We start from the raw sequence: 249817 nt of genomic DNA on the forward strand, positions 1-249817 counted from the left end.
CAGTCTGAGAAGAAATGAGCTGTCAAGCCATGAAAAGATGTGGAGGGAACTTAAATGGATATTACTAGGTGAAAGAAGCCTATCTGAAAAGAGTACATACTGTATGATTCCAACTATATGACATTCTGGAAAAGGCAAAACTATGGAGAGAATAAAAAAGATCAGTGGTGGGCTTGCCTGGTGGCGCAGTGGTTGAGAGTGGTTGAGAGTCCGCCTGCCGATGCAGGGGACACGGGTTCGTGCCCCGGTCCGGGAAGATCCCACATGCCGCGGAGCCTGCGCGTCCGGAGCCTGTGCTCCGCAACGGGAGAGGCCACGGCAGTGAGAGGCCCGCGTACCGCAAAAAAACAAACAAACAAACAAACATCAGTGGTTGCCAGGAGCTGGTGGGGAGAGGAATGAATAGGTGAAGCACAGGGGATTTTTAGGATAGTGAACATATTTTGTATGTTACTATCATGGTGGATACATGTCATTATATATTTGTCCAAATCTGTAGAATATATGACACCAAGAATGAACCCTAATGTAAACTATAAATTTTGGGTGATAATGATGTGTCAGTGTAATGATCACCTGTAACAAATGGACTACTTCCGGGGGGGGATATTAATAACGGGGAAGATAATTTTATGCGGGGGTAGGGGGCATATGGGAACCCTGTACCTTCTCAATTTTGCTATGAACCTAAAACTACTTTAAAAAACAGTCTGTTTAAAAATAAAGATACCAGGGTCCTACCTCTAAAAAAAACTATCAAAATAATACATGCATATAGTTAAAAATGAAGAAAATAAAGAGGTCACTGCCCTCTCCAGTCCTCTGTAGTGCATCCACATTTAAATATTTTTTCTGTTGTTAATCTCTATGTTTTAAACAATTAGCTCATACTATTTACTTCTTACTGTACCAACTTTAGATATTATCTCTATTTCTTCCCTGGAATCTAGCAAAGTTTGCTCTGACAGGTAGACTTAAGTTCATCATATTAATATGATTAACTCAAGTACTTGCGTTTCTGATGCCTTTCTTAGGGTTTCAAGTAGGGTGTAGTCAACTCCTCTAAGGAAAATTGCCTTCGTGTTTCATAAAGAGGTCAAAAAGAAAATCCAGCCCTCTCAGAAAAAAACTGCTCACTCAGACGTTTTAGAGAAAACTGCAAAAAATGCCACGTAAATTTATGTTTTTGTGTGCAGAAATTGTCTTCTCATGTAGCTGAGAATTTGTTGGATGGCAGGAACCAATGCTTTTAACCTTTTTAGAATTTCTTTTTTTTTTTAACATCTTTATTGGAGTATAATTGCTTTACAATGGTGCATTAGTTTCTGCTTTATAACAGAGTGAATCAGAATTTCTCACTGCACTATGACAAACAGAAAATGATTATACAACGGAGACGCAAGTGGGTGCCTGCACTCTACTTCAATCATTGAAGATTGCTTGTTTGGCTCCACTGATGGTATGTTAGATGTGATGGTTAATTTTATGTTTCAGTTTGCTAGGCTTTGGTGCCACGTTGTTCAAACACCAGTCTAGACGTTGCCTGGAAGGTATTTTTTTTTACCTGGGATGAACGTGTAAATGAGTAGGCTGTGAGTAAAGCAGATTACCCTCCGTAATGTGGGTGTGCCTCATCCAGTCAGTTGAAGGCCTTAAGAGTAAAGACTGAGGTTTCCAGAAGAAGATAGAATTCTCAAGACTGCACCCTAGAAACCCTACCAGAGTCTCCAACCTGTTTCAACACGGCAACATCAATTTTTTTTTTTGGCCACGGCATGCGGGATCTTAGCTCCCCAACCAGGTATCGAACCCATGTCCTCTGCAGTGGCAGCGCAGAATCCTAACCACTGGACCGCCAGGGAATTCCCTCTAGAGAACTCGAACGGGCTCACTCTTGCAAAGAGCCTAACTTCCTTCATCCCTCCGTTCTTTCACAATCACCTGACAAAAATGCCAAACCTGAATGAACCCATGGGCAGCTGAGCTCCCTTAGAGTAAATCACACACTCCTGTCCCAACTGTGACGTGGGCTACAGTGCTACCAGAGCACATAACAGGGACCTAACCTTGTCTTGGGGTAGGGTCAAAGGTTTTCAAATTTTTTTGTTGTTGTTGTTTAGAAATTTTTTAAGCGTATTTTTTATTTTTTTAATTTATTTATTTTGGCCGTGCTGCGTGGCATGCGGGACCTTCCCCGACCAAAGATCGAACCCGTGCCCCTTGCAGTAGAAACGCAGAGCCTTAACCACAGGACCTCCAGGGAAGTCCCTCAAAATTATTTTTGAAATAATTTTTATTTTCAAAAGAAACAATGACATTGACAACTGAGAGATGAGTTGGGAAGTAGCTGAAGAGAAGCAGTGAAATGAGAATGTACCAATAAATGTGCAAAGGATCAGCAAGGTACTAGGGCAGGCATTTGATACTTGTTGGGAATTGGAATGATGTAGTAAATAGATGGGGAACAGTAAAAAGATAGTTCAGGAAACAGGTGCAAAACACATGAATCTCTGCTGTCAAGAAGGGATTAAATGAAGACAGACTTGGAAATAATGCAGCTGTTACAGGTTCTATGAGAAGTGTAAGTCACCGTTTGGGAAGGCTTGTACCCTGTTTAAAATCTAATAAGCCAGTTTGTTACTGTTTCGTGGTAGCGGACATGAGATTCCTGGGTCAAAGAGAACTTCATTACTCATGGCAAAAGCAGTAGCCAGAGCTTCATGTCTGTCAATTCTCCATGCCTCCTAAGTCCCCCTCCGGTAACTAAGATAGACATAGATGGATGTCTGCACACACAGTGGGTTACGTTACAGGAAAGGAATACTAAGTTTGGGGGGATTCATTCCTTTTACAGTAAGTGGAAGAAAGCTTGCTGCTTGGGGAAGACATTACCTCAGCTCTGAAGATTGATCACCCCCAACAGCCCTGAAAAATGACCTGGATAAAGAGCAGTCAGTACCTTGCATTCTTTGTGTACCCAGCAAAAATTTGCAGGGACACTCGGGGCCCATGGCAAATTGATTTTCCCAGCGGTATGCTAGGTTTATGGGATGGGGGTTGGAGGAGGATAGGTAAATTCTCATACAAGGCTTGAAGAAAGGCATTGAGGAGGTGATGTTAGAACTGTTTTCATAAGAGGAATAAATGTTGATCAAGCAGGTGTGGGGAGGGAAAGGGTTTTTCAGCCTGTGACTCAGCCAAAGCACAGGTGTGGAAACTTGATAAGGGTTTGGTAGGCTCAGAAGACTTACTAGGGTCTTATTATAGCTGGCTCTTACAGTACCAGGTGTGGGGAATGTGGAGCATGGGGTGAGGAAGCAGTAGCCAACTGTGAGGGATTAGGCTAGAAAGATAACGAACTATCTTGTTTACCTTGCTAGAGTCTGAATGTCATGCAGGCAATGAGAGGGCACTGAAGCTTCTTAAGCAGGAGAATGCTGTTACTGCTCTGGTGTATGTTTTAGAATGCTCTCTCTAGATTACCAGGTAAAAATGAACGTAGTCTTCTACATTTGCTCCCTCTTAGACCCCCTGAAAATGACAGTGAAGGGATTTTTAGAGTCACAAACTCTCAAGGATAGAGCGAAAGAGAAAACAGAAACAAAATTTTAAAATCAAAACAAAGGGCTCAGGGAATTCCTGGGCGGTCCAGTGGTTAGGACTCTGCGCTTCTACTGCAGGGGGCATGGGTTCAATCCCTGATTGGGGAACTAAGATCCCGCATGCCGCATGGCGCGGCCAATAAATAAATAAATAAACAAACTCATTTATTATTATTTTTTTAATTTTTTATTTATTTTTTTTTTTTGCGGTACGCGGGCCTCTCACTGTTGTGGCCTCTCCCATTGCGGAGCACAGGCTCCGGACGAGCAGGCTCCGCGGCATGTGGGATCTTCCCAGACCGGGGCACGAACCCGTGTCCCCTGCATCAGCAGGCGGACTCTCAACCACTGCGCCACCAGGGAAGCCCTCATTTATTTTTTTAAAAAAGCAAAAAAGCAAAGGGCTCGGCTGATTTGCAAAAGCTAGACTAAACCAGCAGTGAGCAAAGCCAATAAGCAATCCTATTTACATCATAGAGCACCCTTAAAAACTGAGAAACTGGCGTTTGGAAGCAGGGGTAAAGATGGTAACTAAAAGGATTGGAAATTCACTTAGGAATGAGTTATACCCTTATGCTACCTCCCATCACCCTTAAGCTTAACTCTGAAGGCCGTTTTGTTTGGGAGAGAGTAAAACAGAGGGTCTTTGGAGGACATCAGGCACCTGCAACAGAATTAAGTGAAAAATTTTATACTGAATTCTGAGACCCTCCTCCCACCCCTGCAGCCCTTTTCTCTCACTTGATTTTCAAAACACTTGCTCCACGGATTCAGAGCTTCCAATCAGCTTTTAAATGCCCACTTTTAAATATGATCAGATAATCAATGATTATTACCAGACACCCGTGGAAGCCTCTAACATGAAAGAATCCAAAACCGACAGAAGAAATAGAGACTGCAAGGGGGGAAAAAAACTAAAAAAGCTATCATTAATATCAGAATTGAAAAATGATATTTTCAATAATGAAACAGACATTATCCTGGCAGCAGTTCAGAGTCTACTGTAGCCAAGCAAGACTGGAAGGGCTTTAGGGAAACACTGACCAAGAAGACCTGAACTAAGATAGCAGTAGTGGAGATGACGATGTTATCATTTAAAGAATGCAGATGGGGGGCAGGGGAGGAATGCAGATTGCAGGCCCCTCCATCACTAGAAAATGAATTCAGAGCCTCTTGGGATGGAGATCCAGGAATCTGGAATCTGTGTTGTTTAACATTACCACAAGCGATTCTGATATAGACAGCTGGGCATTGGCCTAGTGATTGGGGAGTAGAGGACGTAGGATCTAATTGCATACAGGAGGGTAAAAAAGAAGTTGGGTGGGAGTGGATATCTAGGGTTTCTTTACTGTCTCACTGGGTGGATAATGGTGTCATTCCCAAATATAGAAACAAAGAGACACCTTTGAGTGGCCCCTCCCCAAATAAAAGACCCATAGTACAACTTGGTGAAAGTCTCATGGGCAAGTGGAGGTATGTCTTGCTTGGATTACTGCTACAGTTCCTTGCCACCAACACCTAAGGACACGAAAGCATCCTATGCCTTTTCATGTATCGTTTATTGATGCCCGGCTGCCTCCTCAGTCCTTCCCCTAGCCAAAACAAAACCAAAACCCTGATCACTTTGTAACTGAGCAAGGGATCCTGCGTGCGGGGTGCAGAAAGCCAAACTCTTTGACAGCAGGTGTTTGCAGCAAAGTACGGGTTTATTTGCAGGGTGCCAAGCAAGGAAGTGGCAGATAGATCTCAGATCCACCCCATCTTGGTCTTTGAGTTAGGGACGTTTTAAAGGGGAAGAACAAAGAAACTGGGGTTAATCACAGTCTTCTTACATTTCTTAATCATGGTTTTGTGAGTCAGGTTGTCTCCAGTTTATGATTCTGGCCAGGTGATACAGGTCTGTGAGCTCATCTTGCCTTGGAGAAACATCCTGAGTTTGTATGTTAATGATGATGCATGTATCTACAACAGCAATTTTAGTACATTAACGATGTTATCAACAACAGCAGTCTTACTCATCTGACTTTGATTAGTGTTCAGTTAACACAGGATTGAGGTCAGAGGGGACAAGAAAGGGAATACAGTTGTGGAGGGAGAGATTAATCATAAACTCAGTAGGGGGGACTCGGTTTCAATTTCCTCTCTGCTACCCGCACAGTAGCTTTAAAAAATATCACTATTATTGCTGTTGACATTTTAGATAACTAACTTAAACGCCTCCAACTAAAATTCCCTTAAAAACAGATTTTTATTCAGCGTATAGCTTAAGTAACTCTCCTCAGACCTGTTTTCTTTATAGCTGTTTGAAAGTTAAAATTTTCTTAGTTACCGTTTAAATTCATCTCTTCCAATTAAAATGTCAGCCTACTTATGACAGGGACTTCGTTTGCAGGCTTTATTGTTGAACAGTTCCCCACAGTGGAGGGCAGGTTATAAAAAAAAGTCCAACGCATTAAGTCCAGTCACTCTTATTTCACAATGATTTCATCGCTCTTCACGTTAACTCTACGTAATATCTTTATCCCCACTTTGTGAACGAGGAGACACCTGCTTGGAATTAAAGTTTCTTGCCCGGAGTTTCTTGGCAAATATGAAAGGGTACGACTCCAACCGGGTCAACTTCAAAGTCCTTGCAAACCCTGTCCAAATCCCAGCAAGGCCGCACCTGAGATCTGAAACGAGAACCGCCAGCAAAGCAGCCAACACTTCTCTCGCATTGGCTCCGCAGCTCTGGGAAGGGGCGGGGCAGCAGGACGCTGCTTGCCCCGGGTCGCTCGTGCTGACGTCAGCAAGGCGACGGGGAAGATTGCTAGGAAGTCGAGAGCCCGGTGGGCTGCGCGGTGGGCCGGCTTTAAGGTGTTGGTTTATTCGCTGTATGTGAAGAAGTGTTGGGGTTGGATTGTCGGGAGAAGGTCCGGACGGGCTCGGACCTCCCCGCTACCCCCTCACCCCTACGCCTTCTGAGTGGGTCTCGGCAGGAGGCGGTATCCACTGGGGACACGTGCGAGGGAGGCGAAGTACGAAGACGCCTGCGGCTGACTGCGCACAGGTTTGCTTAGCTTCCGGGCAACCGCCGGGCCTCGGAGTTGAATCAGTGGTGTCTGGAGGGATGGAGTGGTGCAAAAGCTGAACTCGACCCGTGTGCTCTCCCCTCACCCTGCCTTAGACCCTCTGCTCCTTATTTCGAATGGAAATAAGCCTACCCTGTCTTGTTAGCGTGGTTTCGAAAAGCAATTGAAAAAATGTGTTGGAAGGTATAAAGTGCATTGTTATTAAACGTAGTTGCTTAGTGAAAGTTAAGAAGCCGGTGGATACGGGAAAAAAAAGTTTTTAGATTATTTATGTCTTTAAAATAGCCAATAACCTGGGAAGAGCCCCTGAGACTTCTGATAACTAAAGTAGCAGCCTCTACAGATACAAAGTAGCAAATATCTTAAAACTTAATGATCCCATTACATATATAATCTGTTTATCAGATTTTGCTTCCCCCCGCCCCCTTCTTATATGGTCCCAGAAATGTTTGGGCATCCAGTTATTATAAAATTCTCTATTGGAGCGAATGTATTTATGATTCAGTTAATGAAAATGAAAACCTTAGACAACAAGAATAGATTTTGCCTTAATTCTCTATAGCAGACACTGGGAAACTGGCAATTAAAAGTTTAAAAACATCTTAATTGTTGTATAGATATGTGTGGCGAATCTTGTAATTTGTCATAAAAAATGACTTTTTTAAAAAGAATTTAATCCATTTTATAATCTTGCCCCTTACTTTGATGTCAAGGGATTTTAGATTATAGTATATTAATTAGATTGTCCTCCTGTGGAAAATTAACTGCTGGATGTGTTTTTGCATTAAAACAATGCTTTTTTTTTTCCGTGTAGACTATAACTTTTTGTTAAAATGCTTTAGTATAATACATTCTGTAGTATAGGCAACTTGTTATTCATTTGGGGAGAGGGAAGCAGAAGGTCCCCTTCTGCACTAACTGCATCTTGCAGAATGGACTCATTCCCATAATTTTAGTGCATGTTATGAAAAGCTTTCCTTATATTTACGTAATGGTCATTTGTGTGTATGAGGAAAGCTTACAAATTTTATCTTGTGCATCACAGAAAGAGCTAGTATTTATAGAAAAGACTGTAAGTACTAAAGTTATTTTATATTTTAAAATTTTGTGTTTAGAAATCATAGCATTTCCAAACCTTATGGGTGTCAGCAGTTATTGGTTCATTTTGCTCTCTTTAGAAATGTTTTATTTTCTGTAATTGATATTGATTAAATGACATGGATGAATCAGTAGGGAAATGAGTTCAAATAAGTATAAAGAAATAAAAAACTTGAATAATTAAAATAGACTGTTTGATAAATCTTATTTGCTTTGAAATCCAGAAAATAAATTTCACAGCGGGAAAACAAAAATCACCTTTACCTTCAAGGAAATACTAGGAGTTGTGAAGTTTTTTTGTTGTTGTTCAGTCATCCCTAAAGTTTCTTTGATGAAATACTGTTTCAGATTTTCCTTTTTTTTAACTTTAAAAAATTATTTTATTTTATTTATTTATTTTTGGCTGTGTTGGGTCTTCATTGCTGCGTGCGAGCTTTCTCTAGTTGCGGTGAGCAGGGGCTACTCTTCGATGTGGTGCTTGGGCTTCTCATTGCGGTGGCTTCTCGTTGCAGAGCACAGGCTCTAGGCATGCGGGCTTCAATAGTTGTGGTGCGCGGGCTCAGTAGTTGTGACTCGCGGGCTCTAGAACGCAGGCTCAGCAGTTGTGGCGCACGGGCTTAGCTGCTCCGAGGCATGTGAGATCTTCCCGGACCAGGGCTCTAACCTGTGTCCCCTGCATTGGCAGGCAGATTCTTAACCACTGCGCCACCAGGGAAGCCCCAGATTTTCTTTGTATAGAATCTGCATTGAGAAGCCCAGAGAATATTGTATTGATACAATACTTTATTGAGTTGTAATACTATATTTAGAGTCTAAATTTAAATGAACTTATTGACAATTTAAAAATCAAACTAGAGGGAATTTCCTGGCGGTCCAGTGGTTAGGACTTGGCGCTCTTGGGGCCCTGGGTTGGATCTCTGGTCGGGGAACTAAGATGCTGCAAGCTGCCAAACAAACAAACCAAACAAAAAAACAAGTGAATAAATATCAAACTAGAGTATGAAGAGCTTCTTAACAATTATAAAAGTGGCTTGCTGTGTTATAATAATAATAAGCACAGTTTTTATATACAGGACTAAAACTGGATGGATGTAAAGGTTTTTTCTCTTCTTTCTATTAGAGGTTGGTTTTGCTTTCACCTAAATTCAGTTCCTAAAAGCAGACTTCATTTGCATTAGTCTTTTCAAAGTTACCATGCAGGATTGTAACCACTTTATTTTAATCAATCTGTAACAACTGAAGAAAAATGAAAAAATTAAGCATGTGGTACTTTAAATTTGCTTTTATTTTGGGTAATTATTTATTATTATTCATTTCTTTTTTACTTTGTGTTCTGTTTTGAGAGAATTCTACATTTCTGCTTGTTTCATCCTCATCTATGTATATACCATTCCCCTCTCAAAGTTTCTTCACCTCTGACAGGGAGTTAGGTTGCTTGTATCAAAATCATTGTTCTCAGCAAAGTTACCATAGACAGTTGGTAGTTCAGAGATTCTTTAACTGTGTGTCTTTGATGTAGTTATTTTTGTGAGGAGTGATTGTATAGAATTTTTTCTCTACTTCCCGCCCCCCAGCAAACTCCCTAAAACTCATTGTCCCCCTAACATTTCTGGAAATAGGTAGAACTCTCTGCTACCAGTGATGTTCAGATAAACTTCAGTGAAATGACTCTTCAGGAATTGGTGCATCAGGCTGCCTCCCGTTATTCGGATAAAATAGCTGTATGTTTTGATGAGTGTAACAACCAACCTCCAGTTTATTACACCTACAAGACTGTGGTTAACGCTGCTTCAGAATTATCAAATTTTCTGCTGTTACATTGTGACTTTCAAGGAATTCGGGAAATTGGTCTCTACTGCCATCCTGGGATAAACTTACCCTCTTGGATTTTAGGGTAATATTTTTTAGAACTAAAAATTTGATATCTTAAAGTAAGATTGTTTTCAAAAGATATTCTGTGCTGACTCTGTACTTTGTTTCTTTAGAATTCTCCAAGTCCCTGCTGCTTATGCACCTATTGATCCAGATTCACCACCAGCATTATCAATTCATTTTATGAAAAAATGTAATCTAAAGTATGTCCTTGTTGAAAAACAGCAAATTAATGTAAGTGTGGGTATCTAAGTTGTTTGTTTGTATTTTTATGTGTTACATTTACTTTTCAATTGAAGGGGTCCCATCCCCTGTCTTGATTTCTAAATTCACTAACTCAGCAAAATTCTTGGTCTCAGCACAGACATTTTGGGTTGGGTGTTTGTTGTGAGGTGTGTCCTGTACATTACAGGATGTTTAGTAACCCCCATGGCCTCATCTAATAATTGCCAGTAGCACCCCCTAGTTGCAACAACCAAAATTGTCTTCAGACATTGCCAAACGTCTCCTGGAGGTACCCTCCACCCCGCATGCTCCACTGAGAACCACTGCTCAATGGCATGGACGTATCTTCTAGCCTTCTAGTATTGTGCATTGTTTTGAATTTACTTTCTCTTTCCAAAGTTGTTTTTATAGTAGGAAACTTTTATAATACTTGATACTTTTATCTTGGTGTTTTTATGGCAACTTACAGTGGTCAGCAACATTAAAGAACTATATCCAAGCTTAGATTTTGAAAAAGAGATTGGCACTTAAACCAGACGTTTCTGGAAAACTAAATTTATTACTTTTTTTTATTTTTAAGTGACTTCCAACCAGAGATCTAGCAAAGAAACACTGCTTTAGGGGCAAGAATTGGTATTATATGTTAAGCAGGGTACCCCATGTTTCATTATTATTTCTTCATTTCTTGCTTATAAAATATTGTTTTACCATGGAGAAAACATTATAGAAACTATATTCAATTTAGCCTATTATTGCCCATTACCTATATGAACCATTTTATATTGGGGGTAACTTAAATGAATTTTACCTATTTGTGTATATGTGTATGCATCTGTATCTGTAATATATAGCAGTAAGACAATTCAAAAGCTTCAGATATTATATGGAGGACTTCCTAGAGAATAATGGGTATTAGAGTAAGGCCTCCAGAAAGAGATGATAAAGTATTAATTTAGTTAATAAATATTTTCTAAGTACACATATATCAGTGTCTGGCCACAGTTTTCTCTTCTGTTCCTCACATTGGTTATTTGTTGATAAGTTAGAAAGACTAAAATGAGGATGTGATATTCATTTTTTTAACAACCTTGGTGAAAGTTTTATAGACAAGGTGGGTGGGTGAATTAATTGTCAATATCAAGCTATTCTTCATAACTGCATATAGGAAGGAGTTGAGTACATAGCAGCAAACCCCACAGAAAGTACCTTGCTTCCTGTTCCATGATTTTGATGATGGTGTAAGTGTTCTTCACTTAACACAGGAACAATCAGTGTATTTATTGAGCATCTACTGTATGCCCATGGTCCACTAGAGTAGTGGTTTTCAGCTGGCCATGATTTTACCTGCCAGGAAACATTCTGCAATGTCTGGAGATATTTTTTATGGTCATGATGGAAAGGGGGTGCCACTGGCTTCTAATGGGTAGAGGCCAGGGATGCTGCTAAAAACCCTACAATGCATAAGACAGTCCCCACAAAGATTTAACTGTTCCAGAATGTCAGTAGTGTTTAGATTGAGAAACTCTGCACTAGAGACAGGGTGTTTGGGAGGGCATTGGTATGTGAAAGCAGTCTAAGATATGATTCTTGCCCTCTAGTTGCTTATATAGTTGGAGAGAAAAGGTTAGTACTTCCCAGGTCTGCATAGTGTGATATTGCCCTAAGTGAAGTATACGTAGCCCAGTAGAGACAGGACAGTTTTAATGGAGGAGGATGGTTTTTGAGCTAGGTCTTAAGAATATGTGGGCCTTAATTTTTTTTACGTTACAGAATATACCACACCTTACACCTAAAACCACAACACAAACACAAACAGAAAACTCCTGGTCCTGGGTTGTGATCTTTTCCTCTCATTTAAATTGATTTCTTTATTGTGAAAACTTGTTATGCTTCATTAAGCTGCTGCTTATCAACCTAGAAAGATATACTCAAAGGAAACTTCTGTATTAATCTATTTCCATCTACCAAGTAACTGAGCCAGAAACTCAGCAATCTTCTCAAGCTCACTCCCTATCCAGAAAGTCATCAAGTCCTATTGATGCTTTCTTCATAGACCCTTTCTGTCTACTTCTGCTGCAACAGACCATTCAGGCCCATATAGCATATCTGAATTGTTATGAAAGGTTCATTAAAGGCTCTCATTTATCAGAGTCTTGCATATAAGTCTCTCCTTGACAAGCAAAGTCTAGTCTGTGCTACTGCCACTTTCTGTTGGATCCCATCACAGGTTAAGGTCTAAACTCCTTGGTGTTGAGTACACAGTTATTAAGGATTAGCATCTCATCTCCTATCAACAGCACTACTTATCTTCTCCATCTTCCCCAATTCTGCAGCTTATTGGAATGCTTACTGTTCTCCATAACACCAGCTTTGTCAGGTCAGATACTGTGTATTGACTTGTTTGTTTAAAGTACCCCTCTTTATTTGGAGAATAGCTATTTATAACACACAAATATTACATATGAAGAATCAATCTCTGACCTTCCAGGCAAGTTAAGTTCAGCCTTCTCTGTTCTCATTCATGTTTTTTTTTTTTTTTTGATTGACTGATTGATTGATTTTGGCTGTGCCGCGGTATGTGGGATCTAAGTTCCCGGACCACGGATCGAACCTGCGCCCCCTGCAGTGGAAGCATGGAGTCTTAACCATTGGACCACCAGGGAAATCCCCTGTTCTCATTCACATTTAAAGCATATTTCATTATTACACCACGTTGCACTGCAGTTGTGTGTTTTTATGTCTCTATTTTAAAGATGAGTTTGAAAGTAAGCACCGCACTTTACTCTTGGAGGTTTCTCATTTATCTTTTTATTCTTGGATATATAGCAAGTACAGTTGACCCTTGAACAACTCAGGGGTTAGGGGCAGTGACTTCTGCGCAGTGGAAAATTCGCCTATAACTTTACAGTTGTCCTTGGTACCCGCATCCGCAGATTCAACCAACCTCGGATATAAGTGGACCTGTGCAATTCAAACCCATGTTCAAAAGTCAGCTGTACTTAAAAAAAAAAAAAGCTATGTTGAATGAGTAAATGAATACTTAATATTCTCTATATATTCTATATAAAAGAGAATGCGTTTTAACATATTAATGTTGTAAAACTTTGTTCCCCATTTAACATAGAAATTCAGATCTTCCTATGAAACATTATTGAACTATGAAACGTTTACAGTAGAACATAATGACCTAGTACTCTTCAGACTTCACTGGAAAAATGTTGAGGTGAGCTTGATGCTAAATAATAGCATAAGAAGAGAGACATATGAAAGAGAAAAAATGACAAAGAGTGTGAATTCTGAGAACAGCAGTGAAGAAAAGTTAGAAGAGCACATGGATGTGAGGCTGAAGCATTGCTTGGCCTATGTTCTCCATACATCAGGCACCACGGGGATACCTAAGATTGTCAGAGTCCCTCATGCATGTATAGTGCCAAACATCCAGCACTTCCGGTAAGTTCTATCCTTAGAATCCTTCTTCAGAACTTGTAATTTAAAGGGAAAAATGAATTTTGAAATACCTGTTCTTTATAACTCTTGTTCCTAAATTGACAGTCCTAAGTACTTGGGTCTCTTGTTTCAGCTATATGTGAACTTTAGCTCTCTTTAGCAGAGTAGGGCTTTACCTGTTTGATCCAGACCTGGAGCCAAACAGCAATCAAATGATATGGCTGGAAGCTTTGCTTCTTAATTATTAGTAAGAAGAGAGGAAACATATTCCTGGCAGAGGTACCTACAGAGGTATGGGAGAAAGAAGGAGTTTGGCTTGCTAAAGTGTACTGGGCAGAGCTGAAGAGTGGGAGGGTAGGAGTCGTATGACCTGAGGGGGCAGGCACCTGGTATGCTCTGTTGGAAAAGTTTGAACTTAATCCAAGGAACCATTAAAAAATTTTGCATTTCATTAAGTTTACTCTTGTAGCATCGTTGAGTTGGTTTTACTGTTATGGGAAATGAGAAATCTCTATAAAGTTGAGATTCTCAACTTTTGAAGAAAGGAGGAAATAGAGGAGGAAGGGAACCAGAGAGGAGTAGGCTTAGAAAATCAGAGGAGGAAACAGAAATAGAAATGGAAACCTCATGGGACACATCTGTAATTTTATGTCATTATAAGTTTTATGTAATTACAATTTTTTTAGTAACCACATTTAAAAAGTAAAAAGTGGGGACTTCTCTGGTGGCGCAGTGATTAAGAATCTACCTGCCAATGCAGGAGACATGGGTTCGATCCCTGGTCCGGGAATATCCCACATGCCGCGGAGCAACTAAGCCCGTGTGCCACAACTACTGAGGCTGCACTCTAGAGCCCTCGAGCCACAACTACCGAGCCTGCATGCCTAGAGCCCGTGCTCTGCAACAAGAGAAGCCATCGCAATGTGAAGCCTGCACACCGCAACAAAGAGTAGCCCCCGCTCACCACAGCTAGAGAAAGCCCGTGTGCAGCAATGAAGACCCAACACAGCCAAAAATAAATTAATTAAAAAAAAGTAAAAAGTGAAATTAATTTTAACAATATATCTTATTCAGTATACCCCAAATATTTTAATATGTAATCAATATAAAAATTTAGTGAGGTACTTTACAATTTTTTTTTTTTAATTTTTAAAATTTTTGGCTGTGTTGGGTCTTCATTGCTGCACAAGGGCTTTCTCTAGTTGCAGTGAGCGGGGGCTACTCTTTGTTGCCGTGAGCGGGCTTCTTGTTGCAGTGGCTTCTCTTGTCGCAGAACGTGCAGGCTCAGTAGTTGTGGCTCGTGGGCTCTAGAGTGCAGGCTCAGTAGTTGTGGCGCACGGGCTTGGTTGCTTTGCAGCATGTGGGATCTTCCTGGATCAGGGATCGAACTGGTGTGGACTGCATTGGCGGCAGTTTCTTAACAACTGTGCCACCAGGGAAGTCCTACATTCTTTTTTATATACTAATTATTTTCAAAATCTAGCACGTATTTTATACTTAAACATCTCTATGTGGACCAGTCACATTGTTAGTGCTCAATAGGCACATGTATCTAGTGGCTACTATATTGGATGCCCAGGTCTAGAAGGAAGGAATGGTTAAATGCTGCAGAGGTATCTACTGTAATTGGCAATCTGTTTTTTTTTTTGGTTTTGTTTTGTTTTTAATATTTATTTTATTTATTTATTTAAATTTTTGGCTGCGTTGGGTCTTAGTTGTGGCATGCACGATCTTCATTGTGGTGTGTGGGATCCTTTGTTGTGGCTCATGGGCTCTTCATGTGGCTTCTCTCTAGTTCTGGTGTGCAGGTTTTCTCTCTCTAGTTGTGGTGTGTGGGCTTCTCTCTCGTTGAAGTGTGCAGGCTTAGTTCCCTGACCAGAGATTGAACCCGCACCCCCTGCATTAGAAGGTGGATTCTTTAACACTGGACCACTAGGGAAGTCCTGACAATCTAGTCTTTAGTGCTTTCACTTCTAATTCCCAGGGCTGAAGACAGTACAGGCTGGAGATAAGAGAATGAGAGATAAGGAAATGGAGACAACAAAAGTAAAGTGTTATTTTCTAGAAACTAGTTTTAATAGAAGAGAAAGGATTCTGGGAGGGTGTAGCTTTTTTGTCTTTGTTTTTAGATGGGAGAGACTTGTAGGCTGAGCATAAAGACCTGGTAGAGAGGATTGGTTAGAAAAATCAAGTGGTAGGAATATGGTAAAGGAGTAAGATACTTTGAGATGGGAGGAGATGATATTTAAAATACTCTCTGTTCTTTAGAGAGCCTTAAAAGAATAAGAGGGATAATAAGTTACATAAATTCTTTATATAATAAGGAATGTTAGAGGAAGTTGATGGATTGTAACTTTAGAAAGAAATAGGATGCAATGTCCTATGCTAACATTATGGGAAGTGAGGTGGGGATGGAGATACAGGCAACTTGAGGAGAGAGGAGCTGATTTGGAATCTAGGAGAGGTGGGAGAGACAGCTGACTAAGAGGCACTGGGCCTAACAGGCAGGAATTGTCTGTAAGGTGAGAGCAAATATGTGCTCAGTGAGGGATGAGGGGCTAATTTGTGAGTAAAGTGTACAGATTTCTTGATAGCTATTTTGTGCTTGAACTTAATGAAATCTATTTGCTTATTAAACCCTTTTTGGTTTACTTTTAGGTTCACAAGTAAGCAAAGTGCTAAATAATTGGATTCTGAAAGATGAAATGTTCAGATATCCAATTTAGAAATTGAAACAGTGATGTTAAATTTTCTATTTGATTTGGACTTAAATCACCAAGCTAGGAAGTACCAAATTTCAGCTGACTCCCCAGATATTATCAGAATAACCTGATAGTAAGATAAAGCTGAGTTTATTGCTTACATTGGCAGGAGAGAATGCTGCCTACCTCCAAGAGTATGATGGTCTCAGAGGGAGAAGGGCAGGATCTGATTTACTGAGATTTTGAAGTAAGGTAGATCTTTTTTTTTTTATTAAGTAATGTATTTATTTTTGGCTGCATTGGGTCTTCATTGCTGTGCACGGGCTTTCTCTAGTTGCAGCGGAGCAGGGGCTGCTCTTCTTTGCAGTGCGCGGGCTTCTCATTACGGTGGCTTCTTTTGTTGCAGAGCACGGACTCTAGGCTCGTGGCCTTCAGTAGCTGTGGCTTGTGGGCTTCAGTAGTTGTGGCTCGCGGGCTTCAGTAGTTGTGGCTCGCAGTTTCTAGAGCACAGGCTCAGTAGTTGTGGTGCACGGGCTTAGTTGCTCCACAGCATGTGGGATCTTCCCAGACCAGGGCTCGAACCCGTGTCCCCCGCATTGGCAGGCGGATTCTTTATTTATGTATTTATTTTTGTCTGTGTTGGGTCTTCGTTGCTGAGCGAAGGCTTTCTCTAGTTGCGACGAAGGGGGGCTACTCTTAGTTGCGGGTTGCGGGCTTCTCATTGCAGTGGCTTCTCTTGTTGTGGAGCACGGGCTCTAGGCACGCGGGCTTCAGTAGTTGTGGCTCGCGGGTTCTAGAGCACAGGCTCAGTAGTTGTGGTGCACGGGCTTAGTTGCTCCGTGGCATGTGGGATCTTCCCAGACCAGGGATCAAACCTGTGTCCCCTGCATTGGCAGGCAGATTCTTAACCACCGCACCACCAGGGAAGTCCCTGGCAGGTGGATTCTTAACCACTGCACCACCAGGGAGGTCCCTAGACCTTTCAATACAGGGGCTTAATTTAAGGATTGGGTAAGGTTTGTGATATAATAATGATGGATTGGTGGAAATAGCAAAGGAACTTTTGAGAAAAGAGGTTCAGAGAGTCTTGCGTTGTAAACCGTTTTTGATGCTTTTGTTAAAGAGATGATTTGGTTTTCATTAATGAACAGTAAAGTTATATGTAACTTCTGTTTTCTTGGTTTAGAATCTCCTAGAATAATAAAACTGTGCTAATGAAGACAATGTAAATAGTAAGTCCTATTAATATAGGCAGTAAACTCAGTAAACTGTGTGAGGGTAAACCTTTTTTGTTTTGTTTTTTTTAGCTGTGACAGTACTACTCTCTGAAAGCAGATTATGGGACTTTGATTTGTTGTTTGTCTTTTGCTTTATTGTTTTATAAGAACATGTGAGAAGAATTGTGTTGTTTATGCCCACAGGCATTTTACAAAGACAGATATAGTATCTTCTGTAGTGATAACATGGAATTGAACTTCCCTTAAAATATTTACTAATCTTTCTAGATTATGCCAAAAAAAAAAAAAAGAAAAAAAAGCTGAATAGCTGTGCATCAAATATATAGTCTTTAGTTGTATAAGCATTTGTGAGCCTTTAGGGTTTTTTTGTTGTTGTTTTTTTGTTTTGCGGTACGTGGGCCTCTCACTGTTGTGGCCTCTCCCGTTGCGGAGCCCAGGCTCTGGACGCGCGCAGGCTCAGCGGCCATGGCTCACGGGCCCAGCCGCTCCACGGCACGTGGGATCTTCCCGGACCAGGGCATGAACCCGTGTCCCCTGCATTGGCAGGCGGACTCTCAACCACTGCGCCACCAGGGAAGCCCTGTGAGCTTTTAGTTTATAAGGAACTATTTTGTTTTTTGTGCACAATTACCTAGTTTGATTGCAGAGTCAGAAATGAAGTGGAAATTTAAAACTCCTTTTGTTTCAGTCAAACAAGAAAAGTAGCTCAGTGAAGTTAAAAAAAAAGTAAAAAAAAGAAAAAAAAAGTAGAACTTTTCTATTATTTTATTGTGGCTTCTTTTTTTAAGCCCCCTTTTACTTCTGGAGCTTGATGACTTAATATAGTACTCTGAAGGAATGCCCAGCAAAACTTATCCTTTTTATATATTTGTTTAGATTATTTATCTTGTTAAATATATTTTTGTAATCATATCTTAAAGAGAACTACATGGACTTCCCTGGTGGCGCAGTGGTTTAAACTCCACCTGCCAATGCAGGGGACATGGGTTTGAGCCCTGGTCCGGGAAGATCCCACATGCTGCGGAGCAACTAAGCCCGTGCACCACAACTACTGAGCCTGCGCTCTAGAGCTCACGAGCCACAACTGCTGAAGCCCTTGCACCTAGAGCCTGTACTCCACAACAAGAGAAGCCACCGCAATGAGAAGCCCGCGCACCACAACAAGGAGTAGCCTGCTCACTGCAACTAGAGAAAGCCCGTGCGCAGCAACAAAGACCCAACGCAGCCAAAAAAAAAAAAAAAAGAACTATAGTTATTTTTCTTGCTGAATTCTCTTCTCAGTTGACCTTCTTAAAATAAATTGTTGGACGGACATCTTTTCTGATATTACATATCTTGGATATTCTGTTGAAATTAAAACAGGAACATACAGTTGTAAAGCCTTTTAAAAATGATATTTAAGTACTATTTTTTTTAGTTGATATTTATGACTTTGTACAAGTTACTTAACCTCCCTGAATTTCCTTTTGCTCCATTTTTAAATGGTGGTAATAACCATATCTGCAACATAGGGTGGTTGGGAAAATGAGAAACAATAAGTTACATATACAGCACCTAAGCCTCAGAAGTAGTAAGCTCAACAAATATTTGTTCCATGCTATCTCTTTTCTTCTTTAAAATCTGTCTCTTTTAACTTTTCCTATACTGGATACTTCTTAAGCTACGTTCTTTAACTTCCAGATTCTCCATGAATGCTTAACACTGCCCACTTTGTTCACAGAATTGAGACCAAAAAAATGATTTTCAGGGCTCAAGCATTATTGAAAGCCTGTTATATGTTCTCCCCTGAATTCTAACTAGGAAACCAGACAATATTTGTGAAGAATAAGTCCATTAAAAATTGAAGTTTGAGTGTAGCTTTTATCGTACATTGATTTTTTTTTTAGCTTACCTGAGACACAAATATATAATTAGATTAAATTATAATCAGATTTAGGGCTTCCCTGGTGGCACAGTGGTTAAGAATCCACCTGCCAGTGCAGGGAACATGGGTTCGAGCCCTGATCCGGGAAGATCCCCTGTGCCATGGAGCAACTAAGCCCGTGCGCCACAACTACTGAGCCTGCACTCTAGAGCCTGCGTGCCACAACTACTGAGCCTGCGTGCCACAACTACTGAAGCCCGTGTGCCTAGAGCCCGTGCTCCACAACAAGAGAAAACACTGCAATGGGAAGCCCGTGCACCGCAAAAAAGAGTAGCCCCCGCTTGCCGCAACTAGAGAAAGCAGCACAGCAGTGAAGACCTAACGCAGTCAAAAATAAATAAAACAGGGGGGAGAAATGATCTTTTACAGTGGAGGAGGCATTCACATCTTTGAGTAGGCTTGGTTAATGTGTAATGTAGATGCACGCTGCACAGTTGGAAAAGAGGTGGGAGAGACCCAAACAGACACAGGGAATTTTATGTTTAAATTTTCTTCTCCCGCCTTAAAACGTAAATTTTATTTCATCACTTTTTACCCTCTTAGGGTTCTTTTTGGCTGGGTCTGAGAATTAGATTGACAAAAGAAAGGTCAATGGAAGAAAAGCATACATTTAAGTATAACAAGTTTTATGTGACACAGGATCCTTCATAAGGAATGACCCAAAGAGATGACAAGACTATATTAGGTTAAACAAAGAGAGGCAATTGTGGAAAAGTGACTAAACTGTGTGGGGAGGCTAAAGGAAGATAAGAATTATTTTAACCAAGTCTGTTTTGTATAGAGTTCTCTTGCTTTCAGCGTCTCATCCTTGATATTAAGAATATTACTTTCCTTCTGGTATAGGGAGGACATCTTTCATGTGGGAATTTCATCTGCCTTTATGAAAAACAGGAAGGTCAGAGTGTTTTTGTTTTGCTGTTTTTCAAGTGCATTTAACTCAAAATGGTCAATATACCAGAGCTGCATATTTTGGGATAGCATGTTCTGAACTCCATCATTAAATGCTTAAAGTTGGGGCTTATCTACCTAACTTAGTAGGGGAAAGGGAAGGGAAGAAAGGCTTCTATGGGAAATACAAATTGGTTTCTTTAGGAAAGACAAAAGCAGATAAGAAGCTTTGTGGTAATGTTGGCCTATGCATATGAGGGTAGTTTCATCCTGTCATCAAGGCCATAAAACTCCCCAGTAGAGGGGGTTTATGGTAGGTTTGCTCTTGGTGTACTTTTGGGAGTAAAAGTCACCCTGAAGATGGAATTTATGGTAGTCTCATTCCCCAGAAGTTTCTGCTATCAATCAGATAAGGGAAGCTCCAGGAAGGCTTCTTTCTGCATCTGTTGAATCCAAAATGTCTTCAGCTTAAAATAATCTTCATACCAACCCTGGGGTTCCAAGTGGGTGCCCACAATACCATACTTGAAGATATTTTGAAGTTAAGGTAATCCCTGCTTTTAGATAGAATGAATTTTGTGTCTTTAAATTGAAGAGTGTTATAGGCTCATCGCTGACCATCCATGCTCTATAATACCCTTATCACATATATTCTGTTCTGCTCTTTGTTGAGTTACTGAGAGAAAATGCCAAATAGTGGGAAAAGGGAGTCAGAGGTCTCTATTAATCATCATTCAATAAGTAGTATAGAATAAGTCAAGATTCTACCTGAAAAACAGAACTGGGAGTATATATCAGAGATCTATTACAAGGAATTCGCTTACACTTGTGGGGCTGGTAAGCAAGACTGCAGTTCATTGGGTAGACAATTAGGGGTGATTGTGAACAGACTGGAATCCCATGGGCATGTGCTTGTCCACAGGCAAGTCAGGAAAGAGGATCCAGGGGAAAGGGAGAGTAATTGCTGAACTAGCTAATTGCTGATCCAGCTGCTGTTTGGAGTCTCTTCAGAGAACGCCTAAACACTCTCTTAAAGGCCTTCCAACTGAGTAAATCCAGCCAATGCAGGATAACCTCCCTTTTGATTAAAGTCAGTTTATCAGGGACTTTAATCATATCTACAAAATCCCTTCACAGCAGCACCTAAGCTAGTGTTTGATTGAATAAATGGGAGAAGGTGTATGTGCTGTCAAATGACAGCTGTCCGCCTTCTGTCCTCCAACTGTCTAGAGAGAATATCCCTTGTCTTCTACCCTAACGGGAAACACACTATCAATAGAAAGGGAATTCTGAGGACTGTAATTCAGTCCAGTCAAGTTGACGCATCAGAAGGGCATCACATATGATAAAATACGTCATGGTAAAAAGTGGCTTTACTTTAAATGGCTTTTAATCCTTATATTTATAAAGAAGAGTTCTAGAATTAATAGCGCTGTTTTGGTTAATCTAAGAGAAAAAAAAATCTGGCCAACATCTGGAAACTTAATGGTTATAAATACTTCTTTAGGATATGTGTTTACTAAATGTTAGGCATTTCTCATAATTACATTCTGTTTTGCCTTAGGGTGCTTTTTGAGATCACTCAGGAGGATGTTTTGTTTCTGGCTTCACCTCTGACCTTTGATCCTTCTGTTGTGGAAATATTTGTTGCTCTATCAAGTGGTGCCTCTCTGCTTATTGTACCAACTTCTGTCAAAGTGCTCCCATCAAAATTAGCTGCTGTTCTCTTTTCCCATCACAGAGTGACTATTTTACAGGTACATTTTAGTAGCAAATGAAATGTTTTGTTTTTAATTATTCAATATTTTAAGTGTGTTAGAGAATATTTTATATTCCTGTAGCTCTTTACAATGGATTAATGATAATCTAGTTAGAATGTCAAGGGCTGTCTTCCTGATGATGTCGTTTGTTTGAGAATGAAAAAAATCAGTTAATTCTGTCTAGAAAATTCTTTTACTATACACTTTGTACATACTATAATAACTAAGGGAACTTTTACTCAAATCCGTTGGGATATGCCTCTCTTGTCTTAAAGTTTTGAGTTTATTGTGTTTCCCACTAAAAACTGCTTTAAATAAGTTAAATTATAATTGACTTAGAAATTTAGATTTTCTGATTTTTACATCGGTATGTTTTATATTAACCTAAAAAATGTATTTTTTAAGTTTGGCATTTTTGAAGATTTAAAGAATATATATGTGAAAGTATGTGACTTGTACTCTAGCCTTAAGATATAACATTGCAAGTGGTTAATGAAACTAGAGAGAATTAATAAAATTATATGCATATCATGATAAATGAAAATTTTTTTAAATGAGACTTGAGAGGATGTTAAATTTCTTCCCAGAGACAAAATTTGATGCTGACTTTCTTTTTAGGAAATGTGTTTTCCATCCTATTAAAAAAACCATTATATATAAATGAAATGAGTATAGCAATACAGTTTTGCTAGGTATCAGTGGTATAAATTCTCATCTGTTGGTGAATCATTCTATGAATCTGGGCAAGATTTTAATAATACAACTTTTAGGGGCTTCCCTGGTGGCACAGTGATTGCGAGTCCGCCTGCCGATGCAGGGGACATGGGTTCGTGCCCTGGTCTGGGAGGACCCCACATGCCGCGGAGCGGCTGGGCCCGTGAGCCATGGCCGCTGAGCCTGCACGTCCGGAGCCTGTGCTCCGCAATGGGAGAGGCCACAACAGTGAGAGGCCCGTGTACCGCAAAAAAAAAAAAAAATAAATAAATAATACAACTTTTATTTTCCTGTAAAATTCAAGGAGAATAATTTTTCAGGGAATATTTGCTAAGTACCTTAATAGGGTCTTATACCTCTTTAAATCTGACCCCCTTGCTTAATGTTAAAACACAATCTCAGATAAATTTACTTTAGCAGTGTTTTTTTTAACTTTTCTGGGATCATAGATCCTTCTGAGAAATGGATACACATTTACTAACTCTGTTCCCAAAATACAGCAAATTTTGCATATAGTTTCATTGTGATTTTATATAACTCACAATACATATTTACTTGGAATATTATGAGCAGATCACATTTGACTTGGTTTGAGTAAGGAAGAAAAGCACAAAAGCTGACAGGCTAACCTTTCTTTTGTATAAGACACATGTCTTATAGTGAATTTTTGCTTTATTTTATTATCATCGTTCATCTTTTCCCTCCAGAGTCAATTTCTTACCAAATAATATGTAAGTCATCATGGATATATATATATATATATATATATATATATATATTTTTTTTTTTTTTTTTTTTTTTTTTTGCGGTACGCGGGCCTCTCACTGTCGTGGCCTCTCCCATTGCGGAGCAGAGGCTCCGGACGCGCAGGCCCTGCGGCCATGGCTCACGGGCCCAGCCGCTCCGCAGCATGTGGGATCTTCCCGGACCAGGGCACGAACCTGTGTCCCCTGCATCGGCAGGCGGACTCTCAACCACTGTGCCACCAGGGAAGCCCTATATATATTTTTTTAAGAGCTTCTTGTACAGATTTTATTTACAAATAACCTTGCCCAAACCTAATTGGATATTAAGCAAGGATCTTAAAAGCTCTCAAAGAGAATACATGCTACTAAAGTTTTGAAAATTGGAAAAAATAGAATATCTTGAGTTACTGCGGGAGAGAAAGGCCCCAAAGTGAGATGGACTAAGCTTTTGAGGAAATTAAGAACCTCTTTATCTCAGGAATAAGAGTTTTCTCTTGCGAAGAAAGGGCCAGTATTTGGTTTCTTACAAACCTAAAGTATATTTGGGAATTTTTTGCATACTCTGGGTAACAAAGTTATATTATTTAAACTTGATGCCTTTTAAAAGTGAAACCTTTTAGTTAGAGCAAAATCTTAGGTTGCTATCTACCAAAGTGTCAACATAAGTGTTTTTCGTTTTTACATAAATTTTTACTTAGGCAATCTGGAAGAAAACTATAACATTTTCTATCACTTTTTTCTGTTATTTGCTAAGTCCTGTTTCCCTATGCCTAAGATGATTTGGTAGCAAAGGATGTTGAGTTGTCCTGTGCCAATAAATTGATGATTTCAGTTTATGAGTATCCGAAAAGTGTTACTATGCTTTACCTTGCTGAATATTCATAGTTGTGCATTCATTTGTAGAGTTCAAAGTTGAAATTATCCTTAACACTAGAAATTAGGCCAGAATGTTTCAGATTTGCTTTACTGAAAATGGAGAGCAGGACCATTCAGTCGTCATTTTGACAAGAGATTTTCCATATGATAAAAGTCTTGGGGGCTTCCCTGGTGGCGCAGTGGTTAAGAATCTGCCTGCCAATGCAAGGGACACGGGTTCGAGCCCTGGCCCAGGAAGATCCCACATGCTGCGGAGCAACTAAGCCCGTGTGCCACAACTACTGAGCCTGCGCTCAAGAGCCCGCAAGTGACAACTACTGAGCTCACGTGCCACAACTACAGAAGCCTGTGCGCCTAGAGCCCATGCTCTGCAACAAGAGAAACCACGACAATGAGAAGCCCATGCACCACAGCGAAGAGTAGCCCCTGCTCACCGCAACTAGAGAAAGCCCACGCACAGCAGTGATGACCCAACACAGCCAAAAATAAAAACAAAGAAATAAATAAATAAATTTGTTAAAAAAAAAAAACCCAAAAAACTCTTGGTGGAACAGTTAAGAGCTTGATTTAGGATCATTTCAGGATAAATAGGATGACCACTGTAATTTATTACCAAAAACTTGGAATCCTGAGAGTGAATGAAAGCACTAAGTTCCCAGATAGTAATCTGGAACAATAAGTACGTACTGGGATATAGGGTCATCCTACTGCTTAAATATTTTGACAAGCCATGACCTTAAATAATCTCCCCAAATTAAAATTCAGGTTGTCCTTTTAGCTTTTATTGAAAGAAGCCATTTTAAAATCTTCATTCATGTAACCTCTGGCTATAGCCAAGTGAGGAGATTGGCAGATATTCTTCCCAAAAAGCAACTATAAAGCTGGACAAAATTGACAAAAATAACCATTTCAACACTTTAGAAATCAACTAAAGGCATATAACTATCTGAAATATGTTTTTTTGTTTTTGTTTTATTTTTTTTTACAGAAATATGTTTATGTTTTTAAAAACTGCTGAATTTTGCTTTAGAAAAGGGAATCTGTGGCATTCTAGCCAGCAAGAAGGGCCTACAGCTCCAACAGCCTGAGGTTGCTATGGTGAGGAGGGCAAGCACATTCCTGACTGACCTTGAGGCTATGTGCATGCACATAAGAGACACAAAAGAGCCCATGGAAAATAAAAGCTGGATCAGACTTGAAAATGACGTAACTTTGAATGAGCTCCCCTATCCACACACAGATCCATCTATACAGACAATCTGTCCAGTCACTGGTTGACATCTGAGCTATGCAGACATGAGGCGACGCTTAGGAAGTAAGACTTAAAAATGAAAACAAGAATATGTATTTTGGGACTTCCCTGGTGGTCCAGTGGTAAAGAATCCGCCTTACAATGCCGGGGACACAGGTTCGATCCCTGGTCAGGGAACTAAGATCTCACATGCTGCGGGACAACTAAGCCCGTGCGCCACAACTAGTGAGCTTGCACACTGCAACTAGAGAACCTGCGTGCCGCAAACCACAGAGCCTACGCACTTTGGAGCCTGCGCACCACAACTAGAGAGAGAAAAACCCTCATGCCAAAACTAGAGAGAAGCCCGCATGCCGCAATGAAAGATCCTGTGTGCCGCAACTAAGACCTGATGCAGTCAAAAAAAAAAGAATATTTTAGGAATTCCTTGGTGGTCCAGTGGTTAGGATTCCAAGCTCTCACTGCGAAGGGCCAAAAAAAAAAGTATTTAATTTAATTTATTTTTTGGTCATACCATGCAGCTCGTGGGATCTTAGTTCCCCCACCAGGGATTGAGCCTGGGCCACAGCAGTGAAGATGCTGAGTCTTAACCACCAGATCACCAGGGAGTTCCCAAATACCTATTTTAAAAGCCAACTGAGCAGTGACATCAGTGACCATACGGGGGAGACGATTCACATTTAGCCCAGGCAAGTTACAAACAAAGAAATAAACAAGCAAATAAAAAATCAGCAACAAAACATTTCATAATGATAAAGTGGTCAGTACATCAAGAAGTACATTGCTGGGACTTCCCTGGTGGCGCAGTGGTTAGGACTCTGTGCTCCCAATGCAGGGGACCCGGGTTCGATCCCCGGTCAGGGAACTAGATCCCACATGCATGCTGCAACTGAGAGTTCTCATGTCACAACTAAGGAGTCCGCCTGCTGCAACTAAGGAGCCGGCAAGCAGCAACTAAGGAGCCTGCCTCCTGCAACTAAGACCTGGTGCAAAATTAATTAATTTTTAAAAAAGAAGTATATTGTTATATCAAGAACATGATATCTGCCTGAAAATAGAGGTTCCAAATACATGAAGCAAAAATGGACAGAACTGAAAGGAGAAATAGATGACTCAATGGTTTGAAATTTTAGTACCCTACTTTCAGTAATTCATTGAAAAACTAGACAGAAATCAGTGTGCATGTAATAAAGAAGACTTGAATAACATTATCAACCAAATTCCACATGTAGAGCACTCCATCCACCAAATGCAGAGTATACATTTCCTAGGATAGGTCATATGCTAGGCTACAAAATAAGTCTCAGGAAATGTAAAATGTGTTGATGAAAAATTAATTAGTCAATCTAAGAAAGAAACAAAGAATGTTCTTTGAGCCAAACTGAGGATTATAACCCGAGGGACAGTCTTTCAGAAAGATCTGAGGACCCTCCTGCCTGTTAGAAGTCAAAGCACAGTTATATACATTTTCGAAACAAAGAGTTATACATCAAAGTGACATATTGATAGTTTACATAGTCTAGATCTGCACATATAAGGCGAGTAGTGGGTCATTGTGACCCATCACAGGATTAAGAAAGGAATGTTATCTTCTAAGGAATTACCTTGTTGGTGTGAGGAGAAATTTGCTTTTTACGATGTAGCAGGTATTTCTGTGTCTTCTAAGGTGGTCTGGTTAATGTATAATGCAGATGCACATTGCACCGTAAAGCGAGCGTAGTGGGGCCCAAATGGGCAGAGAGAGAATTTTATGTTAAAATATTGTTTTTGTCCTGCCTTAAAAATAATTTTATTTCATCAAATGTGACTAAGTGGGATTTGTCCCAGGAATGCACATTTGCTTTAACATCCAAAAATCCACTGATGCTATATACTAGATAAAGAATAATGAACAAAAAGCACATAATTATGTCAGCAGATGCAGAAAAATTATTTGGCAAATCCAATGCCAATGATAAAAAAAAGTCAACAAACTAGGAATAGAAGGGAACTTCCCCAACATGATAAAGGATGTCTACAAAAAGACTACAGCTAACATTATAATTGGATAAAAGACTGAATGCTTTCACTCTAAGATTGGGAACAAGGCAAGGATGTTTGCTTTTTCACTTCTTTTCAACATTATTCTGGTTGTTCTAGGCAGTGCAATAAAGCAAAAAGGAAGAAAGAAATTAAGCACCCACACTGGACAGGAAGAAGTAAAACTATTTGCAGACAACATGGGGGAACTACTAGAACTAATAAACAAGTTCAGCAAGGTTGGAGGGTACAAGATCAATATGCAAAATCAACTATATTTCTACATTATATAAAAAAAGCCCAAAAATGAAATTAAGAGAATAATTATATTCACAATAGCATCAAAAATAATAAAATAGGAATAAATTTAAAGAAGAGCAAGGCTTGTACGATGAAAACTATAGAACATTGTTGATAGAAATTGAAGAGCTAAATAAATGAAGAGACATTTCATGTTTATGGATTGGATGTCTCAATATTGTCAAGATTGCAGTTCTCCCTATAAATTAAACCCAGCCCCTATCAAAATCCTGATGGACTTCTTTGGGGGAGAAATTGACAAGCTGATCCTAAATTTTATATGGAAATTCAAAAGGTAGTCCTGATCCATACAATAGAATAAAAAGTCCTATAGTCTGAGTGTTTGTGTCCCCCCAGAATTCATATGGGGCCTTTGGGACTGCTTAGGTCATGAGGGTGAAGCCCTCATGAATGGGATTTAGTGCCCTTGTAAAAAAGACCCCACAGAGCTTCCTATCCCCTTCCACCATGTGAGGACACAGCAAGAAGTGTAACCTGGAAGAGAGCTCTCACCAGAACTGGACCATGCTGGCACCCTGGTCTTGGACTTCTATCCTCCAAGAACTGTGAGAAGTAAACTTCTGTTGTTTATAACCTACCCAGTCTACAGTATTTTGTTATAGCAGCCTGAACAGACTAAGACAAAAAAGAATGAATTATTGATATATACAACATGAATCACAAAGTATTTTCACTGAACATAGAGTAAAAGATGCTAGGTCAAAACAGAATACATGTTGTATGATTCCATTTTTATAAAATTCTAGAAAATGCCAGCTGATCATCAGTGACAAAAAATAGATCAGTGGTTGTCTGGAGGAGAGGTCCAGTTGGAGGGAAGAATTACAATGGTACATAGGTGATTTTAGGGTTGAAGGATATGTTCATTATCTGGATTGTGGTGATGGTTTCACCTATAATATATCTCAAAATTTGTATTGTACACTTTAAATATGTATAGTCTATTGTATGTCAATTATATTATCTTAATAAAGTTGTTTTTTAAAATCTTTATTCATTGTTTTGCTTAGGCACTTCCTTAACACTTTTATATACTTTTTCTACATAGGAATAATGGGAAAGGAAATGTAAATTCATTTAATAAATTTTTGTCCTTTAAACCTTTTTGTCTAAACTGCATAATGAAACATAATTAATATTTGCTTGTTTTTTACTGAAGCAAAATTTATGTCCACATTAAAAAGGTAATGCTGCTTCAGTAGTTTTCCAAATATGATTTGCCATTTAGTAAACACAGCCTTAATTTCCTTGTGAGCTCCCAATGTTAAGCTTTGGACTAATCACTACAGTGTGGTTTTTTGTTTTTTGTTTTTTTTTTAAAGAAGTGAAGGGAAAGAAATAATTTATTTTTAATGTATCTACAGGCAACACCGACATTGCTTAGAAGATTTGGATCTCAGCTTATCAAGTCAACTGTTTTATCAAACAATACTTCTCTTCGAGTATTGGCCCTTGGTGGCGAAGCATTTCCATCATTAACTGTTCTCAAAAGCTGGAGAGGAATAGGCAATAAAACACAAATATTTAATGTTTATGGTATCACCGAGGTCTCAAGTTGGGCGACTTTTTACAGGATACCAGAGAAAATTCTTAACTCTACTTTGAAGTAAGGGTTTCAGTTACTTCAGGGTAGGGTAGAAACTGTTATTTTTCCAGTATCTTAACACAAATAGTATTTTTGATAGGCACTGGAGTAATATTTTATAAACACTATTTTATCTAGAATTTTAAGCTGGGAATCCAGAACCTTTCTTATTTTAACTGGTGCTACAGATCCTGCTAGAGGTTTTCGTAACTAAACAGCAATGAATAACATAACTTTTCCACCTAACCTTTTCCTCTTGTCAATCTTTGAATTATAACAAAAACTTTTTTTTTCTTTATTTGGTACAATGTGATTTAAATACACTGGTAAATATTCTATTCAAATGAAAAATTTTTAATTTGGTTTGGGTTGTTGTGTTTTCATAGATGTGACTTGCCTGTACAACTGGGATTTCCACTGCTTGGAACAGTAGTTGAAGTCAAAGATACTAATGGTTTCACAGTTCAAGAAGGCAATGGCCAAGTATTTTTAGGTTGTTTTACATTTGTTGATTGGGAATAATTTCTTTTTTTTTCCAAGAAAAAAAATCTGATGTGTTAATTTTATTCTTTCCTCAATTATTCTTAAGTCTAGTATTCTTTTCGGTGATGGTAATTTTTAATCTCATCCTCACAGTCATGAAACATTTAATTAGTTACCATAATTATTTCAGATAACAATGTCTAATACTCTAAGAGAAGATATAAAAGTAATTTAGAAACTGTAAATTGGTTGTTTGTATTTCTGTTTATAGCCAAAATTCTATTAGTATTTTAAGAATGTTTTTAATCACATGTATTTTTAGAACTAGATTGTGTTTCATCCCTTTGCTTACTTTACTAAGGTTCTTATTGTATATAATTTTATAAGATAACATTTAAAAGTGAGTCCCCCTTTTTATATAAATATTCAGACTTTGAAACTTAGTAACTGAGCTTTTGGAGATGTTCTGATTTCTTGGTTTTTATTATATTTTCCATGAATTTTTAAAATTACATTGTTGTTTATATCTTGTGAAGGTGGCAGAAATAGAGTATGTTTTCTTGATGATGAAATGACAGTACCACTTGGCACAATGAGGGCCACAGGAGACTTTGTGACTATAAAAGATGGAGAGATATTTTTCTTGGGACGAAAGGACAGTCAGATCAAACGTCATGGCAAACGTCTTAACATTGAACTTGTGCAACAGGTAGAACTGTTTAAATATTAAACATCTATTAATATATGTAGGTATTAGAGGCAGCCATAACTACTCTTCTGTTCCAGGGTTCTCTGTCAGTATTATTTAAACCTAAGACTTTTGTGTTAATGATGAATTACAGTAGAAGATATGGATAATTCATTGTGCACTTTATTCTCAGCATGAAGAGTTGTTTTTTAAATAAGTGACAAAGGGGATTTTGATAACTGAAGATAAGTTGACTTATTTTGCTCTGGGAGCTATTATTTTTGGAAAACATTAAGAACCCAGTGTGCTGGTAATAGTGATAGTAGGAAACAATTTTTTAAAACTCTCTAGTGAATTCCAGATTTTAATTTGACTGTATTGAATGCAGAGTATTTAGGAAGTTTGTTTTTAAATGTCCTTATTGGCAAATTGAGATAATCTCTCTCATAGGTTGCTGAAGGTCTTCAACAAGTGGAATCTTGTGCAGTTACATGGTATAATCAGGAAAAATTAATTTTGTTCATGGTGTCCAAAAATGATTTAGTAAAGGATTACGTCTTTAAAGAACTGCAGAAACATCTTCCAAGTCATGCAATCCCGGATGAGCTTGTATTGATTGATTCTCTACCATTTACATCTCATGGTAAAATAATTTGAAGCAGCTATGTTTCAGTGCCAAATGATACTAATTGTATTAACTAGTTTAAAGGCCACTTAAATCCTTATTATTATAAGTAATACTAATATATATTGTGGTAGACCCTCTGTTAAATACTTTGTATAATTAACTCATTTTATCTCCAGAAACTCCTGTGAGTAGGTTGTATTATTCCCATTTACTTATGTGGAAAATAAGGCTTAAGAGGTTAAATAATTTCCCCAAAATCACACTGCTAGTTAGTAGTAGAGTTGAAATTCTGTAGGACTGTTTGACTTCAAAACATGTGCTCTTAATCACCATATTCTATTACTTTCCCAATTTCATCTTTATTTAATATTTCAGAATGTGGTTATTGCTCAGTAAATAGTACCATTTCTTTAGCTCTTTAAATGAGAGCAACATTAGCCCCTCCTTTCTTTTTTTTCTCTTTTATTTAAAATTATTTATTTTTTGGCTGCATTGGGTCTTTGTGGCTGTGTGCGGGCTTTCTCTCCTTTTTTTTTTCTTTTAAAAATATTATTTATTTTTGGCTGCGTTGTGTCTTCGCTCCTGTGCGTGGGCTTTCTGTAGTTGTGGCGAGCGGGGGCTACTCTGTTGTGGTGCACTAGTGTTGTGGTGCGCAGGCTTCTCATTGTGGTGGCTTCTCTTTTTGCGGGGCATGGGCTCTAGGCTCGCAGGCTTCAGTAGTTGTGGCTCACAGGCTTCAAAGCACAGGCTCAGTAGTTGTGGCGCACGGGCTTAGTCGCTCCGCAGCATGTGGGATCTTCCCAGACCAGGGATTGAACAGGTGTCCTCTGCGTTGGCAGGTATCGGATTCCTAACCACTGCGCCACCAGGGAAGTCCCTCCTTTCTTCTTATCTGCTACCCACTACATTCTGGGTAGCATGGGACTGTCTTCTTGATTATTGATTCTGCATGACAAACTATTTTATAGGATTTCTAACCTTAACAATGAAAAATGTGTGTATTGTGACTAACAAAGACATGAAGGGGTCAAGCTGAAATTTAAAAATTGTTATTTCTCTTTTGTATTAAGGCAAAATTGATGTTTCTGAGTTAAATAAGATTTATTTAAACTCCATAAACTTGAAGTCTGAATGTAAACTCAATGGAAAAGAGGAACTTTGGGAAAAATTACATCATTTGTGGAAGGTACAACTTTTAAGATACAAATTTGTTATTATAAAGAGGTCGTTGTATATCTTCAGGGAATGTAGCATCCTAATAAGTCTGATAAAATTTTCTAAGAATATTACTGCTGCCCAGATGTTAAGTAGTATAGCTTTGTTTTATTCAATTTGTATTCAAATAAGGGTTAGGTTCTCTACTGCAAGATTAGATTAAGCTCCCTATATAGAAATTTATTGGAAGTGAGGTAGTCATAAAAGGCACGAGTAGACAAAACGCCTCTTGACATAACTTTTCCCTAAGATGGTCAGTCAAGTGCAGTAACACTTGTCAGAGTTGAAAAAATAGCCAAATCTTGCTGTACCACAATCTGTGGTATAAAGGCTTAACATAATTATTCCAGAAGAACTTTCAGTAACAACATGTATGCTTCTGCTTAAGGGAATTAATATATATATGTATATAACAATTAAAAACTTATTTTAAAATATATATATTTTATTACCTATGATTTACAGGTCAGTATAATTTTTCTTAGATAAAATTTGGAGTTTTCTAAAGGGTTCTAACAAGAGGATGTAACTGTACAGTCTTGTCTGAAAATAGATATCTAGATAAAAGTAATATCCACTTCATTTTTAGATTCTTGGAAAATAATTTCGGTTTATGTGAAGTTAATGAAAATAATTATTCCCATATTATAGAAATATCAGATATTGTTAATATCTGATATTAAATCAGGTGTTTTTATAATTCCATTTCCTATTGTATGGGTAGAAAAACTGCTCTAAAGGGAAGTATAATTTGCAGTTCTAGGGTAGTTTGTGACAAAATTGGTAGCATAATGATGGTCTCCTTTACTATATAGAAAATAATTTTAAAATTTACTTTAATTGTTAAAAAATTTATTTTGTTTGTGTTCATCTCATTAATGTAGTTACCATCATCTATATATTACCTTTAAATGCTGAATTCTTTTGGTTTTAGATCTTTAACTTCACCATATTTCTCACTTCTCTAATCTGTAGTCTGTTCTGAGTCTCTCAGAAGACCCTTTGAAGGTTCCTGATGAGTCACTCTTCTTAAATAGTGGTGGAGATTCTTTGAAGTCCATACGGCTCCTCAATGAGATTGAAAACCTTGTTGGCACAGCAGTACCTGGGCTTCTGGAAATTATTCTTAGCAGTTCTATTTTAGAGATTTACAATCACATCCTTCAAACAGTGTTTCCAGATGAAGATCTGACATTTAGCAAGAATTATTCCACAAAAAGAAAATCCAGCGATGTTAATCAAGAGGAAACCAGTGGAAAATCTTTACATCAGGAATCTGTCATGCCTTTAAATTGTGACAACGAGATCAATGCTTTTATTGCACTGAGCCGAGGGAGTCAGATTTTGTCTCTGAATACTACTAGATTTTTAACTAAGTTGGAACATTGCCCTTCAGCCTGTTCTTCTGATATAATTTCACAGACTAACATTCAAAATATGAAAAGCTTAAATCCTCCAGCTCTTATTGGGAAGTCAAAAGATATGTCCTGTGTTGCAAAAGTTTCTGAAGAGGAAACATCTGTGATGGGGGCTGAGAAAATGGAGTTTCATGTGAGGTGGAGGTCAGACACAGGCAAATGTGTGGATGCTTCACCTCTGCTTGTAATACCAGCTGTTGATAAGTCATCTGCAACTGTGTACATTGGCTCCCATTCTCATAGAATGATGGCAGTTGATCTTTACTCTGGAAAGGTAAAATGGGAACAGATTTTGGGAGATCGCATTGAATCCTCAGCATGTGTATCTAAGTGTGGAAACTTTATTGTAGTGGGTAAGTTTCTGAATTTGAGGTTTATAGAGTTAAATTTAATTACCATATGGTAATGCTAGTAGGGCCAAGTTAAATTTAAAAAACCTATGCATAGTAGGTTTGGTTGCTGTCAAAGAATAATAGTTAACTACATGCTGATTCATAGTGTGGGCCTTGGGTCAGAGTTTCTGGATTTGAAGCTAACTCTAAAGCTGTAACCAGCTCTGTGACCTTTAACGAGTTGCTGAACTTCTTAGAATTTCAGTTTTCTTATGAGTATATGGGCTTAATAAATAAAACATGGTGCTGCATCACAGATTATCGCCAGACTTAATGGTTTAGAATAATAAACATTTATTTATTTATTTATTGGGATATAGTTGCTTTAATAAACATTTATTATCTCACAGTTTCTATGGGTCAGGAATTTAGGAAGGGTTTAGCTGAACGTTCTGGCTCAGGGTTTTTCATGTGGCAGCAACCATCTGAAGCCTTGACGAGCTGGAAAAATCTTCTTCTAAGATGGCTTACTCACATTGCTGCAAACAGAAGACTTCAGTTTTTGCTGGCTTTTGGCAGGAAGCTTCAGTTTCTTGACACATGGGCTTCTCCATAGGCTGCTTGAATGCCCTCGCAACATGGAAGCTAACTTCCCTCAGAGTGAGTGACCCAAGAGAGTGATTGAGGAGGAACGCAGTACTTTTAGTGTCTAAAGTTGTATACCATTATTTGTGCCTTATTCTGTTATTAGAAGAACATCATTAAGTCTGGCCCACACTCAGAGGGAGGGGAATTAGCTTCACCTGTTGAATATCTCTGAGTATCAAAGAATTTGTGGATATATTTTAAAACTACCACAATAATCATAGAGCTTTTGAGAGGATTAAATGAAATAATTGCTTGTGAATCCTTTAGTACATTGCTAGGGACAGACTAAGTGCTCAAAGAATAATAGTTAACTACATGCTGATTCACAGTGTGGGCCTTAGGTCAGAGTTTCTGGATTTGAACCTAGCTGTAAAGCTACTACCAGCTCTGTGACCTTCAACAAGTGTTAGCTACTACCTTCTACTCAGTTTCATTAAGGTGTAGGTGACTCTTACTTTACAAAGATATGGGGGTCTAGGCGTAATGTCTCCTGAACTACCACTCTCTTTTTACCCCCCAAACTACATCAAGTTTTACTTTAATGCTCATGGCATGTGCTTACCAAAGCTGTTCAGACTAAGTGCTTAGGAATATATCTCCCTACTTATGTTAGCCTGGCTAGAATCTACTTGAATCTGAGTTTGATTCTTCTGTATTGAAAACTTACATTTTGAAAATTATACTACAGGAAACTTTCAGTTATACATGTGAATGATCATGAGTAATCCCTATTCATGAAAGTCAGCTCATTGAGGTTACTGTTTGCGTTCCAAGTGTCTAAACCCAAAGCCTCTGGCACGTGGTGGTCACTTAGTACTTTTTTTCTCTTTTTAAAAAAATTTCCAGTTTTATTGAGATGTAATTGACATACAACATTTTATTAGCTTAAGGTATACAATATAATGTTTGATATGTGTATATTGCAAAATGATTACCACAGTAAATCTAGTTAGCATACATCACCTCAAATATATAGTTCAGTGTTGTTAACTATCACTTAGTACTTTGAATATTTGTTATTAATATAATATACAGTAAAACCCTTTTTAGTATACAGTTTTATATTTTGACAGATACATACTATCATGTAACCACTACCACAATCAAGAGTCCACTGCTCCAGGGACTTCCCTGGTGGTGCAGTGGTTAAGAATCCGCCTGCCAGTGCAGGGGACACAAGTTTGATCCCTGGTCCGGGAAGATCCCACATGCAGCGGAGCAACTAAGCCTGTGCGCCACAACTACTGAGCCTGTGCTCTAGAGCCCATGCGCCACAACTACTGAAGCCCACACGTCTAGAGCCCATGCTCCACAACAAGAGAAGCCACTGCAATGAGAAGCCTGTGCACCGCAACGAAGAGTAGCCCCTGCTCCCCGCAACTAGAGAAAGCCCATGCATAGCAACGAAGACCCAACACTGCCAAAATAATATATATATATATATATATATATATATATGCATATAGTAGCACTTCACTGTGAGCATTACATGAGTTGACAGATATAAAGTTCTTAGAGTAGTTCCCTTCACAAGGTAAAAGGTCAATAAACATTTGGTCATTGTTAATGTTAGCATTTCTGGAACACCTACTATGTACTGGGCATTTATCCTAATTATCACAGTAACCCTGCTGTAGATGTATCCACATTCAGCAGAAAGATAATCTAGGCCCAGTGATGCTAGGTAATTTGCCCAAAGGATGGCCGTGACAAGATCTGAATCCAAGTTGTCAAAGCCTCTTTCTGCTGCAGCATGCTCATGTTCATTGTTTTCCTGGTAGTGAAGCACTTTATGGTACTTTTAAAATGTAAGATGTACCTACTAAATAGGTTTTTTATACAAATGCTTGCTGCTTTGCTGAAATGTAAATCGAGCCAAACATAGAGCCTAAGTACACATGAAGAACATCGAATATATATTGTCATGATATAAGCCAAATACTTATTTTCCAGTGACATATCTAAATCTCATCTTTTGTATTTTGTTTCCCAACAGGCTGTTATAATGGGTTGGTTTATATTCTGAAGAGTAATAGTGGAGAAAAATATTGGATGTTTACTACTGATGATGCTGTCAAAAGCTCAGCAACTGTGGATCCAACCACAGGACTTTTTTACATTGGTTCTCATGACCAGCATGCATATGCTTTAGATATATATGTAAGAATTCACTTCATCAATTTCATACCATAAGCATAGATAGAAGAGTGTGAAACTATCAGGTGGTGGTGACTAGGGGAGCAGGTATTAACTCTTCCCAAGTTTGCGATCTGGGAAGATTAAGGGGTTAATTAACAGCCATAATATCTTAAGACAATTTTAACTTCCATACCAAATTTTCAAATAAATTTACTACTCAGAGTTTTGAAATATAAGGAACTTAGAATGCCATCTTGACAATAGAGAAGAATCACAAAAATATCAATAAGAACTGATCACATAAAATTTTTAAATTTAAGAATTATAAAATTAAAAAGAAATAAGTTGGGAAAAGTTTTTGAAACAAGTGTGACAGAGTTAAAATATTCATAAGTATAAATTAAGAGCAAATACAAATTAATAAGAAAAATGTAAAGGTCCAGATAGAAAAATAAACAAGGGATATAAATGCACAGGACCCCAAAGAAGAAATAGCTAGTAAATGAATTTAAATATTTCATATGTTTAAGAATCAAAGGAATGAAAATTTAAACTTTGAGATAAAGAAGCAAATGTTATTAGAGTGTAGCATTAAATGTTGGTGACAATGGTGGGAGGTAAAGCCTTCGAGGAAAACAATTTGACCATAGGTAACAATTTCATATCCTTTGATTCAGTAAAATTCTTCTAGGAATCTGTCCTGGCAAAATAATCAGAAACATGGACAGATATATGCATGAAGATGTCTATTTCCAGATTGTTTATAACACCAAGCAATTAGTTCAAGACAATTTTCAATGATAAGGTAGAGAAATTATTTTGTGTTCATATGGGATATGATTCATTAAAGTAATATTTAAAGAGTTTTACAAAGTAATTGAGCTAAATTAGATACAAAGTGTATGATATTCAGAGTGATGATCTCAAGTATATTAAGCTGTGTGTGTGTGCGTGCACCAAAAAGATCACAAGGGAAAATGCTAAAATGTTAACGGTGGTAATCTCTGGGTATTGGCTTTTGTCATCTTTTTATACTAACTTGATTCTCCACAGTGAGTATATATTATTTTTATACTAAAAATAAAAGTTATATTAACTAAGATAGACATAACATCAGGAGGGACGGGATATGTATATTTTGTTAATCACCAGCAGAAACCAATTAATTTGCTTTCTTTTTCTTTCTTTTTTTTTTTTTTAATTTGCTTTCTTATTTGCAGAAAAAGAAGTGTGTTTGGAAGTTGAAATGCGGAGGAACTGTTTTTTCTTCTCCTTGTTTGAGCCTGATTCCATATCACTTGTATTTTGCTACGCTGGGAGGACTTTTACTGGCTATAAATCCTGTAGGCATAAAAGAATATTTATTGATTTTATTACCTGTTTTTCTTTAATATTTTTTATTTTTGCTTTGAATTCTGCAAATTTGAAGTAGATCTCAGTTATAGTCCATACATTACTGAACCAGAATTCATTAAAAATGACTGACATAAAGTATAGAAAGATGAGAAAAATCTAAGTTCTGTGTATGTCTTTTATCAATTCTTTATTTTATTTTTATTTTATTTTTTTGGCTACGTTGGGTCTTCATTGCTGTGCATGGGCTTTCTCTAGTGGCAGAGAGCGGGGGCTACTCTTCATTGTGGTGCGTGGGCTTCTTATTGCGGTGGCTTGTTGCAGAGCACGGGCTCTAGGTGCTCCGGCTTCAGTAGTTGCAGACCGTGGGCTCTAGGCGTGGGCTTCAGAAGTTGTGGCGTGCGGGCTTAGTTGCTCTGTGGCGTGGGGATCTTCCCGGACCAGGGATCGAACCCGTGTCCCCTCCTTTGGCACGCGGATTCTTAACCACTGTGCCACCAGGGAAGTCCTATCAATTTTTAAGTTGGCAGACTGTTCTCGGTCCTGTCAAGAACTTCGTGTCCATTCTAAGGATGGAGTTTATGTGCTAGTTATTTCTTTCCTGGTTTTACTGCAAGTTTTTAGCATTCATAAGTAGCACTCATTAATTTTATAGCTGTGTATATGTGTACTAGCTTCATTTATAATGTCAGCATGCCATTATAGCATTTTCTGGTGTTTATAGCTTTACCTCTGGGAGATTTATGAGTTTATTTTATAAAGGGTAGTTGATTAGTAGAATGATTTAAATGCTGTGAATTGCTTTTTGCCCCTGACAGGCCACTGGGAAGATAGTTTGGAAACATTCCTGTGGAAAGCCACTCTTTTCTTCTCCACGGTGTTGCCTACAGTATATTTGTATTGGCTGTGTAGATGGGAATTTTCTCTGCTTTACTCACTTTGGAGAACAGGTAAAAATTTCTAGTTCTGTTTTATTTACATTTCTCAAAGGCATAGTAGCTGGTGACAACTGAAGTAAAATTTTAAACATTATTCGACCCATTGTGTTGAAAACTAATTCTATTTTAATTGTCAAACCACGGGTTTTTAAAATTTTGAATGACGCTATAATAGATTTAAAAGATTCTATCCAAACATTGTTTTACTTTTGCCATTCTCCTCTCACAATTTAAAAAATGTCATCAGCTTTTTTTTGGTTTTTTTTTTTTTTTTTTTTGCGGTACGCGGGCCTCTCACTGTTGTGGCCTCTCCCGTTGCGGAGCACAGCCTCTGGATGTGCAGGCCCAGCGGCCATGGCTCATGGGCCCAGCTGCTCCGTGGCATGCGGGATCTTCCCGGACCGGGGCTTGAACCCGTGTCCCCTGCATTGGCAGGCGGACTCTGAACCACTGCGCCACCAGGGAAGCCCATGTTATCAGTTTTTAGCCAACTTTATTATAACCTCTATTCCGATTGTGAACATTGAAATAAACTCCTGCTTTTTCTATGAAAACCTAAATCTGTTACATAACCCAATTTGCATTGTGTGGAAGTTCCATCTTCAACTTCATGATCGGCAGGGTAGGCTCCTTCTGAGTCATAATAGGTCTTTCGTTGGGATAATAATCTCTACTTCTTTACCCATAAGTGACTGTGGCACAACTTCTGTGTTTTTGATTTTGGGGATTATTTTGTGGACTTGAGAGTGTACTAGCTCCAACGTAAGTTAGCCCATTGCTGGCTAGAGTTGACTTTGGGTGCTTTTTATTCTACATTCACCCCTCATAGCCTAGCAGTTTCTTTTGTTCTGTGTGACAATTACTTTGTGATGAAATCTTTTATTAAGTTCACTTAATATTTTTTATTTACAAAGTAATTTGAATATATTCTCACCTTTGGATTTCTAAAAAGCAGCAAATGCTATTACCCCTTTTTTTTACCTTTTCTGAATGAATCAAAGAAAGATTAAAGTGATTTTGTCCAAGTCAGGGACAGAATTGAGATTACAAATCATATTTCGTGAATATACCCACTCTTTTTATTTTGCTTTTACTGTACTGCTATTACTATGGATTTGTAAACACTATCTTAGACTTAAGCTTTTTCTTCCTTGTGTGTTTTCTTTAAAGTATGGCTGACAGGTTAATCTATAGTAGCTTTGAAATAAGCAAACAGTGTATATATCTACAGGGTAGACACACAACTCATAGCTCTTTGTTTAAAGCTTTAAATTATTGCACATAAACTTTTCCTTTCAGCCTACTTACCCCCTTATTCCTCCATTAGGAGACCAGAATAAGATACAATTTTTAATAACATACACTGAAAACTGTATAGTTTTTTCTTTGAAATAAGTGTCTCTGAACATATAAGTAATAACTTCTGAATGGGGTTCGAAATGAATTTTACTTCATAATATTATGCATAGCGGTGATTTATGTAATAAGGACACTCACTGGTGGGTTTTGTGCTAGATTTTACCATTGGGACAGAGGTCTAATCTGAGGGTGCTACTTTTGGGAGAAAGCATTATTTTCTCTATGTACAGTTACCATTCAGTAGCCTGCGTCTCTCACATTTTATTAAGAATTTCAAAAAGCTTTATAGAATTGTGGAAATGAGATGAATGAATTATTTTTGCCTTTATCACCCTTCAGATTTGGCAGTTCTCTACCAATGGACCAATCTTTTCATCCCCATGTACCTCAGCATCAGAGCAAGAAATATTTTTTGGTTCCCATGATTGCTTTATCTACTGTTGTAGTATGAAAGGTCACCTCCAATGGAAATTTGAAACTACTTCAAGGGTGTATTCAACACCATTTGCTTTCCATAACCACAGTCGTGGCAATGAAGTGTTGCTGGCAGCAGCATCTACTGATGGGAAGCTATGGATCTTGGAATCTAAGAGTGGAGAGTTGCAAAGTGTGTATCAACTTCCTGGAGAAGTTTTCTCTTCTCCTGTGGTCTGGGAATCAATGCTTATTATTGGATGTAGAAATAATTATGTTTATTGTCTGGATTTATTGGGTGGCAATCAAAGATAATGAAGGACAGTCTTTACTAGAAAATATCTGTGAGATGTTTGAAAATATTTTACATTATGGAGCATGTGGATAGTCTTATTTATGTTAAAGATTATATTTTAAGAAACTTGTCTATTACACTTTATTGGAAAACAACCGTATTTTACTTCCTATAGGAGCAACAAATGCTTTTAAAAGGAATTATAGAACAAAACACATCAATATGTTAAGTGACAGTTTCTTTTAATTAGGCTACAGATGTTCTACTTGGTTTTTTATAAAAGACTTCTGGAAAAAAAGATCAGAATATACTTGGTGGGTTAAAAAATTAGTCTGTGATGTAATACACCATTCACTCATTTATACTGAGATTCATAACAAGATTTTCAAAGAAAGGATCTATTTATCAAATTAGTTTCCATAATTTAAAATTTTTTATTATTATTTTTATATTTTATTTATTTATTTATTTGGTTGCACCAGGTCGTAGTTGGGGCAGGCAGGCTCCTTTAGTTGTGGCTCATGGGCTCCTTGGTTGCAGCACGTAGCCTCCATAGTTGCAGCTCGCCAGCTCCCTGGTTGCGGCACGTGGGCTCCTTAGTTGTGGCTCACGGGCTCCTTAGTTGTAGCATGTGAACTCTTAGTTGTGGCATGCTTGTGGGATCTACTTCCCTGACCAGGGATCGAACCCAGGCCCCCTGCACTGGGAGCAGGGAGTCTTAACCACTGCGCCACCAGGGAAGTCCCTGTAGTAGTCTCTTATGATCTTTAATATTTCTGTGGTGTCAGTTGTAACTTCTTCTTTTCCATTTCTGATTTTATTGATTTGGGCCCTCTCTCTTTTTTTTATTGATGAGTCTGGCTAAAGGTTTATCTGTTTTTTTTTTAAGCTTTTCAAAGAAGCAGCTTTTAGTTTCATTTTATTGTTTTTTAAGTCTCCTTCATTTATTTCTGCTCTGATCTTTATGATTTATTTCCTTATACTAACTTTGGGTTTTGTTTGTTCTTTTTCTAGTTTAGATGTAAGGTTAGGTTGTTTGAGATTTTTCTCATTTCCTGAGATAAGCTTGTATTGCCATAAACTTCTCTCTTAGAACTGCTTTTGCTGTGTCCCATAGATTTTGGATCATTGTTTTTCATTTTCATTTGTCTCCAGGTATTTTTTTAAAATTTCCTCTTTGATTTCTTCAGTGATCCATTGGTTTTTTAGTAGCATATTGTTTAGCCTCCACGTGTTTGTGGTTTTGCAATTTTTTTCTTGTAGTTGATTTCTGGTCTTCTAGCGTTGTGGTTGGAAAAGATGCTTGATATGATTTCAATTTTCTTAAATTTACTGAGGCTTGTTTTGTGGCCTAGCATGTGATTTATCCTGGAGAGTGTTCTATGTGCACTTGAAAACAATGTATTCTGCTGCTATTGGATGGAATGTTCTAAATGTGTTTATTAAGTCTTATCTGGTCTAATGTGTCATTTAAGACACAGTGTTTCCTTACTGATTTTCTGTCTGGATGATCTGTCCATTGATGTAATTGGGGTGTAAAACTTTCCTACTATTATTGTGTTACTATTGATCTCTCCCTTTATGTCTGCTGGTATTTGCTTTATGTATTTTGGTGTTCCTATGTTGGTGTTTATATATTTACAGTTGTTATGTCTTCTTGAATTGATCCCTTGATCATTATGTAGTGTCCTTCTTTGTCTCTTCCAACAGTCTTTATTGTAACATCTATTTTATCATATATAAGTATTGCTACTTACCCTGGCTTTCTTTTGATTTCCATTTGTGTTCAATACCTTTTGCATCTCTTCACTTTCAATCTGTGTATGTCTTTAGATCTGAAGTGAGTCTCCTGTAGGCAGGAAGGCGGGATATATATGGGTCTTTTTTTTTTTTTAATCCATTCAGCCACTCTGTGTCTTTTAATTGGAGCATTTAGTCCATTTACAATTAAAGTAATTATATGTATGTTCTAATTGCCATTTTGTTAATTATTTTAGGGTTTTTTTGTAGGGCTGTTTTGTTCCTTCTTTTGTTCTCTTGTGATTTGATGACTATCTTTAGTGTTATGTTTGGATTCCTTTTCTCTTCTTTTGTGTATCTATTATAGATTTTTGGCTTGTAGTTACCATGAGGTATTTATATAGTAATCTGTATTTATACATGATTGTTTTATGTTGTTGATCTCTTAATTTCAAATACATTTTAACAATCCTGCATTTGTATTCTCCTCCCCTCACAATTATTATTTTTGGTATCATATTTTACCTCTGATTGTTTTGTGTAACCCTTAACTGCTTATTTTAGATATAGATGATTTTACTACTCTCTTAACCTCCCTGCTAACTTTGTGCATGGATGATTTCCTACCTTTACTGTATGTTTGCCTTTACCAACGAGTCTTTTCATTTCATAATTTTCATTTATCTAGTTGTGGCCGTTTCTTATTCGTTAAGAGAAGTTCCTTAAATATTTCTTGTAAGTTTGGTGGTGCTGAACTCTTTTAGCTTTTGCTTGTCTGTAAAGATTTTGATCTTTCCATCAAATCTGAATGAGAGCCTTGCTGGGAGTATTCCTGGTTGTGGGTTTTTTCCTTTATCACTTTAAATATGTTGCCCTTCTGGCCTGCAGAGTTTGATGAAAAGTCAGCCAATAGCTTTATGGGAGTTCCCTTCTATGTTATTTGTTGTTTTTCTTTGGCTGCTTTTAATATTGTCTCTGTCTTTAATTTTTGACATTTTAATTACAACATGTTTTAGTGTATTCCTCTTTGGGTTAATCTTGTATGGGAGACTCTGTGCTTCCTGGACTTGGATGTCTGTTCCCTTTCCCAGGTTAGGGAAGTTTTCAGTTATTATGTCTCAGATATGTTCTCAGTCACTTTCTGTCACTCTTCTCCTTGTGGGACCCCTATAATGAGAATATTAGTGCACTCAGTGTTGTCCCAGGGGTCTCTTATACTGTCCTCATTTCTTTTCCTTTCTTTTTTCTGTTCAGCATCAATGATTTCCACTACTGTGTCTTCCAGCTCACTGATCTGTTTCTCTGTATCATTTAGTCTACTATTGATCCTTCTAGTGTATTTTTAATTTCAGTTATCATGTTCTTCATCTGTTTGGTTATTCTTTATATTTTCTAGCTCTTTGTTAAAAACTTTTAATTTTCACTCTGTGTATCCATTCTTTTCCCATGTTCTCTGATCATCTTTATAATCATTGCCCTGAGCTCTTTTTTGGGTATTTGCCTATCTCCACTTCATTTAGTTTTTCTTGTGGGGTTTTATCTTGTTCCTTCATTTAGAACATGTTCCTCTGTTGCCTCATTTTGCCTAAGTTGCTGTTTGCATTTTTATGTTTCTGGTAGGTTGGTTATGTTTCCTGACCTTGGAGAAGTGGCCTCCTGTAGGCGACGTCCTATGTGTCCCAGCAGTGCATTCCCCGCTTAATCACCCAAGCTATGTGCTCTGGTGGTTTCCTGCTATGAGGGCTGTGTGGGTCCTTCTGTTGTGGTGAGCTAACTATGTGGGCCGTCTGGTAGGCTTGGTTGGCCCCTGTTCAGGTTGGTTGCTAAGCCCTGCCCTGTGCAGAGGCTGCTGGCCACTGGTTGGCATGACCAGGTCACAAGATGGCTGACTGCAGAACCCCAGGGGCCCCAGGGCTAGTGCTGGCTCACTGGTGGGTAGAGTCAGGGTCTAGAAAACACCAGGGCTGTTGCCTATCCTATGGTGGGTGAAGCAAAGTCCTGGGGTTAGTACTGGTCTACTGGTAGGCAGAGCCAGGTCCTGGAGTCTGGATGCAAGGCCAGTGGTCCCAGATCTGTTGTCAGATCGCTGGGGGGGGAAGGGGGAGGGGCTGTTCCTGACACAGTTGGGTATGGGGTTTGCGATGTCCCAGAGCTTATGTTGGCCTGCTAGTGGCCAGGGCCAGGACCCAGGCCCAGAGAGTCCCAGGACATGCTCTGGCCTACTGATGGGCTGGATGGGTCTGCAGCCTGTGGGATTGTGGTTTTCTTGCATCTGGTGTCTGCCCCCTGGTGGCTGAGGCTGGTCCAGAGGCTAGAACTGGCTGCTTGGACAGCACGGCCAGGGCACGGCTGGGTCTTGGGGCTAAAAACCAGAGGGAGGATTTGACAATGGCCCTTGCCAACACCAATGTCCATGTGGTAGAAGGAACTCCCAAGAATGGCTGCCACCAGTGTCTATGTCCCCAGGGTGAGCTGCAGCTGCCTCCTGCCTCTTTAGAAGACTCTCCAAGATCAGCAGGTAGGTCTAACCTAGGCTTCTATCAAATGACTGCTTTTGCTCTGGGTCCTGGATCATGTGAGATTTTGTGTGTGCCCTTTAAGAGTGAAGTCTTTCTTTCCCCCAGCCCTCTGGGACTCCTGAAAGTAAACCTTACTAGCCTTCAAAGCAAAATGCTCTGGAGTCTTGTCTTCCTGGTGCAGGACCCCTAGGCTGGGGAGCCCGATGTGGGGTTCAGACCTCATAGTGCTTTGGGAGAACCTCTGCAATGTAGTTATTCTCCTATATTTGGGTTTTCCTTCCAGCGGTATGGGACTTGACTATATCACAAATCCTACCCTTCTACCCATCTTGTTGTGTTTCCTTCTTTATGTCTTTAGTTGTAGAAGATCTTTTCTGGACGGTTCTGGTCTTTTTCATCAAAGGTTATTCTGCAAATAGCTGTGATTTTGGTGTGCCCATGAAAGAAGGTGAGCTCAGCATCTTTCTATTCCACTGTCTTGGCCAGTCCCTCCAGAATGAATTTTTAGAAGAATATTGAGTCTCTTGCAGAATTACAAAGAGGGCTAGAGCTATATACAGCCAGAAACAATGAATGCCTGAAATCATATCATTTTGGCCAGAAGTAGCTGCTGTCCTTGAGGCTCTAAATGCTTATTACCTTATGGCTGACCCCACTAACGCTGGAGACTGTTTCCTACCACTGCCAGACTTCCTCACAGTCCCCCCATCTTTTGGTCAGTTGCTCCCAAACCACAGTCCCTTCCAATTTGAAGTGAAACATGTTGTTATGCCCACGAGAGAGTATAGGAAGGCACCTAACAGGCATTTCAACTGTGGTAGGAGGTGAGTGCTGCCCTCTACCAAGACCCACAAGGTAGAGATTTCCGCAAACACAGAAAGGGGATTGAGGCCATAGGTGGCCCAAAAGAACATATCTTCTGCTAGGTTTTAGACCCGTGCGGATTCATCTTTAATGTATTAACCACCTGGAGCTCTTGCTAAATGCACATTACAATTGAGAGGGCTGGAAGGAGGGGGGCTTGGCTTAGCCACACTGGAGACTGAGGCAAAAGGAAAAATCAGTAATACTGACCCTGTCTTTATTTAAAATTTTGATATTTGTTCATCATGGAATTTGCGTTAACCTTGATTTTTAAAATATTGCATTAAAATAGCATTCCTCTTGATTACTTGGTTTTTTGGCACCCAAGGCAAGTGCCTTGCTCACGTCACTCACTTTGCCCTTGTCTGGCCTCGTGAGTCAGTAGGTCTGGTCTGCGGCCCTAAGCTGCGTTTCTCACATGCTCTCGGCTTGTGCCCATGCTGTTGTTCCATGGCCCACGCTGTTGTTCCATGGCCCACGCTTTGAGTAAAGAGGTTGTAGGATCATTTTGTCTGAGATGCCAGACCATTCAATTCCAGTTTAGGATTGAGATAAACATTTTATTTGTCCCTACTCATTATTTTTCTCCAAAAACATCTAGTTAAAAGTATAATAAGGTACCATATAAAATGCCTTGAAATTTTTCTTTCTCAACAAAAGCTTTGTAGAAATACAAGCTTTCTATAGATGGTCATTGAAATCAGTAAAAACTTCAGCTTGAAATTCCATCAGTGCCGAAGATCTTGTGGGTATTTTTTATTGAAAGATCTTTTTCCTTCAATAATGGACATTTTACATTAAAACTTTATACAACCAAAATCTCAAAATAATAATAAAATCACACTAAGGTATTTTTATTGTTAAGTCTCTACTTCATTTTATTGTTGATAAAAATATTGCAAGACAATTGTAACTCTAATGTTTCTGCTTTAAAATAAGCAATTAAAACTAAACATCACAAGAAGAGACAATGAATACATACTACAATTTGCTAATAACTGGCTAAAATGATAATTTAATAGTAATTAATGTATAAGAAACAATTGCACTTGAAAAATTAAAAAAGTAAAGAAAAAACCTCTAGTTTTGTAATATGTCTTATGAACAGAGGTTAATCATCTATAACCTTGCCAGGAGAAGTGTATGTTTGTTTAAATTAAAAAAAAAAAAAAAGCTTGTGTATTTAACTAGTAATCATTCATTTCTTTTAAGTCTTGAATTTTTTATATGCTTTATAGAATTTCCCCCATAGTTTGTTGATCAGAAAAGACTGCAACACAACTAAAGCAAAATAACACTTCATTGGTATTTAGTGCAAAGTAGGAGTAGTTTTTACATGAAATATTAAACATGTAGCCTTTAGAAGTTGTTGGAAGTAAGTGTTATGACTTACTTCCAGTATACTTTCCTCAGTATTACTCTTAAAAAAGATTTTGATGGAAATTTTTTAACTGAGGTATTTCTCCTCCTTTGTATGGGATCAGTGGTAGGTAAGCCAGTACAGAGTTGACTTGTCTACTATTCTTTGTTAATGATCTGATTTATGCACCTGTTCTCTGCCATTACTGTGATATTATTCAAAGCTGACAGGATGACAGAAAAAGACAATGCAGAAGAATTAATGTAGCAGTATAATTCCAGGGCTCTAGGTGGAGAGATTCCTATTAAGAAGTGTTATATTAGTGAGGAAATCATTGAAACTAACAAATGTCTACATATTTGATTTAGAAATGAACATCACTGTGGAAAACATGCAGTGGAATATTAATTGCTTCTCATAGCCATAAAAAAAGTTAACGTTCCATTGATTCTTAACAGTCTGAGGGTCCACTATATATAATATTAACTCCAACTTGCAAAAGTACAACTATCCACTTCACCACACATGCCAGCTGCTACCATGAGGCTGAGCCATCGTTTCCAGAAAGAAAATGCCTTGTATATGGTAAATAACTTTGCTGTCATCCTTTCTTTAAGGTACATAATAGTGTAACAGCACACTGTCTATTGAGTAAGCACAGAGGAAAATGATACTAATAAAATACTAATGTGTTTTTGTAGGAGAGGAGAAAAGGATGTAATTCCTTCCCCTGCTGTACTAGGCAAAGGATTTGTACTTAGATTTTGAAGTCAGGATTGAAGAAAAAGGTACTATGCCAACACCACGAAATGTAGGTTAGTACCAGCAATGTGTGGGTTTGCTGTATTTCTGTGTGTCATGTAAAGCAAATTTAGGGAAATAAAAGTGAACATATGTGGCTTTTAAATTGCCAAGTCCTTTTTTTAAATCACGTGTATAACAACAAGGCCACTTAAAACTCTGAGATGTTTTTAAAGGTAGCAAGGTGAATGCTCTACATTATAAATGCGATTGAACATTTGACTCTAAATATGAATTACTTGATTATGGTAAAGAAAGAAACTTCCCACAGGAAGTCCTTTAGTACAAAGACTTCAAATCTTGTCTTACTGTTAACTTTCCCTAAAGATTTAAAAGATTTTCAGAGACATGTAATGTCAATAAGACTCTTATACTCTGTAATAAATGGCTGGTTTGGGGGGGTTGTTTTATTATTTTTCCTGTCTCACTTTTGCTGCTTTGGGTGAAATGAGCCTCCCGTTCAGAGTTTTAAAATCTAGATTACACTAGAAGCAGTGTGTCCCACACTTCTCAACCTCTGTGATCTACCGGAAGTATCTGAAGAGTTTTTACCAGAATATACACATCTGGCCCCATCCTCACAGGATCTCTGATGATTGAGTAGGTCTGGGAGGGAGCCTGAACTTCTTAAGAACAACTGCACTAGATGGGGATTCTCAGAGACAGAGAATTTGTAGCTTCTTTTTTTTTTTTTTTTTAATCATTTTAAATAAAAATGTTCCCTAGGAGCCAGCTGGGCCAAATGGTTAACGTGTCCTTGAGGAGAGTTGTGGTATAACGGGGCCCGTAGCTCAACAGTGCGGTAGAAGAGTCAATGGACTCGCTGTCTGTGTTACAGTTTCCTGTTGGGGCAAAATCATGAGAAGCAGACATGGGCAAAGAGTTGGGAGCCAGACTTCTACTTGCAATTCCCAGTTACTCACTGCATTCAGGCGAATGGGCACTCTTGTTTATATAAGATCCTTTCACTATTACTATAGAAAAGGGTAGAAATCCCCAAGCACATGGTAAATGGTTTGGAACAAAGAAACAGGAGTACAGAATCGAGAAAACTATTACAAAGATTGGCAAAAGTACATGTTCTGAGTGGTGTGTGGGTGTACGTGTGTGGAAGGGCCATGGAATGGGTGTGGCAGGCGCTCGTGAGAAGTTCTCAGTCTGGAGATTTTGCTTCATGTGGTCCCTAGGACGGAATTTTCTCTTTAGAATTAGGAGGACCTCAAGGCACCAGGACCTAGGGCTGTGCAAATACACTCTTTACAAGGAACACCACCAGTTCAGTTTCTGAACATTATTTTAGAGCCTATAAAACATGCTGCTTTTCCCTAGCTTCGTTTCTTTCTTTACCTCATATAAAAAATAAATAAATAAAAAGGGCAAGAGAAGAGCCAATAACTGGCAGTAGGAATGGATAAGAGTCACTCTTTACTTAATAATCTGTGGACAGTCGCTCCAGGCCTTGGCTTTCCTTTTGGCCAAAGCCAGCCAGGCTGGTTCTGTTGACACGGGGGCAGCGTCTGGGGTAGAGAATCTCTTTGTGACTTCTTTCACCAGTGGTGCTGGGGGAGCCGAATCAGAGATCTCCACTAGATTGCATTTTGAAGGAAAAGGAGAAAGGAATAAGTCAGAGCCACATTTTGATTTAGCAGAAGTATGAGATTCAGAAAGGAAAACCCAGTGAAACACTGGGTATCTTTGGCGAGAAGAATTAGAGAAAGAAAGCTACGTGATCATAACTGTTACATACAGAATTATGGTGATCACAGTGCAGTCGATTCTAATTTCAGAGAATTTCTAGAAACCTAATTTTCTCTGTGCACAGAAGCTATGCCTGTGTAATAATAAGAGGTAAATTCTGTGATTCTAGGCATACAACCAGTCAATTTCATGAAGAAAAAGCTTAAACCAAGTAGTTTGAAGTTTGAACCTGTTAGCTGGTGAGGTTAAAAGCTACCTCCTCTACCAAGCATGCCCTGGGTCCCTCCTCCCTCTGAGGCCCATGGATCCTGCCAGCTCTTATCACTCAGACTCCTCTGACAATTCCTTTGCATCCTATCACTATTTATCAGACCTTAGAGGCTTTGTGTGGTGAGCGTCCCTTTGTGTGGTGAGGCTTTGTGTGGTGGAGCCAGCTCTGAATTGCATCAACCCTTTGGTGCTTCTAAGAAACCAGGCAGACAGAGGTTGATCTCTTTGACTTTGGAGCTTTCACTATTCTGCAAGAATTCTCTCTTGACACACACCAATATGATGTTTAGAATCCTTAATTCCTGAGTATAAGATCAAACGAAATAATGCCCTTGGAGGTTCTTGAGAAAATGCTCCAAAGTGGTTTTCAAATATAAAGTTTTTTTCTCCTCACCAAATAGTAAATATAGCTTTAATAGTGAGACCTCTTTACATTTCCAGACCTCAGCTAGCAGGTATCCAAGGCGTAAAAAAATCCTGGGTCCAGAAGTTGGGTGTCCTCTGAGGAACAGGGCTGCCTAGTGGGAAAACAGATGCCCTAATAACCCCTGAGAGGAAGTTCTTTCAGACCCTCCATCCTCCAAGTGATATGTAACACAGAAATAGTTACAAACATCATTGGATCATTTTATCTTTTAACAGAATAAAGAGTTTTTTTTAACGTGCATGTGTCTCCTATGTGTCATGAACATATAAACACTGCTGTTGTTAATTAACATCAAGGACTTAGAGCACAACAACTTTGCTCTGTAAAGTCACACCTGGGTCAGAAATTTGCTGTCTGAAATCACATCAGTGAGAAGGGACCAGGGACCACCCCACTTTTGCCTGGAGCATCTGAGCCACTTGGATGACCATGATTCAGAGAAACAATTTCCATTTCCAACTGGAGCACAGCTCCAGGTAGGGGTTTTCCAATACAGCTTCCTCACATTTACCTTAAGTTTGTGGTGTCAAAGGAAACAGGCTCCTGAGTCCACTTTTCAGCTCAGGCTTGATACCAACTACTTTGCTTTGAGTCACTGCTTCATTTAAATTTTACCTAAAATTCACCCTTTCCCCTGAATCCTAATATAATGTTATCTCTTGTTTTGTTTAGAAGGTTCTTATGGTGTGCAGTCTTCCTTGCTGCAGGAAGTTAATAAACCTAATTTTGTTGGACTACAGGCAGTGGAGTTGGAGAGGGCTCATATCACCTTGTTAAAGGTTCAGGAAGAGTCACTTGATATCACATTAGTAGCCTGAAATTAGCCATGGTTGGGAGTATTTACACCACAGCAAATACTACAAATCAGAGGTCTCTCCACTCTCTGAAGAACTGATTGTTAAAAGTTTATCATCACACCACTGATAGTGGGTGAGTTTCTGATGATCTTTATCAGACGAGCTTTATCACTGTCAGAGTTGATGAATGGGGTTGTGAGACAGCTTGTGCTCTGAAATGCCTAAAATGCTGTGCTAGTTATGACGCTAGAGGAAATAAAACACACCCTAAGAAGAAAAACTTTTAAGTACGGTTAAATAGAAATGGACCTGTTCTCTACCTGTCACAGATGTAGGAAGAGTGTTGGCCTTTTTCAGCTGTTCTCGGCGCTCAAGCCTGGACGCTGCTGTCTCTGGCTTCTTCTCTTCTGGCTGAGTGGTGGACTTGTGCAGGGAACCAGCTCTGCTGACACTGCTGCTTCCAGGCTGCGGGCTGACACTGACCTGGATGGACAGAGAAAGTCAGGGGGAGACTGACCATGCAAGGCAAGGCCTTGGAGGCTTCCATTGGCCAGCCCCCATTCTCTGGTCCCAGAGGAGGGGCCAGACTGCAAGGGGGAGCAGTGTGTGCTCAACCACCGAGCCGCTCAGTGCACATGTCCCGAAGAGGGGACGTTACATACTCTCCCAGAAGAGCCCTTCAAATTAACTACACCGTCAGGGCCACAGAGCAAGATTCCTAATTTCCTCTCGACTCACTGCTCAAATAAAATGCTGCTTGTATTTCTCATATAACCTGTGTGAGCGGATTCTGCCAAATCAGGCTAACCGAAGAGCATAAGGAAACCAAATTTCTAACCTAAAACGCCTCCGTGTCCTAACAGTGGTCAGCTTATTGCTCTACTGTCTAAGTATTCTCCACCACTCTCAGCAAGCCTTGTTTTGTTATTGTCGTCTTAAATCCTGTGAACTAAAAGAGCCAAGCTCAGGAACTCTCTGGCGGTCCAGCGGTTAGGACTCGGCCCTTTCACTGCCGGGGCCCAGGTTCAGTCCATGGTTGGGGAACTAAGATCCCGCAAGCTGCGCAGCGCAGCCAAAAGAAGGGAGAGCCAAGCTCAGGAAAACAAAGTTAGAGCTGAAGGCTAAGCTACTTACGTTTTCTTTGGAGAGCTTTTCGGCCTGCTTGGCCTCCCTGGCTTGCTTCCTCTCCTCTCGAGTCGCTTGCTGCTCCCGAAACCCCTTCTGCTTTTGCAGTGCCAACGTTATCCACAGTGGCTGCGCGGTTTCAACTTTCTCCGCAAGTTTGGAGCTGTCTAAAGAGTGTCTGCTCTGAAGCATCGGCTTTTCTGTGGGAAAAATGACTGTGATATTGTGATGTACAGTAAGAAATACATATTTGGTCTTTGTCTCTGTTTCTGGCACAGAACTAAAACCCTTGCAGTTTCCTAAGTGATGAGAGCATAAAGGTGTCTTCTGTTCTGCTAATGAGGTAACTTTTGGAAAGCACCTAAAGATGGAGGTTGGTTGCCAATAGACCCAATCATGTGATTAGAGGGTTAGAACTTTTAGTCCCACTCCCAAGCTCTCGGGGAGGGGCGAAGGGTTGGAGGCTGAGTTCAATCACCCATGGCCAATGATTTAATTGATCACGACTATGTGATGAAGCCTCCATAAAAAGCCAAAAGGACTGGTAAGGAGAGCTTCTGAGTTGGGAACACGTGGAGGTGCTGAGAGAGTGACTAGCTCCAAAAGCATGGAAGCTCTGTGCCCCTTTCCCCATTCATCTCTTCCATCTGGCTGTTCCTGAGTTGTATTCTTTATATATAAACTAGTAAGTAAAGTGGTTCCCTGAGCCCCTCTAGCAAATTAATTGAGCAACATAAATTTGCAATTGGCATCTAATTAGATGGGGGCAGTCTGGTAGGACTGAGCCTGTAACTTGTGCAATCTGATGTTATCTCCAGGTAGAAAGTCAGGACTGAAAGAAGTGAGTTGAATTGACACCAGCTGGTGTCAGAGAATTGTTTGGAGGTGTGGGCATCCACCCCCCACATCTCCCCAACAGAGTCAGTAAAAAAATCAGATGTGCATTGAAACTAACTACTCCCTTGTCTCAGTCCCTCATCCCCTAAAGCTTATGACAGTCATCAGGCCAAGAAATAGTCAACTATCCCTTTCTAACACAAATACAGTGCCAATACCTGAGTGACTCCACTGGGTGGGAAAGTAATATATTCAATCAGTGGAAAAAAAACAGGAGCATGTGTCTCCCCTCAAAATGGAAGAAAAAGTAGTCTCAAGTGTCAAAAAACCTCAGGCCTACAGAGGACCCAGGTAGTTATTTGATTCATTGTCCTGCTTTTATTTATTGCTTTTTCACATTTTTTTTCAATGGAAACTTCTCCATGTCCCCACCCACCCCCCTCCATCCAAACAAGTGGAATCCCAACGTATGAAAGAGGAAAAGGGGACACTGCAGCCTAGTGGGGCTGCTGAGGACACCAGGACTCTGAGGAACACAGTGGGAAGCTGTGATTTTGGTCCAATGCCCTCGTTTTTGCTTTAATTTTTTATTTATTTATTTATTTACTGGCACACTGGGTGGCGTGTGGAACTTCCACGACCAGGGATAGAACCCGTGCCCCCCAGTGGAAGCGTGGAGTCTTAACCACTGGACCGCCAGGGAAGTCCCCAGTGCCCTCATTTGATAGATGTGAGTACTTGGGTCCATAACCATCAACTGCAGTGACCACGGTCACCCAGCACTTAGTGCACGGGCTGAAGCCTGAGCCTAGGACTTCTGACTTCCAGTCTGTGCTTTTATTGTGGTGGACTGTCTTGCCTACGCAACTGGGGGCAACAAACTTCCCAGGTAGATGGGGTCTAACACTGAGTAGTAACTGGGCTCTGGAATTGAGCAGACCTGGGTTTGACCTTATGTGACCTTAGAAAAGCTACTTAACCTCTCCAAGCTTTCATTTTCTAATCCATAAAATGGAGATGAGAACGGCACATGCCTCATCAGGCTGATGTGAAGATTAAAAGAGGTCCTCGGTATGAAAACATTTAGAATAGTGCTTGGCATGTAGTAACCTCTCTACAAAAGTGAGTGTTCCTGTTATTTATGTCTGTGAGACAATGATCCCCACTCCCCTTCTACTCCCCAAGTAAAAATTATGCGCTTTTAGAGATAACCATTCTGGCATTGGCATTGAATCCTTTACTATCTCCAAGGGAAAGGGCCCATTCTAGTCCTGTTCTTTGAAACCAAACAGAAGTACACTTTGTTCCGGACCTTACCAAACAGGGCTTTCAGTTAAGTGAACTTCATATTGAGGAGAAAGAACCAAAATAAGTTCGAATTGGGAATTCAAGCATAGAAATTCAGGCAGATCCTTAATCTTCTACAGCTTTTAGATCTATAATGCTGTACAAAGAATTCATATAATGAGCCTTGTGAATTGTAATATTCCTAACCAAATAAGGGTTCAGTTATGATCTAACATAGGAAAGAAAACCGACACATTTCAGAAGTATTTTTTTAAAAAACTAAAACTGAAACTGAAAGGAGTTTTTGACTAGTTAACCAGAAAATCAAAAAATATTTACCACTTCGAGCATTCTACTTAACTGAGAAGCTTTACGTACATTGGAACGAAATGAGTTTCACCTTTTTACTCAAGGGCTGTGTAACACCTGTGTGTAAAAATGGCTAAAAACCAAATTCCCCAGGTCTAAGTGATGTCCATTTAAAGCAGTTATGTAAAAGAGTCTCACCTGAACTTGCTTGGGAAGGTCATTCAAGCAACAGGCCAGTTTCCTGCCAACAACTTTGACTGGGTTTATCACAAGGGTCGAAATACCTTTAAAGCATAATTGCCTAAACTTACAGTTGACGAAAATAATTTGAAAAGATAAATCTCTAGCCAGATTTTTATCTTCTTAGATCTGTAGTTTGAATAGTACATCCTGGAGTTATGGACCAGACTCTTTGAAAGGCTGTCACATAATATGTATTAAAGGCCTAGCGGGTCTGGATTGTAGTTGGGGATCAATAAACAGAAAACAGGATGTTAAAATGGGACTCATGCCTGAGTTTCAGCCAGGGATGCCCCAAAAGGTCGTAACAAATAATAAATGGCACTTCCTCCCGTGTTCTGAAGTGATGTGCTTGATCACCTACTCAGGACTAGCCAACGAGGTGACCAAAACAGCCACCTCAAGGTCCTAGGGAAATCAGAGCTGAGGCAGAAGCAGCCAGAGTAGAGAATTTCTTTGAAATACATTGTTGGAGCATGGTGTGTTCCCATGTCCTCTCCCCAGCAGAGGAAAGGGGGCTAAGCCAAGTGAGAGGATCTCTAATGAGAGCACTCAGATAAACTCCCGGAGTCTGTGGGGCACAGACTTGAGGTTCTGTTTACACCAGGAAAAGCCCAAAGGTGAGGACGGTGGCTGCCAGGGGCCTGGAGAAGAGGCGTTTGTGCTAGGAAGACATCTGTTACTGAGTGATGCTTGAGGTTCAGGTGCTAGCCATGTGGATGGGGGAGAGAGGGGCAGTCTGGAGGGGAACCAGGGACCCAGGGCTGCCTGGAGGAGGCACCACTGAAGTAGGGGAATTGCAGGAGGAGAAAGAGCCCAGGTGGCACATGAGGGGTCTGAGGAACACACAGAAGAATCAGCACTGAACATCCCGCAAGAGCAGTGAACGTTGCTGCCTCACCTCTCTCCCTTCCTTTGCTCTAGCTATGGAGCCTGTTTCTGGGCCAGGAGGAAGGGCAGAAGTCGACCAGGCCTGCACCCCCACTTTAGGCATTTCAGCCCAAAGCAGGCCAAATTAGGAGGCAGACACTTAGTTTGAAATACTGTTTGGAGTTTGATTATGACACTGGAGGCAGCATATAAATTACTAACATGAGATAGTTGTTACTAAAGGTGCCTAGAGGACTTTTTACTATCAAAAAGTAACTGAAAAGATAGAAAGAACTCCAACTCAACAACAACTAAAAAACCCAATTAAAAAATGGGCAAAGGACTTAAATGGACATTTCTCCTAAAAAGACATACAAATGACCAACAGCATATGAAAAGGTGCTCAACATCATTAATCATCAGGGAAATGCAATCAAAACCACAATGAGGGGCTTCCCTGGTGGCGCAGTGGTTAAGAATCCGCCTGCCAATGCAGGGGACACGGGTTCGAGTCCTGGTCCGGGAAGATCCCACATGCTGCAGAGCAACTAAGCCCGTGAGCCACAACTCCTGAGCCTGTGCTCTAGAGCAAAAAGAGAAGCCACGGCAATGAGAAGCCTACGCACGGCAACGAAGAGTAGCCCCTCTCTCCGCAACTAGAGAAAGCCCGTGCACAGCAAGAAAGACCCAATGCAGCCAAAAATAAATAAATAAATTTTAAAACCACAATGAGGTATCACCTCACATCTGTGAGAATGGCACGTGTGTGTGTGTGTGTGTGTGTTTATCTCCCAGAAAATAACAAGCGTTGAACAGAATGTGGAGAAATTAGAACGCTTGAGTGATACTGGTGGGATATAAAATGGTGCAGCCACTATGGAAACAGTAGGGTGGTTCCTCAAAAAATTAAAAATAGAATTACCATATGATCCAGCAATTCCACTTCTGGATATTTATCCAAAAGAACTGAAAACAGGATCTAGAAAAGATATTTGCACATACATGTTCATAGCAGTGCTATTCACGATAACCAAGAGGTGGAAGCAACCCAAATGTCCATCAACAGATGAATAAACAAAATGTGGTGTATACATACAATGGGATACTATTCAGCCTTAAATAGGAAGGAAATTCTAATAGATAACTAATGAGAACCTACTGTATAGCACAAGGAACTCTACTCAATGCTCTGTGGTGCCCTAACTGGGAAGGAAACCCAAAAAAGAGGGGATACAGGTATACGTATAGCTGATGCACTTTGCTGTACAGCAGAAACTAACACAACATTCTAAAGCAACTATATGCCAATAAAAATTAATCTAAAAAAAAAGGAAATTCTGACACATGCTACAATATGGACAAACCTTAAAAACATTATGTTTAGTGGAAAAAGCCAGTCACAAAAGGACAAATTCTGCATGATTCCACATACATGAGGTATCTAGAGTAGTCAGATTCATAGAGACAGAAAGTGAAACAGTGGCTGCCAGGGGCTGGGGGAGATGAAAACGGGAGTTGATTAATGGATACAGAGTTTCAGTTTTGCAAGACGAAAAAGTTCTGGAAATTGGTTGTACAACAGTGTGAATGTAGCATTACTGAACTATACACTGAGAAATGGTTAAGATAATAAATTTTACATTATGTATTTTTTACCACAATAAAAAGAACTTGTAAAAGTGACTGAAAGAATTATGGGGGGGAATCGGAAACGGCGGAAGAGTAAGAGGCGGAGATCACCTTCCTCCCCACAGATACACCAGAAATACATCTACATGTGGAACAACTCCTACAGAACACCTACTGAACGCTGGCAGAAGACCTCAGACCTCCCCAAAGGCAAGAAACTCCGCCATTGTACCTGGGTAGGGCAAAAGAAAAAAGAATAAACAGAGACAAAAGGATAGGGATGGGACCTGCACCAATGGGAGGGAGCAGTGATGGAGGAAAAGTTTCCACACACTAGAAGCGCCTTCGCGGGTGGAGACTGCAGGTGGCGGAGGGGGAAGCTTCAGAGCCACGGAGGAGAGCGCAGCAACAGGGGTGCAGAGGGCAAAGTGGAGAGATTCCCACACAGAGGATCGGTGCCGACTGGCACTCACCAGCCCGAGAGTCTTGTCTGCTCACACTCTGGGGCGTGCGGGGCTGGGAGCCGACGCTTGGGCTTTGGTCGGAGCGCAGGGAGAGGGCTGGGGTTGGCAGTGTGAACACAGCCTGAAGGGGGCTAGTGCACCACAGCTGGCCGGGAGGGAGTCTGGGGGAAAGTCTGGACCTGTCGAAGAGGCAAGAGACTTTTTCTTCCCTCTTTGTTTCCTGGTGCGCGAGGAGAGGGGGTTACGAGCACTGCTTAAAGGAGCTCCAGAGACGGGCGTGAGCCGCGGCTAACAGCGCAGACCCCAGAGACGGGCATGAGACGCTAAGGCTACTGCTGCCGCCACCAAGAAGCCTGTGTGCGAGCACAGGTCACTATCCACACCTCCCTTCCAGGGAGCCTGTGCAGCCCGTCACTGCCAGGGTCCCGGGATCCAGGGACAACTTTCCTGGGAGAACGCACAGCGCACCTCAGTCTGGTGCAACGTCCCGCCGGCCTCTGCTGCCACAGGCTCGCCCCGGATCCGCACCCCTCCCTCCCCCCGGCGTGAGTGAGCCAGAGTCCCTGAAGCAGCTGCTCCTTTAACCCCATCCTGTCTGAGTGAAGAACAGACGCCCTCCAGCGACCTACACACAGAGTCGGGGCCAAATCCAAAGCTGAGCCCCGGGAGCTGTGCGAACAAAGAAGAGAAAAGGAAATCTCTCCCAGCAGCCTCAAAAGCAGCGGATTAAAGCTCCACAATCAACTCGATGTACCCTGCATCTGTGGAATACATGAATAGACAACGAATCATCCCAAATTGAGGAGGTGGACTTTGAGAGCAAGATTTACTATTTTTTCCCCTTTTCCTCCTTTTGTGAGTGTGTATGTGTATGCTTCTGTGTGAGATTTTGTCTGTATAGCTTTGCTGTCACCATCTGTCATAGGGTTCTACCCATCCGTTTTTTTTTCTTAAAAAAATTTTTTTTCTTAATAATTATTTTTTATTTTAATAACTTTTATCTTACTATATTTTATTTTATCCTTTCCTCTTTCTTTTCTTCCTTCCTTCCCTCCTTCCTTCCCTCCCTCCCTCCCTTCTTTCCCTTTCTTTCTCCCTCTCTCTCTCTCTCTCTCTCTCTACTTTTTCTCCCTTTTATTCTGAGCTGTGTGGATGAAACGCTCTTGGTGCTGCAGCCAGGAGTCAGTGCTGTGCCTCTGAGGTGGGAGAGCCAACTTCAGGACACTGGTCCACAAGAGACCTCCCAGCTCCACATAATATCAAACGGCGAAAATCTCCCAGAGATCTCCATCTCAACTCCATCTAGCACCAAGCTTCACTCAACAACCAGCAAGCTACAGTGCTGAACACCCTATGCCAAACAACTAGCAAGACAGGAACACAACCCCACCCATTAGCAGAGAGGCTGCCTAAAATCATAAGTCCACAGACACCCCAAAACACACCACCAAACGTAGACCTGCCCACCAGAAAGACAAGATCCAGCCTCATCCACCAGAAAATGGGCACTAGTACCCTCCACCAGGAAGCCTACACAACCCACTGAACCAACCTTAGCCACTGGGGACAGACACCAAAAACAACGGGAACTACAAACCTGCAGCCTGCAAAAAGGAGACCCCAAACACAGTAAGATAAGCAAAATGAGAAGACAGAGGAACACACAGCAGATGAAGGAGCAAGATAAAAACCCACCACACCTAACAAATGAAGAGGAAATAGGCAGTCTACCTGAAAAAGAATTCAGAATAATGATAGTAAAGATGATCCAAAATCTTGGAAATAGAATAGACAAAATGCAAGAAACATTTAACAAGGACCTAGAAGAACTAAAGAGGAAACAAGCAACGATGAACAACACAATAAATGAAATTAAAAATACTCTAGATGTGATCAATAGTAGAATAACTGACAGAGAAGAATGGATAAGTGACCTAGAAAATAAAATAGTGGAAGTAACTACTGCAGAGCAGAATAAAGAAAAAAGAATGAAAAGAACTGAGGACAGTCTCAGAGACCTCTGGGACAACATTAATTGCACCAACATTCGAATTATAGGGGTTCCAGAAGAAGAATAGAAAAAGAATGGTACTGAGAAAATATTTGAAGAGATTATAGTTGAAAACTTCCCTAATATGGGAAAGGAAATAGTTAATCAAGTCCAGGAAGCACAGAGAGTCCCATACAGGATAAATCCAAGGAGAAACACGCCAAAACACATATTAATCAAACTGTCAAAAATTAAATACAAAGAAAACATATTAAAAGCAGCAAGTGAAAAACAACAAATAACACACAAAGAAATCCCCATAAGGTTAACAACTGATCTTTCAGCAGAAACTCTGCAAGCCAGAAGGGACTGGCAGGATATATTTAAAGTAATGAAGGAGAAAAACCTACAACCAAGATTACTCTACCCAGCAAGGATCTCATTCAGATTTTATGGAGAAATTAAAACCTTTACAGACAAGCAAAAGCTGAGAGAGTTCAGCACCACCAAACCAGCTTTACAACAAATGCTAAAGGACCTTCTCTAGGCAAGAAACACAAGAGAAGGAAAAGACCTACAATAACAAACCCAAAACAATTAAGAAAATGGTCATAGGAACATAACATATCGATAATTACCTTAAACGTGAATGGATTAAATGCTCCAACCAAAAGACACAGGCTTGCTGAATGGATACAAAAACAAGACCCATATATATGCTGTCTACAAGAGACCCACTTCAGACCTAGAGACACATACAGACTGAAAGTGAGGGGATGGAAAAAGATATTCCATGCAAATGGAAACCAAAAGAAAGCTGGAGTAGCAATTCTCATATCAGACAAAATATACTTTAAAATAAAGACTAACAGAAGAGACAAAGAAGGACACTACATAATGATCAAAGGATCAATCCAAGAAGAAGATGTAACAATTGTAAATATTTATGCACCCAACACAGGAGCACCTTAATACATAAGGCAAATACTAACAGCCGTAAAAGGGGAAATCGACAGTAACACATTCATAGTAGGGGACTTTAACACCCCACTTTCACCAATGGACAGATCATCCAAAATGAAAATAAATAACGAAACACAAGCTTTAAATGATACATTAAACAAGATGGACTTAATTGATATTTATAGGACATTCCATCCAAAAACAACAGAATACATATTTTTCTCAAGTGCTCATGGAACATTCTCCAGGATAGATCATATCTTGGGTAACAAATCAAGCCTTGGTAATTTAAGAAAATTGAACTTGTATCAAGTACCTTTTCCGACCACAGTGCTATGAGACTAGATATCAATTACAGGAAAAGATCTGTAAAAAATACAAACACATGGAGGCTAAACAATACACTACTTAATAACGAAGTGATCACTGAAGAAATCAAAGAGGAAATAAAAAAATACCTAGAAAAAAGTGACAATGGAGACACGACGACCCAAAACCTATGGGATGCAGCAAAAGCAGTTCTAAGAGGGAAGTTTATAGCAATACAATCCTACCTTAAGAAACAGGGGCTTCCCTGGTGGCGCAGTGGCTGAGAGTCCGCCTGCCAATGCAGGGGATGCGGGTTCGTGCCCCGGTCCAGGAGGATCCCACATGCCGTGGAGCGGCTGGGCCTGTGAGCTATGGCTGTTGGGCCTGCGCGTCCGGAGCCAGTGCTCCACAACGGGAGAGGCCACAGCAGTGAGAGGCCCGCATACCGCAAAGAAGAAAAACAAAAAAAAAAAAACAAAAAAGAAACAGGAAACATCTCGAATAAACAACCTAACCTTGCACCTAAAGCAATTAGAGAAAGAAGAATTAAAAAAACCCAAAGTTAGCAGAAGGAAAGAAATCATAAAGATCAGATCAGAAATAAATGAAGGAAATGATAGCAAAGATCAATAAAACTAAAAGGTGGTTCTTTGAGAAGATAAACAAAATTGATAAACCATTAGCCAGACTCATCAAGAAAAAAAGGGAGAAGACTCAAATCAATAGAATTAGAAATGAAAAAGGGGAAGTAACAACTGACACTACAGAAATACAAAAGATCATGAGAGATTACTACAAGCAACTCTATGCCAATAAAATGGACAACCTGGAAGAAACGGACAAATTATTAGAAAAGCACAACCTGCCAAGACTGAATCAGGAAGAAATAGAAAATATGAACAGACCAATCACAAGCACTGAAATTGAAACTGTGATTAAAAATCTTCCAACAAACAAAAGCCCAGGACCAGATGGCTTCACAGGCGAATTCTAGTAAACATTTAGAGAAGGGCTAACACCTGTCCTTCTCAAACTCTTCCAAAATATAGCAGAGGGAGGAACACTCCCCAACTCATTCTACGAGGCCACCATCACCCTGATACCAAAACCAGACAAGGATGTCACAAGAAAGAAAACTACAGGCCAATATCACTGATGAACATAGATGCAAAAATCCTCAACAAAATACTAGCAAACAGAATCCAACAGCACATTAAAAGGATCATACACCATGATCAAGTGGGGTTTATCCCAGGGATGCAAGGATTCTTCAATATACACAAATCAATCAACGTGATACACCATATTAACAAATTGAAGGAGAAAAACTATATGATCATCTCAATAGATGCAGAGAAAGCTTTTGACAAAATTCAACACCCATTTATGATAAAAACCCTGCAGAAAGCAGGCATAGAGGGAACTTTCCTCAACATAATAAAGGCCATATATGACAAACCCACAGCCAACATTGTCCTCAATGGTGAAAAACTGAAAGCATTTCCACTAAGATCAGGAACAAGACAAGGTTGCCCACTCTCACCACTCTTATTCAACACAGTTTTGGAAGTTTTAGCCACAGCAGAGAAGGAAAAGAAATAAGAGGAATACAAATCTGAAAAGAAGAAGTAAAGCTGACACTGTTTGCAGATGATATGATACTATACATAGAGAATCCTAAAGATGCCACCAGAAAACTACTAGAGCTAATCAATGAATTTGGTAAAGTAGCAGGATACAAAATTAATGCACAGAAATCTCTTGCATTCCTATACACTAATGATGAAAAATCTGAAAGTGAAATCAAGAAAACACTCCCATTTACCATTGCAACAAAAAGAATAAAATATCTAGGAATAAACCTACCTAAGGAGACAAAAGACCTGTATGCAGAAAATTATAAGACACTGATGAAAGAAATTAAAGATGATACAAATAGATGGAGAGATATACCATGTTCTTGGATTGGAAGAATCAACATTGTGAAAATGACTCTACTACCCAAAGCAATCTACAGATTCAATGCAAACCCTATCAAACTACCACTGGCATTTTTCACAGAACTAGAACAAAAAATTTCACAATTTGTATGGAAACACAAAAGACCCCGAATAGCCAAAGCAATCTTGAGAACGAAAAACAGAGCCGGAGGAATCAGGCTCCCTGACTCCAGACTATACTACAAAGCTACAGTAATCAAGCCAGTATGGTACTGGCACAAAAACAGAAATATAGCTCAATGGAACAGGATAGAAAGCCCAGAGATAAACCCACGCACATATGGTCACCTTATCTTTCATAAAAGAAGGCAGGAATGTACAGTGGAGAAAGGACAGCCTCTTCAATAAGTGGTGCTGGGAAAACTGGACAGGTACATGTAAAAGTATGAGATTAGATCACCCCCTAACACCACACACAAAAATAAACTGAAAATGGATTAAAGACCTGAATGTAAGGTCAGAAACTATCAAGCTCTTAGAGGAAAACATAGGCAGAACACTCTATGACATAGATCACAGCAAGATCCTTTTTGACCCACCTCCTAGAGTAATGGAAATAAAACCAAAAATAAACAAATGGGACCTAACAAAACTTCGAAGCTTTTGCACAGCAAAGGAAACCATAAACAAGACCAGAAGACAACCCTCAGACTGGGAGAAAATATTTGCAAATGAAGCAACTGACAAAGGATTAATCTCCAAAATTTACAAGCAGCTCATGCAGCTCAAAAACAAAAAAACAAACAACCCAATCCAAAAATGGGCAGAAGACCTAAATAGACATTTCTCCAAAGAAGATATACAGACTGCCAACAAACACATGACAGAATGCTCAACATCATTAATCATTAGAGAAATGCAAATCAAAACTACAATGAGTTATCATCTTACACCAGTCAGAATGGCCATCATCCAAAAATCTAGAAACAATAAAGGCTGGAAAGGGTGTAGAGAAAAGGGAACACTCTTGCACTGCTGGTGGGAATGTGAATTGGTACAGCCACTATGGAGAACAGTATGGAGGTTCCTTAAAAAACTACAGATAGAACTACCATATGACCCAGCAATCCCACTACTGGGCATATACCGAGAAAACCGAAATTCAAAAAGAGTCATGTACCAAAATGTTCATTGCAGCTCTATTTACAATAGCCCGGAGATGGAAACAACCTAAGTGCCCATCATCGGATGAATGGATAAAGAAGATGTGGCACATATATACAATGGAATATTACTCCGCCATAAAAAGAAACGAAATTGAGCTGTTTGTAATGAGATGGATGGACCTAGAGTCTGTCATACAGAGTGAAGTAAGTCAGAAAGAGAAAGACAAATACCGTATGCTAACCCATATGTATGGAATTTAAGAAAAAAATATATCATGAAGAACCTATGGGTAAGACAGGAATAAAGACACAGACCTACTGGAGAACGGACTTGAGGATATGGGGAGGGGGAAGGGTGAGCTGTGACAGGGCGAGAGAGAGGCATGGACATATATACACTAACAAACGTAAGGTAGATAGCTAGTGGGAAGCAGCCGCATGGCACAGGGAGATCATCTCGGTGCTTTGTGACCGCCTGGAGGGGTGGGATAGGGAGGGTGGGAGGGAGGGAGATGCAAGAGGGAAGAGATATGGGAACATATATATGTGTATAACTGATTCACTTTGTTATCAAGCAGAAACTAACACACCATTGTAAAGTAATTATACCCCAATAAAGATGTTTAAAAAAAAAAAAAAGACAGGAATAAAGACACAGACCTACTAGAGAATGGACTTGAGGATATGGGGAGGGGGAAGGGTAAGCTGTGACAAAGCGAGAGAGTGGCATGGACATATATACACTACCAAACTTAAAATAGATAGCTAGTGGGAAGCAGCCGTATAGCACAGGGAGATCAGCTCGGTGCGTTGTGACCACTTAGAGGGGTGGGATAGGGAGGGTGGGAGGGAGGGAGACGCAAGAGGGAAGAGAGATGGGAACATATGTATATGTTTAACTGATTCACTTTGTTATAAAGCAGAAACTAGCACACCACTGTAAAGCAATTATACTCCAATAAAGATGTTAAAACAAAAAAAGAATTATGCCCAAGATATTATCCAAGAGATGGCGGAAGAATGAGCAAAACTGCCAAAAAAAAAAAAAAAGTAAATAAAACAAGGTTTTGCTAAATTCTATGGAATTTTTGAATAATTTTTTTGAACAAATATATGACTATGGTCATTCAGTCCAAGAAGTAACATTAGGAACATTAATGTAAAAAGTGTTTCTAGAGGCTTAATTACAGCATTTTACAAATACCAGGTGAGAATTACAGCAAGAAGTCCTAGGGTAACAAATGGGAAGATCATTTAACCCGGGAAAGAACTCCTCATCCAGGTTTTACCACTATGAGGAACAGGCAAGTCACCTAACTTTTTGGATGTTGATGTCCTCATCTGTAAAATGGAGCCAGGACAATGCACACGTGCTGTGAGATGAAATGAGATGGTGTAAACAGAAGCCCTTTGTAAGTGATTAAGCACAAAGGATTACTGTTGTTGAAATTTTCCACAACAGTAAAATCCCTAACTTCAGTCAAGGTTTTAAAAGACAGAGAAGTTCTTTGTTAATCGCATAATCTTTTTAATGGGGGAGTTCAAAGTGTCTAATAAAAAAAAATTTTATTTTGTGACAATGCTTAAACCTATTCTCTTTCATTCTAAACTCACTGCATGAGGAGAACCACAGCCAGCCCACTCAAGTTCCCCCCTCTAGGCTCTGGGGAGACGAGCAAGTGTATCCTGGCATCTAATCACTGCTCCTGTAGGTCACTTCTTGGGAGAAAGGACCACTTAGTATCTGTCCTACCCACTGGAAGGAGGTGAGAATCTCAGCATGAGATGATATCTGGTGATATCTATAATCAAAGCATTGGAGGACAGACACTGGGGGATTATCATTGTTATTTCCATTCCCACTGGAGTGGGTTCAGTCAATGCCTTCCCAGGGCCTTGGGCCCATGTATTGGTCCTTGCTGACCTCTACCTAGGGAATGGAGACCCCTTTCTAAATCGGTGTCTCCAAAAAAGTGTGTGTGTGTGTGTGTGTGCCTTCAAGGATGTGCAAGGCAATTCACTGAGAGTGAAGAAAGAAAAGATTAAAATTTCTATTTACCTATTTTAAAATCCAGAAATAATAGAATCGAGCTTTTCTAATACTGAGTACCCAGATGCAGACACCTCACTCAGCCCATGTATCAGAAGGCCGTGTATAACCAATGGTATGTTTAAGGACTCCGGAGGCGGGGAGGGATGGAGATGGCAGAGTAGGAAGATGTAGAGCTCTCACCTCCTGCCAGCCACCAACACATGAAAAATACATCTACATGCAGAACACTTTTCATGGAACGCTAGCTGGAAACTGGCAGAAGAACTCCTATCAACCAAAGTTGCAAGAAAGATTTCCACATGACTGGGTAGGATGGACAAAAAGGCATAGGGTTGGGACCCCTGCCCCTGAGAGGGATCTGAAAGGAAGAGAAGGTCGGTATGGGTGGACCCTTGCCCTGGGGAGCCAGCAGGTTGAGCCACAGACTGGGCATCCCAATCCTAGTGTTGTACATGGAAGGAGACAAGTCCCCTTGGCTGCCGGGAGAACCTCTGGGACACACAGAAGGGCTGGAGAAGCCTAGACTCTACTCGTGAGGAGTAGAGCACTGGTTGGTCAACAATCATGGTGGAGAGAACTCTGCACTGGTGGCTGCCACCTTGCTGCACTCCCCAGTCTGAGCTGGGTGAACACCCCAGCCCCACTCACTCCACACCACCGCTTGGCGTGAGACCTGGGCCAACTGGCCCCCTGGGGAAAGACTCAGTCTAGCTACACAGAGACACGCTGGGGGCCCTGGGTGTGATCCGGTGGGGTGGTGGTCACTGTCAGTGTGTGCTCAGGCGGCCCCACAGGAGCATGCCGCAGTTTGTCTCCCAGCCTAGCAAGAGCGCCCCACCCACTCCACACTGCAGCTTCGCTCTGGATCTGGGGCAGACAGGTCCCGGGAGAAAACGGCCACAGAGGCAGCCCGTGTTTCTGGTGGCAGCACAGCCATCTCAATTCCTGCAGCCACAACACCCGGGTCCCCAGCCTACTCCACGCCACAGCCTTGCACCAGATCGAGGATGAACACGACAGGGGAAGGGACGTAACCCTGCGCTGCGTCTGAGCAGAACCGTGGACGCCTACAAAGGAGGTGCACAGGTCCTCTGGACGTGTGGGCCTCACTTGCTTCAGCAATCCCCTCCTTTGGGGCAAGGCTTGGTTAAAAAGGACGATAGTGTCTTCCATAAGGCAAGTAACCAAACCAACATCTCTGGGAAACAGCTGTTTTCTCTGCAAAAATCACCCCAAACCTAAACAATTACCTAAATCTTCCCTAAAAAACCTGAGGGGAGAATTTCCCTGAGAAATACGAGTAACTTCCTGGGCTATGAACCACACGTGACCACCTACTCTGCAAAACAGGAAAGAAAAAGTATCAGGTGAAGGTTCTTGAGGCCCCAAAGCCAATCCAGGTGATCACCATGCTGCCCCAAACATCCAGCATGAAGAAACACTAGGGGCAGAGGCAGGGGTAACGGTCGCTCTAAAATTTCCGTATTGGAGGGCTTCTCAGTGGCAAGCTGGTGGGGTCAGGATGTATATGTGGGCATTGTGCATTAAATTGAGACAAACTTGATTATGCACACAGGCTCCTTAGGGGGGCTGTCCAAAGCCCCCTAACTTCCCACCTGGGTGCCGCTAAGTGCCCAGAGACAGAACACAGACACTGGTCTAGGAAACTCCAGTCTTTGCTGTCACTGCACAGGCCCCTCATAAAGATGAATGACATCTGCGTTAACTTGGACCACGTTTCAACTTCCACTGCCAATCCAAAGTGAAATCAGGCTCTGCCAGCACCTCCAACTTATTACTTGGGTAAGTAAGGATCATTAACGGTGTGGACTGCAGACACGCAACAGTCAGTCCACGTTTCCAAAACTGTAAAGAAAAGTAAAGAGCCTCACTATGATCCATGAGTGAGGGCCCCTGGGGAATTGGGCACCAGCCTCTAATTAAAGGAAGTGCTCCAACGCCAGCTCCGGGGGCTACTTCTGGCCCTGGGCACGGACAACAGGCTGGACAGAGGCAGAGGTTCTGCAACCTACGGTTACGCACCTTTCCTCCCCGCCTCGGGTGTCGCGGAAGGCTTTTCCTGCCGGGCGGCAGACGGCGCCAGGGAAGCTGGCTTCCTCTCTGTTTCCACCTCTTCCTCCTCATCCCGCTTCTGGTCCTTCCTCTCCTCAGTCGGCGGGGGTGAGGGCGTCCGGGGGCCCCCATTGTCCCGGCCCTCCTTGCATGGCTCGCCGGGCTCCGGGTCAGGCTTCCCCGCCCGGCGAGCCAACAGCTCCACCAAGTAGGGCCTGCTCAGCTTGGAGATCGGGGAGGACGGCGGAGTCTGGCCCGCGGGCTTGGGAGCCAGGGCTGGCTTCTGGGCCAAGGGCGTTCTGTTTGCTGCCCTGTCCTGCTCTGGAGCCGGGGGCCCAGGCTGGGCTGCAAGAGGAGAGTGGCTGGGAGGGCTTTCAGCAGAGTCCTTCCAGGGGGCCGGGGCTTGCTTCCTCTCGGTGGGGAGAGACGGGCCATGCTTGAGGGCCGCAGCCTCTGTCTCTCTCTCTCCAGCTGTGCTCCCCGGAGCTGACGGCACCCCATTGATACTGTCCCCCGTGCTGCTGTGCCTTTTCTTCTTCTTTTGTTCTGTTTGTTGGTCGCAGTGGAAGCGCAAGGAGTAGTTGGTCCTTCTCAATTTTATTCCAAAAGGGGAAGCTTTATCCTCCCCACCTGGCATCACGGGCTCCGGCTTTCCTGCTCCACCTGTGGTCTCGCTGTCCGAAGTGACCACGGGTTCTGCTTGGGCCACTGCTTTCTGTGGAGGGTAAGGAAGGCTTGGAACAAGGAAAGATGGAAGGTCTTTGGCAAATTTGCACCCCTCCGTGGTGTCCGTTGGCTCCTGGTGTGCCCCCGGTTTCTCTGCACTCTTCACGGGCTCTTTAGTATCAGCAGCAGGGAGCTGGGGCCGGGCCTCTTCGCTGGGACCCGGCTGGGATCTTTTTCTAACGCTTTCCGCTTCCGTGTTCTGTTTGGAGATCTCCCCGCCCCCATCAGAGAATTTCTGCCAGGCAGGCTTAATGGAGAACTTTGCATTTACCGGCGGGGTCCTCCGGAGGTTCCCGCGGGAATCACATCGGCCCCTAGGCGTGTGTTCATCACCCGGCCGAGACTGGTCTCTCTCACCGCGCTGGTCACTCTCTGCGTTCCTCAGGATTCTGGACCGAATGGAAGCCCATTCAGCGAGCGCGGCCGCGCTGCTCGGAGACTCCTGGGAGGGCCTGGTCTTCCCACTGCCTGCCCGGGGGTCGCCTGGGGCTCGGGGTGGGTTCTCCAGGGCGGGGACATCCACGTGCTTCTTTTCTTCTGACAAGCCCAGGAGGGACTTGCACGCCGTGTCCTTGATCTGGCTCAGGTTGACGGCCGGGCCGCAGAGCTGGGCTCCCGTGACCAGAATGGCCGTGTGTGGGATGCTCAGGGACGAGGGCAGGGCGTGGGAGGCCGGGCTGGCTTTGGGGGCCTTTGGCTCTTGGGGACCAGAGGCGAGCCCCTCATCTTTCATGGGCTTCACGGGGCTCAGATTGACTTTGGGGAAGAGAATTTGTTTCCCTCCGGATGACACCTGGAAAGTGTAGGGTCTGGGCATGGTCTGCCTCTCATCTACCTCCTGCCATCTGAGCTCCTCCACCCTTCTGTCTGTTTCTGGAGCGGCAGCTTCTTTCTTCTCTCCTGGAGCCAACGCCTCTTCCACCTGGGCCTCTTGTTTCTGGGGCAGCTGTGTGTTGGTTTCTTCCCTCTTTTCCCGCCATCCACAAGGTTGATCCCCGGGAACATCCCCCTGCTTTCCGGCCTGCTCGCCTGATGGCTCGGTGGCCTCTGGGCTCTGCTTCACCCAAACACTCGGCTCCTCAGAGTTTTCTCTTGGCTTCTCGGGTGTCAGATGTTCTTGTTCTGCTTTCTCTGCAGTGTCGCTCTGAAGTGGGCTCCTCAAGCCCCGTTTGTGGTCCAGCAGCGGCTGATTCTCCTCTTCCACTCTCGGTGCTTCCTGAAGCTTCTCTTCCGCTTCCTGCCTCCTCTTCGCCTCCGCGTCCTCCTGCCGTCTCTGCGCCTCCAGCTCTTCCTGCCTTCTGAGCTCCTGCAACCGTTTTTCCTCCGCCGCCTCCTCCTCCCGCCGCCTCTGCGCCTCCAGCTCCTGCCGCCTCTCCTCCTCTTCCTGCCGCTGCTTTTCGGCCGCCCGCCGCCCCTGCTCCTCCAGCCTTCTGAGTTCCTCCAGTGCTCTCTCCTCCTCTTCCCGCCGCAGCTTCTCGGCCTCCGGCCGGCTCCGCGCCTCCAGCTCCTCCTGCTGCGCGCGTCTCTCCAGGCGCCGCGCCTCTTCCTGCAGGCGACCCGGCTCCTCGGCTCCCAGGCGCCCTTCTTCGTCTTGCTCCCTCCGAGCTGCGCCTGGGCAGCCCGGCTCTTCCGGACTCTGCGCCTCCTCTTCACGCTGCCTCTTTGCTGCCTCTAGCTGGACTCCTTCCTCCTCTTCCTCCTCCAAGAGCTCCTCCTGCCTTCTTTTCTCCTCCCAAAGCCTCCTCTCCAGGGCCTGGAGCCTCTGCTCTTCCAGGCGTCGCCTCTCTGCCGCTTCGGCCTTTTGCCGTTTGCACTTGGCCTCAAGTTCTTGCCAGTATTCTTCTTGGCGTCGCTTCTCTTCCTCCGAGTCCAGCGCCTCTGGCTCCTCTTCATGCCAGATTGGCTTGTCTTCTCCAGGGTGCCCATTCTGGTCTAGGGACAGCTGATGCGGGAAGCCACCTTGCTCGTTCTGTCGATCCTAACATTGGTAAGGGAAACAGAATTAGCTTTCCTTGTGCACAGGCTACCATTACAATCCTACTCACAATGTGGGTGGCCCTCCTAATCTCAAAAGTAGGGGCAATGTTCCCCTCTCTACGCAGAGACAGGTAACCTTGGGTATCCCTCACACCAAGAGTAAACTGGGGGTGGGGAAAAGAATTTCATCTTTGTGTTTCCTCTCTACATGTCATCCTCAAATTCTTTTTTTTTAATACACATGAATAATCATAGGAAAACTGGTAGTCCAGCATTAGAAAGGGGAGGAAAAATGCAATTTGTGCTTCATCAACGTCCCCTGAAACTTGTGACTGAGAAGTCTCCTCTAATCAAACTGAAGAAGCTTTGGCTAAGCCGTGGCACAGGAAAGTGGGCCACCCGTCTGTTGCAAAGCACACAGTGTCCGGAGCCCCTCCGCAGGCAGCCTCTCTCTCTCTGAGGTCCACCAGCCACCGGCGGGCAACACGTCAGAAAGGGTGGTGGAAAGGAAATGGGCCCCTTCACCCTTGTGCCTGAGACACAGCCATCCCCGACGGGGACAGACCGAGTTCCTTCCATAGGCCCCTCAACAGCACCATCCTGCTAGGCAACATTAATGCCCAGCCAGCAAGGGTGTCTACCGGGCCATACGTACCCCGACAAGTCGCCTGTGCTTCCTTGACACCCTCTGGTTTTTTGGCTTAATGGACAGTTTGTGCTTGGCGGCACTGTTGTCCAGGCGGGCGATGGCCAGGGGGATGGCATCTAGGTTGACACTTTCGATGGTGCCGGCAGAGGAGAAGTGCCTTTTTGGCCGAGATGTTTTAACTGGAGCAGCCTACGGTGGAGATTGAAATATGAAGTCAGTCCGGATCAGAGAACGACCTGCAAGGAATCCCGGCATGGCGGCACTGGTTGGAGCTCGCACCTCGCCCAACCTGGCCCAGGAGATGCTGGCATGCGGGCGGGGCTCGTGGGCACAGTGAAGTGAACACTGCTTTTAGAATCAAAAGACGTTGAGTATTTGTTTTGCCAGTGATAATCTGTTATTAACTAGTAAAGGTCATTTAATCTTTCAGGGACTAATTTTCCTACTCTGAATGGTACGGGGGTTAGATTAGACCAGGCGTCAGTAAGACACAGGCGAGGTGGGCCAGTCCTGCCTGAAGACTGTCTGGCTGAATAACGTTTTCCTGGTACAGAGCCACACCATTGCCCTTGGCTGCCTCTGCGCTGAAAGGAAGAGCAGAACAAAGCAGAGTCTGGTAGTTGCAACTTATGGCCACGAGGCCTAAAATAAGTAGTAGTTTGCTAAGCGCTGGACTAGCTCATCTCTATGCTAAGAACTCTGTAATTCTAAGAGCCTTCCGCTGCCACAGACATGGTGTGTACATACCTCAGCTCCTACGTTAGCCTCCTCAAACAGGGAATGTGTCTTTCTGGACTTTGTATCAATCCTCTTTAATGCCCAAGTAGCAAATCTCATTTGGTTAAGTGCTCAATAAATATTTACTAAAAGAATGAAGGAACAATAAAGTATAATAACCTCTCTGCCTAGGGCATAAATTTTCTAATCAGCAAAAATGTTTTAGCACGATCATGCCAAAGTCACCGAGCACTGGTGCACTGGAAGTGAAAAGGAGGAGGCCTGGGTGAGAAGGTGAAGGGCAGAAATGTGCTACACACAGGGGAAAGGCAATTCTGCAGAGGATGAGCCGCAGAACTGCTTGCGGCTCTGTCATACATGTGTGGTCACTTACAAAGCGCAACCTCAGACCAACCGTATACATTTAGTTAGGTCAGAGAGACCCAGGCTCACAGTCCACGCTGAATCAGATGGTAAGGAGCCACGCCTGTAACTTCAGAGTATTCACAGGCAAGCAGCGAGGCAAGGGCTCCTGGCCACAGCACGCCACCGCGCAGCAGAGGGCGCTCACGGCCCTAACTGCCTTCTCCAGCAGCTGAGCTACAGGCTCAGCATCAGCGGAGGCCAGGGTTCCCCTGTTTTGACTGTGTCCGTGCACAGTAAGGGCAGAGTCAATGGGGTTGAGCTGGTGGCTTTGCTTTTTGCAATTATCTTCCATATTTATGCACAAAGATAAAGGAGCCAGCTAGCTCCAAGAGCAAAACGAACGCTCAGTAAATACTAATTTATGACAAGAAGCATGGAAGTAAGGAAAAATAATCCCAGCCTTTGGTCTCCTAAGCTTTTATTTATTTATGGTTATCTTTATAATAGGTGTCAAATTCTAAACTACTGTTGAAGAGAGATGAATTAAACATTTATTTCCATCCCCTAATGGATGTGTGAGTAAGAGGAGTTAAAGCCAAATGTGATAGACTGAAGGTGCAGATAAAGCATTTCAAGCTGAGATTTAATGCCATGTTTCGTCTCTAGTTATTCAAGCTGGGCCTCTTCATCTGGGTGGTGGAACTGTCTTGAGTCATCCCCTTCAGAAGACTCAGGGACATGCCCTGTTCTCACCGTACTGTCTGCCAGACCCCGGGAAGACCCCTGGACCCCTGTGCAGGTGAAAGGTCCTCATGCGAGCGGACTGGCCTCTGTAGAAGTGGCGCACGTGATCTCCACAGGGCTCCCTAGGCTCCTGCAGGTAACGTCCCAGGTTTCAGTGGAATGTGTGTAAGTTAAAATCCAAAAATACACACAAGTAGAGAAACGCTAAGGTCTTTTGGGGGGCATCTCTAAATAGAAGGAGACTTTTCCTTACACACTCTTTACGTTCAGGTGTTTTTGAATGTTTTTTTCAATGGCTTACCGGTGTCTTAAAATACATGAACCACTTAGGAAAACTACCAACACCTGAGACCCCAAACACAGGCGTGGCGGGAGTGTGGCTCTTTTTCAGAGCAGGGTTCAGTTCCAGCAGTTACATCACCATAGAAACAGATGCTCCAACATCTACCACTGGTTGCATTTTGAAGGAATTTAAAGTAATGGACAAAGGTAGCATTTATGAATGGGAAAATGAGGCAGTAGATCGCCCAACAAAAGGAAGAATGGAAGTTAAAGTAAGGAAGCTGCATACACAAGTTCAAATCATACTACCTTCTCTTCCATCTCACTTCCGGCTCCAGGCAGATTCAGAGGACCCGGAGAACTTGGCGTCTCACTGGACTGGAACAGTAGAGAGAGTGCTCAAGTCAAACGCCAGCACAGGAAGTCCTGGGCAGACAACCAGACAGTGTCTGTGCAGGCAAGGGCCACCCCCTCCTCCACGCAGGGGCGCAGCTGGCTGCAGAGAGCCGGCAGGTTCACGGCGGGGACTCTGCTAATGTCCGGACTCCACCAGGGCTCCCGGGGCACGGTGTGTGCTCCCCTCTCCCCCGAGTTCAACACATCTCCCATCTGCGCGGTCTCCAACCTCCGTCCTTGATGTGTTTCCCCACTGATGAGAGAATCTCAGGTGCTGCCCTGCTGCCACCCTACCTGGGAAGCAGGGCCCCAACTTCAGAGCTCTCGGCTTTGCTGGCTGCCTTCCACCCCATGAAAAGGAAAGAAGGGCCCTTCCAGGGGCACACAGGGGCTGGGCTGAGGAAGTGGATGACCAGAGGAGGCAAGAAAACTTGGAAGGAAGGGAGGAAGGGAGGGAGGAAGGAAGGAGAAGAAAAAGGCTGATGATTCACCTCCCAGTCGCCCTGCCTGCCCTGGGTACATGCACATCACGTCATCTGCACCAGCTATACCTTCCATCTTGTATCGCCCATATTTACAAAAGGGTCTCATTGGGGGCTTCCCTGGTGGCGCAGTGGTTGGGAGTCCGCCTGCCGATGCGGGGGACGCGGGTTCATGCCCCGGTCCGGGAGGATCCCACGTGCCGCAGAGTGGCTGGGCCCGTGAGCCATGGCCGCTGAGCCTGCGCGTCCGGAGCCTGTGCTCCACAGCGGGAGAGGCCACAACAGTGAGAGGCCCGCGTACCGCAAAAAAAAAAAAAAAAAAAGGGTCTCATTGTCTCTTACAGAGCCATAACATCAGCTTGCCCTACCTCAGTCCCTTTTCTGTACCACACTTAGAAACACCTTTAGAAAACACAAGTCAGATTATCACTGCCCTGCTTACAACTACTCAGAGGTTTCCTATTACTTTTTGAACAAAATTCACCCCTTCTCCTGTGGTCTACATGATCCAGCCTCTATACTGTGCTCTACCTACCCTTTGCCCTCGTCCCCACTGGCCTGCTTTCTGTTCCTCCTTCAGGACAAGCTCAGTCCCACCTCTGGGCCTCTGTACTTGCTCCCCCTTCTTCCTAAAACACCCTTTACCCCTCCGGTTCTGCTCACGGCTATTCTGACCTCCTTATCTAAAGAAGCAGCCTCTCTCCAACCATATTACTCACTTTTCCATCACCCTGTTTTATTTTCTGTGCAGCATTTTTATTAATCCGAAATTATGATGTGTATCTATTTGTTGACTTGTTTGTCGTCTGACTCTCCTCTCATTAGAATGTAAACGACACGGAAGCAGCCCCTTGTCTAATCTGACCCATCTCTGCGATGCCCACAGCTGGGGGAGCACCTGCTGAACGAATGACCCTCCTTCTCCCCCAGGCCACAGTGCCCTGCACTTATTAGATCTTCAGTAACAGGGAAGACATTTGCTTTGGTCCATAGGAAATCCCTGAATCAAGGCTGATGACCCACGCTGCTGCCCAGCACTCAGGAGGCTGGAGAGAGCACTGTTGGACCAGTGGGAGAGATGGGCCCCACGCCTGCTTCACCACCACCCACAACTGTGGGCGCCAGGAGTCATCAGGGCCAGGGCCAGGGCCAGGCAGAGCTGGGCAACAGAGGAGACTGTCCACCTTTTCTTTCCTTCCTTTGCTCTACATGTCACTTATCTTTTGTTCTACTCTGATGACATGTTAGCTGATAACAAGCACAACTTCTTCCAGGGGCATCTTAATAACACCCAATGTCACTTCAGGCACCATGGTAGGCACAGCACAGAGAATACTTTCTTTTAAGCATGGGAAGACTCGGAGCCTCAGCTAGAGAATAGTTTATCTAGCTACTGGTAGGACTTTTCTTCCTTTTCCCGTAAGAGGCCTGAGGGTGTCCCTTCTGCTGCTAGAGGGACTCTCATTTCAGGATATGCTCAGAGTGTTTCTTTCAAAGCGTCAAGAGACCAAATTTAGATAGGACAGTGCTGGACCAGTGTGACTTTCCTTCCACACTAAGTAGACTTCAAGCGGGTCTGTTTGATATGTTCTGTCTTATTGAGCACCTACTTCTTTCCTCATTTCCCTTTAAATTAGTCCAATTTGACAAGTAATCATTCAGTGCAAGTAAGCAGTAACGATGTCCTGGGGAGACAGAGACACGTAAGATCCAGTCTGTCCTCAAGGAACTCAACGTTTAGAGATGCAGAGAAAACAGATGCAGACGGAGTACAGATGTGTAAGAAGCACTAAGGATGACAGTGAAGGCACAGAGGAGATAGTGCAGCTTGGAGGTGAAGCCAGGCAAGGCTCCCAGAAGAGGTGGGTCAGCCCGGGTCTCCGGGAGTAAGTGGAAGACACTGGGAAGAGCTGGGGCAAGGGGCACGTCTCCCCTGCCTCCCCCTCTTCCAAGCTGGCCCCCCTGCAGATCAATGCACTGGCCCGGGAAGTGCCCTCCAGCCCTGGGCTACTCATCAGGAAAGCTTCTCCCACCTATTCCCTACATTGCAGAGCCCAGGGTTACTGATGCCCCTGTCCACTGCCCAGCACCCTCCTGGGCTTATTAGCAATCAAGTCATTCCCTGGAGGAGCCTTACTTTGTTCTCGGTGTCTGAGAGGATGACGTCCTGCTGAGTCACAATTTCCATGGGACTGGTCAGGACCGGATCCTCCTCCAAGCGAGCCTCGCCACTGTCTGCCTTCTTCATGGGAATGGCATTGGGTGGTGGCTGCCCAAACTTGATGTTCTTACCCAACTGTCGCTGGAGAGAAACAAAAGAAAGACATTCTGAAGCAGTGAAATGGTTCACAATAACCACAGCCAGATTCTCCATAGCTAGCAGGCACTGAGGCATATTCTGTACACGACTAGTTTCCAGACTAGACACCATGCCAGTAAACCCTGATGCAGTCCTGTAATAACTGAATCTGTTTCCTGGTATTTCTTTCCCACCTTCGAGCCGTGAGCTTTTTCATCCAGCCACCTCTTTCATGGAGATGCCAACATTTCCAGGGGGGTAGAGAGACCATATTTCTGATCCAAAAGTTGGGCATGACAAAAATGTTTTGATTAACCTATAAGTTTATTTATATAAAAGTCTTTTAAAGGTACAAAAAATGGATAGAAAATAGTTTCATGAAATGCAAAAACCACTGGGGGAAATCAAGACCCTTGTGGTTGCACAAAGAAGGGAACCCTTCAGCCCTTTTGGACATACTCCCCTTGAATATTTAGGTTTCATCTACCTTCCTCACCAGCCCCTAGCTTGAACATCCTGTTTGGGTTACAGTGGGTACCACTGCCAAATGGAAGAAGACCCCAGGGCCCACAAGTCTTTCCATGATTGATGCTGAGTTCACGGAAAAGATGGAAGCAATCTTGTCCTGCCAATAGGACGGCCTCTTCACCTTGCTGCAGCTACCCACTGTGCCCTACCGGCCAGAAGGAACCAAGTGGGTAAGGGACAGAGAAGGAGGCCAGAGGAAGGGCCAAAGAGGGACTGATCACTGGTGGGAGGGAGCTGAATGGATGGGGAGAAGGAGGGAAAAACAGGGGATAGAAATTAGGAAGATAAATAGTATTCAGAATTAGAGAAAAGCCAGATTAAAAAAAAGGAATTTTATTCCCTGAAGAAAAATATATAAACATAATAGTTTTTAATAAGAGACAAAATATTTAATGGGCTAGATATATTAGATATAAAATATTTAATGGGTAGAGAAAGTGAATGACACTCAGGAAGGAAAAGAGGTAAGCCGTGGTCATCCGAAAGACTACTGTACTGAATCGAACATATTGTACAAACTACTGCCTTTATCTACATCAGGGATTCTCAAGCTCGGCGCTACTGACATTTGAGGCCAGATAATTCTTTGTTGTGGGAGCTGTCCTGTGCACTGTAGGACGTTTAGCATCGCCCCAGGACAGCAGATGCTAGTAGCAACCCCTCTTCAACCTGTTTAGACAACCAAAAATGCCTCCAGGCTTTGTCCAATGTCCCCTGGGGGCTAAAGTCGCCTCCGGCTGAGAATTACTGCTCTAGATCTAGGTACTTGGGTTTCACAGTCTTTTTATGCTTCAAGGGGAAAAAAAAATAGAGACTACATTATCGGATATTTATCTCTAATGTGGCCAATAATTTAATCCCACAAAGCTGCAAAAAGCCTTAGCAATCACATTATCCAAACCCCTCACTTTACAAAAAAAGTCAGAAGTCCAGTGGGGAGAGGTGACTGGCTCAAGCTTATGGAAAGAATGAGTGGCCCCAAAGGGATTTGAATCCATGTCTTCTAAACCACATTCAGTGTTATTTTCATTGCACTCCACTGGTTCTCATAAATTTAACATCACACGTCCTTCTTCTTTCAGGGGCAGAAAGAAAGAGAGGATGCCGCATTTTTTACTACCTCACTGAAGTTCCCCAGCAGAGGGCTCTCTCGAGGGAAATATTCCCCTTCTCTCTCTGAACTCCAGGATATCAAATCCACCCACCTTCACTCAGCTCTCCCTCGGCCTTGCATGGTGGATGGTGAGATTTGCAGAGACATGAAAGAGATGAGCCCCAGGCCCCCCTCCCCACATCCCGGGGGGCACGCACCCCAGCATGCCAAGTCAGGAGCACAGAGAGACAAGGACTCATATTTGATCTGCTGGTATCTCAGCCTGAGCCTGGCTCCCCTGGCACCCCAGGGAGGGAGCACACATCAAAAGCCCGAGTTCAGCCAGTGAAGTACAGCTCGAGCAGCCTAAAAGGGTTTCGGGGAGGAGAAGGCTGAAAAATTGTATCTTCTAAAAACAAGTTTAGCAGGAAGCGGCAGTTAGTATCTACTCTAAGCAGATCAATAAGCAGGCACAGTTAGAACAGCCGATGGCGTCAGACGAGAGGACACGGTGTAACAAAGCCACAGGCCCGTCTCACTTGCTACCCTGTGGGAGAGGGACACGGACGTGGGCAGAAGTGGCCGGAGGAGTTCCAGCATCCTAGTGACAGCCTGAGCAGGGATTCATTCTGGGACTCCCAGCCCAGCCTTGGGTTGACCAGTTATCCCTTCTCTAGGAGTGCTGGCCAAGAGCTGGAAACTTCCCAATCACCTTAGATGGAGACCCCCTGCTGTCAGGGTGTACCATCTACCAATGCTCTTGAATGTCTAAGATGAGGGTATGTTCAGAAAAGAGTAGGCTTAATACCCTAAATGCCCTTTAGTTAGGATTTCTGCCACCATCACAGAAAAGAATGAATATGCTGATATTATTCTTCATTAGGGCACTTTTTAGAACACTGACGTTGGTCCACCGTGATGCTTAGGATAAAAAAAAAAAAGAAAGAAAGAAAGAATATGGCCAAATGTAATCCTAGTCTGGATTGAAATAAACTCCAAAGATGGGATGGGTATCATGGCTGCCAAAGGAAAATGAAAGAGAAAATGGGAAAAAATAGTAGATGCAATAGGAACAGGTGAAATAAGGTACATGGGACAAAGCTGGGAAATGGAGAGAGTGATATTAAGAAATGAAGTAGAGAGTTAAAGAAAGAGGCAACTTGAGAGGAGGGTGCAGGGGGCAGAGAAGAGGCACAGGGAGAAGCTGCAGCCTTGGTGGCAGGGACAACAGCTGAAGGGAGCGGGGTCGGGGTGGGGAAGGTGGGTGGGAAAGAAGGAAGAGGAAGAGGGAGGGAGGGAGGGAGGGAGAATGTGTGTGTATACCAGAGGGTTGATTTATGTCACAGAAATGGGCATCCTGGCAAAAGAAACACAATGCTGTTGCCTTTGAGAATAACGATGAGCATCTCCATAAAACAGCTGGATTTAAAATCCCTCTAGAGAAAACAAGTTCGGGCTGCTGGCTAGGGAGCTTGAGAGGAGGGCGTGGGATGGAGGAGGGGAGGACCCAAGTCATGAAAGAAATAGGGCTTCCCTGGTGGCGCAGTGGTTGAGAGTCCGCCTGCCGATGCAGGGGACACGGGTTCATGCCCCGGTCCGGGAAGATCCCACATGCCACGGAGCGGCTGGGCCCGTGAGCCATGGCCGCTGAGCCTGCGCGTCCGGAGCCTGTGCTCCGCAACGGGAGAGGCCACAGCAGTGAGGGGCCCGCGTACCGCAAAAAAAAAAAAAAAAAAAAGAAATGACGGCCATCGTCTAGGGAGAGGGCTGCAGCCTCTCTGTGCAGACAAAGGGCTGTCTTCACAGACACACCCTGCAGTGGTTGGGAACGAGACAGTGGAACAGGCCAGGCCAGGGCTGAAGGTCCAAGGCCATGGTGAATGAGCCTTGGGCTCTCGAGGCCAAGGCTCTTGCACCTGCCCTGTGGGGTTCCTACTCCAAATGCTTCCTTCAGCTGACTCGAAGGAGACTGGGCTGTTGGACACTTTGTGTGATTTACTGACAACTAAAAGGTGACTGCTGAAACCTATCTGGCAATCTCAGGTGTTGAGTGAATTGAATATGGGGATAAATGTGGCTTTTTGGTGACTTTTATTCTGTCCACCATTCAGGCATTGTCATGGGAAGAACTGTGATATAAGCAATCACTGAAAACCAGTCTGTTGAGATGAGCTTGCCCTTAAGTTTTCAGGAAAATAAACTATTACCACTCCCTCCATATATAGATATATATTTTTTACATACTCATGGATTCTTTATTTGTACTGAGATAATAGCCAGAGGGGAGAGTGGAACCGCTGTGCCTAAACTGAGTCCATGTTACTTGTGGCTATGAATGGAGTTACTGTTAGACTGGAATGTGAGCTAAAAGGGGTGATATTTTATTCACTCAAATGGGGCCATTTTGTTGTAATATGGAATGTTGGAGAATGATGTTATAGGAATGCACATCCATATTTATGAGGCTTTTCTCCTATGGTGTGGAAATTCCAAGCCCATCATATTCTGCAGCTCTCACACTGCCAGTTTAGATTTCCCCAGACTTTTCACAGCCATCCTTCAGACCACGTCTGTAAGAACAAGGCAGAAGAAGAATAAAGTTGCTGTCCTCTTGAGCGAACTACGTATACTCCCATAGTTAAAATGAATTTAAAAGAACAAGCAAAATCAAAAGCACACAGATTTAAAGACGTTCGCTCTGTGCAGAAGTGGCTAAGAGCAGCTATTTATTCTTTGTGTCCTCGACAGCTGCATGAGGTGCCCAAATCCTCAAAGGTAAGACACTTTGGCATTTTTTAAAGTGAAATCCAGCTCAGCAGGAGATAGCAGCTACTGAATATGGAGGTTTTCCCTCCTGAGCTAAACAGTCTGTGGACTAATAGACTAGGCATTTTCTGACAAAGATCTGGTATAATTCTAAAAAATCACTCGCAGGCTTAGACTGTGATGTTCCTGAGTCTTATCATCGATAGGTGCATACACACTTCACAGCCTGGTTTGATCTGAAATAAACAGCCACCTCCCTATCTGTGCTCTGGGCAGCTGGAGGGAACATCAAGGTCACTGTGGTCCAAAGGCAGTGAAGTGCAAAGCTTACAAAGCCACTCTGTGCTACAGCAGGTGAACAGTGATTTTGTATAAATGGCAGATTTCAATAACTGGAGGGGCCCTTCAGATCATCCTTCACCTGCATCCTCCTATTTTTCAGATAGGGCACATGAAGGTCAGAGAGGTTAAAGTACCTGCTCCAAGGCTGCACAGCTAGGTGGTGGCAGAGGCCTGCCGGGGGCTTTTTATTTCACCCACTGGCCGTAGAACAACCGGCTGTTATGGATAGGGTCCTCAAAAAGGGCAGCACTGTTGTTTCTGTCCCTGTAACTGTCCTATATATTAAAATCTGTTCTCACTCTGCACATGAATTATTTTTATACTCAGGGGAAAAAAGTAATTTTTCTTTTAAAGGTTCAGTTGCTTGCCACAGAAATTTTGGCAGGTGGTAGATTCACTTTGTTCAGAAAAGATGTTCAGAAAAGAGTAGGCTTATTTACGCTGTATTCAGTCATTCTGTACTCAGCATCAGCAGACAGATACTAACCATCACGGGTGCAACACAGGACAGTTCTGGCTGAGATGACTACGTGTGGACACTAGGGGGCAACCTTTCCAAGTGCAGTCATTACAGGCGTGGCTCCGGTTTCCAAGGACTAGGAAGTTTCTTAAGCCAGAGAAAAATGGCATTTTTTTTTTTTAAATGACATTCCAGTAGAAATCTCATTTCAAAAGAATGTCTTAATAATGGTGGCAAATCAGCTTGTTAGGACATTTACTGTCAAATAGGTGTTAGCCATTAGTTCTCTCTTTTTAAAATAAACATACACACATACACAAAGACAATTTCAGACATAAAAAACATACATGCCTCTGACGTAACTAAACACCCTCATTCCATGCTGGAGTCTACGAGGGGGCGGTCTTTTATGCTGCTGACTAAGCATCAATACCAGCATAACGTTTTTATGGAAAAATGCAAAGCATTCATGCAAGTTAATAAAGTTAACTACTATTTCTACAACTTACCAGGAACATACTGCTTAGTCGACTGAAAAATAAAGCACAGTCTTTTGGGGGTGATACAGTTATATCTTATGTCACTCCAAAAATCACATTTGCTATGATAATGGTCCCCATTTCCCTCTTCGAAGAGCAAAAGTCTCTTATTTTATCGTTTAAAAACATAACTTTAGAGCTGTAAGGAAGCTCGTGAATCCATGCAGCAGAAGCAAAATTAGGCAGACCTTGTATGAGTAGATGATGTCCAAAGGAGAGCACTCCAATTAGACAGCTATTCTGCTTCACTCACATTTCTTCTCCTGTTTTATCAGAATTGTTGCTTCAGGGAAGTTAGTTGTTTTACATTTTATTAGTTATGAGATCAGATTCTTTAAACTTATGGCTTACATCATTAAGACAACCTAACTGGCATTCACATATTTCTATTGAGTTTCTGTATATTCAATACTGAGGAATTATCTATTTTTTACAACTCCAAATCCACTTCTTGGAGTGGCAGTGGCAGGTGGTGTGACATTACAAAGCTGATACCATTTAAGACGACAGACTATTATCTAATTTTTAAAGAACTCCTTGAAAGCCCTTGTAAAATACAGTTGTTTTGTAGACTGAAATCTGTAAGTCATTCCCCTTAGAAAGGGAGTATTATGAGGGTTCATTACTTCGTAGCAATAATATTCCAGGAAATAAAAGACTTCAAGAAGGAAAGGTAAGGAGGAAGGGGATCGAGGTTTTCTGTGGCCGTCACACCCTTCCCCCTTCTCCAGCTTATGAAAAGACACAGCTGACTTTTTCTTCTGAGTCTATAAAATGTGTGGGAGTACAACCAGCAAGAACCAGAACGGGGGAGCTAGTTAGGAAAGCTGAAACTTGAAGTGCCTAGTTTAGTTCTGAGGGCAGGACTATGGCCTTGGGCAGGGGTGTGGTAGGTACAAAGATCTAGGCAAGTTTGGGTGTGGTTTCAGGGTGTTGGCTATTTCCCACCTCACCATATGCTATATTCAGCTGAGTGTGTGTGGAATATGTAACCAAACAGAGATCACAAAATACATAGCTAATAACCAGTAGAAACAAGAATATTTCAAGAAAATAGAAAAATTTGAGTGTCAGTAGCTATTCAAGCCAGCTGTCCCCTTTATTTTTTCTGTTTTTGCTGGTTCATTCACTCATTCATTTATTGGTTCATTCGTTGTTGTAGACTTAGATGGAAACCAGCAGACCAGAGCCCCCTGTTCATCGTCTGCGTTGCCTCCAAGCACCCCCAGCTCAGAGAAGTGCTCGCTTAGGCACTTCTGTCGGGTGAGTGAATTCTACGGAGCACTCAGGCAAACTTACTTGGTCAGATCCCCGGGGTCTTTGCTCCCCTTGCTTTTCCTGGATTTCCCGTTATTTCAATCTCATTTAGTGAAAAATTATTTTATTATATTTTCATTCTTAAGGAGTTACCATCGCAGTCAATTTTATGTAGGAAAACTGCCCAACTCTGCAGTGTGAACAGGAGCGAAGCTGAAGAGCTTCACAGCACCCCTCTGAGACAGGGTGGCTCAGGGCAGCCAGATTTACAAACACAACAGAAGAATAAAGAGTCTCACCATTCACTGTCCAAGTATGGAGACTTGGAATGGGAACACTTGCTGTGCATACCCTCAGCTGGCAGTCAACCCTGTGCTCAGGGATTATGGCCAACACTCAATGGTCAGGAGCTCTTTCCTCTCACCCAAGTTCTGCAGCCTCTCTAGGGTACTTGTCCTCATTAAGTCCAGTTAAAAATGAGGGAACAACTTGAGAGAAAAGGAGAGGGGGGTGTTATGTAGGTGGGTACAACGGTGATAGTGAACCTCTCACAGGTGGACAGAGGCTTCCAGAAAACTGAGTGAGGTTTGAGAAAGCAAACATTCTCCCCAGGAGCTGTCCCCTGGACCTCCCAATCCACTACTCAAGGCCAAGTTAGGAACTTTCCCCACTTCCCTCCATAGCCGGGCCCCTTCCCTATGGCTCTGACCTTCCAATCTCAAGCTGTCTTACCTGAAGAGTTTTGACTTTGCCCAGGATGTTGTCCTGTGACATTGCTTGAACTGTCTGCTCACTTTCTGCTCCCCCATCAGGGATAAAAATACTGTCATGGGAAAACGCCCGGGTTCCCACAGAATAGTTGAAGGACCTGGAATGCAAATCATGTGCTTCATTTTATTAGGATGATAAGATTCCTTTTGGCAATTCAATTTCCTTTTCTTCCTGATTTAGGGGACTCCACCCACATCCCCGGTCTCATTCAGAAAGCACTTCCAGCATGGTGTCCTTTTCTGTGAGAGGTCAGCCAAGTAGCTGGGTAGACAGAAGGGTCCCACTGGAATAAGGGAGCATGTCTCCAACACAACAATGTTTCAGAGCCACTCAGTGGGAGAACTCAGACTGCTACTTGTTTGTAGAGAACCCAGGACAGAAGGCACTGCAGAAATGTTAACTGTAGGAGCCTTTCTCCTGATGAGCTGTCACTATCAGTTTTAGCCCAGTAAAGTCTTGTCAACAAGTAGTTTTTAAGTAACATGCAGATCTAGAAGTAAGAGGCAAGAGCTTCTTTCTTTCAGATTGCAATCAAATTGGAAGAAAGATATATACATCTAAAACAAAGACTTGATGAGGGCTGGAATTGCTATAGGGACTACAGGAATAAAGAGTCTCTCTGTCGAGAGTCTAGGAATTCAGAGAAGAGGAGGGGAAATGTGTGTTAAGGAGATTCTAATGGGTGTCATGCATTGGGCAACTTATAGGTGGTAGGTACCCAACAATAAACACTTTTCAGTTGAAAGGTTGTACTTCAAGGAAATCTGGACTTCTGACTGTGAGGTATAGGCCAGGTGAACTTCAGCAAGAGGAAGCAGCAGACACCAACTGTTCCTTACTTGATTTTGGAAATTAAGTTACCTCTGGGAAGGAACACACAGGGGCAGAATCACACACTCCCCATAAGGCAAGGCAGGCACATTTCCATGATGCCAGGCACACAGGCAGCTCTCTCAGGGTGAGAGAGCCCCACTTTTCCCTCTCCCCTCCCCAGAAAGGGGTTCCACCTGGAGGTTTTATCAGTGACCTAGGGCAAGAAAGAAGAGGCAGTACTGGGGGAAATGGGCCGCCAGCTGTACCTCTGAACTGAATTACAGAAATGCAGCAGGCAGGTTCCCGACCAAGTTTAGACCTACTTGGAAAGACTGAGTACCAATTTTTTTTTTTTTTTTTTGCGGTACGCGGGCCTCTCACTGTTGTGGCCGCTCCCGTTGCGGAGCACAGGCTCTGGACGCGCAGGCTCAGCGGCCATGGCTCACGGGCCCAGCCGCTCCACGGCATGTGGGATCTTCCTGGACTGGGGCACGAACCCGTGTCCCCTGCATCGGCAGGCGGACTCTCAACCACTGTGCCACCAGGGAAGCCCGAGTACCAAATTTTTTCATCAAATTTGCCAAATTACGAGCAGCATGGTAACAAAGCATATGAGGTTTAGAAACAGAAGACTGGGATGTGAGCCTCCTGGCTGTGTGATCTTCGGCAATAATACTATATATATATTAAAATTTATTTATTTATTTTTGGCTGTGTTGGGTCTTTGTTGCTGTGCACGGGCTTTCTCTAGTTGCGGCGAGCGGGGGCTACTCTTCATTGAGCTGCGCGGGCTTCTCATTGCAGTGGCTTCTCTTGTTGCAGAGCATGGGCTCTAGGTGCGCGGGCTTCCGTAATTGTGGCACGTGGGCTTCAGTAGTTGTGTCTCACAGGCTCTAGAGCACAGGCTCAGTAGTTGTGGCGCACGGGCTTAGTTGCTCCGCGACATGTGGGATCTTCCCAGACCAGGGATCGAACCCGTGTCCCCCTGCATTGGCAGGCAGATTCTTAACCACTGTACCACCAGGGAAGCCCCCCGGCAATAATAATAATAACCACCAATCCCTACTTTGATGAAAACACTGTGCTGAGAGTTTTACTTTCATTATCTCATCACCAATATTTTGTGGCAAATAAAACTCAGGGAGTAAATAACCTTATTTAAAGTCACCTAAATAGAAGTTGTAGCATAAGAAACAATTCAGATCTGCTGAATACAATCCCAGGCCAGGCAGCTGAAGTGTTTTAAAGTGGTGGAAGGTCTCTAGTATTCCTTCCCATGAGTGAGATGGGGTTTGGGCAGATCAGTGGGAGAGGAAGACAGGATGCCAATGCCATGTGGGCTGGAATATGGGAGGGCTGGAGACACTAAACAGCTGGAATAATGGGTAAGCCTTCGGCTAAATAGCACAAGGCACTATATAGCAGCAACCCACTTTATGAAATATGAGGCATTGTTTTAGGATATGAATATGAATATGAAAAGGAAATTAATATACCACTATCTCCCTGTCCTCAGAGACTTTGTGATCTATGCTACAAAATGAACTTCCAAGTTCACCTAAAGATGCTATGAAATAAACTTTCCATTCAAAGTTATGGAATCAAACCTGTTAATATTGTGTCTAAACTTTTTTCTCAGATCCCTGGCTATGATTCAGATGAAAGAAGAGGTAACTGACTTCATTTTCTACACAGTGTTTTTACAAATGGCTTATATACGCACTCAGGCTCTGAAATATTCTTATAAACACATATATGGACAAGTCCACTTTAGATGCTTAATAAATGCTTACTAATGTCTCACAGTTGTATGTACATTATACACCAGCGCTAGGCCAAGTTCCCTTCCAGTTTCCAAGTCAATCTTTTGACTGATTCATGAAATTTAACTCTCTGCTCTAATTCTTTTTTCTAGAAAGGCTAAGAACTGACAGTTTCCTGCTCTTCTGTGTTGCCCCAAATATTCCTTGTTGCCAACCAGGATTTAATGTCCCCACTTCCAGATGATCTTACTGAAAAATAGAGAAAATGAATAGTAATCGTAGCAGTAGTGATAATTATAATAATAGTGGTAGTCACAGTGGTAATATTAATACTGGCTAAATGTTACTGGGCACTTGCTATGTCCCCTCCATGTGTGCTAACTTCTTTAATATAACACCTAAATCCTTGTGATATATAATATTTAAAGCTTATGTGGAAGGCACTATTATTAAGCCTATTTATAGATGAGGAAACTGAGGCTTAAAGACAATGAGTGACTTGTCGTAAATTGAATGACTGTATACGTGTGAACCTGTTTCTGGACTGTGTTCTACGGGTCTATTTGTCTGTTTTTACAGCAGTAATACCACACTGTCTTAGTTACTATAGCTTTTTAATGAGCCTTGATATCTAGCACTTTATGTTCTCTAGCTTTGTTTTTTTTTCCCAGATGGCTACTCTTGTCTCTGCATTTCTACATAAACTCCCCCCCCACCGCCCCACACACACAGACTGTAATACACTCCTAGGATTATTTTTGTGATGGTATTGGATCTATAGATAAACTTTGGGATACCTGACATCTTTACAACAGTCAATCTTTTAATCCATGAACACTGGATATTCCTTCATTTATTAATATTTAGATCCTCTTTACTTACTCTCAATAATGTTTTGTAGTTCTCTGTATAGAGGTCTTTTACATATTTTGATAGATTTATTGCTACATATTTGATGTTTCTAAATCTACTGTAAATGGTATAGGTTAAAATTTTTATTTTTCTAATTGTTTATTGGCAGAATATTAAAGTGCCACTTGGTTATTGATTATTGATGTTATAACTAGGCTTAGATAAATTTATTTGTTCATCATAATGACTGTTGATTCTTTTGGATTTTCTATGTATACAATCATGTTATCTATGACAAAAGAGTTTTATTTGTTCATTTTCAATCTCCTCTCCTTCCTCCCTTCCTTCCTTTCTCCTTCCTTCCATACTGCAATTAGCTAGGATCTTCATATGAACTTAAGTAGAAGTGGTAATGGTGGACTTTGTCATATTCCCAAACTTAGCAGAAAAGTATTCAATATTTTACCTTAAGTTATGATGTTAGCTATAGAATTTCTATAGATGCACTTATATTACTGCTTCTTTGAAAAGACAAGCAGTCTGTCTCTTATAGCTGACTTTAAGATTTTTCTTTGTCTTTGGTTTTCTCAGTTTTAGTCTGTTGTGGCTAGATGTGAATTTCTTCTAACTTATCTAGCTTAGGGTACATAATACTCCTTAAACCTGTGGCTTGGTGTCTTTCATCAGTTTGGGAAAATTCTCAGCCATTATTTCTTCAAATACTGCTTCTGCCCCGTTTTTCTCTATTCCCCCTCTGATTCTCCAATGTTAGACATTTTCAACATGAGCCACATGTCTTTCATGCTCTTTTCTGTATCTGTTGTTCTTTTTACTCAATATGATTCAGTCTGGATTTTTCTACTGACCTAGCTTTTAGCTCATTAATCCTCTCTTTAGTGGTGTCCAGTCTGTTGTTAAAACTACCTACTGAGTTCTTACTAGCAGTAGTATTTTTCAAATCAAGAATTTCCAACCAAGCGTAAAATCGAAAGCTCGTGGGAAGCAGCCGCATAGCACAGGGAGATCAGCTCCGTGCTCTGTGACCACCTAGAGGAGTGGGATAGGGAGGGTGGGAGGGAGATGCAAGAGGGAGGGGATATGGGGATATATATATATAGCTGATTCACTTTGTGATACAGCAGAAACTAACACACCATTGTAAAGCAATTATACTCCAATAAAGATGTTAAGAAAAAGAAAGAATTTCCATATGATCCTTTTTAATAGATTCTAGTTCTCTAGTGAAATTATCCACCTTGTCAACTCTTTTGTTGAATATATTAATCACAATTGTTTAAAAGGCTCTGTCTGAAACTATAATATCTTAGTCCCCTTTGGGTCTATTTCTATTATCTTGTTTTCCTCATAGCCTGATTCTTAACTGCCTGGTAATTTTTTAATTGAATTCTGCACATAATGCACACAAAACTGTACAGGCTGGGTTCTCTCCTTTCAGAGAGGACTTGCTCGCTCCTCTAGCAAGCAGCAAAGGAGAAAAAACACCTCAGTCCAATCAGAAACCAAGCTGATCTTGGCTGGTTAGCAATCTTTGTCAGGCTCAGACTACCTCTGCTTCATCCCCACTTGTAGGGTACAGGCCTCCTGGAGTCTTAACTAAGAATCCATGTTATTTCCTAAGGTCCTTCTTGGTGGATTCTCAAACTCCAATTTTTGTCTTTCCAGCACCATAGACTGCCCTGTTTTTCAGCCTGCATTCCTGTGCAGCTGTATCAACAGATTCCTCAAAAGGAAAACTGTTGCCTAGATTTAGGTTCATTCTGGGCTTCTCTTCTCTTGGGGGGAACTTAGTCCCTCAAGTCCTGGCTGTCATGGCAGCCTCAAACTCTAATTTTTGTGTTCCCAGCTTCATGAGATTGCCTACAGCCCTGCTGCCTTCTCCTCCTCTTGGCAGCCACCCTGAGCCTTGACCTGCACCTGAGAGTCAACTAATGCCAACAGGAGAGAAGCAATTTGCAGAAAGTTGGCCTCAACTCAGTGGGCCTCCCTTCTCTCCAGGATCTCACTGCTCAAGTCTGGTGCCTTAGCAGCAATCTGACACCTTCAAACAGATGTCTCTGTTTTAATATTTTATATGTATTTCCAGTTGTTCTTGGTGGGAGCACCGATTTGCTACAAGCTACTTCATCATAGCCAGAAGCGAAAGTAACTAAATAATTTTTTGATATTTATTAACTCTCTACACATGACAGAACCTACTTTTTTTTTTTTTTTTTTTTTTTTTGTGGTACGCGGGCCTCTCCCTGTTGTGGCCTCTCCCGTTGCGGAGCATAGGCTCCGGATGCGCAGGCTCAGCGGCCATGGCTCACGGGCCCAGCCGCTCCGCGGCATGTGGGATCTTCCCGGACCGGGGCACGAACCCACGTCCCCTGCATCGGCAGGCGGACTCTCAACCACTGCACCACCAGGGAAGCCCCAGAACCTACTTTTTGATAAGGCCATTGTTCTTAAGAGGATTACTTTTCAAAGTGATAAAAAACATTTGTACCTTTTTCTTCCTATATTTGGTTTTTAAAGCTCTGAGAAGAAACGGTACAGGAGAATGGTCATTGGTTTATTAGTTACACTAATGAACACTCTCTTCTAAATAATTCAGTTTACATAATGCAAGTTAACATTACATCCTTTGCAATTTGTGTCACTTTAGATCTTGCGGTCATCATGGTTACCAATGTCGGCTCCAAACAACTCTACAATGTAGATTATTTCCTTTTCTCTGAAGGGGAAGCTGAGACAAAGAGTGGGTAAGAAGGTTGCCCAAAGTTCCAGATTTTCAGGCAGGGTTGGAATGGAAACTGAATAGCCCACGTGTGGCGATCTCAGCTTGAAATTATGTTCTAGTGAACAAAGAGCTCGGTGGGAATATTTGTCCTTAACCAGCTGGGAACTATAAACTGCATGATTAGGAGATGGAGGGGCAATTTACCACAAATTGTACCTTAACCGAGTTCATCTGGACTTCTTTACTCTTGACATTTAAAGATCTTTCACAACTGATTGCACAGTAGGCCAATTCTCCCCCCTTCCATTTACTATGAGTGGGTCAAGAGGCGAGGGGCCTCTGAGCCTCAGTGCTGCAACTTACCCTCAGACTATCTGCTCAGATGGAAGAAATGGGACTTGCTGTGTGGGAACCTTTTCTTGTGATGCTTAGAACACGGAGTAGCCTCTTGATCGATAGTGAGATATAGAAAGGCCTCTAAAATCCCCCAGATTTTTAACTTGTAACTGAAGGATTGTCAATACAGTCATTTAACAGACATCTTAATGTAAACAAGACCTGAGGTCAAATGTCAAGCACATGTGGGAAAAGCAAACTCTAGAAGGAGAGGAAAAGAGGTCCACTTGGGAAATCTGGAACAACATGGGGCTCTGAGGAAGAGTTTTCATAAGCTTAGAGAAGAATCGCAGAGCCATGACTTACAGATGCCAGAAAAATGGTCCGTTTGGACTTAGAGGTCCAAAGAGCAGAAGTTCCTGGGGCCTTTATGCAAAGAAAGGTTTTGTTGTTGTTGTCATTGATGATATTGTTATAGGCAGAGAGGTTGGGATTCCAAACATCTAATCAGAGGCTTCTAAGCAGCCCATGGAGGCCAGCTTTGCATCTTCTCCTCAACTCTTCACTGACTTCTATGGTTATCTTTCCAAAGGCAGAGAGAGTAGAACAACCTGAGGCTACTCCTTGGGCTTTAACAATCACTTTTAATAACTGTCTATCTAACTCCAATACTACACTCTCTTCTAGCCACGTGTCTCCAGCCCACTGTCTCTGCAAACTCAACATGAACAAAACCAAACTCATCAAGCGTTTCCCACAAAACTCCAATCTTTCCTATTTCTGTGTTACTATCATCCCTCAGGTTCTGTGCTATATTATTTTGTAAGTAAGGTCAGACCCAGGTTAGGGGAAAGGTATTGTGCAAAAGACCTTAGTGAGTAACATGATCTGTCCTTTCACAGGCAGAAATCCTTCAAAAACGATACAGAAATCAATGAGTAGGACTGCAAATCCTGAGCTCCCAGACCCATTTTAGGCTTGCACTGGATTCTGCCTGCCACACTCCTCCACGACTGTGCTTGGAGGCCCGGAGAGCTGCTCATCACATCTCTAGTGGGTCTCTAATGGAAATGAGCATCAAGAGAGGGAGCTGCGAATCCAGGGCAGCGGCAGCTCTGGCAGGTGGCAGCCCTGGCACAGCCAGCAGTCTCTGCTGACTCTGTGATCACGGAGGCCACGACTGGAATCCTTTCGGACAAAGAAGCTAAGGCCCTGGGAGCTCAGGCCCTGGAGAGACTTGATCAAGACAGAACTGAAACCAGGGGGACAGTGACGTAATACTCGCTGGCCTTTCGACTGCCCTCAGAGGATCCTCTGCTCATTTCTGTAATATGATTGACACCTGTAAATGGTCTCCAACTGAAGTCCTCTCCAATTCCACTTCCTCTCAAATCCTACATCAATCTTCAAGCAATTATTTGGCCAGCTCAGAAACCTCTAGTGCCAAACCTCTTTTTGCCAAAGTCCTACCAGACGAAGCTGTAACGGTTGCTTGGCATTTAATGCTCTTCATGTTTGGCATTTAAGGACACTGAACCACTCTGGCTCTATGAAACAGAGTCCATGCAGTGCAGGGATTCAGCGCTCAGACTCAGGCCAGTGTGCCTCCTTGTGAAACCTGGTTCTCCCACTTCTAGCTGTGTGGCCTTGGGCACGTCACTAAACCTCCAGGTGCCTCAGTTTCCTTATCTGTAAATGAGGATGATAATAGGACCTACCTCATGGAGCTTCTGTTAGGATTAAATGAATTAAGTTCTTATAGAAGTGTTACCTATTATTATCAAATGTCACCCTACTTCAAACATCCTGTAAGGCAAACCCAACCATTCAGTTCCCCAAATACCCTCTCTGGGCTCTATCACTGCATGGGCTCTTCCTCCCCATGGATGGACTGCCCAATGCCAATCTCTCAGTTCAGGTCCTACCCATCCTTCAAGGTCCAGCTCACATCTTATCAACCCCCACACAGCCTTTCCTGTTTCCCTGGAAGAAGGGGATCTTTTCTCCCACTGAAAGCCCTATGCATGCATCTCTTGTTACATACATGTCTATGTTATGGTTACTATAATCATGCCTTAAATGAGAGGGAAAATAAAAGTGCTTTGCATGTTGTAAAATGCTCCACAGATGTGATTCTAATAATGATAATGGTATCATCTTGTCTCCACCACAGTACTAGGAGTTGCGTGAGGGCAGGGATCACATCTGTCATCTTTGTTTCTCCCACAGAACTTTACCAAATAAAGTTTGTGAATACGTTTTTTTTCAATGGATGAGTAAAGGATTAACACTGAAGGGTAGTTAACCGGATGTGTTTCCCATGGAGAGGTCACTGAGGGAGTGAAAGCATGATGCAAACATACTGATGGGAGGAGGGGGTACATTTTCTGATGGTGGGTATTGTTCAGGGAGGGCAGGCCTATGTAGGAGGCCAACAGAGAAAGTTCTGAGGAGCCAAAGGGTGGGCAAGTCAGGTTGTTCAGCACCTTTAAAGGTTCCTTCCAGGCCTCCTTTTCAACTCAAACCAGGGAATTGCTCCAGGCTTTGTTTCCCACCTTCTATTTCATGCCGTCTCTCTCACCCACCAAGTTTTTCAGGTTTCATTCCCTGTCAGTTATAGTTCTTTGCTGCAAGTTAACAGAAACTAACTTTGTCTCACTCAACCAAAAGAAAATCCACTAGATGAACAGTGAGGGCTCAAAGAACAATGAAAGCTAGAGTCAAAGCTTGGAGAAAGACAGGGGTAAAGAAAGGTCTAGAGGTCTAGGCATCAGGAACCACGGCGGCCATCACACGGTGCAAAGAGCCCAGTTACAGGCTGCTCTCGTGGTTGTGTCCTTACTTCCTGGACCCACCTGCCAAGTCAGAGCCCTGGGAGACAAAGACTGATGGGCCAGGCTGGGTCACATGCTCATGCCAGGCTTCAGCGGGAGGGCAAGTAAAAGATCTGGCCCTTTTGGCTTCTGTCCTAGGAAGCAGGCACTACGTCCTGTCATAAGGGCACACAGCGAGGCAAAGTTGATTCCCTGAAAGGAGATGTGGGTGCTGTTGAGAAGAAGAACCGCATGCTAACAGCTGAATGACCAAAAACAGCCATCACACTATGCCTTTGGATCTCCTTTGGATTCTCCTTTCCCACCGAGCCCCTCTGCACGGACAGCTCATTTGAACAGTTCTCTGGTGTACTGATATCACTTCTCCCCCAAGAGGCTGCCTTTCTCTCTTGGTGGCATATGCTGCTGCCTGAGAGCGAAGGATGACACGCCCCATGCTCCTAGGATGTCCAAGCCCAGGTCCAGTGCCCTATGCCCATGCTTATCTGCAGAAGTGGTAGAGATCAGACAGAGGGTGTGTGATGGGCCTGTGGCCTGGAGCTTAGGCACTGGAAGGTGACAGTAAAGAGAGAAGGTGAGAAGGAAAGCAAAACCAAGTTATCCCTTAGACATGCTATTCCATCCTTCACCCACTGCGCAGTTAGTGCTAAGGAGCGCAGGGAGGAGTCAAGCAGAGCCATCTTCATTTTAAGTTCTGTTGTCTGGAACTACTGTTTGCAGTGGGGTCTGCTGTGAAAGGAACAATGAAAAGGGAGGGGAAGTTTGCTGGGGGAGGCGTTTCTGGGCAAGGTATCCTCATGAATAAAATGTGACACAGGACAGGGATAATCCCCTTTCCGTTCCTGGTCTGTGTCGTCTGCGTGTGACACCTGGAGCAGTGGCAGCCATCTTGGAGCTATGAGGAAACAAGCCTGAGGACAAGAGCCTACTCCCTGAAAATACGAGAGAAAAAAAGGAATCAGACTGGATCTTGCTGATGTTGCTGGGTTGCTTCATTAATGGACCTTGGAACTTGGAAAGTCTTCCAGACTGTCAGGAATCAGATAATATATTTCCTTACTGTTGAAGAAGATACCAGTAGAAGTGTTTTCTGTTACAACTGAAATCATCCTACCTGATACAGTCTTCTAGCCACTACTCTAAACTCTGGGCACATCTAAGACCCACTGACATCATCTAACCTTGGAGTATGAGCCTACAGAGGGAAATTCTCCCCACGCAAAAAAGGAGAAGGCTCTCTGCAGCTGCACAGTTAACACATGTCTCAGGCCAGCCCTTCTACTTCTCCTTTGTCTTTTTTGGACAAGCATCATGTAATTTGGGACCATAGATATTGGGTAATTACCATGGCAATGATTAGGGATTCACTTCAGGAATAAGGAAATATAATTATAGTCCAATTGCAGCTTGTTTCCATGACAACAGGGGCAATTGTAATTGATCAGCACTTTTCTTCCTAAGCAGATCCGTGAGTCTCATTCAAATGAAATGCTAAAAAGCAATTAACTATCCTCATCAAACAAACTAGAGTTGCTGGAAGAGCCTGAAGTCAGATTACACTTTGTGTGGCGTCTTGGAGGTTCATCCTGGACTCTGGTAGTTTATGAAAATATTTGGTACTCAATAGGCTACAGAGTACCAAATCATCTAATAATTACAATAGAAACAGGATACGTCATAAAAAATTCAAGGAAGAGGAAGAAAGTCTGGAATCTTAAAACACAGATTCTCAGAACTGGAAGTCAAAGGATCATCTACTTCAGCCCCTTAGCTCAGTCCCATGCCTAGATCACGTAGGACGAGCAATCGTCTAGCCTGCCTCTAACACTCTGTAGGGGTTCCACGGGCTTCCACACTATCTGTTCCACTCCTCAGATGCCCCACCTGGAGAAAGATGTTTTCATAAACCTCTCTAGCCAGGCTTCCCTGGTGGCGCAGTGGTTAAGAATCTGCCTGCCAATGCAGGGGACACGGGTTCGATCCCTGGTCCAGGAAGATCCCACATGCCCGTGGAGCAAGTAAGCCCGTGGGCCACAACTACTGAGCCTGTGCTCTAGAGCCCACGAGCCACAACTACTGAAGCCCACGTGCTCCGCAAAAAGAGAAGCCACCGCAATGAGAAGCCGGTACACTGCAACACCCGCGCACTGCAGCAGAGTAGCGCCTGCTCGCCGCAACTAGAGAAAGCCGCGCACAGCAACGAAGACCCAACACAGCCAAAAATAGTAAATAAATAAAAATAAATAAATTTATTTTAAAAAAAACCAAAAAAACCTCTCTAGCCACTGTTGGAATCAATTTAGTCTTGGTCTATGCTCTGGAAATAGAAAGCTAGTTATCGACAACCTCTTTATCTCAGTAGTAATATTATGTCCTGCATTTGTAAAGTGCTTTTTTATAGCAGATAGTGTAATGTCATGTGCATTTTTTTGTCCTCATAATAATCCTTGAAGACGGCATATCCATTTAACAGATAAAGAGGCTGGCTTGGTTAAGGTCACACAGCTCATGAGTGAAAGCACCTGTATTCACAAGAGGACCCTAGCTCCTGATCTGCGGCTCTCCCACATCTTGTATCTCCAATAACTGCCGAAACTGATTCATCATCCTTCTTTCCCCCAGACTTACTCAGCCCAGCTCTATTTGTTCTCCTGCTTAGTCCTAATTTTCATGCATTTAATGCTTTTGTACCTCTTCTCTACTCCCTGTTCAATTTCAGCACATTCCAGGTTCCTATGGATAGAGGATAAATGATCAAGTAAAATAAGTCTTTTCTGACTTCCTCTTCTGAAAAGCAGCAAGGCCAAGGGACCTAAGCACACGCGGTAATCAGGGAGCCTGAGCTTCACTGTAATTTCACTGGTGACATGCTGTCTCACTACACCAACCGTGTAATTTTCCTTTTTCAGCAGGTCAGAGGGACAGCGATACTCTTCATCATGATGGGAAACTGAAGGATGAATTAGACGAACACTGACTGGTACAGTGGGAAGAGTCAGTATGGTAACAAGGGCAGGATTTATGTACTCATTCATTCAATGAATAATTACTGAATGCCTGCTATGTGCCGGGCACAGTGCTAGAGGCTGGAAATACGATGAAAGGCAAGGCATGCAGGCCTGCTTTTACGGAAGTTGTGTGAACATTGGTGGCAGGGGTCCTGATCTAGGCTCAGGGGGCCAGAGAAAGCTTGCTCCCTCGAGGAAGGTGCATTTGCGCAGAAAACTGAAGGATGAAGAGGAATTAGCTGGCGGAAGGAGGTGGAGATGGGGGTGGGGCTGTTCTAGACGAAAGGATTACCATGTGCAAAATCAGCTGACCTGGAGTCCAGTCATATCTCTAACACTAACTGCACTTGTGAAGGTACTAGATCAGCACTAAAAACGACCTGAAATTTTAACACTGGTGTGCGCACGCGCGTGTGTTTGTCTGTAACTGTGTGTGCTGGTGGCGGGGACAGACTACTGAATAAGGGTCTCATACAATTTACATTATTGGGGGGGCAGGGGTGTGGGGTCAGCCAGAGGCACATATTTCAAGTAGGCAGCCTCAAACACGACCTGTATCTTTCCCCAGGTCCTCTCTCCGCTATCAAGATGCCCATGGACCCCCCAATGCAGGGCACAAAACCCTCAAGTAAATGGGAGCAGCTGCTTACCCTTCCAAGCTAGCCTGTTACACTCTGCACCTATGTCCTACTTCAAAATTATCCCTTTCTGTTCCACCTCAAATTCCTACCTCCTATTTTAGGGTTTCAGAGGAGGAAAATACGTCCCTTGTCTCTCCTGCCAACATGAACTTAACCACCTCAGCCAGGTATAACCTCATCAAGGCTACATTTATTCCTTTCTAAAAAACAGCTTAAATGGGTGGGGTCCGCGCAGTCCGCCCGGAGGATTCAACCCAGCTGCGGGTCTGGCTGTGCTGGCGGCCCCAGCGGATCTTTCCCTTTCCCCGTTCCTCCTGACCCCTCCCCCAGCCCTCCCTCCGCCCCTCGCCTCTCCCTCCGCGTCTCCGCGGGCGGGTGCGGGGGTGGGGGTGGGGGTGGGGTGGGTCGCAAGGGGGTGGGCGGGGCCAGGGGTGGGGCCGGCAGGGGACTGACCCCTGGTTGGTGACCGGCCGCCACCAGGCGCACTTCCACTGCAGCAGTGTGCTATGACCAGCTCCGGGACGGCTGGAAAGGCCGGCAGGGAAGGTTGCTCGGGGGAGCCCCGTCATCTCCACAGTGGGCCCACTCTCCCCGACAGTTACAGCCCCCCAGCAGCAGGGTTATAAATATATATGCACCCAACATAGGAGCACCTCAATACATAAGGCAACTGCTAACAGCTCTAAAAGAGGAAATCGACAATAACATAATAATAGTGGAGGACTTTAACACCTCACTTACACAAATGGACAGATCATCCAAAATGAAAATAAATAGGGAAACAGAAGCTTTAAATGACACAACAGACTAGATAGATTTAATTGATATTTATAGGACATTCCAACCAAAAACAGCAGATTACACTTTCTTCTCAGGTGTGCATGGAACATTCTCCAGGATAGATCACATCTTGGGTCACAAATCAAGCCTCAGTAAATTGAATATAACTGAAATCATATCAAGCATCTTTTTTGACCACAATGCTATGAGATTTGAAATAAATTACAGGGGAAAAAAACGTAAAAAAAAAAAAACACATGGAGGCTAAACAATATGTTGCTAAATAACCAAGAGATCACTGAAGAAATCAAAGAGGAAATCAGAAAATACCTAGAGACAAATGACCATGAAAACACGACCATCCAAAACCTATGGGATGCAGCAAAAGCAGTTCTAAGAGGGAAGTTTATAGCTATACAAGCGTACCTCAAGAAACAAGAAAAATCTCAAATAAACAATCTAACCTTAAACCTAAAGGAACTCGAGAAAGAAGAGCAAACAAAACCCAAAGTTAGCAGAAGGAAAGAAATCATAAAGATCAGAGAAGAAATAAATGAAATGGAAACAAAGAAAACAATGTCAAAGATCAATAAAACTAGAAGCTGGTTCTTTGAGAAGATAAACACAAGTGATAAACCATTAGCCAGACTCATCAAGAAAAAGAGGGAGAGGACTCAAATCAATAAAATTAGAAATGAAAAAGGAGAAGTTACAACAGACAACGTAGAAATACAAAGCACCTTAAGAGACTACTACAAGCAACTCTATGTCAATAAAATGGAGAACCTGGAAGAAATGGACAAATTCTTAGAAAGATATAATCTTCCAAGACTGAACCAGGAAGAAATAGAAAATATGAACAGACCAATCACAAGTAATGAAGTGGAAACTGTGATTAAAAATCTTCCAACAGGGGCTTCCCTGATGGTACAGTGGTTGAGAGTCCGCCTGCCGATGAAGGAGACATGGGTTCGTGCCCCAGTCCAGGAAGATCCCACATGCTGCGGAGCAGCTAGGCCCGTGAGCCATGGCTGCTGAGCCTGCACGTCTGGAGCCTGTGCTCCGCAACAGGAGAGGCCACAACAGCGAGAGGCCCACGTACCTCAAAACAAAAAAAAAAAAGAAAAGAAAAATCTTCCAACAAACAAAAGTCCAGGACCAGATGGCTTCACAGGTGAATTCTATCAAACATTTAGTGAAGAGCTAACACCCATCCTTCTCAAACTCTTCCAAAAAATTGCAGAGGAAGGAACACTCCCAAACTCATTCTATGAGGCCACCATCACCCTGATACCAAAACCAGACAAAGATACTACAAAAAAGAGAAAATTACAGACCAATATCATGAATCCTGCAATTTTCCTCTGCAAAAATCCTCAATAAAATACTAGCAAACAGAATCCAACAACACGTTAAAAGGATCATACACCATAATCAAGTGGGATTTATCCCAGGGATGCAAGGATTCTTCAATATACGCAAATCAATCAATGTGTACACCATATTAACAAATTGAAGTATAAAAACCATATGATCATCTCAATACATGCAGAAAAAGCTTTTGACAAAATTCAACACCCATTTATGATAAAAACTCTCCAGAAAGTGGGCATGGAGGGAACCTACCTCAACATAATAAAGGCCATATACGACAAACCCACAGCAAACATCATTCTCAATGGTGAAAAACTGAAAGCATTTCCTCTAAGATCAGAACAAGACAAGGATGTCCACTCTCACCACTATTATTCAACATAGTTTTGGAAGTCCTAGCCACGGCAATCAGAGAAGAAAAAGAAATAAAAGGAATACAAATTGGAAAAGAAGAAGTAAAACTGTCACTGTTTGCAGATGACATGATACTATACATAGAAAATCCTAAAGATGCCACCAGAAAACTACTAGAGCTAATCAATGAATTTGGTAAAGCAGCAGGATACAAAATTAATGCACAGAAATCTCTTGCATTCCTACATACTAATGATGAAAAATCTGAAAGAGAAATTAAGGAAACACTCCTATTTGCCATTGCAACCTAGGAATAAACCTACCTAGAGAGACAAAATACCTGTATGCAGAAAACTATAAGACACTGATGAAAGAAATTAAAGATGATACAAACAGATGGAGAGATATACCATGTTCTTGGATGGGAAGAATCAATATTGTGAAAATGACTATACTACCCAAAGCAATCTACAGATTCAATGCAATCCCTATCAAATTACCAATGGCATTTTTTATGGAACTAGAACAAATCATTTTAAAATTTGTATGGAGACACAAAAGACCCCGAATAGCCAAAGCAGTCTGGAGGGGAAAAGATGGAGCTGGAGGAATCACACTCCCTGACTTCAGACTATACTACAAAGCTACAGTAAACAAGACAATATGGTACTGGCACAAAAACAGAAACACAGATCAATGGAACAAGATAGAAAGCCCAGAGATAAACCCACGCACCTATGGTCAACTAATCTATGACAAAGGAGGCAAGGATATACAATGGAGAAAAGACAGTCTCTTCAATAAGTGGTGCTGGGAAAACTGGATAGCTACATGTAAAAGAATGAAATTAGAATACTCCCTAACACCATACACAAAAATAAACTCAAAATGGATTTGAGACCTAAATGTAAGACCAGATATTATAAAATTCTTAGAGGAAAACATAGGAAGAACACCCTTTGACATAAATCACAGCAAGATCTTTTTTGATTCACCTCCTAGAGTAATGGAAATAAAAACAGAAATAAACAAATGGGACCTAATGAAACTTAAAAGCTTTTGCACAGCAAAGAAAACCATAAACAAGACAAAAAGACATCCCTCAGAATGGGAGAAAATATTTGCAAACGAATCAACAGACAAAGGATTAATCTCTAAAATATATAAACAGCTCATGCAGCTCAATATTAAAGAAACAAACAACCCAATCCCAAAATGGGCAGAAGACCTAAATAGACATTTCTCCAAAGAAGACATACAGATGGCCAAGAAGCACATGAAAAGCTGCTCAACATCACTAATTATTAGAGAAATGCAAATCAAAAGTACAATGAGGTATCACCTCACACCAGTTAGAATGGGCATCATCAGAAAATCTACAAACAACAAATGCTGGAGAGGGTGTGGAGAAAAGGGAACCCTCTTGCACTGTTGGTGGGAATGTAAATTGATACAGCCACTATGCAGAACAGTTTGGAGGTTCCTTAAAAAACTAAAAATAGAATTACCATATGATCCAGCAATCCCACTACTGGGCATATCCCAGAGAAAACCATAATTCAAAAAGGCACATGCACCCCAATGTTCGTTGCAGAACTATTTACAATAGCCATGTCATGGAAGCAACCTAAATGCCCATCGACAGACGAATGGATAAAGAAGTTGTGGTACATATATACAATGGAATATTACTCAGCCATAAAAAGGAATGAAATTGAGTCATTTGTAGAATCGTGGATGGATCTAGAGACTGTCACACAGAGTGAAGTAAGTCAGAAAGAGAAAAATAAATATCGTACATTTATGCATATATGTGGAACCTAGAAAAATGGTACAGATGGACCAGTTTGAAGGGCAGAAGTTGAGACACAGATGTAGAGAACAAACGTATGGACATCAAGGGGGGAAAGTGGCAGGAGGTAGGGATGGTGGTGTGATGAATTGGGTGATTAGGATTGACATGTATACACTGATGTGTATAAAATTGATGACTAATAAGAACCTGCTGTATATATATGAAAGAAAAACCTAAGAAACAAAATCTTTTTGAGATGCAATTCCAAAACCATAAAATTCACTCTTTTAAAGGGTACATTTAAATGATTTTTAGTATATTCACAAAATTGGGCAACCATCACTGTCACCTAAGTTTAGAAAATTTTTATAACCCCAAAGAAACCACGTACCCATCAGCAGTCACCCCCACCCTACCACGCACCTGGCAACCGCTAATCTTTCTGTCTCTGTGTATTTGCCTGTTTGGAACATTTCATATAAATGGAATCATATAACAGGTGGTATTTTTTTATTTGGCTTCTTTCACTTAACGTATTGTTTTCAAAGTTTATCCATGTTATACCATGTATCAGGATTTCATTCTTTTCCATTCCCAAATAATATTCCATTGTATGGACATGCGCCATGTTGTATTTATCCATTCATCTTTTGATGGACATTTGGATGGTTTCCACTTTGGGGCTATTATGAATAATGCCACTGTGAACATTTGTAAACTAGTTTTTGTGTGGAAATATATTTTCATTCCTCTTGGGTATATACCTAGGAGTGGAATTGCTGGGTCATATGGTAACTCTATGTTTAACATTTTGAGGAGCTGTCAAAGTGTTTTCCAAAGTGGCTGCATCATTTTACATTACCAGCAATGTTTGAGGGTTCCAATTTCTCCACATCCTCACCAACACGTACTATTGTCTGTCTTTTTTATTATAGCCTTCCTAATGGGTGTGAAGTGATCAGGTCAGAACCTGCGTCCCAGGGAGGGGTTTCAGAGGGAAAGGCAGATTATACGGGCAGAGAACCTCCCTGGGGAGTGAGGGGTTCAAGCCACATATTGGGTGCCCCAGTCCTGGGGTCCAACACAGGGGAGACGAGCTCCCTTGGCTGGTTGGAGGGCCAGTGGGACTAACAGGAGGGCTGTGGGAAGCCTGCACTCTCCTCAGGAGAAGTAGGTACATTGAAATGCAAAAACCCTAATCTCGTATTTTGGAGTCTGTTTCAACTTTATTAGTCAAATGGTTTATTTGTGGATTCCTTAGGATATTCTATGTACAGGATCATGGTATCTGCAAATAGATAGCTTTTATTTCTTCCTTCCCAAAATTGATGCCTTTTATTTCTTTTTCTTGCCTAACTGTCCTAGCTATAACCTATGGTATAGTACAGTACAGTGTTGAATAGCCATTCTTGTCTTTTTCCTGATCTCAAGGGGAACACATTCATTCCTTCACCATTTAGTATAATATTAGCTGTGGATTTTTGTAGATGTCCTTTATCAAGTTGAAGAAGTTCCTTTCCATTCCCAGTTTTGAGTGTTTTTATCATGTAAGGGTGTTGGATTCTGTCAAATGCTTTTTTCTACATCAACTGAGATGATCATGTGGTTTTTGTCCTTTATTCTATTAACATGGTGTGTTATATTGATTGATTTTTGTATATAAAATGAACCTTGTACTCCTGGCTTAGATCCCATTCGGTCATGGTGTAGAATCCTTTTTTATATGTTTGAGAACATACTAGTTTGCTAGTATTTTGTCTGGGATTTTTTATGTCTTTATTCATAAGAGCTATTAGTCTGTAGTTTTCTTTTGTGTGTGATGTTTTGGTGTTAGGGTAACACTGGCCTCACACAATGATTTGGAAAGTTTCCTCCTATTCTATGCGCGTCACACTCATTCTTGTGTGAAAGTCTCTGCTCATGCCATTCCTGATCTGAAACACCCGTGCCTTGCCTCTCAGCACTCCAAGTCCTGTCCCTTGTTGGAAGACAGCTCAAGTTCTCCTCATTCCTGAGCCCCTTCCTATCTGCTCCAGCCCCACAGTGAGCTCACCCTCCGTGAAGCCCCTTCGGTTCTCACCATGCTTACAGCTGGCGCTTACTGTAAAGTGCTGTAGCTATTCATGATCACAGTAAATGCCAGGTGTTAGGCAGAAATTGGAAGTAGGACAAGTGGTGTCCCAATAAGTAGCAGAGCCTCCATCAGGCAGCTGAAGGCAGGAAGATACCTGAGCCTGGTGACCCAGGACCAGCAGGACAACTCAGGGCCATATGACTAGCTCCCTAGTACGGCCGCAGCAGAATACAGAGGCAGAATAGCAGCAATGCACTCGTTACTGCTTGAATAGTGGCTAGCCACTTGTTAGCAAGTCATTCTCTAGCCCTAGTTTTCTCATCTTTGAAATGGGAATAATAATGTCAATCTCAGAGTCACGGTAAATATTACAGGAATTCACCTATGCAAAACACACTGTATTAAGTTTAATACGTGGTAGCTTTAATATACACCAATGGATATTCTCTGTGAAACAAAAGTTTGTGGTTAAATCTTGGAAATGCTGCAAACTACATCCCTCTTCTCTGAAATTCCCAGGGCACACTGGCATAGTAACAGATCTGAAAAGTCCCATGTAAAGAATCCTATTTAATTCATTTTGGTCCAGGATTTCCCAGATCTCTTTGTCAAACTGACCCTCTCCCCCTTTTAAATTTAACATCTATTCAACACACTTTGGGAAACACAATATTAGCTGTATTTAGTTACTAAAGGAAGTCACATTCAATTGTTAAAAACTGATCACGTTTTACTGTTTTGCTTTTCCCATAGGCATGTATAATTTAAAAGTAGTAGCCTAGGAGAAATAAAGGCTTCTAACCTAGAGAGAACAGAATGCTTTGAAACCCAAAGGAAATGAGAAATTTCAGGCAGAAGGAGATCAATAAAGAGCTATTTTTGGCCATGGAGACATTTCTAGAATTACAGATTCTTAGAGTTTGACAGCATGTTAAAGTTCAGCTCCTTTAAATTCTCACCTAGTGCAGAAGTGCCCTTCATCAGTTCCAATGCCTCTGGCACATACCCAGCCTCCCCATTTTTAAGCAGCTCTAGTAATTAAGAAATTTTCCCTCACATTGGGCTGAAATCTGCCTCCTTGGAACCTCCACCAGATATCATGTTAATGGAATTTTGACTTTTGTGCTGTAGTGAGAGCTGCCCATTTTGGAAATAGCAAATAAAAGGCACAGACATTTTTTGAATCCTTACGCAATGTGAAGTAACGTATCTGTTAATTGAACAGTGAACTGAAAATAAGAATGGTTGGAAGCAACATTTTTCATTTTCTCCATCTGTAAATAGGGTGAATAATCAAAAGTTCAGCCATACTGTAAGTGATGCATGTAATATTTACTTTGTGGGCGGAATTATTTTTCAATTGGAAGTTTCTGAGTAGGAAGAGGGAATATATATTTTAAGCAACTTCTGTTTTCCTATTTTTTGAATTTTAAAAACATTTAAAGAGCCTTTTTTAAACTCATCGTCCCAAGCTTATCCTTCTAGCTTTCTGTATTATACAAATAAGTATTAAATAATTAAAATATAGTATATGTCTCATAAATATAGGTTTATCAATAAGAACAGGTAACATTACCTACATTTAATGGAAATGTAGCTGTTTGATCCAATGTAGATTTCCCCAAGGCAAATCTTAAAATCTTTAAGTTTTAAAACTTAAAACCTTAAGGAAAACCCCAAGGGGTAAACAGAATACCACTTAAATGGGAAGAGAACAAGGGTCTAGGGTCTTCTAAGAGTCTAATAAAATTCAGCAAGAAATCAGAGACTTGACAAAACCATAACCTGTTATAAAAAGGACAAGTTGTGTTTTCATAGGACAGTCCTTCCAAAGGAGAACTTTCCAAACTTGATCTCAGATTTTGCCTTGAACTGCTGCTTGGTCACATTTTAGTATCTATACCTCATTCTGATGCTGTGAAGCAAAAAACGTTCACATTCTTATTTTGCAAGGGAAGAAACCAAAGTAAAGTCAAACCTGATTCGTGCTGGCCAATACTCAATTCTATATTGATACTAACATTCCAACAATTGGGTTAGTTTGGTGCTAGCTGTGTTCTCCTTTCAGTGAAATCGTTCTCTTTGGTTAAATTCAATAGTTTCCCTAATAAAGACAATGGAAAACCAATATAGGCCTGTGGAGGAAAAGAGTCAGCATTACTTAGGGCGAACAAATGCTGTTGTGGGCACTGTAATGCTTAATGTGCACGGCTTGCCTGAGGATTCTGTAACCTGGGCTCAACTGTAGTTGACAACACTGTACTCACAGACAGACCACCGAGGCTGTTTTCGTCTTTGTCCTTCAAACACAGTGAGAATATCACAGGTTACATCATCTATGCCTTCAACACGTACTAGGGCAACTTAATGCAGTGCCAGTCATTCATAGGAAACACTTTTTGAGTGCCTAAGGTGAGGCTGAATAAAACCTGGTCCCTGGCTTCACAGAACTGGCAGCTGAGTGAGAGAGACAGACTAGCCCATCAATCATTTCCAGAGAAAGTAACAAGTTCTTTGCGGGAGCCACGCAGTCGAGGGCAAACGAATCAGAGCGGGTAGTGGGAAAGGGCTTCTCAGAGGAGCTGACTTCTGAGCTGTCAGTAGCAGAACGTAACCATCTCTGACTTCAATTCCCAGCACTCAGGTGAGAAAGTACCTCCTTACCCTGCTTGTCTGAGTTCTTGACACGGTAACAGCCAGATGTAGTGCCTGTGCTCTAAGAGGAAGAGAAAGAGAGAGAAAAGAGGAAAGAGCAACGAGAAGGAGAGAGAGAGGAGAAGGACGACGAGAGGGAGACGGGAGGGGAGGAGAGAGAGAACAAAAAGCAGAAACTAAAAGCCCCATTGTAGGCAGGGTCTGGAAGTTGCTAGACATGGCCAGGGGGATGAAGGGTGACACCCTGTGCCCCAGCAGTTTGCATCCTCAACGCGGGTGTAAAACCTAGTGTACGAACCACCCTTCCTCCTTGCCAGGCAATGGGACAGGGGGACATGGTCTCCTCCAACTCAAGGAGCTTGGGTTGAGCCAAGGCAGTGAGCTGCTGCCTTCCTCCCCCAGCGAGGGCAGCAAGATGAAGGCGCACATCCCTATGCTCTCCCACGAAGTGAGGCCAGACACGTATGCTAATTCCCCGAGGTAACGTCTCCGCACAGAGCGCACCACGCACCCCGGTCCTCCACCTTCCCAGAAGTGGAGCCCATGAGGATGCCGCTCTGCCTCCTTCGGGACCCCACTCCCCACCCCGGAACTCCGCTGAAGGTCAGAAAAAAAAGTGCGAGTGATTACCTCAGGCTGTCCTCCAGGGTCTCCTCGTCGGAAGAGAAGGTCCCATTGCTGACACTCGGGGGAGAGCGACACTTGCGCCCTGCAGACGCCTCCCGGGCCGTCGACGTGCCTTTCTTTTTCCTTTTGCCAAACAACTTCTTCAAAGGCTGGAATTTGCCTCCCTTCTTCTTGTCTGTGGATTACAAGATAAACACAGGCTGCAGTTTGACAGGGCTGCCCCTCTGAGCCTAGAGCGAATTACCACCAGGCTGCGAGCCGGGGCAAAGGGCGGCCCAGCTGTTGGAGCCAAGAGCCACCCGGCCGCGCGCCAGCGCCGTTGCTGGGCAGCCAGTGCGCGCAGCAGCCGCAGCAGTGGGCGAGGCGGGCCCCGGGCATGGGTCCTCCGCACCCCACCCCACCCCACCCCCGCCCCGGCTCTCGACAAGCGCCCGCGGGCACCACGAAGGGCTTCCAAGCTTCACGGTGGTCGGCAGGGCATCCCCTGCACGTGCCACACGAAGCTGCTGCCTGCTTTCTTTTAACAAAGCAGATGGCCAGGGCCCCTTTCCACGGAAGAAGCTGAGAAAAACACCTATGTCAGACAGGTGGTTAAAGGATTTATATATCTATGTATGTGACTTACATATATATATCATCTCCCCTGAGAATCACTCTCTTTTCAGCCTTTGTTAGGTAACCGAAGATAACTGCTAACTCATGGCGTAAGCTTTGTCCCCAATTCCCTCCATCCCCATGTATTTCCAGTTTATTCCTCTTGTCTCCTTTTAAGGTCTACTATGAAGAGCCCCCAGAGGAGCTGCTATGAACATCTTTCCATATATTACTTGATCCAGTCAGGACCCAGGCTCACTGCCAGCACTTTCTACAGATATTTTAGGTAATACCTTTCAGTTCTGCTCCTTCAGATACAAATCCCTCCAAATTACTCCATTCCTACCCCAGAAAAGAAAGTGTAAATCACCCTCTACTAGGAGAAGTATCTTCTCAGATCTTTCCTTAAAGAGTCATTTATCCAGTGGTCAATCTTTTTTTAAAATTATTTAACCCTTACTATGCATGACTGCTCTAAGACCTTTACAGATATTAACTCAGTTATCTTCAAAACAACCCTGGGAAGTAGATACTACTAACATCCCTATTTCACGGATGAGGAACCTGAGGCCCAGAGAGATGAAATTACTTGTCTGTGTCATGGGAGACATATCTTGGAAGCTGAAGTCAGGAGCTATGAGGGAAAAGGAGAGATGAACACTCACAATGTGTATAGAAAAGTACTTGCACAAAACACACAGGTACGAGCCCGCAGCTGGGTATCAGAGCCCCCAGATCTCTGCTGGCCAGAGTCTACAGAGAGATCTGGGTACAAAAATGAGGTTAATGATGTTCAAGCTAGTCATCTCATTTCCTCTGGTGATCTGCAGTTCTGGCCTTACTAGGAGTTCACAGAAAATCTGACATGAGGAAGAAACTACTTTGCTCTGAGCAGTGGCGTGAGACAGTGAGGAAGCAGAAAGTATAATCACCAATTACAAAAAGATAACAGTCTGGGCTTCCCTGGTGGCGCAGTGGTTGAGAGTCCGCCTGCCGATGCAGGGGACACGGGTTCGCGCCCCGGTCCAGGAAGATCCCACATGCCGCGGAGCGGCTGGGCCCGTGAGCCACAGCCGCTGAGCCTGCGCGTCTGGAGCCTGTGCTCCGCAACGGGAGAGGCCACAACAGTGAGAGGCCTGCGTACCGCAAAAAAAAAAAAAAAAACAAAAGATAACAGTCTGGAATGCTTAGTATAAATACAAACACACCTTCAAACTTCATCGATCCCTTAAATAACATACTGTATCACCCTTAAAAGGAAAGGACATTTACAACATAGCAGATGCCCCCATACATAAGACACTGTGCTAGGCATGTAGTCCTCTGAGTTAAATTATTTAAAAGACAAGGAAATGTGCAATATAATTGAGATCATATCATTTAAAAATGGTAAAAAAAAAAAAAACCCTAAAATTGGAGTGTTTAATTTCAGAATGTCTGTATGTTTTCAGTGGTTATTTATTCAGGAGTATAGGCCAGAGATTTTCACAAAACCTACTTTTGGTTCCCATCAGTAAAATCTCCGAAGGCTAATATAAAAAATTATAATCAGTAGTTTTTGAAGACCACCACAGAATATTAGGGAAATGTTAGAAGAATTGATTCTATATAAAATGAGTCAATTTAAAAAATTTAAATTAAAAGAATTCTATAAGGTGCCACAAGTATCATTACATTACTACAGAATTGGTCTTTGGCACTGCCTGATGAAATAAGTGAGTACTTTCTCTACAACTGTCCAAGGCTCAAAATATGTAAGTGACATCTGATTCCTAAGTTTGACAGCATCATAGTAAATGGTCAAACAGTCACTTATGCTACATTTCACTTATTTCTGAGGTAAAATTCTTTTTTTTTCCTTTTATATCAATTGCTTTTTTTCCCACTGTAGAAATACCTAACCCCAAATTCTCTAATCAGAAATATTCTAAAAGGCCATAGCAAAATTCTAAAAGTATCAGTTATGATAACATCATTACCTCCAGCCTTGGCCCACAAATCTAGCTTTTAAGCTAAGTAGAGAATTTTAGAATGTTAGAATTTATTGATGGGGGAAAAAAGTCAGCCCTTTGTCTAAAATCAAGGTGGATTTGGTGGGGCTCAGTTGAGCTGGAACCAAGAGAGTTAACTATAATTAAAGGCAAATTAAATTACAGTTTCTTGCATGGGTATTTAACTAATGGGTGACTTGGTCTACATGGTCAGCCAAGAAGGCTGATGAGGGCCTTTGTAATGCTCGGTGTCTTTTTTTTTTTTAATTGGGGTATAATTGATTTACAATGTTGTGTTAGTTTCTGCTGTACAGCAAAGTGAATCTGCTATGCAAATACATATATCCACTCTTTTTTAGATTCTTTTCCCATATAGGCCATTGCAGAGTATTAAGTAGAGTTCCCTGTGCTATACAGTCGGCCCTTATTAGTTATCTGTTTTATATATAGTAGTGTGTATGTGTCAATCCCAATCTTCCAATTTATCCCTCCCCCCATTACCCCCTGGTAATCATAAGTTTATTTTCTACATCTGTAACTCTATTTCGGTTTTGTAGATAAGTTCATTTGTAGCCTTTTTTTTTACATTCCACATATAAGCGATATCATAGGATATTTGCCTTTCTCTGACTTACTTCACTCAGTATGAGAATCTCTAGGTCCATCCATGTTGCTGCAAAGGGCATTATTTTGTTCTTTTTTATGGCTGAGTAATGCCTCAGTCCTTTTTTTTTTTTAATTTATTTTTGTCTGCCTTGGGTCTTTGTTGCTGCGCGTGGGCTTTTCTCTAGTTGCGGTGAACGGAGGCTACTCTTCATTGCAGTGCACAGGCTTCTCATTGCGATGGCTTGTCCTGTTGCAGAGCACGGGCTCTAGGCATGTGGGCTTCAACAGTTGTGGCACATGGGCTCAGTAGTTGTGGCTCATGGGCTGTAGAGCGCAGGCTCAGTACTTGTGCACGGGCTTAGTTGCTCCGCGGCATGTGGGATCTTCCCGGACCAGGGCTCGAACCCATGTCCCCTGCATTATTAGTAGGCGGATGCTTAACCACTGCAACACCAGGGAAGTCCTGCTTCAAGTGTCTTGAATGGGGGCAGCCACCAGATAAAATATTTGCTGCACTGGTCATATGGGGGGGGCGGGGCAGAAAGTGAACAGATAGTCTGGGAGAGGACACCAGGGTATGGAAGCCTCAGCTCGGAGAACTTGGTGGGCTTCATGAGGGTACAGAATGGCCTCCTTCAGGTGACCTATCTGTAGAGCTGGCCGCTTGAGGACTGCTTGTAATCCAGGCAGCCTAGCTCTTTGTGCTGCATGTTATATGGGCAATCACTTGGCATGAGTCCATACACATCATCCTGGAAGACGTGTCAAAGTCCAGATGTCAGATAGCACCCGCCCTTCTCATAAATTACTTGGGGAAGGCTGCTTCATCAATGCCTTACTTATTAACCGGAAGGTAAAAGAACAGTAAAACCTACCTGAACTCTCCATCCAACAAACAATCCTCTTACCATGAGAAAAAAAAAGATTCTAAGTCCTAAGAACACCAATCTTTCTTCGGAGGAGGAGTCAGAACACAGAAGCTTTTGTTAGAAGTCTGCTTCAAAGTCTTAGTGTTTGGTGACATCTCAGTTATAAAAAAAAAAATTTCTCCCATTCTCATTTCCGAAATTAATTATACATTCCTGTCAGAAATATCTTTACATTTTAAATAAAATTTAAAAGTTTATTTTTATGATTATTTTATTACTGACTGTGGCAATTAATTATTTTTCCAGGATTAACTTTAGAAAAAACTCAGTAATTGCAACGAGGTCCACCCAACATTCGGACAGCAAACTGTGATTTAGCAACATTAATAGGGAATAAAATTTTATAAATCAGGGAAGGAGCTATACTCTTATTTACTTGATTCCCCAATTTTCTTCTCAATGTTTAGGTCTAAGATCTTTTATATCAAAAAAGCGAGTACTGGGCTTCCCTGGTGGCGCAGTGGTTGAGGGTCCGCCTGCAGATGCAGGGGACACGGGTTCAAGCCCCGGTCCGGGAAGATCCCACATGCCGCGGAGCGGCTGGGCCCGTGAGCCATGGCCGCTGAGCGTGCGCGTCCGGAGCCTGTGCTCCGCAACGGGAGAGGCCACAACAGTGAGAGGCCCGCGTACCGCAAAAAAAAAAAAAAAAAAAAAAAAAGCGAGTACTAAGAAGCAGCCCGGGTCTCCTCCGAGTCTCAATCTTGTAGATCCCACTTCGCTACACATTTAAGATGCCTCGTGGAAGCCGAAGCCTCACTTCCAGCGTGGCCCCTCCGGCCAGCCGGGCACCTCAGATGAGAACTGCACCCAGGCCAGCGCCCGCCGCTCAGCCACCCACAGCGGCTTCACCACCTGCTGTTGGCTCCCCTGCTGCTGCTTCCCGGCAGCCAGGTCTGATGGCCCAGATGGCAGCCACTGCAGCCGGCGTGGGGGCTTCAGTGGAGGAAGTAATGCTGAGCCCTCAAGGCTTGACATCACTCACCAGGAGCCTTGGGGAACCCAGCCTGCACAGCAGCAGCAGAGTGGCCCATGCTTTTTTGAGGTGAAGCAGTTTTTGGAGTGTGCCCAGAACCAGGGTGAACTTAAGCTATGTGCAGGTTTCAGCGAGGTGCTGAAAACAGTGCAGATTGGCGAACGGGTTAGCTTCATCAAGAAGTTCCAGTTGGAGGCATGAAAAATCATCTCTCATGACCACGTTGGTTTAGCATTAAAAATATAATTGATAGTGAAGATATAAAGTGTGAAGCCACCAGTTAAACCTCTCCTCGATCATTAATAGCTTTTGTGCTTCAGGACTGCAGTGGAAGAGGGTATTCTCACCATATAGAAGCTCACAGCGATGGTGTTGAGTTTGGGGCTGGGTGAGTGTTTGTGTGGCCACTTAAACATGCTTTTGTTTGTGAATTAATTAGACTAAAGTGATTTTCTTTCCAAAAAAAAAAAAGCAAGTACCTAAATTTTATGAAGCACTTGCAATTCTATGCTACAACCACCATTATGAAAACCTGAGCATGTGTCCACACATAGCCACTCAATAAACTATTTTATGATCAGTTTATGATTTGGGGGCTGTAATAACTGTCTGTCTCCCTGGAATCAACTGGATTAAGTGCATGGTCATCAACAGCAGCTATTTTTCTTGACAAATAACGCCAATTGTCATTGTGAATATATTTGTACAGATGGGGCCTAAAAGATCAAAGCAATTTTCACAATGCAGTAAAACAGAGCACTTCTGCAATGCTATTAACATTCCAAAATACAACGGTCATATAGAAGGAGTATGGCTTCGCAAAGTATTCTCTAACATTAAAGTATTTAGAATGGCATTTTAGAAGTTTACAACAGAAATTTACTTTTGTTGGGTGGTTGGGACAGTGGGGAGAGGAGGGGAGGGAGAAAAAGAAATGTTATTTCTACTAAATTTGTTTTTTTAATGACTGCAGCTCTAGTTAGGGGTTAAGCATGTAGGCCCCAGAGATGAGAGCAGTTGGCCTGAATCCTGATCCCATGTCTTACTAGCTATGAAACATCTGATTACCAGCCTCTGTGGAAATTGACCATCTTAAATGGTAAGACTGAGTTTATAGGAGAAAAAACAGTGGGTATCACATTTTCTTAATATTTCAGCATTTCTCTGCCATAATTTTTCACATGAAAGAACCTATATCTGCACATACACTGCTTCAGGGATCACAGTAATTTTCATTCTTTAAGTACTGAATTGAATTAATTTATTTTCATCATCCAATAATTACTTTAGGGAATTTGTTTTCATTTAAAAAAGTACTCACTATCCATTATTTCATGGATATAATTACATACCATTTGATGGCTGCATCATCATAATTGCTAGTTTATATAGAAGATTCTAAAAATTAAAAATCGCTGGGCAAGTCAAGCAAATCTGATTCATTTTCCATTTGTCATAAGAATGCACTTCTTACATTTTCATTTCTAAACCTAAAATAATAAAAGCATACAATTTCTCTGCATTGGATTTATACGCTACACTTCCAAATGAGAAACAGAATTTCCTCTCATAGTTCTTCTGGAGCATCATAAACGCCTTAGTCTGGAGTTTCTCAGAATGTGCTCTGTGGGTCAGTACCAGGTTGTTATTCAAAGACCAGTACATTTGAGAATCCACGTAAAACAAAGTTAAACATGCTTCTTTACTATGGGACCTTTCAGAGTCTTTACTATGCTGATATCATTATTGTGCTCCAGAAGGGCAGAGAATACGCAGTGCTGCCCAAACTTGACTTTCTGGACATCCATCATGACTAGTGTTCCTCTGAACACACTCGGGGAAACAATGTCTTCACTATTTCTTTCAAATACCTTTTAATTTCTTTAGGTACCATATATTTTATACACACTAAATTCCTCCCCTAAATTCCGGAGCACACTGCTCAGTAAACATGAGTTTACATTACTAGAGTGTACGTCTAGCAATCTTTTTTAACTGAACAGTTTCTTCTCTAAAGTATTCTGATGTTCCAGGGCTAAGAAAAGCACTGCAAAATTCCTCTTAAATTAGTAAAATGATAGGATTCAGGCAACTGCTGTGTACCGTGTCCTAACACGATGCCTCACACAAAACAGACACTCAGTATACAGATGGACTGTTCCCTATTCCCTTAGAGCTAGACATGCTTTAGAAATCAGAAGTTTTCAGATTGTACAGAGGCATATTTAAACCCCAGTGGGGTCTGTGACAGCGCTTTACAATCAAATGCAGTGTTTCTGGAAAACATTTATATTCACCTTACTTTTTGCTAACAAATGAATTTGCGCCAAACTTACAAAGAACCTTTGGGAGTTTGAAAGTACAGATAAAGGGTGGTGATCTCTTTAGGCAGCACCGTCAGCCCCGTAATCACACTTGTTCTGAAAATGCAAGTTTGTTCCAATGTGATTGACATATGTTATCCCATCCACGAGAAACACTGAGTGCGGAAAACTGCACTCTGCTGAATTGAGGTGTGTAGGAACACACAAACCCCCCCCACCACATACACCTCAAATGTCTACCAGTTCCCGCAGGTTGCCACCTGTGTTATGAGATAAACCCAAGCACATGTGGTATTACAGCTTTCTGTCCCATTTTGGGAAAAAACCCCTTCCACAGCCTCACGATAACACAAGTTGCAGCCATCCGATGCTCTAGTCCACGAGAAAACTTTATCTTTTTCAAGGTAAAGTACTATATATATTGGAGTATTGTTTTATTTCATCATCATTTAACATGTGTAAAACTGTGCTACAATTTTTATTAGGTGCCTACCCTTTTAAATAAGTCACAATTTTTTGTGTTGTGCTCCTATCCTCCCATTAGCCCTTGGTTTTCACTTTGTGATTCTGCATAGCTCATTGATTTTCAGCAATACATATGTCATGTTATAGCAAAATTGACTGTACATGCTAAGCAGAACCTACTGAAATAGGTTTGTACTGTATTTACTAGGTCTAAGCAAGGACCAATCGTTTCTTTGGCCCTTTATTTCTCCAAACCGCATTAATGGTTCATTTTTCTGGTTTTTCCCATTGGACTATCTCAGAATCCCCTTTTACATGTTTCACAATTCACAAGAGAAACCAAATAATACTGAGAAGCAGTAACAGAGGCAGATACGATTTTTCATGGGAAGTCTCAGTGTTTGGCCACATTTCTCCCACATGCTAGAAGACGTGTGGGTGGTGGTTCTTTTCACTGCCAATTTCTGCCACTTGAGTTTCAGAGGGTGCTGTGAATCAACGCCCGACTCTGAGCGGAGAATACGGGCAGGGGGAGCTTCCCGATACCTTGCCCTGCATATTTGGTGCAGCAGCCAACTACCTCAACAAAGGCTACCTCTACACGAGGGCTGAACACCTTAAATTCATTTCCATTCAACACATACTATTGAACACCCAACACCTGTGGGGTCTGTGTGGGGCCCAGCTGGCAGCACTAATGGGTAAAACAAAAGCTTTAGGGATATCTGAGGCTGTATCAGTCAGGGTTTAATCAGAGAAACAGAACCAGCAGGAGGTGTTTTTGCACGGGCATGTGTGCATGTGCATGAGTATGTGCATGTGTGCGTGTGTGTGTGTGTGTGTGTGTGTAAAATACATTAAGAGATTTATTGCAAGAAATTGGCTTATGCCAGGTGGAGGCTGGCTAAGCAAGTTTGAAACCCATAGGGCAAGTCCTCAGGAAGGGCAGGCTGGAATTTGCTGCTGGTTCACAGGTGGAACTTCTTCTCCTAGGGAAGCCTCAAGTCCTGTTTTTAAGGCTTTTCAATTTATAGACTCAGGCCCACCCAGATTATGCTGCTTAATCTCCCTTGCTTAAAGTCAACTGATTATGGACTTTAATTACATACAAAACATCTGCACAGCAACAGCTCAATCAAACAATATTTGCATTTGATTAAATAACCAGGGAGTATAGCCTAGTCAAGCTGACGCAGCAAAATGATCACACTCCACCCTCTGTCAACTTGGCACTTGTGCTCAGCTCCTCAAACCACGCTTCATTTCCACATAAAGCCAATAACAAAGCCATACTTCCACTGACATGATACAAGTATCCTACATACATCTGAAAACACACTAACCCGTTCCCCAGAAGAAGGTGTGAAGTCCTTGAGTGATGCTCACACTTCTCCCGTAACTTATGAGACATAGAGTTATTATTAATACATCTTATGTTAGATGACAAGGAGATAAAAAAACATATTTGGTTAATATATATACACACACATATTCATAACAAAATAAGGAAGAAATACTCATAGCTATCATGGGTTGTTTCTGCAACGGTCATGTGGTTGTACCTGGTCTTTATAGCTATCTTCTTCCACTACCCATTCCACATTCCTTTTGCTCTCGGCAAGGACCTCAGCTGGTTGTGGTTCTTTGCCTGGTGAGTTGACTCAAACCTGCATTCCTGAGGAACTTGGTCCATTAGCTGTCCTGAACTGGGTTGTTGTAGTTTTTGATTACCGCACAGGACATGGGAATGCTAGTATGCCCTAAGGGACCTCCTCTATTCCAGAAAAACTCTTCCTTACCTCCATTATATAGTAGCAGCAATTTTCCCTTGGTAATCAGAATCAATCACTCCAGCTCATACAGCAACCCCCTTCCTTGCCTGTTGATTGAGAGGAACCCAAAGGAGCCATGTGAGAGTCTCAACAACTAGTTCAGTGGAATCATTGTTGTGTCTCCTAGTGGAAGCATTCCACCTATTGGAACTAAGAACTCTAGACAAGCAGAACCTAAGGTCAAGGGGACAGAAAGAAAAATCTTCCTACTGGATCACTAGGGGTAAAAGAAAATGAAGTCACTCCCATTTCCACCCACTGATTCCTGGACCAATAAGCCTGGCTATGAGAGAAACAGCACCATATATTGGATACTGACTTAGGACATATACTGCATCCGAGAGGACATTGTCCCAGCCCCACCAAGTATTGCTACCTCACTGGCACTGTAACTGAGTCTTCTAAAGGCCGTCCCACCACTATATCAAGCCAGCTGCTACAGGATGATGGGGAACATGGCAAGACTAGTGAATTCCATGAGCATGGGCCTATCAAGTTCCTTGATCAGAAGTGATGCCATGTGACCTACCATTATAGTAGATGAGACAGTATGTAACTGCACGGATGATAGTTTTGACAGAAGCATTGCATGCAGAGGAGGCAAAGCTGTATCCAGAATGTCTGTTCTAGTAAGAACAAAGTGCTGCTCCTTCCATGATGGAAGCAGTCCAATTTAATGAACTTGTACCAGGTAGCTAGATGATTACCCCAGGGAACGATGTCATACTGGAGACTCAGTGTTGGTTTCTGGTCCTGGTGAGTGGAAGTCAATAATGCTGCTGAGCTCACCCACATCCTCCATCCCTGACACCATGGCCATTTTGTTCATGAGCCCATTGGCCAATGACAGGTATCCATAGAATGGGTCATCCTATCCCTTGACTATTAAAATCCCCCTCAGGTCACTCTTTGGAGAGCATCTACATGAGACACAAATATCTTTTTTTTTTAACTTTTTATTTTATATTGGAGTATAGTTGATTAACAATGTTGTGTTAGTTTCAGGTGTAAGTGATATCATATGATATTTCTCCTTCTCTGTCTGCTTACTTCACTCAGTATGACAATCTCTAGGTTCACCCATGTTGCTGCAAATGGCATTATTTCATTCTTTTTAATGGCTGAGTAATATTCCACTGTATATATGTACCACATCTTCTTTATCCATTCCTCTGTTGATGGATATTTAGGTTGCTTCCATGTCTTGGCTACTGTAAACAGTGCTGCAATGAACACTGGGGTGCATGTATCCTTCGGACCATGTTTTTCTCTGAATATATGCCCAGGAGTGGGATTGCAGGATCATACGGTAGCTCTATTTTTAGTTTTTTAAGGAACCTCCATACTGTTCTCCATAGTGGCTGTATCAATTTACATTCCCACCAACAGTGCAAGAGGGTTCCCTTTTCTCCACACCCTCTCCAGCATTTATTATTTGTAGACTTTTTGATGATGGCCATTTTGACGGGTGTGAGGTGATACCTCATTGTAGTTTTGATTTACATTTCTCTAATAATTAGTGATGTTGAACGTCTTTTCATGTCTTCTTTGGAGAAATGTCTATTTAGGTCTTCTGCCGATTTTTTCACTGGGTTGTTTTGATATTAAGCCACATGAGCTGTTTGTAAATTTTGGAGACTAATCCCTTGTCGGTCACATCATTTGCAAATATTTTTCTCCCAATCTGTGGGCTGTCTTATCATTTTGTTTATGGTTTCCTTTGCTGTGCAAAAGCTTTGAATTTAATTAGGTCCCATTTGTTTATTTTTGTTTTTATTTCCATTACTCTGGGAGATGGACAGAAAAAGATATTACTGAGATTTATGTCAGAGAGTGTTCTGCCTATGTTTTCATCAAAGAGTTTTATAGTGTCCGGTCTCACATTTAGGTCTTTAATCCACTGTGAGCTTATTTTTGTGTATGGTGTTAAAGAATGTTCTAATTTCATTTTTTTAACACGTAGCTAGTCTGGTTTTCCCAGCACCATTTATTGAAGAGACTGTCTTTCCACCATTGTATAGTCTTGCCTTGAGACACAAATATCTTAAAATCCTTCACCCAATCAGGGAGGTCTGTCAACATACTTCTTGCCCAGATCTCTCTGTCACCAATTTTCCAATCATATTCCTTCCAAGTCCCTGACCATCCTGCTGAACCACTGGCCACAACCTATGAATTGTTATAGACTTATACCATTTCTCCTTACCAAAAAACAAACAATCAGATGTGCTGACTGACATTCTACCCACTGGAAGGATTTCCCTTCCCCACTGTCCTTCAGGGCTGCCCTAGGATGGGGCTAGAGCATTACAACTTTCAAGTGGTACCTGAATATCATGCAAAACCATCAATAACGAGCCCCAATTTTTCTCTTCCTCAGTCAACGGGTCATAGGGAACTCCCCATGAGGCCATAGGTGCAAGCCGGGAGAGACAAGGCAGTGAGCAGGAGTGGGGACCAGGGGCATCTGCGCCACTTCTTCATATGATTTCCTTGAGCCTTCAGGGCCTGCCTGAACCTGATTTAGTCTACAGCACTTCCTTCTGATGACGGAGTGCTGCATGCATGCCCAGCTTTATGGCTTAGTGGGTCAGACAACACCCAGGTCATAAAGGGCAATTCAGGTCACATGGTAACTTGGTGGGCCATGGTTAAGTGTTGAGTCTCTGCTAACACCCATGGGCAAGCCGAAAGCTGTTTCTCAAAAGGACAGAGTTATCTACAGAGGATGGTAGCGTTTTGCTCCAAAATCCTAAGGGTGTGTGCTGTGATTCACCTATAGGGACCACCAAAGGCTCCAAACACCATTCCTATCTGCCACTTAGACTTCAAGCAGCCCTGCATCTACTGGATCCTATGGCCCAAAGGGCAGAGAAGCTTGTGCGGCAGCCTGGACCTGTTGCAGAACCTTCTCTTGTTCTAGGCCCTACTCAAATGAACAGTTTTCAGGTCCCTGGGTAAATGGGCCCGAGACCCAGGTGAGGAATATGTTGCCTCCAGCATCCAAAGAAGCCAACTGGGTGCTGGACCTCTTGCTGGTGGTGGGAGGGGCCAGATGCAACAACTTATCCGTCGCCTTAAAAGGGATATCATGACATGCCCCAGGCCACTGACCTCTAGAAATTGTACTAATATGAAAATCCCCTGAATTTCAGTGGGATTTATTTCCCATCCTCTGGGCATGAAAAGATTTTACCAATATGTCTAGAGTAATTGGTCTTCTCTGCTTACCATGTCCAATCATCATGTTTGCAAGGTTGTAGCCTCTGTGGTATTACTATGCATCACTTATTTCTTTAAAAAAAAAAAAACAACGATTTTTAAAAGATTCAGTGGTCTCAGTTTGCTATTCTTTCAATATTGAACTGTTAACAGTTCAAGTTCAAAATCTTTATGTCTTTACATTGGTACCTTCATTAAAGTGAGAGCTGGGTGGTACTCATAAACCAGAAAAGGGCCCTAAAGAATGTAATGCTTAGGGCTTCCCTGGTGGCGCAGTGGTTGAGAGTCCGCCTGCCGATCCAGGTGACACGAGTTCGTGCCCCGGTCCGGGAAGATCCCACATGCTGCGGAGCGGCTGGGCCCGTGAGCCATGGCCGCTGAGCCTGCGTGTCTGGAGCCTGTGCTCCGCAACGGGAGAGGCCACAACAGTGAGAGGCCCGCGTACCGCAAAAAAAAAAAAAAAAAAAAAAAAAGAATGTAATGCTTACTGAGGATTGATGAGTGGAGGATATTTAGTAACTCATGTGACTATAATGGGTTTAACTGGAAATGAGCTAAGTGGTTAGACAGCTGAAAATTCTGAGAAAAAAATGTAGTAATTATTGATAATAGAGATTCAATTAAGGTTAGTTAAATAATTAGTTACAGATTTCAGAATGATTTGATTGACTAATATTTTTTTAAATTTATTTATTTGGTTGCTTGGGGTCTTTAGTTGCGGCATGTGGGATTTTCGTTGCGACATGCAGGACCTTTAGTTGCAGCATGCGGGATCTAGTTCCCTGACCAGGGATCAAACCCGGGCCCCCTGCATCGGGAACGTGGAGTCTTAACCACTGGACCACGAGGGAAGTCCCTGACTAATAATTTTTTAAACTTAAGGGCAGGTGCAGTTTTAATCCCCACAGGATAAAAGGTGACTTGAGGGTCAAATTCTCAAACCTTGCCTGAGTATGTAAAATTCTTAGGGATGTAAGACAGAAGCCACTAGGTTCTACTATGTGAGCATCGATTCTTTTTTTTGTTGTTTTTTTTTGTTTTTTTTTGTGAGCATCGATTCTTGATAAATTTAGCAGGCATTCTCGATGGTACTAGTGGGAAATGAACCAAGGTCAGAGTGACATTCATGGGTCTTGGAGCCACTGGGCTAAGTGCTTGTTGCTTACTGAGTCGATGACCTGTGAAATACAGATCCAAGTGGAAGCAGAATGAAACCGCTAGTGTTCAAATGGTCTAGGAAAGGAATACAACCTCACCTGGTCCTCTGTGCCTACCTATGGGTAGAGCTACTCTGATATAATTTCTGAAAACAGAAAAAAATACTGTTTTAAAAGATTTTCAGATGAAATTATATAGTCTGTCTCAGTACTCCAGGTTGGGTCAGACAGTCCGGTCAGGCTATGCTTCTTTGATCCGAACGCCATTCCTTTGCACTAATACCAAGTTTCTTTCTTTTGGCCCCTTACTCTGTTCTCACTGGAGAGCGCTCTGTGGGGATGAGGCAGTCCCTTGAGAATCACTGCCCTCCCACCAGGTTTCTCATGCCCAGACTAAATTTTGGACAATAGCTCAGAGAGGTAATAGATTCACTCTGGCAACGTCCTATCCTGGAGAGACAAAAAAGACACAACCACTATCTGTTTTGTAGAACCTTTCCATTAATTCGTGCACCAGATACTGGCAGAATAAATGACAACTTAATCCTGAGATTCCAAGGGTCAGTGATTTAAATTAACACCCGTATCTTGGATGTGTTACTTCTTTGACTAGTAACCACTGGGTTCGTGTGATGTGGGATCAGGGGAAAAAATCCAAAGCTGTCCTTTGCCTTTTATGGTTGGGAATCATTTTGGTGAGGAAATGTAGGTTCTGTGGTGACAGGTGTCTTAGAAATGCAAATATTTGCCACACAACTCCCTGTCCAAAGCCTTCAAGGAGAGTCACAGGAGCTCTACGGGCAAATATTTCTGCTTTTTGGGTTGTCTGTTTAGCATCACCAAGTCCAACAGTGGCTACAACTGTGATGTTTTTGTGTGTACTCTTTCTCAACAATAAAGAGACATGCTCTTCATCTCAACAGGTCATGAGAATGTGGGGAAACAAGCCCCAGAATCTTGAAGATCTGGGTTTATTTAGTCACCGCTACCATTTTCTTGCTTCTTGGGACCTCAGTTTCCACATCTGTAAAATAAAGAGACTAAACTATATACTATCTAAAGTCCCCCCCTGTTCTAAAATTCTATGAACCATTTCTTTAAAAAGTTAGGGAAGTTTAGAATGTATTCTGGCTCATAAAACCTGTAACTCTTTTCATAAATTATCTATTAATTATATTCATTATATTTTCTCCATTCCTGGTTTGTCTCCTAATTACACTTGTTTTGTTACATCATGCTTATTTTGCAACATTAAGGACCTTCAGGGTTTGGAAGAGGCAATATCATAGTCTGCAAGTTGGCAAAGAGAGCCAAGTCATTCCATTTCTTTGTGTCAGAATCCAGGTTCCCAGTCCTAGGAATGACAGTGCTGATAGAGAAGGAATAGTGCCACAATCCTAGAACCTGAATCCCCAAACCTCATCCCCCACCTGCCTTCCTGGGTCAGACTCAGTGAGGTTTTCTAAGAAAAATGACTACTATGAGCCTCAACTCTGGGCAAAACATGTGGACCTGCCTTGAGACACACTTCTAAGATATCAGGGATTACATTAGCCACTCAGGGTTCTTTTTAAGTTCTGAAGGGCAAAGTCAGATGGGTCCCAGACAATCTCAGATTTATGGGTCAATGATACAAATGGAGACAGCTTTAGTCGATGACCAATTCTGCCCCAGTACATTCAGATTTTGCCAGCCTTGGATTTGCCTGTTTTTCTCAGTTGTATATTAAGGAATGTACACCCTATCTGGATTCTCATTCTACCTAATAATCCCACAACTTTATGCCCTGTCTACCAAACTCAGTCCATCTATGGAGAAGCAGTGTTATTCTGTCTAGCACAAGTCAGCACTACCTCTGCAAGAGTCCTGTTTCCATGGTGATCAGTGCAGATCCGGGATGATGACTAATCAACAAATATTGACTGCAGTCCTACTGGGTACAGGGCACTGAGCTGGCATTGGCATAACACAGGAATTCTTGAGTTCCTCACACCAGCTAATACTCAAAATTTAGAAGGAGAATAATTTGTTTTTCAAAAGTCACAAAGTTTTCAAGATTCTGGCCTCCTATGAGAAAAAGTTGGAGTCTTGCTAGGGGAAAACCCCCTGATAGCAGTTGATAGGGTTTTCTCTATCCAACGATCCAAAGGTTTTAGTGGTAGTGGCGACGGCGGTACGTGTGTGTACTGGGCGTGAGCTGAAAAGAAGATGTAAAGTCTTCCCTCGGGGGCTCATAAAGCCACGGAGGTTTGGTCTAAGGGGAATCCTAAGGCCAGTGTCCTTCAAATAGTGGGTGACAGCCCATTTAGTAGACCCATTTAGTAGACCCATTTAGTGGGATTTAGAATGTTTTAAAACTCAGTAGAAAAGAAGAGAGTGGAGTAGAATACAAAACAGGGTGAGTACAATTTCCTGAAACTTATGTTTCTAGTTTATATATGTGTGTTTCTGTCTATGGGTATTTATGACTTTATACCCACATATGTTCTGATATAAGATATAGTTCTTGCTCTAGATCAAGTCATAAATACTTGAGAAATGCTAATAAAAAAATTAACACACTTCCCAGTAAGCTAGGCATGCATTTCGATGCAGGAGTCAACAACTATTTATCGACACAAGCCATGGCATATGTGGCGGGCACTCTGGCTAAATGAGAGAAAGTAATGCATGCAAAAACAAGCTAAGAGCTGCCAAAGTGATTAAATAAGCTCCCTGACACTGCCAAAGTCAGAGCTGACGTTCATACTGCTGAAATCTCTACTCTGGCTTTGATCATTCTGCTTCTCGAGCAGCGAAACTCTATCTCAGAGTTGACCGAAATCTTCCACTTCTTAATTTAAAAAGGAAGAAAGCTTTATTAAACTTGAGTCTTTATGGCTGTTGAGCTTGGTTTTGGAGCATTACTTTAAAACTCCTAATTTGGAGCCTAACTTTAAAAAAGGTACTATGCTTTACCTTTTGTATATGCTTTACCTTCAATATAAAATTCCTTCAATAAAAAATTTCACGCAGGAAGTCAACTCTGCTTGCACCAGATTCATTTCTGCCCATTCACATCACTTTAGTTTTCAAGTGCCTTTCACAGAACAATTTCAAGGAGTTGGGAGTGACGGTTAAGTCACTACTTGCTTTCCATGTCGGACTAGAGAAGCTAAGTTAGCTGAACAAGGTCAGATGCCAAGTGAGTGAAGAAAACAGGTCCCCGGACTCTGAGCCAGGCAGGCACTCAGATCAGAAGACAGTCTGTTGAGGAATACTCTATTCCTCTCCATCACTTTTGCGAGGATTCCCTTCCTAGACCAATATCTATCCTTTCCTAGACCAATATGAAGCACCAGGAGATTAGGCAAAAGACTGAAGAAGGGCATTCTGGAGCTGTTAAACAGAAGTAACGTATTAGGCTACAAATCACGTGGGAAATTTCAGAACTTGGTGCTCAGCCCCCCAACCACATAGGATGAAGATATGAATGGATTCAAGGAATCTTTAGATATACTCATGAATGATAAATTCCCAGCGGTTACAGGGGACACTTAAGAGATATTTCAAAATATGTTCGTAATGAAATGAAATTGCTAGCAGAGGGGGTAGATGCTATTTTTTCCCATAAAGAATAAGACTAGTAAACTTTGTTAAACTTTGGCTATGTGCCAGGCTTAAAGTTTTACATGTAATATCACACAGCCACTCTGTAAATTATTATTTTTCACATTTTATAAGTCAGGAAACTGAGGCTCAGAGAGGTGAAACGATTTGTCCAGTGCTACATGGCTAAGAAGTGGCAGTGCTGAGATTCAAACCAAGTCTGTCTGATTCCAAATACCACGATCTTAACCATTTTGCTGCATTCCCAACGTGTGTCTTGGTGACACTACTTGACACCAAGTCAAGTACATGAGGCAGATGAGCTCCAGGGTCAGATACTGGGTTTGAGTCTCAATTCACTTACTAGCTATGAGACTCTGGGCAAGTTCCATAGTCTCCTAAATTTCTGTTCTATTGTCTGTAAAATACGAATAATACTACAAAGCTTACTGACTTCTAAGGATTAAATTAAATACTGCATATAAAGTATTTAGCAGAACGTCAGCATGTGGTAAGTACTCAAAAAACGTTAGCAATTATAGTGCTAGTTAGTATTAAGAGATTCACTGAATTGATGAATGGGTATGTCTTGACCTTTATGGGGCATTTCTTAGTTGTTACTAAAAAGAGAAAAGATGAGGAAAAGGAGAAGGGAGAGGAGAAGAGTGGGAAATAGGGGACCAAACGGGAGAAAGAAGAAAATAAAGAGGAAAAAAGAATGTTAAGAAGTACTTAATGAGAAAAAAAGTTAAAGAGCTTTAGATATTTGTCAGAGTAATTCAGATTTACTCAGAAAATGTAAATAAGGTTTCTTGATCCTGTTTCACCCCAATCCCAGAACATATTAAATCTCACTGGCACGTGGTAGTATTCTAGATAGTGAAAGTAATGTTAACCCTCTTTCAGGGTGCCTACGATTCTAGACAAACATATAAACAAGTAATGTTGGTAACATACAGATATACAGGCAATAATAGACATATATACAGTTTGCAATTAAAGTTCAAATAACCATGAGGTGAGGCATTCTCTTGTTTTCTAGGAGGGCTAGAAACCGACCTATATCCTGATAATAGCACTAACTCTGCAGGTGCTGCCAGGCTCTGGGGTAAAAGGCACACAGACACATTCCTAGAGGAATCCTCCGCCCTCCAATACAATCCAAGAGGACTCTGGAAATGGAGGCTTTAGCAGACTCTGAAAGACAACTGTCAAGATAGGGACCTGGTGTTTCAGTGAAATATAGTGCCTCTAAATAATGCACTGAGTCTTGACTGCATCTTAATTTTTAAAAATCCATGCTGATGTTTTCTCTCCAAGCAGACCGTAAGCTCCACGAGGGCAGTGTTCTCTGCTTCCTTGCACCCACCCCTTACGTGACCCACCTAATTGTGGTGGAAGCAAGGAGGCACTTAATAACTATTTCCTGGCTGAGCTGTACTTCTAGCTCACTGAAACTGAGCAGGTTAATTACCAAAGGTTTAAAACACAGAGTCTTTCATGCATGAGCAACACCAGGTCCCTCAAATGTGCATTTTTCCTAGTAAGGCGCCAGCTCTGACTCAGGATGAGTTATTTCGAGAAATATTTTCTAATAACTTGAATGAAGGAAGCTCTCTGAAAACAAATTGCACCGTGCCACCCTCTGTGATGCCCCTGACTTTTCAGTGGGAAACAAATCAGGCTCCTGGTCTGTCTGCAGGGAGAGCCTGCATGAGAACGATAAGCTGAGTATTCTCTAATGGGATCCCACAGCCCTGCCACTGGGGAGAAATTCCACGTCTGGGGCTGCTGGGATGTTTTATTCATTTACTTATCTATTTGGGGAAGGGGGTACCATATAGAATTATCCTCAGCCTCACGGAATCCACTCTCGCATATTATTTATCTTGATAAAATACTGTGGGATGCTGAAAGCAGGAAGCAACCCATGCAAAATCCCCTTCCAAATTTCACGACAGAACTCTCTGGTGAGTTTTCCTCTCCCAGTTATTGATTGGAAGGTCCCCAACTATGGGAAGAGAGGAAAGGAGTTGAGATCCCTCATGTAACTCTGCAAACCAAAATGGGCTTTTCTTTAGATGCCGGAGTCACCACCAGCTGCCACTCAACGACTGCCAGATGACACAGCCGGAAAAGTGGCTGATACATTATCACTCACTCACAACACAGAAATAAAGCCAGGTGAGAAAAGACCATGCGGAGAACAGTGCTTCATTGTACAGGATAGATCTAGCAACTCTTTTGAGACTTAAGAGTTTCAAAAGATATTGACTACATCTGGGCCCCGACTCTCAGCTGATGAGACAGAAACAGAGGAATAGTTTGCAGAAGGGTCTCAAGCCACAGTGGTTCTTAGGCTTTTAGTCTTTCCCACAACCCCCATGACAGGTGATGGTCACAGAGCACAAAGCTTGGATTATGTGTAACTCCCTGCCTTAGCAATAGTGCATCCTTTTCCCTCACATCCAACAAAACTTATTAAAATGAAGGTAAGTGGGAATGGTTTGCAGACGGCTGACTCTGAATGCCCTCAGACTTCTTTTGAGAACTTAAGTCCCTGACTAGTAATAACAGAGTGCTTAGGGGATACACTGCTATAGAAAACTGTTGGATGGAGGCCAGAAGCTGGAGGCCATGCTCTGATGTCATTAAGGGTGACACTGGTGCCTATGTTTCCCCCATTGCCCAATTTCAGACGGCAAGTCCGGGGCCTTTTCTTCACATTCCACACACTTACCTTCTGGGCTCACTAAAGCCTGAAGTTTCCCAATCAAACAAATGAGACTCTTCCAGCTGGCAAATTATCCCAGTCAGAGACACTGCAATATGAGGGGATGCATGGCCCAGTAGGGTACGTAGGGTAAAATCTTCCACAGCACGACTCAGGTTAGGTACAGGTACCGCGGGGTTGGCTTTTGACGTGTAAGGAGAAAACGGCCAGCGGAGGACTCAACTCAGGATTCTGTCCCTGACAGTTACTCCAAGAAACACTGTGTGAAACGGCAGAGCTGCCCTCCATGCTACTGTGCCTGCTTTCCTTCCTGACCCTGAAGTTATCTGTATACCAACTAACTTCACTTACCTTCACCTCCCACACGTGGCCCCAGGTGAAGATATGTACATAGATATATAATCTTGTCATTAAAGTAAGGGAGTTAAGAGGGAAGAGATTAGATATTTTAGTTCCATTCAGCATTTCCTAGTGTTAGAGGATAGGAAAACGGCATCTCAAGGAAGTTTCCCTTCCCCTATATCTGGCAAAATAAAGATCTTCGGAGCACTGCAGACAGGAGATGCGGTCAGGCACTCAGGCCGGCAGGTTGGGGCTGGATGTCATAGTCTTAAGTACCCGCAGGGCTCTGCCAATGCCTCCTCTCCATCATGTCTACCTAGAGCAAATGCCAGACACGGCCTCTGAGCAAAACAGACTGAGGCATCACATGAGAAACACATCATAGTCTATCTTTTGCCTGAATCTTATTTAAAAGAAGAGAGAATGAAAGGAATTAGATGTATGCTAATATAACAATAACCTTAAGTGCAAATTATCTGCTACCTCAACCAAACATTGGAAGTTTGATTTTTATTTCACTTCAATGCAGGGCAATAGGAGAGTGAATGTTTGAGAGAGATTACAGGCAGCAAGGTACCATTAGGTATTCTGCTCTTGCATCTGACTTCAGGAAAACACTCTCCCAGCCAAAGCAATGACTCATCTGCTGCTGCCAATGTTACAACAGGAGCTTGATTTGCTGCAGCAGAGCAAACAATGTAACACTCCTTAGAAGAAAAGCTCTGCTGTAGCATTTCTGAAAGATTAAAGTCAGTGCAGAAAATGGAAAAACACTATCACTATCACCCTTTTACGTTAAAGAGAGATGACCCAACACGACTTGAAAGTACCAAAAGCCTTAGTTCAGAAAATCAGCAAACATTTCTACATCTGTTTGTTTTTCATTGTTGCTGTTTTGTCTTATTTTGTCTTTTTGGCATGTAATGAAATATTATATTATAGAAATCAGGCCCAGGGAGATTTGGGGAGAACCTGAGGTTATACTATATGGACATTCTAAAGAAATGATGAAACTGCTAGCAACTATATGCCAATGATAATTGGTAGAGAGTCTTTAAATTTAGATTCATATTCTCATTCACCCAACAATGATTATGGCCTATCCACTATGAAAAACTCTCTATGGAAAGGATAAATATATCACCAATATAAGATAGGAAATGATATGCCACATGGGAAGGGGATGGTTATTTCAAGGAGGGAATGATCATTTCTAAGATAAGGAAGGCTTTCTGGTAGAAGAGGAAAAGGGACTGGCCTTAAGGATGAATAAAAACACGGAATGTTCAGAAATCAGGGTGAAGACTTTATGAGTAATGAGCACAGAGATGAAGGTGAGAAAGCGCAGGGAGTCAGGGAGCAGTGAATAGTTCAGATTGCCGGAGGCAGACAAGACTTAGGAGAGCTACCAGACTGGGAGGCCAGATGCGTGGAAGGTCATGACACAGACTAGACAGACACACAGATACATGGAGAGTGGGTTCAGCCTTCCCGAGCTGTAAGCAGGAGTGAAATAAAAACTTTAACAGGACAGCTACAGGGCTGGGACAGCCCACTTCTGGGCCTGATGTTAACTCTTTAGTTCCTGTAAAGGATTGAATGGGTTAGGATAGGAAGCGTTAGGACAGCTAGGGTATGGGGAGCGGTGGCACTGGGGGGCTTGGAAGAGGTTACCATTTACCAACGAGTACAGAGTATTTCATAATTTTAGCAACTGATACAACCAGACCAATGTATGCTAGCTGGATTTCAGTTCTAAGGTAAGGTAGATAGATAGATAAAGAGAGAGACAAATAAATAAATAAATACATGCCAAAAACTAACTAAAGCTTCTGTTTTTCAGATCGTGGACTGGATCTCTACTTGGATATCCCATAGACACCTCAAACTCAGTCAGTCTAAAACGAAACCCGTCATATTCTTTCCTAAGCAGGTAACATCTTATGATCACTTCAGGAAACAGCATCATAAACTACTCAGGCACTCATGTCATGATCTGGGAATCACTATCAGGCCTATAACGTCATTGCCAGCATAAGAAACCCCTTCCTAGCTTGGGGGAACCATCATTGCATGAATTTTGATGGGAGCCAGGTCAACTCTCTCTTTCACACTCTATGCTTCTGTCTTCAGAACCTTCTAAAGTTTCCAGAACATATCAAATATAAGGTGGTCCTGAATCTCAGGCATTCTCACATTTTTCCAGGAAGACCATCTTCCCATTCCCTGACTTTGATCACTATACATACATAATATTTTAGGGATATAGTTGAAATACAGTCAAAACATGTTCTTAAAATATTAATTTAATTATGCCTATGTTAAATTAAGTAATATATTAATCTGGAAATACTCTATTATTCAACTATGACATTTTATAAATCAATAATAAACAGTTTTTGATAATTTCTTTAATAATCTTTCTATTTCTCTTCTCACGCTTTCTGAAACTTATATTAATAATATGTTGGACTTACTGGAATATTCTCCAGTTTTCTCACTTTTTCTCACCATTGCCCATCTTTTTTTCTTTTTTTTTTAACTCTCTGGGAAATTTCTGCAATTTCATCTTCCAAACTTTTTACTGAACTATCTACTTTGTAAATGATTAATTTCCGAGAGTTCTTTCTTATCCTCTGAATGAAGAGCATCCTACTCTTTTTTCTCATAGGCACTGCCTTTCTCTTATCTCTTTGAAGATTTAACTATGTTTTCTTTGAAGTTTTCTTCTGCTCCCTGCATTGCTTCTGATGCTTTTGAGTTCCTTTTTCCTGTTTCTTCACTCTGGTCTCTGCCTTTCATGCTGGATGCTTTAATCAAATGTCTAGTGATTCTTAGCCGTCTATTCATATTTCATAATGAAGCACGAAAAAGCTGTTTTGAAGCTAGCATATGATATGAACTGGTAAGCTTCACTATAAAGTATTTGAGCAAAAAGCCAGGTTGATTTTTTGTTTTTCAATACATAGTATATAGGTTACAGGCTAAGTTGCTACAACAAAGAGGTCCCCAAATACAGTGGCTCGTACATATTAGGAGTTCACTTCTTTCTCTTTTAACATTCCATAGTCGATGGTTGGTGCTGGACAGGCTGCTGCTGGTCTATTCTTCCTATTTTGCTGTTCCACTGTCCCCCAGAGTCTTGCCCTTGTCCACATAGCTGAGGCTGTCTCACCAGCAACACATCCACATCCCACCCTTGAAGGGAGCAAGAGAAAGGGGAGGACAAGCAAGTTTAAGAGAGTGAAGAAGAAGCTGCTCACAGGGCTCAGAAGAATTTAGTCAGTGGTGGCACCTCGCTGCAAGGGAGCCTGGGAAATGTAGTCCCCGCCTAGGCAGCCCTGTTCCTTACCAAAACTCAGAGGTATTCTGCTGGTAAAAAGGATAAAAGGGAGAATAGATACTGGGGAGCTTTAGAGTCTTTTCCAAATCAGGGACTCCCAAATGTCAGGATCCCCAGGTATTTCTTCTAGAGGTGGATCGTCCAACCTCTCCCCTGGCATATGCAGGCTGCTGGCATTCACTGTCAAGTGTACATAAGGTTCCTTACTCCTACCTCCTCTGTGCCTGATATCTGAGTCCAGCAGTCCTCTGGTTTACTTCTTCCAGAGGATAAACTGCTGGTTTTATGTGAGGGTGGAGGGGGAGGAGGCCTGGTTTCCTGTCCATTGGGAATGGGGGTGGGGAAGTGGGGTACAATGGCTCCTTGGACACACTTTCTTCTAAGACCCCTATTCTCAGCCTCCCACCCCTCCCATTTCCTGTGGTCCCAGACGCCTTTATTTCTGAGCTTTTCAGGAGTTCTCTTTAAACATCTTTATGGGAGTATAATTGCTTTACAATGGTGTGTTAGTTTCTGCTGTATAACAAAGTGAATCACCTATACATATACATATTACCCATATCCCCTCCCTCTTGCGTCTCCCTCCTTCAGGGGTTCTTTGGATGCCTGAAAATGAGGGAACCTAAGTTTGACCTTCCTGTTCTCTGACCATTCCTCTGACACTTTTCAGTCTTCAAAAATTCTAGTTCAAGGTTACATACATCTTCTAGCGTCCTCAAAGGTGAAGTCTGAATTTCTGCTTCTTGTTCACTTTATTATTTCAGGGAATTGAAAAAGGAGAAGGAAATGAAAATGGCTTTCCTTTACTATCTTGAAACCGGAAATATTTTTTTCCTCTGTACATGATGTTATCACTGGAAATTTTATCTCAAGCCACAAATATCCATTTGCTTAAAATAAGGACAGTTTTATTTTTCCGTTCATCCTGTGGGTCTATACTCATGATCTCCACAAAGTAACCACTAATTGTATTTCATTTTAAAGTGATCTTTAAAAGGTTCATTTGCAATGATATCCAAGATGTGCAGTTGTGAAGTCATTCCCCACCCCTGCCCCCCAATACTTATTAAATCTATATTGAATTTCTTTGCTTCCTTTGTCAAATGACCTCTATAAGCATGCAAACCAGCAGTGACATAGGTAGTTCGGGGCTATTGTGTCTTTCCTAAACAATTGTTTGTAGTTCAAAATAAAGTAATTGTGAGAGTGTCTTATAATGTAAAATGGTTTTACAGACCTGAATATAAGGCAACTCTCTTTATCTTGAAAGATAATTTTTGGGAACAAAACTTTATATAAAAACTTCATAATCTGGCATGAAAGAACTGGACTTTTACTTTCCTATTTTTGCCTATGTTAGATTATGTACATGGTACACACTCTTCAGCTTCTTTCTCTGGCTAACTCGTACTCATCCTTCAAGACTCATTTCAGGTGTCAGCTCCTACAAGAAGCCTTCCTTGACTGCCTCCCAGATCTCTTCCAAAGGTGCTGCCCCTCTGTTTCCATATCACTCAGTGCTCCCTTAAATTGCATTTACTGTATTGTAATTCCTGGTTTGTCCTTCTCCTCCACTAAACCGTGAGCTCCTGGAGGACAAGGTCCATGTCTTATTTATCCTCACATCCCCAGCACCTATAAACCATGCCTGGAACATAGCAGTTGCTGGTTATATATTCGCTTATTGAATGAATAAGAGAAGTGCTGGTTTCCAGTTGGAAATAAAAGTCTCTTGATGAAATGAGGGGAAGAGGAATCAGGAGGGATCATTCCCTTTGGTTACTTCCATTCACTCCTTCCCTCAGTGGCTCAACATAAACTGAGCCAAGCATAGAAACCGTCTTCAGTAAGACTCAATTGAATGAAATTTCAGGAATAGAAATTTACCTCAGAGAATTAAGCCAATGGATTGCTGGTCAGATAAAAAGATGCATAAACGTGGGGCTTTGAGTATTTGTTTTAGTCAAGCCCCTTTTGTTGCAATGGACGGAAACCCATCCAGGTTAAAAAGGGGGTGCGGGGGAGGTGGGGAGAGATTGGGACTGCCCTGGTGGTCCAGTGGTTAAGACTCCATGCTTCCACTTCAGGGGGCGCAGGTTTGATCCCTGGTCAGGGAGTTAAGATCCCACATGTGGGATCCTGCGCGGCATGGCCAAAAAATAAAAAATTTTAAAAAGGGGAATTAATGGACTCAGAAAACACAAAAGCCCTATGATGTGCAGCCATATTGGAGAGAATAGCCATAGAGGGTAGGGAAATTTCGTGAGCACTGGGTTATAGTCTGCCCTTTTCTATATGTCAACCAGATACGTGGAAGAAAACGGCATCTGCTCTAGCATGGACTCTGACTCCTAGGCTGAACAGCAGACTGCAAGGTTGGAGCTCCTCTACTGCTTTCCTCCACTGCAGCTGCCATGATGTGACCCATCCATCAGGCAGACAGTGTGGCGGGACGTCTCCCAAGCCATGGGGGATGTGCCTACGGACTTAATCACAGCTGCGCTAGTGCAACTCTTGGGGGGTGGGGGGACATAAGTTTCTGAGATGTAGAGGAATGGGCTGGAGGAGCAGCAAATACAACCTACGAAACTTCTTTCTAATGATCAGCCATGCAGCTGGCTAAATGCAAGAGCAACCCTGTGGCTGAGCCCAGCCACCCAGTCCCCCGCTTAAAGTCGTGGTTGGTCTCCCAGGAACAAGCCAGCAAGGAAAGAAGCAAACAGAGCAAAACGTGAACCACATATACTCAGCAAGACGGTGTTGATGATATTTGTGTAGTTTACCTATCCCTCCAGGGACTGTCTCTTGGGGGTGCCCCACTCCCCTACCCCAGTCTGTGTTAGGTGCTTCCTCCCCAGCCACCGAGTGCTTTGTCAGATCTTTGGCGTCTCTCTCTCAGGATATTTATCGTCTGCATTTCTTGTCAATCTTCCCCACTTCTTGAGGTTGGGAATGATAGCATATACCTTTTGGTAGGAAGAAGGGTATACTTTTAATAAATGAATATTATGCCATGTAGCTCTGTATTTCTTGGAGCCTAGTATAGACCTGGGTCATGTTAGATGAATGAACAGTAAAAAAAAAAAAATCAAGAATGAAATGAAAACATCTGGAATGTAATTGCTCTTTAAAAAGTTCTATAGGTTTAATAGTTTCTCATGACTTTCATCTGATTTCACACATTAATACCAGCAGAGCAGATGTCCATCTGTCCTTCAAAGAGTATTCATCTTCCAGAAGTCTGTAAGTTTTGAGGTAATTATAAGACAAAACTTTATTATGGTCTGGTGTTCTTAACACAGAGGAGCGGGGGTGGGGTCCACGACATCCTCAAGCAGAGGGCTAATCAACTCTGATGGGGGCTGATTTTGTTTTCACAATGGTTGATTTAACCTGACAATAACCATCCTATTTCTAGATTTAGACACTTTTTCCCCGGGTGCAAAGATGACCTGAATTTGCTCCAGGTTCAGTCCTGCTTAAATGCATTTAGATGGGGTGTAGACCATTGCTCATTTCAGCTGAACTTGGGGGAAAGGGAAGTTTTGATGGTTCTCTTTATTATTCTTTGATGTCGATGTTTTACATTAAAGGTCAATTTCCACATCTGTTCATTGAACGTGATGACATCCTTCTCCCAAGGCTACGTACGGTGAGGGATAAATGAGACGACGTCAGTTCACCACAGTGCCTGGGACATGGCAGGATTTTGGTATATGTTTGCGGATCTGAATCAGTTTAATTAAATAAGGATTCTAGTCCAAAGATGCTTTTATTTATTTTTTTCCTCATGGAAGGCAACTTTCTTACAAAGAATTTCTTTCTTAGGGCACTGCCGCAGAGAAAACAGAACGTTTTGATAAAACAGTGGGGAATAAAAAGTCTGCAAAACAGAGGGTCTGGAAGTTGTCCCCATTTCCCTCTAAGCTGCTCCATGCCACTCAATTCTCTTCTGTTGAGAAACCCTAGGCCTTCATTGTGCTATTTCTCCTCTGCTTCAGGAAGTGAGGAAAAGCCAAAGAGAAGTCAGAGAGCATGTCAGCCGGCTTCTTTCCCTCCCTTGCCCTGCTGGAGCATCGACTCAGAAGACCACAGTTCACTCCGGACAGCCTTGGCACCACAGGGCCACACTGAAGTCGCTCTGACATGTTAGGGACAGATTTAGAAGAGGACACCGTCAATAAGGGCAAAGCACTTCAGGGCCCCGGGATACAGGATGAATCAGAGGGTACTGAAGTGTGAAGCAGAACGGCAGTAACCCCTACCTTAAAATATTTGTCACATTTTTGCCTATCTACCTCCAGCACCCTTGTCCAAGACACTCTCATTTTTGCTTACCGACCCCAGCCCTTTCATAGTAGCCAAAGGATCTTTTAACAAGTAGGTCAGATAAGGGCCAGAAACTTGATTGTTGGCTCACCTGCTCTGGCCTTGCCTGCCTCTCCAGCTTCATCTTTGCTCACTCCCCTCAGGGAACATGGATATCCTTTCAGTTCCCCCTTCCTTTGGGTCTTTGCCTCCTCAGGGAAAACCCTTCGCCTAACTCTGGCTGCCTCGGTATTCCTACACTTCTTTCAGGTTTCAGCTGAAGTGTCACTACCTCAATAGCATTTCAATAGACCCCCTACTTGGTGTTTCATGCACCCTGCACTCTTCCTTCAGGACATTCATGGCAACTTACAATTTGATATTTGTTTTTGTGACTCTTTGTTTCTTGTCCATTGCTACTGGCAGAGGAAAAGCTCCTAAGGGCAGAGAGTGGGTTTTACAAACCACTGTGTATCCAGGACCCAACACAGTGCTTGACTCATTGTTGAGGGAGTGGAAGCAAAAAGGCGTCTGTTAACCACATATTCTTTTGTTGGGGATGCACTCTGGAGTAGTACTGAAACCTTTTCTAAGAGATATTATATAGTTAGGATCCTCTTTATAGAGACAGGGTTCCTTTTCACAAAATTTCTACCAAGACATTATCTTCAACCCATCACAGTTCCACATAGTGGCTTATTTTCCATCAAAGCCACACCCATCCAGTGTTTAGTATCAGTTCGAAGTGCTGAATTACCTGTCATAAGCTTTACATGGAGTTCATGGAACTCTGACCTTGGGGCTCTTTGTGACTCAGTTTCCCTATCAGTGAAAGGAAGGGGTTTGAAGAAACTGCCCTCTGGGACTTGAATTTAAAATTAAACTTACAATAAGATATTATAACTATCTTATTATTTCTGGAAACTGTGAGAACAGGCAGCTCACAAGATAAATAAAAATGGTCAACAGTAACCAAAGAAGTAAATTAAAAAAATGAGGCATCTTCTCTGCTGATCAGATTGGCAAAGATGAAAATAATAATACCCTTGTTCAGCATTTCCTTTTTCAAAACAATAGTTTTCATCACTGTACAATATTTGAAGTGGCTGTTTGGCACTGTGTATAAAAAATCTTAAAAACATATGTAGCAGATTATATTTTCCAAAGATGGCCACACCAATATAGCCCATCATCCCATTATGCTCTTCTGACAATGTGGTGCTAATGCCCCTCCGTTGAAAGGTGTGAGTCTATGTGCCCTCCGCAACCTTCATGGGCCTGTACAATGGAAATGATGCTGCAGGATTCCAAGGTCAAGTTAGAAAAGGCCACATTGCTTCTACCGGTGCTCTACTGGGACACAAGCCTTTGGAGCCCAAAGCTGCCATGTGAGAAGCCTAGCTACCCTAAAGCTGACATGCTAAAAAGACCACATACAGATGGAGAAAAATGCCTGGGGAGTACCAGCTGTTCCAGCCCCCAGCTATTGAACTCTTCCCTGCCTAGTACCACACAGGTGAGTGAAAGCCTTCAGAAGATTCCAGCCTCCCTGGCCAATGTCAAATGGAACAGAAATAGGCCATCCTAACTGAGCCCTGTCCAGACTGCAGATTCATGAGTAAAATAAATACTGTTTGAAGTACTAAGTTTTGGGTAGTTTGTTATATAGCACTAGATAACTAAAACATTATATATACTGCTGGGTTAAAAGATATCTATATTCATATATATATATATATACACACAAATATAGAGTTCTGCAGTAGTTTGTTATATATTACTAGATAACCAGAACACTATATATTATATATATGTTAATATATCAGAATATATCATAATATATATTGCTGCATTTAAAGATATCGATATAATTTATACATCTGTATTTATGCATCAGTCTATCTATATACATACAGATGTACAGATATAGGTATCTTTTAACCTAGCAATTTCAGTTCTAGGAATTTACACTAAGAAAATACTTGGAAAATATACAAAAATAGCTCCATAGCATTATTTAGAAAATTAAATATTTTGAAGCCATCTAAAATGTTCAGCAATAGGCAAGTGATTAAATATATTACTTTATACTCATATGATCAATTACTAAGCAGTCACCAAAAAAGTGATGATGTGAAGCTGCATTTGCTGACAAGACAGTGAGTCATAAATCAAAAATTATAATTCATCAAATTATTTGTGCCTAAGGTCCATTTTTCTTACCAGTTTTTTTTTACAGGACCTTATGTGCAAATAAATGGACCTTAGGTGTAAAAATCTAGATTAATCATATTCATCAGTGGCTCATGCGTGGCTCTTTTTAAGTTATTTATTCATACAAAGATATTAAAGCATATTTCCCTGCACCCTCACCAGCAACTAACTACCTCTCTCTCCCTCTCTCTCTCTGTAATGGGTAGAAAACAGTCTCAGTGCTATGCACTTTTTTATATATCTAAGATATAAACCACTTGTCATATGTTGCAAATATTTTGCCTGTTTGCTTTTCAACTGTTTTCATGGCATATTTTGTAGTGCAAACGTTATAATATGGTCAGATTTTTTATGGTCAAATCTATCAACCTTTTCCTTTATAGTTGCTTAGACCTTTGTTTTAAAAGCTAAATACACTGTTAATGATTAGCATTAGTGGGTACGGGAATGGTTGAATAGATTCATCTGGACAGGATTGTCCTTTCTACACTGAGCACCTGAAGTATGACCTTCAGTTAATAGTTTGCTGTCACTGTTCAGGGAGACTGTATACTTGTGTGATTATGAGTTCTAGATGAGTGGTTTGTCTGATACCTTTGTTCAAAAGAGAGCAATTCCATTCCTCAGTGAACTTAGCTTTACTGACAGGGATGTGAGTTGGTATTTAATGAGTCTATAGCACTACAAAGCATGCTAATCTATTTCTTGTTCCTCCAAGGGAATAAAAATAACCTTCAAAATAAGCTTTCCACAGACATCTCATAAAGTGCAAGTTTCTAAGTTCTATAATTTTTCACTGTTCCTAAACAGAATCCTTTAGTGGTTTATGCAAATCCAGGCAGCTCCAGCTTAGATGTCTTATCTGCTTTTGATGAAAGCCTTGACTTGACAAATACCCTAAGATTTATTGCTTTATGGCATCTGGTCAGGTATGAGTTAGTAAGAGATTTTATAATTCTTCCCCCAATCCCACTGTATCTTTTCAAACACACAATCTTGCGTTTTTATCTATCAAATGAAAATAGGGTGAGGCACTTTAATTATTTTAAAATCCACAGTATGAAGACACCTTAAAAGTCAATTTTGGGCTTCCCTGGTGGCACAGTGGTTGAGAGTCTGCCTGCCGATGCAGGGGACACGGGTTCGTGTCCCGGTCCGGGAAGATCCCACATGCCGCGGAGCGGCTGCGCCTGTGAGCCATGGCCGCTGAGCCTGCGCGTCTGGAGCCTGTGCTCCGCAACGGGAGAGGCCACAACAGTGAGAGGCCCGCGTACCACACACACACACACAAAAAGTCAATTTTATCCTAAGTCTACAAATGTCAACGAATTGTTGAAAACATGATCTAAAACACAATAGGACGCTACCCTTGAATAAGATCAGAGGGTGGAGCAAGGGCAGTATGTGCTTAATTCCTTATTAATCCTTATTAATGCTTGGGAAAAATCAGATACCCTTGGCTTTAACAGTACTGCCATGGTAATTTCTAAGTCTGTATTTTCAGCCATAATCTTCCACCTAAGTTCGAACTGTCCACCAAAACTTTTCCACTTGTTGTGTTATATACAATGATGTCATGCAAAACCAAATCAATCAACATCCCCACCATTTCCCAGCTCTGTCAATGGCACCACTAGTGCTTGAAATGTTGTAGTCACCTTTGCCCCTGCCTTTCCTTCACCCTATCAAACCTGTTGACTTTTTAACCATTTATTCATTCAATAAACATTTACTGCACATCTATTCTTTTTTATTGTAGTAAAATATACATAACATAAAATTTACCATTTTAACCATTTCTTAGTATACAGTTCAGTGTCATTAAGCACATTTACACTGTTGTGCAACCATCACCACCAACCATCTTCAGAACTGTTTCATCATCCCAAACTGAAACTCTGTATCCATTAAATAACTCCCTATTCCCCTACCCCTAGGCCCTGGCAACCACCATTCTTTCTGTCTTTATGAGTTTGAACACTCTAGGTATGTCATGTAAGTGGAATCATACAGTATTTGTCCTTTTGTGAGTGGCTTCTTTCACTTAACATTATGTTTTCAAGGTTCATTCACATTGTAGCATGTGTCAGCATTTCCTTCCTTTTAGAGACTAAATAATATACTACTGTATGTATATCCCACATTTTGTTTATCCATTCTTCTGTCAATAGTGAGAAGCCTTCATTTTTTGCATGTATTTTCCCAACATCAAAGACTGTCCTTTCTCCATTGAATGGGCTCGGCACCACGGTTAAAAATCCTTTGACCATATATGCGAGGGTTTACTTCTGGGCTCTCCATCCTTTTTTTTTTTTTTTGGCCATGCCGTGTGGCTTGTGGGATCTAGTTCCCTGACCAGGGATTGAACCTGTGTCCCCTGCAATGGAAGCATGGATGCTTAACCACCAGACCACCAGGGAAATCCCTCCATCCTATTCTATTGCTCTATATGTCTGTCTTTATGCCAGGACCACACCGCTTTGATTACTGTAACTTTGCAGTAAGTTTGGAAATCAGAACGTATGAGACCTCCAACTTTGTTCTTTTTCAAGATTGTTTTGGCTATTCAGAGTAGTCTCTTGAGATCCCACAGAGCCTGTAGGATGGGTTTTTCTATTTCTTGAAAAAAAGTCATTGAGGTTGCACATCTACCACATGTACGGCAGTGTTACTTGTATTTATTCCTTTCTTTCTACTTTCATCAGTCACTTTATGAATATGCTACAATTGCCTCCTTGCTGGTATTCCTCTCACAAACTCTCCACACTATAATACATTCTACAGGCTGCTACAGATAAATAGCCCTAAAACATCACATTTTTATATTACTCATTGGATTAAAGACCTATAGTGCTTCCTAGTGCCCATTCATACACCTCTTCTTGGCATTTAAGACCCTGCATCATTTGTCCTTGATCTGCTTATAATCTTTATTTCCTACCACTTCCTGGCACCAAACCTTCACTCTCATCATTCTGTTTTCCTTTCCCCATGCTTTCCTATCATTTGAAATAACCTCACTCCCCCACTCCCCCATTCCACATTTTTATATAACCTCACCCATCCTATACGGCCCATTTCTAGCCCTGTATCCTTAATTAAACCTTTAGTGACAATACTGTCTCACCATGATCACATCTTTTCTAAGTTTTTTGTCCTACAATTTTCCCTTTCTACAAAATTAATACTTTATTTGTAGCAAACTGAGTTTAAAATTGGTAGAATCACCACACAAAAACTTGTATACAAATGCTCACAGCAGCATTATGGGTAATAGTTTAAAAGTAGAAACAATCCAAATGTCCAACAATTGATGAATGAATAAACAAAATGTGACAGATTTCCATACAATGCAATATTATTTAGCCATAAAAAGGAATTAAGTACTTATTCATGCTACAATATAGATGAATCTTGAAAACATTATGTTACATGAAAGATGCCAGTAACAAAAGGCCACATATTGTATAATCACAATTATATGACATTCTAGAAAAGACAAAAAGTAGAGGGACAGAAAACAGATCAGTGATTGCCAGGGGCTATCGGGAGGGGAGGAAATGGGGAGTGACTGCTAAAGGGTATCGGTTTGTTCTTTGGGAGATGAAGATGTTCTAAAATTGATAGTGGTGATCACTGCATGACATTTTGAATGTGCTAAGAAACACTGAATTGTATAGTTTAAAAGAGTGAACTTTATAGTATGTGAATTATATCTCAATAAAACATAAAAATTATGGAATCTACAAATAAGTTACCGGAACTAGTAAATGAGCAGCAAGATTGCAGCATACAAGATCAATATATAAAAAATTGACTGTATTTCTATGTGACAATAAACAATTAGAAATTAAAATTATGAAAACAATACCATTTGTAAAATATAACATACTTAGAATAAATCTGACAAAAGATGTGAAATCTGACAAAAGGCCTGTACATGGAAAAAATACAAAACACTGATAAGAGAAATTAAAGATGACCTACATAATTGGTGAGATGTACCATAGCCACGAATTGGAAGACTCAGTATTATTGTCAATTCCTCCCCAGATTGACCCACAAATTCAACATGATCCCAATCAAATTCTGTTCGGGGTTTTTTTGTTGAAACTGACTGATTCTAAAATTCATATGGAATGGCAAAGGATCTAGAACATGAATAAAATGGGAGAAATAACACTGCCTGATTTCAAGTCATAAAGATGCAGTTAGCAAGATAGTGTGGTACTGGCAAAAACAAAGAAATAAAAGATAAACAAAAAAATAAATAGAACAGAGTCCAACCCTCATATACATTGTCAACTGATTTTTGACAAAGGTATAAAGGCAATTTAGTGAAGAAATGTTAGTCTTTTCAACAAATGATGCCAGAAACTTGGATATTCATATGTGAAAAAAGAACTTTGACTCACTCTCACACCATATACAAAAATGAACCAAAAATGTAATATAGACCCAACTATACAACCTAAAACTATAAAACTTCTACAGGAAAAGAGGAGAAAACTTTTGAGAACTTGGATTAAGCAAAGATGTCTTAGACTTGACATCAAAAGCATGATCTATAACAAACTCATAAACTGGACTTCATCAAAACTAAAAACTGTTCTTCAAAAGACACAGTTAAGAGAATAAAATGATAAGCCACAGACTGGGAGCAAATATGTTCACATCATATATCTGATAAAGAACTTGAGTCCAAACTATATAAAAAATTCTTGCAACTAAATAACAAGAAAACCAGTTACCCAATGAAAAAATGGGGAAACATTTGAACAGACATTTCACCAAAATAGATATAAAATGGCAACTAAGCCCACAAAAAGTTCAACAAAATTAGTTACTACAGAAATGCATATTTTAAGCTACAGTGAGATACCACTATTACATTAGCTAAAATTAAAAGGACTGAACATACCAATTGTTGGCAAGGATGTGGGGGAACTGTAACTCATATACTGCTAGTGGGAATACAACTCTGGAAAACACTTTGCCAGTTTCTTAAAAAGTTAAGCACACATCTACCAAACGATCAGCCATTTCACTCCTGGGAATTTCCCCAAGAGAAATGAAAACATACCCAAGAGAAAAGAAAGACTTATACTAGAATGTTCATTCATAGCAGCCTCAAACGGGAAACAACCTAAATGTCTATCAACAGACGAATGGATAAACAAACTGTGACATAGCCATACAATGGAATACTACTTGGCAATGAAAAGGAATGAACCATTTATACATGCTATAACATAGATGAATCTGAGTTGCTCAAAATACTTATCCTGAGTTAATAAGCTAGACAAAAAGGAGAACAAACATACTGTATGATTCCATTGTATAAAATTCTAAAAACTGTAAACTAATATAATGTGACAGAAAGCAGATTAGTGGTTGCCTGGTGGGTGGTGGGGGAACAGGAATGGGAATGGAGGAAAGGGGCAGGAAGGGGGAGGGTTACATATATCTCTGCTGTTGGAGATGGATTGTTTTCATTTTTCTCCATGTTTATAAGTTTATCATAACTGCCATAAATAGCATTATTCACCGTTAGTATTCCTTTATGATGCATAGTATATATTCAATAAATGTTTTTTAGTGAATTAATCATTGGGTGACCAATTGTATAGCTGCTTGAATGTAAAGTCTGAAAAACTAAATTGCTGGGTCAAAGAATAGCCATATTTTAATACTTTTTATACAATGGCAAATTTTATTCCAGAATGATGCCAATGGTTAAGTGGGTTTGTAGTTATCTATTCCATACCATAATTTACCCATACAAACAAGCTGCTGATTTGTAGATGAAAATGTTCACTCTCCTTTTGATATACAATTACTTATCTATTAATGAGTTTGAATTTTTTATTGTTTATTTGCTTATTAGCCATTTTCACTCCTTCTTCTAGCTCTTTTTGCACCAAATTTGTATAGCACACAATTAGTACTATATTATATATTTTTATTTGTATTGAATAATTTGGCACTTTATCATCTTACCATACAACGTGGTTATATATGTTGCTGTTGTCCTTTCTGTATCTTAATGCAGAGGCGTGACAGGGTCGCTTATGAGATGCCGCTGTCGGTCTTATAATCCCAGCATGCAATATTATTATTCACTAAGTGTTTTTCCCATGCTGTATATAGAATATATTTGTCTTTTTTCCTTTTTCCTATATATTTTTATTCAGATTTTAAATTAACTGACATAGGGACCATATAAATTATACATTACCAGTATAAAGGCAGATTATGGAATGCCGTTATATGTAATTAGTGGATGATCTGACTCAAAACATAAAAGATTATCAAAGAACAGGATGGAGTGTTGGTCTGATATGATTCCAACTGTGGTTCTTGCAGCACTATTTTTAAGTGATTTAGAGCACAATCCTTTATCATCAGTTTTCTCCCATATAAAACGTGTGCAAAATCAGGATAAGGGGGCTTCCCTGGTGGCGCAGTGGTTGAGAGTCCGCCTGCCGATGCAGGGGACACGGGTTCGTGCCCCTGTCAGGGAAGATCCCACATGCCGCGGAGCGGCTAGGCCCGTGAACCATGGCCGCTGAGCCTGCACGTCCGGAGCCTGTGCTCCGCAACAGGAGAGGCCACAACAGTGAGAGGCCTGTGTACCGCAAAAAAAAAAAAAAAAAAAGAAAAAAAAAAGAAAAATCAGGCTAAGGGCATCAACTTTGCGGAACATCATAAATAAAACAGTATAATGACTACCAAGAGCCCAGGACGGTGCTCCTATTCACAGATCCTCCTCGTGGGGACTATTCATTCTATCCTCTCAACAAGTGCTTGAGTCCCATCAGCTGCTGAGGATATAATAGTGATCAAGCTAGACAATGTTCCTGACCCCCCCAAAACTTAAAATTTGCTGTGGAGAAGAGAAAAATAGACAATTATAATATAGTGTGATAAGTGCTATAACAGGGAACTATAGTGACATCAGAGTACATCCAAGGGGTACCTTAATCAATAGATGCATAAGAGATTCCATTCTACCTTTTTAAGTGAAATATGATTAAATCCTTAAAGTACTTAACAGCGATTTACTATTATATTGGATGGCCTACAATTTAGAAAACTACAGGAGGTCTTTCAAAATTTTATATATAATATACATATGGAAAGCTCATATGTCTTAAGCGTACAGCTTGATTAGCTTTTGCAAACTGTTACAACCATGTAACCAGCCCCTAAATCAAGAAATCAAACAGAGCCAGCACCCAGCAGCCCTCCCCATGCTCCCTAAACTGGCTTCTAACAGCACAGATTGGTTCTTCCCGGAACTTTTAAATGGAATCACGTGGCACGCACTCTTTTGTGTCTAGTTGTGGATTGTGCATTAGCATTGCTGTTTTGTATTCCTTGTGTGAATCCACAGATCTACCTCAACGTATGTTGATAGGCTGCTGGGTCATTTCTACTGGGTTGGCCAAAAAGTTCATTCCGTTTTAAGTAAGAATAAAAGACACATTTTTCATTTTCATGAAGAACTTGATTGAACAATGTATTCACTAACTAAACGAACTTTATGGCCAACCCAATAGTTTAGGGCTATGATTAGTATTGCTCCTGCAACATTCCAAACCTTGTCTTTTGGTGATATAAGTATGCATTTCTATTGGATATTCACTACGAGTGGAGCTGCTAGATCCTACGGTGTGCATATATTCAGCTTTAGAAAACAGGCAACAGGAGCTTTTACTATCACAGAACAGGCAGAAATATAACTGTTACATTTGCTTGGGATTAACTTAACAAATAACTTGATTAGTTACTATTTTCTGAGCACCTCCTGTTGGCCAGGCATTGTGCTACGTGTTTGTTATATACTGGCTTTTGCCTTGCAGCCCTTAGGAAAACATCTCTGCTCTAAGATGAAATAAAAAGCCAGGATATAAAACTGTGTGTGTATATATACTCAAAACTATGTTAAAATATCATGGTATACAGGAAAATGACCTGGAAGGAAAATAAATCAGCAATGTAAGAATGACTGTCTTTATTAACTAGATGATCTATTAGCAATATTTTTGTACTCTTCTGTATTTCTAGGACTACCAGCCATATAAAATTTCACATACGTTTTGATCCGAATCCATAGAATACCTAACTGAAGATAGTGTGGTGTTCAGAAGCTACGATATTCTCCAATCTGCAAGGAGCCTAGTGAAAGTTGAATGACTGATGGAGAATTCTATGTCACACGCTTAGCATGTGCTTACATATGTTCTTATATTTTGTTGCAAAGGCATAGGCTCACAAAAAATCAGAATTGGAAGAGATGCTTTCAAATACTTTTATCTCTGCAAGACTTCATTTGAAAATTTACATGGAAACCTAATGTATAAAAGTGAGAGACCTGGAGCACTTGGAAGAAGTCTTGGGAGCCAGAGCCCACCCTGCTTAATTAGCACGCTAAGGTAGATGGTCTTTGTAAGGCCAGCAGGTCCGGGGAAGGGCCCAGGGAGTCAGACGGAACCCCTGCCAGGGTGGCTGATGCAGCCGGACCCACGAGTAGCATCACCCCGGGACTTTCCACCTGCTCAGGAAACAGACCCGGGACTTTCCACTCGGCCCCGGTCTTCCCGCTCCCCGAGGGGCGGAACCAACGGCTCTGAGGCTGATGCAACCGACCGCTCCCCGAGGGGCGGAACCAACGGCTCTAAGGCTGATGCAACCGACACCTGACATTGCCACAACACCCGAAAGATTACCAAAACAGGGGGCTGTTTCACACAGCAAGCGCCTCCCCTGTGTCCACCCCTATAAATTTTGTTCGCGCCCGCACCCAGGCGCGACTTCTCTGGCCCCTTTCTCTCAGACCAGTGAACCTCGCCCGGGAGCGTTCCCAAATAAAGCTTGTTTAAGCGCTCCTCCGTTTTTGGTGCCGTTCCTTACAGTCTTAGGTGTCAAGAATCTTTGAGAGAGGCTGTTTGAAACCACTGATCCAATTCAATCCATTCATTTTCTAGAAAAAGCTGAAACAAGGCCATAAAGCAAGATAGCTGCAGATCTTCTGACTTGGAGTCTAATCTTTTCCAACACACCATTGCGTTTCAAGCGGACTCTACACTCTCCAAATTGCAGGAGCAATGCCTTACACCTCTGTGTCTCCGATCCAGGCCAGCACAGACAGGCCGCAGTGCTTAGAACATCTTTTTTAATCAGCTATTCAACTAGAAAAGGCCAGATCACCACCCAAGGTGAATTATATACAGAAAAAGCCTACGCATACTTTTTATAAAGGAACTAAGGATCCTTTCAGTCTCCATACCTAACGTGCTCATAATAAGAGGAAGATTAACAATTTAAACAATAAAGCAGCTGGGGTTATGAAATGGACTTAAAATCAACAGCAGGAAGACGACCTATATATATTGAAGAAACTCCTTCCATCCCAGAGCCATTAATGTGGTGAACAGATGGGAAGGGAAGTGGACTATTTTCAAGCTTTAAAGATAAAAAACACAAAGAAATAATAAGCAGTAAGGCCCACAGTGCAGGGGCAAACACGAAGGCATGTCTTTCTTTTTTTTCAAAAGATATTTGTATTGCTATAAAAATATTACTATACTTGCTCCAAGATCTATCCTGTTAGTTGTTTTTCCATCAATAAAGGAACTGAGTACTGGAGAGATGGAATAACACAACTAGAGAGAAAGTGCAGAGCAGAGACATCAACGGAAGCAATGGGGACGAAAATGGGCTCCCGAATTCTGGTATCTGCCTTCCCCTAACCGAGTTTATGAAAGGGCAAGCTTCCCTTTATTTAGAAGATAGCATATAGTACTTTTAGAATTGAAGCTTATAATGATGATCACGAGGTGGCATTTGTATCGGCAAAGAAGTATCAGGGTATATGTTCAATGAAGTCTTACCGTGGATTCTTAAAATTGTGTTTGTGTTACTTCTCCATTGGTAATCCATACACAGCACAGTACAGGTTCTCTGCAGTGATTCACGTGCTACTGAAACAAGCTTGTCTCCTATGTCTCGTTCATTACAAATCCCAGTGGCTCATACCTACACGTGCACTCTTCCTGGATCACCACTGTCGTAATATCATTGCAGTGTCTGGCATTTGTAGAGAATGTTACGACGTTCAAAACACTTCTCCCATCTATTTTTTCATTTCACCCTCATGACATCTCTGTGTACTTCCATTTGACAGATAAGGAAACTTAGGCTCAAGGACTGCAAGTAATGACTTCAAGGTCTCCGAGTTAGTAAGTGGCAGCATTGAAATAGGAACCTTGAACTTCTGGTTTTTAGTCCATCATTCCTTAATAAAAACTAACTTTCCACTAAACTACATTAAACACCATCAAATGTTCCCTATTGTCCTCTTGATAAACTCCTCAGCCTCAGGGTGGCTTTCCAGTTCCTCCCCACCCGGTGCCTTGCCCTGGCTAACCTTCTCTCCCACTCCCCTCCAATACACTCTAGCTGCTTGCTCGTAACAATACCCTCCCTGGAATGTCCTCCCTTCTTCATTTCACCAAACTCTACGTGGCTTTCAAGGCTCAGCACAAGTGTCTGGTAGAGATAATCTTCCACCAAAAGCAATTCACGTCTGAAATGCATATTTTAGCATTTCATTATATTCAGTATAATTAGTAGTAAACCACAGTTATTAAATTATTTGTTACACCATATTAGTTAAATTATTTTATATTAAATTGTTTAACATGTCGAAGTCTTGTTTCTGCTAAAGACCAAATCCTTTGGCAGTAAAGGGAGGTATCACATGCTTTGATTCATGGACATGTACCAGTGTCTAGCACAGGGTAGACACTCAATAACAAAAGTTGATTATTTTGGTTTTGTTTCAACGAAGTGCCTAGTGTTGTGTAAGGACATAGTCACTGCCATGACTGGGGTTAGGAGGATAAGTTAGAATTTCAGTCTTAGAGGAACTGAGGTACCAGGAAGCCTCCAAGGTAGCGATCCAAGCCCTGAAACTAAGTACACAGTGAAAGCAGAACAGGTAGCAGGGCTGACTTGATGCTCCTTATACATTTTCTGCTTAAGAAAGAAAATTAGCTTCAATACTCAGCCAGGACTGAACTATGGGTGGAGGTTAAGTAGCTCCTAAAAGACACAGAAGGAGAGGAAGACAGAAAAAGGGAAAGAGAGAAGGTGACAAGGTAGAACATTGGTGGGCTGTGTGCCATGAAATAGTTACCTTCTGTCGGACAGTTTGTATGATATGTAACGCACCTGCTGCTGATCATGGGAAGTAGCACTCACTCCAAGAATCCACGTAATTCTCTAAACAGACTTGTGGTTACCAAGGAGGAGGGGGAGAGGGAGAGGGATGGCCTGGGAGTTTGCGGTTGGTAGATGCAAACGATTACATTTAGAATGGGTAAACAACAAAATCCTAATGTACAGCACAGGGAACTATATTCAACATCCTGTGATAAACCATAATGGAAAAGAATATAAAAAAGGAATGTCTATATGTGTATAATTGAGTCACTGCTGTACAGCAGAGATTGGAACAACGCTGTAAATCAACCATACTTCAATAAAAAAAAAAAATCCATTCTCTAAAACAAGGTCCAGCCCACACTTGTTTTTGTAAATAAAATTTTATTGGAACATAGACACACCTGTTTGTTTAAGCACCGTCTATGGCTACTTTTACACTATGAGGATTGAGCTGAGGAGGTGCAGCAGAGCTTAAAATATTTGCCATCTGGCCCTGTACAGAAGCTTGCCGACCTCTGCTGTAAAATCTGGTTCTGCTTTTTATAAGGAGATCACATAGCAATTTTTGACAAGGGAGACCTAGAAGCTGTCAGTAGATTCAGAAAGGCCAGAAAGTTTCCTTCCTTGTGATCCGTTGCTCTGGTCTATGACCCCATCACTCGACCACTCTGTCTTACTTTACCTATTTGTGAAGCTGAGGTTATTCTTCCCACTCTTGGGTCTTGGATCTGAAGTTTTCTAGCACGTGTGCACTGTGTCTAACTATAATTATTCCCTAATGCTCATGTTCATATGAAACATGTTAGGGTAGACAAAGAATGAGCTGTTCATGCAATAGTCAGTAGAAGGAGTCAGAGCAACAACTTGCTTTATCTGACCATAAGGAAGTAGCATATTTTTTGAGTTCACAGAAGTATACCCTCATATTATGTTTACTACTTTTAATGGAATTTTAAAGTCTTAGCAACAGCCTATAGAAAACATAATTTAACCTCTTTTTGCTGACTCAGACTCGTCATAATGAAATCTGTTACACTGTAGGCCTCTGGGACCACCAAGGAAGGGCAGTTCATTGAGCTAACACAAAGAGCTGAGAAAATTGATTTTATAAGTTCTTGTATCTGCTTTTCTCCTTCCCTTATTCTCAGAAGTCATCCTGCCCTGGATGCCAGGATTGGAAGGTGATCTAAGTCAACCACCAATCTCATGCCGAAATTCCTAGATTAATAAAAACATTGCCTATCTATTGGGATGGTCTGTGTCTTAGTCCTTTTGGGCTGCTATAACAAGGTACCACAGACTGGGTTGGGGGGCTTATAAACAACAGACATTTGATTCTCACAGTTCTAGAGGCTGGAAGTCTGAGATGAAGGTGCCAGCAGGCTCAGGTGAGGGCCCTCTTCGGGGCTGCAGACTTTTATATCGTCACGTGGCAAAGGGGCCAGGGAGCTCTCTGGAGTATCTTCCATGAAGGCTCTAATCCCATTCAGGAAGGCTCTGCCTTCATGACTGACCACTTCCCAAAGGCCCCACACCTCCTAATACCATCACACTGGGCATTAGGATTTCAACAAAGGAATTCTGGGGGCACATAAACATTCAAACCATAGCCATCAGTCAAGTTCACCAAATCATCAAATATTTACAATATGGCTCCTCACGGTTTTAAATTCAAAGATAATTAAGACATAATTTCTGCCTTTATGAAACATAAGATTCCATCCTTGGTAGAAAGCCCAATGTTCTCATATAAGATTGTATGTGGATAAGAAGGCCCCATTTCACCTTTTGCTATTTTGCTCTTTCAATGCTATCTGATAAAGTCAAATATCCTTTTAGGGCCCCCCACACACAGTTATTATATTTTCTGATGACAGTGAACAATGTCTAAATGGATAAGAAGAAAGTTCATGAACAGTCAGAACACTTGCTTTTCATGGTCAGGATTTTGCCTCACAACAAGAGCTTTAAGATGTGGTTTCCAAGAATAAATTCTATCTTAAAATGGAGATTTCTCTGTATTACACTGGAATATCTCAAAGAGTTGTTTTACAACTAATGTTCTGACCTTGAATTACCTCCTAAAGGTCCAAGAGACATTAGGGAGACTCCAAAATGAGGCTCCTGCTGCTCTAACCTGTCATTCCTGCCTCAGTTTCATAACGATGAGCTAAAAGAGAGTCCTAAATATTTCTACCTAATAAAGCATGGCTAGTCCAGCTATAAGATTATTTCTTTATAAAAAGAATTTAACAACCCCAAGACTCACAATCAAATATAATACAAGGAATAAGGGGGAACCAGGAAAAGAGAAAAATGGAAGAGAGAGAAGAGAAAAATAAAAACAAAAGAGAGGTAAGAAGAAAAGGTTCCAGGGAGGCAGAGGGAAATGGAGGTGAAAGAAAAGAGGATCAAAAAGAGTAATACACACGTCCACCTGAGACTGACACAACATTGTAAACAACTATACTCCAATAAAATGTAAAAAAGGGTAATATACATGTCCACCTGAGATGACACAACATTGTAAATCAACTATACTCCAGTAAAATGTAAAAAGGGGTAATACATAGATGGGCTTCCCTGGTGGCGCAGTGGTTAAGAATCTGCCTGCCAATGCAGGGGACACGGGTTCGAGCCCTGGTCTGGGAAGGTCCCACATGCCACAGAGTACCTAAGCCCATGCGCCACAACTACTGAGCCTGCGCTCAAGAACCCACAAGCCACAACTACTGAGCCTGCATGCCACAACTATTGAAGCACGTGTGCCTAGAGTCCGTGTTCCACAACGAGAGAAGCCATTGCAATGAGAAGCCCGCGTACCGCAACAAAGAGTAGCCCCCGCTCACCACAACTAGAGAAAGCCCACGCGTGGCAACAAAGACCCAACACAGCCAAAAATAATAAATAAATTAAATAAATTAATTAAAAAAAAAGAGTAATACATAGAAGGGTAAGATTCAATCAAGATCTCTATTCAAAAATTACAGTGTTGAGAGAACACCCAACTCTCCCTAGATCTGATACCAGTTGATCACACCTGGCACCCAGCTCCAGGGCAAAGGAGGGAGTTGTGTCACCTGCTGCCAGGTAGTGCTGGAAAAGTTGGATTTAAGCCAAAGCAACTATGCAGTAAAATAGTACTAGCAGCTGAGGAGAAAACAGGTATGAACCAGGATTAAGTAAGTGAAAGAGTTAGCCAACACAATAAAAAGGAATTAGATGAATAAAAGACTGGAATAGAGTAAGTTAAACTATACTATTTACAGACGATATGATGAAAAACCAAAGAGAGTCAACTGAAAAAGTACTAAAATAGAAGAGAATTTTTAAGTCTGATGGCGTATGGATCAATGGCTTCATAAACAACAAAGAGAAGATATAACGGATGAAAAGTCCTTAATTATAACAACAGCCAAAACAACAAAATACCTAGGAATAAACTAAGAATTTGAAGGGATTGTATGAAGAAAACTTCAGGACACTTCTAAGGGACAGACAAGTGATCAAATGGAAAGGCATACCATGCTCGTGGGCAGGAAAACCTGACATCATGAAGACATTATTTTCCTTAAATTAACCTAAAAGAAGTCAAAGGCAATTCCTATAAAAAAGAATAATGAGCAAAGCTCTGAAAAAGAAGAGTAACAAAGGGAAACTAGCTCTACCAGATATCAAGATGTTTTATATACCCTCAATAACTAAGACTGTATGAAACTATTGCATGAATACACAGATAGATAAATGGAACAGAATAGAAACCCAGAAAATAGACCCAAATACATTTGGGAATTTAATATATGATAGAAGTGTCATCTTAAATCAGTGGGGAAAGATTGGTTCAAGATGGCGGAGAAGGACATGTGCTCACTCCCTCCTACAAGAACACCAGAATCACAACTAACTGCTGAACAATCATTGACAGAAAGACACTGGAACTAACCAAAGACACCCCACATCCAAAGACAAAGGAGAAGCCACAATGAGATGGTAGCAGGGGCGCAATCACAATAAAATCAAATCCTGTAACTGTTGAGTGGGTGACTCACAAACTGGAGAACACTTATACCACAGAAGTCGACCCACTGGAGTGAAGGTTCTGAGCCCCACATCAGGCTTCCCAACCAGGGGGTCCGGCAACAGGAGGAGGAATTCCTAGAGAATCAGACTTTAAAGGCTAGCGGGATTTGATTACAGGACTTCGACAGGACTGGGAGAAACAGAGACTCCACTCTTGGAGGGCACACACAAAGTAGTGTGCATATTGGGACCCAGGGGAAGGAGTAGTGACTCCAGGGTAGACTGAACCAGACCTACCTGCTAGTGTTGGAGGGTCTCCTGCAGAGGCGGGGGGTGGCTCTGTCTCACTGTGAGGACAAGGACACTGGCAACAGAAGTTCTGGGAAGTACTCCTTGGCGTGAGCCCTCCCAGAGTCCACCATTAGCCCCACCAAACAGCCCGGGTAGGCTCCAGTGTTGGGTTACCTCAGGCCAAACAACCAACAGGCAGGGAACCCATCCCCACCCATCAGCAGTTAAGCAGATTAAAGTTTTACTGAGCTTTGCCCACCAGAGCAACAGCCAGCTCTACCCACCACCAGTGCCTCCCATCAGGAAACTTGCACAAGCCTCTGAGATAGACTCATCCACCAGAGGGCAGACAGCAGAAGCAAGAACAACAATCCTGCAGCCTGTGGAACAAAAACCACATTCTCAGAAAGATAGATAAGATGAAAATGCAGAGGGCTATGTACAGCATGAAGGAACAAGATAAAAGCCCAGATAAAACAACTAAATGAAGATAGGCAAAATTCCAGAAAAAGAATTCAGAATAATGATAGTGAAGATGATCACGGACCTCAAAAAAGAATGGAGGCAAAGATCGAGAAGATGCAACAAATGTTTAACAAAGACCTAGAAGAATTAAAGAACAAACAGAGATGAATAATACAATAACTGAAATGAAAAATACACTAGAAGGAATCAATAGCAGAATAACTGAGGCAGAAGAACAGATAAGTGACCTGGAAGACAGAATGGTGGAATTCACTGCTGTGGAACAGAATAAAGAAAAAAGAATGAAAAGAAATGAAGACAGCCTAAGAGACCTCTGGGACAACATTAAACACAACAACTTTCACATTACAGGGGTCCCAGAAGGAGAAGAGAGAGAGAAAGGACCCGAGAAAATATTTGAAGAGATTATAGTCGAAAATTTCCCTAACATGGGAAAGGAAATAGCCGCCCAAGTCCAGGAAGCGCAGAGAGTCCCATACAGGAAAAACCCAAGAAGAAACGTGCCAAGACACATACTAATCAAATTGGCAAACATTAAAGACAAAGAAAAATTATTGAAAGCAGCAATGGAAAAACAACAAATAACACACAAGGGAACTCCCATAACGTTAACAGCTCATTTCTCAGCAGAAACACTACAAGCCAGAAGGGAGTGGCATGATATACTTAAAGTGATGAAAGGGAAGAACCTACAACCAAGATTACTCTACCCAGCAAGGATCTCATTCAGATACGATGGAGAAATCAAAAGTTTTACAGACAAGCAAAAGCTAAGAGAATTCAGCACCACCAAACCAGCTCTACAACAAATGCTAAAGGAACTTCTCTAAGAGGGAAACACAAGAGAAGAAAAGGACCTACGAAAACAAACCCAAAACAATTAAGAACACGGTCATAGGAACATACATATCGATAATTACCTTATACGTGAATGGATTAAATGCTCCAACCAAGAGACACAGGCTTGCTGAATGGATACAAAAACAAGACCCATATATATGCTGTCTACAAGAGACCCACTTGAGACCTAGGGACACATACAGACTGAAAGTGAGGGGATGGAAAAAGATATTCCATGCAAATGGAAATCAAAAGAAAGCTAGAGTAGCAATACTCATATCAGATAAAACAGACTTTAAAATAAAGAATGTTAAAAGAGACAAGGAAGGACATTACATAATGATCAAGGGATCAATCCAAGAAGAAGATATAACAATTATAAATATATATGCACCCAACATAGGTGCACCTCAAAAAATAAGGCAACTGCTAACAGCTATAAAAGAGGAAATTGACAGTAACACAATAATAGTGGGGGACTTTAACACCTCACTTACACCATTGACAGAACATCCAGGCAGAAAATTAATAAGGAAACACAAGCTTTAAATGACACAATAGACCAGATAGATTTAATTGATATTTATAGGACATTCCAACCAAAACAGCAGATTACACTTTCTTCTCAAGTGCACACGGAACATTCTACAGGCTAGATCACATCTTGGGTCACAAATCAAGTCTCAGTAAATTTAAGAAAATTGAAATCATATCAAGCATCTTTTCTGACCACAACGCTATGAGATTAGAAATCAATTACAGGGAAAAAAACGTAAAAAACACAAACACATGGAGGCTAAACAATACGTTACTAAATAATCAAGAGATCACTGAAGAAATCAAAGAGGAAATCAAAAAATACCTAGAAACAAATGACAATGAAAACACGATGATCCAAAACCTACGGGATGCAGCAAAAGCAGTTCTAAGAAGGAAGTTTATAGCTGCACAAGCCTACCTCAAGAAACAAGAAAAATTTCAAATAAACAATCTAACGTTACACCTAAAGGAAGTAGAGAAAGAAGAACACACAAAACCCAAAGTTAGCAGAAGGAAAGAAATCATAAAGATCAGAGCAGAAAAAAATGAAATAGAAACAAAGAAAACACAGCAAAGATCAATAAAACTAAAAGCTGGTTCTTTAAGAAGATAAACAAAATTGATAAACCATTAGCCAGACTCATCAAGAAAAAGAGGGAGGGAAGTCAAATCAATAAAATTAGAAATGAAAAAGGAGAAGTTACAACAGACACCACAGAAATACAAAGCATCCTAAGAGATTACTACAAGCAACTCTATGCCAATAAAATGGAGAACCTGGAAGAAATGGACAAATTCTTAGAAAAGTATAATCTTCCAAGACTGAACCAGGAAGAAATAGAAAATATGAACAGACCAATCACAAGTAATGAAATGGAAACTGTGATTAAAAATCTTCCAACAAACAAAAGTCCAGGACCAGATGACCTCACAGGTGAATTCTATCAAACATTTAGAGAAGAGCTAACACCCATCCTTCTCAAACTCTTCCAAAAATTTGCAGAGGAAGGAACACTCCCAAACTCATTCTATGAGGCCACCATCACCCTGATACCAAAACCAGACAAAGATACTACAAAAAAAGAAAATTAAAGACCAATATCACTGATGAATATAGATGCAAAAATCCTCAACAAAATACTAGCAAACAGAATCCAACAACACATTAAAAGGATCATACACCATGATCAAGTGGGATGTATCCCAGGGATGCAAGGATTCCTCAATATACGCAAATCAATCAAAGTGATAAACCATATTAACAAATTGAAGAATAAAAACCATATGATCATCACAATAGATGCAGAAAAAGCTTCTGACAAAATTCAACACTTATTTATGATAAAAGCTCTCCAGAAAGTGGGCATAGAGGGAACCTACCTCAACATAATAAAGGCCATATATGACAAACCCACAGCAAACGTCATTCTCAATGGTGAAAAACTGAAAGCATTTCCTCTAAGATCAGGAACAAGACAGGGATGTCCAATTTCACCACTCTTATTCAACATAGTTTTGGAAGTCCTAGCCACGGCAATCAGAGAACAAAAAGAAATAAGAGGAATACAAATTGGAAAAGAAGAAGTAAAACTGTCACTGTTTGCAGATGACATGATACTATACATAGAGAATCCTAAAAATGCCATCAGAAAACTGGTAGAGCTAATCAATGAATTTGGTAAAGCAGCAGGATACAAAATTAATGCACAGAAATCTCTTGCATTCCTATACACTAATGATGAAAAATCTGAAAGAGAAATTAAGGAAACACTCCTATTTGCCATTGCAACAAAAAGAATAAAATATCTAGGAATAAACCTACCTAGAGAGACAAAATACCTGTATGCAGAAAACTATAAGACACTGATGAAAGAAATTAAAGATGATACAAACAGATGGAGAGATATACCATGTTCTTGGATGGGAAGAATCAATATTGTGAAAATGACTCTACTACCCAAAGCAATCTACAGATTCAATGCAATCCCTACCAAATTAGCAATGGCATTTTTTATGGAACTAGAACAAATCATTTTAAAATTTGTATGGAGACACAAAAGACCCCGAATAGCCAAAGCAGTCTGGAGGGAAAAAAGTGGAACTGGAGGAATCAGACTCCCTGACTTCAGACTATACTACAAAGCTACAGTAATCAAGACAATATGGTACTGGTACAAAAACAGAAATATGGATCAATGGAACAAGACAGAAAGCACAGAGATAAACCCACACACCTATGGTCAACTAATCTATGACAAAGGAGGCAAAGCTATAAAGTGGAGAAAAGACAGTCTCTTCAGTAAGTGGTGCTGGGAAAACTGGATAGCTACATGTAAAAGAATGAAATTAGAATACTCTCTAACACCATACATAAAAATAAACTCAAAATGGATTAGAGACCTAAATGTAAGATCGGACACTATAAAACTCTTAGAGGAAAACACAGGAAGAACACCCTTTGACATAAATGACCGCAAGATCTTTTTTGATCCACCTCCTAGAGTAATGGAAATAAAAACAGAAATAAACAAATGGGACCTAATGAAACTTAAAAGCTTTTGCACAGCAAAGAAACCATAAACAAGACGAAAAGACAACCCTCAGAGTGGGAGAAAATATTTGCAAAGAAATCAACCGACAAAGGATTAATCTCCAAAATATATAAACAGCTCAGGCAGCTCAATATTAAAGAAACAAACAACCCCATCGAGAAATGCGCCGAAGACCTAAGTAGACATTTCTGCAAAGAAGACATATAGATGGGGAAGAAACACATGAAAAGCTGCTCAACATCACTAATTATTAGAGAAATGCAAATCTAAACTACAACGAGGTATCACCTCACACCAGTTCGAATGGGCATCATCAGAAAATCTACAAACAACAAATGCTGGAGAGGGTGTGGAGAAAAGGGAACCCTCTTGCACTGTTGGTGGGAATGTAAATTGATACAGCCACTATGGAGAACAGTATGGAGGTTCCTTAAAAAACTAAAAATAGAATTACCATATGACCTAGCAATCCCACTACTGGGCATATGCCCTGAGAAAACCATAATTCAAAAAGACACATGAACCCCAATGTTCATTGCAGCACTATTTACAATAGCCATGTCATGGAAGCAACCTAAATGCCCATCGACAGATGAATGGATAAAGAAGAGGTGGTATATATATACCATGGAATATTACTCAGCCATAAAAAGGAATGAAATTAGGTCATTTGTAGAGACGTGGATGGATCCAGAGACTGTCATACAGAGTGAAGTAAGTCAGAAAGAGAAAAACAAATATCGTATATTAACGCATATATGTGCAACCCAGAAAAATGGTACAGATGAACCAGTTTGCAGGGCAGAAATTGAGACACAGATGTAGAGAACAAACGTATGGACACCAAGGGGGAAAAGTGGCGGGGAGTGGTGGTGGTGGTAGGATGAATTGGGTGATTGGGATTGACATATATACACTAATATGTATCAAATAGATAATAAGAAAAAAAAAGATGCTTATCAAAAATAAAGAAAAATAAAATGAATAAAAACATTCAGATTAAAAAGAATCAGTGGGGAAAGATTGATCATTCCATAAATGTTGGAATTACTGGATAGCCAATTGGAAAAAGATAAATTTGTAAGCATACTCACACCATACACCAAGAAAAACTCCAAGTGGGGCAAATATTAAAATGTTAAAGATGAAGCCATAAAAATACTAGAAGCCACAGAAAAAGAGACAACCTCGTATTGTCTGCCCCTAGCTGGAAGAGCACACCACCTATGAAACAGTCTTGGGAAAAAATCTAATCTAAATCTGACAGTGCTTTGATCCAACTACCAATTTACAAAAAACACAGAGGACAGAGGAACATATAAACTCCACTGCAGGGATGCAATCAGCAAAATCCAGACTGTGGGAGACTCTACAGGACACTCACAGTGCAGAACTCCAGTGAAAACAGCAAGCACTGTGTACCTGACATACATATTTGTTATAAGGGGTGAAACAATATAGATTAGTGTCTTCTTATATATACATGAAAAAATCTCTGGCGAGATTCACATAAAACTAAAAACAGTGATACCATGGAGAGGGGGAAATTGACATGAGAAATGGGGTGGGAAGAAGAGTTCACTTTATACCTTTTAAACTTTGGTATTTTTGATATATGTAAATTCATTACCTATTTAAAAATTAAATTAAAGAAAGATTTAAAAACCCAATGAACTTCAAAAAAAAAGCGCAGCAGCTCTTAACCTTGTAACGACCATAATAAATGCTCCTGAGTAGAAGCTCCTGAAGAGGTTAACAGCAGGCAAGAGGAAATAAGCACCCAAACCAAGGAAATAGGTCTTGCTTTTCTCAATGTGCTACTGCAATAGTTTCCAAATTCATTTTCCTGACCGTGGTTTTGGGCCTTTCAATCCATACTCCATGTGGCTGTCAGAATGATCTTCCTAGACTGCAGATCTGATCATGTTTTAAAACTTTCAGTGTCTCTCTTACCCCACAGGGTCAAGTTTAGCTCCCTAGCATGGCACAACATTGACATCTTTCATAATCTAGCCTTAATCTACTCCTTTTCCAGGGGTTTGCCCCGTCTCTTCTTACTACAAACCCTCAAACTCAAGCATGCTGGATTACTGGCTGCATTCTGAATACATCAAGCACTTTCTTCTTTGCCATGGTTATCCATCTGCCTGGAACTTCCTTTCACTTCTCCATCTAGTGAGTGTTTACTCTCTACCCCTCCTTTGAGACCTAACTAAAATGCTACATCTAGGAAGCCTGCCCTCACTTCCTCCAAGCAGGACTCTCAGGGACCGTGTTCCCCTTGCACTCATCTCCCCCTTTCCACTAGGCTCCCTGAGTCCTTTGTTCAACCCTCTAATATAGTGTGTGTCACTGCATTCCGTAACTATTATTTCTTCTAGTCGATATTTAATAAATGAATAATCATGCCTTACAGCCAACCAAACTCCTTCTCCAAGAGTTCTAAGCTCAAAGAACAAAATTCAAAAAAAAAAAAAAAAAATCAAAAGACAGGCTTGCAAAAAAATTACTAGGCCATTAAAATGAATTTATTGGCTTGTCCTCATTGCAGATGGTCCTGAAATCAACATCCTGTATTATTCACACAGCACACCAAGAACTGCAGTGAGGCTTGTGCCCTTCCTCCAAAAGGCTCCAGCAGGCTATCCAACTCCTTCAAATAAGGGCAAGTTTCCCTTTGGCATAAACCAACTAAAACCCTACCATCTCATTTCTCAGGGAGAGGAGTGAAGTTTATGGAGAGCCAAAAGTTGGTCACAAGAGCGGAGACTAGAAATCACAAGTCCTCCTAATTAGACTCCTGTGCTGATCTCCTAGGAAGAAAAGGGAGCCTGTGATCTGATTACTTTTTTCTTGCATATTCAGGATATTTGAGATTATGGGGAAAGTAAATATTTGGCTTCAGAAATACACCTGAGCAGTAATAAAGATACAGGTGTGGCTACTGATCAAGGTACTGGAGGAGAGGGGGGAGCAGGTAGGTGCCTGCCTACCATAGCCATGGGTGGGTTTCTGAGAGCTTCTACTCCTCCTTTTCTTTCTTTCACTCAAATAAATCTTTTGGTCTCCTTTCTCATATTTCTTACAACTGAGTTTCCCCAATTCGTTTCCTCATTTTACCTCCTTGCAGTGTAAGCCTCAGTGCACCTGATAATCATTTATGTTTTCACAGATTATGTTGAGTCTCTGACCCAACACCTTATAAGACTTCCCCAAGCACAACATTTGGGCACTGACCTAAATCATTACTGTCTCTTCTTGTGTAGCAGTGACTCTGGAATCACAGGACTTTAAGTTGGAAGGTCACCTAATGATCTAATGCCCACACCATACAGTCAGTAAACAGAAAGGTGAATTTACTTGTCCAAGGTCACGTTAGTTAATTGCAGAATCTTGACCAGAGTCTGTTTCCCTAATATCCGGTTCACTGTTATTTCTATCACATCAAGCTATCTTCATTCCTTCCATTTTATTTCCTTAATCTTAGATATTATATTCAAATTTCTGTTTCATAACAAACTGTGATTGAGCCCACCAGAATCTTCAAATGGAGGAATTTCCTGATACTAGAAACATCTTCCTGAATTATATTCAAACTCCTCTTATAACAGGCCATAGAAGTGGTGGGGAAGAGAAGAACTGGGGTTGGGGGAAGATTCACGTTATTCAGTTTCAACTAGAAGAACTCATCTTCAGGTCACCTACCAGTGAGAAGGTTCTGAGGTGACCTGCTATTATCAATTCTTTCACAACATCTTGTATTCAGTCAGTTGTATTCAGGCCAGTGAAGGTCAAAAGGCAGCCCAGGCTCCACTGCAACTACTTGGCCAAATATCAGAAAGATGGTAGATTTAAATGCTCCATGTTACAGCCCAAAATAAATAAAAGGAACCATATCACTATAAAACAAATAATTCTTGTGAGAGTCTTCTTGCAATCATCCAAAAGTCTTTTAGGGCACAAATTATTTGTAGCTATTATAAGAAGAAAATTTCTGCATATTCAAGTAGACATCTGTTATGAGTTGAATGGAGTCCCCTCCAGAAAAGATTCGTTAAGAGTCCTAACCCCCAGTGCCTCAGAATGTGACCTCATTTGGAGACAGGATCTTTACAGAAGCAATCGAGTTAAAATGAGGTCTTTAGGGTGGGTCCTAGTCCATGACTGATGTCCTTATAAAAAGGGGAGATTTGTACAGAGACACACATAGAGGGAAGACAAGGGAAGACGATGTGAAGACACAGAGAGAACATCATGTACAAGCCAAGGAACACCTGAAGCTACCAGAAGCTGCGAGAGAGGAATAAATATTCTCTCTCACAGCACTCAGAAGAAATCAAACCTGCCAACACCTTGATTTTGGACTTCTAGCCTCCAGAACACAAAGAACAAAACAATCAATTTCTGTTATTTAATCCATCCAGTCTGGGGTACTTTGTTATGCCAGCCCTAAGAAATAATAACAACGAGTGAGGATCAGTGGGTTTCCAATGAACACCTGCCAGTGCTGGCAGGAATCAACTTCGGGTTGCCAGAGGGAATACCTCTGAATGTTAACAGAGGTATATAGCTTAGCTTACTGCAGAAAATAAATCCAAGAGTTTCTCCACTTTAGAATATGTAATTTACATATTTATGCAAAGGCCAATTTTAAATCATGCTTCTCTGTAAATATCACACTGCTACTTTTGCCAAACCAGGGTACAGAAAGAGGTCACACACACAGAACTCCCCCACACAGAGTATATTCCTGTATTTGGCCTCGAATAGACTGAAAGTTCCCACAGTTGCTAGGACAATGATTCCAACAATTCCTGTCAGTTTAGCAGATGAGATTGGAACAGCTGCATCTTCAGTACACATCATTGTCTTAAAAAGATGCTCAGAGTGAATTACAATTAAATTACAGAGCTGTCAAAAAGGGTTATAATTATAGCATTTATTCACCACATTTACAAGGCCAGACATACACAAAAGGAACTGAAAGCTGAAGAGAAAAACAAAAAACCCACTCCACATTCCTTACCTCAGCAGGAAATCTGGTTGAGGGGAGAGGGGAAGATGAGTTAGTTATCATGCAAAGAGCCCATTTACCGCAACAACAATGCTTCCTGCTTCCAGAGGGTCTTCCATTCCAGAAGTCAGAGGCACTTTAAGACATCTGGTGGCAACTCATCTCTCTTTTACAATTGGAAAAAGGAGGGCAGCAAGGTTGCCATGACTCACCCACAGTTACAGACAGCAAGGGAGGAACTGGGACCAGAACCAAAAGGAAGGACACTGCCGCCAGTGGGCTGCACAGGGAAAGCAAAATCAGGGCAGCCAGATCTGACCCCTTGTTTTGCTGTCATCTAGACAAGGATACTAATTTATCCAACAATTATTTATCATGAAGCTTGGAGAGGCTTGAAAATTGTCCTTCACTTCTCCTGCCAAAACGACACAAGGTAAAAGAGAGGAAGAAAATCCTCAACTGCCATTTATGCTAGCAGTCATTTCTGCTTACTAATCAATAATGCATTCAGAACCACCGGAAGAATGGTATAATTCACTTAGTCACCTTCAACCTCAGCGTCCGGAAGACAAATAGAGGTAGTAACACCTATGCAGTGAGCAAACTCCTTGAATACACACAAAAAATTGCAACCTAGAACATGATGCATGGTTTCAATCCAGCAATCAACAAATATCGATTGCACTCTTTCTGTGTAAGAGGTTGTGGGTAGACTTTTTCTCAAGACCTCGTACATAGCTAGCTGAAGAGAAAAGACACATTAAAAAGATAAAGCAAAACAAGGCAGCACACACACAGAATCTGAAACTACAAACTCAGTCATATAAACAATTTCAGAGCTAGGAGAAAATTAACTGATTCTTACCAATCTGTTTCTCACCTTTTCTTTTCTGAATATGATCACATAATGGTGGCTTTCTTAGTGCCTTCAGGTTTTCTTATGTGTTCTAAAAATTTCTCTCACTTGGTCCTTCAATTGAACCTGCCTTTCCACTAGTCAGTGGTATTTCCCTTATATATAAAATCCCAATCGCATCCTCCAATTTAAATACTCGCTTGGTGGCGATGGAATGAATCATCGGGAAAAAAAGAAAACATCTCTTAACAGTGCTACTGACAACAAAATCTATGACTTTATAAGAGCTGTTCTCTGAATTAAGATGATGATAACAAATATACGATGTTATTTTCCTATCCTGGGCCCAGGCAGGTATCACTTACTGATCATGTAATTATTTCCCTGTTCAGTGCAAATACAGAATTACAATCCTTCTTAACAAGCCACAGGCAGCCACTGGCATATAATCAAAATTGACTGGTGATACGGAAGCCATTTGCAATTCATGTCAGATTTTGCACCTAACTTCTTTTGTTGTTGTTGTTGTTGTTGTTGTTGTTTTTGCGGTACGTGGCCCTCTCACTGTTGTGGCCTCTCCCATTGCGGAGCACAGGCTCCGGACGCGCAGGCTCAGCGGCCATGGCTCACGGGCCTAGCCGCTCCGCGGCATGTGGGATCTTCCCAGACCGGGGCACAAACCCGTGTCCCCTGCATCGGCAGGTGGACTCTCAACCACTGCGCCACCAGGGAAGCCCTTGTTGTTTTTTTTAACATCTTTACTGGAGTATAATTGCTTTACAATGGTGTGTTAGTTTCTGCTTGATAACAAAGTGAATCAGTTATACTACGTATGTCCCCATATCTCTTCCCTCTTGCATCTCCCTCCCTCGCACCCTCCCTATCCCACCCCTCTAGGTGGTCACAAAGCACCGAGCTGATCGCCCCGTGCTATGCAGCTGCTTCCCACTAGCTATCTATTTTACGTTTGGTAGTGTATATATGTCCATGCCACTGTCTCACTTTGTCCCAGTTTACCATTCCCCCTCCCCGTATCCTCAAGCCCATTCTCTAGTAGGTCTGCATCTTCATTCCCGTCTTGCCCCTAGGTTCTTCAGAGAATATTTTTTCTTTTTTAGATTCCACATATATGTGTTAGCATATGGTATTTGTTTTTCTCTTTCTGCCTTACTTCACACTGTATGACAGTCTCTAGGTCCATCCACCCCACTACAAATAACTCAGTTTCGTTCCTTTTTATGGCTGAGTAATATTCCATTGTATATATGTGCCACATCTTCTTTATCCATTCATCTGTTGATGGACACTTAGGTTGCTTCCATGTCGTGGCTATTGTAAATAGAGCTGCAATGAACATTTTGGAACATGACTCTTTTTGAATAATGGTTTTTGCAGGGTATATGCCCAGTAGTGGGATTGCTGGGTTGTATGGTAATTCTATTTTTAGCTTTTTAAGGAACCTCCATACTGTTCTCCATAGTGCCTGTATCAATTTACATTCCCACCAACAGTGCAAGAGGGTTCCCTTTACTCCACACCCTCTCCAGCATTTATTGTTTGTAGATTTTTTGATGATGGCCATTCTGACTGGTGTGAGATGATATGTCATTGTAGTTTTGATTTCCATTTCTCTAATGATTAATGATGTTGAGCATTCTTTCATGTGTTTGTTGGCAATCTGTATATCTTCTTTGGAGAAATATCTATTTAGGTCTTCTGCCCATTTTTGGATTGGGTTGTTTGTTTTTTTGATATTGAGCTGCATGAGTTGCTTGTATGTCTTGGAGATTAATCCTTTGTCAGTTGCCTCATTTGCAAATATTTTTTCCCATTCTGAGGGTTCTCTTTTCATCTTGTTTATGGTTTCCTTTGCTGTGAAAAAGCTTTTAAGTTTCATTAGGTCCCATTTGTTTATTTTTGTTTTTATTTCCATTTCTCTAGGAGGTGTGGGTCAAAAAGGATCTTTCTGTTATTTATGTCATAGAGTGTTCTACCTATGTTTTCCTCTAAGAGTTTGATGGTGTCTGGCCTTACATTTAGGCCTTTAATCCATTTTGAGTTTATTTTTGTGTATGGTGTTAGGGAGTGTTCTAATTTCATTCTTTTACATGTAGCTGTCCAGTTTTCCCAGCACCACTTATTGAAGAGGCTGTCTTTTCTCCACTGTATATTCTTGCCTCCTTTATCAAAGATAAGGTGACCATATGTGTGTGGGTTTATCTCTGGGCTTTCTATCCTGTTCCATTGATCTATATTTTTGTTTTTGTGCCAGTATCATACTGTCTTGATTACTGTAGCTTTGTAGTATAGTCTGAAGTCAGGGAGTCTGATTCCTCCAGCTCCGTTTTTCTTTCTCAAGATTGCTTTGGCTATTCGGGGTCTTTTGTGTTTCTATACAAATTGTGAAATTTTTGTTCTAGTACTGTGAAAAATGCCAGTGGTAGTTTGATAGGGATTGCATTGAATCTGTAGATTGCTTTGGGTAGTAGAGTCATTTTCACAATATTGATTCTTCCAATCCAAGAACATGGTATATCTCTCCATCTATTTGTATCATCTTTAATTTCTTTCATCAGTGTCTTACAATTTTCTGCATACAGGTCTTTTGTCTCCTTAGGTAGGTTTATTCTTAGATATTTTATTCTTTTTGTTGCAATGGTAAATGGGAGTGTTTCCTTAATTTCACTTTCAGATTTTTCATCATTAGTGTATAGGAATGCAAGAGATTTCTGTGCATTAATTTTGTATCCTGCTACTTTACCAAATTCATTGATTAGCTCTAGTAGTTTTCTGGTAGTATCTTTAAGATGATCTATGTATAGTATCATATCATCTGCAAACAGTGACAGTTTTACTTCTTTTCCGATTTGGATTCCTCTTATTTCTTTTTCTTCTCTAATTGCTGTGGCTAAAACTTCCAAAACTATGTTGAATAATAGTGGTGAGAGTGGGCAACCTTGTCTTATTCCTGATCTTAGTGGAAATGCTTTCAGTTTTTCACCATTGAGGACGATGTTGGCTGTGGGTTTGTCGTATATGGCCTTTATTAGGTTGAGGAAAGTTCCCTCTATGCCTACTTTCTGGAGGGTTTTATCATAAATCGTTGTTGAATTTTGTCGAAAGCTTTCTCTGCATCTATTGAGATGATCATATGGTTTTTCTCCTTCAATTTGTTAATATGGTGTATCACGTTGATTGATTTACGTATATTGAAGAATCCTTGCATTCCTGGGATAAACCCCACTTGATCATAGTGTATGATCCTTGCATCTAACTTCTTAATAAGCTAATTATGTTATATAACATATAGTGCTCTGGGTTCAAAATGTGAGGAGCAGAATGATCTCAGAGATGAGTATGACAGAGACTGACAGCTGTCAGTCCCCCAGTGTCCACTCTCCCTTTCTTCAACGACATTAAACTCCATGGTTTTCAGCGAGGTGCCTGGCTGTCCACTATGAAATTTATGGCTAAGGTCTGGCTAATGAGATATAGGCAACTTCCAGGATGTGTGCTTAAAGGGAAGGCATATGCTGTTTTTCTTCCCCTTCCTCCATCTTGGTCCTGAGAACATGGACATGGTAGCAAGCCACCTTGGACCACATTGGTGATGAACACACACTAGTGATGGCCGAGTAACAAGGAAGAAGGAACTTAGGTCCCAGAGTAGGGCCACCATACTGTCCTGAGCCGTCTATCCCTGAGGTGTTACAAGAGAGAGAAATACATTTCCATTGTATTCCTGTTATTTGGGGTCCTGTTCTTCATGGTCAAGCTTATATCCTAACTAGTAAAATAAGCACATATTAATTCACACTAACCTAGAGATCCAATTCTTTTATCAGAAACAAAGCAGTATAGAAGAGTAAAAGGAAATTCTGCTTTCAAATAAAAATCAAAAAAATATTCTTCTCATCTGCCTTAAATACTTTTAATGGCAGGAATCTAATATTCCTATAAATTCCAGATCTATCTATAGGAAAGGGGAGCAAGAACACATGCACACATATTATGTATCTTTGTTTATAAATCTGTTCATATGGAATAACTCTAAATTCACAGTTAACAATACTAAGCCACAGGAGTACCGAAATCTGTTTCAAAACCATAGACCCTGAATTTCTGCCATCAGAAATGGCAAACCAATCAGAAACAAACGTGAGGATCCAAGCAGGTAAATAAAAGAAAGGGTTTTTTTCTGTAATAAGTACTGGACTTTTTTAGTTTCCAGCCCTCTCCCCAACACACACAGACGCATGTTCCCACGCTCACACACACATAGGCACTCACACACACAAACATTTAAACAGGTAATAAAAGAGTTTAGCAGAGTTCATGGGGGCTTAGTCTGTTTTGGATGATTTTCCCCTGTGCCCCCTCAACCCATGCCTGGGCTTGACTGTAATCTGAATGCCAGGCTGCATGGTCCGATAGCAACTCAGCATGGCCCTTCTGCTGCTTTACTGTGATTTCATGGGAGGAATGTATGCAGCGTTTTAAACGGCCAACATGAACAGATTCCATCTCCCACAACTCTTTCTGCGTGTATGCATTATTTACTTTTGGTGGATGTGGAAAGAAGGGAATCTGACGTCCTTTTAATTTTTAACGTGTCAAAACCCAGTCTGAAAAAACCCTCTCGAGAACCTGACTTCACTTGTTTTTCTCCTCTCTTACCTCAGTCCTCACGTTTCCCTGGCTTACTCTAAAGCAAAGCTATCCAGGAATCACAAAACACTGTAAAGAGTATAATAATTCATGCTTCTTTTTATATTTCATTCATTTCTTTTGTTTAAACGTATTCCATCTTAGGAGTGAGACTGAAAACCCCACCAACTTAAAACGGAACGATGGGAGGAGAATCTAATGGATCTGTACCTGCTACTAAAGAAACTCATGCAGCAAAGCTAAGTAGATGGATCCCAATAACACATGATTTGTAAACATAAAAAAGGAATTCTGGAAATAAGTGAGCAAAACCAAACAATAAAAAGGGCAAAGAAGTTTAGCCTAGAGTGCAAATCCAAGAAGCCTCAAGTCAAGGGATTGGGATGGTCATGTGGGAACAATTAGAACAATTAAGTTCTAGCCTGCTGACCTTGCCATTCTGTGACAAGGGATCAGCCAGGTTGTTCCCTGGGCAAGGCAACTGTGTAGGATTATGCAGCCTATTCCCTGCATGAGGATGCCCAGTCAGGCATGCTGGAGGTGAATGAAATCCAGCTTGCCTGCCACTCAGCGAGTGCTGAGCCCCAGCACAGGGCTGTGTCTGCAGGAGGGAAGTGCAGTCTTTTTTGAATGTGTACAAGGTGTCAGATGGGCTACGTGTGCCCAGAAAGGACACTGTAGGATAGCAGAAAATGCCCCCCCCCAATATATGCCACTCTACCATAAGGATTATTTTGAGCTGAAGGCAACTGAGAAAAAGCAGACACAAGAAAAGATCTCTGTGTCCCCATTTGCCTAAAAGCAGGACATAAATTTACAAAGGTGTCCCCCGTCTCTCTACCAGAAAGGACAAAAGTTAACCACCAGAGACAACTTTAGACCTGTGTCAGCCCAGAGGTGGCACCAGAGGAGTTTGCATGACAAACCTTACTGACTGGCTCTTATTCCTTATCCATTAGTTTCCCATATACTTGCTTTCTAACAATTTGCTGTCCCTAGACACTCAAAGTCCTTTTCCTTTCTCGTTACTTCTCTAAAAATGTATTGTTATTTTGCTAATGTGCTATGTAAGCCCAAGTTCTAACCATCCCTTGGAACTACTCAACTCTGGGTACTCCCATGTGTAAGTGTTTTGCACATGTTAATAAACGTTTATTTGTTATCCCCTTGTTAATCTGTCCTTGTCAGTACAGTCTACAGGGCCCCGGGTGGAGAACCAAGGAGGGCAGTAGGGAAAAGAATGTGTTCCCCCACTACAATACCTGTTCTTATCAAAGAACAGTTTTGTTCCAAGGATCAGAAGGCCGGTAGCCCCATACGATGTTAAGTACTAGATGAACTCAAAAAAGGAAAGGAGGAGGAATGAGGGTACTATCTATGTGCCTTCTGTCAGTAATAGGAGACCTCTGGTCAGGAGGTGAGGCTAAGGTGAACAGAGCCAGCTTCGTGGGCAGGCAAACTGCAGTTCCAAAAGCCCCCCACCCCCGCCACCACCTGTTCTAATGCTTTGCCTACACTGTCTCAAAATTCTAAATTTTTGCACAAGGGGCCCACATTTTTGTTTTGCCCTGGACCCCACAAATTATGTGCCATTGTTAAGGTGAGGATGGCATAGTAAAGTGCCGAGGAGTCAGAAACTACCCAATGCTCTGAATCTAGTTAGAAGCTACTCAGAGCCTGTGGGAGCACAGCTCACTATGCAATTTTGGACTTGGGGGTGAAGGGAGGAAGGGATCTCAAAAAGCTACTGACCAGAACTGCCTGTGATGTATGGGCTGATCATGAGGGAGGAATCGGGGTCTGGCATGGCAAAGGGGAGACTTAAGGAATACTACCAGGGTGAGAAGCGTAGGATGGTTAACTCTGTAATCCAATCTCTCCTCCTACAAGTATATCGTGAGGGTCAAGTCCCTCAGAGAATTACTCTCCGGGTACCAAGTAACACAAGTACTCAGGTCACTGATGGTTCTTTCCACTCTCGCCAGCTCCTCAATGATTGTTGGTTGGCTGCCAGCACTGACAGCAGGAGGGGAGAAACAAAGGGAAATTGCTTTACTGCCTAGTTTGATCACAGCCACTTCTACTCCCTTCTTTAATAACGTGAAAATGTAGGAATTGCCTGTCACACTTGTCTGTCACTGGAGCTCCCTTCTTTTTTTACCTTTCAGCATTTCTATCCTACTCTTTTAATTCTGATTACAACATGCAATATTACCAAAGCTAATTTTCTACAGGAAACATTCAGGGAACTTCATTAAGATTGTACGGATCCCACCTCTAATTCAGCAATTAGACAAGGTGGTTAGGGTGATGCACACACTCATTGTGAAAACAAAATCGTTTTGAAATTTCAAGTTGATGGCACAGATGAGGTTTTAAGACTTAGCCTACTATTATCTCTACGTGATAGAATTACAGGTAATTTTTATTCTCTTCTTTATATTCTTATTTTTTTCAAAGTGTTTTATAATGATATTTTACTTTTATGATTAGAAAAAAATAAAAATTATTTCAAAAGATTTAGCCTGAGTAGACACTATTTCCATCTACTTTAGAAACATCTTTTTCCATAAACTGCTGATATACTAATTAGAAATCAATGCTAGCTAGTCATTAAAGCTGGTTTCTTAAGGAGTTCCACCTGTCAATACTTCAACAGCCTGGCTCGAATTGTTGCATTCTTTCATCTGTGAGAGACTTAAGAATGTCACTTAATTTTCCAAATTTGGGGTTTGAAAAACGCATGGGGGAAAAAAAAGTAAAAATCACTCACAATCCAATCAATTGAAAAATCATATAAAACAAAAAGTAAAATAACCCTCAACCTGTTTTCGTACACATAGACAGACTTACCTACAAATGCATTTATTTTTTAAAAAATTTTAAAATTTAAAAAAAAAATTTTTAATTTTTAATTTTTTTAAAAAATAAAAGGGAAGTTATAATAGTTCCACTTTTTAAAAAAAATAAATTTATTTATTTTTGGCTGCATTGGGTCTTCATTGCTGCGCGTGGACTTTCCCTAGTTGTGGCGAGTGGGGGCTACTCTTCGTTGCAATGCACGGGCTTCTCACTGCGGTGGTTTCTTTTGTTACGGAACACGGGCTCTAGGTGCGCGGGCTTCAGTAGTTGTGGCACGCGGGCCCAGTAGTTGTGGCACACGGGCTTAGTTGCTCCGCGGCATGTGAGATCTTCCCGGACCAGGGCTCGAACCCGTGTCCCCTGCATTGGCAGGCGGATTCTTAACCACTGTGCCACCAAGGAAGTCCTAGTTCCACTTTTTCACATGTGTATCTGTGCTGGGAAATACATATATTATACCTTTTCCATTTTATTGTCTGTCTGAACCATAATTTATTTAACCAATTTTCCTATTGCTGAGCAACAGACTGTTTCAAATTTCTTGTCATTGCAAGTATGGCTTCAATGGACATCTCTGTACATGTTTTTATATATAATGATATTACTTCTGCAAAATTCTTAAGAGTGGTATTCTTCAATTAAAGATGATAGTCATTCTAAATAAATACTATCAAATTAGCCTCTTAAAAGACCGAAACATTACACTCTCAAAGTATGTGTCTCATTTCCCATGTCCTTTACTGCATTTAACATAACCCATTTTTTTCAATTGTTCTTACTCTGATTCCAGAAAAAAAAATGTTTTCATTCACATCCCCAGAGTATCTTTTCATATATTTTTTCGCCATTTGTGTAACTTCTATAAATGTGTTCAGATCCACTGTCTATGTTTCTACTGTCTTTCTCCTATTGTTCACTCTTATATACTTATTGTCCGACGCTCATTGAAATCACTCCTTCACAATGCCTAGTACTGAATCTGCCCTTAGTTTAAGGGGACATCATCATCTAAGGACATTCCAGCTTTATTAAATAAGTTAAGCTTTTAATGTTTTCATACTGTAGCACAATGGAATAAAAGACATCTGTTCACTACTAGTGACCAAAAGTCTAAAGCTTTAACAGTGCATTGGATGCTCAAATACCAAGAGAAATAGCATCACACCACAGCATACACAGCCATGAAGTTATTTCTTCACTTGAATAATTTCATGTGTACACACAGCAGTAAGAATCACAGCACACTTCATCACACTGGGAGCAGCTTAAAGAGACAAAGCCATCTACTCTCAAAAGAAAAATTTTGAATAATGACGTAGAACACTCTCATCATTCTTCATAAAAATATCTCAATGCTAAAAAATCTAAAATAAAATGCACCCAAAATGACAAGAATTTAGTTAGAATGGGGAGTTAGAAGGATATTTTTTCTTTTTCTTTATATTCTCTAAATGATATTTTAATTTCATCATTTAAAAGTAAATTTTAATTATGAACTTAGAGTGGTGACGGTTGCACAACTCCATGAATATACTGAAAAACAGAATTCTACAATTTAAAAGGGTAAATTTTATGATATGTGTATAGTATCTCAATGAAGTTATTTTTGTATAAGTAGAATTTTAAAGTTAAAATACTACACTGATTGACTTTTCTGTGAACCTAAAACTGCTCTAAACAATAAAATGTATTTTAAAAAAAAAACTAGAGTATCCTGTGTTAAGTTCCCATTAATTTCATGTTGAAAATTCTGGAAGACAGTAGGATGCATAAAGCTATAGCATGACAAGCCTCTTTGCAACCCCTTGTTCTTGGCAATGATATCTGATGAGCAGGTGGAGTGGCTTCTTAGAGAATCAGTGAAGGGAGTGTCAGCGTATCCAAAACTTCTGGGTGACTTTTATCCTAAGGCAACTTACAGAGCCTGCATAAGAGTGATCCACGTTCCCATTATGCTTATTAGTATTAACACTGTTAATATTGGGAGAGAGGGACACACAGTTTTGAGGGCATTAGCCTCCTGTGGCCTCCTTTGCCTGCCAAAGCAATAAAGCTATTCTTTTCTATTTCACCCCCCCCAAAAAAAATATTGGGAGAGACATAGCCATTCCTTCTCTTTCTATTCTGGCTCAGCTTCTGGGGTCCCAGCTGATGATTACTGAAAATTTCATTGAGTAGAACTATTTCACAGGGAAAAAAAACATGTAAGTTCTAGGTTAATTAAAAAGCAGCAGAGAATAAATTAATTCCATTTATCACTAGCATAACATAATGGATGAGAGCACCCTGGGGCCTGATTATGCTTTTAGAACGTCCTGTATGAATGCTAAGCCAAAAAGAAAGGAGAACCTGCAACAAATATTGCATCTAGGATGCTAATCAAGAAGCCAGAGTAGTCATCAAGATACAAGTGAAACTGTTTTACTCAATGAATTTGATAAAAATAGACTTCTGCATGTTTTAAAGTTTCCACTCCTTGAAAGGAAATAATAAAAATAAAATCCATTTTTATTCCCAAATCGAGAATGAGGGACTTCCCTGGTGGTCCAGTGGTTAAGACTCCACGCTCCCAATGCAGGGGGCCTGGGTTCGATCCCTGGTCGAGGAACGAGATCCCCCATTCATGCCGCAACTAAAGATCCCACATGCCGCAACTAAGACCAGGCACAGCCCAATAAATAAATAAATAAATAAATCTTGAAAAAAAGAATGGGAACAAAAGAATATTTCCACATTATGGCAGTCTGGTCGATGGAAAGAGCCACTGTCCTCTACCTGGGAGTCTAAAAGTCAGAAACTTCAATTAACTTTCAGTGATATGAAATCCGTTCTTGGAAGTTCAGGGAGGAGAATATTTCTTTCTGGAAGGAAACTTGAGGTTTTCTTAGGGAGTGAGGCATAAATCACACCAGTATCAGTCAGACTTCGAACTAAGGGCATAAAGAAACGTTAGGTTCTCTCTAACCAAGCCTCTCCCTCATTTCCAAATTAACATACCACCAAAAAGCATGAAAAAGATTTAAACAATATTTGCCACAGAATTCCAGCACTTCTACTTTCAGTTTGGCACCCTGACAGTATTTTTGTGGGCCACACCTCATTCTAGTGGCTGTATTTTCCAGATCTTCCCAAGACAGCGTAACTTAGGAGGAGCATCTAGGACTGGAGATAACTTCCTTTAGGATTTGTCTTTCCTGCTATGCCTCATGCTGGGGGGGCTGACCTCCCTAAAAGGTCACTCATTTCTTGGAAGAGCTGAGAAGGAACCCACCAAAACACAAAGGAAAACCTGGGAGCTGATAAAATACAAGAAATCCACTCGACGAAGGAAAACGGGGGGAAGATTTTGACTGAAGCTAAGTGATCTATGGCTGCTCAGGTTTTACGAAATTTGAATCACCAATCAGCAGCACAAAAATTCGTGCCCTAAGATAGCACTTTGGTCTCATTTTAAAGTACTTTATCTTCTCTATGCCATTTTATTTTCCCCTTCAACTTTAAGAACACCAATCTTCTATTCTGCCTTTTCTTTTTTTTAAGTCAGCATGGGAAAGGGACTAATTTTCTTTTTCTATTCTGTGTACAATATAGCCATGGCTCTAAGAAAAAATCATCCCTGTGAAGTAATGCAGAGTACAGTGCCCGGCACACAGGAGGTAATAAAAAAAAAAAAAAAAAAACGCCTGTAGGTACAGAATGAGAGCATGTTTATGTAGGTTTCATGTGTCTTCTTTGCCACAGGTACTAAGCAGCTCAGCAAATACTTTTTTTTCCTTTCCTTTTCCTGTATTAAATACTACCCCTACCCTGTGCAAGGAATAGATAGAAATATCTTACTGTATTACAGGAGTGTAGGAATGAGATCATTATAGGTTTGTTTCTTTACCAATTAAAGGCTAGAGTCAAAGACCTATGATATCACAAATTCCCTCAGGAAAAATTGCCTTCTCCCATCTTCTTATCGAGGTTCATGGTCAATGGGCTGAACCATTTCTTATATCTCAAAGAAACGATAGCTTAAAATAGATGGCAGGTGTACTGCCATTCTATGCATGGCAGCATACATACATTTTTTTCTAATCCAAAAATGGAATCTGGTTTATTTGTCGGTAAGGTAAGAGAAACTTAAGAAACCGACACTTTTATACCCCAGATAACAACACATAATTGTAGAACTATGTAGATGAATCGCACAGCAAAGTTGTGATTTCTAATGAGGTAAGACAAATAATGTTGTCAAGGCAGCCATCTGATCAAGAAAAATAAAATACCTTTCCTAAAAAAAAAATCTACCCTACACAATAAGGAAATAGGGAAGTCTAATAGACCTTGCAACCTCCCTAGAAATGTAGTAAGAGCTTCACAGCACGAGTCACAGAAAGTTACTCTCGGGACAGCCTTTCACAAACACACTGTAAAGTCATATTGGCCAGATGGGTTTATGTTGGGGGTAAAGAGGGAGAATGGGAAGTTTAGTGCAGGCATCATGCAGAATGTCTTCCAAAGCTCTCACTTACCCTAACTGAGATTTCTACTGTCTCAAAGAGAAAAGTGTATAACAGCCAAGTAATCTATTTTTAACCTACTATTTTTTTTAAAGGGAGAGAAACTGCTCTGGATAAAATAAAACAAAATAAAAACACAGAACACCCAGGAAATTAACCAGCAAGAATGAGCTAGTATACACTAGTTCCTTTTATCTCTGCCAAGGAAAGTAGGGTAAATCCAATTGTTGGCAGTTTCCATGTAATTCATTTGAAGGAATTTTGAGGAAAAAAAAAAAAAAAGAAATTGAAGGGAGAGTTGAAAATCAAAATGTTCTGATTACTAGCAATAAAAATAGATGTATTTTAAGGGTTCATTCAATGCACTCTATTATAATGCTTATTTATATGGTATTATTGAAGGAAGAGGTTAACTATATGTTATCCCTATCAGTATCAACATTTTTAAAAACTAAAACATTTTGAACAAAAATTTCTCTGTGAAAGATTATACATTGAATAGAATATAAACTGTTCTTGATGTCTCAGGGCTATTACTACTAAGCTTAGATGCAATAAAATGATATCTGGAAGAGAAACTAGACAGGATGGTCTCTCCCTATCAATGGCCCATCTGCCTTCAAAGATGTTTGTGCCTGCTCTAAAATAAGTATTCTGCCTCCTTCTTTCACATGTTTAAATGTCACTTCTTATTTGGTTGGTGAGTCTGATTATACTTCCTTCTCCTTTCTAATTTATTGCTTCTTGTGCCTATGAGTTAGGAAGTTAGATCATCACCATGATAGAATTATACGTAAAGGGAAAATCGCCAGGTGCTGAGCGAAAGCCTAGGAAGCTCCCCCGAGAGTTTAGAGGATGAATTGGCAACTCTTTCAGCTGCCTTCGCCTTGCTTCCCTTACATCTGGGTGCTTCCCTCTGTCCCAGACAGTTGAGATGATTGCACGGGTTATTTGTGGTTACTCCGCTAAAACCAACAGGGAAAAGATGGCTTCTGTCTCTTTAATTTGCAACTCAAGAGTAGCCACGTTGTACCATACCTGAAACATCAGCACTCAGAGATTCAGCGTGGACATTTTGTATAAGTTTAATTTCCTCCATGGCCATGATTTTGTTAAATGTTACTGAAATAAAAAGTACAGCATACAATCTATGAGCACAGAGCTTCTGAAAGGGGGAAAAAAAAAAAGTGGCCCACACTTAGATTACCAATTCTGTTCTACATCTTCCGCTTCAGCGAAAGAAAACACATTACCTTTCATCATGTTGATGCATATAATGTGTAATAAAATGGAAGAGGTGGAGGAGACAAAGTGATACCTGTAATAAAACACTGAAATTATTATTGTATTTCACAATCCACAAAACTGCAAATTCACTGAATTACAGTCTCCATCAAATTGCTGACTCCTGCCCCCAGGGAGAAATGTACTGTATTCCTCATACCTGAAAAGGAAAGGTAGGATTAGTTCAGGGATGCTTTCCTTTTTAGTAGTAATAGAGCCAATGTTTATGCTGGGTAAAATGACATAATTTCCAAACTATGCATAAAAAAATATATCTTGCCAAATTTACAGCCTTCTCATAGCTCACCTCTTCTGTTTCAAAGTGCTCTTTAATACCCAAGGTTTGTATTCTGTTATTACAGTCTAATTTCTCTTAATATTTTTAGGATAAGAGAAAAGGTTTAAAAAACATCATCATCATCATGTTTTCTTTTGTTCCTGCATTATTTTCCAAGTAACTCAAAATTGTTTGCAAATATTCATCCTCACAGAGGTATTGGAGAAAAAATTATCCTAAGGCAAAAATCATTTTTGAAACATTTACACACTTATACAAGGTCAATGATTATCCTCCTGCTTTGCCAGATATAACACATTTCCATTTTAAGTTCTCTTTCTTTAGAAAAATTAAATTCCATGAGCTTTTCTAGCTTATGCCCACAGGTTCCTCTGGCCATCTTTCTACTTGGTATAAGTAATCTCCAAAATTGTCTTAGTATCATAATGTCATATATATCTTTTTACCTTTATTAAACTTTTTCAAATACCAATCACTTTTTTTTTTTTTTTTTTTTTTGCGGTACGCGGGCCTCTCACTGTTGTGGCCTCTCCCGTTGCGGAGCACAGGCTCCGGACGCACAGGTTCAGCGGCCGTAGCTCACAGGCCCAGCCGCTCCGCGGCATGTGGGATCTTCCCAGACCAGGGCTCGAACCCGTGTCCCCTGCACTGGCAGGCTGATTCTTAACCACTGTGCCACCAGTGAAGTCCCCACAATATTGCTTTTGAATTCAGTTTCCTGGGGCTGACTTATAAATGTCCTCTGTTCCATTGGCCTGGAATCAGATACATGTTTTCTTTTATAGCATCTATTGCCACCGTATACTGCAAATTACTGCCTGTGGATCTGTGTTTTACAATCTACCCAACCGAATGTGAAACTAGTGAAGAGTTGGGAAAATATAACAATATAGTTCACTGTATATGAAAATGTGTTTCTAATCATTTTCTGCCTACCCACACTGACTTTTACAGTGCTCCTATTGGTATATTTTCCCATTTAATCCAAGTCCTCTGCTACTTACTGAGGGCCCATGAAGCCCACACAATTGAACTACACAAATTGGGGATAGAAAAAAGAGGCATAAATCGTATTCTGTCCTCGGCAAATTTATAATCTCAACAGAGGCAGGATAGAGAATGCTCCAGTATTGGAATACAAACAAAAGAAAACTCTTCTACCTAATCTTCTAAAAGTAGCCTATGAGCATTCTTTGATTAAGTACTTGCCAATTTGATTATCTGCAAGTGATTTTTGAGATTATGTATACAACAGTGGCATACAACAAGTAACAATATGCAATTTAGTTGAAGAATGATTCTATAACTTAGAATCAACATTGGAATCTCAATATACTTTTGTTGTTCTCTATTGATAGTGCATATGTTTTTCGATGGAAAATTTTAGTATAACTGTAGTGAAATTAACACTTTGGGAGTGAAGGAAATCTCTAGACATGTCCTTTGAAAATCTCAACATACCATCCTCTTTTTCTTTTCTCATACACCCCTTCTGTGTCAGTTTTTTTAAACATAATTTCCTCAAAATGAGTCAATATGCAGGAAGGGACTAACTCTGCAACCGTTTTACTTGGTGAGCAGCAAACATTACGACAATATGCCACATTACGTGTGAGGGCTGGGGACTCGAAGATTAATCAGACATTGTCCCTGCCCTGGAGGAACTCACTGTCTTATGAGACAGTGCTGTCTGTGTGGGGTGAGGGGAGGCTGACATTAATCAGTCTTACACTGCTCCCTTTTAATGACTGAGATTATAATTCTGTGTGGAATTTCAAAGACCTTTCATGCTGTAGTTTGCAAGAAAAAGTTCATATTTTTGAGACTAGGGAAAAGTATTCTCATTCTACTTATTTGCAATCAAACATCTTCCTTTGATAACTTGGTTTCCTCTGCACAGGACAATGTTTATGGATTTTTTCCCCAAAGTCTTTTAAAACATGACACATGTTAGACTTCAGTTCATAACTCTATCCCTTGGCCAGCTTTCTTTTCATCTCTAGTTTCATTTTTCCACTTGTCCTCACGGTCAACCTCTTCCCACAAGTCTTCAAACATTCTTAACCTTCTCATACACCATGTTTCTATTTTAACACTTGCATCATGCCCTACTTAGTGACTACAGTATTGGAGAGATGTTGCTGAAGTCTACAGGGCAGTGGGCAGGACATGTTTAAAAGTTAAGACTACCAGCAGAGTATAGCCTCCTGAACAAAGAGTAAACTCATTACAAATGATGTACAATAGGTTTGTATTTATCTACAGTTTAAAAGGTCTTGAAAAACTCTGAAGTGAAAAATGATGCTAGTGGGCAGTTCTATCATAAAATTTGTCTGATGTACTCTGAAAACGAGGGCTATATACCTGGGACTGCGAGAGAAGAGTGTCACCAGATTTGGGTGCAGGAAGGCCATCAGTGATCTTTATTGTTATAACTGCTGAGGTTACTATACAAAGAGTTCACAGTTTAATCCATGGTTGTGTATCGCAGATGTGAGTTTGTTTTGTACCACAACTCAGAATCCACTTTCCCTTAGAAATAATGTTATACGTGGTGGGTATTCCACCCAGTTCTCTGTTCGGGAATGAAAGGCTTATTCCCCTAAGTGCTGCAGTGCTGCAGACACATGTCCCGGGGTAGGTAGAATAACGGCCCCCAGAGATGGTCACTTTCTAATCCCTGGAACCTGTGAATATGTTACCTTCCATGCAACGGAATTTTGCAGAGGTGATTAAGTTAAGGGTGTTGCAATGGGAAGATTATCCTGGATTTTCCAGGTGGGCCCAATGCAATCACAAGCACCCTTATAAGAAGGAGGCAAGAGTGTCAGGAGTCACAGGAAGAGATGTGATAACAGAAGCAGAGGTCAGAGAGGGAGAGAGATTGGAACGTACTACTGAAGGCAAGCAGAATATGTCACCCTAAAACATGCCATTTTGACACACTGATTATTTAGAATTAAAGTTACTTGGGAAACAGCCAGTACAAGAAGGACACTTTGACCCTCCTGTGTCCCCCCTAAAAGTGGGAAATAAATCTCCCATGTGAAAGGTACCCTCCCTGCACCAGAGGATGGAAGGCATCCTTATCACCAGATATAGGGAATTCAGGGCCAACAAACAAGCCTTGTTACTTCTTCACTAACTTACTATTCCAAGCCCAAACCACTTTGTTTTGTCAATTCTTCACAAATTTACTGTTTCTTTGTCTAAGAGGTATAAAAGCTTCCTACTTTGGTGACTTCTTTGAGTCTCATATTTTTATGGGACTCTCATATATACAAAATTAAATTTGTTTTTCTCCTGTTCATCTGTCTTATGGCAATTTAATTATTAGACTAGCCAAAGAACCTAGAAGGGAAGAAGAGAAAAATTTTCCATCCCTATGCTACATGGCCAGCTTTGAAGATGAAGGGGCCACAAGCCAAGGAAGCCAGGAGGTCTCTAAAAGCTAGAAAAGGCAAGGAAAGGGATTCTCCCCTCCAGCATACAGAAGGAACACAGCCCTGCTGCCTCACTTTAGACTTCTGAAACTATAACTCCTCAATGCTTACAATTTGAGAAGTCTTACAATAGGAATCCTGTTTAACTTTGTTGAGAATTTCCCAAAGTATTTAACCATAGACATTTTAAGGATTATTTTTTAAACATTCTTTAAAATAACTGTTCATGGAACCTATTTTAGGAAATAATGGTTTAAGGATTTATGCTATGGATGATGGCATCTGGAAGGGATGCAGACATTCCTGGATACATTTAGTGAGACTGAAATTCCATCCACTGTCTCCATTCAGTGAATTATTACCAAGTGTCTGTTATGGCTTTACGTTGAGATATGTATTGGGATGAGGGAAGAAGGGATGAGATATAAAGACATAAAGAAAATATCACTGGGACTTCCCTGGTGGTCCAGTGGGTAAGATTCCATGCTCCCAATGCAGGGGGCCCGGGTTCGATCCCTGGTCAGGGAACTAGATCCTGCATGCATGGCACAACTAAGAAGTCCACACGCCGCAACTAAGAAGTCCACACACCACAACTAAGAAGCCCCCATGCCTCAATGAAGATCCCTTGTGCTGCAACTAAGACCCAGCACAGCCAAAATAAATAAATATTAAAAATATATATATATATATATCACTGACTCTACAGGAAGTATCATTTAGTAGGGGGTATGAGATATTTACCAAAAAATTATAAACCAGGTAGAAAATGTTAGGTTTTGCGTGTGTATGGGTGGAGGAAGGGATGACGGTGCAGTGAGCTGCTGTGGATGTTCGGAGGACAAAATAAAGAACCACTTCTGGAAAGAGGGGGAGCTGTCAGAAAATGAAGTATGGAAGAACTGGAATATGAATTTGAAGTCCTTTAAGGACAGCTAGGCTGAAGACAGGAAGAGCAAGAGAGAAGACGGTGCGGGGGGGGCGGGCGGGGGGGGGCCGGGTGAGCAACCTTAGCTGTTACAGGCACTACCCAACTCAAGAACGACATGGGGAAAGCAAGACAAGCCTAGCTAAGCCACATCCTTATCTGTGCAATAATCAGAATTATAAATCGGGGTTCTAGTTCCAAGAAATTCTTAAGTCCCACAAAACACCAACATTTATCACAAATAAATGAAAAAAAAAGTGACAGAGGTTCTTAAAAGACTTGCGTATATATAAGCAAATGCTTAATATAAAATTTAAGTCTGTCTTAAATGTTCCTTTTGGGGGTATTTTTCCGCATGGGAAGGACTTTCTGAGGCTTCTTAAAATATATACCAGTCAAGTTTAGACTAAAGGTGCTTTTTCCTTTTTCTGGTAAATCTTCCGGTAAGTATAGTTCTCCTCAGTGTTCCCTGGGCCTCTAAACTTCTCAACTTCAGTTCAGGATTACAGTCATTTATTTCAAAGAGTCTCAATGTCAATTCTGCATGCATGGAAGACTTTGCTTTAATAGTAAACGGTAGAGAAGGCGCATTTCTGTGCTGATGTTAGCTTCCTGTTTGGCGTGCATTTCAGGCTCTTTGGGTGCAGAAACTGTCTCCCCGTTGCTTGTTTGTAAGCCTCTGCTGCAGAGGAGTTGCAGCCATCCCGTCCACGTTTGCTACAATGGTGAGAGGCTCATGGAAGTGAAATCTTGGCTCCAACTCGAACTCGTTTAGGAAACGAAACTTTGAATTTTTAAAACTTATTTCAATATGGAAAAGTAAGATTAAAGCAAGTGGCGTTTTAGGGGTGAGGAAGTCAGCAGAGCTTTATTTTGGTGGGGGAAGGGCTTTAGCCCCTAGAAGAAACAAGCCTGTCACTTTCTGCAAAGATGCCTATTCTGTCCCAGGGCTATATCCAAAGCAAATCAAGCAAATCATTTACTTCCTGAAATTTCATTAAAGAAGGAAAGGGTAGGATTTAGAGGATCAGAGAGCCCCTCCCAAGAAACATATTCACACAGGTGTGACCTCTGGAGACTGTGTGCCCCCCTTGTTTATCTGGCAAACACCTTCTCATCTTTCAAGACAGCTCCAATGACACCTCTGGGAGGCCCTCTGGTTCCCTTTGGCAGTTGTTTACTCTGCCCTTTGTGCTTCCAGGCACTCTGTGCAAAAACTCTCTCAAATATCACTAATCGAATTTTATCCGGTTATCTGTTTACATATCTGAATTCAATTCAATAAAGTTCTGCTAGGGCAATGCTAGATTCAAAGGCTCAAAGGCAGGAAGAACTCTGGCCTTTAGAAGCTACTTCCTACCATAGGTGACAGACAAATATACAACTGCTTAGAGTTCTCTGTAATAGCAGAAGAACAGAAGGCAATGGAGAAAAGAGAGGAAGGAGGGGGTGACCAGGATCTCCTGGGTGGCAGGGTCTAATTTCATATCCTTAGCCCTTAGCACAAGGTCTGGTGCATAACAAGTTCCATACATGTTAATGAAGGGAGGGAGATGGGGAGAGAGGAGAGAAGGAGGGAGCAAGGGAGGGAGGGAGGGAGAGAAGGGAGGGGAATCAACAGAAATGCCCCACCGCATCCCAGTCACTGCTGTACGCTGTCAAATCCATCAGTTACTCTAAAGTGGTATTTTCAGGCTCCTGGAAGAGATATTTCAGAGCAGACAGTTGATGATTCAATTTTACCTAGCACATAAAACAGTACATGATAATCACCAACTGAGGGAGACAAGTCATAATTTGTCCCATATTTAACTGTCATCCCACAGAGCATGTTAATAACACTCCCAGGGGGTCTACGGAAAAGAAACTTGCATTCACTAAACCACTAGCACTACACCAATTATTTCTTGGATCCTGCATTATTAGATCAGCAGGCTGTTTTGCTCCCACAAAAGGATTTAGCTAGGATTTTCGTCCCCTTAGGACCTTGTTTGCCATCCAGTTCTCCATTTCTTTGCCAGCTTCATCTGTGCAACTCATCTTGGGTTACCTCTGGCAGATGGAGAGAGGAATCTAATTTCAAGCCTCTGCTGTCTGCATCCCAAAGCCCTCCCCCAACAGCCTCTATTTCATCAGGAAGAGAAGGGAGGAGGGAGGATGAGCAACCTCCCTAAGAGAGGAGAGTGTAAAGTATTTCTCAAATTTTCGTCTTCAACGGCTGGTATCATTTTACTCCCTGAGGGGAGACTATGCTTTGTTGTTTAGGCCGGCCATATAATCTCTAGTATCCCGATGCCACAATATCAATTACAGGTTCATTTGGATAATGGGATAAATTGGTGTCCAGACTGCTAGACAAGACATAAATTGGAGGTGGTGGGGCACGGTGGAGGGGAGAGGATGCTGGAGGGGATTGAGGATATAAGTGAAATAAGGTAAAGTCGAATTCTTCATACCCTTGCAAATTAAGTAGCTTAATTCTGAACTGTTACTTGTCTCATGAAGAGAAGCTCGCCAGCAACCAAAGTGAAGCAGATATTCCTGAAGAGGTTTTCTTAGGTCCTAAGTAGAGAGAGATGAATTCTCCCATAGCACCCCAGCTCTCCCAGTGTAATGCTAAGAGCAGACAGGAAAAATAAATGACTTGTAATTTAAAATACATGTTTTACCAGACACAGAAAGTCATGTATCATAAGATTCTATTTATATGAAACAGCTAGAATAGGTAAACTCATAGAAACAGAAAGCAGAGTGGTGGTTTCCAAGGGTTGAGGAGAGGGAGAAACACGGAGTAATTACTTAATGGGTGTGGCGTTTTATCTGGGGGTCACGAACACATTTGGGGACGAGACAGAGGTGTTGGTGTACAATATGGTGAATGTACTAAGCGCCACTGAATAGTTCACTTGAAAGTGGTTAATTTTACGTTGTGTGCATTTCACCTGAATAAAAAATAAATATTTTATAATGAGATGTTTTCTAATTAATGGCCTAACTATTTCTCATTGCTCAACAATCTACCTGGAAACAGGGAGGATTTTATTTCCTTCCATAGTGAAAAGAGGGATTAAATAGGTCTCTAGGTTCTAATATTTGTCACCTTTTGGTTCTTCTTACAGAAAGTCTAGTGTTTTCCCAGAATGTCTGTTGCCCAGAAGTAATTCTAACCTACTACCCCTGACTTGCTTGGCCCTGTACCATCAGCAGCAGTGACCGGTGTGGCCGGAGAATCACAAGTGGATGGGGTGCACCTGTGTTCACTAGCCCCTGCGCCCCCTGCCGGCCCGTGTGACCCAGCCGTGCTCTGGGGAATGCCCTTCTGTGGTGGTGACATCAGACAAAACTATGGGTCATTTCAATTCTGTACCAAAATACGAAGAACTGGTTCTCTCCACACACTTTTAGGATCAAAGAAAATCGATCTTAACAAAGAACAGAAACATCTTTGGAAGAAACACAGTTTTTTTCCCCTTCTTTTTGATACTAAGAAGAACATACGCTTCCACACACAGATCCAAAGTGGTCAGCTGTTAAGCGGAAAGAAAAGCCCAAGAACTTAGGAGGAATAAAAATATTGAGAATAGAGGTAAATAGAAGGGAACTTGAAAAGAGACTGCAAGATTATGTAACAACAACAAAAAAAATGGCTAACAATCATATTTAGGAAAAGCAGGTATGGGACTGCTCAGTCTTACCCAACACCTTCCGCCTTGTGCCCTACGCCATGCAGTCAGGGCCATAGACTAACAGGCCTCCCAAACTGTCACCCAACCAATTTTCTAAACCACTCAGTTGGTCTCCCACTCTACTTCTTGATGTAGCTGTAATCTTTCTGGTTTTGCCCTAATGACATTTTTTCCAACCATGGCTCGGTCTCATCTCCTAGACTTAATGCTTAGCTTTGAGTGTTTGGTTTCATTGACCAAGGTTTAGACATTCTTCTGGGACTCCTGCCTTCAATGGCTTCATGCATTCAGCCTGGACCACGGATGCTGAAACAGAGTCCCCCTAAAACTGAGTTCCTCTGCTGAGTTTATGACTAACCTCTCTATCCAAAACTTTACTTCCTTTCTTTTCCTGAACCTGTTCCCCTTAAGACTGAGGAGTATCAAAGAAAAGGGGAGACTGAAACCGTATACAAGCCCCCGTGTGTCTGTCCTTTGAAGTAAAAGGCTTTTGCTTTCGTCTTCCAGGCCTCCCTTGAGTCTCTAAACGCTGGCTCAAGAGTTAATGATTATGAAATGTGAAGATGCAGAAACAAAGAATAGCTGTTGGGCCAGGAAACTGGTAACAATTTAGACTATAAATCCAACATATCGCAGAATCACCAAACTCCCAGTTCCTTGAAAGATATAGATAAAGGCCTGACACACATTCCTAAGTTGTTTTTACAGGAAGCAGCCCCTACCAGATGAAAACTGTGACCACAAGCTCATAGGCCCTAGACTGGTTGAAACCAGAAGGCTGATGAAGTTTGAAACTTCACCTTCATGCCAACCAATCTGAGAATTGTCCACGAGCTGATATGCACCCTGAAGACCCCTCCCTCACACTGCCTTTAAAACCCCTTCCCTGGGCTTCCCTGGTGGCGCAGTGGTTGAGAGTCCGCCTGCCGATGCAGGGAACATGGGTTCGTGCCCCGGTCTGGGAAGATCCCACATGCCGCGGAGCGGCTGGGCCCATGAGCCATGGCCGCTGAGCCTGCGCGTCCGGAGTCTGTGCTCCGCAACGGGAGAGGCCACAACAGTGAGAGGCCCGCGTATCGCAAAAAAAACCCCAGAAAACCCTTCCCTAAAAGCCATCAGGGATTTCAGGTCTTTGGAGCATGAGCTGCCTGTTCTCCTTGCCTGGTGCCCTGCAATACATGCTGTACTTTCCTTCACCACAACCAAGTGTCAGTAGTTGACTTTACTGCACGAGGGTGAGTGGACCCAGGTTTGGTTCTGTTAACGATGTCACTCCTCCCTGTGACTCATGGAAAAGTGTTCAGTTCTGTTTTGGTGAATCCTTCCTTTTCTTGGTGTATCCCTCAAGACTAAGCCTAAAATAAGGTTCTAATATTGATTTCAGGCTCACAAATAGCTAGACAAGCTGCATATCAAGAAGAAATGTTTAAATATAATGAGAAAGCAAAATATATTAAACGCTTTCAAAATCCCCTAATTCTATTGCAATATGCCAACTGACTCAGAGAGTCTTATTTTTTCCCTATGTTGTGTGAGAAAAAAACATGTGGTCCTGTCACAAAATGTTCTACATGCCACAGAAGTTGTAGCATGATTTTTCTGGAAAAAATCCTAAAAGAGGGAAAAAGCATCTGTTTCCTATGTTTGTCATGCTATGAATGAAATGCAAAATGGGGAGTGGGCTATGCAGGGGCATCTATTTTCCCTTTGATAGCAATGCTGAGGTAGAGCATCAATTTGGGGCTATCTTATGGTTAAGCAGCATGGATGAGGACTGCAATGTCGTATGTGTGTAACTCCTGTCTTAAGCTGAGCAATTCCCTGTCACCTCCATCCTGACATCACTGCCACACCATGATAAAATCACACTGATAAAGCCCATGATAAAATCACACTGACCAGGCTCTTCCGCTTACTGACTCTGACCTTGGGCAAGTCATTTAACCTTTTGGAGCCTGTTTCTCCACTTTCAAGATGGTAATAGTAATGCCTATTATATATTATTTAAGGTGCCGCTATGGTTGAATGTGTCCCCCCGAAAGATGCATTGAATTCCTAACCCCCCAGTACCTCAGAATGTGACCTTACTTGGAAATAGGGTGATTGCAGATGTCATAGTTAAGATGAAGTCACACTGGAGTAGGTTAGACCCTTAATCCAGTATGTCTGGCGTCCTTGTAAGAGGAAGGACAGCCAAGGGAAGACACAAACCATAGGGAGAATCTCACATAGGGAGACACAAACACATAGGGAGAATGACTGTGGACGGAGAGACTGGAGTGAGGCAGCTGCGGGCCAAGGAGTGGCAGTCAATGCCAGCCATCACCACAAGCTCCAAAGAGGCCAGGAAGGATGCTCCCCTACATGTCTCTGAAGGAGCACCGGCCCTACCTTGCTTTTGGACTTCTAGCCTGCAGAAATGTGAGACAATACATTTCTGTTGTTTTAAGCCACCCAGTTTGTGGTATTTTGTTACAGCAACACTAGGAAAGTAATAGGGTGGTGGAAGTGTAATTTACTTATTGTATGCGTGTATATTTTAATTGCGGGAGGAAAGACACTTAGAATAAACCAGATAGACAAGAAGAAAACAAGGTAACTTTTCTTATGTATCTAAACCAAGGAAATGACATTATTTCCTCTGCAGCTGACATTGCTACTCTCCTTCCTACCCACAGGCCTCCTGGCTGTGCCTGCGACATCTGACCATGTTCCCTTCTTAGGGGCTTTGCATCAGCTGCATCTCTGCTGGGAACACACCAGAGCTAACCCCCAAATTCCTGTCATTCTTCAATAAGGCAGACCCTGCTACTCCATTTAACCCTGCAAACTGTCCTCCCACCCACCCAGCATATTCCCAATTCCCTTTACTTGGCTCTACTTTTTTCTTTTTTCCATATTCTTACTGACTTCTAATAGCCTAGTAATTTATTTAATTCTCTATCGCATGCATTATTTATTATCATTCTCCCTCTGTGATAGAAGAAGCTCCAGGAGGGCAGGGATCGTCACCTGTTTTGTTCATTGATGAGAACAAGCATCTAGAACAATACCTAGTTCATAAGAGGTGCTCAACAAAGATTTTTAAAAATCCATTTTGTGTGTGTGTGTGTGGTACGCGGGCCTCTCACCGTTGGTGGCCTCTGCCGTTGCGGAGCACAGGCTCCCGACGCGCAGGCTCAGCGTCCATGGCTCACGGGCCCAGCCGCTCCGCGGCACGCGGGATCCTCCCGGACCGGGGCACGAACCCACGCCCCCTGCATCGGCAGGCGGACCCTCAACCACTGCGCCACCACAGAAGCCCCCATTATTTATTTTTAATTAGCCACTTTATAATTACAGAAGCTGTACCTGTGCATCAAAAAACATTATAAAAAATTAAAAACTTCAAATTCCCTCCATCCAATAATATCTCCCCAATCACGATAAACCAAAACAGTTTTTATCTCCTTTTAAGTGATTCCCTAAGGAATCCTGTCTCTTGAGGAAAAATGTCATGATAGGAACAACACCCATCTTCCAAGGCTTGGTATGTGGATTAAACCAAACAATACTTAATACAATGCTTGTAACAACTAACACAGGTAGCTGTTATTTTCTCTCCTTTGATCTTGTCCTTAACTTCCACCCGTCCCTGCCCAACTTTCAAAAAGTAGGTGACAGATATCTGCAGCAAAAAGAATGGTGTGATGTTGTTCTTACAGGGGGGCAGGTGGGGAATGCCTTCCACTCCCGGCACTCAGGACAAAGCCCCCAAATTCACGGTACCAAGCTCTAAGGTCCAAATGCACCATGAGACACAAGGCCACCAACTATTCCATAGAATTTTACAACAGCAACCAATAACAGTAATTAACAATAACAATTAACACTTTTATATTGCACTCTCCCATTTGCAAAGCATTTTCATATGAAATTTTCTTTTATAGATGAAAGAACTGGGGGTCTGAGAATTTACATGATTTGTCCAAGTTTACACAGCTGGTAAGTAAAAAGACTGGGAATTAAATCTAGAATTAGAAGATCATCAGTGACAAGGATCTTTTAACTTGCTATTTAGTGAAATGTGTATTATCCATTTTGAGTCCCATTCACAATAAATGAAATATTATTTAGTATTTTCTTTGTAAGCTACTTCCTTCCCCATCCTCTAAACAAATGTCTTACCTCTCTGAATAGCCACACGGCCTTTCCTTGTTACAGAGCTCTCCTCCAAAATTTGCTTCTTGTAAAAAGGAGACTTCACCCTCAGTGGTACATGTGCCAGGAAATAGAGTACATTGTTGAGAAAGCCTGGGAATCACTGCTCTTGTGAACTGTTGAGAAAAAAAACAAAACATCAAGAGCTTTATATCATCAGTTCTCTCCGGGGACACCTTTAAAATAAATCCCTTATCCATTCTTTGGCAGAAGTCATTACAAAAGAGGCTTTTTGTTTTTGTTGTTTTTGAGGTTTCCAATTAGGTTTAGTAATATATTTTTTAATGAATTTATTTATTATTTAATTATATTTGGCTGCGTTGGGTCTTAGTTGCTGCGCACGGGCTTTCTCTAGTTGCGGCGAGCGGGGGCTACTCTTTGTTGCGGTGTACAGACTTCTCATTGCGGCGGCTTCTCTCGTTGCCGAGCATGGGCTCTAGGTGCGCGGGCTTCAGCAGTTGCGGCACGCGGGCTCAGTAGTTGTGGCTTGTGGGCTCTAGAGTGCAGACTCGGTAGTCATGGCGCACGGGCTTAGTTGCTCCGCGGTATGTGGGATCTTCCCGGACCAGGGCTTGAACCCGTGTCTCCTGCAATGGCAGGTGGATTCTTAACCACTGTGCCACCAGGGAAGTCCTAGGTTTAGTAATATTAAGTTTGCATTCCTTAGCCTAAATTTATTCTAGGGCCTTCAAAGCATTTATTATAAACTGTTCCCACTTTTGAATGGACTGAAAGAATCACATTCATGACTACTGAGGCTCCCATCCTTCCTATATACAGAATTCTCGCATTTATTTTTCATTGTAATTTAACTAAAATTCAAGGAGCTAGAAGACACAAAGTCAACCCAGCAGAGAAGTGAAGGCAGTAATCATTAGATTATTTCCTCCCCCAGAGGTAATAAAGCACCTTTTTATTCAAATACCAACCACTGTGTTAACTAGGTTGATGGGCTCCCCGTGGGCAGGGCACACACTATCGCTTCTAAACACATGAAATGAAAACCATGACGTAATGACTGTACATTTTAACTGGAAAGGAGGTGGGAAGTGTCCAGGAAACAATCCCAGATTCAAATATGCCCTTTGCAAAGCCCAGGGAAAGAAGACAACATTCTGGGGCAATGATGCAGGAAGAAATCACTTCAATTGTCAGGATGACAATGGCTGTTGGGCCCTTTTGAGGAGTTCACAGTGTGGGCTTAGAGAAGGATTCCCAGTCATGGCTATGAGGGACGAGCTTGTATCAGACCAACTCCCACTGAACACAGCTAGAAAAGCTAGATAAAATTATTTTTAAAACCTATTTGAAGGTACTGGAGTGCTACCATGGCAGCCAGGACATGAGAGGACAAGATCCTGGGAGAAGGGAAATAGAAATGAGGCAAGGCATCATACTACTTTTCCCCTCAAGAGATCTACTGATCTTTAAGAGGCACAGGGCAAAACTGCTGAGAAGCCAAGCTGAAAGCTGCTGCTTAGAGGCCTGCTTTTGCCAGGTTCACAAGGCTGAGGAGACTCCAAAGAGAAGGGAAGTCCAGAGAAGCAAGCTCAACATTCCGCCCCTCTAAGCGTTCGCTCATTGATAAATGACGTAACCCAAGCAGAAGACGGCAGCTAAGTGGCTGAGGAGTTAAACAGAGCAGTTGCCAGTTTCATGATGCTGGAGGAATGAAAATTAGACTTCAGGGCCCACCAGGCCCAGGTAAATAACCCATGCTTTCAGTTAGGACCCCTTAAAGGGCTACACCCTAGGATGAAGGCCTTAAAAATACTGGAACTGAGCCTCAAATCAGGTCAGTCCCTCATTAAAGAGGTCTGCCTTGCTCTAACTGCCTATCAGAAGCAAAAGCCAGCCTCTGGAGAAAGACACCATCATCCACAGTCTCTATGATTCGTTATACATAATGTCCTGCGTTCAATCAACAATTACTAGGCATACCAGGACACAGGCTTAAGAGAAAAAGAGACAATGAAAACAGACCCAGAGGTGACCCAGATAAAGTCATGGCATATGGTCTTTAAAATACCTATGATTAATATATTTAAAATTGTAAAGATTATAAAATATTTTAACACATATCTCTCAGTAACTCACAAAACAAGCAAAAAAAAAAAAAGTAAGGACACAAAAGATTGGAACAACACAATTTACAAACTCAACCTTAGTAAATTTATTTAGAATACTGCACTCATCAACTGATTACGTAGTGTTTAAGGTACACACATGGACATTTATGGAAATTAACCACACGGATCATAAAAGTTTCAAGAAATTTCAACAAATGGAAACCAGAGTACTTTTTTGAACCTATTATTTAGAAGTAATACAGATTCACAGGAAATTGCAAAAACAGTATCATTTTTTAAATTGAAGTAAAATTTACATACAGTAAAACAGACTGGCTTTAAGTGTACAATTTTATACATTTTGATAAAGAAATCCAACTGTGTAATCGCCAACAAAATACAAATATGGAACATTTCCATCACTCCAGAAAGTTCCCTCAGGTGCCTTTTAGTCGATCCCCACATCCCAGAGGCAAGCACTGTTCTCATTACTATTACCACAGATTAGTTCTGCCTGTTCTTGAACTTCATAAAAAATGGGCTATAGGATGTACTCTTTTGTGTCTGGCTTTATTTACTCGGCATAATGTCTCTGAGATTCACCTACACTGCTGGGTGTCTCAAGAGTTCACTCTTCGTTATTGCTAAGCAATACATAGTCCATCGTATGAAAATACCACAACTTTTTAATATATTCTCTTATAGATGGATGTTTGGTTGTTTCCATTTTAGGGTTATTACGAGTAAAGCTGTTATAAATATTTTTATACAAGTCTTTCTGTGAATATATATTTTCATTCCTCTTGGATAAATACCTAGGAGTAGAACTGCTAGATTACAGAGTTGGTGAATATTTAACCTTACAAGAAACTGCCATTTTCCCAAAATAGCTGTATCATTTTATACTCCCATCAGTAACACGTGAGAGTTCCAGCTTACACAGCCTCATCAACATTTGGTATTGGCAGACTTTTAGTTTGTGCCATTCCAGTGCGAGGTTTTGATGTGCATATCTTCTTTGTGCAGTGTCTGTTCAAGTCTTTAGTCCATTTTTTTCAAATTGTGGTTTTTTTTAAATTACTGATTTATAGGAGTTCCTTTGATATTCTGATGCCAGTCTGCATCAGGTATATGTATTACTTATATTTTCTCCCAGCCTGAGGTTTGCCTTTTCAATTTCTAACAGTCTTTTGATGAGCAGAAGCTTTTAATGCTGATGAATCTTGACTTATCATTTTTTTCTTTACATTTAGTGCTTCTGACATCCTTTAAGAAATCTCTGCCTACCTCAAAGCCTAAAAGATATTCACCTACTTTTTTTTCAAGAAGTTTTACAGTGTTAGCTTTATGTTTATGCCTATGATATATCTCAAATTAATTTTTGTTTGTGGTGTAAGGAAGGGGTAAGAGGTTCATCCCCCCCCCACTTGTTCCCCTTCATCAAAGTTTTGACATATATTACAGTACGTTTTCAATTAAGCTAGAAATCAACACAAAAACGTTAACCAGAGAAATCTCAAATGTTTGAAAATTAAGCAGTACACATCTAAATAGCATGGGTCAAAGAAGAAATCACAAGCGTAATTAGAAAAAAATTTGACTTAAGTAATAATAAAATGATGACAAATAAAAAGCAGTGAAATGCAGCTAAGCTATATTTTAAAAGGTCAGAAACCAATAATTTATATATCCATACCGAGGAATTAGAAAAAGAACATAGAAATAAATCTGAAGAAAGAGGAAATAACAATAAGAGCAGAAATAAATGAACGAGATAGAAAACAATCATAAGTAGAGAAAAATCAACAAAGGCAAAAAGTTGGTTCTTTGAAAAAGATAAACACTGATTAACCCTTTAGCCAGTCTTCGAAAAGCAGAGCCAAAGCTTCTCACCCCAACTCTATGACCCAAGAATCTTCTCCCTACAACACTGATTTCAGACAGAACAAGTCTCCTCATCTCCCCTATTGTTGGTCTCAAAGACACAAGGTCTATTTTACTTGTAAGAGTTTTGCTTTTATTCTTTACAGAGAAACAAATAGAGGAAAACAAAAATAAACACAAGGACGTCACAAAGCTTCCAGAATTTCGAACATGAGCTCTTGGTCAACAACGTTATGAGGTGAAAACAACGTTGACCTGATGTTTCATGAGACATCAGCCCCCAAGATGTGAAGCTGTCAATACGAGTATTTGAAATATTGATTTACATCCACTATCATTAGGAATGAACTTTATTCTAAGTGCCTTAAAAGGACAACTAACAATACTGTACAGCCAGTGTGATCAGCAAGACATTTTACAATTAAGTCTACAAAATGTGAACACAAATCTATTTTTCACTGACGTGAAGTCACTATGATACTCAATACAACACTCAGTAATAATTATTTTTAAACAAAAGACAACAAGCCACACATCATCTGTGAAATATGTGTTCTCCCTGCCTCTGTAAAAAATGATTTAAATAATACACAAAAATCAACCAATGGTATTAATAATTTACTGATAATTAAATAATGCACAGATGAAAATTGGCAATCAAATTCACTCCTTAGTCAATAGATGAAGAAAATGTTGGTAGAGATCTGAGGAAATAAATATTTAAAAATTATTTGACATGCAAAATTTATCATACTATTGGGTGAAATACAGATGTTTCTGTCTCAATAATGAAATTCATAAAGAACTATTTTTTTAGTAAGCCACTAAAGGAAGAAGTACAGCAGAAGAAATATACGTTCTAATAATAAATGACTTCTTTAATAAAAACAACTGTTTTATGGAGAGCCTGTGACATCGATGGAGTGAAGAAAGGAGTCCAGGAAAAGATAATACCAGCTGTGAAAGGCATTTGTTGCATCATTCAGAGGCAAACTATTACATAAAGGAGGTTGACTCCGGAAAGGCACCAAGTTTGACAGAATGTCAATGGCACTTAGTAGAATCACTGTAAAACCTTGGCATAACGTGGGATTGAGCATGAAAATATTTTATACTACACAGTGGTTCCTTGGTTATATCACACCACTGCACCAAGAAGACTTGTCAACTTTTAAGTTGACTCACATTTGCTCTTTTCAAGTAGACGTGTTCTAAAATATCCTGACTGCCTCAGTGAAGGCAACTGTCAGCTCTATGCTTCAGAAGAGATGTTTTTTGGTGGGAAAAAAAAAACAAAACAAAACCATGTATATTCTTTTTTTCCCCTCCAGATTTTCTAAATGGCGTTCAGGCTGATAAGTTAGTTGTCATTTACTTTTCTGATAAAGTTGATGCTTTGATAATGAGTGATAAATAACCACTTTTCAAGGAAACTGACTCTAAAAAGAATACTTTGAAAATGGGTGTTTGGAGAGTTTTCCATCAGGTGATTTTGTTGTTGCTGAAAACGATGGAAGTCATCACCTTCAGGAATCATCCTTAAATGATGATTCACACTCTCTTTCTCACACTTCCCACGACGAATTGTCCCGAGCCTAATTTTCTTGTCCGACAACTAACTGATATACCTTTAAAATACATCAAGACCACAACCACTTCTCATCAGCTACGAGGCTCCCAGGCTAGTCCCAGCTACCATCATCTCCCTCCCAGATTACAGCAGCAGCTTCCTCGTTGATCTGCCTGCATATACTCCTCCAACTCCTTCACTGCACCATTGCCCCCAGCAGCCAGAGTCATTCTATTAACAATCATCTGATCAAAACCATCTAATGGTTTCTCATATGTCTCAGAGTAAAAGTCAAATTCCCTACAATGGCCTACAAGCTCCTATGTGATTGGTCCATTATACTATTACCTCACTGACAGCATCTCTTCTTCCCCTCTTCTTTACTTACTCCACTCCAGCCCCAACGGTACTATGACTCAAAGAAGCCAGGCACATGCTGCCTCAGGGCCTTTGCACTGGCCGCTCCCTTTGCCTGTAATATTTCCCCAGATACCTTCCTGCACCTCCTGCAGATTTTTACTGAGATATCACTTTCCCATGAGGCCTTCCCTGGCCCCCATCTAAAACAGCAACTACTCCCAACACTTCCCATCCCCCTTAATTGCTTTATTTTTCTCTTTAATGTTTATCACCATCTAACATATTTTGACTACACTTGTTTATCTGTTATTGTCCATCTCCCTCTCCCACTGAATGAGGGCAGGAATTTTGTCTGTTGTATGTTCACTGTTCTAGCTCCAAAGTCTAGGACAATGGCTAGCAATAATACTTGAATATGTGAATACTTGATGCTCAAAGAACAAGTAGCTTGTAAAGACCTTCATATGTACACACTTTTAAAAACTTGGAAACAGAATTTTCTAAATATTCCAAATGAATTTTAATGAGTTTTAACTCTTTGTTAGAAATATAAAAATGTAATACCTTAATAATAATTTGTAAGAATAATTGTATGGCATGGGAAAATAACAATTATTAGCTGAATTGAAACAAAAATCTTGGCATAGTTGTTGAATGTGATTGAAAAAAATATATTTTGATTCACTAAGTGCAGCCAATGATGTCATTCTTCTATTTGGATCAATACCTCTTTATGAATTATCTCTTTTGGCTGTTAAAACTCAATTATCAAAATAAAATGAACTCATAATCACACCATCAAATGTATCACACAGCGTTAAACCAAAACAAAACAAAAAAATGATATATATTCAGTTACTGTGCTCTCATAAAGCAAAGGGAATTTTTTTGAAATGTTAATCAATAAAATAAAATTTAAAAATTTTATCTTTATCTCACTCTTTAAAAATTTCAATTTCATGAATGTTTTATGATATTCAATATATTCAACACTTATAAACAAACATTTTTTTTTGTTTGAAGGAAGCGAATCTTCATTTATAGCTTGGAAACTGCTGTGCTAGAGAGTTGGGAAAGAGGGAAGAGGCACCTCTTGCCCTAGCTGAGAGAAACAGAAAAATCATCAAATAATTACCACCATGTTGCAAGTATCATGATAAAAGGTCCTTTATGACTTGGCCTCTGCCCTCCTCTATAGCTTTGTCCCTCACTACTCCCTAAATGACTCCAACTCTATAAAGCTTATGCTCCAGCAACACCTAATTTCTGGTAATTTCTCATGCACAACTCTTGATTCTGGACCTCTTTGCATGGATCTAGGGTTGCCAGGAAAATACAGGATGCCCCATTAAATTTGAACTTCAGATAAACAATAAATAATTTTTGGTGTAGGTATATCTGATGCAATATTGGCATCTCCTGCATTTTATCTGGCAGTTCTATGCCATGGAAACCCACAATTACGGCCCCTAACTCAGGCTGAATTGGAAATGCTTCCTCAAAAAGGTAATGACTTGAGATGACACTTGTCTTCCGTTTCCTTTTCTTAGGGTGTACAAACCCTTAAAAGGATAAAGCATTGATGGCAATTCAATAATCTTGGAGGATATCTTTGGCTACTTTATAAGATTTCAGAATACAAGTGGAGTGAGGAATCTTAACATAATACAGTATCATATTGTATCTGTCAGGATTCATTTATTACATGTAACAGAAACTGACTTAGGCAAGCTTGAGCGAAAAATTATAGTTATTATAAATATAATCTATTATAATTATACTTACATATTTACACAGAACTTTTGGGATAAGTGTACAGATTGGCTGCGGAAAAAAGTTTAAAACTTGGACCTACAGACCATTGCTTGTATCTGCTTCTCTCCTTGTATCTACTATTTGTTTTTCTCTCTACAGGTCATTTTTGGTACTCTATAAGGCAGGCAGAAGACGGGTCATGTCACCTTTTTTAGATCTCTTCTTTTTAACAGTACAGCCCCGATTAAGGTTAAAATCTCTTAATTCCAATTCAAATTGGACTCTGATTGGGCCCAACTGGGGTCAGTATAATTTACTATAACCTGAGAGTCAGAGTTAAACACTGTGTAAAAATGGGTGCCAGGGAGTCATCCCTGGAGAATGGAGGCCAGGGAGTGGTAATTCCCAAAGAAAAAGGAGTTGAAGGCATGGACATTTGGGCGGAACTACAAAAGGGCACCTAGCACATACATCCAAGTGTGGGCTACACACAACACTCACGTCCACCACCATCACCCTCCCCATCATCACCTACTGCCATCTACAACTACCACCTCTACCACCTCTACCACCGCCTTCACATGGTGCACATCCTCCTGTCAATCTCCACTCTTTTTATCAAGCAGGTAATCCTTTCCTGGCTTTAAGGAAGAGGTAAGGCAACTAAAGACTGGGGTCTTTGTTACTGTCTATGCCTCCCAGCAAGAGTCTGGCTCCACCAAACCAGCTTCATGGAAGCCCCTGTACTGTGTAGGCAGCAATTTAGAACTCATCTTTCGTCCCACGCTGAACACTTAGGTTTGAACCCCCTCCCCATCTCTATTCATTTCCTTTGTCACATCCTCAGGAGGAACTTTGCAGAACCCTTGAAATGTTAACAGTTTGTTTGCAATTCAAGAATGACTACATCTGGGTGTTTCCAGACACAAAAACAAAATCAGGAATAATGAGGCCATATATAGTTGGTACCATACCCTAGGGCCTGGCTGTGATCCTTCAGTGGACCCAGAGTACGTATCCCCAGGTAAACTCCTTTGAATAAACTGAAATGTGGACATTTGCCATTTGCCATGGCCATGTGTAGGATGTTTCACAGCCCCTGCTGGCTGTGCGGTCCGCCCCCAGAAAACAAGTGCTAAGAATCAGTTCCCTGTATTTCAAGCTCTCGGTCCAGCAGTCAGGAAGCCTGGGTGTCAGGACCACATCTCCAGGATTCATTTACTTCTGCAAGTCATGATGCCTGTGACCTGCCACTTGAGAACAGATTGTAACAGAGAAACTGCAGCTGAATTTCTTGGAAGGTTTCTGCCTAGACTGGTAACCGTGATGCTGGGTCTGGCCAGGTAGAATTAGGTTTCTGTCTGAGCGGCTTCAGCTTTGCAGGCAGACACAACTTCGAGCCGTGTATGCTCAGCCCATTCTCAATACCAATTGGCAAGAAAAGCGGTGACACCAGTTTTGGTGACTCTTAGCGGACAGCAGGACCTGAGTAGTGATACTATCCTCCTTTTCCTCCTGTAAGGCCCCCAACCTGACAGCAGGGTGCAGTAGAAATGATCTGGACTTCAGGCCAGGAGAGCCATATTCCAGTCTTGGCTGGATGTGAAATTACATTGTGCAGTTTAAAAAAACTGATATAAATGACCTCCTTCCCTCTCTCCTCCATCTCCACGCACTAGCGGGAGGAGAACAGAAATTCTGCTCCTTCATCTCTCGCTTTCCCAGCCTCTTACCCAGCAGAACTTCTAGGAATGTGCAGGTACAAAAGATACCCCTAAAGTCGTGTGGCTGGAGATATAAAGGGGAACAATCTAAAGCCATTAGCACATGGAAACATCTTCACAGATGTCCTATCCACAAGAGTCAGGCTCAAGGATTGAAATCCACCCTTTCCCCTTCCCAGATCTTATAATTTTCTACTATTCCTCTGCACAGAAAACACTTGGCTAAACTACAAGTTTGGGTGACCTATAAGGTTGCTGCTACTATTAATGGTCATGAGTTAATAGTTTCCCTTTCACTGTTAAACTTCAGAGGCAAGTGTCTACATTTTTATTTGTCTCAGCATTGTTCTCTCCTTAACCCCTCCCCCAAATCACTCCTGATCTCACTGTTCTACTCAAATTGTACTTCTGAAAGTCACCAATGACCTCTGAGTCCCAAACAAGTCTGTGCTCAATTCACATTTGTCTTGACACTCACCACCCTCCCATTGACAGCCCTTAATATGTGATGCTGCCAACTGGACATCACTGCTTGAATTTGTCTGTTTCTTTAGGTTCCTTGAAAACTGTCTTCCTGATTGCTTTTAACCTTCTACATACTCTTTTTCCCTTCCACTGATAAATCTTCAAAGCAAAGCAAATATTACACAGTTTTTCTAAGACTAACACTTGTCATTTTATTTTTTCATTTCCGTCATTCTCCATGCCTGGTTAGTTGTTGTTTTTTTTTTTAATCTTATTTGTTTCTTTCCTTGATGCCTCTTTAATCTGTTTTCTCTGTTAATCCAGGCTCTCATCTAGTCATGCCTGACTTTCTCAATATCCCATTATTCAGTTAGTCTGTCTCTGCTATGCCCTAAACATTACTGTCATATTAATTCAGGAAATTCTGCTTGCATTAAGTTACTCCCTTTCTACAAAACATGCAAGGACTCCCCGTTATTTATTTCAGAATAAATTTCTAGCTGAGTCTGGCATTCAAGACCCCCTCATCCAAAAACCTGGCCCCATTTAACCTACCCAAGCTATTTTTATTACCTAACATCTACCATCCCCCATCACAAATTATCTCTTGGACAAATCAGTGTCCTTGCATCTCACAAATATCTAGGATGAGTCTCAACTCTAAGCCTCCCTTACTTTCAATGAGCAGCAGAGAAAAACACCTGGTTTTCTCTGGACCTTCCATTTAACATTCCCACTACCACTGTGATTCATGGTCACCATTTCCAACAGAGCCACGGCACACGCATACCCCCCAGCAAAGAGCTTGCAATCTTCAGAGCTAACTGGATTCTACCAGGAAGTATTACTCCACTCAAACCAGAATGCATGTGATAGGCAGGGAGTGGCAAGCCAAGAGATGAAGAGTCCTCTGTGTTTGTAAAGCAAGTACAAACAGAACCTGAGCATCATAGACTGAACTCATTCAATTCTTTGAAGTAAAGTAGCTCACCAGATAAATACCTCTGCTGGTTGTTTGAATTACAGATGAGTAAACTAATCTGTTTCTTTATCTGTAACTTCTCAAAGGCAACTGTTCAAAAGCACATCTTAAGGAATAAACTGAAATCTCTCTGATATTTGGTTGGAGAATAAATGGCTATTTATTTCCTATATTCTTAAAGGAAATTCTAGGGTTCAGGCATGAGAGGATAGACTTAGCATGGGATCACGAACTTGTTCACCTGTTCACCAGGTATGGAAGGTAGAGGTTTGAGAGAGATGGCCAACAATCCTTCTGAGAGTACAGTACGTACTACTACTTAAGCTAAGGCTAAGCAGCCATGGTTCTTGACCAGATGATAAAAATGATTTATACTTTAGACATAATTCTAAGACAACAATTCTCAAGTGTGTAACCCTCTTGATGGCTCTCCAGAATTTCCAATTCTCCTATTTTCATTTTCCCATCTTTTTTTCACCTCGTTTTACCTTGTAAAGTACTTTTTGACCCAACCCAGCTTTGGTCTCCTTTGATGGGATTTGAGAATACAGTAGAGAATCTTCCCTGATTTAGCTACAAAGAAACTTTCTCACCATCTGTTTGCTCTCTAGCAGTGGGAATAGACTTCCAGTGATCCAGCCACACTCCAGCCCCTGATGAATCTTACCCGTTTCAGTAATGCCTTTTTTTGTGGCATTAACATAGGTAGTCTTTAACCCCCCAAAATATGATTTTATATATTAGTTTGTAAAGTCAGCCTCTGTTTTATATGTTGGTCTTATATGTTGGCTTGTAAAGCCAGTTGTGAAAATGCTGATGGTCTTTTCCCTATAGAAACCATGTGATAAATGGTTGTTAGGCTCTCAGGCTGGTTTTGTGACTAATTACCCATACCACTGCAGTAGTATGAGAAAGATACAAAGTCTTTCCGTTTCTGTGTTCCTGAATCGCATTGATCTCAAGGAAGGTGGGTAAGGATGGTTTCAGCTTCTTCTATGTCTTTCCAGGGATTCTCTGTATATATAATATACATGTGTATGTCCTCAACTCTTTTTCCCTTTCTTTTTCTTAACACAAAAATTAGATATAATACATGCTGTCCTACATATTTCTATTTTCCCTTAACAACTGAGGCGATTGCATCAGTACAATGTAGATCGGCGTGGTTTTTTTAAATAGCTCTATGGAAACAACATGGCTTACTAAAAAAAATTAAAATATAAAGGTATTAATAATTTAATAAACTGTGTAAAGTAAATTTTAAATTCCATTTTTCACTGTTAAAGCCACCACAAAAGAAAAATCAAGGCATTAAAAAATTATCCACAATCCCACTAAACTATGTTGGTTTAGTTCTTTTAAGATAGTGTTTTTAAAGTCTGGTGGGGCTTCCCTGGCGGTGCAGTGGTTAAGAATCTACCTGCCAATGCAGGGGACACAGGTTTGAGTGCTGGTCTGGGAAGATCCCACATGCCATGGAGCAACTAAGCTCATGTGCCACAACTACTGAAGCCCACGCACCTAGAGCCCGGGCTCCGCAACAAGAGAAGCGACCACAGTGAGAAGCCCGTGCACCGCAACGAAGAGTCGCCCCCGCTCGCCGCAACTAGACAAAGCCTGCGCGCAGCAACGAAGACCCAACGCAGTCAAAAATAAATAAATCTATTAAAAAAAAAAAAAGTCTGGTGGATGGACTGTTCACCCCAGAATCACGTCAGGTGCCTGTCAAATAGGCAGATTCCAGGGCACTCTCATACACTTATTAAATCAGAATTTCTGAGTATGGGGCCTTAGCACTGCAAGATTTACAGTTCAAGTTTGAAAAATGGTACTTGAAGGCCTTTGCTTTGCCTTAAGAGAAAAGTTTCAATTATAGGTGACATGCAATTCTGCATTCCCACTTTTTTCAATATTTAAAGCTAATGTTTTATAATAAGCATTTTTCCATATTACTAAATTGCCTTCACTATCACCATTTTATTTGCTTGCTTACTACTCCATTTCTTAATTTATTTATCTGTTCATCTGTCGTGGACTTTTAGGATCATTCAAATTTTACCTTCACATTTCTTGCTCTTTCATATTGTCCTTTGAAACAAGTAAGTAGTTGAAAGCCAAGACTGATACTTACAAACACATTATTCACATACATTGAATACAATTGAATACAATTTCACATTTGAGACAAGTATATTGTCTCAAATGTCCACAGTACTGTGCATTTACACTGGGGGCCAACCAAGATGAGGAATTCAAGACCCTACCTATCAAGGAGTTTAAAATCTAGTAGATAGTTTACAATCTGGAAATAATCAGCCAAAGTTCTATTTAATGTCAGTCCTGGGAGGCAAGAGAAACAACTTAGGCAGTTGGAATGTCCTGACCCAGATAGCAGTTTTAATGCCTCCAAGGTAGCTACTACTATGATCCCTAGTCTGCAGAGGGAGAAACTCCAGCTTAGGTTAATCAAGCAGTTTGCGCAGCATCACACAGTAAGTGGAAGAACTGAGATTTGAACCTGGACGGTATGACTGTAAGGCAGGGATTTGCATACGTTTTCTGTAAAGGACCAAACAGTACATGTTTTAGGTTCTGGGGCCAGACGGTCCCCGATGCAAGTACTCAACTCTGCTGTTGCAGAGAAAAAGCATCCACAGAGGATACTTTAATGAACAGGCGTATCTAGGTTCCAATAACTTTACTTCCAAAAACAGCCTCCTGTTCTAAGATATATAGTCTTTATTCCCAGGCTATTCTACGTCCTCATTCAGCCAGTCTGATATATTGAGCATCTTCTCCATGCAAGGTAAACGCACAAATGAAGCCACAAATGAGGCTGCAAAATGAATAAAATGAGTCTCTGCCCTCCAAAACTCCAAGGTGAGAAAAAGATCATGTAACTTTGAGTAAGACATTTAACCTCTGTCAATGACTCCATTTTAAAACTATAAATATTGATAATATTTCCCTCATACAACACAGATGTTCTGAAGATTAATGAGACAGTTCACGTATTCTGATTTACTTAGCTGAATGACTTTTTCTTATGTTAAATTGTTCCTTGCTCTTTCGAAGTCCTAAAGGAGATGAGTAAATAAACCAATCTATCCTTTGCTCATGTAGGAAGGAATCCCCTTACATTAGTAAACTAGCAATTTTTATCCAGTATTGCAACACTTTATTTTTATGAAGCACTTTTAAAATTTATATGTAATTTTCTACTGGGACCAAATAGTTTTGGTTTTTTTTAAATAAATTTATTTATTTTTGGCTGCCTTGGGTCTTTGTTGCTGTGCACGGGCTTTCTCTAGTTGCGGCAAGCGGGAGCCACTCTTCGTTGCGGTGCACAGGCTTCTCATTGCGGTGGCTTCTCTTCTTGCGGAGCACGGGCTGTAGCGCGCAGGCCTCAGTAGTTGTGGCATACGGGCTTAGTTGCTCCACGGCATGTGGGATCTTCCCGGATCAGGGCTCGAACCCATGTCCCCTGCGTTGGCAGGTGGATTCTTAACCACTGTGTCACCAGGGAAGTCCCGACCAAATAGTTTTTAAACTTTTATTTCTTAACACAATAGAAAGGAACACAAAGGAAAAATGGAAAGGAACACAAAGGAAAAAAAATATGTGTAATTCAGAAACACCGTGATATGTGCTCAAAGTTACACATCCATGATATCCTCCCGTTATTTAGATTTTCTGAGTTATAGAAGTTCTTTGCTTGTACCTCACAGTCATTCTGACATTCATGGAGTCTCTGTAAAAACAGTCAGGAAGAGTCAGTCATTTACTCTTACAGGGTAGTTTTTAAATTGCTCAAAAAAGTATACACCCAGAAATAAAAAGGGAGGTGACTCCCCTGGTGGTCCAGTGGCTAAGACTCCACGCTCCCAATGCAGGGGGTCCTGGGGTTCGATCCCTGGTCAGGGAACTAGATCCCACATGCATGCCACAACTAAGAGTTCGCATGCCACAACTAAAGATCCTGCGTGCTACATCTAAGACCCGGCACAGCCAAATAAATAAATAAATATTTTTTTTTTAAAAAGATTAAAAGAAAAAGAAATAAAAAGGGAGGAGATACTGATACATGCAACAATGTGGATGAATCTCAAAAGCATTATGCTGAGTGAAAGAAGCCGGACACAAAAGACTGTATGATACCACTTACATGACACTTGGGAAAGGGCAAAACTATGCAGGCATATTTCAGATCAGTGGTTGCTGAGGCTGGGGACAAGAGGAGGGGACTCATGGTAAAGGGATGTGAGGGGACTATCTGGAGTGATAGGAATGTTCTGTACTGATTGTGATATGGCCACATTGTTCAAAGTGCACCTGGAAAGGGCCGAAGTTTGCTGTTTATAAACTAGACCTCAATAAACCTGTCTGAAACTACTGTAGAGAGTTCCTCGGGCAAAGATAAATGGAGAACAGGCCCCAAAGGTTGCAGTCAATTGCTCTTCAGGTTAAATTCTGAACGGGAGCTAGCACTGGGATCTGGGCCAGAGGCACTGCATTTGCTGACTCTCAAAGACAGCCCAGCACGCACCTGGGGCAGGGCCAATCTCCGAAAGCAACTGGGAGGAAAGAGAAACAGCGTGGGCAGTTGGAAGGTCCTGACCCAGACGGCAGTTTCTGGCCATTCTTCACAGACTCCTGAGAAGCTCCTGTTTCCCTGTGTTACGGAGGCTGAGGTAAACTGTACCACTTTCTCCTATGTACAGACTGACCCACATCTCTACCTCAAACTGCCCGGGAAAAAGAAAAGTGCCAATTGCACACACTTGGGTGGTCCTATTACTGCTCTCAATAATGTTTCTAGGACTAGTCATTTAAGGAACACCCACTGGGGATTCTGCTGAGCACCTGATGTAGCAGCAAACCAGACTGAAGGCGCTGCTCTCCTGGAGCCTGCCTTCTAAAGGATGGCGAACAGCTCACATTTATTGAGTGCTTGCTATGTGCCAGGTGCTACGGGGACTGACACATTGAATTGATACAACTATGGAGTGCAGAGGCTATTATTACCACACCTATTTAAAATTTAGGAGCCTGAAGCCCTGCAAGCAAAGTAACTTGACCAAAGACGTGCAGCTAGAAGGTAGCAGAATCTGGCTTGAAACCCAGGCAGACTCACTCCCTCAGTCCATGCCCTTAGCTACACTGTCTCTCTGAGTGGTGGACAGGTCAGCAAAAAGACTGTCCTTATAGGGTCCCAGAATGTCAGTACTAGATGCCTCGGGAAATATCTGTAAACACTGAATAAAGCTATCCCATTTACATAGAAAGAGTGTTACCTCATGAGATAAAAGGTCAAATATCACTAATAGACAATTTCCCCCACCCAAAAAATAAATAAACACTAGTTAACGTACCTACAGAAAAATGATTACCTTACAATCAAAGGAATAAAGCAATACAATAGGATGTATGTTTTCCTTATTAAATTAGCAAGCAAAGAGTTCAAATGCAGACAGCTAAGATGAATGCACTGCTAATGGAAATGCAAATTAATATAGTTTGGAAGGCAGTTTGCATTCTGAACCATAAACATATTAATTCCTCTTCACCAGTTTTTCCATTTTTATGACTTTATCTTTAGGAAATAATCCAAAGTATGGGAAAAGTTATGTGCAGCAAAGATATTTGTTGCAGTGAGTAGTGTTTATAAATTTATGACAACATTTATTATTTATACAATATATTCTTTATATAATTTATTCAATTTAGCAATCCAATCATAAAAATAAAAAGTAAAATAAAACCTACACATCTCTGATCCAAAACTGTGCTTTTCAAAAAAGTAGGTCTCTATAGTTTCACCTGCCCTGGTTAGGCTGTGGTTAATATCAGCTAACAGAATGCTTAAGCAGAAGTGTGTCAAAACATGAAGTATCAACAGTTTAAAAAGGAATATATTTCACTTGTCAGAAATGCAAAGAGTCTGGTGGGCATAGTGATAAAATCATTCTCGGGCCCCAAACCACATCAAACTGTGTGGCTCTTCAGAAAGAGTTTTTTCTTTCCGCAGTCTCTCCTAATTTTACACATTGCTTAAACATGTAAAGGTATGCAAAAGCAAAATACTATTTTAGTTCTTCCTGACAGAATCACTTTCATTAAGTGATCTTCCTATAAAAACCAAACATCTCATGCTGTGTTACCCCTAGAAATCCAAAGGCTGAGAACTAGTTAGGAATAGTAGGAATAATGAACATTTCTCAGCTAATTATTTTCTTTACAGACATTAATGGGTTTTTTTAAACTATAGATATTACTTAGGATGAGGAATATCTCTGTAGTTATCTCACTATATCCAGAATCCCCAGGTAAAGCCTTTGCCTGGAGCCCTTTATCTTCCTCTACATCTTTCTCCTGCACTAGTGAACAGCATCAGATGCAAAGAGAAATGAGTAAATCTTCACAAGGTATTCTGGTCTAGTTGGTGAACTGCAGGAAGTTCAAATGGCAGAATCTCAGAGGGCAAAGGGCACTGACAGTGAAGCTCTACAGGTAGGTAGAGGTGAACAGACTAAAAACATTATGTAACAGTTGTGCATATGCACATCAAATAATTTCATTTTCTAAAATATTTATTTATTTATTTTTGGCTGCATTGGGTCTTTGTTGCTGGGTGCGGGCTTTCTCTAGTTGCAGCGAGTGGGGGCTACTCTTCCTTGTGGTGCGCGGGCTTCTCATTGCGGTGGCTTCTCCTATTGCCGAGCACAGGCTCTAGGCGCATGGGCTTCAGTAGTTGTGGCACGTGGGCTCAGTAGTTGTGGCTCGCAGGCTCTAGAGCGCAGGCTCAGTAGTTGTGGCGCACAGGCTTAGTTGCTCCGCAGCGTGTGGGATCTTCTCAGACCAGGGCTCGAACCCGTGTCCCGTGTTGGCAGGCAGATTCTTAACCACTGTGCCATCAGGGAAGAACAAATCATTTCATTTTTATAGCGCCTGGGAAAGGTAAGCATAACTGTCCTCATTTTACTGGTGAGGAAACCAAGGCTCCCAAGGTTTAAGCAGATTGCCCGAAGTCACATAGCTGACAAAGGGCAAAAGCAGAATTCAAACCTGGATTCAGTGCACAGTCTCTCTCTATTTGGTGTCCTTAATGATCTGTCATGCAGTACCTGTCTTCTGTAAAGAGGGACACATCTTCTGTAGAGTCTGCTCATATTAATATGAACTTTATAAGTCGCTTGGTTTAAAAATCAGGTAGCAGAATAGTATAAAACTTTTCCCTATTCAAAATATGGGATGGTTAAAAATGTCAAAACACAGTAGTGACTTAGCTATGAGTTTTCTTGTATGGCTGCTTTTGCTAGATTTTCTATAATAAGCATTAATTTTTATACAAAGGTAAATTCGAATAAAAGTCATTTTTAATAGTTTAATATTTTTAAAGTTCAAGATAAGAGCACAGGTGCTAAGTAGCACGACACCTGGGAGGCGGGGGTTAGTTAACATTGGTGACACAGCATTTGGACAGCGTGACTACATTTAGAAAGATTTTGTATACCTTTACTAAAGAGACCCTCTCCCAAGAAATAGGAGAAAATGTACTAGAGATACGGCAGTAAGTGCTAGAAATTTTTTCCTCCACGGTGAATATTAATGACAATTTTCCTTCCTTTTTCATGATAATTTCATAACAGGACTTGAAGAGTGAGTCTTCCCCTAGAGGGGTGAGCTATCATAACACTAGAAAGTAATAACTGCTATCACATAACATACAACATGCAACTACTTCTGCACAGAGGAGGTGGGCAGTGGTCCACAGAGAAAATGACTTTGGGCTGAGTATGAAGAATGAGTCAGATTTTTGCCTGCTAGGAAAGCAAAAGAGCCTTTAAAAGTTCAGAGGAGCAACAGGACGAGCTTGTATTTCTCTGGAGTTCAAATGACATTACTGAAAAAGAAGCTGTGCTCTAAAATCTGTCCTGAAATGGTTCTCTATCTTTCATCAATATGCAAATTTAGAATTCAGCCAGAATCCTTAAAGAGCTCATTGCTGGCGGTGCTAACTCAGTGACATCACCCTGATGGATGTAGCGCTGTGCTGTCACCTTGGGACATACATTCTTCTTTCCTGTTGACATATCATCACAAAGGTGACAGCCAGCCACAAAGATAAGGCATGATTTCCCCTTAAAACAAAAATCAAGTAGACAAGCTGTAGGTCTTTATGCAGAGATTTATCCTGTTCTACAAACCACTAACAAAATAGTTGCCAACCGAGCTGAAATGGTCACAACTCCCCAAAATGTCCTTTTTTGAGAATAACAGGCAGAGCACAAACAAGGTCTACCTTTATCCAAGAAGGCAAGAACTTACCGGATGATCTCTGCTCTTTCCTTTGAGGAAGTTAGAAAAAACATTAATTTATTTATAGGATGGGCCAAGAGACTTTCAGGAAAAAGCACTACTTTAGCAAACTGAAAGAACACAAAAGTAGGCCACTCATCTTCAGAAAGCTACACCTGCCTGAGCCATACACTTTAAAGAACTTATTTATACCATAGGAACCAAAGGGCCAACGCAAAGAAACAGCATATGTTAGTTCTACTTGGTCTGTGGAAAAGAGATTCTTCCTACTGTCAGCAACCCAATTTAGAGGCCTTTGTATAATAAGTAGTTGTTTTGGGACTGTAAGAATTCATGCATGTGTATTTATTTATAATTTACCTCATTCTATAGGGATTTGGCGTGGCTTTCAGCAAGTACATGTGTAACCAAATGACAGTAATATATTAATAGACATTTTAAAGTCCAGACAGGGAAAACATAAGTGAGAGCAGAAATTCAAGACCACTGAAATGAAAGACACAAATATATGTGCTATAATTATACTCCAAGTTTGACTCTGGGGCTCCAGGCAGTCAAAATGAAAGAAGGGGCACAATTAGCCACATCATTCTCATAAGCAGAAAGGAGGAGGCATGAAACACTTCAAGAAAGCTAAGTGTTCCTAGCCTGAGATTTTAAAAAGAAATTCTCAAATGGAATGTTCTTTTGGGTGCAGGGGAGAAGGGACTGAATTGAGACACTAGACGCTGCCCTCAAATCTTTTGTAATAAAGGCAGTAACTGATTTTGTTTTTATTTCCTTGTATCATCCTTTGATTTTTTTTTTTTTTAAAAAACACAGGACAAAACATTAAAACTCAACTCTGTGCAGGGGATTCTTTGTGACTAAGGTGATGTTGCCCAGTGGTGTTATCTGCTAGCAGATTGAATGATAGGACTCAGGAGTTCAGAAAAAGAATGGATGGATGACATTTCTTCCCATCGATCTTTCAGAGAATAGACACTCATCCATCCATCATTTGTCCATTCATTTCTTGAGCTTCTCCTAAACGCTGGGAATGAAGCTAGGTGTGTGGATTCAGAGGCACAGTAAGACACAGTTCCAATTCTTGAAGAACTCATGGTTTGGTAAACTCTATTTTCAAAGATATTTTTTTGTCAGGGACCTTGTCTCCACACGTTTTGCCTATAACTCTTCATGGCAACTTGGAAAGAATGAGACATAGAAGAGTATTTACCATGCTTCACGAAAAGCATTCAAAAAAAACCCCACATAATTTCAAGGTAATGCAAATAGACATCTAGTCAGAGTGTCATGAAAGAATGAAAAATAATTGTCTAAGAGTACTTGTAGCCTTAATTTAACGTTAAAAGATACAGTCTTGGGACTCCCCTGGTGGCGCAGTGGTTGAGAGTCCGCCTGCCGATGCAGTGGACATGGGTTCGTGCCCCAGTCCGGGAGGATCCCACATGCCGCGGAGCGGCTGGGCCCGTGAGCCATGGCCGCTGGGCCTGCGCGTCCGGAGCCTGTGCTCCGCAACGGGAGAGGCCACAGCAGTGAGAGGCCCGCGTACCGCAATCTTGATGGTTTACTTTTAAAACATTAACTCATTTTCCTACAGAAATCTCAAAGAATTAATTTTTTTAAATAGAAAGGATGTTTTAATTCAATGATAGTGAATGACTAATCATTATATGCCAATAAATGTATCTAATAATCAGCTAGAATTTAATCTCTGAATATTCAAAGATTAAAATAAAAGCAAAGATTTAAAAAAAGCACTTGCTACATGATTTCACCCTGCCCTTTCATTTTTTTTTCCTCTACAAGGCTTATCATATTCACTCATTCATTTAACAACTATTTATTGAGTACTTATTATTTCTAGGCACTGTTCTTGGCACTGGGTTATAGCCATGAAATCACTGCCCTTATGGAGAGCATACATTCTAGCAGGTAATGATATATATCAGGCAGAGATCTAAACTAATTAGATATATTAATTTAATCCCCACGATAAGCCAAGAGATAAAGGTATTATTACTGTTTCCATTTTAAAGATTAGAAAACTAAGGCAGGATAAGGTTAAATACCAAACTGACACAGTGAATGCATGGTAGAGCAGGGATTTCAACTCAAGCAGTCTGGCCTCAGAGTCCGTGTCCCTAACAACAGGGGCTCAGGAAATATCTGTTGAGTGAATCAACAGAAGAGAAGAGGACAAAAAGGTCAGAGAAGAAGTCAGGAAGAATGTTATAAAGATTCATCAAATCCTTATAATTTTGCAGAAAACCTTAATGGTCACAAAGTACTTTCAAATGAAACGTTACTGAAGCTTCATGACCATTCTATGAGATATATATTTTGATCCTTTTTACTCAGAGGAGATAAAGCCTGTCCCCAGGTCACATGGTTGGTAAGTGGTGACGTCTCCTGGGCTCTTTCTAATGCACCTCAGAGGCAGGAGTGGCAAACTCAGCTTGAGGTGCCAAGGAAGGTTTCCCAAGGGAAGAGACATTGAGCTGTGCCTTTAAGAGAACCAGCGGGATTTTAATGTCACACTTCTAGCAGATTAAGGAAATCAAGAAAACCAAAGTGCTAGGCAAACAGTATGAACTCAATAAATACATGAACCAAGTATATTTATTTCCATAGGTTCACAAATCAGAATGCTGATATGAAAGACAAATTGGAATGGAGAGAATTCTCAGGTCCTTAAGAGATCAATGGATTGGTCCATCTACTTATCACAGTTAGTATCCCTTTAAACTTTTAGTTCCTTGGAAATATACTATACCTAGGAGAATAACCACTCATACAATTTAACATTAATCATTATGCTGCACTGTCCTCAAAAAGCACACACAAAATGTTTCAATCAACAAATTGTCTCATTCTCAAATTTCCTAGAGTGAGGATGCCTTCAAACCTAGATGCCTGGGTTTGAAGTCTGGCTCTGGTAGTTACCAGCTGTGTGGACTTGGGCCTCAGTTTCCACACCTGTAAAATGGGAGTAATTAATAATGCCTATCTGATAGGATAATTGTGGGATTCAATGAGTTAATAAATGTAAAGCACGTGAAAAAGTACCCGGCAAATAGCATTTGGTAAATGTTTGCCAATGTGGTACATTGTCCTACTGTTTCCAAATACTCAGTTCCCTTCCTGGTTCCTCAGGTAGCCACAGGATGTGCCCTAGTACCTCCACTGGTTCCATGTGGTTCGCAGGATGCTGTAGGAGGATTACTTATCCCCAAACCACTGACAATGGGCTTCGTCATGTGACTCGCCTTGGCCACTAGCCTATGAGTAGACATGACATAGCTAATGCCTGATCAGAAGTTTTAATGGGCAATACATGTTTCCACTGGCTCTCTCTCTTTGCCATGAGCACACCATGTCCCAGAGAGAGGCTGCTCCTTTGGCCTGGATCACAGAATGAAAAGACACAGGGCGCAGGAGCAGATTCAATGCCAATCTGACAAAGACATGTAACGTGGGCAAGAAATAATCCTCTGTCCTTGCAAGCCACTGAAATTTGGGGGCTATTTGTCATCACAGAAGAGTTGACTAAAACAGCCATTGTTATCGTTATTGTTATCATTATTATTGTTATCATTATTATTATTATCATTATCATTATTATTAACAGCTATTATTATCATTATCAGATTAGATTTCTATTTTAACCAAAAAAATTAGCTTTGAAAAACTTTAAAAAATCAATAGGTAAAAATCTCAGATCTTCACAACAGATCTCAATGGGTCTAACTGTTACAAAAAGCTCTTAGAAAAGGAACTGAGTTCCTATTCCTTACTGCTGATTGTTTTCCCTTTACCTAGTAACCATGTGCCCTGACAAAACCTTATAGATAGTGACGAGCATCTCTGCTGAGCGCAGTTTTCCACTCTGCATATAAGTACAGTACATCCTTCTTGGAAGCCATGATTTACACAAAGGAAGTTGGGAGACTGGCTTTCAAAAGCCTCTCTCATAAGCTCTACAGCCTTGTAAAAGAAGCTGTTTTTCATTTTAAAGGTAAGAGAACACACTGATGCAGATTTCATCATGGTTTATTAATAGATTCTCACTGATTCTGTTTTCCTGTCTCAGCCTTTTGTAGTTTTGGGAAAATTAGCTTCTAAAAATCATTTTATTCTCTTACATCAACAATAGCATTTAATCTTCTTCTCCATACCTCAAAAAGGGTGCATTTCCTCTTTTAGGCAATTGCATTGTGTTCATTTCTGGTGGCACTGAGTACTGAACTACTCTTACTTTCTTCTAACACTCTGTTAGCACTTGGGCACAGGCTGCTATGCTCCTGAGCCTGCAGTCTAATGGGGAAAAGAAAACAACAAGCAAGTAAAGAACCAAATGCCTTCAGAGCATGTTAAGTACTATGAAGAAAAGAGGGTGTTTAGTAGAGAGTAATGAGGTATGGGGAGAGATGAACTTCAATGATAATCCAGGAAGACCCATCTCAGGAGGGGACAATTAAGGTGAGACCTGAAGGCTAAGAAAAGTGCAACTGTGTGAAGGGCACGAGGACACATGTTCAGATGAGGCCTTGAGGTAGAAAAGACCTTAGAATGTTTAAGGAACTGAAAGAAGGGACTGTTGCCCTTGCTCTCCACATTTTAGCAAGAGAAAGAGGAACACGAGATGGAGTCGAAGAACAAAGCAGAAGTAAGAGCATGTGGAGCTTCATGGGTTTGGACTGGATCCTGAGAGGGATGAGAAGACATTACAGTGTTTTAAGCAAGGAAGTGACCTGGTCTGATGTGCACTGATAAAAGGTGTGTGGAAATGGACTTGAGTGAAGCAAGAATGAAAGTGGAGAGGGCTTCCCTGGTGGCGCAGTGGTTGAGAGTCCGCCTGCCGATGCCGGGGACGCGGGTTCGTGCCCCGGTCTGGGAAGATCTCACATGCTGCGGAGCGGCTGGGCCCGTGAGCCATGGCCGCTGAGCCTGCGCGTCCAGAGCCTGTGCTCCGCAATGGGAGAGGCCACAACAGTGAGAGGCCCGTGTACTGCAAAAAAAAATTAAAAAAAAATAAAATAAAAAAGAATGAAAGTGGAGAAACCAGTAAAGAGGCCACTGTAAACATCCAAGAGGAAGGAAAGAGTGAGCCAAGAGGAACTGGAGAGAAACAGACAGACGTGAGGCATATTTAGGAGGTATATGCACAAAACTTGCTGATAGTCTGTATCTGGGTGTGGTGGGGAAGACAGCAAAGACTAAAGGCTGACATCTAGGTTTCTTGGGCCTGAGGAAGATGACGATGCAACTGAATGAGACGGAGATGCCTAGGGGAGAAACCCATTTAATGGGTAATGTCGGGAACTGTATTCTGAACAAATAAAATTTAAGATGCCCATTAGCTACCCAACTGGAAATGCCAGATAGGCAATGGAATAGACAGGGATGAAATTCAAAGGGGAAATCTGAGCAAGCAATAAATTTGGGAGCGGTTACCTATAGGCAAAGAGGGCATTCCCATGGGAGGATGACTTAGCATGGAGAGTCGATGCCAGAAAGTAAGGAAGTAGTAATAGAGGGTGAACGGTCAAAAGACAAGCCAGCTTGAAGTGGCTCTCACTGGCCAAAAACACTTATTTATTACAAAAAGAGAAAAGAGTAATTGTATGCTGGAGAAGCTCAGCAGTCACAACCTTAATCAAGTGTTCATCAGCTGCAGCAGTAATAAGATGAATCAAAATCATCTGCCGCTGGAAAGGATGCAATGAAAAGAACATAGTAGACCATCTTCTGTGATACTCCTGGAAAGATATCTAACTTGAATTTAATCATGAGGAAACAATAGACAATCATAAACTGAGAGATATTCAACAAAATAACTGGACTAATATTTGCAAAAGTATCAAGGCCATGAGAGTCAAGACAAGAGTGGTTCCAGATCGGAGACCAGAGGTATGTGGCAACTATACACAGTATGCATTCTAAACTGGATCCTTTTACCATAAACGACATAAGTCAGACAATTAGTGAAACCTGTAGGGGGTTTGTAGATTGGATGGTCACGATGTTATCAAGTAAGTTTTCTGATTTTGTTGGTTATATTATGGATACATAAAAGAATGTCCTTGTTTGTAGAACACACAAACTAAAGTATTCTGGGACATTACAGTATCATGTTGGTAAATTATCCTCAAATGATTCAAGAAAAAGGTTATTTGTATTGTACAAAAGTCAACACCCATTTATGATAAAAACCCTGCAGAAAGTAGGCACACAGGGAACTTTCCTCAACATAATAAAGGCCATATATAACAAACCCACAGCCAACATCATCCTCAATAGTGAAAAACTGAAAGCATTTCCACTAAGACCAGGAACAAGACAAGGTTGCCCACTCTCACCACTCTTATTCAACATAGTTTTGGAAGTTTTGGCCACAGCAATCAGAGAAGAAAAGGAAATCAAAGGAAATCAAATCAGAAAAGAAGAAGTAAAGCTGTCACTGTTTGCAGATGACATGATACTATACATAGAGAATCCTAAAGATGCTACCAGAAAACTACTGGAGCTAATCAATGAATTTGGTAAAGTAGCAGGATACAAAATTAATGCATAGAAATCTCTGGCATTCCGATACACTAATGATGAAAAATCCGAAAGTGAAATCAAAAAAACACTCCAATTTACCACTGCAACAAAAAGAATAAAATATCTAGGAATAAACCTACCTAAGGAGACAAAAGACCTGTATGCAGAATATTATAAGACACTGATGCAAGAAATTAAAGATGATACAAATAGATGGAGAGATATACCATGTTCTTGGATTGGAAGAATCAACATTGTGAAAATGACTCTACTACCCAAAGCAATCTACAGATTCAATGCAATCCCTATCAAACTACCACTGGTATTTTTCACAGAACTAGAACAAAAATTTCACAATTTGTATGGAAACACAAAAGACCCCGAATAGCCAAAGCAATCTTGAGAACGAAAAACGGAGCTGGAGGAATCAGACTCCCTGACTTCAGACTATACTACAAAGCTACAGTAATCAAGACAGCATGGTACTGGCACAAAAACAGAAAGATAGATCAATGGAACAAGATAGAAAGCCCAGAGATAAACCCACGCACATATGGTCACCTTATCTTTGATAAAGGAGGCAGGAATGTACAGTGGAGAAAGGACAGCCTCTTCAATAAGTGGTGCTGGGAAAACTGGACAGGTACATGTAGAAGTATGAGATTAGATCACTCCCTAACACCATACAGAAAAGTAAGCTCAAAATGGATTAAAGACCTAAATGCAAGGCCAGAAACTATCAAACTCTTAGAGGAAAACATAGGCAGAACACTCTATGACATAAATCACAGCAAGATCCTTTCTGACCCACCTCCCAGAGAAATGGAAATCAAAACAAAAATAAACAAATGGGACCTAATGAAACTTCAAAGCTTTTGCACAGCAAAGGAAACCATAAACAAGACCAAGAGACAACCCTCAGAATGGGAGAAAATATTTGCAAATGAAGCAACTGACAAAGGACTAATCTCCAAAATTTACAAGCAGCTCATGTAGCTCAATAACAAAAAAACAAACAACCCAATCCAAAAATGGGCAGAAGACCTAAATAGACATTTCTCCAAAGAAGATATACAGACTGCCAACAAACACATGAAAGAATACTCAACTTCATTAATCATTAGAGAAATTCAAATCAAAACTACAATGAGATATCATCTTACACCAGTCAAAATGGCCATCATCAAAAAATCTAGAAACAATAAATGCTGGAGAGGGTGTGGAGTAAAGGGAACCCTCTTGCACTGTTGGTGGGAATGTAAATTGATACAGCCACTGTGGAAAACAGTATGGAGGTTCCTTAAAAAACTACAAATAGAACTACCATATGACCCAGCAATCCCACTACTGGGCATATACCCTGAGAAAACCATAATTCAAAAAGAGTCTTGTACCAAAATGTTCATTGCAGCTTATTTACAATAGCCCAGAGATGGAAACAACCTAAGTGTCCATCGGATGAATGGATAAAGAAGATGTGGCACATATATACAATGGAATATTACTCAGCCATAAAAAGAAACAAAATTGAGCTGTTTGTAATGAGGTGGTAGACCCAGAGTCTGTCATACAGAGTGAAGTAAGTCAGAAAGAGAAAGACAAATACCATATGCTAACACATATATATGGAATTTAAGGAAAAAAAAATGTCATGAAGAACCTAGGGGTAAGACAGGAATAAAGGCACAGACCTACTAGAGAATGGACTTGAGGATATGGGGAGGGGGAAGGGTAAGCTTTGACAAAGCGAGAGAGAGACATGGACATATATACACTACCAAACGTAAGGTAGATAGCTAGTGGGAAGCAGCCGCATAGCACAGGGAGATCAGCTCGGTGCTTTGTGACCGCATGGAGGGGTGGGATAGGGAGGGTGGGAGGGAGGGAGACGTAAGAGGGAAGAGATATGGGAACATATGTATATGTATAACTGATTCACTTTGTTATCAAGCAGAAACTAACACACCATTGTAAAGCAATTATACTCCAATAAAGATGTAAAAAAAAAAAAATGACCTCCAATAATATAATCTACATACCAGATTGTACAAATTAAAAGTCTAACCTGGACTTTCCTGGTGGCTCAGTGCTTAAGAATCTGCCTGCCAATGCAGGGGACATGGGTTCGACCCCTGGTCTGGGAAGATCCCACATGCCTCAGAGCAACTAAGCCCACGTGCCACAACTACTGAAGCCCATGCGCCTAGAGCCTGTGCTCCACAACAAGTGAAGCCACCACAATGAGAAGCCTGTGCACCACAATGAAGAGTAGCCCCTGCTCACTGCAACTAGAGAAAGCCCACACACAGCAACAAAGATCCAATGCAGCCATAAATACATAAATAAATACATAAATTTATACTAAAAAAAAGTCTAACCAATACCAGGTATTTGTGAGAATATGAAGTAACAGAAACCCTCATTCAGGGCTAATGAGACTGAAAATTTGAAGAAAAATTTTAGAAAAATGTTTAGCTTTATCTCAGAAAATTGAAGATGCATATCCTTTATGACTCAGCAACTGCATTCCTAGAGAATCTCTTGAATATGAGGACCATGATGTTCATAGTGGCACTGTTTTTAAGAATCAAAAACTGATGGGCTTTCCTGGTGGCACAGTGGTTGAGAGTCCGCCTGCCGATGCAGGGGACACGGGTTCATGCCCCAGTCTGGAAGGATCCCACATGCCGCGGAGCAGCTGGGCCCGTGAACCATGCCTGCTGAGCCTGTGTTTCCGGAGCCTGTGCTCCGCAACGGGAGAGGCCACAACAGTGAGAGGCCCACGTACCGCAAAAAAAAAAAAGAATCAAAAACTGAAAATAGCTCATATATCCATCAATAATAAAACAGACCAATAAATTGTTTATATATTTATATAGTGGAATACCATACAGCGATGAAAAGGAATGAATTAGAGCAACACTCATCCACAAGGATGGTTCTCAATGATAGTGCTGAATGAAAGCAGCAAAATACAATCAGTTAATAGAGTCCAAAAATAGTCAAAACTAAAATATATTGTTTAGGTGGTAAAACTTTAAGTAAGAAAATGGTTATAACAGATGTCTAGATAGTGGAGGCAGGGAGGGAATGAGCTACGATGGGGAAGATGCACAGAGAGTGGGTTTCTAGAGGCTGGCACTGTTCCATTTCTTGCCACTGGAGTGATTCCATCAGGGCTCATTTTACTATGATTTGTTAATGTGTACATGTATGATTTGATCACTTTCTGGATATATATAATTTTTAATAATTTAAAAATTACTAAAAACAACTGCTTACATTTATGGAATGCTTACTGTGTATCAGCTACTCTACTGAGCATATAAACATGTTTTATCCTATTTAAACTTTCCCAGCCTATGAGGCAGGTACTATTACTATATTCTCCATTCTACATATGTTCAAACTGAAGCTGACTTATCCATCATCAGCAGTAACAAATGGGGATGTGAGGCTGACTTGGAGCTTGCAAATTTAACCACTAAGTTATGCTTTCAAGTACTGCTTTGATTTTTCTCTATTTTTTGATATATGTTATTAGAATTTGGATTCATGAAGGATTTCTCTGTAAGTTTCCATAGTATTTAGTACACTGCTTTAAAACTGAGGCTTGGTAAGTATTGTTGACTAGATGAGCCATTTGTTATTTCTAATAGAACCATAAACTATTGTGTAATGTGCTGAGATATCTTTTAGTCCTTCCATTAATGCTGAGAGCCTGAGTTTTAAATTATAAGGCAGAAGTCTTTAAAAGCTCATTTAAACTAGAAAAGCATCTACACTGAAATAAAAGGCAAGAGGTTTACATGATTTTGACAGCAAGAATGCATGTAAGTACATTAAAACACTCTCAAAGAGACCAATGGGCATGAGATAGCATTCCACTACAGCCCATTTGAAGGAATTATGTGTAACCATAAAAATTCAAACTCACTCTGAAAACCAGGTTTTTATACTTGAGAAAAATCTACTGAGCCAAATTCACTATATCGTATTTTCAAAAGAAATCATAGCTTTTGATTTTCTTCACTGGCTTTGGATTTATGTAACGTCTTTCTCCCTAAAAAACTCCACATTTTGTTTGCCCAAACATGATCCCACTCACTTTCCATTTTTCAGGAGTTAACATTTCCAAAATTTACAGATAAATAAATATAGAACTTTTTAAAAAATAACTTTATTTATTTTATTTTTGGCTGTGTTGTGTTTATTTTTGACTGTTCATTGCTGTGTGCGGGCTTTCTCTAGTTGTGGTGAGCGGGATCTACTCTTCGTTGCGGTGCACGGGCTTCTCATTATAGTGGCTCCTCTTGTTGCAGAGCACGGGCTCTAGGAGCACAGGCTTCAGTAGTTGTGCCTTGCGGGTTCTAGAGTGCAGGCTCAGTAGCTGTGGCACACGGGCTTAGTTGCTCCGCGGCATGTGGGATCTTCCTGGACCAGGGCTCAAACCCGTGTCCCCTGCATTGGCAGGCGGATTCGTAACCACTGCACCACCAGAGAATCCCAATATAGAACATTTAAAAGAAACTTTAAAAGGCAACGCCCAAAAAGGAATCAATTTTTTTTTTTTCTATTTGAAAGATTTACCAATCTCAAGCTGTAGGACTCGAGGAGTTTGAGAATTGTTATCTTTCTTATTGAAAGGCTAGAACTTTGTACTGAACTTTCAGTACAGTTCAGCAATAGGTTTCATCCCTTATGTGACTCTTATTTGTTTTAAGATGACAAAGAAAACAGAGTTGAGACCAACAAGCAGCAATGGTAGGGGATCAGGGAGAAGAGTTAGCAGTCATGGTACTGGCGAAGAGAAGAAAAAGATTGCTTTGGGTTCTTGCCATGGACAGAAAATATATGTTTAAATACATTCATAAAAACCTAAGGGTTGGGAGTTTCCCTGGTGGCACAGTGGTTGAGAGTCCGCCTGCCAATGCAGGGGACACAGGTTCGTGCTCCGGTCCGGGAAGATTCCACGTGCCGCGGAGCGGCTAGGCCCGTGAGCCATGGCCGCTGAGCCTGCGCGTCCGGAGCCTGTGCTCCGCAACGGGAGAGGCCACAACAGTGAGAGGCCCGCGTACCGCAAAAAAACCCACCAAAAAACCTAAGGGTAAACATTATTACAATTGAAGTAGGATTTTTAACTTATGAATCTGATCAATTCAGCAAAAGATAGGAAAGAAAATTAAAGGAACAACATGAAATCATAATAAATAGAAGACATTAAAAAATGCAAGGGATAATAACAAATATAACCTTCCTACACTGTAAGATGGTGTAACCACTTTGGAAAATAGTCTGTTAGTTTCTCAAAAGGTTAAACATAGGGTTCCATATTATCCAGCAACTCTACTCCTAGGCATATACTCAAAAGAAATGAAAGCATATGTCTACACAAAAACTTGTACATGAATGTTCATAGCGGTATCATTATAATAGCCTGAAGTGGAAACAACCAAACATCCATCAACTGATGAATGGTTAAATAAAATGTGAAATATCCATATCATCGAGTATTATTTGGGAATAAAAAGGAATGAATTATTGATACATGTTACAACATGGATGAACTTTGAAAATATTATGCTAAATGAAAGAAGTCAATCACAAAAGGCTACATATTATATGATCCCATTTATACAAAATGTCCAGAACAGGCAAATCTATCAAGACAGAAAGTGGATTAGTGGTTGCCTAGGGCTAGAGAGGGGAGAGAAGTTGGGGGAAAATGGTAGTGACTGCTAGTGGATACAGGGTTTCTTTTCGGGGTGATGAAAATTTTCTAAAATTGACTGTGATGATAGTTACAAAAATCTATGAATATATTAAAAGCCACTGAATTAATATACTTTAAATAACTTAATTATATAGTGTGTGAATTATATCTCAATAAAGCTGTTAGAAAAGAAGAAATATGTCATTGCCAAAATATATGTAAATGGATTAAATTCCTCTATTAAAAGGGCAGGACTCTCTGGGGATGTAATGTACAGCACGGTGACTATAGTTATTAACACTAATATACTGTATATTTGAAAGTTGCTAAGAGTGTAAATCTTAAAAGTTCTCATCGCAAAAAAAAATCATAACTGAGTGGTGATGGATGTTAACTAGGCTTACTGTGGTGATCATTTTGCAATATGTACAAATATTGAATCATTATGTTATATACATGAAACTAATATAATGTTATATATCAATTATACCGCAATTTAGAAAAATAGTAAGCAGAACTCTCAGCATGGGTTGAAAATATCATATATTAGTGACAAGAAATACATAAAATAAAAATTGCAAAGAAATTTTGAAAATAAAGACTGCGCAAAAATATATCAGACAAATGTAAAAAGAAAAAAGGGTGGCAATATTACTATTAGATAAAATATTCTCTGATCATGCTTACAAAAAAATTAATAAAGTACTGAACACATTTATATTTAGTCAACTGTAAATTAAAATGACAAGCAAGAGACTTCCCTGGTGGTCCAGAGGTTAAGACTTTGCCTTCCAATGCAGGGGGTGTGGGTTCAATCCCTGATCCGGGAGCTAAGATCTCACAGGCCTCGCGGCCAAAAAAACAAAACATAAAGCAGAAGCAATATTGTAACAAATTCAATAAAGACTTTAAAAATGGTCCACATCAAAAAAACATTTTTTAATAAAATAAAATGACAAGCAAAATCTAATGAATCACTGGATACTAGAAAGCACTCTTTAAAATAATTCTTGGGTAAAAACAACAGTCAAAACTGAAATGACAGGTTATTCAGAAATTAATGACAAAGGATATATAAATAATAAAATCTACAGGATGTAGTCAAAGCTATATGCAGGGGAAAATTAATAGCCTTAAAATGTTCTTTATGATAACCTTGAAAGCTGCTAATGAAAACACTAGGCATTTAACTCTAGGGAAATAGAAAAAGAACAAGAAAATAAGCCTAAAAAAGTAAGAAAAAATAATATAGTTAATGAATTAGAAAACAAAGAGGGAATTAATAAATAAAACTAAGAGCTAGTTCTTTGAAATCATCAAATTGTGTTTCACTGAATACCCATTATAGGAGCTATTAATAGATGTTCTGTGGGGAGGAAAACATTTTGTAGCAAAAATGTATGAAAAACACTGCTTAGTAAACCTTCCACTTAAGAATTCATAATGCAGATTACCTTATTCAAGATTCTGAAAAATCCTAAAGCATGTAACTATTTCAAATAGTGGGATCCAGTCTCACAAAGTTATTTGAGCATGAATACTTTTACTCATCAGCATTCTTTGGAATGCTCCATGGAATACCCATTTGGGAAATGATGATATAGGTAAATCTCTGATATGTATAATCAAAAATAAATGAGAAGATATGAATATGGAGCATCTGGAATGGAAATGAGGTTTAACATAGAAATGGATGAGATTAAAATAAGAGGACTGCACGTAAGCTTTATACTTAAAATTTTACAAATATACACAAAATGGACAATTTTCAAGAAAAATACGCATTACCAAAGTTTATTCAGAAAGAGGTAGAAAAATGAATCATCTAATAAACATGTAAGGAATACAAAAGGTTATGATTAAACACAAGTACAGTCAAAATCAATTAACTCTTCTTGGAACAGAGGAACTTCCTAATTCTGTAGCATTCAGTTACCCTACTTTTCACTACTGCCATCCCTCTCTAGGATTAACACAACAGCTTTCCAACTGGTATCCTCCTTTTCTATCCAGCAAGTGAGATTCCTCCAATAAAGAAATTTGATCATACCACTTCTCTGCTTAAAATCCTTTAATGACTCCTCATTAATCTTGGGAAGAAAAATCCAAACTTCTGGACATATTCTACAAAGTTCTGTAAGTTCTGATCTGTAGGAAGCACTCTAGCCTCATCTCTCAACTCTTTCCTTCCCCGACTTTTGCTCCATTCCTACTGAACACTTTTCCTTTTTTCAGAAGCACCATGTTCTCCCTCACCTTCGGGTCTTCCCACAGGCTCTTCCATCTCCCAGGGACACTCTCGTCTCCACTCCACTACTCTTTTGAATGGACATTCTTACTTAAATTTTGTTTTAAATGCTGGAAATCATCTTCCAATTTCCCTAAATATAGGATAGAGGCTCCTCCTATTTTTCCCATATCCTTATTGTAGCATTTACACAACACTGTTCTAATATCCTGTTTTCTTAACTGCATTCCTCAATAGACTACAAGCTCCAAGATGGCAGAGATTTTACTATCTTGTGTACCACTTAATCCCCAGTACCTAACAACATTCCAGGCACCTAACAGAAATCCAATGTAAGTTTATTGAGAGAATGAATGAAATTGAACATTGATGCCAAAGATAAAAAAGATAGCATCCATAATAAAACTGTAGGTCAATCATATTTATGAATATAGATGTAAAATCTGAAATAAAATATTAGCAAGTCAAATCCAACAGTCTAACAAAAGAATACTATATCATGGTCAAGATGCATTTACTCTAAGACTACAAGGATGACTCAACATTAGGAAACCTAAGAAGAAAAACTATATAATTGTTTTGATAGATGATAAAAAACATTTGATGGATTTCAAAATTCATCATATAATCATTCAATAAATTTAAAAGAGAAAGATATTTAACTTGACATAAAGCATTTATTGGGAGAGAACAGAAAATTCTATTTTAATGGCGAATCAACAGAGACAAAAACAAATAAGACAGGAGGCCTGTGAAAACTGCTATTATTGTTTTGAACATTTTAGCTGAAAGGCAGTAAGACAAAAAAGAAACAGTAAAAATACTGGAAAAGAGACAAAAGTCATTATTTTAGCTAATGACTATCTTATTACTACTTAGGACTAATTGGAAATTTTAATAAGTTTTCTAGTTACAAGATAACTTTCCCACATTAACTAGTTAGAAAGTATAATGGAGGAGGAGAAAAGGTATCATTCATGAAAACAGCAAAAATATTAAATTCCTGAGAATAAACATAACAAAAAAAATACAGAACTTAAAGGAAGAAAAATTTCCCAAACTAATCCTTAATTTATTAAATCAAGTCCAACAAAGTCAATGAAATTTCAATGTCTGGAATTGGATACTATAATCTAAAATTCTTCTGATAAAATAAATAACTGAAAATATGTAAAACAAAATTGTGAGAAAGAAATTCAATGAAAAAGTGCTTGTCTTGTAAAATGAAATACAACACTGAAATTTAAATAATGTGCTACCAGACAGAAATATCGAAAATAATCATGGGGCCAAGCTGGAAAATGTATAAATAGATGTAAAAATTACTGGAATTCAATATAGGTGACATATGGACTTTTAAATTAGTGTGGAAAGAATGTATAGCTTAGTAAATTCTCTTCTGACAACCAAATAAACATTTGGGAAAAATTATGATGGATGACTACTTTATAAGTTATACCTAAATATTATCCCAGGTAGATTAAGAGAGTAAATATTTTAAAAACTCATTAGAATACTAAAAGAAAATGTTAGAGTGTTGAAAGATGTAGGCTTTTATAAGCATGAAAACAAAGCCAAACACATGAGAGGAAAGACTGGTAGATATAATTACATGAGAATTTACATTTCAACTAGTATAAAATACTTAGCACAAAAGTATTCTTAAAAAAGGTAAATTGGGAAAAGAACTGATAATTCCCCGATTTCTCAAGGATATGGAGAAATGGATATTTTTCTTACAAGGTTGATAGTACAAAATTGTATAAACTTTCAGAAGCACACTCTGGAAATATTTTCACAAAAAAATAAAAATGAAGAAGTGGAATCAACCTACATGCCATCATCAGAGAAGTGGTTAATTAAATTGTGGCATAGCCATGCAATATAACACTATGTAGCCATTAAATATATATCGGTCTACATTTCTTTTTGGAAGAACACCCACAATATATTCAAAAGAAAAAAGGTTTAAGAAATAATCTGTGTAACATAATCCTTTTGTTGTAAAATACTTACATATATATAAAAATAGACAATAAAATGTTAACAATAGCTACTTCTGGGTTTAAAAAAATGGAAGATTTTAAATTTCTTCTTTAAAACTTTTCTTACATCTAATTTTTTTCTTTGAATACCTATTTCTTTCATAATTACTGAAGGGTATTAAAACAATCAAAACAAGAGAAATTGAAATTTTCTGAACTGAACAAAAATTATCTTTAAGGAAATTTTATTCGAAGTTCTAGGGTATCTCTTGAAAGCTTTCATGACAGGTAAATCACTGTTAGATGACAGGTTACTACAAGAAAATATTTCCAACAAGTTTTAAAATCCTCTGTCTAGTATTTCAAGACCTTCCAACAACTGGCCAAACTTTATCTTCCAGTTGCCCGTGACTCCCTATGTAAACGTTCTGTCAAGTCAGTCTGTATTCCTTTAGTGGAAAATATACAAAAATCTGTTTTGCGTTTATCTCTGGTATGTAGAGTTTAAACAACTTTAGTTTTGTTGTTAGATATTTGGGTTTGGCAATTCATAAAATCCTGCTTGGTAGCAGATACCAGAAGTAATGGCAGGAAACTGAAGAGAAGGTAAACCTCATCCCTTCTCTGATTATCCCAGTCCACAATGATCTCCTCTTTCTCCAACTTCTCTTGTGTGCCACCGTAACTTTCTACTTGTTCATATACTTTGAACAGTACTTTTCTCTCGTTCATTCATTCATTTATGCTTGGTTGTCTGATTTAGTGTTTTCCAGATGAACTCAGCAGCCTGGGGCAGGCATGGAGAAAAGCAAATATTTGGGATTCATTCAGGATTTGGCTTTTGCAGGGCTTGTATTATGGAAGGGCAAGAAAGTTCAGGATATTGCCAAGAGCATGGCTGAGAGAATGGACTATGGACTCTTAATGTGGATGGGATAAAAATGAGGATGAGAGAGCTGACAGGGAGAAAGTTGATGTTTCAAAGATCTAGCCCTATGAAAGGCTCCCTAGGCTTTGCAGGATTGTTTTTCATTTACCTTTCATTATCTGAGACTATGACTACACATATTCAGAGAATAGTAATATTTGTGTGCACCAGTAATTATATCTTAGGAATATTTATGTCATTCTGCTAGGAATAAGAAACAGAAATTCAATAGTAGAGAGAAGTTCCATCAATCACACTTATTAAGGAAAGATTTTTCTCTTTTTTTAACGGTGAGTATAATGCATGCTTCCGAGACTGAGCTTATTAAAAGAGCAAAACAAACACAAATAACAAAGGGCAACTATAGTAGAAGGTGACGGGCCACCAAAAAGAGCATGTTAATAACTAAGCAGTATTTATTAGCCAATGTAACTTCCCCAAACCCATTCAAAAATCATTTGTAGTCTCTGCTATGATCCAGAGCAAAGGCTAAAGAACAAGGTAAATGTGATGCACAGTGACAGTGCTTGAGAGACTTCCAGCCCTTCTAGATCTCAGTTAAAATGAACCTTGGAGAGGTTCTGTGGACAGAAGGGATAAAGGGCAGGGCAGCTGAGGCATAAAATGTGAAAAGGGGTTAAAATACACATTTCCCCAAAGAAGAGATGAAAATTGATTTTGTCTTCTGGTGACCATATTTTTTGGGGTTTTTTTTGCGGTACGCGGGCCTCTCACTGTTGTGGCCTCTCCCGTTGCGGAGCACAGGCTCCGGACGCGCAGGCTCAGCGGCCATGGCTCACGGGCCCAGCCGCTCCGCGGCATGTGGGATCTTCCCGGACCGGGGCACGAACCCGTGTCCCCTGCATCGGCAGGCGGACTCTCAACCACTGCGCCACCAGGGAAGCCCTGGTGACCATACTTTTAAATTTACTTATTTATTTATTTTTGGCTGCACTGGGTTTTGTTGCTGCACGCAGGCCCTCTCCAGCTGTGGCGAGCAGGGGCTACTCTTCGTTGCGGTGCACGGGCTTCTCACCACGGCGGCCTCCCCCAGTGCGGAGCACAGGCTCCAGGCGCACAGGCTTCAGTAGTTGTGGCACTTGGGCTCAGCAGTTGTGGCGCCTGGGCTTATTTACTCCGCGGCATGTGGGATCCTCCCGGACCAGGGCCCGAACCCATGTCCCCTGCATTGGCAGGCAGACTCCCAACCACTGCGTCACCAGGGAAGCCCTGGTGACCATACTTTTATAAATATACTTAATTATGCAAAACTAAATGACTTCACAGAAATCCAGAAAAAACCTGTTGAAAGTGTGTAAAATTTGTACTATGTAAAGCTGACTTAAAAAACCTGAATATCAAGTTGTATTTATGTTATGATTTTTATTTCAAAATCTTTATGCAGGTGGGCAAATATTGAAAGGGAACAGAAAAGTTTAAATTGTGGGGATGGTCATGGACTTTTCCCCTTTATTTATATATACATATATATGTAATTATATTTGTACAAAAAAGAAAAATGCAAAAAGAAACCCACATTTTTTTCTCTTATGTAAGAATTTTCACATTCACTGTATTCCCAGGGACATAAACTCATGTTCTACCTATATGTCAATTACCTCAGCATACTGAAGCATTTCTCTTCCTCTCATATGGGCACTGTTTCATTAGCAAGCATTCCTTCTGAGGTAGGTTGGAGATTCAGGGACTGTGATATAAAATGAAAACTGAACAGACAATGCCTCAGCATTTGTTTCAGAACCTCTCCTTTCTTTCATTATCTATTCAAAAACAAAGGAATCCATATATATGTGTTAGCGTACGGTATTTGTTTTCCTCTTTCTGACTTAACTTCACTCTGTATAACAGACTCTATACCTATAGCTGATTCACTGTTATACAGCAGCAACTAACACAACTATGTAAAGCAATTACACTCCAATAAAGCTGTTAAAAACAAAAAAAGGAATTGCTCTAAGCTTTCCAGTTACTACGTTTAAGGAGGATGGCTTTTCCTGTCTACATCCTTGCCTCTGGGGATAAAGCAAAAAGGAAAGAACAAGGCTCTTTGCCAAGCAATCATGAAAAAGACAGAGAGACAGACACAAAGAGAGAGACAGACAAACAGAGAGACGACTCTACTTCAAGACTCAAAAAGAAGAGAAAGAAGTAAGGCAAGGTTTTTTCCCTTGCTCCTAAGAAAGCTTTAGAGGCATGACAGTAATATTATGACATACAATTATTATTAAATATTAAAGCAATTTCACAAGTCAAGTATCATAAGGAAAAGAGATTTGATCACTTAAAGATATTTGTAATTGAGTATATGGAAGAATCTTTTGGTGAAAACAAACTTCAAAATGACTTTTCTGCCTTAATTTGGACCCACTGATAAATAGACGCCATTGACAACTTCATTAGGACTTTTCTTTATGTCATCAGTAGTCCTCCCTTTCATTAGAAGTATTATACAGACTGGCCTAATTTTGAAGTCTACTGAAGTTATGCTTATTATTGGAGGCACTGATAATCACAGCTTTTTGAAATCTACTGAATAAAAAGAAGATACCTTCAGAAAAGTCTGAGAAACAGAAATCATCAAATGTGTTTTCTTTGTTGAATGAAAGAGAGACAAGTTATTTTCAGTCTTCTAGGTCAAAAGGTTTCAAATTAGAAGAGGACTTTCTTCTAGTCTCAGGTAGAGTCAAACCTTTTCAAATCTCATGTTTCAGACTCTTCTGATAGAGGATGATAAAATGTCCTTTTACACACAGGTAGTTCAAGTGCAGTCACATGGTACAGAATAGTTAATACATAAAGTCTGAATTCAGAATCAGAGACTGAAGTGTTATCATTCCTTCATCACTCAATCTATCTCTTAAATCAATGATTTAAACCTTTAGATCATACAGGCTTCCATGGTGGCACAGTGGTTAAGGATCCGCCTGCCAATGCAGGGGACACAGGTTTGAACCCATGAGCCAATGCAGGACATGTTCTGGTCCGGGAAGATCCCACATGCCGCAGAGCAACTGGACCCGTGCACCACAACTACTGAGCCTGCGCTCTAGAGCCCGAGAGCCAAAACTACTGACCCCAAGCACCACAACTACTGAAGCCCGCACGCCTAGAGCCCGTGCTCCGCAACAAGAGAAGCCACCGCAATGAGAAGCCCATGCACTGCAACAAAGAGTAGCCCCCACTTGCCCCAGCTAGAGAAAGCCCACACACAGCAACAAAGACCCAATGCAGCCAAAAATAAATTAATTAATTTTTTTAAAAAAACCTTTCGATCATAATCTCAGAGAAAGTCATGAAGGCCAATGTAGAAAAATTAGGGGCCACTGTCACCCAAACCTGGACTAGAACATCTAATCCTCTGAAAGACATATTCAAAGGAAAGGCTTAATGAGCTAAACTAGGCTTAATGCAAAAGCTCTCCGCTGAGTTCAGTGGAGAAAGAAGCCTTATCTAATTTTGCTACCCCCACCCTTAAATCAAAATGATCAGAACAAATGGGACCTAAGTGAACTCAGAAGATTTTGCACAGCAAAGGAAACCATCAACAAAATGAAAAGACAATCTACATATTGGGAGAAAATATTTGCAAACAATGTGACCAACAATGGCTTAAGTTCCAAAATATACAAACAGCTCATACAACTCAATAACAAAAAAACAAACAATCCAATCGAAAAATGAGCAGAAGACCTAAACAGACAGGTCTCCAAAGAAGACATACAGATTGCCGATAGGCACATGAAGGATGCTCATCATCACTAATTATTAGAGAAATGCAAATCAAAACAACAATGAGGTACCACCTCACACTGGTCAGAATGGCTGTATCATTAAAGAGTTTACAAATGACAAATGCTAGAGAGGGTGTGGAGAAAAGGGAACCCTCCTACACTGTTGATGGGAATGTAAATTGGTGCAGCCACTATGGAAAACAGTATGGAGATTCCTTAGAAAACTAAAAATAAAGTTGCTATATGATCCAGCAATCCCACTCCTGGGCATATATCTGGAAAAAGTGTAATTCGAAAAGATACATGGACCTCAGTGTTCATAGAAGCACTATTTATAAGACATGGAAGAAACCTAAAAGTCCATTGATGGATGAATGGATAAACATGTGATATATATACTCAGCCATTAAAGAGAATGAAATAATGCCTTTTGCAGCAATATGGATGGACCTAGAGATTATCATACTAAATGAAGTAAGTCAGAAAGAGAAAGACAAATACCATATGATATTGCTCATATGTGGAATCTAAAATATGATACAAATGAACTTATTTATGAAACAGAGGCAGACTCACAGACATAGAAAACAAACTTATGGTTAGCAAAGGGGAAGGGAGGCGGGGCAAGGATAAATTAGGAGTTTGGGATTAGCAGACACAAACTATTATATATAAAATGGATAAACAACAAGGACCTGCTGTATAGCACAGGAAACTACATTCAATATCCTGTAATAAATCGTAATGGAAAAGAATATGAAAAATATGTATATATATATATGCATAACTGAACCACTTTGCTGTACAGCAGAAATTAACACAACACTGTAAATCAACTATACTTCAATTAAAAAAAAAAGATCTGAGTATCTGAAACAATACTCTTTAAATCCACACTCTTTGCATTTTTCTCATTCTTTAAAATGTTATCTGAATTGTGGCCATGATGAAGTAAGAGGGACCAGATTTTCCTTCTCAGCTTAAAACAGCTAAAAACTGGACAAAATATATGAAGCAATGTTTTTCAGACACTAGATAACCATCAGTGCAGGACAACAGTCCCCAAGAGAAGGGAAATAAAAGAGGTAAGCCCTACAATTGCCCTAGTTTACTGATTGGAGAGAATCAGTAAACTATGGTGCAGGAGGAAAGAGACTGGGAGCAGCCCAGTGATATCTCTGAGTTGAGGAAATAGAGTTGAGAGTTAGGAAAACCAAGTCAGCTGGCATTCAGGGACAGGGTAGTAATAAGGAGAAGGCTACAGAGAGAGAGGTCTGGAGATCTGTAGAGGATTACCCTGAGTCTTTAGCAGGGTACTGATTGGCAAATGCATGGAAGAAACTAAACCACGGATTAGAGGGCACAGTAAGTGGAATTCACACAGGACCATGAATAGTTCATGTTCCCAACGGCCTGAATGGAAAGACCTTCTAACATATGGGCAAGGAGTACAATCCTCAGAGGGTATTGCCTGAGTTGTGGAAACAATTGAGCACTAGACTAAAGGCTTTTATGAGCTCACTTAACAAAGGCCAATAGGAAAATTTGAACAGATCAACTGTTTCTCAGAAGGTCAAACTGTTCCCCAGTTAGCTGCATCCTAGTACAAAGTTCAAAACTATTCTAAGGAATTAAAAAAAAAAACTATTTTAAGGAATTACAAAGTCCAGCACCCAACAACATCAAACTCACAAGGCCCAGCGTCCAAAAAAAATTTCCAGACGTAGGATGTAAACAAAAAAAATATGACCAGTAATGAGAAGAAAAATCAATCAATAGAAACAGACTTGGAAATGACATGGACAAGAAGCTTAGTAGACAAGGGTGTTAAAATAGCTAATAGCCTGAGGATTTGTTTATCGGACTCTAAGCATATATAAAATATACTCAACATGTTTCAGAAGATACAGTCAAATATGAGCATGATAGAGAGAGAAATAGAAGATATAAAGAAGGCCAAATAAAACTTCTAGAGATAAAAAATACACTGGATGGGATTAACAGTAGATAAGATAGTGCAGAAGAAAAGATTAGCAAATGTGAAGACACAGCAATAAAAATTCTCCAAAATGAAATACAGAGAGCAAAATTACTGAAATAAAGGAAACAAACAGACCAACAGTGGGCTGTGGGAAAGAGCAGTGGCCTAACATAAGTGTAACTGGAGTTTCAGAGGGGGAGAATAAAGGTAAGAAGAGAGAAAATTTATTTGAAGAAATAATGGTGACCATTTCCTGAAAGCTATATATTCAGATCCAGGAAGCTAAACAAATCCTCAGGCAGAAAAAATACAAAGAAAACCATACCAAGATACAACAAAACCAAATTATTGAAAACCAGTGGTAAAGAGAAAAATCATTAAGGAGCCAGAAAAAAAAAAAAAAGATACAGTATACACAGAAGAATAAAGAATGGCAGTGGATTTCAATAGAGGCCAGATAATAGTAGTATGAAATTTGTAAAGTCTGAAAGGAAAAAAAAACTTGTTAATACAGAATTCTCTATCCAGTGAAAATATCTTTCAAAAATAAAGGTGAAATAAAATTCATCACCAGCAGTACAGCACTACAAGAAATTTTAGGTAGAAGGAAAGTGATACTAGATGGAAATCTGAATCTACACAAAAGCACCAAAAATGGTAAATTTGGAAGTAAATACAAATACCTGTTTCTCTTAAATTTAAAGTATCTTCAACAGATAATGAAATGTTTAAGGGCTTCCCCAGTGGCAGTGGTTAGGAATCCGCCTGCCAATGAAGGGGACACAGGTCTGAGCCTTGGTCCGGGAAGATTCCACATGCCACAGAGCAACTAAGCCTGTGTATCACAACTACTGAGCCTGTGCTCTAGAGCCCGCGAGCCACAACTACTGAGCCCACATGCCACAACTACTGAAGCCCACATGTTTAGAGGCCGTGCTCCACAACAAAGAGAAGCCACCGCAATGAGAAGCCTGCGCACCGCAACAAACAGTAGCCTCCGCTCACTGCAACTAGAGAAAGCCCGCATGCAGCAACGAAGACCCAGTGCAGCCAAAAATAAAATAAGTAAAATAAATAAATTTTTTTAAAAAGATAATTAAATGTTTAAAGCAAAAATAACAATAAATTACAGGGTTTATAATCCCAAATCATGTAGAAGGAAAACATATGATAACAATATACAAAAGTCAATGGGGGAAATAAAAGCATACTATTATAAGATTCTTATAGTGTATGTGAGGTGATATAGTATTACTTGGATATATAGTAAATTCTAGAGCAACCACAAAAATATAACTAATAAGCCAATAAATGAAGATAATTAGAATCATAAAAAATACTAAATCCTGTCCCCCCAAAAATACTCAATGCCAAAAGAAGGCAGGAAAAGAAGAAAAGAGGACAAAGAACAACTGGAACAAATGAAAAACAAGTAGAAAGATGGTAGCTTTAACTGCAGTAACCAAAACAGCATAGTACTGGCACAAAAACAGACATATATATCAATGGAACAGAACAGAGAGCCCAGAAATAAACCCACACACCTATGCTCAATTAATGTATGACAAAGAGGCAAGAATATACAATGGAGAAAAGACAGTTGCTTTAATAAGCAGTGTTGGGAAAGCTGGACAGCTACATGTAAATCAATGAAATTAGAATACTCCCTCATACCATATAAAAAAATAAACTCGAAATGGTTTAAAGACTTAAATTTTAAGACATGACACCATAAAACTCCTAGAAGAGAATGTAGGCAAAACATCCTCTGACATAAATTGTAGCAATATGTTCTTAGACCAGTCTCCCAAAGCAAAAGAAAAGAAAGCAAAAATAAACAAATGGAACCTAATCAAACTTAAAAGCTTTTGCCCAGCAAAAGAAACCATCAACGAAACAGAAAGACAACCTAGGGAATGGGAGAAAATATTTGCAAAAGATGTGACCAACAAGTGGTTAATATCCAAAATATACAAACAGCTCATACAACTCAGTATCAGAAAAACAAACAACCCAATCCAAAAATATGCAGAGAACCTAAATAGACATCTCTCCAAAGAATATATACAGATGGCCAACAGGCACATGAAAAGATGCTCAACACTGCTAATTATTAGAGAAATGCAAATCAAAACCACAGTGAGGTGTTACCTCACACCAATCAAGATGGCTATCATCAAAAGGCCTACAAATAATAAATGCTGGAGAAGGTGTGGAGAAAAGAGAACTCTACTACACTGTTAGTGAGAATGTAAATCAATAAGATTGATAAAGCTCTACCCAGATTGATGAAGAAAAAATGAGAGAAGACATAAATGATCAATATCAGGAATGAGAAAAGAGATATCGCTACATATTTTAAAAACATTAATAGCAAGGAAAATTAAATAAAATGGACAAATTCCATAAAGACATAAGCTATAATAACTTCCTTGGAAATAAACAGATAACTTGAAAATCCCAACAGTTATTAAAGAAACTGAATTTTTAGTTAAAGACATTTCCATATAAAGACCTCTAGGCTCAGCTGCCTTCACTTATTTTTTTTTCTTTCAGTTTTATTGAGATATAATTGACACATAGCATTGCATAAATTCAAGATGTACAATGACTTGACTTTTATTAGATGATTATTACAATAATTTTAATTAACAGCTATTATCTTCCTTAGATACAAAAAAGAAAAGAAAAAACATTTTTTTTTCCTTGTGATGAGAACTTTTAGGATCTACTCTCTTAGTAAGTTAGCACTTATTAATTCCACCTATCATTTAAAGAGAACATAATACTAATTCCACAAAACCTTTTCAGAAAATAAAAGATGAAGGAATATTCCCCAATTCATTCTGAGGCCAACGTTACCCTGACACCAAAACCAAAGACACCAAAAGCAAAAAACAAAAACAAAACAAAAACACCCTATCTACCTATCCCCATCGTGAATGTACACACAAAAATACTTATCAAATAAAATCTAACAATATATAAAAAGGTTAATACAAAGACCAAGCGGGGGGCTTCCCTGGTGGCGCAGTGGTTGAGAGTCTGCCTGCCGATGCAGGGGACACGGGTTTGAGCCCTGGTCTGGGAAGATCCCACATGCCGCAGAGCAACTAGGCCCGTGAGCCACAGCTACTGAGCCTGCGCATCTGTAGCCTGTGCTCCACAACAAGAGAGGCCGCGATAGTGAGAGACCGGCGCACCGTGATGAAGAGTGGCCACCGCTTGCCACAACTAGAGAAAGCCCTTGCACAGAAACGAAGACCCAACACAGCAAAAATAAATAAATTAATTAATTAAAAAAAAAAAAAAGACCAAGCGGGTTTTATTTCAGTACTGCAAAGTTGCTTTAACAATAAAAAATCAATCAATTTATTTTACCATATCAACAGACTAAATATGGAAAATATATATCATCATTTCAATAAATATAGATAAAGTAGTTAACAAAATCTACATCCATCCATGATAAAAGCTCTCAGAATACTAGGAACAGAAGAATAAAGAACATCTACAAAAAATCTATAGCTTACAACATATCTAATGGTGAAAGACAATGTTCTTACCCTAAGATCATGAACAAAGCAAGGACGTCTGCTCTCACCAATTCTATTGAACACTACTAAGAAAATCACAGCCAGTTCAATAAAACAAGAAAGAGAAATGGCATACAGTTTGAAAAGGAAATAGTAATGTTGTCTTTATTTGTAGATGACATTACATTAGCAGAAAATCCTAAGGAATTTATAAAAAACTACGAGCACTAATAAGTACGTGTAACAATATTACATGATACAAGATCAATATAGAAATAAATTATATTTCTAGACAGTAGCAACCCACAATTTGAAATTGAAATTTGAAAAACAATACCATCAACAGTACTATGAAAATATGAAACACAGGGAAAATGTGACAGAAATATGCAAGATGTACACTGAAAACTCTGAAACATTGCTGAGAGAAATTAAAGAAGACCTAACAAATAGAGAGTAATCATTCATGCTCGTGGATTGGAAGACTCAATATTGATAAGATGTCAATTCTCACCAAACTGATCTAAGTGATTTAATGTAATCCCAATCAAAACTCCAAATCCCTGCAAACATTTTTTTTCTTTGTAGAAAAGAGAAACTGAGTCTAAAATGTCTATAGAAATACAAAGGACCTAGAAGGGCAAAAAATAATTTTGAAAAAGAACAAAGTTGGAGGACTTTATGTGTTTTCAAGACTGATTATAAAGCTACACTACTCGGGACAGTGTGGTATTGGTGTAAAGACAGACCTAAAGATGAACAAAACAGAACAGAGAATCCAGAAATAGACCCATGCATATATGCCAACTGATTTTCAACAAAAGAGTGAGGGCAATTCAGGGATGATATGCATAAGCAAAAAAATAAATAAATCTTGCTCACTCCTTACTCACACCATAAACAAAAGTTAACATAAGACGGACAACAGACCTATGTAAGAACTAAAACTAAAACTTCTAGAGGAAAACGTAAGATAAAATCTTTATTTTGGATTAGGCAAATATTTCTTAACAGGACACAAGCACAAACTAGAAAACAAACAATACAGTGGACTTCACCAAAACTAAAAACTGCTGCTCTTCAAAAGACACTGTTAAGAAAATGAAAAAGCAAGCCGTAAAGTGGGAGAAAATATTTGTCAAGTATCTATCCAACAAAATACTTGAATCCAGAATATGCAAAGAACTCTCATAACTCAATAACAAGAAAAAAAGCCCCCAGTAAGAAAATGGGCCAAATATTCAAATAGATACTTTACTAAAGAGGATATACAGATGGCAAACAAGCACATGAAATGTCATTCAACATTCAATGTTCAACGTCATTAGTCATTAAACAAATGCAAATTAAAACCACAAATAGACACCATATCCAGTGGAATGGCTAAAATTTAAAAAGACTGACAATAGCAACTATTGTGGAGCAACTGGACCTCTCAAATACTGCTAGTGAGAATGCAAAATGGTACCGCCACTTTGGAAAACAGTTTATCAGTTCCTTACAAACTTAAACATATATGTACCATACAATCCAGCCATTTTACTTCTACATATTTTTATTCAAGAGAAATAAAAGCATACATCCATACAAAGAATGGCACATGAATGTTCATGGCAGCTTTATTTTAAATTTCCATCAATGGGAAAATAAACAAAATTATATACCCATACAATAGAATACTACTCAGCAATAAAAAGGAATAAGCTGGTATATACAACATGGATGAATCTCAGAATTATTACGTTGAGACTAAAAAGAAGAGTACATATTGTATAATTTCATTTAGATAAAATTCTATAAAATGCAAATTAGGGGCTTCCCCTAGTAGCACAGTGGTTAAGAATCCGCCTGCCAATGCAGGGGACACAGGTCCGAGCCCTGGTCCGGGAAGATCCCACATGCCGCGGAGCAACTAAGCCCGCGAGCCACAACTACTGAGCCTGCATGCCACAACTACTGAAGCCCGTGTGCCTACAGCCCATGCTCCGCAGCAAGAGAAGCCACCTCAGTGAGAAGCCCGCGCACGACAATGAAGAGTAGCCCCTGCTCGATGCAAATAGAGAAAGCCCGCGTGCAGCAACGGATACCCGATGCAGCCAAAAATAAAATAAAATAAAAAAATTTATTTTTTTAATGCAAATTAATTTATGGTGACAGAAAACATATAAGTTGTCTGGAACGGAGGTGGAAGGAAGGATGATTTCAAAGGAGCATGAAATATTCTTAATTGTAGTGACAGTTTCCTCATTATTTCCCTAAGAGAGTAGAATACAGTTCAGATGTATTCATATGTCAAATTTAATCAAATTGCACACTTAAATATGTGCAGTTTATTGTATGCCGATCTCATCTCAATAAAACTGTTAAAAAAACAAATACCCTGGGCATTCAACTGTTCACTGTTCCTTCAACAAGCAGTTTCACATTTCCTCATTCCCAACTCAATAGCTTTTTAAGTGGCGTTGGCATCCATCCATGAAATACTATTTTAAATAAGACCCTGTTTTCCTCTACTAGAAAGTGGAGGTGGAGGTGACGGCATCCGGAAACAATAGAGCAAACACCTGATCAACACTAAGGGAGAGTGGAGGGAGCACTGAAAGTGGACACTGGAATTTCCTCGTTCCTTTCTATGCCATCTGCATACCCCCTTAACCTGGAATTGCTTTGGACCTCTCAAAGTTAACCCGTCCTTCTTTGCCAAATAACACACTGTTCCAAGAAACTGCTTGAATTGCCACATGGCTTTTAGCAAAAACATAACTCAGCTTGTGTTCATAACTCAGCTATTACTACATGCTAGTCAGAAAGAAAAAAAAAAAAAAAACTGTGTGAATCTGTTCTTTCCATCTGAATCACAGACACAGCTCAAGTTCTACCATCTCGAGGCAATCAGCCTTCCCTGACCATTCTAGGACCCTCTGACCTCCCTTCTCCCTGATCTCTGCTCTAGGTAGAATTCTCTGTTTGTGTCATGCAGTTTATCATTGCAGTTGTCCGTTTTCTTACCTAGTGTAGAGGGATTTCTTCTATTACTCTCCCCAGGTTTCCAGCTTTGCCTATACCATGGGAACTTCTGCCCACAGTTTTGCTCTCTTAGGGAAGTGATGACGAGGAAGTTTTCACTCTTACCATTTCTCATATTTCCTCCCCTTAATAGACATAAACCATCTAACTGGGGAGAAGGGCAGTGCTCAGGCATGACCGAGCTTCTGGTTGGCCCCTTTTCTCAGACAGAGCCTCTTGCCCATAAGCAGAGCACATCCTCCTCTGGAAGGCAACATGCAGTTTCGCAGCTCATGTGCCTCTGAACGAAGAAGACACATGAAATTGAGTAGGAAGGAAAAACTTTGTAGGCCCCATGGGTCCCAGGCACATTCCTCAATCCAGCTTGATCAGCAATTCAGCTGATGAGATATTTTAATCTCTACCACCACCAGGCGTGGATGACAGGTATGATTAATTAGCACCACCATCTAGAATGCCTTTCCTTCTTCCATTTGATGGTCAGAATGTCTACCCCTCTAGACTGACTTCTTATTCATGGAGTCTTTTGCAATTCCTGAGGTCTCGATTAATCATTTTCTAGTCTTTGCCCCAAAGTACAAGCTTTATTCTGCCTGGCATTCTAGTCAGTTGCATGTATCTTTTTCGACACTTAAAGTATAAGCTCCTTAAGAAAAGGGGCTATGTCATAGTTATCTTTGTATCAATCCATGCAGTTTCATTTTATACACATTTAATCTAGATCACCTTTGTAATTACCTGTTTACTGTTTGTTTTCAGGCAGATTATAAATTCAAAGAGGCAGGGAGTCAATTCTTGTTAACTGCTGTATCTCTTCCACTGGCACAGGGCTTGACACCGAATAAATGCTCTGTAAATATGTGTTGAATTGAATTACATTTTCTCTCACACATTTATAATCATGCCTGATAAATATTTGTTGATCGATTGCTTATTTGATGGAAGGGTGAGATGCAGCAGATCAATCTAAAATCAAAGTGCCATCTTTTAAAAATCCAGAGTAGGGCTTCCCTGGTGGCGCAGTGGTTGGGGGTCCGCCTGCCGATGCAGGGGACGCAGGATCGTGCCCCGGTCTGGGAGGATCCCACGTGCCGCAGAGCGGCTGGGCCCGTGAGCCATGGCCGCTGAACCTGCGCGTCTGGAGCCTGTGCTCTGCAACGGGAAAGGCCGCAACAGTGAGAGGCCCGCGTAAGGAAAAAAAAAAAAATCAAAATATCAATATATCAAAATATCAAAATAGCAATAAATAAAAATATCAAAAAATCAAAATATCAATAACAACAAATATGCACTTCCTTTGAAGACAATGTTGAGATGATGAAAATTATTCCCTTTCCCACACTACATACTGTCTTTTGGAGTTTTAGTACCTATAAGTTACTAATCTATTAAGAGCACCTAATTCAAAGGGTAAAATCCTTGCCTCATCACTGATTGCTCTAGTCTCTAAATGATCAATTTATAACGAAGTAAAGGTTTTTCACATTGCAGGTATAAGAAAATGCTGAAAATAGAATCCAGCCAATTTAACAGAGTTCTGAAACAGTGACTCAGCATATGAGTGCAAGGTACAAGGGCAATCAGACCTCCAACTACTTTCTGCTGTGTTGTTTCTATTGCAAAACTGTTCAGTATTAGAACTCTCTGCTCTCCACAGCCAGTGGCAATTGGTGCCTCTTGGCCTCACAGAGGTCCCTGGACGTTTCTCCAATAGCTCAGTAGCACTATATAGCATTTATTTTAGATGTTTGAATTTAGATGTATTAGTTAATTGATTAAAAGGCAAAAAGAGAAAAATAAAGCTCAAGAAAGTGCCGAATAACTTAAAGAAGTAAGTACCTAGTAAATGACTACTGACCATCCAGTCTTATGATGGGTCCTCTGGGAGGAAAGTGTCTGTCTTCTAGAAGTCCACGGATGTCTGATTTATACTGAAGCCATCATACAACAATATGAAGCAGAATATAAGGAAGTGTGAGTGATGGCGGTACAGCCAATCAGAGCAGAGGAGAAGGGTAAGGGGGGTGTTTCATTGAGAAGCTGAGTCTTGAAAAAAATGTAGGATTTAAACTGGTAGAGGTGAATGCAGGAAAGGAGGTGAATCCCCAAAGTCACACTCTACTTGCAAGAATACTTTCAAAAGCTCTTCCTCAGAGCAGGTTAACAGTCCATTGACAGATATGGGTTACAAAATCAAACCTGATTAAGACTCTCCTGAGTAGCTTCTGAGTGGGTCCCTGTTTTAGAAAAGCCCCTGAAATTGCTGCAATCACTAAGGCCAGGAAAAGGGCACCCCACAGTTGATACATACTCAACAGAGCATTTACTATGACCATTGAATGATTACTATTTTACAGCAGACTTTCTGGAAGATGTCACCTACTAGTAAACTAGGTACACCTGGGTGACTTGTCTATCTTTCTCTTTCTGACTTACTTCACTTAGTATGATAACCTCTAGGTCCACCTATGTTGCTGCAAATGGCATTATTTCATTCTTTTTCATGGTGAGTAGTATTCCATTTTATATATATATATATATATATATATATATATATATATATATACACACACACACACACATACCACATCTTCTTTATCCATTCATCTGTCAATGGACATTCAGGTTGCTTCCATGTCTTGGCTATTGTAAATAGTGCTGCTATGAACATTGGGGTGCATATCTTTTTGAATTATAGTTTTTGTCTGGATATATGCCCAGGAGTGGGATTGCTGGATTGTATGGTAACTCTGTTTTTAGTTTTTTAAGGAACCTCCATACTGTTCTCCATAGTGGCTGCACCAATTTACATTCCCACCAACAGCGTAAGAGGGTTCCCTTTTCTCCACACCCTCTCCAGCATTTGTTATTTGTAGACTTTTTAATGATGGCTATTCTGACCAGTGTGAGGTGGTACCTCATTGTGGTTTTGATTTGCATTTCTCTAATAATTAGTGATGATGAGCATCTTTTCATGTGCTTATTGGCCATCTGTATGTCTTCTTTGGAAGGTGTCTACTTAGGTCTTCTGCCCATTTTCTGAGTGGGTTGTTTCGATCCACTGAGTTTTGATATTAAAAAATTTAGGTAATTGTTTTTAATTAAAAATTTTTTTTTAATTTAGGGTAATTTTAAGATGGTTTTAAACCAAGATTGGCATAAGAATTGGTTGTTAACAATGGGAGATTAACCAGATGATAATTAAATATATTAGGACATTTATATTCTTTTAAATTTTGTTCCAAATAACTTTCCTACAGGTATTATATTAATTATTATTTTTAGTAATTGGAGACCTAGCATTTTTGATTTGAGTTTATGCTTATAATTTTCCACAAAAACACAACTTATATAAGTATGTTTTCTTGGAATCAGTTGTCTGCAAGACTATCCTCATTTCAACCTAACTCACAGTCACCCTCAAGGTGCGGCTCCATAGCAGGTCCCTTCAGGACATCTTCCATAAAATCAAGGTTAGCGATTTGTTTTCTCTTTGTCCTTCTGGAGCACTGTATGCATAATTCTAGTGGTTTTGTGTCTGCGTCTTACAGGCAGGGATTCTGTCCTATTCATCTTTGTATTCCCAGCACCTCAAACAGTGCCTGACGCATAGTAAGTTCAATAAACTCTTGTTAGATTGCTGAATCACTGCCTTCCAGTTTCCAGTTTGGAGCCCGTAGCAATGGCTAGGCACCAGCATCCACCTGGTGGCAGCAGCCCCATGGTGCAGAATAGCAAGGAGGAAGTAAACAGTCTATGGAGAATTACTCTTACAAGCCTAAAACATCTGCAAAGCAACAGTAAATCTACATATACTCCAAATTCCCCACTTTCCCTCCACGTCCTCCCCCACCTAAATATCTAAATCCATACAACAAAAAGCCAGTTCATACAAAGTTTTAATGCTTATCTGTTTTCTCAGAATCAATCAGATGCTTGTGATGAACATTGCAAGAAAAAAGTTTTACAAGTAGATAAAACAATTCAGTAGTACTGTTAGATTTTTTAAAAACAGATTCCCAAAATAACTATGCTTGACATATTTTCTACAGAAAATAAATACTAGCAAGAAATTTTATCTCAGAAGTATTGTTGACTCAACATCATTTATTTTAAAGTATCTTTAGCACTTGTGTAGTTATCACAGAATATGGTCTTTGATTGTTTTTCAATGCAGAAGAGGACATTTTACGTGGGAGGTTCAGCAACTTAAGAAATATTTATATTTATATCTTATTTGAACTATTATTTTTACCCATCTACTGCATAAAAATAAAAATTGAAACACCTTCCTAATTGCCTTACCAGTTTGCCAGTTTGTTTGCATCTTAAAGCAGCAGAAAACGATCCAGTCACCCTTGTCAAGAAGCATTTAGGGGGATGGGATGAGGGATTTGCCCAGTAAACAAATTAATTACAATATCAGGCATCAGACTAAAGGATTCCAGAATCAGCAGTGACTAAGGATTCCTTTACACACAAGGAGAAAGAAATAGGAACTCCGTTGCATCCTGATAAAAGCTGTGTGATCGATGTTCTCAAGGGTCTGCAGATCACGCTTTGCAGACTATTTTATACTCTATGAAAAGCAGTAAATTAAAGTCATCTATTATTTTACAGACTCTCAGTGTAGCCTGTTTGGGTTAAAATCATTCCCTGGTTTGCCTACATTTTAAGAAGCCTGTATTTTTCCAGCATTATTTAACTTCCACCCCTCTCTACACCACCACGGCCCCCTCTACACACACATACAGACCAGGGAATATTGTTAAGATGGGACATTGTGACAACTTCCATCTTATTTTGCTCAAATTCTACTGCCTGCTTGTACTTCAGTCAATCTTCCACTACAAGAAAACATCAGCGAGAAACTGGTAACATTTCCCTCTTCCACCCACTGTGATACCAAGGACACTGTAAGAGAAGTGTCCCTTTGTGCAAACAAAGCCTACAGACAGCCACAGTCTGTGCTGCCCTGGAGCTGGCTTTGGCTCTCTGGAGCAAGGCCGAGATGTATTGAGGCTTTCCAGATAGAAGGTCACAACGGTGTGTTGAATAGCACGGTTTCTGCAGAAATCCTTAAAAACTACATTAATCCTAAAAAAACTGCATATGGCTCAGAGACAACTGAGACATGCTAATAGAAAATACCCGGTGGCCAATGACAGCAGTTCATAAAGCCAGCCACACGCACCCAGATACCTATCTTAGGAGATCCTTAGGTAACAGGTGCTGTACCAGAGGGAAAGCTCCCATTCATAGGGAGAAGAGTTCCATCACCCATTCATGTCCCAAAACGTTGTGTTGGCCTCTGCCTCCAAAGATATCAGCCACCTTTCACACTAATATTAGAGTGAAGAAAGCAAGAAAGAGGAATTATAGAAAACATAATTTCAGTAACAAAGAATTCTATTCTTTTGAAACTGGAAAACTCAGGTGCCCTGCTTCCATGGACTCTTGTCCTTAAAATAAAAATCCACTCCTCCTCTCTTCACTCTATAAGGCCATTCTTTTTATTTGAAGATCTTTTTCTCACTACATTCCAGAACGTTTTTTGAGATATAAGCGGGGGCAAACCAGCTGTTTTTCATGAGGATAAAAAACAAACAAGCAAAAACCTCTAGGCTCTAGTTTATTTCTGCTAGTGTATAACCTTAAGGAACTCACCTAAACCTTCACAGACCCCAAGCTTCCTTATACGAACATAATAGGGCAGGGTTGGAACTTATATAAGGGGGGATCTTATATAAGGATCTTATATAAGGGGGGTTTCATAGAGATAACTGGGCTTTAGAAGTCTAAGAACCCAATAAAATTATATGTAAAATGTTTGTGTATGAGCATTTTTACTGGGTTAGCAGCCACTTTCATCAGATTTTCAAAATGGGCTGAGACTCAAAACTGGCAAAGACCCACTGGTTAAGACAGTTTCTAAGTAAAAAGTTGTAAACTGAAGAGTCTACAACTCTGATTCTTCAGTAACAACAGAGCAGGTAAAATTTTAATTGGAAGAGAAAAGAGTCTACAAATTTTCATCCTTAGAGAATAAACAAATGTCAGTGGAAATCATACTCTATTGACAATGCTAAGGGATCTGTGATGAAGGGGTTGTCTCAGCACCTGGTATCTTCCCTGGTATCTATAAGGGCCTGGTATCTTCCTTCCACCCTCAGCAGAAGATTTAGGGCCACGTCAAAAAGGACACGGGGGCTTCCCTGGTGGCGCAGTAGTTGAGAGTCCGCCTAACGATGCAGCGAACGCGGATTCGTGCCCGGGTCCGGGAAGATCCCACGTGCCGCGGAGCGGCGGGCCCGTGAGCCATGGCCGCTGAGCCTGCACGTCCGGAGCCTGTGCTTCGCAACGGGAGAGGCCACAACAGTGAGAGCCCCGCGTACCGCAAAAAAAAAAAAAGTACACGGAAAGAAGCAATGAGAACACCGAGTGCCCAGATCTTGGTTTTTAAATACCGTTCCTCACTACAGAAGTGGGAACCCTTGAAGAAACAGCTGAGTTCTAATCTGGGGAGGGGAAAGTATGAGGCGACCCTGAGATGTCTTGTTGGACAAGGGAGTGCTGGAAGACTAATGCATCATGTTAAAAGCTGACAGGAGCTGGTGTGAAGGGGATCCCACTGGCCAAATCTAGGCAATATGAACATCAAAAAGGATGACAGTAAAAGATTATAAACATTAAAACTTTTAATCCCATGAGTATAAAATGAGGAAATTAAAAGAGGGTGTGGAATCCGAGCATATCAAAGAGAAAAATAAGGGAAGTTTTTCTTTACAGAAGAATGCCAACTAACAAATGAAGAAAAAACAATAAAATTAGAAAAATCACCATTTTGCAACCCCCACGTAATCACTGATTTAGGCACAGATCATCAATGGATATAAAAATCACTGGGCAATAAGACATTTACATGGTCTCAAAGTATCACGCAACATATTCCTTAACACCAAAGTTTCCATTTCTTGAATCTAGACTTTAAGAATAAACATAGCATTGCATATTCTAATTAAACTGTATCCTAGTTAACAGAAATTAGTGTTATTGAAATCTGTGAACTTAATAGTTTTCAAAGAATTAGAACATATCAGTTAACCCATACTCAGCATCATTTGATAATTATCTGAGGATTCAGAAGGTCTTCCTGTACCTTTCTGTGCCTCTTTATTATCAGTATGAACATAAAAGATAAAAGGATCACTGCTCAGAAAGAGGTCCCCAATAGCACACTGGGATCATCAAACTAGCTGTTGTCCCTCTCAGCTTCCCAGTGGCCAGTGGTTCCACTTAGGGATATCACAGTCCACACTGTTCTACTATCCTCTCCTACACTTCAGGGAAATGAAAAGCAACTCTTTCTCACCCAAAAGTTAGAGAAAGACAACATAGAAAATTCTAAAGAACAAATGACCATGTTTCTTCGACAAGTTGTAAGAGGGGGAAAGAATAAGGAAGAGAGAGAATGTTGATGGGTTGAAAGAGACTGAAGAAATATATCAACCAAAAGCAACATAAGAATATTATTTGGATCCTGACTCAAACAGGAAAATTTGAACACTGCTAGATATTAGACATTAATTAATTAATTTTAATTTTAGGTGATAATGTGATTGAGATTACACTTTTACAAGAGTCCTTTTTGAAAAATAAATAAATAAAAGAGTCCTTTTTGGATAAGATACATACCGAAAAACTTGCAGCTAATACGATGTCTGAAATTTGCTTTAAAATATTCCAGCGAGGGTGGCAGTGGGGGGGGACATAGAGGGAACAAGAGTGGTCACTTGATAATTGTCAAATCTGAGTAATGGGTTTGCAAGGGTTCATTATACTATCCTCTCTACTTCTGCCTATGTTTGGAAATTTCCATTGTTAAAAATCTTTTTTCAGTAAGGAAGCCCTATTAGTCATAGGTATGAACAAACTGTGGTTAGTCGGGATGTGTTCAGATTCTGGATTTATGTATAATTAATTTTATTTCAGTTAATTTTATTTCAGACCATTTAGTGACTGCTTGCTTGATTCTGGCATGTCTAGAACTAGGTGATACTCAATGGTCCTTTTTAAGTACCATCGAGACTGTAATGCTTAATTGTGCAGTGTCTGGAGCCAGATGGCCCAGACTAGAATCCCAGCTCTGGCACCTACTAGCTGTGTGATATGGATAAACTGCTTGATTTCCTTATGCCTCAGTTTCCTCATCTATAAAATGGGAATAACAAGAGTACCTACCTCAGCAAACCCGTGTGAAGTACTCAGAACAGTGTACTTAGAACATAGTAAGCACTCAACAAATGTTAGCTATTAACAGCATTCACCAGCGGATCATATTAAACGTAAATCTATGACTTCTACTCCACTGCCATATAAAATCTCATATAAAACACTGTCTTACTTTGACAGCTATCAAACACTTTGATACCATTCCAGATTTCCTAAAATTTAACAGATGTGGCATTTGGTGGTGACACATCTATGCTTATAACAGTTTGAGGAAACATTATGTTCCTTCATATTAATTGACCAAAAAAGATATCAAGATGCAGAATAGCAAGAAGTCACCCCAGCTGCCCTTTAGTAAATCAATTTATTTGAAAATACATCTTGTCCTCAGGCAATACATCACTGAACCTCATCTGCACATATGAGGTCAGACCAGGATAAGCAGGGCTGGAAAATGCAAATCAAGATGATTCACCAATAACATTTACTACTATTGAGATTTTGAAATATAATAAAACTAAAGCTTAATAAAAAGGGACGACTTCCCGCCTCTTCCCTGACAGCCAGTGTTTGATGAAACTGCTTATATTACTGAGGATGAGGAATGAAGGTCAGGAGGGAAGATGTAGGAGATACTGCAGGCAACTGAATCTGGGACAACTGAATCCGGGACAGAGGTCAGGCTCCACCTGAGGAGAATGCATAATGCATGTTCATCAGCATAGGTTGCAATAAATAAAGACATGAAAGAGAAATCAAAACAACTCAAGACTCTGATCAATGGTGTCCAAAGCGCAGGGCAGTGGGAGTGGTCTGCTCTAGTATATAGAATTTAAAAACATGGATAAACTGATGAAAACCCAGTGCGCGTTTTATTATCATCATGCGCTGGCAAATCAAAACAGTGATGAAACATTCCTCCCCCAAAAAGTCTTTTGTTAGTCTAAACTCTAAACCACTACCGCAGTCACTGTCAAATTTTAATAAGATACATGTAATCTTCAAATTAGCACATTTTTCTAATTTTGTAACAAACAGAAAATTTGTAACAAAATTTTCTAATTTTGTAACTCATTTATTTGATATATAAGTTAGGCAAATGCCCATTTATACGCCTGTGGAAACAGATTCAGCTACAAAGATTCATTTTCAGAGTAAATGAATTTGTAATGATTCAGAATTGTTCAATCTGGCTTCACAGTTCATGTAACCCCTGACATGCCACATATTCCTGCACTGAAACAACAGATCCAAATAAACAATGATAGTCCAGTGACTGTCATGAAGAAACAGAATTTTAGTTACTTCATTTCTGTCATTTAGGTAACCATCTGACATTTTTAATTTCATTTAAAACACTGAGACTTGAAAGATGCAATATTTTTGTTTGGTAAGTGTAAAGTTTATTTTATACAAGAAACACTTTAATGAATATAAATAATACCTTTATACTTGGAATTTATTATTGTTTATAACTGTTTTTTTAAACTAAAGTATATAATAATTCTTTAATGAAATGGATTATTTACTGATAATGGGCTTCCCTGGTGGCACAGTGGTTAAGAATCTGCCTGCCAGTGCAGGGGACACGGGTTCGAGCCCTGATCAGGAAGATCCCACATGCCGCGGAGCAACTAAGCTCATGAGCCACATTAGTGAGCCTGCGCTCTAGAGCCCGTGAGCCACAACTACTGAGCCCACGTGCCACAACTACTGAGCCCACGTGCCACAACTACTGAACCCTGAGCACCTAGAGCCCATGCTCCATGACAAGAGAAGCCACCACAATGAGAAGCCCAAGCACCACAACAAAGAGTAGCCCCCACTTGCCATAACTAGAGAAAGCCCACTTGCAGCAACGAAGACACAGTGCAGTGAAAAATTAATTAATTAATTAATTTTTAAAAAAAGGGCAGGACAACTCAAATCAGATAGATAACTGTCTTTCACAAAAGAAATATGAAACGAGACCCAAATTGCTAATTGCTGGAATTACTGCTACTGAATCATGATTCACAAATGAATATTTATAACTATTCTAGTTACTGTGGCATACTATCTACCTTATTTTCATATCAGATTTTAGGATCCTTCAGGCAGGAAATCAGAGACTGGAGCTTTATAATCAGAGTTGAAAGGACACTTGATTAATAGGTAATGAGCAGCTTACCTCAAGATTTTTAAGCAGAGACATTGTATATTCTGAGATTTTAACCCTTTGTACTGTGTGAATTGATGTTAAAAAGGCTAAAATTTTTCTAAAGTTATTTCACTGACTGCTTATTGAGAACAATTCAATAACTTCTTAGAAAATTACATTATGCTTCCCTAGTCTATTTGGTGGTTTATTTTCATTTTTAAAATTATTGTGAATCAGGTCCTTCAAA

General features: G+C 40.7%; 2 protein-coding genes and 1 pseudogene across 7 annotated transcripts; 2 read left to right on the forward strand and 1 right to left on the reverse strand.

Moving 5' to 3' along the window:
- The first annotated feature begins 6405 nt into the window (after positions 1-6405).
- On the forward strand, positions 6406-44973 carry AASDH (aminoadipate-semialdehyde dehydrogenase). Of its 2 annotated transcripts, XM_060012484.1 has the most exons (15): positions 6406-6651; positions 9391-9665; positions 9757-9877; positions 12993-13318; positions 21632-21824; positions 29120-29361; positions 29727-29833; positions 30360-30532; positions 30962-31154; positions 32210-32325; positions 33330-34125; positions 36749-36912; positions 38112-38234; positions 39063-39194; positions 40881-44973. In XM_060012484.1, exons 2-15 carry the CDS (start codon positions 9436-9438, stop codon positions 41268-41270), a joined length of 3306 nt encoding a protein of 1101 aa, XP_059868467.1. In that variant the 5' UTR covers positions 6406-6651; positions 9391-9435; the 3' UTR covers positions 41271-44973. The 2 variants fall into 2 exon arrangements, with proteins under 2 accessions (XP_059868467.1, XP_059868468.1); XM_060012485.1 differs by lacking the exon at positions 36749-36912 and having other exon boundaries at positions 40881-41096.
- Positions 8238-190436, reverse strand: CRACD (capping protein inhibiting regulator of actin dynamics). 5 transcript variants are annotated; one of them, XM_060012482.1, is made up of 11 exons: positions 190316-190436; positions 108025-108196; positions 85337-85472; positions 77458-77622; positions 74752-74820; positions 72340-72522; positions 68952-71685; positions 52861-53051; positions 52047-52209; positions 49964-50120; positions 8238-8715 (listed from the first exon to the last, which is right to left on the reverse strand). In XM_060012482.1, the coding sequence occupies exons 3-11, from the start codon at positions 85376-85378 to the stop codon at positions 8652-8654; spliced, it is 3768 nt and encodes a 1255-aa protein (XP_059868465.1). In that variant the 5' UTR covers positions 85379-85472; positions 108025-108196; positions 190316-190436; the 3' UTR covers positions 8238-8651. The 5 variants fall into 5 exon arrangements, with proteins under 5 accessions (XP_059868465.1, XP_059868462.1, XP_059868464.1 ...); XM_060012479.1 differs by lacking the exons at positions 108025-108196; positions 190316-190436 and adding an exon at positions 83318-83339 and having other exon boundaries at positions 85337-85448; XM_060012483.1 differs by lacking the exon at positions 8238-8715 and having other exon boundaries at positions 48325-50120.
- Positions 112796-113346, forward strand: LOC132426276 (coiled-coil-helix-coiled-coil-helix domain-containing protein 2 pseudogene; annotated as a pseudogene).
- Positions 190437-249817: the final 59381 nt, after the last annotated feature.

The sequence above is a fragment of the Delphinus delphis genome, chromosome 5 (genome assembly GCF_949987515.2).
Source record: "Delphinus delphis chromosome 5, mDelDel1.2, whole genome shotgun sequence".
NCBI lineage: Eukaryota > Metazoa > Chordata > Mammalia > Artiodactyla > Delphinidae > Delphinus > Delphinus delphis.

What these genes read in the sequence shown, in the direction of transcription:
- AASDH (XM_060012484.1), top strand. Translation starts at nt 9,436, where the DNA reads ATGACTCTTCAGGAATTGGTGCATCAGGCTGCCTCCCGTTATTCGGAT. An exon ending in ATTCTTAACTCTACTTTGAA is followed by an intron (nt 29,362 to 29,726) that starts GTAAGGGTTTCA and finishes GTGTTTTCATAG; the next exon opens with ATGTGACTTGCCTGTACAAC. An exon ending in AATTACATCATTTGTGGAAG is followed by an intron (nt 32,326 to 33,329) that starts GTACAACTTTTA and finishes TCTAATCTGTAG; the next exon opens with TCTGTTCTGAGTCTCTCAGA.
- CRACD (XM_060012479.1), bottom strand. Translation starts at nt 85,434, where the DNA reads ATGACAGTATTTTTATCCCTGATGGGGGAGCAGAAAGTGAGCAGACAG. An exon ending in GAAGTGAGATGGAAGAGAAG is followed by an intron (nt 72,523 to 74,751) that starts GTAGTATGATTT and finishes TCTCCACCGTAG; the next exon opens with GCTGCTCCAGTTAAAACATC. An exon ending in ACCCGAGGCGGGGAGGAAAG is followed by an intron (nt 53,052 to 68,951) that starts GTGCGTAACCGT and finishes TTTTTCCCACAG; the next exon opens with AAAAGCCGATGCTTCAGAGC.